Source organism: Rosa chinensis, chromosome 6 (genome assembly GCF_002994745.2).
Source record: "Rosa chinensis cultivar Old Blush chromosome 6, RchiOBHm-V2, whole genome shotgun sequence".
Taxonomy (NCBI): domain Eukaryota; kingdom Viridiplantae; phylum Streptophyta; class Magnoliopsida; order Rosales; family Rosaceae; genus Rosa; species Rosa chinensis.
Genome location: NC_037093.1, coordinates 55,199,167 through 55,478,323, shown reverse-complemented (window position 1 = coordinate 55,478,323; position 279,157 = coordinate 55,199,167). Strand labels below are relative to the sequence as shown.

Genomic DNA, 279,157 nt, shown 5'->3' with positions numbered 1-279,157 from the left:
CTGCATTAGAAGGGAGGTTTCACAATATAAGCAACATTAAGAATTGTACCTAATGCAGCTGCTTTAAGTAATTTAAGGAGACTCGAGTGCAATTATTCAACTAACTTTCCACAAATCAAAGTAAATGAAAATAACTTGACCATTTTGTACCCAAAAAAAAAATAACTTGACCATTTAAGAAAGAAAAATTCACAATTCTTTGCCAATCTGAGTTTTCCAAAAACAAGAACTAATAATGAGAAAGTAGATCAAAGGAGTCTTTGACAAGTAACTTGAAGGATCTTCACAGAAGCTTACTCTCAGCGAAAAGAGGCCTTCTTTTACTATAGAAACAAAAAGTAAGAACAGAAAAAAGAATATGATTGAAAAATTCAAAATGAATCTACACTGTCCAAAGAGCAACCATCCAAAATTTGAAAAGAACCTTACACCACAACAGTCCAACACAAACAAAGTATCCAAACAGAAAAAGTAACCCAGGTAATCTTGCCTAGATTTTGCACATTAACAATTGACAGAACAATGAGTTCCACCCAGATCTATGAAAAACAAATGCAGAAAATGGGGGAAATAACATGGGAAACAGAGCTTCACCTTCATTCCAATCCAATCACTGAACATCAATAACAGACCAAGGAAGACTAGCAAAAACTGGGATAATACCCCCACTAACCCATCAAAGGCAACAATGTGAAGCTCAACTCAACCAAATTTCATACCTTTACTATCATTGACCCCTTAAAACCATAACCCACAAGTACAAAAAAAACCGCTGCATCAAAATGTAGCAGAAAAGTTATGAAATTTTATCATCTTGAAATCATGAGTTTTACTATTTGAGGTCTTACTAAATTTGGAAATTAAACTCCAGCAGACTGTACTTAAGTGCTTAATTAGTAAAGTCGCACCCATTTTCCCTAAAGGAATCCACAAGATCCAAACTTGTATCATTTTCCTCTTTTTCCATCGTCCTCGGAATCCAAACAGAAACACCAAAAGCTCAAGAAAACCAACAAATCAAATAACACAAAGAAGCAAAAAAACTTTGGAATCAAACCATACACAGTGCAATAGAGATATCCACAGCAGCAGAGAGAGATGAACCTGCAATTAGCGGCAATGGAGGCAAGGCCATCGGTACTGAATCCCTCACAGGACGAAAGCACGAGGAGCTTGAAATTCTTGAAAGACTTGGCAATCAGCTCCAAGCTCTCGTCGGTGACGACCATCCTCTTGAGCCTGATCTCCTCGAGCCACGGATAAGCACTGGCCATGGCGGCGATCCAGGGATACACGTAGCCACCCCAGCCCTCCGGGACCAGATTGAAGTCGGCGAAGTGAGGCTTCCCTTTGAGCGTGATGGATCTAACGTCTGGGAACCGACTGATCAAAATCCTAGGGCTCACAGCGTAGCAGTTTCCAACGAATATCCTTCTCCTGCACCACCGCTCGATCTCGTACCACGACTTGCACACCAGCGAGATCGAGTTCCGGTCGCCGTCCGACTGCAGGAACGAGAACACGTGCTCCAGCACCTCCTCCGGGAACGACCTCTCCATTTTCAGCATTTCCCAAACCTCGAAAATCGATTTCAAATCCGAACGCTGAGGGCAGAGAAGAGAGAAGAAGAAGAAGAAGAAGAACAAGCAGGAGGAGGAGGAGCTTAGAGACTGTGTTTATGGGTGGGTTTGAGATTTTAGATCTGAGACTCCATTGTTGAGACTTGAGAGCTTATTGGTTCTCACAGTCTAGAAGAAGAGAGCTAGAGAGAGAGAGAGAGAAGAGAAAGAGAAAGAGGATAAGGATTTTATGTTGGGGCTGGGGGCGAGGTTAGCTTTTTAACCATGGTTAAAAACTAAAGGTGGGGTTCTGTGCGACTGGTGCTGGTTCACTCCCGCGATCTCGACACGTGTATCTCATGATTTTCCAGCCGTCGGATGCGCGGTGGCAGTGGGGTGGTCTTATCCGCTGGGGTGAACAAGGGCAGCCGCAGAAAACGGGTGTACGTAAGGCAGTGGAGCCACAGGGAAGCGATATTTTGGAGGATCTCGTCGTCTCGTGAAATTATCGCCAGAAAATGGAGGAGGAGTCGGGTTGGGGTAAAGTGTTGTGATGTGTACCGTAATGGGTAGTGTGTGAGGGCGGGGGAATCTCATGATTCGCATTGCACGGCTGGATCTGTGGGAAGAGTAATATTGTGGGGACCACGGTTTCGCTAGGGTAGAGATGGGGGTTAAAATAATAATAATAATCGTTAATTGGTCTAAAATAATAAGGAATGATTTGATGTGAAGTCGCCTTGTTATCATGACATCACGGCCGTCCAATCATGTGTGACTGTATCATTCTATCAGTTCCACATATCAAATCCACACTGTACCCCCTTGTCTATCATATGTATTATTACCAGTTTACCTTCTTTCTTTGAATTGTGGATAAATAGTAATAAACGTACACTTCAATTTGGCTCCGAGTAAAATTTCACTATTTCTTGGAATTTCGGTACTGTTCTACTAGTATATACTTCGAATCTTTCTAATAAGACAATATATGCACAGTTTTACCTCCTATTTTTACTTAACTTCCGCTCAGTATTGTAATTCACTAAATTTAATTTTTCAGTGTTATAGTAGAAGATTCCTGAACTAAACCAATACTAAATGCAAGCGGCCAGGCTTTTGAATCACGAAATTAGAGCATCAGAAAATAAAATTTTATTCTTCACAAAACTTGGCTAAAATGAAAGTTGTCAAGTTTGGCTAAAATGAAAAATAAATACACAAAAATTGGGTCTTTTTATTCTTCATATGCGACAACACCTTATGGAGAAAAAAGAAAGGATAACCGAAATAGGAAAATTAAAAACTGTAGAGATATAATAGTAGCTAATAATAGCATATCACTTATTATCCAATTGAATGGTCATGATGGGCAGGGAAATTGTTCAGAGGTACTATATTACTACTACTACTTAAAAAAAGCTCCACGTGGCATGTTAAACAAAGACCATTCGATGTGGACGTTTTTAACAGTGTACGGTAAAAAGACGAGTAATACATACGCAAGCTTCTGCGGGTATTCAATTATGCGTACCGTAAAAACGGTTAAAAAGCAGAATAATTTCACTGAGGGCCGCAGCGTACGAAAATACCCTCCTACGATCACAACCCAATAACTACGCTCGCGCATAAATGAGGGGTAGAAATGTCAGTTCAAGAAAGGACATGGTACTATTGGGATCCACTGCCACGGCATGGACTACATAGACCTGTCCCTTTTCGTGTCGAGTTGGAAATGAACGGTTCAAATTTGGAGAGAGGTTAATCTTGACCGTCCGTTGGCTGAATGGTAGAGCTTGTCTCTACTCGGTATTAATTTATTACAGGAACAGCAAAAGCGTTTCCAGAAAAATAAATAAATAAATAAAATTTTCGCTCAGAAACTTAGGTCTTAATCAGTTAATTAGTTTTTTAATCTTCCATATTTAAATGGTTAGCTGAGTTGTCATGCACGTAAAGATGATTTTTTATTGGTGAAAAATCGTGATTAAGATTTAAAAAATAATAGATTTAATAAAGAAATCAAAGGATTTAATTATTAACCCCACGCTCGGTTCTCCGGGAATCTCTCATCTTCTCAAGTGTAATTGCTTGCTGTATTTAGAATTTTGAAAACATTTTTGCTGCATCAATCACTCAAATGTTCACGTATTTAGTTTTATTTTCTTTAAATAAATTAATACAATTCTTGTGTCTTAAATATTTATGAACTCGTAGGATGTTTATTTTAATATTCAACAATGTTTGAATGATATAATACACTATTTTTATCATGTTAACGCAATGACATTTAAATTGTATTTAGAATTTTGAAAACATTTTTGCTGCATCAATCACTCAAATGTTCACGTATTTAGTTTTATTTTCTTTAAATAAATTTATGGCACGTTTACTTACTTTGAATGAAAAATAATCATAAATTGGAGATAAGTGAAATGAGAGAATAAAGAAATCGGTATTGCTTCCGGATGATTTGATTCTTAATCTCATCTCCCCCTTTCGTAATCAAATTCCTGAATCTTAAGAAATCCATTCTTGATAAGGAGATGAGACCTACACTCATTCTGATTCCTCCATGTGTTAGTAAATGTAGTAATACATTTACTTATAATCATTCTGATTCATTTATGTATTAGTAAACGCATGAATACTTTTACCCCTTAATCATTTCCTCCCATTCCAGGTAAGTAAACGTATTCCTAATACAATTCTTGAGTTTTAAATATTTATGAACTCGTATGATGTTTATTTTAATATTCAACAATATTTGAATGATATAATACACTATTTTTATCATATTAACGTAATGACATTTAAATTGTAATAGCGCCCCCCCCCCCCCCTCCGGGGGGCGGAAACCCAGTTCCTTTCAAAATGTTCTCTAAGGACGAATTCTAGGAACTATAAATAATGCAAAGATAAATAATGAAGAAAAATTGTACTCTTCCCCCAATTCTCAATGCAGATGTACATCATAATAATCCAAACTTATGACTTTGTTATAATGTTTTGGTACTTAAACTGATAGTATATTTCCAATTTTCACCTAGTAAGGTTTTGACGTATATTTTTTTTGTTAATACCCATACAAGTGAAGCAGCACGTTCAATGGGGATGATTAAAGAAACCAAACTATGTAGAAAAAACATTAGCATGATACTATGAGCAAACCTAAGTTGTGACAGCTGAGCGAAATGTATGCTGGCACATATAATTCACGCAAGGCACTGTAATTGTTTGTATATTTTTATTTTAAATAAATTAATGATATGTTATTCAGCCAAACTATCGTTATGATTTAACAAAGTAAATTTAAATTCTCAAACAATCCAACAATAAAATTTGCATAATATATTTCATATTAATTAAATGGATTTTCGGTGTAATATATACAAAGATTCAAGCTTCTGAACAATAATTATTTTTCCAGCGAAGTTAAAAATATGAAGAAAGTAATTATTTCATGTATAGATGTAGGCCCTTAGCTACCCATTTTTGCATAGGAATCACCTTTACTGTCACACTGTGCATCTCCTAGCTCCTTTCTCATGTACGTTATTCCTGTTTGGTTTCGATCTTTCCCCAAGTGGGAAGGCTGTGGACACCGGACAGAGAGGTTCAAAAAAGAAAACTACCACATCCCTTCAACCTCGTACACAACTACTAAGAGCAAGTTCACTCGTTGGGTCACCAAGTCACCCACTATTCACTGCTTTTTAGTGTTAATTTCACCTTCTGGGTCACGAGCACAGTGTATTTCGTTCCCTAGGTCACCCTGTACAGTGTTCTGGGTCACCATGGTGACCTGCACAGTGTATTTCGTGACCCAGAGAATGAAAATATACACTAAAAAGTAGTGAATAGTATGTGACCCGGTGACCCAACGGGTGAACTTGCTCTAATTAAAGAACAACATTTGGCTTTTAACATTTTCTTAAATCCCAGTAATCATGAAGGATTATATAGTAAACCTTCTTCTTCTTTTTTGGACCAGTGGCCTAGCAATCGCCTTCAATTGGGAATCCAATATATTTATATTCTTTCTCTTAGGGGAATAAATGAGTATTGTGATGAACATTTCTTTTAAATATAATAAAAAAAATACGTCATAAGTAACTGGACAACAAATTTTCAGTAAAACACTCATATTAACTTTCACAACTTGTATTTACAAAATGCTGCTTTCCACGTTGATCACAAGTGTAACACTCCCTCTGGTCTAATTGTGTAAATCTGTCTTTTATAATTGAAAATTTTAAACTCAACTCATGATTCATAAACAACCAATTGTTAAATAATGATAAAGAGAAAAAGCAAGGTTTATTGACGTATGAAATGTGAAGCAAGCCAGTAGGATCAAATGGCAACAGAAAAATCTGAGGGACATGATTTCATATGGAGATACTTGGTCTAAATTAATGAACACTTTAATGTAATTGAAAGCTATGATATGATGCCCCATGACTTGTTTGCGCATCAAGTGATTCATATCATAGATATAATTATACCTCTGCACGTGATGGTAACCTAAGTTCGATAATTTGTTAATGACATTTGATAATATTGTCAATTTCTTATATGTTAGTGGAAGAGTCTTTATCTTATCATTGATTAAACTTTAATCACCCTCTCCATCTATTTCAAGACCAATCAGTGCTTCCAGCAAAGTGTGAATCAGTATACTATGGATGGTATGTAACACAAGACACCAATCGAATTCGAGCTATATTTTTAATAGAAATGTATAATTTTCATTAAAGGAAAAATTATATCAAGAGAGACAATAATAAATATTGAGAAACTCAGTTGTTATACATTTTTTGAATTAAAAAGGCTCAAACCATAACCACCGAAGTTGATTATTTGCGTAGGTTATCAAAAACAAATACTTCCAACAATCTTGAACAAGTTCTCATAATCAACAGTGTCCCGTTTTTATATCGTGTCCTAATAGACTACATTATGTGTGAAGACCGCTCGTCAACATATTGTACAACAAGAACATATGAATAGTAATACAATTAGTCTCCAAGAATAAAAACATGATTATGGCTCCACATTAAAACCAAACCATAGCTCGACTGAATACGAGTTTATTTGAACTAGACAACAACTAAAGCACAAATACCTTAAAAAAAAGGAGTGAGTTAATACAATCCACTTTACTCTCCTAAAATGACGATTATAACCTATCAGAAAGTCAGAAACAACCTTGTTAACACACCACGCAGTGATCTATCGATCACATGCAATTAGTTGCTGAAATGCGCACCACCGCCATATGAGATAACTCAGATCAGGTTCAAAAGTTGACCAATTAACAACCTTGACACCTAAAAACCAAAAAAGAACGAACAAAATATAGTTGGTCACAATTATCACCACACACTGACGATGTATATGAGAGATGTGATTAGGTTTTTTTGTTGTTTCCATATAGCTGGAGTGATCCTAGTTTATAATTTTTTTATTTTTTTTTGTTATGAAAAGAAAGACACACTCTTATGAATTAATTCAAATGAAATGTTGAGGACACAAAAGAAGTTACAAAATAAACTAAACAAGAACATTGTGAATTTTTTTTCTTTTTTTGTTCAATAGAGCTTTGATACCTTGAACCAAGTTATTAAGATGTTGACACCCCAGGAAATGGAGCATGCACCTATTGTTGTGGCTATAGTGTCTTCCTAGAGCTATAGGGCTCGGATGTTAGTGGCATCAAATAGGAAATGTGGCAAATTTTTGTTGACCACAACTTGCAAAAGAACAAAATGTGGATAAGAATTGTTAATTGACTCTGGTGTATGTTAGATGGCTCCGACTAATAAGGAAAATCAGAAAAAGTAAAGCATGTATCATGTATGTGTAGTTGACTGGCTATGAATTTGTCCTCACGGGGGTTAATCAACCATTAACCATGTAAAAAATGTTTATCCAATGAATGAAAGTTGTTGTTATTACTTAACAACGTGCAAATATATATAGGCAACGTGCATGTCAATCTCTGCCCACGAGAGATATAGTACTTCTGGTTTAGAGCATTGCTCTAATAAGCAACTTAGCTCTCTTGATCTAGTAAGACATAATTAGATCTGTGTTGTTTTCTCATTTCTGTAGAATTTGGGTGAATGTACGGCTCCAATAAAGTCATTATGGACGGAAAATATTATCAGATATCAAACATTGGTGCAAATAAAATAAAACAAAACGAACTATGTGCATTTAGAAAAATGAAAAATACATAATTTCCACAATGCACTAAATATAGTCTAGGGCATGGGATCCCATTGAGGGTAAATACCATATCACCCGCATTTGCGAGGTAAAGGTAAACTGTTAACTGGTAAACTGATAAAGCAAAGCACCAGCTTACACCGGAGACAAGAGACAAACAACCAAAGACCTAAAGACCAGAATTTGTGGGGGTGTGGGGGGGTCCCTAAACAAGAGCTGGCCGCGTGAGTGGTACGTACTTTGTAGTTTTAGAGAAAGAAGAGGAGGAGTCTAGAGAGGGGGCGGGGTGGCCTCCAAAGTCCAAAGTCGGCCTGCCCTAGTCGTGCCGGCCTGCACTGTCTAATCAAAACTTCAGTGACAGACACGACCTTTTTCCTTTACCTCTATCTCTCTCTCTCTCTCTCTCTCTCTCTCTCTCTCTCTCTCCCCTCCTTGGCGTGAGCTTTTTATCTTTGTGCATGATCTGGAGCTGTGGTCTAGACGGGTGCAAGAAAAGCAAAGGCATACATAGAAAAGGCAAGGCAAAGAAGCTTAGCTTAAGCTTAGAGCTTTACGAAAGTAACAGCTAACAGTGCTGCTTTGACAATGGCTATATCATCACCGACGGCGACGGCGATAATCTCTCTCCTTCTTTTTACGTGTTACCAGCACTGACGTGGCGGCTGCTGGTTGGGCGGGTCCATCTACTTAATCTGTATGGTTGACTGTGGTTTACGCTACGTCCAATTTAATCGTTATCATTGTAAAATTCTTTTATACAGTGATTTTCCACAGTTACGTTGAGCTTTTGAAAAAGAAGGTTGCAATTTTACCTAATTTTTCGGCCTTATGAATGTGTGTTTGGCACGTGGCATAGTAGGTTTAGCTTTTACGTAAAACTAGGATTTGATTGGATGTTATAAGTACACGATTAGAATGTGGCTTTTGTATTTTCTTAAAGTGAGAGTGTGAGACTTATCTTTGATTTTTGTACGAAGGTGTTGTTTTTCTCCGGGTTAAAACAAAAATTTGGATAGAGATGATGAGAAACCTTTTATAACACGCCGGATAAAGCTCATTAGCCCTATCATGTTGACTAATCCTACAAAAAAGAAGTTAGATGAAGGAGAGCGGATAAAAGTGCATTTATTCGTAATTCCGGATTTTGTAATCATATCAATAAAGCATGTTAGTACTAAAAATGAATTGTTCAAATCGACACACTTCTTATCCTCCTTTCTTTTCTTTTTTTTCCTTTTTTTTAACTATAAATTTTTTTACTCTTTTAATGCAAGATTTTACTTAAAAAATATTTTTTTACAGACCACGTGGTGAAACTTGAAGTCGATTACAAGCACAACTTACAATAACTGATATGAGAACATGTGCGGCATGAGTGCTACGTCAACTCACGAACAATTTTGTTCTATTATCATGAATAATTTCAAGCATCAAACTCAAAATCAATAAGTAATAATAGATCGGCTCAATTCTTATAAACTCGATCCGTTGCAAGAGGTATATATGACAATACTTCCGATAATGCAAGATATTACTCTCGCTACTGCTCCATTCCCCTTAATGATTTTGTCTCTAATTCGGTAATTCCTACCTATTTCGCGTCACAACTTGACAACGTACATCTAAACTAAAAACCCTAGACAACTGAAGACAGGTACCGAGATAAACGACAATCGATTCCCCCAACAATCTAGCCCCATGGTGCAGAACTTACGTGATCGAATACAATTCGTACCCAACCATCTGGTATGCATGGAAACGCTGCCATTTTCATGCAAGCCGGCCAGTACGTACGAACTGGGATCCAAGTTAAGCCATGCAAGCTTGCATTATTGCAGTTGCGCATGCAGACATATAAATACATGTTCTACATATTAGATCGATATATGAATTGGTTTCCATCAAAAGTAGAGGCACCATGTTATATCCGCAGCCTTCCTTGAACCTTTCTGCTCAGTTTCTACAAGAAAGAAAAACTAGGATTCGACACGCATGCTGCACGCTATAGCTAAGAATAGCTTGAGCCCATGAAATTCATTTGGAAAGCTAGGAAACAACATTAGCCATCAATTAGAGATTATCTTTTGGCAAATCTGTTCCATTACGCCACTGCTTCGTTGCTTCGTGATACTCATTCGGACAGTGCATGTATGCCATAAACTTTTAAATTTGTCCTATATGTGAAGAAAAATTAGGCATCTAAAGAAACTTGCATGTTCTTGGTCAATATATACAAGTCATCGATCATTCCTTATGAAAACAGGTTCAATGATAGTTATTCCACCTCGTGATTGTTATCGTCTCGCATTTATTGCATAAATTATATTTTGTTTCATACTTTAGATTATTTAAGACTTTGGATTTGATTAATTTATTTTTTTGGATCTGATTAATTTATTATTGTAGTGTATATGTCGACACAAACAACTAATTATTCAATACAAGTGCATTGAGACTAAAAGGAGAGGGATCCACAATAAAAATAAAGTCTTTTTGCAAGGGTATATTTTTCTTACATTCAACATTTATTCATCTAATGAATTAAATAAGATATGAGATTTATTATAATTCAAGAACTCAAATGTAGATAAGAGATAGTGTTCGAACAAAATATTAAATATACGTGATATCTCATGTACACAAAGTAGGAGCTATGCATGAGCTACCATGGAAGAGAAATTCTTGCGTAGGGGTACCCGCATTACGTGGCGGTGCTGTCCTCCAATTAGAAGAAAGAAATTTATCTATCTTTTCCGAAATTGCCCATGATTTTTAATGTGAAATACTCAAAATACCCCTCCTGCTTGGGCACTGATTGGGCCGCCGCACTGCCACGTGATGCGGGTGCCGTACGGAAGTCTCTCTCACCATGGAAACACGTGGGTACAATTTTTGCCACATTCAAGAATGTTACATTCAGATCTAGCCAACGGCAACAACTTCTCAAAATTTCGTATTCGGAATAAAGCTGTTTGAGTTGTTCCAAGCTTAACCACTTAAATTTGGGTTAGCGATCCACCCTACTGATCAAAACTTATGGCTCTCGGCTTGCCCTCACTTCTCGGCTTCTCGCACCCCGGCAAAACCCGACAGTGGAGAACCTGTGCTAGCTAATACTCCCAAAACCATAACTGGTACCACGATCTCCAGCTTGCTCCTGCAATACGTTCGTACCATATAGCATGCTTTGTGGGGTAAAAGAAGCTGATTAATGGGCAGCATCATTTGCCATAATGCTCATGTTCTTCAATTAAGGACCACTTTGGTGGGTGAGATCAAAACCTCACTCACATGACCAAGCTTGCATCTTATATTACACATAACTTTGAGTTATCAATTCCTATCTTTAGCCTTTCGATCAGTTCATTTCATGGGCCAGCTGCACCTTTTTGGTTCTAATTACATAGCTGTCCTAGGTTCGTGGTCCTCACGATGGAGGGTTGATATTGATGGGATCCGCTAAACCAGTTTGATCAGATGGCTATAGTTCATTGTTTGAGCTAGCTAGCAAGGTACGTACTTCGTTATTAGACATTTGACGGTCCAACTAATAATGGACCACCCATTCAAGGCTTAATCTGTCCCTCAGCTTTGCCGAATCTGGGACCATATTTCTGATGTTGATATATTGTTCTTGAAAATGAGAGGTAAATCGAATTAGGGCAACTACGGTTGGGCCGTTTGGGCGACTATGTATCCAGGTCTTAAAATATTAAGAGGCAAGGACCGTAGCATGGAGGGCCACATTACAGGGCCTTTGCGGCTCTCTCAAACACCTCTACATTTTTAGGCCCAAAATGTTGATTAGTTTTTTCGGGTCAATAGACTGCGGTAACCAAAATCAACCAAAAAAAGAACATCCTCTTTGTCTCCAATGACAGCAAGAAGGGAGAACTTTTTATGTCTAAAATACTTGAAGATGGTATTTCTGCCTCACTAAAGATTTTTAGTATTGTTATATCAGTATTCAATAAGCAAACAACTGAACCAAGTCTTATGGTTAAATTTTCAAAAACTCAAATTTTGCCCCTACTTTATTAAAGCTCTATAAGGAGCTAATATAATATAAAAAGGATGGACAATTGAAAAATATGAAAAATTCAAAAGTCAAAAGAAAGGATGACAACGTGCTATTTCAGGGACGGAACCAGTAATTTAAGTTAAGGGGGCTAAATTTCCCTTATGTTGCCAAATTCTTCTCCAAGTTCATTCTTTTTTTGTTTTGCTGCGCATGTATAATACGAATATGGCTCTGAAATAACCATGGATTATGATCTGGTGGTGAAACTAAAGGAAGAGGAGCCAGAAGTAGCCATAGCAAAAAAGAATGATATCGAGTCGTTGATTAGACTTTTAAGATTCTAATACCATAAAAAAAATATGATATAGGTGAAATTTGGATGTGAAATCTTGTGAAGGTTCTCAATACAGTTCATTACAAGAGTTGTAAAGGCACAATGAGACTTAAAGATAACCTCGCCAACTTGATATATATAAGAAACAGAAGCCTAGTTGCATTTATCTTCATGTAGAATGTGCAGCACCTATTAACAAAACTTATTAAGATTGTAATGGAGAAGATACTAGTAGACTTTGATAATAAATTGTGATGATGGCTTGGATAAATGTTCATTATCTATTAGATTTAAAAAAAAAAAAAAATTTTGGGGGGTGCTGTGCCTGTGCTATTTCTCAAAATCTCAACTGCAACTATAGTTTTTCCTTTGTTTTTCTTTTCTTCGTTGAATTTTAGTTTGAAATAGAAAACAAATTATCCAACTAAAAAATAGGAAATAAAAAAACAAATTTACATATATGTGAGCATGCATGTGTAAAGAGGCTAGTAATTCTTTATGCTAATATTGAAGATAATTTGTCAAACATTAAGCACCGAGAAATATTGTCTCTAGAGACCTTAGAAGCAGCAATGCAGTTCTAAACATATAGGAAAACCATAAAAATTAGGCATAATTGCCAAAATACTCCCTAAATTTAGTTATAATTGTCAATTTGCACCCAAATTTGCAATTCTGAAAATTAACCTTTTGAACTTAGCCAAGTATCCCCTCCATTAATTCTTACATTTTCCATCCAAATGTGAGGGACATGCCCCTACACATAAGGAGCAATATGGTCATTTCATTATTTTTATTTAACTTAATAACAAATATACATTAAAAAAAATTAATGCGGAGATTTATGGCCTTTCACCTATTATTAACCAACACACTTTGCAATTTTTTAGCAATTAAATTACATTATATTATCCCAATAAAATAGTTTTCTTAAAAATTAGCACGTAATCGGATGAATGTTGAAAATTATCTAAACTTCATTTTTTAAGTTAAATTAGTAATTTCTTGGTGCATGATAATATCAATTTGATAATTTTGAACTTTTATTCGTATTGGGATCATATAATGTAATTTTATTAATTAAAAGGCGGAAGCCATAAATTTCCACTCTACAAAAAATCTTTTTTATTTTTATTTTATTTTTATGTTTATTCTTAATTAGAAAAAATAAAATATTATTATTATGAATTGACCATATTATCCCTCATGTATAAGGCACATGCCTCATAATTGGAAGGAAAACATTAGAATTAATGGAGAGGTTGTAAATTGGCAATTTTCATCAAATTCAGGAGGCTAATTTTCGCAATTGCGAGTTCAAAGTGTAAATTGACAATTATAACTAAATTTAAGGGGTATTTTGGCAATTAGGCCTAAAAATTAACAACACTAGGAATACATTATATAGTGTGAAACGTCTCTAAATCAATCTTCTTCCTATACAAAGTTGAAGCAAATTATGGAGTGGTATTCTTGCAGCAATAACAATATTGATGTTCATAATACTGGAAGCACAGGAAGTCTTTCTAGTAGGAGAGCACTATGGTTGGACTGTACCTCCTTTATCAGACTTCTATAATTGGGCTAAGCAATATGCTACTGGAGATGTATTAGGTACAAAACTCGGTGAGTTATACGTTTTTTTTTTTTTTTGAAATAGAAGTTGATTTCATTAGATCAACAGCCAATACGTTAGAGTCTACCATAACTTACATAAGCAAAACTCGGCAAGAAAATCTGAACTAAACTATCTAAGCTAGAGCAAATCATTAAAATATCTTGGACGCTCACATGTAAGCGAGCCCACACAAGAATGAAAAAACCTCACCTCCTACGGAAAATAGATCATTCAACTAGTCCCTACTTGCCAATCACGCAATTGTGGTACAAGCAAGATACTAGAAATGTCATAGAAGACTCATAGAAGTTAATCCAACCTCACACAGGCTCAATACCCTAATGAATTAGGGCCCAGACTGCCTTGACTTGAGCCCAAGCCCAAATCAGATCTTGCCCCTGCCTCATCAGCCCACGAGTGAGCCCAGGCCCAAACCATAGCCAACAAGGAAGGAGACGCCGTGCTATTCCGCACCTTTGGCTCCGCCGCCGTCATGTTCTCCAGTAGCAGACCTTTCCACATCAACCGGTCGAGCAGCAACCAAGTCTGTTGCAGCAATCCTTGACCACGCCTCGCCAGAGCACTAACGAAGCCCACCAACGTCAAAACCAGTTCAGCCTCCGAACTCCAACCCACTATACCGCCGATCGCCGTAACGACCCGCACTTTGCTCAACCAACCGGAACCAAAGAGATCAAAGATCCTCCAGACCCTGCCGCTAACATCCCCAGGAAAACAACCCCGGGATCCAAACCAAGATTCTCGCAACCATTGGCCATGAACGCACCAAAGGACAGATCGGCCTACTCTACCCGAGGCGAGGGGAGACTGCCGCCACCCAAGACTGCCGCCATTGCTTTCTCGAGCGCTAGGGTTCGCTCGTTTTCTTCCGTGCATCGCGGAGCTTAGTTTCAGAGCTAGGAACTAAAGGTGATTATTTTAATTAGACCACATTGTTTTCTGTGAGTTATACGCTTACTAATTGAACAAAAAAAAAAAGAAAAAAAAAAAGACACTTAGTCCAACCAATTCATTCCGATTATTTTGTCTTTAAATATTTTTTTCAGTGAAAGAAAAGTTATTACACACATTTCATTGATTTTGAAGGAACCAATTTGTATATCAACTCATTTCCACAAATTTGTACAATAGAAATTAAAAAACCGATGTGGCTAGACTCAACCAGAAAGACTATGAAAATTGTACTGTTAGTAATAGATATCGTTCGAAGTTTGGACAATCTATGATACAATTGAAACACATATTCCAATATTGTTTTAGTAGCTCCTTTCTAGCCCTTTGCAACAAAGGGCAAAAGTTTTATGTTTCTATCGAATGTTATCCACAAACTTATGTTCACTTTTTCGACAAGAAGAAGAGGTTTCATTAATCTCATAACTAGAACACCACATACAATAATTTCTCATACTTGCACACTGCATCACTGATTAAGTAGTTTAAAAACAACTAATATCATCTACTAGAACATTGACGCCTACAAGACTATGACTAGTTCTCTTACATAAAATTAAAATCAGTAGTAACAAAAATGATTCAAAACCAAGAAGCAACAAAAAAAAAAGACAAATAATAACTTGATGGACCACTAAAATAGCAAGTGGAGGGAAAAAGGCGAGTTATGAGGCGTCTCCGAGTTTCTCGGAGCGACTTGGGTTTTCGCAACCTAGGTTTCGATTTGGCGGCGGCGAGCTTCCCTCAGGCAAGGCAATCTGTCCTCAGGCAAGGCGGCGATCGTGGAGGGCAAAGATGCGATGGCGGGGGGCGGGGTCTCGACGTTGATCGTGCGGTGCGGCGCGAGGTTTCTGGGTTGGAGGCCTCGCTGACCGTGTTTTTTGCTGGATTTGATCCGGTCTTCGAGCGTCGTACAACGTCGACGGTGGTTGTTGGCTCTGAGCGCTGCAGTAGTCAAGGCCGGTGGCTGGGATATGTAGATGGATGCTTCGATTTGGACGTCGCCGTTCTGAGACGTCGATCGAGGCTGTTCTTGGAGGGCGGTGGTTTTCAGGCGGTGACTCAAGGCGATTTTCAGGCGGCTGTTTTCATCCAGACGTCGGTGGACGGTTTGATGAGATGGGCAGGAAGGCCGCTGGAATTGATGGCGGCGAAGTGGCAGCAGAGGAGCTGGGCTCCTGCTAGGTCTTCCTCGTGGGCTTGGGTTTGGGCCTGGGTATCTGGGCCTGGGCTCAACTTCGGGCTGATGGGGCAGAAGGCCTTGGTCTTTATGAAACAAGCTTCCAAGAAGGAGAAAGTGAAGAGGGTATTTGCTGGTATGAGCTCCAACTCGAAAGGGGAGGAGCTTGTTATTTACTAATTTATTTTCTGTTGGGTATGAGCCTATGTGAGCGAGGACAAGCTTCTATGAGTCTTCTATGACGTTTCTAGTTTCTAGTTTGTACCACAATTGCGTGCTTGGCAAGTTAGGGCTAGTTGAATGATTTCCTTTCCGTAGGAGGCGAGGTTTGTTCTATTCTTGTATAGGCTCGCTTAAATGTGAGCGTCCCAGAGATTTTAATGATCTGCTCTAGCTTAGTTAGTTTAGTTCGGATTTTCTTGCCGAGTTTTGCTTATGTAAGTTATGGTAGACTCTAGCCTATTGGCTGTTGATCTAATGAAATCAACTTCTATTTCAAAAAAAAAAAAAGACAAATAATTTCAAATTGAACAAAAAAAAGAAGCTAAGATTCAATAATTGCTCTAAAATATAAATCGAAAAATAAACAAAAACCTTTGAATTGAATTATTTGAGAAGGAAAGACAAATTCACAAAACAAAAGAAAAAGAAAAAGAAAAGAAATTTAACAAAAAAATAAAGGGTCTTACTAAATGTACCCAGCAAATTTCTTAGTATATCCAGTTGTGAAAATGTACTCATTAATTTCCAACTTTACCCTTATTTAAACCCAGCACTCACTCATGGAGCTTACTGACTGCCGCCAATCGACCAACTTCAACTCATCATCCTCTCTCTCTCTCTCTCTCTCTCTCTCTCTACTCGTCATCTACAAAGAAAATATTAATGATGGAAGGAAAACTCATTTACGCTCAAACAAGTAGAATCCAAACCCCATGAAGCTCTTGAACTTCCATATTTTGAATCCAATTGGGAAGTATATTTAAATACTAGATCTAGATCAATGAAACTTTCTTCTATCTCCTGTTTCCATCTATATTCCATCACCGCCAGACACCTTCCCATGAGGATTCTAATAGACTTCCAAAGTTGATCATGTTTCTAAACTCGAACAAGAGTCCCTCTCCAAATAAACCATATGTTTTTTTCATGAGACACAATTATCCAAGAAACCCATTTCCTCAATACCAAACCATTGGTACCCTCAAGGCCCATGAACATTTATAATGATCTGCCATAAAATTTGCAGGTCTTTGAAAGATCAAAAAAAAAGAAAAAAGTCACTAAAAGTGTGTGAATTTCAACCAATGTTTGTCGCAAAATCTAAGAGAAATGATGGGGACTCGAGTCTAAGGTAAGGAGTTGAGGCGGCTGTGTGTGACGTAGACATTTTTTAACAAATTGGAGTAAAATTAACGAGGCAGGCCCCGTGGGAAGAGGAACGTGACTAAGCCTTAGGCAGCCTCTGTCTATGCCTGTTCTGAATCTAGAATGTCTGCCGTTTCTGAGAGGGGGTTCTAGGGGTTAACAGTTGGTAGTGGCCTCAGTGATGGAGTCTCCTTCTTGATCTGGTTAGGAGTAGTAGGACTACAAACCTTGGGGGAGAGCAGTACTATTTTGCTTGGTCAAGTCGTACACCAAGATGGTCTTAGGCTACAAGAGTGGGCATGGCAGGGCTTTAGCTTAGGGTTTGTAGGTTAAAAGTTGCTTTTTACTTGTTTTGAACTTTAGTTTTGTTTCCTTTCGGTTTAGTTGCAATAAGCATGTCCATGTAGTTTAGTGTTGGTTACCTTCGGGTTTAGTTGCTTTTAGGTGAGCATGTATTGTGTAATATGGGGGATCTTGTATCCCTCAAACTTGACCGAGCGTGATCGTATGATTTTATATCAATGGATTCGTTCCGTTACCCTAAAAAAAAATATAAAAAAATTGTAAGCAATTTCTCAACTCATGTTGGGAAGTTAGATATATATGCTGGCGTGAAGCTTCAAAATCTCTGTTCTCACATGGATTGATTATTTATTTCTGAATTAGTCTTGAAACTTATAATTTGTTGTAAGTTCAAGTAGGAACGTAGGATCATAGTTTCTGCATGTACGTACATTTATAGATTTTATCTAGTTTAGTTTGTATACTAATCAATTAGATTACTTTCGCTTTTGTAAGCCAAATGTGTGGATGTAATGTGAACCAATTTATATATATATATATATATATATATATATATATATATATGGCCCTTCTAGTGAGGGATCCTTTTTTTTGGTCTTTTATAGGGATAGGCATTATACCAACTTTTCGATCATATTTTCACATCTTAACCGTTCAGTTTTTGGGACCTAATGTATAGATCACTTATGCAAATTTTCAGCCAATTTGATGATCGTTAAGGCACCCAAAACTGCAATTTACCATTATAAACATGAATGGTTCCTGTTCGACAGATTCGGTCCGTTCGTGTAAATTGCAGTTTTGGATGCCTTAACGATCACCAATCTGGCTGAAAATTTGCAAAAGTGATCTATACATTAGGACCTAAAAACTGAACGGTTAAGATGTGAAAATATAATTTAAAAGTTGGTCTAATGCCTATCCCTATAAAAGATAAAAAAAATGGATTAAAGTTGGTCTAATGCCTATCCCTAAAGAACTATAAGTGAAAAAACCAAAATATTTAGAGGTTAAAACCGAAGGCAATAATGGGCAAAGTGCATCACTGTAAATCTGCAAAGATATAAACAGGGAAAGCTGCAGCCACAACAGAAGGCCTCAAAACCCTTCGACGGAGTTCCTAGGCTAGTTGGCTGCTTTGGGTTCTAAATTTTCCGAAAGATCCAATCTTTTTTCTTATTTTTTTATAGAATTGATGTGTGATCTTCTTTTCCTTTCTTCTGGGATCGAAAGGGTTTTGCAAAGGTATTGTTTTGGGTCACTGGAATTGTGTAATGGCTGATGATGAGAAGCGTTGAGGCCATGAACCAACGACGCCGTTTTTGCGCAATTGTGTGGATTTCCTCCCACAATCGGTTGTCGTTGGCGTGAGGAATGTGCCAAAATGCTAATCTGAGGCCTTCTTTCATTTCTTTTTCCCCTTTCAGTTCTAATGAGTTTATTTGGTTCCTCAGAATTGCACAAAAATAAAGAAAAGATAAGATCTTTTACTGAAGTTTTTTTTTTCTCATTAGTAAATTGCAGATAAAGCTACAAATTTATGCACTGAATTCATGTGAATTGAGCTCCAGAAGGCTTTGAATACCATCATTACCCAATTCTGATAATAACTTGGCCAAATACATATAGGGTTGGGCAGGCAATTTTTCAATGCATATGGCAATGACACCATTGGACCTTTCAATTTCTTCAGTGTAGAATCTTCTGTAGACTTGAACACCCTCTTCAATGGTTTTCACACCAGGGAGAACTTTCTCTAGGCTCTCTGCTTGCAACATATCAGAGAAGGAACCATACGATCGGACTTCCTTAACCTCGACAATCAGGCATTTGTTGAAGAGGATCAGTGCTCCTGATCCGATTCGACTATAGGGACCAACGTTGCACCTTCCTTCGACTGTCTTTAGGCCGTCTTTGATTTGTGTGAAAAAGGGCTCCTGAACATGGAGTTCAAAGTCCACAGACTTGAGAGTGTTTAGTAATTGTGAACTCTGATCCCAATTATCTGTCCCTGAAATGGCATTAGAATTGATGGATTCATATAGGGCTAGTGCTAGTTGCTTGTATAAAGGATATGGGGGTTCTCCCTTTGTAGAATTGGTGCCGATTTTCGGGTTGTTGAGGAGGCAGAAGTCAGTGGGCAAGGCTAGATCGATATCCTGGGTACCCTCTATGTGAGATTCAAGGGTGAACTTCAACAGCTCTTCCATGCACTCTTTCACTTTGGATTCAACCATTTTTATTGCTGGGTTACAAATGTGAAAAAGCTCACATGCCTCTGTAATTATACAACCCTAATACCAATCAAATACCATAACTAACCCCAACTTTTAATTACTAAACTAACCTTGATTCTCTAACACAGATGGCACACACATGTTGTGCAATATTTAGACGATGATTGTTCTCTCTCCAGCAGAATTAGCATGAATCAGTAGGTACATCCGTACATGCATGAACTCTGTGTTTGTTTCTGATCGAAACTTAATAAACTTTGATGAGATATGAACTCTTACTATCCTGGAAGTTATTTCAATCATTTGGGGGGGGTGGACTCGTACTTGATGTTGAATTTAAAGACTCATATATCAAATGTTCGGTTGTTTGTTAGTACTGATATAAGTTGGAAGGGTAAGTAGACTTGTTGAAAGAAGGATAGGTGTTGTCTGGTTTGACTTGCAGGTTAGAGTTCGAGAAGTTGATAGAAGTGTCTTTATGTAGGATTACAATCAAATGCTCTTACCCTTGTAGCTCAAGCTCTGGTACTCTTTTTAGGATCAGCTACATCCGGAGTAATCTGGGAGAGGTTCTTTTGCTTGCTATGTTCATGTCCCTTGGCTACCTGGGTATTTTAGCTGCGGTGGTGCCAACATTCTGATAAAGGGTTAGTGATGCATGGTCCGGGTGGAGGAGGAGGGCCTGGTGGATGGGGTGGAGGGGGAGGACCGGGTGGTTGGGGTGGAGGTCCAGGACCGGGAGGACCGGGAGGGCCGGGAGGACCAGGTTGGGGTCCAGGTCCCGGAGGACCGGGAGGACCAGGTTGGGGTCCAGGTCCTGGAGGACCGTGGGGTCCCGGGCCTCCGGGACCTGGCGGACCTTGGGGTCCGGGATTTGGTGGGGGGTGGTGGGGCGGACCTGGTGGCTTCTTTGGTGGGTTTGGCAATGGCATATGTGAGATGATATCTTCTTGGTAAGTATGAGTAATGTTTGTGTTTCTTGTGATATGTTTTTGTTACTGCTGGCAATGTGTCAAGTACATTAGACTGAAAACTGAATTGTGTTGTTATTGGCGGAATTGCAGCTTCTACTGCTTGTGTTGCTGTTGTTTGCTAGATGAATGCTTTGGTGGACCTCGTGGCGGATATGGACCTCCTGGAGGACCTGGAGGACCTCCTCCTCCATTCTGATACAGTTTGTTTTACTACTCAGGTTGGCTGCATCTGTATTTCAATGTAGTACCTAATAATTGAGAGCTCTATATATTATTAGTCATGCAAGTTACAAAGTCTCATGGACACAGCTTATTAAGACCACGCTGCATTTTGAGTCTTGTTAATGTCAGCTTATTATTACCATATTGCATTTCGAGTCTTGTTAATGTAGAGTTTAGTGATGAAAGTTGGATTGTGAGCTTTATGCTGAGTTATTCAGTTACACTGTTTCGAGAACCCTTGTTGTTTACTTCCAAATTGAAATGAAAGGCACTTATTCATCCCCGTAATCAATCCTTTGAGAAATGATTTGATTGTTCAATGAGTTTCTGGAGAATGATCTTATCTTGAGCCATGCAAGTACCAATTTTGAAGACTAATGGACGCACTACAAAATTTATAGACGCACGACAAAATCTACTTCCCTTTCTGTCAAAGCAATCATAATTTGGAAATGAATCAAGTCCAATTACAATTTGATTGCTATTTACAGTATAGTATATTCTTTTCTTTCTTTGACTGCATAATGTTTGCATATGTACAATACTGGTAAGTAAAATGAGCCCATTGTCGGTGCTTCAGACTCATGAGGATCGAAGTCGACTGCTTATAAGTTATAGTTTCCAACCATTTACAGAAAACTTTAGCCAAGAAGTATACATCTACAGTGTAAGGCAAACAAAAAGGGTATGCTATTAAGGGTATGCTATTCCCACTTTCGGTTTGTTATCCTGCAATCCGTTTTGACTCATGGAATACATACTTTCTGCAATGTTTAGATGATAATTGTTCTCTTGCTGCAGAATTAGTATGATCGGTAGGTTGATGCATGAACCTTGTGTTTGTTTCTGATCGAAACTTAATAAACTGTCAGTCCATTGCTAGAGCAATTTGGGCCTAGTCCACTCCCAATAAACTTCAACGAGATCCGAACTCTTAATATCCTGGAAGTTATTTCAATGAGTTGGGGGTGGACCTGTACTTCTTGTTAAATTAAAAGACTCATTTATCAAGTGTTCAGTTGTTTGTACTTTGTAGTACTGATATAAGTTGGAATGGTAAGTAGACTTGTAGAAGAAGGATAGGTGTCTGGTTTGACTTACAGGTTTGAGTTTGAGAAGTTGTTTGAAGTGTCTTCAAGGAGTCCTAGCTGGGATTACATCAAATGCTTCAAGGGTAAGCAAGCTCAAGCTGTTGTACTCTTATTAGGATCAACTACATCTATAGTACTCTTAGAAAGGTTCTTTTGCTTCCCACGCTCATTACACTTGGCTGCCTGTGTTTGCTAGCTGCGGTGGTGCCAATATTGAGATAAAGGGTCAGTGATGGATGGCGGAGGTGGAGGAGGCGGTGGCGGTCCAGGAGGAGGAGGGCCTGGTGGATGGGGTGGAGGGGGAGGACCGGGTGGTTGGGGCGGAGGTCCTGGAGGGGGTGGACCTGGTGGATGGGGCCATGGGCCCGGAGGACAGGGAGGGCCGGGAGGCTGGGGTCCAGGTCCTGGAGGACTGTGGGGTCCTAGCCCGGGAGGACCTTGGGGTCCTGGGCCTGGCGGACCTTGGGGTCCGGGATTTGGTGGGGGATGGTGGGGCGGACCTGGTGGCTTCTTTGGTGGGTTTGGCAATGGCATATGTGAGATGATATCTTCTTGGTAAGTATGAGTTTTGGTGTATCAGTATTTCTTGTGATTTGTTTTTGTTACTGCTTGCAATGTGTCGAGCTTATTAGACTGAAAACTGAGTTGTGTTGTTATTGGCGGAACGGTAGCTTCTACTGCTTGTGCTGCTGTTGTTTGCTAGATGAATGCTTCGGTGGACCTCGTGGCGGATATGGACCTCCTCCTCGTTTTTGAATTCTGATACAGTTTGTTTTACTACTATACAAAGGGTGTCTACATCTGTATTTCAATATAATCACCTAATAATTGAGAGTTCTATATATTACTAGTCATGCTTGCATAGCTCACAGTTAGATGTTATTATTACCACATTGCACTCCATTCTTGTTAATGTGAGTTTAGTGAAGAAAGTTGTATTGATTGCTTTATGTTAACCTTGTTATTCAGTTACACTGTTTCGAGAACCATTGTTGTTTACTTATAAATTGAAATGAAAGACACTTGTTCATCCCTGTAATCGATCCTTTGAGAAATGATTTGATTGTTCAATGAGCTCCTGGAGAATGATCTTATCTTGAGCTATGCAAGTACCAAATTTTGAAGACTAAAAGACGCACTACAAAATCTACTGTCAAAGCAATCATAATTTGGAAATGAATCAAGTCCGATTACAATTTGATTGCTATTTACAGTATAGTTTATTCTTTTCTTTCTTGACTCCGCATAATGTTTACATTTGGACAATACTGGTAAGGAAAACTGAGCACATTGTCGGTGCTTCAGACCGATGAGAATCAGAGTGGATTGCCTATAAGTTATAGTTTCCAACCATTTACAGAAAACTTGGCCAAAAAGTACACATCTACAGTGCAAAGCCTGACCAATAATACTATTGCTCAAGAAGTAAGAAGTTATATAAGGGTATGCTATTCCCACTTTCGGTTTGTTATCCTGCAATCCTTCTTTATTAAAATAGTGGTGTAGAATGACAAACTGGGAGTGTGAATTGCAGCTGCTGTGTTATATATTACTCTACTATCGTATGCTGTTCCGGAAGTAACCGTTCATGAAGATAATTTTGGTTTGGTGAAGGAATATGTGGAACAAATCCTCTACCCCCAAATACAGGACGCATGAAGGAATCATCAAACATTCGCCAATAGTAATGTACTGATCGTGTTGGTCTTGTCAAGAGCATACGCAGATTAGGTGGAAGGCGATCACTCTCAGACATGCTGTCCTGTTTTGGATCTTCCCTATTAGTGAGGACAGGTAGAACTAGAGACATCTCAGATGATAATTCCGATGACATTATGTTACTCGATTGTTTATGTTGCGGTAACAAGAACCTTACAAGAGGCTTTGTCAGTAATCCGCACACCTACAACGGGCAAAGACCAATTAAGAACTAAACAAATGACCTCATAAGAAAAAAGTTAATAATATACTAGGATATGGGATCAGCACGACAAGTTAATTGTAAAGCGGGATGAAGTCTTTTACCACATTAGTGAAGAGAACTACTGTAATTGTACTGGTGATCATAATAGCATTTCCAGCCTGTTGAGTATGCCCTGACATTGTAAACTGCAAAACCAAGTATTCAAACTTTGTTACGTGAAAGCACATTTGCAGATAAATAGCAAGAGCCCACAAAGTGCAGTTACATTACTCTTAACATCCTAAATAAAAGGATTGGCAACAGACCCCAATGCAAAATTTACTGCAGGTGGACAACGATCCTAAGGCTCTTTCTCCTAGTTAGTCAAGGAAATTACTACTAAAGGGGATTCAGATGAATCTGATTAATTGGGTAGCATTGCCAAGGAAAACAGAGTTCATTAAATTTGATCTATTCCTTACCCAATTATAAGCTAGAGCCACAGATACTGCACCTCGCATGAGTCCAGCCCACCACACTGTTATCTGTTTGAGTTATTGTAATGAAGTCACAAAGTAATTTAAGAGATGCAAGCTTCAAAGTAGATGGAAAAAGAAATCTACCTGCTGCTTAAACCCAATTTTGTCACTTTGAGATTTCCTAGTTAAGTTTGAAAGGAAACATAGAGGAAATACAGAAGCTGCTCTTCCAACCAGAACCAGGAGAAGTAATATCGAACTGACCCCGATTGATTTCCCAGGACTGTAGAACATGAAAGATAAGCCAAATCAAAAGAAAATAGAATATATGTTCCATTTTCAGGGCAGTTGATCAACAACGCACACACACATAACAGGAAATTAGACTACCAAACTATCCATTCATTTGCATAAAGGCTCTACCTCTTGCTTACAAATTTCCACTTCTCAATGTCCAAGGCATCCATACCGACGTACAGAAAGATGAAGATCTCTGAAATAAATGACAGTGTTGCAAAGCCATGCCTGCAGATGTGAAAACAACAGATGAGAAACAGAGATGAAATCTCTTTCCATGTGAGTGTACATGTCACATGACAACGAAAAGTGAATTTAATTTTCGCTTTGAAAAACCATTGACAGGGTTCACTTACTTGGTTGTAATTCTTGATTTTTCAGTTACATTATGCCAGGCGTAGTGTGACATGACAATCCCACAAAAGAAAACAGTAAGAATGCTGCTTAGATCCAATAGCTGAAAGACAAACAGAATTTGTCAACAACGTCTATACAGTGCAAATGGCTATCACAATGGATTTTTCAGTCCAAAAGGGTAAATAAAATCCTTACTTCTGCCACCATGTATGAAAGATAAGCCATTAGAATCATCAGTGCAACTTCACGATCAGTAGAGTGCCTGTAAAAAGAGATAAAATCCATTCACAAGATTAAGTTGAGCAATCATCAATAAATTCAATGTAGAAGACCTAATTAGTAGAAGCTACCTGCACCCAAAAGGAAAAAGAAAAAAAACTAAAAAGGAAAAGAAAGAGAGTGCAAGCTACCCGCCAAGATACAACTTTTTTATAATGTATGCAGTCAGCAATCCAACCTGCAAGAAGACAAGATGTCACCATAACAAGTATTGCCAATTCATTTGATACAGAGAGAGAGAGAGAGAGAGAGACTCACAACTATACCAAGCACGGTGCTTGTTAGAAAGAGATAGAAGAACTTGACAAAGAGCTCCATGGCAACGGTTGAGGTAATGTGGGAGAGATCAAACCGCTGGATTGCATTGAAGAGTACCACAGATGTAGCATCATTTACAACACCTTCTCCAAAGACTAGACTGTACAGTAAAGGTGTCTCATCTTGATTAAGCACCTGGAACATGAAATGCAAAGTTAACAATGAAAAACTGTTTTTAGTATCCACTCATATTTTGCTTCTGTAATCCCAGTTGTGGGATTGAAATAATACATACCTGCAGGGTGCAAACAGTATCTGTAGCCGAGAAGATAGCTCCAAGTGCTACAAGTAGTGAAGTGAAACATATATAAGAGCACATAAAGGGAAAAATAACAATGTGATAGGTGTCTCAAATACATCACAAATTATGTACTGTTGAAAAGGCTCTGCAAGAGGCAGGACCTTAGTTTCTAACCAAACATAATATAACCAGTAGCCAACGACTTGACGTAAAATGTTGATCATGGAAAAAATACCAATAATAATAATAATACACATACAGATATTCTTAATAAGAAACACGTACATAACTGCAAAAGTCCTCCCATGGACTTCATCACCATAATATGCATATGTAAACATCTCAATTTAAGCCATGGAGTGAGGCAAAAATGTAACTATATGGCAAAGTTATGTACATTAGGATGGGAAATTTGTAGAGAAATTACCTAGATAATCCTTGATCTCAAGGAAACCAATGTCCAAGTTTTTTAACAAGAATGTCGAACCTGGATCAATATTATGAAAGTTAAAAACCATGATAAACCATAGCTTTGTTGAGCATCTGTTGTAATATAGACATGATAGCATACCCAGCCATATAATAACAAATGATATCAAACTGCCAACAGCACCCAACAAGGAGATTGTGATAAAGTTCTGGAAAAACTGCTTCTTTTTCACCTGGAATCTGGTATTGGAGAACAGAAAAACCAAGAAACTAAGTACATACAAGTACTCACCATAGCGAAACCATCAACAGCGCATTATGTAAATACACATATCAGAACAAAAAGTGAAAGCTGAGATATGAAATAGCATTACTCACCCAGCATTAAATATAATAGGCGGCAGAAGATATATGAAGAAAAGATGTTCATCAAACACAAAGGGGTGTGAGGTTTTCCCCTTGGTCGTTACGAGAATAAAAATCCCAGTACAAAGACCCTGCAATGAACCATAACAACAATCACCCTCATTCTTCGAAACAAGTATATTGTATATATTTGCAAAATCCAACTACAGAAGATCATATACTCATACACAAAACTAAAGACTTACAATGAAAAGGGCAGTAACGGATTCAGTCATCCAACGACTCTTCTCCAGAAGATGACCAATCACAATGCAAAAGCAAAGAAGCACCACAAATAGAGTAATGGAATCAACTGAAGCATCCATCTTCATAAAAAGAGTGGCCCAATCCATGGCTGGGCTCAATCTCGACCACGTCCAAATAAAATCCCCACTGTCACAAAGACCCAACACAATTCAAAGTCAACCAAAATGTTCATATCTCTATGATTTAGCAGAAAACCCATCTAAAGCTCAATATCAGATACCAAACTAACTCAGCATCAAATAAACCATACAATCCTAAAACAGGTTGAGACTTTGAGCCTAAAACAAGTTCATTTGTTTACAAGTCACAGAGCGACACAAACCTTAAGGCTTAAGAATTTATGATGAAAAGCTGCAAACTTTGATTAATGAAAAAAAAAAGTTTTTTCTCACCTGTGATCGCTACAGCATAGCAACCCACAGCGAATTGGGATTGTCAGTGGCTTTGTAAAGCTTGGATTTTTAGAGAAGGAAAGAGTTTTCAGAGAGGGAAAAACTGAGAAGGAAGGAGAAGCCGAATAGGATTCCTTAACGGGAAAGCAAGGAAAGGAAAGGGCTCTCCTCTCTGAAAGACCGGGAAAGAAAGGACTCTGAAAAGGAGAGAAAGGTGGTTTGATACGGTGCAGTAGTGGACACCGGAGACTCTGGTGCGTCGTGGCTAACTAGACGTTAGATGTTGGCGGCGAGACTCAGGAGTCTTTGTGAAGTGGTTAAAGAAAATGAAGATGCCTTGTTGTAGACTCCACGCTTCGGTTGACACGGTTAGAAAGTAAGGTTCTTTGGAAGGGGCAGGTGTCAGTTTCGGAGTGCCTTTTGAACTCTTTAACTTGGTCGTTGCTGCTGTTATGAAGACGACAAAACTTCAACCTCGGTGAAGACGCCCTTTAATTACCTGCCTTCCGGTTCTTGTTTCCATCAACTTATTTTATGGGACTAATCTTCTTTATATCGAATAAATGACTCTTCTCTTTTTTGGTAATTGTCAGAGGTTATGAATTGTTGCCCTATTTAGATTTCTTGACACATTTAGAAATTCTATGCTATATAATGAAAATTTTTCTTAATATCGTTCTAATTTTATCGAATATTCCATAAGAAAAATTTTTGAAAAATTTATGAACATATATCTCTTGATTTTGTTGAAATATTAAATGCTATTATTATTTTATACGTTATTGGAGATTTTACCATTTTAGTCAGTTCCAATTCTTATTTTAAATTTGGTTTTATACTTTTATATATAATATTTGGGCTTTTTTTTCAACAGCATTATAGACTTGTAGTGATGTTTTTGATCCCAATTTGGCACAACTTATGCTGTGCAAAAAGCCCCTATTAAGTAGCAAAATGTGTTTAGTGAAATTTTTTTTAAAAAAAATATTTTAAAAGTTATTAAGATACTACTTACAAAAGTTAGTAAATAACAGTTTTTATAAACTAAAAGTCACAGCTGCTTCTAAATTAATCACAACTCTCCTAAACTGATTCCTAAGTTAACGTGCCTCAAACTTGTTACTAATGAAATAAAAAATATACATTATACTCAACAATTAGAATGACCTTGAATTGTATTGAGCTTATCATCTTCAAAAAGGAAAAATCACTATCACAAGAAGCACAACTAGCATAAAATTAAGCTACCTATATCACATCAATTGCATGTCAACTAGAGAAATTTTTCTATGCTACAGTCAAGCCATGTCACAATGCTGACATGGTTTGACATCCCAATGATAATTTGACACCTAGATTCGTATTTAATTTAATTAATATATAACTGATTTGTTATAGGGGAAAAAGACCTTTTTGGGTCAAAAGGTCTTTCACCTTGGCTTCCTACCTTCGTGTTCATCTTAGCTTCATACCTTTGATCTATGTTCATCTTGGCTTCCTACCTCTTTACAAGCCCAGCATCTCAATATCATCTTCTTCTACGATTTATATTACTGAGATTATGCATGCTGCTGTGAACATGCAAAGCATTCCCAACTCTAAAACCATGTATTGATATATTTATGTAGTTCTTTGAACGGGTAATCTGGGTAGTTTCAAGTCTGGGCTTTTAAATTGCTTAACAATTCATACTCTATTACTGAGATTTCTGTGTTATCAGATAAAAAAAAATCTTGGTAAAGAGGAAGAGGTAAGATTGAATCCTATTGATTAATTTGATTTAACTTATTGATTATTTTGTTTATCTCATCCGATGAACACAAATTTTCGCCGCTGATCTTTCACTCTCCCCTTCCTCTTCACCTCCTCTCGCCGCCTTTGGACCTACGCCTTCACCTTCAGCTACATCGCCGGCTTCATCGTCTTCTTCCTCAAAATCTTCCAGAACCAATTGGTGTTCTATGTCAGCCCCATTGATGGTCTGTAGAAATACATCCCTAGCAATAGCAAGTTCCGCCTTGAGAGAGCAGACTCCAACATGATTGATCTCGACGGAGATGTCGTCGTGCCATCGTCCACTTCAGACGAGGTTTCTTTTGGAGAAGATTGGGCAAGAGGATGAAGGGAACCTAAAAAGGTCTTTCCCCATAATAATGAAAAAATGGATTTTTTAATTAAACTAAATACAAGGCTATGTGTCGAATTATGATTGGAAAGTCAAATCATGTCAGTTGGTGACATGGTTTGATTGTAGCATAGAAAAATTTCTGTTAATAGGGGCTTTTTGCACAGCATAAGTTGTGCCAAACTGGGATCAAAAACATCACTACAAGTCTATAAGGCCGTTGAAAAAAAAGCCCAAATATTATATATAAAAGTATAAAACCAAATTTAAAATAAGAATTGGAACTCTAAAATGGTAAAATCTCCAATAACGTATAAAGAAATTTAACTAGAAAAGAACAAAGTGATTGAGACACCACACCAAAATCTATAGTTAGTGATTAAAAGTATAGTTGAATCCCAATTAATTTTTACTCAACAGGTGAGATATACCCATTAACGGTTAGAAATAAAACCCAATCATAAATTGCTAAGTTTGTAAAATAGTGGCAACCGTTTTATGGCAGAACAAATCGAGTTGTGGCATGAAGTCGCAATCGCAGTGAGGGAGTAGCAAAGAAAGTGCTCGTCCCGCTCAATGACTGAATGACGTCATTCATTCTAATCACATCCGAAGCGTTTAACGGTCAAAATTAATAGTATTTTAAATTTTCAAATTCAGTTCAGCCATTTAGAGCTCGAGACAGGAAACATCTGTGCCATATTCTCTCCATACCAATTCAGTATCAAATTATTCATCAGATGTCATCTCACAACCTGCATCCATTGCTGAAATATCTTGAATGGTTCCTTCTCCCATGAAATAGAAGTATATAAAATCATCATCACTGTCTCCCATTTCTTTAATCTTTGTCAAAAAAGGAAAAAAACAAAACGAGACCAATTCTTTTTGTTGGGCCAAAGTAGCACAGTTGAAAACCTTTGAATCCGAACCCAATCCTGCCAAACTATCCAAACCCGGCACCAATTGGATTCAGACAAGTCTACAAGATAAGGAAGAGTGCATTGGTATCAGGACCCATTGAGCCATCACTGGTATTGGGGACTCCAGCACAGAGGAGGCACACACATACATTTTATGCGCGCACACACTCAGACCACAAACCCTAATTTACGGACCCTCCTCTTTGCTCGCATTTCACACCCAAACCCCTTCGCAATCGCCTTCACCCCAAAACCGGTCTTCATTTCCTGACCTTGTTGTGCACGCGGTTTCCGAGGGTCTGTGTGGCTCAATCTCTTTCATGGGTTTCCGAAAGGTTAGCCCTTTTAGCCTTTAGTTTCTCTTAGACTGATTTGGGGAGAGATCCATGGAAAAAAGAATCAATCTTTGATTCGATTTGGCGGTTTAGTTAGTTGATCCGTATCAGTTTGTTTCAGTTATTGGAAAACTAGATCTTAGACAGTGTATCTGTGGCTGAGATTGTATAACATTTCGGGAGTGATAGAAAAAGGGAAGAACTTTATGTGCTTAAGGTTGGTTTATCTGAGAAAAAAAAAAAAGTATAGGGTTTGAGCAGTTTAGGCTGATCAGTTTAGTTTTGCTAGTTTTGTGATGAATGTGGGCTAACTTGGAAGGATTGGAGGTTGTTGATACAAGGTTTGGGGTTGTTTGAGGTGTAGATAGGTGAGGGAGAAAGGAGGTTGTGATGTCTTTCAAGAGTATACTTCAGGATATGAAAGGTGAGTTTGGGAGCATTTCGAGGAAAGGGTTTGATGTGAAATTTGGGTATGGGATGAGATCGAGGTCTCACCGGGTGGTTCAGGATACCTCGTTCAGGATTGATGCTTTGAAGCAGAGTTGTTGGGCTAACATGCCGCCGGAGCTTTTGAGGGATGTGTTGATGAGAATTGAGGCGTCTGATGATACATGGCCTCCGCGGAAGAATGTGGTCGCTTGTGCGGGTGTGTGCAAGAATTGGAGAGAGATCATGAAAGAGATTGTCAAGTCCCTAGAAGTTTCGGGGAAGCTGACGTTTCCAATCTCCTTGAAGCAGGTTTGTGTTGCTGGCTCATATCTGTGTCTGATTGTATTCTGTCTTTTCCTGGACTTGATTTGCAGATTGAGGGAAAGATTCTTATGTTGAGTGTAGCAATTGTAGTGTCAAATATAATGGCCCTTTGATGACTGTTGTAGTTAAATGTTTGGATGACTCTGGCTAATGAAGTTTACACGCCTGATCATGATGTAAGGTAGCCTGTATACTAGGATGCATATTTCATTCGAGTAAGGTTATAAGTTATAAAGCTCGAATGACAAGTTCAATTAGATAGGATAAGCTTAGACTAACTGGCTCAGGTATTGATAGTGGAATATTTTGGATTTTATTTGTCAGTTTTCAGAAGACCATTCTTTTTGTGGTTGTGATGCATATTTCATTCGAGTAAGGTTATAAGTTATAAAGCTCGAATGACAAGTTCAATTAGATAGGATAAGCTTAGACTAACTGGCTCAGGTATTGATAGTGGAATATTTTGGATTTTATTTGTCAGTTTTCAGAAGACCATTCTTTTTGTGGTTGTGATTCTTAAAGTTTGGCATATATTGGGATTGTTGCAGAATGTGTATGGTAAATAACTATGAAAGCTGCTTCACAAGTCTTCTGTAAATTGTTGCATGACATTTTTGCTCTTGATTAATATCTTATTAAGGGGCTGACATCTTGTTGTCATCAATAGATAATTTTCTGTTGTATCTGCCGCTTCTTCATTGAGCTAACAGTTGAAACCTTTTTGTTTATAATCTGCAGCCTGGTCCCAGGGATTCCCTTCTCCAGTGCTATATAAAGCGGAGACGTAGCAACCAGACATATTATCTTTTCCTGGGCTTAAATCAAGGTGAATTACTGAATATTTGTCCTGTCTGATTGTGCTGATCCAGTTTTGCTCTTCCTGGGATTAATATGCTATCATGAGTCCAAGTGCTCATGGTAAGAGGTTGATATGGTTTTTAAAGTTGATTTGTTTGTGTAATTGGATTGGTAACCAGTTTTTAAAACACATAGAAAACAAGGTCAGGTGTAGTAAGACTCCTTTATGTGAAGTGAGATGTAAATTTTGAATTTTTACCTTTGTTGTCTGTTCTTGCCAGCTTCAACTGATGATGGGAAGTTCCTTCTTGCTGCGAGAAAGTGTAGACGCCCAACATGTACAGATTATATCATCTCTCTAAATTCTGAAGATGTGTCAAAAGGGAACAGTGCCTTTGTTGGAAAGCTCAGGTATGTTTATCTGGCCTGACATTACTAGCTCTTGACCATCTTTCTGGGTTGCGTTCATCATCTTATTTTCCTTTACAACAGATCAAATTTTCTGGGAACCAAATTCACAATCTATGATGCGCAACCAACTAATACTGGAGCCAAAGTCACTAAATGTCATTCCTCCAGACTTGTAAATATGAAACAAGTGTCACCCAGAGTTCCTGCTGGCAACTATCCTGTGGCCCACATTGCTTATGAGTTGAATGTCTTGGGTTCCAGGTATGAAAATATTGTTGAATTGATGTTGAAGATAATTACCGAAGCTTTAAGACAGTTATTGTTGAAGATATTGTTCACTGGCCAATTTGTGGTTGATCATTGTTTAGTTGCTAGTTTCTATAGTAATATTTATTATAAATACTAACAGTTGTATCATCTTGATCAGAGGTCCAAGGAGAATGCAGTGTGTAATGGATGCCATCCCTGCCCGTGCTGTTGAGCCAGGAGGTGTGGCCCCTACGCAGACTGAATTTGTTGATAGCAATTTGGATAGTATTCCATCTCTCCCTTTCATCAGATCAAAATCAGGTCATGCAGAGCGTGTCCAATCTGGACTACAATCTAGTCAGAATGAAGGCATGCTGGTATTAAGGAACAAGGCACCTAGGTGGCACGAACAACTCCAGTGCTGGTGTCTGAACTTCAATGGACGAGTAACCGTTGCTTCAGTCAAGAATTTTCAGCTGGTTGCTTCTCCAGAGAACGGAGTAGCTGCTGGCCCAGAGCATGAGAATGTCATTCTCCAGTTTGGAAAAGTTGGCAAAGATGTATTCACAATGGATTACCAGTATCCAATCTCAGCCTTCCAGGCATTCGCTATTTGCCTTAGCAGCTTTGACACCAAGATTGCTTGTGAATGAGTGGGAAGCAAGTTACAATCCAGTACCAGTGTTTGGACTCACAGTAGTTTGTACTTAAATGATGAAAACAAGTTCTTCTCTCATTTCTGTTTTCAAGAGTGCTTTCGTATTGTCTAGATGTTTGATGACTTGATCTTACATTCGCCACTAATGATACAGTCCCTCGAGTCTCCTCTATTTTCTGGTTTTCATGTAATATGGATGACAGAGTCGGAAGCAGTAATGTCTTCCAGAATGTTGGAAAGAGGGACAAAGGTTATGCAAATTGGATATTCCTGACATAGAAAAGGCATCATTGTAATTATCACAGTTTTGGGATTTCAAATTTAGCGTTTTGGGTATATGACTCATATGAGAACTGAAAATATCTGAGGATGATCAGCAAGGAAGCCTGAACTTGATGGCCAAGAGTGCCTTGCATCCAGGCTTGGTTGGCTGCTACTCATACTGTCATGCAGAAGCTCTCCTCTCCTATTACAATCCCTCTACTCGTAGAAGAATCAATCTCCCATACTGCCTTTGCCCCTCCACCCCGCCCCAAAAAAAAAAAAAAAAGAAGCAAATCTCCTATAGTGGAACACTGCTGTCGGCAGCACAGCATTTACCCTCTGACCTCTCCTGACTACACTGTTTTCAGCATCAGGTCGTACATCTAGTTTCCCTAGCTGGCTTCTTCCTGTAGACCAAGAAAGCTGGACTTCAATGATTTTGCAATTGGTCCAAAATTGTGTGGTGTTCAGTCTGTTACTGATGGACCTTTGTACTATTTGTATTGATATGGATGAGTGGCCGCTTTCAAGTTTCAATGCCGGAACTGGGATTTGGAATATCCTTCCTAGTGATAGATCCAGGGCGGTTTGCACGCTTATGGAGTAGATGAGAAAAGGCTATCAAAAATTTAAGAGTTATTATCACAAATGGTACATAAACTATACCTCAATCTTATCAATGGTACCTGAACTTCAATTTTGATCACAACCAGTACCCGAACTTTTCGATTTCATTTTAAATGGTACCTAAAGCCACATCCGGTCAATATTCCGACTAAAAACAGCATGTGAGGCATAGTGATGATTTTTGATGATTTCAAGGGTTGCGATCATATATAGTGATGATTTTTTGGTAATAGACTTGCCTTGAACTTGATTTTTTTATTTTTATTTTTTAGATTTGGTTTTTTTGGCCGGAATAGTGACCGAATGTGGCCTTAGGTACCATTTAAAATGAAGTCGAAAAGTTCGGGTACTGGTTGTGATCAAAATTGAAGTTGAGTACCATCGATAAAATAGAGGATAAGTTCAGGTACCATTTGTGATAATAACCCAAAATTTAAACAAAAAAGTGCAACGCGACTCAAGTTGGTTGAAAATAAGAGCGTTTATTAGGAGCCTTAAAGGTCTCCCAAAAATTTCCATTTGAGTTAGAATGTCCAAGGTTTGTCAAAGCATCTGCTATGAAATTTGTTTTTCTAAAAACATGATTGATTAAGGTTGAGTCAAAAACTCTCTTTATATGTCTTATGTACTCCTATACAATAACTTTTAATTTTAAGGAACTTTAGAAACTCCCTTAACGCAATCAATGGTTAGCTTTGCGTCTCCTTCAGTAAAAATGTTCTTGAGCATCTTCTCTTTGACGTTAAGCAACCCTTCTCTTAGGTCTTGTTTGGTTCACGGAAAGGAAAGTAATTTCTTTATCTTTCCCATGGGAAGGGAAATAAAATTTTCCAACAACTTTCCATTCCGATGTTTGGTAACGTAAAGAAAGTTATCAGGAAAGTTGTTAAAACGTTTGTGAATAATGTAATGAAATAATATGTTGTGAGTAATAAATGCAAGGAAAAAAAAAAGGAGAGAAAGTGATTCATTTGAGATTTGGAAGGAATCACTTTCCCCCTTATTTTCCATTCCTTCAGGAAACGATTTCATTTCCTTTTGCATCTCAAACGTTTCCTTTCCTGATGCTTACTTTCCACGAACCAAACGTGGCTAGAGAAATTGCCTCAACTATTGACACGTTTTCTTACCTAATTCTTCTCAGATCAGTAGAGATAGATATGACATTATTGTTTTTAATTATAAAACCAAAAGCTATAGACTTGTTTTGAGAAAACAAAACCATCAAAGTTGATTTTTGTCACAAAATCTTAGATTGCTCCTCTACTCTCAACTTTTCAAAATCTGTGTAAAACTATCAGACTTGAGAAAAAACCCTATTTCTTTCTGAGAGAAACACTGTGTCCTTCCCCCTCGTCCGGCGGCGAGCCTTTTGCCGTTGTCAGACGGGTCTCTGTCAGCCTGTGTGGGTCTGGACTGAGAGCCGGGCTCCTCGATCTGCATCTAGTTCTAATCGGGGAGATTGCGATGACGCTTTGTGAGGTGAGGACGAGGGAGATTGAGGCGGCGACGGAAGTGTGGTTTGTCCTTTGCTGGCTTGGCCGGCGGTTTGGCTTGGTGGTGCGAGGTTGGAGTCTACCGGGTGGTACTATGTTCGTGGTGGCGTGGTTTGGATCGGTTCAAATCAATCTGATCTGATTTGGGGAAAGAGTTGTGGTGCAGGGGCGGCGTGGCAAGGATGGCGACATGATGGTGGGTGGTGCTTGTTTGGCGCAAAAAGGGAAGATGGAGGGCAAGAGGAATGGCTGGTGATCGCAGTAGGGGAGACGGAGATGCAGTTGGACTGGGTTTTGTTGTTGGGCCCTTGTTGGTGGGCCGGTGTTCCTAGAGTTTTATTTTTTTGAGAAAAGTGTTCCTAGCATTTTAGAGTTTGGTTTTTTGTTTGTTTGGTTGGTAATAAGTTCCTACCAAGGTTTGGTCAGGACGCACTGCAGGTTGTGACAGAGACAGTTTTCCTTTTGGCTGTCTAGCGGGTCGTTCCTGTTCTGGAGTTGGGTCAGCAGTGCCCATTCATAGCGGGCTTGGGCGGGGCCGGGCCGGGCCTTGCTATATTTTTAAATAATTGCGGGCCGGGCTTTATTAAAAATCAAAGGATCCAAGCCCGTCCATATAAAGCGGGCCTTGCGGGCTTTTTCAGGCCAGGCCGGGCTTGGCCTTGTGGGCTTTTTTGGGCCGGGTCTTGCGGGCTTTATTTATAAATAAATATTTAAAGACACAAGTATTTTTTTTTTTAATCAAGTTTTGGAAATTCAATGGATAATGATCAAATACAACCAAAGATAACAATCTATATAACTATATTGTACCAAAAAAAATCTATATTTATATATAGATACTAATTTGTTGATAAATAAATTTTTAAAGACACTAATTTTTTATAAATCTATATTTATACATCATACACTCCAAAGAGCCACATATAGAAATTCAAAGAAAATGAGAAACAGACCGTTGGATGAGTTTATTACAATAAATTATGAGTGTGGTAAAAAAATTAGCCAATTTCACCATATTTTTGAATCCGATCGGATTGGTCAACCATAGTCACTTATATGTTTTATTGGTTGACCGATGGCGTGGCAACCGCGAAACGTGCTTATTTTTTCACATCACGTTTGTATATATTCCATCGATGGATGTGCGTGGACATAAGATAAAAAAATTAATTTTAATTACAAACACATTGGACTATACCAATTTTATTCCTAAAGTTATATGACTTATACATTGCATTTAAATTGTTTAGGTTCATTCTAAAGCAACCATGAAGTGGAAAATGAATTCGGAGAAACCAACCGCTTGATGGAGAGATTGTAATGTTTTATGGTGGTTGTAGAAAATCCAGCCAATTTGGTTCACGTTTCGAATTCGATCAACTAGGTCAAACGTAGTTACTCTTATAAATCTATATTTATATATCATACACTCCAAAGAGCAACCCCTATCAATTCAAAGAAAATGGAAAAACTGACCGTTGGATGAGTTGATTACAATAAATTATGTGTGGTAAAAAATTTAGCCAATTTCACCATATTTTCGAATCCGATCGGATTGGTCAACCGTAGTCACTTATATTTTTATTGGTTGACCGATGCTGTGACAACCGCGAAACGTGCTTATTTTTTCACATCACTTTTGTATATATTTCATCAATGGATGTGCGTGGACATAAGATAAAAAAAATTAATTTTAATTACAAACACATTGGTCTGTACCAATTTTATTCCTAAAGTTGTGTGACTTATACATTGCATTTAAATTGTTTAGGTTCATTCTAAAGCAACCATGAAGTAGAAAATGAATTCGGAGAAACCAACCGCTTGATGGAGAGATTGTAATGTTTTATAGTGATTGTAGAAAATCCAGCCAATTTGGTTATCGTTTTGAATTCGATCAACTAGATTAAACGTAGTTACTCATATAAATCTATATATATATATATATATCATACACTCCAAAGAGCAACCCTTATCAATTCAAAGAAAATGGAAAAACCGACCGTTGCATGAGTTTATTACAATAAATTATGAGTGTGGTAAAAAATTTAGCCAATTTCACCATATTTTTGAATCTGATCGGATTGGTCAAACGTAGTCACTTATATGTTTTATTGGTTGACCGATGCCGTGACAACTGCGAAACGTGCTTATTTTTTCACATCACGTTTGTATATATTCCATCAATGGATGTGCGTGGACATAAGATAAAAAAAAATTAAGTTTAATTACAAACACATTGGTCTATATCAATTTTATTCCTATAGTTGTATGACTTATACATTGCATTTAAATTGTTTAGGTTCATTCTAAAGCAACCATGAAGTAGAAAATGAATTCGGAGAAACCAACCGCTCGATGGAGAGATTGTAATGTTTTATGGTGGTTGTAGAAAATCCAGCCAATTTGGTTCTCCTTTCGAATTCGCTCAACTAGGTCAAACGTAGTTACTCTTATAAACCTATATTTATATATCATACACTTCAAAGAGCAACCCCTATCAATTCAAAGAAAATGGAAAAACCGACCGTTAGATGAGTTTATTACAATAAATTATGAGTGTGGTAAAAAATTTAGCCAATTTCACCATATTTTCGAATCCGATCGGATTGGTCAACCGATATGTAGAATATATATATGCACATATTTTATATAGAAGTATAATAGTATAAGAACTTCCACACACACACACACACACACACACACACACACACACACACATATATATATATATATATATATATCTCTCTCTCTCTCTCTCTATACACACACACACACACACACACACACACACACACACACATATATATATATAAACACACACACACACACAATATATATATATATATATATATATATATATATATAAACACACACACATATATGATATATTGATATATCTATATAGAAAGCCGTTCGAGAGCGGACGTCCGCAACTCAGAAAAAGTGCGGACGTCGCTCCTCCGGCCTCAATCGAGCCGCGACGGCGTGGCGCGGCTTGCCGGAGGGACGCTGAGTGACAAGACCCGCCCCGAATTCCACCCTGGAATCCGAAGTGGCCCTGCGGGACCCACCTTTAAAGGAGATTTACCAAAAATTTCGGCATAACCTCCCTTAAAAATGGATAACCCATAATCCTGCGGAAAACCAATAATTCACTTCTAATAATCCAACCATAACTCCTGGAGCCACCCTGCTCCCAAATTCATCCAAACCCATCTCAAAGTTAAAAACATTAAACATAATCTCCAAAGGGTATAAGTCACTACAATCACCAAAGTTAGGTCATAGACCCCAAATATAATACATATAAGTTGGGTCACATATCCCTTAGTAATCAGAGCATTCTAGGAATATAAATAGACAAGGAATACAGTAGGTTAACCAGGTAACCTACAGAAGGTGATGGCGGAAGCAGGTGCGGTCACTATGGCTCACACTCGTACACCGAGCAACAGTACTGCAATCTGGGCATTTGAAACCGAAGGGCCCAGGGAAAAGTATATAAAAACGTTAGCGTGAGTGGACAAAATAAATAATTGAAAGAAAAAGGGTTTTATACTTTTCCACAATTATCCCAATAAAACTCCCGATGCATGCAATGATTAACAAAATAAAAATAAGAGGAGTTTCGCTCTTGAAGGCCGACTAGCCCCGCTAGTCACATACGAAAAACAAAAAAAGTGGAAACTCCGATACTCAAAGAAATAGAACCAGCCCCGCTGGCTAAAACAAATCGGACTAGCCCCGCTAGTCGAAAATAGTATAATGAGTAGGGGAAGACGATAGCCATACGAGTGAGCCTCCCAGGCTCGGGTGATAGCCTCCCAGGCTAAAGTACTCCCATTACTCCCGTAATATACCCTTACGCCACTATGTGTAGCGATAGGATACTGGGCTTCAGAATTACTGTCACAAAGACAGTAACCAGCGCCACAAAGGCGGAGGGCTTCGGTGATCCCATCACCTCGCCACAAAGGCGGAAGATCAAAGCTAGCAATGATAAGTCACCCAAAGTATGGCAAAACAAAATCCGAAAACCACAGTAAAATCACAAATACATAAGGCTTCCCCATATCTCGTAAAAGAATTTCCCATGACGTGACCCACACGCCAAGATAATCTCATCATAAAAAAATAAATAGGATATAAATGAGTATAAGGATTAACTTCATCGAATCTCAAATTGTCGAATATAAGTATAATATAAATAGTATAAATCCGGGAATCACACCGGAAATAAATAAATAAACGAAGATAAGCGTAATCCAATGACGTGACCCCGCACGCCATAAAATCTCCAAGTAAATCAATTAACCAAAACCGTTTCCGAAAATAACCGTTTGCTCAAGGAAGTAAATTGATAAATAATTCAACTTCGGAACTGTTTAAATAAATGCATGCATCATTCTTTAAAAAATAAAAGTCCACTCACGATATACGGCTAACGTGGTATCCAAGCGTAAGGATCCTCGTCGAGCGATAGGTCGGTATCACGTCCTGTACACAATTATAATCCGTAAACAACAAATTGCTAAATATTTACGATAATCAATAATTAAATCTCAAAACCCAAAACCTCAACCTCTCCAATCCTCTTCCACACCCAATCAAACTCACCATTAATATCCATCCGTCGATTGATGTATTCCATATCGGAACAAGGGAAATCCGAAGGTCGGATTCCCACAATTCAACAACCGAAACTCCCAAACTTCGGAAATTCACAAACAATTCCAAACTCCTCCAAAATTCACCAAACTTCACATACAAGCTCTATGATAATTATAGAATTTAACTAGCCAGAAATTGAAATTAAAAAGCTACCCTAGCCGCCGTTACAGCAGCCCACACTGATTCACGCCACTGCCACCAACTCCAATGGACACCAAAATTTGACAGTAGCACCTTCTCAACACACTGATTCAACTTCTCAACTACAACATTCCCAAATAACAATTAAAAACGGCCGAAATCGATCAATGAACAAAAACCCAGAAATCCTCAAGAACCCTAGAATTTCAATTCGTCGATTCGGCATCTACACAACAAATCGTGATACAAGGCCATAGGGGAAATGATCAGTGATGAAAACCGAACCTTCGACAGCGAGATGGGGACCGGAGGTGGCCGGAATCGCCGGATATCGGCAAAAACTTCAAACTGCAGCCGGGGGGAATTTGGCTTCGATCCGAGCTTTTCCGGTCAAATCGTCGAAAACCAAGGTTACTAGGGTGATGGGAGGGAGGAGGCGCTCCTCTGATGACCGGTTGCACGCCGGTTGGTGGCCGGAAAGCGGTAAATCGAAGGGAGAAAGAAAAAGGGCCGAACGGAGAAGAGAGAGGTCGGGGGAGAGGAGATAGAAAGAGGAAGGGGTGGGTTTCCGGAAATGGAAACCTACCTCGGTAACTTTCTATTTTTATCAAAATTTTACCATGAACAGTAACTTCCTTATTTCGCTCATAACTTTCGCATACGAACTCCGATTTTTATGCACTACATATGCACGCGCTCGGTTTAACGTCCCCAACAACTTTCATGAAGGAAATTTTCTCAAATTTTGGCCCGAACAAAAAGTCGACTTTTAGGGCCACTAAACGTACTGAAACGATAGTAAAAGTGAAAATAAAAGTCGTTTACCGTCCAAATGACTAGTAAACGGGTAATTGAGATACGGGACGTTACACTGAGGGTCGTGCGGAGGGGTCTGCGGTCCGGTGGAGTCGCCGGCGACGGTTCTGCGGTGCTGCACAAAACCTGCAATTGCAGGTGAGGTGGCTGCCCAAAAACCGGCAAGCCCGACCTCCTCCAACCTTGAACGCGGCCCAGAAGAGGTCTGGGACTCCTCCGGCCTCCCTCCGGCCATCCCTGTGCCTCCGCCGCCGCCTGGAAGCCGCTGCTGCATCGACGTCCGCACTTTAGCGAAAGTGCGGACGTCCGCTCCTGATCGGGCCTCTATATATATATATATATATATATATATATATATATATCTCTCTCTCTCTCTCTCTCTCTCTCTCTCTCTCTCTCTCTCTCTCTCTCTCTCTCTCTCTCTCTCTCTCTCTCTCTCTCTCTCTCTCTCTCTCTCTATCTCTATATATATATATATAGGAACGCGTTCGAAAGAGGACGTCCGCACTTTCGTTAAAGTGCGGACGGCGCTGCTACAGCTCGGCTCGGGGTGCGACGGAGCGGCGGAGCTTGCCGGACGGACGCCACGGGTCAGACGGACGGGTCTGCAGTCGGTGGAGTCGCCGACGACGTGGTTGCAACCTTGGCCAGAAACCTGCAGTTGCAGGTGAGCTCGCTGCCCAGAAACCTGCAACTCCGACCTCCTCTAACCTCGAACGCTGCCCAGAACCGTCCACCAAGCCTCCGGCCTCCGTCCGCCAAGCCCCGAGCCGCCGTCGCAGCCTGGAACGCAGCCGCTGCGTCGCCGTCCGCACTTTAGCCAAGTGCGGACGTCCGCTTCAGAACCCGCCCCTATATATATATATATATATACACACACACACACACATATATGATATATTGATATATATATATATATATATATATATATATATTTATAAACAAACACACACACATATAGATATATCTATATGTATAACACACACACACACACATACATATATATATATATATATATAATATTTTGCGGGCTTTTACGGGCCGGGTCGGGTTTTCGCTGGCTTTTTTGCGGGCCTCCATCGGCCCACCAAGGCGGGCTTTTGAAGGTTTTTTGACAGGCCGGGCCGAGCCAAAAGCCCTGCGGGCCTCCATCGGCCCACTTGATCTGCGGGCTTTTTGATGAGGCCTAGTGGTGGCAAAAATGTCTAGCTATGGCATAGACAATCATCCTTGGCCTTCTAGTGGGTCGTTCCTGTCTGGTTTTGTGTTAGAAGGTAATGGCGATTTGGAGCAGTAGTGGATCGACGGTGTTGACATTATGGTGGTGACGGTGTTGGGTTTACTTTAGTCCCAGGTTTGACGATCTAGCTATTCAATTTGATCGGGTTCGAAGTCACATCGAGTATAGGTTTGGTCGATCAAAGGCAGGCCGGGTGGACTATGGTTGGCGAGTTAGTGTGGACAAAGTTTGAAAGTTAGTGTCAAAGAGTCACTGCTTCTGAGCCTGTTGCCTTTGTCATTTAGTTGTTGTGCAAGTTTTTTTTTAGTCGAAGCCTATTTGGCTCCTTCAGTCAGTGTCTTGATAGAATTCCAGTGTGAAGTCAAGTGGTCATTTCTATGTAAGAGATGTTGCTTAAAATTATTGTAATCCGTTCATTATTAATGAAGTTTCTTCTTGATAAAAAAGAAAAATTGATTTTTGCGGAAATGGATATAAATATTATTAAAATGAGTGTCTTATGCATGATTTGACACGCCGTTGGATTATATGGCTAGTGGTATTCATCGATTGTAGATTCAATTAATAAAGTTTTATTAAAAACATTATTTGTTGTGCTATCAATGAAATATCAATGAGGCCAACAGTTTTCTCATACAATTTCAAATTTAACCAATAATTATGTCTCTTGACTTCAAGGCAGTCCCATCAATTTGGGGCACGATTACTAGCTCATAATGGGAATTGAAAGAAACAGAATGATTCTCATTCTCCTTCAATCATGTATTAATTAACACCAAGAAAATTTAATTTTCAATCAGGTCTACAAGAAAATCTGAAATAACTCATTCATCAAAAAGTCTTGTGTGCACGTCGGTTCACCTACATCAAGGCACAAAATCAGCATTTTTTGCACCCGAATGCCCCATTTTGCCCCTCATTTTGCCTATAGTCTAGCTGGACCTTGGTCCATAGTAGAATTTTTGCTCATTCATTTTCATTTCGAGTAGTTATGGATTCGGTCCTAGTGATTCCTAGTCATGAATGAATCAACTTTTCATACCAAAATTACCTCAATTCTAGACTAAAAAAATGCAAGTTATTTACCAAACAGACCCTCTTTTCTTTTCAATAATCTAAAAATACCCATGTATTTATGCTCCCATTTCGGATACTAGTAAAATTTTTCCATTATACTCTAGCGTGGCTTCCATTAAATCAGTGGATTAATAAATATTCCACTTAACACATTGATTAACTATCCATAATCTCCATCCAACATTCAAAAAAACTTTGAGTACTCCCACTCTCACATGACGTGTCATCAGATCTCATACCCTCTTCAGACCGTTACAAATGTATGCACCTTCCTCTTTACACCATATGCGTGCTTTATAAGTGGCCCCCACACGACGCTCCCCCACCCCTCGATTCACTGGAACCCAGTCCACCAATACAGTGAATCTCACCCGAATTTCCAAAAATGCCTCTCCACATTCCCGGTAGAGAAAGACAAAAATTAAGCAATTTCGTAAATTGCGAGAAATTTGAATCCTTCCCCTATATCCAAATTTTGGAATATAGTGATAACTCCAAAGCACGAGAGTACTACGTGTCGCGGTGTGATTGGTTGGGGTGATAATCTAAGTAAGTACATAATGACAAACAATTTTCCATTTAAATTCTCTCAGCGCCTCTCTCACTATTTCTCTCTGAGCTGAGAAGAAGGTAATGAGACAGAGAGATTCAAATCCCTAAGCCCTCTTTGAAATCCCAGGTACTCTTTTCTCTGCTTATTTTTCATTTCTGGAATCTGGGTTTTTTAATTCGGTGCTTTTGAATTCTTGGGTTTTTGATTTTATTTTGGGTGGTTGGATTTTGAAGTTTTTTGGGGTTTAATTTGAAGGTAAGGAGGAGGAGGAGGAAGATGAATAGGCAGCAGCAGGCGTCGCACTACTGGTTGTTTGACAGTCGCAGCAACTCGAGGCGGTCACCATGGCTTCAATCGACTCTGGCTGGTACGCTCTCTGTTCTTGTTACTTGTTCTAGATCAGGGTTTTTAGGGTTTCTAGATGTTATTGTGGAAAAGGGGTTGTGGTTTTTGACCGTTGCTGTGTGTTCTGAGCTTCTGAGATTTGAAAGTTGGGTTTTTTTTTTTTTTTCGTTTTTGTGGTGGGGAATGGGGGACCCTTTTGTGTAAAGTCTGAAGCTTTTAGGGAAAATGAGTGAACAGAATGGGGGGGACTGGTGGGTAAGATTGGGAATTGAATACCCAAGTGGTATTGTTTAAACTGAACGGTGTGGAATTGCTCATCGTCAATTCTGTGTGTGAGATTCATGATCTGTGTTATGAGGTTAAATCAAATGTGGAATTGTTCAGCTGTTGTGAAATTTGAGTGAACAGAATTAGGAGGACTGGTGGGTGAGTAATTGATTACTCAGTGTCATTGTTTAAACATAAATATGTTGAATTATTGGCCTTTGGTTATATAAGAAATTAGATGCTAAGTTTCATACATTAGTTTATTGTTTACCAAGGGTCAAGACTTAAGAGTGAGAATAGCTCAACCGACCACCTCTCCCAATAAAATATGTGAAACAATAAAAAAAAGAAGATTGGTGCAGATGAATCCAAAAGGTGGTTTGAGCTCTGCGATATGAGAAATGCTTAGTTATGGTCACCGTGGCAGGCGGGAAGTTCCACCTTTGTTTATAATACGTTTTTGTAACTTTCAAGCTTAGTTGAGCTTAGGCGTTTCAAGGTTAACTTTCCCATTGACAACTCCCAATGAGTGCAATAATCAATTACAGAAATCTTTTGATGAAATATGTTCTTTGACTTAAATGTCTTAATAATTTGTAAAGACACAAATTAATAACAGTGCCTACTGATTGATAACACTGCTTAACTTTGTGGTTGGCCTAATTGGCTACACTGCCTATAATAATTCATCATTAAGGTCCTCTTGTGGTCCCCTACCACAATGGAATGGTAGACTAGGATTGTTGGTTTAACGATGGTCCTTCAAACAGAGGTGTACTCTGATCTTCGTGGCTCTGGTTCTGGCCTTCTGGGTTCTCTAGTCAATGTTTTGATGATTTTATAGAGTTCAATAGTGGGTATGCATGGTGTTCTCCATGGTGGTCCTCACTGCAGTTAACAAAGGACCACATTCCACAGTAAACCCTTTTTGTATTTACCTTTTAGTTGATCTCTCTTTAGCTTGAGATAAGATATCTATGGCATCCTCATGTTTTTTAAAGAACCTACAGGAACCTAGTGTTTTTTAAAGAACCTTCCTTAGGCACACATTATTGATTCCATTAGAACAAAGATAAGGTCTGTGGGACTCAAAATTAGATTTATTGATGTGCCCAATATCATTTTCTCTCTCTTTTTGCTTCCTGTTTTATTTTTATTCAGCAACTTTAAAGCTGCAGGCCTGAACATGATTTTATATATCTAAGCCTGGAGGGCTTTGCGCCCATCAAACAAAACTAACTGTATATCTAGGCCTCAAAAAGACTGTTAGAATCATATTGATGCATGCACCAAAATGATGTTACATTAGAATTTTGATGGCTGTTGCTAAGAAGGTTGTATAATACTGTATCATTTTCAATTTGTTCATATGCACCACTATCACTTCACTAAACGGTCTTTTTTCTTTAATGGCAGAGCTAGAAAAGAATACGGAGGCCATGCTAAAGCTGATTCAGGAAGATGCAGATTCCTTTGCCCAACGTGCAGAGATGTATTACAAGAAGAGACCACAGCTAATCAGCATGGTTGAAGAATTCTATCGAGCTCACAGGTCATTAGCTGAGAGATATGATCTAGTTAAGTCTGATTCAGGAACGCGCCTCCTGACAACATTAGGGTCTCCATTTTCAACCAAATGCCATTCGGAGAAGTCGATGAGTGTGGTGGATGAAACCTACGACAGCCTCTCCGAAACCTGTGAACCTGAGGAGTACACTGAGTCTGAAGTTGATGATCCCGACCTAGAGGATGAAACCCCAGTTGATAAAGTAACAGAAGAGAAGGTTTCATGTGGGGTTAGTGATGATGAAGTGAGAAAGTTAAGGGAAGAAATAGAGAGGCTTCAGGAAGAGAGTAGAATTCAAAAGGATCAACTAAAGCAGAAAGATGATGAGAAGAGAGAGGTAATAAGACAGTTGAGTATGGCTGTGGATGTTTACAAACAGGAGAATGTGAAGCTGAAGAAGTATCTTGCCCGAGAATCAGCAGATAATTCGAGTCCCTTCTTTGAGTTTAACAAATTAAGGGGTACATTTCTAGGGAAGTTGTTTAACAGGTCCCCACAATCTCATGCTCCCATTGTTGCACTCTAGGTGTCTGTTAACATGTTTGCAATTAGTATTAGTTATAGGACACAGTTTATATAGATGTCTATATCGGGGAATTTCCCCTGTAATTTATATTAGGATTCTAGTATTTCCTTTGAAGACTGCTTCTTAGACTTCCTATGTTGTTCGTGTGTTATTCTGCATTGATTGTAACTCAATTACGTTGTTATAAATATAGTAGCCCCAGTTTGTCTTTGTTATTTATTGTTAATTCAAGGACCTTATATGAAGTGTAGGGGTAGCCGGCCCTATCCTAAATTTTAGGGCTTAGGGTCGGGTCGGGTCGGACCTAGTCAAAGTCAACAAAATTTAGGGCTGGGACTTAAATATGTTAATCCTTATCCGCTCGAAAAACCTGATTCGTTAGGGCCGAATAATATATATATTTTAGGGTTGGGCTGGGTAGGGTTTTAAGGGCCGGGCCGGGCTTAGCCCTTACGGGCTCAATTGGGTCGGGTCGTAGGGTAGGGCCGGACTTCATTTGCATGACCCTTACCCTACCCTATTTGAGAAAAGGTAGGGCCGGCCGGCCCTAATGTAAGGGCCGGATTGGGCTTCGGCCCTACGGGCTGGGCGGGTTTATGATCGAAGGGCTAAATGATGAGGCCTAATGAAGTGCATCTATGCAGCAGATGCAATGGTTATTTATGCTTTCACAATTCAGATTTTAATTCTTGGATGTTCCAATAGTGAGAGGTTGATGCAACATAAACAATAATAATCTCTAGATAGGAGATGAAAAGAAAATAAGGATAGAGAATGAGATCCACAAAATAGAAGACTGATAGTACAGCTTTTATTTTTCTAAATTCTTTTGGATACAATATCCTATCACAATTCATAGGAATGACACAGACTCCATTTACCCTAACATCACACTACAGCATTCTATATACTACCTGACATAAAGTGAAATCACTATTACACAATAATTGAAGCTTTTCCAGTTCCACCAAGATTACAAAAATGAAAAATCTCTCAAACACCAGAAACCTGCATTACATAGAAAACCAGAAACCCAAGAAAGAAAATTCCATGTAGGGGCAGAGATGAAGTAACAGAAACTGAATGAGAAACTGGCATAGGAGACCCAGATGGTGAAAAACCCAATTCTGGTTCAGGAGCAGCAACAGTAGCTTCAGGGTTTGGTGGGCTTGGGCTTGATGGAATTGTGGGCAGTGATGACTCACTTGGAGAAATTGGCACACCAGAAGGTGAAGGAAACAAGGGAGAAATATCTGGGGATAAGGTTGGAGAGGAAGATAGTGGGGCTGGAGCATCTGGTAAAGCTGCAGGTGCTGCAGAGATTGAGGAAATCTTAGTAGCTAGTGAAGAAGAAGAAGAAGAAGAATAAGCCATTAAAACCACGAACATTGCCATGAAGGACCAAAAGGAAGCCATAATTAATGATGATATGGTAATCAATCTAGTTCAGAATAGTAGAGCTTCAATAAATGTGTTTTGAGTTTTAGAAGGAACAAGGAAGATGAAATTATAGTAAAGAGTTGGGGGAGAGGTATGTAAAGCTTAAAAGGGTGAGTGTAATGAGAAAGTGGTTGGTAGGGACAGAAACAACACAAAGGGCCAAAACACACAAATGGAACCTGCAGCTGCTATTGGTAATACAGCTCTACGTGTTTTGCTAAGTGACAAGATTGGTGTGTGATTTTTCTTCCGTGAGAACATGAACATGAGGTGTCTAGCTTCCTTTTCATCTGAATATGTTTAAATTTTCTACAGTTGGCCCGTGAAGCTTTTGTTTTAGCCTTTAGGCTTTTAAATCTTGGCACCCAGGCATTAATTCATTGTGTTGGTACCTTGTGATAACTAAAATGCCAGATGGGTAAGAACTTTTATACTCTTTGTTACTTTCAGAAATACAGTAAAAAAATTGGGTTTAGGTAATTGTTCTAGTCATTGAAGCAAAAAGTTGTAAAATTTGCTGCTTTAAGCTTTCTGCAAGGAGCAAATATGTTATTGTTGATTCTGAGGTTAGCCATAGGAGAAGTCATTTCTTTATTGGAAATGGGGTCAGAAGCTTAATAATGAAACAATGATCACTGAGGAGTGAGGATTCCACTTGATGGTGGTTCTGAATCTTTCTGGGTTTGTTTAATATTCTGATGATGGGCGTGGCTTTGCTTTTGAGACTGTTAGAGCAACCGTAGCTGATTCCGATAGTCACTACCCAGTAGTGAATAATTGGTATGGTGAGGAAAGGTGAGTAGGGTAGAATGATGGGTTGTGTTATTTTGGAAGGATATTGGAAGGGGCAGACAGCTGAGAATAGTAGAGCATGCATGTGGTCCTCTCTTTTAAATTATTTGCCTCCTTTAGAATGTGAGATGCCTTTATGAACACTAAAATCTACGTTGCTTTTTGTAGTAGGGTTGGAATAGGCTCGGGGAGGGATTTCCTTTACTACAAGTCTATAACCATGAATCAAAAAGATCCAGTTAGCTGAATATGCAATAAGCTAATATCCAATAATCCAATATACATTCTACGGTTGCATTCTTATCAAATTTAGAGAAGAATAAGAGAGAAGAGAGAAATGATTTTGGGGGGAGGATTTAGTGCACCGACATAAATGGATGGTTAGATTATATTAAATACACACTTAGGTTATTAATAAAAATATTAATTATAAATATTAAAGGTTAAAATTATCTTATAAGTGTCGGGTCATTTGCACCGGCGGTGCATAGAATAATTTCCAAAGATTTTGTGATTATAATGGTTGATCTGCTCAAGTCAAACCATCGACTGAATCAAAATGATGGTGTCACAGAACAACACATTTCTCAATAGAGAACATCACCACTATTTTTTTTTCTAAGAAAAAGAACGTCACCACCATGGAAATTGAAATTTGAAAATGATAATAAAAGAACTGACAATGATCTACTGAGTACCAAATTGCTAGAGATATTTCTTAATTGAACCACACCTTATAAGAGCAACTCCAACAACTTCCTTATAATTTTTGTATTATAGGGAAACAAAAGTCAAAACTTTATCCTCCTTTTCTTCTCCAGCTCCAACAGATTCCCTATTTTACAACAATCTCTAAAATCTCCATATTCTTTAATCTTCCTTAAAATTTTAGAGTTTGCTGTAAATATAGGGAAGTTGGTTTTCTCTTTCCTCACTCTCCCTAAAGTAGGATAATTATGGAATCTGTTGGAGCAAAATTTTAGAGTTTGCTGTAAATATAGGGAAGTTGGTTTTCTCTTTCCTCACTCCCCCTAAAGTAGGATAATTATATGGAATCTGTTAGAGCAAAAGAGACTTATTTTTCCCTAAAGTAGAGAAAAATCAAAATATAGGGAATCTGTTGGAGTTGCTGTAAAAACTCAAATATGTACCATGAAATCACATATTTCAAATCCAAAATGACGTCAACTCAAATATGTACCATGAAATGATTGAAATCACATATTCCAAATCCAAAATGACGTCAACCAGTTGACTAAGGCATCAAACTGCACAATAATCCAAAAACGGTGTTGGCTTCTGCAATTCCGACGTTTCGGATGCTAGCCTTAGAGAGGGAAATGGAAAGACAGGTTAAGGTAGCGACTTATTTATGTATCATATTTATAATTGCATAATGAATATCAAAGTTGATATGGCCGAGTTGGTCTAAGGCGCCAGATTAAGGTTCTGGTCCGAAAGGGCGTGGGTTCAAATCCCACTGTCAACAATTTGTTTTGAACTTTTTCAATACAATTGTTCAATACAATTTGCCCTTTTTCTTTAATGGGCTAAAATTCCACGTACATGATTGGGCCTTACAAATATCCACTGTCCAGTTCTCCAAGGCTCCAAGTACATGCTTGTACATAATTGAGCTTTACGTCAATTATAGGGTTAAATAAAATTATTTTACTTTTCTTTCAAGATTTGAATCCGAATTTCAATTTTGGTCATCGTGTTTTCGGTTGCTTTCCGTCGATCATGTTATATGTAAGAAACTCACATTTTGTTTCAACCGGATTCCGATCCGGATTTCTATTTTGGCCATCGTGTTTGCAGTTCGGCTTTTCCTCGATCGTGTTGCATCTCAGAAGCTCACAGTTTGTGCAAACCGACCGTATCACCCTCAGTCCAACAGTTTGCCTTACTCACATTTTTTTTTCCTTCAACTTTTTCAATACAATATTTCTCTTTTTCTTTAATGGGCCAAGTTCCACGTGCCTACTTGTACATAATTGGACCTCGAAAATTTCTGCACTCTCTACTTCTCCAACTACCTACTTGTACAAACCTCAAAAACAAAAGAGTGTACCTACTTTGTACACAATTGGGCTTTACGTCAATTATAGAGTTTAAATCATTCCATTTTGAGAAAATTAGATATAGAAATATAAACTTCTATTGAAAAAATGCATAGATATTATTCTTTCAATTTAAACCGACTCTATGTAAGCAAATATTCTATATAGAGTATTTGTCTATAATTAATAGTTTTTCTCATTTGTCTACGTAAGCACACCCAGACTTCATTCTATGACTATACCACAAAGACCAGTGATAGCTTTTCAAACTAGAAAGGCAATCACAACACAAGTTTAACTTATAAAAATAGACGAAACTTAAATTGAACTAAAACAAAGTAACGTAGTCGGGTAAAAACATCAATACATCTTGCCAGAAGGATGACATATAGCAATACACAAACTATATACACAAACTAGGAAACCGTGTAGGCTAATTTGTGAGATTGGGAGAAAATCGTTAGAGTACAAGTTGAATTTAAGTGAAGATATCAGTAAATCAGTAATAGAGTAGAAGCCTCTAACGCTACCGCCATGGCCCGATCTGGAATCGGTTGCAGTGCCGAAAGAGGCGTGGTAGCACCACTTGCTCAGGCTTGATACACATTTATATATGTCTCCTCGGTCATGTTAATGTCCACCTTGCCAAGTGAGATTTTTGGAAGATATGCCCTATATGAGAGTGCTTGTTGCTTGATTTATGCTCCCTGCAAGCAAGTACCATTAATCCTCTTACCCCCAGTCCCCCACATGCAATACCCACGACAAAATATTGTCTCAGATAATTTTGTCAGCATTGCATGCATGGGTAGGGCAGGATCGATGGTGATGCGAGCTAATCCATGGTGGCACCCATCCCCGCTCATGGGAGGCCGTGACTGTCACCTACTTACATGCACCTCATGTTGGGGTATATTTGTAGATCCCTCACTTTAACTCGAAGCTACCATACAAGGCAAAATCAACATTATTACAATATTTGGCGGTAATCAACTGATAAAGTAATTTCTTGCTTTGTTCGACACTATACAAGGCGAAGACCTCTTTGGCTCTTTGCATTCATTGTTACCATACAAGGTGAAGTCACTACTATTTCTCCTGTGGACGTTTGTGGACGTTTTTGGCGAGAATGAACTGATAAAGTAATACAAGTTTTACATCTAAAATCAAATGATAATGGATGAAGTGTCACAAATTCATATAAACCCATATGCAAGGTTCGTATTTTTCCATGTGAGATTCATACTCTCAAACACGTCCCCGCATGTGTGGCAAATTTTCAAGCTATACACGAAGATAACATATATGTGGTGACTTGAAGCCCGTGTGGCTACGAGGCATAAACACATGAGATAGCCCGCTCTGATACCATGATAAAATAATCTGAATTTCATATATAAAACTAATTGACAATTGATGAAGTAACTCAGATCCTTATAAACCATTATGCAAAGATTTTTTTTTTTTTTTTCAATATGCAAAGTCTCCATTTTTCCATCTGGGATTCATACTCTCAAGTTTCAACATCAACAGCATGGGAAGCTGCTGCTTGTTGTGACATGATGTAAAGCGGCCGATTGCCAGTGCTTGCAAACTGCACCAAAGCGAATGTTGACGGTGATCGGTATCACTTTTTCAACATGGGAAGCTGGTGCTTGTTGTGACATGATGTAAAACGGCCGATTGCCAATGCTTGCAAATTGCACCAAAGCGAATGTTGACGGTGATCGGTATCACTTTTTCTAGAACCAAATTCAGAAGGCCTCCTGGAACTCTGGAAGCCATGGCCAACAACTGCCGGTAGAAGCTACGGTTAATGGTATTGAATTTTCCATAATGCTTGCTGGCATGGCTAAGGCTAAGACTTTTGGACGTTAATTTTTCAAAAGAGAAAGAGAATCTTTGCACTTCATGTAATTTTAATTATCTCACACAAACCCTAGATCACTTTCAGACTTAGAATTCCCAATAAACTCTAACAAACTTCAACGCATATGATTTCTTGTCTGTCTAATCCTACTTTTGAATACAATTGATGTAATAGTGAAACTACAACTCTATATTTATGTAATATTGAAACGCAAACAATATCGTTTATATAGCGAAAAATCACAAAACTGGAGACGTGGTTGATATGGCCGAGTTGGTCTAAGGCGCCAGATTAAGGTTCTGGTCCGAAAGGGCGTGGGTTCAAAACTTCAAATCCCACTGTCAACAAATTATTGTTTTTTATAACAAATTATATATAAGTTATTGACAAAAGATGACTTAACAAATACATCATTTAAAGATTGAATTAAACATATAAGGACTAAATCTTACAAATAATGACAAATTGCTCTCCACTTGCCACATGTCATGAGTTAATTAATTTTTTTACCCTTAACTACTTCTTTTAACTTCTAATCCCTTTATAAAGATTAAATCTTACAAATAAGGACAATTTACCCACCACTTGCCACTTGTCATGAGTTAATTTACCTTTTTTAACTAAATCTTAATTATTTTCTTTAATCCAAACTCTTTTTTGTTCAAATCCAGCTGCTTGCTACTGCACTTGTACTCGTATTATGCTACTGCACTCGTCATCGCTTAATCCTGCTACTGCACTCATACTCGTCCAGTTCTGCTACTGCACTCATACTCGTCCAGTTCTACTACTGCACTCGTTATCGCCTAATCCTGCTACTGCACGAGTTCAATCCTGCTACTACACTCGCTGCACTCATAATTGTCCAGTTCTGCTACTGCACTTGTACTCGTGTTTTGCTATTGCACTCGTCATCACCTAATCCTGCTACTGTACTCATACTCGTCCAGTTCTGCTACTGCACTTATACTTGTGTTCTGCTACTGCACTCGTTATCGCCTAATCCTGCTATTGCACTAGTTCAATCCTGCTACTGCACTCATACTCGTCCAATCCTGCTACTGCCTTCATCATCGCCTAATCCTGATATCCAATATCACCATTCAAAACTAACTCAAGCAACTTCCAAACTACCATCACAATAATAACAATTTTGCAAATTCAAACATGCAAGTTCATGTAATCAGGGAATCCCATTTTCAATCACATCAACCAAGGACATTCAAACCCCAACCAAAGCAACTATAATTCACCCACAAACTCCAAGGCCTTTTCCAATAAAATTTCAACTCACCTTATTTACAGTAACAAGAAATGGACCTTAAGCTGTTGTCCTCACTTCACGACAAGAACACAACAATTCTTGAGAAATTCCCTTCTCCTCAGTTTCACGAACTCTGTAAATTAAACGTATCAAGCATTAATTCTCATGCTAACAGTAAGAATCGAGCTAGTAATAACCTAAGGAAACCGGAAATCAACACCATGAACAGTTATTCGAACAGAGAAAGTAAACACCCAAATCCAACTTCCCCCAAAACGTAATCGAATTCAAAATCTATCTACACTAGCATGTAGAGCTCAGAGAGGAGATTAAGTTTCATACCATGCTTGGCTCAGTCTCTACCCGAATTCGTCGAAAAATTCCCAGAAAGCTCACCCGAAAGCTTGAGACTTCTGACTTCGATTCGACTTCATTTGAGCTTCTATGTGAAAACCCGTACCGTACACATGATCGAGACACCGATACCATTCAAACATTGATGGTCCTCCTCCGCATCACCGCCGGAGTTTGCAGAGAGCCCGCCGAGATACTCAAAGCTTTAGAGCTTCGAATAGTCGCCGTCCGACGTCGGGTCGAGAAATTAAGGACATGGATCACACTGCCGAACAGATGGTTCGATCTCTGTCAGGTAGATCGATTGGGTCCCTGATCTACAGAGGTCGCAGCCGAGGCAGGGCTGGAGAATGGGTCGAGGCGTCGAGTTATCTTGATGCTTATCTGTTTTGGGTTTTCGTTTTGGGTGTTAGTATTTGGTCAGTGGCATACGTGTAAATATTTTATCAAACTAAGTATTTTGGTCATTTTCCATTAGAATTGGGGAGTCAGACTTGCATCATTTGGCTTTTGGGCCTGGGCTCATGTCCTTATTTGTATAAATCTTTTTGAAAGTGAGTTTTCTGTGTTTATATTTTTGGTCATGTACTATTATGTAATTTTTTTTTTAAAGGTTTATAACTGTCTTGTAGATGACTATACATCGGTGTTATTGGGTCCCCCAAAATGTGGATAAAGTTATTGGGCTTCAAACAGTTTTATAGATAAACTATACTTCGGAATTAATGGGTGCCCCAAAATGTGGATAAAGTTATTGGGCTTCAAACAATGGATGGAATTAGTTTTTTATTTTTTTTAATCCTATCTAACTAGAAAAGATTTTTCTTATTTCTGATTTGCAAACCATACATAGAACTTAGACAAATATAGCAGTGTTAGATTCTTTGGCTTTTGGTTGCCTTAATGAGCAAGAAATAGAAGTCATTGGACTAAGGCTATGTTTGTTATGGCTGTGCTTCTCAGAAAAGTTGGCTTCTGCTTATTTATGAGAATAAGTGGCTGAAAAGCAGTGTAGCTGAGTGTTTGGTAAACTGATTTTTTATAAGTGCTGTCAGTGACAAAAGCAGTGTCAAAGTGTTTGGTAAACTCAAATTGGCTTGTGCTTTTTGTTTGTGGAATGACCAAATTGGACATAAGAGATTATTTTGCCATACAATGTTGTTCAAATGCTCTTGTTATCATTTTAATCTTTATTATGTTGTGATAAATTTTTGTTAACTTTTAATTTTTATAAATCACAGTGACCATATGATTAATATTAGATAACCGAATTCTAGTTTTTAGTTCATTTTCCCTAATGCACAATAATAATCAATTGGAAATCAAATTGAATGCAAACCATGATCAATATTTATACCAAAAGACTTGTGATACATCAATTTATCAAATACTGAATTTAAGGAACATTGTTAAATGTTCCTTAAATTCAGAGATGAGGTGGCGTCTGTGATCAAAGATTGATGCAGTGTATGTGATGAGAGGGAGAGAGATTGCTGCGGCATCATCTATCAAGACGGGTTTCATGGCAATCAAGTAATTGCCTCAACCAAGGGAGGATAGAGACCAATATTATCAAAATTTCATTAATATACAGTAACTAGCGCCACAGTGATTTCTTGGCTTCTGGCTTCTGGCTTTTAAAAGCAAGGGGGAGGCCGCTTCTGGTTTTTGACGGAAGCCACACCAGCTTCTGGAAAAGTTGACTTACCAAACACTTATGGGTCTTCTGCCCCAAGCCCAAGTCCTTGTAAAGTAGCTGAAAATTAAGAGACTGACAATAACAAGCTACATTCTAATGAGAAACGCGTGAGACCAAGTCATTTGTTTTAAACTTCATTTGATAAATAATGTATGATAAAAAAAATAAAAATATTTTGGTCAATTACCATTTACACTTAAATCCAAATAGGGTACTTGATTTATTCTTCATATTTGAATCTAGACTCTAGTTCTGTAACGAGCTAGAAGATATATATACCACTTGAATTGTAGAGCCGGTCGGGTGCATATATTTTTTTTTTTCCTTTTTCTTTTCTTGTATACAGATTTGGTAAAAATGGGGATATGCCCGATTGTCGTAACCTGGCAAGGGTGAACACGCATCTCGCATAAATGCTATATTGACCACTCAGCATATCTGTTTTTCTGCCTGAAGGATCATTGACCGGGTACATAATTTCTCTCTACTTTTTATTCAAGATAGGAACAATAAGATATGATCGTATTTTTCTTCAAAAATACACAGAAATCTTCAGCAAGTGACATTGATGTAGTGATCCTAATTATATAAGATTTTCAAGTCAATGTACCGTATTTAAAGTATTTATACGATGTATAAGTTTTCAACTTTTCAAACGCACTTGAATGATATGATCGAGGCTTAACCATAGTTTAATATGGAGAATAACATCAATAAAAACATAGAAAAGCTTTCCCTTGTTGTTTCTAATTGGCCCCAGTGCAGGTAGTCGATTAATGTCCAAATTGTTTAGAGTTATGCTCTTCTTGACGCTAGCCTCTTCGATGCTAACTAATCCTATTACGCTAATATTCTAATAACAAACATTTTTCTAAATTATTCGTTGAGAATGATTCAAAGATTAACCAGACTGCCTATAGATGCATGTGTCATCATCATTTTTTTTTTTAAGGAAAATATGTTAGCTAAGTATAATCGTGGTCCATGATTTCATGTATTCAGACTTTGAAGATACTCAAAAACTGCTGCATTACTTTGTCATAATCATTCTTTATAGAGTATGAGTATGTAACAAGAAAAAAGAGGGGAGAAAAAAAAAAACAATTATGAAAAAGAACGTTTCATGAAGAACAACGTAACGATCAAACACAATTATTACTTTGTAATTATATGTTGGCAGGAGTAGGAGAGATTGCTATATTTGGAATAAAGGAGCTAGTCAGATCGGAATACTATATCATATCTTCCTTTATGGGTAGGTGAAGGAGTTTATTGCTTATTATCATAAACACTGGATCGACGCAACAACAGTCGATGTTGCCATCCATGCAAGCACCATTGATGCTTTCGTTAAATCTGCGAATGCAAGCTTCAACACACATCTGTTTTGAGTTTTGAGCAGTTCATTACGTGGATACGATATTCATCCGAGCATATTTCTTTAGCATCTCCTCGAAGTGTACCTAATCTCGATCACCAAAAAATTAATTAACAAACTAATTAATGCCAAATTAGGGCGGAGGAATTAGTTTCAGGGTATACAAAGAAGCCCTTCTACTACAAGATCTTAGCAGTTCTAAGTTCTAACAAGCAGTAAATCTCGATCAACCACGTATATTGGCATTTTTCTTCACATGCATAGTATTTTTAACAAAGGATTAGGTAAAATTAGCACACAACATGTTTTGTTGTTTTGAATGGCGGTGCTTAGTCGCAACTGTGAAAGGGTGACCATCAATTCGGATTCAAATTTGCTCACCACCAATACTTTGGTGGTGATAGTATTGGTGGTGATACTACCACTCAATACTTTGGTGGTGATACTACCACGTACTCAATACAAAACTGCCACGTGTTATAAAACATAATTATATTTTTCATGATGTTTTATTAAAAAATTATATTTTAAGTATTCAATTAATTATATATGACGTGACAAGTTTTAATAGAGTGGTGATATCACCACAAAATAAAAATGGTGAGCAAATTTGAATCCCATCAATTCTAGCTAGTGCACCATTACGGGCCCATTGTAAATTAATTAACAAACCAATCGATCAATAAGCAACCACACGAGCTAGGGTGAGATATATATATACTAGCGTTTTTTTTTTTTTTTTTTGAGAAAAATATACTAGCGCTCTTCATACATGCTCTGCATGTGTAATAGATTTTTTTTAAAAGAGAATTTAAAAAATAAATAAAATACAGTTATTGCAGAGAGAAAATAGTGAGAGAGAAAAGTGGAGATGGGAAAATTTATTTTTTATTTTTTTTGATAAAAATTCATTTTGTAATTGTCATATTTACCCTTATGATTTAATTTATTTTCAAAAATTTTTAATTTTTCATGATTAAATCTGTCAAAATTTTTGATTTTGGCTAACAAAGTCTATTCTCTTAATAATAATATAGATATATATATCTCTTCTCTTAATAATAGTATAGATATATATATATATATACACACACGCGCGTATAGGCCTGGCATTTAAACCCGAAATCCGCAAACCCGCACGCTAAAAACCCGCACAAACCCGCCCGTTTATTAATCCGGGCTAAAAAAAGCCCGCACTCAAAAAACCCGCAAATTAACGGGTTTTGCGGGCTAAACCCATTGGAACCCGTTAACTAAAAATCCTTCCCAAAAACCCATTTCCCATTACCCATACGGGTCCCTTTTTTTTTTTTTTTTTTTTTTTTTCAACCAAGGCATTTTTATAATTTTTCTTATTCCCCATGAGGATCCGACAGTTGGATCTTCATATAATTGTGAAAAGACTATTCAAAAGGAGATCCGTGAGGATTCGACCGTTGGATCGTCGTATAATTTTGTGAGGATGATTCTAAAGGCGATCTGGGACGATCCAACAGTTGGATCTTCATATAATTGTGCAAAAATGATTCAAAAGGCGATCCATGAGGATCCGACCGTTGGATCGTCATATAATTTTGTGAGGATGATTCTAAGGGCGATCTGGGACGATCCAACCGTTGGATCTTCGTGCAATTTTGAGAGGATGAATCTAAGGGCGATCCGTGAGGATCTGACCGTTGGATCATAGTATAAATCGGTAAAGATGATCATCTAGGTGATCCGTAAGGATCTGACCGTTGGATCGTTGTATAATTTTGAGAGGATGAACCTAAGGGCGATCCTTGAGGATCTGACCGTTGGATCATCGAATAAATTGGTAAAGATGATCATCTAGGTGATCCGTGAGGTTCTAACTGTTGGATCGTCGTATAATTTTGAGAGGATGAAACTAAGGGCAATCCGTGAGGATCTGACGGTTGGATCATCGTATAAATCGGTAAAGATGATCCTCTAGGTGATCCAACCATTGGATCATCATATAAATCGGTAAAGATAATCCTCTTGGTGATTTGTGAGGGTGCGACTGTTGGATAGTCGTATAATTGTGATTTGTGAATTATTTTTTGTCAAAAAAGAAAAGGAAAAAAAATCTAAAAAGATAGAAAATAAAAAATTTCAAAATATAAAACTAAAAAAGTTCATATAGAGAAAATGGCAAATGAGGGGGATATATATAAGTCTTAATTGGTTTTAATTGCTTTGATAAAAAGTAAAAAAAAAAAATTAAAAAAAAGTTTACGGGTTTTAACGGGTTCCAACGGAAAACCCGCAAACCCGCCGGGTTTAGCCCGTGAAACCCGTTAAGCTAACGGGTTCTTACCGGGTCGGCCAGTTAAAAACCCGACCCGTTAAGAACCCGCACCGTACCCGCACTATACCCGCACGTTGCCAGACCTACGCGCGTACATACACTCATTTTATGAAACTACTCCTTTCTTACCTTTTTTATGAAGAGGAAAATAACGAGTACAACGCAAACCTATTCTGAATTTCTGATTTACACCGGTGTACTGCCGTGTCGAAGGTAGCAATAGCAGTCGTGGTCAGCCAATCGCAAATTTGACTACATGATCGACATGCTATCATCGATTTTGCTGCCGACCAATTGATACTATTTCTTTATTTCTATACATGATATGAACAAAATATTATATGATTTTCTATTGCTGCCAACCAATTAAAGAAAATGTACACATTGAAATCTTCAATATGAGTTGATGCATGATGCTGTGAATCAATTTCAAGAATTCGAAGTCAACGTACGTACCATAAAATTAATCATACATATCGAGATCGACAACTATTGATTTATTGTTCGAGATTAATTTAGCATTGGTAAAGGTTACAGAAACTTAGAAGTTTTTTTTTTTTTTTTGAGTAAAAAGGTCAACCATTCATTATAATTTAGCAAGCAGTACAAAACGACGTACCCCTAAGGGTCGTCATAAAACGTCGTTTACAGAGTACTTTAAAATCCTACTCTAAAGATAGAATAAGAAACCAAATACCCCAAGTACACCCACCTTTTAAAGTTAGGCACTTTTATTATAAACAAGAACTAAGACCTCCGAAGGATTAAAAAAACAACAGAGTTAATAGCTCATGCGACCTGAAAAAGAAATTAAATAGTACTAGGAGACGAGGATGAAAATTCACCCTAAACTCCATCACCTTTTGTATCCAATGCCTCAACCTCAGCAATAACCTTGTCCTTGGACAAGCTACCTGCGGATTCATGCGCAGTACCAGAGTCAGTATGACTCTTCCATTTACGAGATTTCCTCGCAGGCAGCTCCGGATCCAAATTCCTAGCAGCCTTCGGCTTATTTTTACTACCCCGAGGACGACCCAACTTCTTCTTTTTCGTGGGCGAGATTATAAGCTGCCCATTTGTATGTTGTAAGACCAAAGCAATGTTTTCATCCACTCTGAGAGCAGGAGCTGGAAGCGACAACATCTTCTTACCCGCATTAAGCAAATCATATTTCGCTTTTCTCTTGGTACCAGCAGCAACCAAACTAGTCGAACCCAAATCAACCCTCGGCTTCAGGAGGCCTTTCTTCACTGTGGTCCAACAGTTGGTTGGCAGGGTGGCTGACTTAGCACCACTTGGGAAGAGCTTCTGCCAATTCTTGAGCCAGTTGACCCCATTGTTCTGACTCAAGCCTAAAGATTCACATATTGTACTTCCATCAATCTTGGAACCATGCAGCATGTCACTTCCATGTGCTTCATGGGCTTCCACCACTCCCAGCAACTGGGAATCATGCAGCTCACCATCCGGTTGCACCTCCAGTTCCATAACCATTCCCCCAATCTCAGCAGAAGGCATCGGTTCCGTCATCGGAGCTGGCTTTGGTTCCAGAGGGAGAGCACCCATGTCTAATGACAAACCGGCCATCGCCGCTGCTGGAGGCCCATTCTGAATCGCTTCCTTCTCTGTCAGCAAGAAACCATCACACCCTGAAGCCTCATGCTCGAATAAACCGCAGTCCCTACAGAAACCCTTAACTTTATCATAAATAAGAGTAATCTCAGGCTGCACCATGGGAGAGAATTCAAAGACCATCCAAGTACGCACCCTCCAACGCGTATCCATCACCAATCGGATCCTCTGCTCCTCCTCCTTCCTACGAAGAGCCGATTGATCAAAACGAATAACCTGACCAACCGCAGATCCAATCAGGTTTAAGGCATGCTTGTTGCGAAGGGCCAATGGCAAACCCTGGACCGTAATCCATGTCTCCATCTTCCACAGAGGAACCTTCTCCACTGAGCCAACGCCATCATACTCCCCTACTAACAGCATTGTGTTTCTGTAGAACCACGGCCCGCCATACAGCGCTCTATTACGATCAGCTTCATGAGTGAATTGGAAAAGGAAGCGATCTCCGGCATCATGAACAGAAAGACCGGATTTGAGACACCAGATCGAAGCAATGGTGCCCTTGAAACCAGGAAAACGCGACTTCGCCCCTAGCAGTCGCCCAACCATATACCAGTTGTTATCTTGCAGCGCAGCCCGCCCCGCCTCACCCAATGACACCCTGGCGGAATCAGCAGGAGGACGCACAGCCATAGTGCCAGCAGGAGTCTGCATTAGAGTCCAGAGAAAAGTTTTGGAGATTTTGGTCGAAGAAAATTTCTGCGAAAACCCTAGCAGAGCGAGCGGCTAGGTCAAAGAATTTAATTAAGTACTTAGCTTCAGAAACTTAGAAGTTAGAAAGTAGTACTAAATTATTATCTAAATTATATGAAGAGGGTAATATTTTAAATTTTCTTTTAACATATATTGTAAATTATCGTATTATCAAAACATAAAAGTCTCAAGTTTTTAGCCAACTTATTTATAAAAATTAGATTTATTCGTGTACTACCGTGCATGTGCTATAGAAGAAAATTTCTTACCACTTTGGGTCACCATTTGTTTTATTTCTATATTTCTATACTCCTAGCACTTCCTTTAGTTAGTTGGCTTCCATTTTTTTTTTTTGTTTCGATAGCTTAAGTAGTTTTTCTTTTTTTTGGGACAATCGATAGATTAATTAGTTGAAAACATGTAGATGGTTTGTAGTGTACTCTTTTTTCTCCATGAAGAAAAGCATGAGTACGTAAAAGAGTAAAAACTATATATGCAGAAGGAGTACATCTATCATTACATAAACTGAAATCAATTATTGTCAATTATATGTACGATCGATGGAAAGCGTGACTGTATATGAGACACAATTATTAGAATCAAATGAATAATTGTCGATCACGAATACGGTTGCTTCTAACAATATAAATAGGACTGGGAGCTGGCATCTTTGACATCATCAAAAACACGTTAATTTCACAGTTTAAGCCCAAAATTTTTGGTTGATCCAAAAATATCTTGTAAAGAATACATTTTGTTGTTCTTTATCAAAAGCACAAGGATCAAATAACATCGATCTTAATATACTTGTATTCTTTAAATTTGTTCATGTATGAGATTGTCTGGTCGGACAAGTACCTAATAAATCTAATTAGCTCGAATATCATTCCCTTGTTTTATGCATGCTTATATGATAGAAGGAATTTCATGATCTTCACGCGCAAATGATTTTTTTTTTTTTTGAAAAAGAGCCGGTGCAGCTGTTCTTAAAGCTTAATTAATGAAACCGCAGAATGTTTTTCTTAATTAAATTTAGTGACTTATTTAAGCATTATCATGTGATTAATTTGGTAAATCTACCTAATCCAAAGTCTAATTATTTAGCAGCTTTTCATTTCTTATAAACACAGTATATATATACTTGCACACGAAATATGCTATATTTAAACACAGTTGTCGGCAAAAGCTTCCCACAATTCTTTCTCTTATTGTGATTTGTCGATCATGGCATGGTATCCAAGTTGAGAGAGATAAATTGAACAAGTATGGACGCCCCCTATGGCCCCATATTATAAGTTTTGTTTCAAACTCATATTTGGAAGGTACTCAAAATTAAGAACAATTTTTAGGTACGGATGAATGAGCATATTCACTCTTATTGTCGATTAATATATTTTTACTTAATAAATTTATAATCCAACAGTTCATATTTTAAATAAGCCTTTAAAGATTCTCTTTGTAAAAAAATCAATCGAATCAGAAATCGTTTAATTATCTAATTGAATCAAACAAATGGATTGTTCAAAATTCCTTGATTTCAAGTCTATCAAGCACTAACACATCCAGTCATTTAAAAAAAGTCTGTACAAAAAAAAAACGCTCTCGTTCTCTCTCATAGCTAGGGTTTCCCTCGACAAAAATCTTCCTCGTCCGGCGGCGCACCCGCGTCGGCGTGGGCCTCTGGTCTCGTCGGCGTTTGGCGCGTGCAGCCGGACGGGCACTTTCCTCCTCGGAATTCTCAGATTTCTGGCAACTTTGGCAGGTTTCAATCTCAAGCGTGGTCTAGGAGAGATGGAAGGGAGGTGGATGTCAGGGTGGGTAGATCGATTTCGATCTGACCTTCTATGGTCTTGGGCGATCGTAGGTGCAGAGTGGTACTGGAGTGGGGTTGATCGGCGGCGGGATTGGGGTTCTCCTATCAGTGGTGATTCCAAAAGGGATATGCTGCTCTTTTGGGTTCGATCACTGATTTGGGCGGAGGTCTATGAAGGTTGGTGGTGTGGTTGGATGGCACCGGATCGTTCGAGGCGAGGCTGGCGGAGGAATGAGCGATCTGCAGCTCTGACGGTCTTGGTTTGGAAGATTGGTGGTTGGGCCGAGCTTGGCGGGAGGGATCTTGGTAATTCGCCGGAGGTTCTTCTAGGCAATTCTATGGATTCCGATGGTATTTTTTTGTTTTTTAGTGCTATTTCAGTTTTTAGTTTAGGTTTTTGGCTTAGTCTAATAAGTCCCTACTCCTTTGAGCTAGGGTTTTGGAGTATTGTTATGGTAGGTGTGTCGTGTTATTCCCAGGAATTCAATTTACCTTTTTGTGGTCAAAGTAATGGGGAGAAGCTCCTGCACATGGTCTGGCGGTTTTGGGCCATGGTGTTGAAGGGAGTATCTTTCCTCTTGAGGTTGGCTGTGAGGATGTACTTTGTCTCTTGGGTTAGTATGGATGAAGTGCCGTTGATATGGCGTTATGTCCGGGGACTACATGTTTTACTCTCGGTGTTTTCTTGTTGTCAATGTGGTAGTGACTTGCTCTTGCACGTGGTCTGGTTGGATTGGGACACGGTGTGGATGAAGGGGAAGTGGCTGTTTGTTATGTTGGCTGCAGGGATTTATCGTGACTCTCGGAAATTGCTTTATGCTGTAGCCCGAGTTGAGGGGCGATTGGTTTGGTTAGGGGTTGGGCCCTTTCGGCTCATGGAGGTCATTTTTGATGACGGACCCGTAACTGGTTTAGATTTTAGGGAGGAGAGTGGGGAGTTTATGTCCACCACCGGTCATTCCCGTATGATGTAATTTTGGTTATTATCAATAAAGGTTTCTTATTCTCAAAAAAAAAAAAAAAAACAAATGGATTGTTCTAACAACACTTACTACTATTATAATGAACCGTCTATATATTTCATATAAATGAATAACTAAAAAGTCTTCAATTTGATTGGTTTTTTACAGAGCTAATCTTTGTATTATGTTATAAATGTGAATGGTCGGATTAGAAAATTATAAAGTTATCACGCCTTAATCGCAAGAGATGGTAAATATGCTCATTCACCCAAGGTCACACCTAAGAATTGTCCCAAAATTAAAGACTATGGTATAATATAATTGCTTCTTTCTCTAGCTGTATTTATTAAACCCTAGATAGAAGCAAATATGGCATGGACAAGTAAATGATGAGGTAAGACCCAACCATATGAATCATAAATGAAGCTTTTGCAGGGCTTCAGAGAAATCAGGGTACGTTTGCTTGTTTTGGAGATAGCAGGCATCTAACAAACGCTAGAGTTTTCAATGAAACAATAAAGAGGTATGGTATGATTCAAGCTACCCAACAATATTTACGTAGATTATACTCCTGGACAAGTCACCAGTATTAATGTCTCTCATTCCACACCACATCTTCCTGGACCTAGTTTCGTTTTCAATTAGAGGAGAAAAAATAGTGATAATACGAGAAAAATTATATGTTACATCATTCAATTTAAAATTTAGAATTGAAAGAAAGTGATATGATTGAGCTAATTTAGAATTTGAAACTGCAACTTTGCAAGTATGTGACTGTTAAACCCCTAAATATCCCAGTCGCTGATGTTGTGAAACATAATTTTTTTTTTTTGGTTCGAGGCAAATGATGCAAGTCAGTGAGCACATTGATGCATATTACGTTTTCTCTTTGAATAATTAATAAGAATGTGGTAAAACTAAATTTGGTGAATCATGCCTTTAATTAATCGTGAAGGATTTTTTTTTTTTAAAAATTAAATAGAGGATTAGGCGATTAATCGTGAAGGATTTACCTTTAGGTAAAGTAGTGTAGGCAAACTAATTACCACATATAATGTAGGTGATTAAACTTGCTAATTACTTCAGATAAAACTATTACCTAATTATAAACCCTTAAAGGTAAGCAATTGACAACTTTTATTTCTAGTTTGATTAATATTCGATCAATACTAGATACAAGGTTGGCCAAATGTATATATGTTTCCATTGGTTTCACAGTGTAGTTCATTTATTTGTTCCTAATTCAAAGTTGCATCTCATTTGATTAATATTCGATCAATACTAGATACAAGGTTGGCCAAATTAATGTATGTTTCCATTGGTTTCACAGTGTAGTTAATTTATTTGTTCCCAATTCAAAGTTGCATCTCATTTTTACCACAAAGCATCGATACATATATAGTAAAAAGATAAATCAGAATCTGGTAACTCTTCCTTTTGTTTAATAAGAATATGGTAAACTCAGTATGGTTATTCTCACCTTTAATAGTGTAGAATTTACCTTTAAGACTTTCCAAACGGTGCCTCTACTACAACCTACTCCCAAGTCCCAATCTTGCTGCTCATGTTAAGAAAGCTATATATAGAGACTAAGATTAATCCCTACCTTGCTAAAAGTGCACACTACTACTACACACAACCGAAAGATGCCGGAAGCGGTGGTGATAATAGTCGGGGCCGGCCCGTCCGGCCTCGCCGTGGCTGGCTGTCTCAGCCGGCTCGAAATCCCATACCTACTTCTCGAAAGAGATGACTGTTTTGCTTCTCTTTGGAAGAAGTACTCCTACGACCGTCTCCACCTTCACCTTCAGAAGCAATTCTGTGAGCTCCCCCACATGTCATTCCCGTCCTCTTGTCCCACGTATCTACCCAAAAAACAGTACATTCAGTACTTGGATGACTACGTTGCACATTTCAAGATCAGTCCCATGTACCAGAGAAATGTCGAGTCTGCAAGTTATGATCAGGATTCTGAGAGATGGGTTGTGAAGACGATGAACAAGGAGGAGGGCTGTGGTGGTGAGGAGGAGGAGTTTTTGGGAAGGTTTTTGGTGGTGGCTTCTGGTGAAACAACAAATCCATATGTGCCAGAGATTGAAGGGTTGAGTAGTTTTGATGGGGAGGTTCTTCACTCGACCCGATTCAAATCCGGGGTTGAGTTCAAGAACAAGAATGTTTTGGTTGTCGGCTCTGGGAATTCCGGCATGGAAATTGCTTTGGATCTGGCAAACCATGGTGCAAAGACTTCAATCATTGTTCGAAGCCCGGTAATTAAATAGTCAAATCTGACTTGCCTTCATTTGCCATGTATGATATTTTGTGGTTAAATATACGATTTAGCTTTACATTATATGAAATGATGTGATATGCAGGTTCATTTTTTGTCAAGGAGGATGGTATACTTGGCCTTGGTTTTGTTGAGATATCTTTCATTAAGCAAAGTGGATTCTTTTATGGTTTTGCTTAGCAAGCTGGTTTATGGAGACCTGACCAAGTATGGGATAGCTAGGCCAAAAGAGGGTCCTTTCTTTATGAAGATCAAGTACGGCAAGTATCCGGCCATTGATGTCGGCACCTGTAGTAAGATCAAGTCCGGCGAGATTCAGGTAAAAAAAAACAAGATCCTCTGCTCCATACGCATTTTTCGGTTTTATTGTTTCGAGTCTGTATTAACAGGATAATTAATTAAATAGAAGTCTAAAACAACGACTTGTAATGCTTTCTTATCCATGCAGATTTTACCCGCAGAAATAGGCAGCATAAGAGGAAACGATGTGGAACTCAAAAATGGGAAGTCATACCAGTTTGAGTCCATCGTTTTCTGCACCGGATTCAAGAGATCAACAAGTTTGTGGCTCAAGGTGATTATACTAATCAATTACAATAAACAAAGTGTAGTTGTTTTTTGGCCTCAACTGATATGGATTTATTTATTTTGACTAGGGGGATGACTATCTTTTGAAAGAAGATGGGATTCCAAGACCAAGTTTTCCAAACCATTGGAAAGGACAGAAGGGTTTGTATTGTGTGGGACTATCAAGAAGAGGACTATACGGATCTAGGGAGGATGCTCAAAACATAGCCAATGATATCAAGTCGTCTCTGTAATTTTTAAAACCAAGACAAAGTCAAGGTCAAAGTCATAGCTACCTTCAATATATTTCTCTTCTTTTTCTAATGTTCTGTGGGGGTATGTATAAAAAATAAGATGAATGTTAATTTCTACAAAGTCAAAGAATGAATAGCTTATAACTATTTTGTTACAGTAGCAATTACAAGAAGGATCTCCAGGCTGACTGGAGCAACTTATGGATACAAAATTACAATTTACGCTACCTCAAGAACAGATGGGAAAATTGTTACACTCGGCACTAACAAAGCTCAACAATCAATAATAAGAATAATGCTAATAATAGAAGAGAATAATATAGGCCTCAAACTTATAACTATCTTCCTACTGATGGCTTCACTTGCATTGGGAAAAATCTGGTTTACCAAGGAGATATTAAGCCCAAATAAGTCCATCAAAGCCAATTTCCAGATTTGAAACCGGACTGTCACCCAAATCCTCCTGGTCAGCTTGGCCGCCCACAACTGAATCTATGTAGGGCTCCAACAGATCTGAAGATCTTTCAGCTGGAATCCCGTAATCTTTGAGAATGCTGGTTGAAGAAGCTAGTGCAGCTTCTCTTTCTAGAACTGTTATGTAGTTGTCTTCAAATTCAAAGACCATGTACTTGTGCTTGCATGCTGATTAAAAGCAAAGCCCCAACCATTAGAATCAGAGTGGGATAAATTGAACAGTAGATACTTAAAAAAGGGTGTTACTACTTACAATCTACAAGGTGCGCTAAATGACGAATATTCTTTATTGGAGTTCCATTTAACTTCAAAACCTGAAATTAGATTTTTGTCAGGGTAAACACATGGTTGGCTGATTTGTACATGGTAACAGAAAACTTGCCTGTTGATTGCTCATATCTTCATACCCTATATTTACTTCATTTGCTAAGACCTATCAATGAGAAAGACTCAAAGGATGAGAAAATATAAACTCAACTGAAGAAAATTGCATCAAAGAGAAAAATATGTATAGATAGAGAAGGTAAAGAAAAAGAAAAATGTATAGATAGAGAAGGGAAAGAAAAATGTATAAATATAAACGTAAAGGAATACTTCTCCTAAAATCTTATCAAAAAATGAAAAGAGAAGGGAAAGAAAATTCTCCTAGACAGGGGAGGCCCAGATGGGACAATAACAAGGACATTAGACATTAGCTTTGATCAACTCTAAAGCAAAACCCCAACATTAGTTCAAAAATTCTATGCAGCTAACCTGTGATAGGATTACAATCTGTTCTCCTTTGAATTTAGCCAAAGAGTAGCGTGCCTTTGCCAAAAGTTTCAACTGACCAGAAAAGAAACCAAAAGTAATCAATTTTGAAACCATAAACATGCATCTGGTGAGAGAAATTAAAAAGTTAAACAGAGATTTTGTCATCAAGAGTGTTCTCCGCAGGTCGTAACTTACTCCTATAGAGTCGTCACACTCCTCACTGCCAAAAGAACATAAGAAATGGTTAGTTTGAAATCATCACAAGAAATTCTTTAGAGCAAAAGAAATAAATAAATAAAAATAGCATGTTTCTGAGTTTCAAAGACGCATGTGACATACTCTATTAATGGTTCTGAGAGTGGGGTAAACACCAAACCAGCAATAATTAAGTAAGAGGGCTGCCCTCCATCAATATGATAAGGCACCTTGTTGGGGAAAAAAGAAATCAAAATAATTAGCATGAAGATAGTAAATAAGACTGTGGGACTCGTGGGAAAAGGAGCCAAATTTCTATTAACTTACCAAATGCACTCGTGGGTTCAACTCTGCTTTGACTTTCATGAATTCTCCGGCTCTAATAATACCAAGATCTGCAACATCACCTGCAAATCTGTATAGAATATAGCTCATAATTGTGCCTATAAACGAACAAAGTAGAACATGGATGCATACTCTACAGTAAGGAATCAAGATGAAGAACATGACTTGTAAGAGATGGGATAAGGCAAATGTGGAAGAACATGACTTCCCAATAAATGTAAATAACTTGCAACAAGCAATCTAAAGAAAACATCAGAGGCTAATGATTCCTAGCAATTGGGATCAAAGTAGTGACAAAGTCGAAGAAACATTTAGGGAAGGCGGGGCATGTTTTGGTTTGTATGGGTTGAAAGAAACAAGGGGGTTGAAGCATTCTGTTGCCATCACATGTTGGGAGTTGGCTTTCTGAGTGGTCTAATCAGACCCTCTTGCTTCTTTTCTACTGTTGGACTTCATTTTTACTTTAAATTTATATTCTTTAGTTTATACAGTTTGCATACATGGGTCCGCCATTAGGCCTATTTAGTTCTCTTTCATTTATATAAAATATAAGGTAGAGCCACGCTCCACTGGAGGCAGTACAATGCCAAAGCAATTTTTTTGGTCTGGCATAACTGTAGGAGTTAGGAGCTGAACAACAGACCAAATATCATTACTGAAACAAACAGAAAGCATATGAAAACAAAATGCAGTTTTAAACATAAATTCTTTTCATAGAACCAGGCCCTTACTTCTGGCTAATAAGGTAGCGGAATGCAATGCGCTCGTTTGATCGAAATGGTACTGTTCCTTCACACCCTACATGCACATCATCGAAGCTTACAATCACGTCACCCTGGAAAAGCACAGGTTCCATTAGAGTTCTTAACAAATTTTCAAAAGTAAATACGTGTCAAATTCCAAGAGTGTTCTAGTGAAAACGTGAGGACAGATAGTAGTAGTCAATTTGTAAAGCATACCAAAATTGACTATGGAGAGAACATTTGCAAATTAACTCTTCATTTATGATAAGCTTTTGCCTCTCCAAAATTAGTTAAGGAGCCTTTCCTTACAACACATGCTATTGCTGTCAATCTATTTCCAATTCTATTAGTTCCCACTTCACATTTTTGCTCTCCGATTTTCATTTTCATCACATAATATACTAACAACAAATGATTTCATAAGCTGATTGACTGAGAAGCACTGAAAAGTTGCTTAAAAGTTTCTGTTCATGGCTGTTTAACAAGTATGCAACTCAAGTAAAGAAACTGCTCAAGATTCAAACAGCCAAAATACCTCCTTCAGTACATTATGTGCATCACAAGTGGGTTCTACTCTTCGCACCAGTACACCCTGCACAAGCCAGATGAGATGGGGTAAATGCCTAAGAAAATTAACTAATTAACAGATATGAAGTTATCATTCTACAAAACCTAAACATGGCCCGAGTGTTATATTCTTAAATAGTAAATTACTACATGCTTTGCATGGTCCTCATGAACCTTTAATCAAAGTCTTTAATATTTGTTGTTCACAAAATTATTTAAAAACATTTTCACTGCCTCTTCATAGTCAGCTGCAGTTACTCTGCTTATCAAAGACAAAAGTGAAAAGTTCAAGTAGATGACAATTTTATATGTATAACAAATGTTTATTATTACACTAGCTGATCCAAGAAACACTTAAATATACAAAGAGACATACCTCAATAGACTCTACTTTTAAGCATGCTCGTAATGCAGGATTCTCCAACTTTTGCAACATAACACCAAGGCAAGGGAAACCTGGACATCAAAGTGTGACAAATGATTGGGTTAAGTCCGCATGAGTTGGCAAGATCTAAATAAGTGTTAGGTTGTAATCACAATAATCACGTTGTGGTGCAACTAATTAAATTAGATATAGCGATAACACTGTATGCCACCAAAGAAGGCAGCATGTATTATACATTCCTGACAGAGTGAAAATGTATCCACAATCAATTTTTACTCTAGTATATTAACACCTTGTTTAGGTCTGTAGCTTGTGACATATCACTAACCTTAAACAAACTAGATCATGGTTTGAGAATAAAGAGAACCCATTATATTCAGGCCAAACAATAGTTCTGCTTTCTTGATGCTTGATGCACCGAGCATAGATGAGCAGAGGAAGATGTTGTCAAAACCAATGCACAGACACAGCATAAATTCAACAGAATACAAAGTCCATGCACCGAATAATTTCGCTTCACACAGATGAAAGTTAAGAACAGTCCTCACCTGTGTACTTCCCGTTCCTCTCATAATCATTCAAAAAGTGAGAGACAACTGTAGTAGGAATCACATATCCAATATTCTCGGCCTCTTCAGATCTGTAGACCTAAAAGAAGTGTGTTAAAGAGAAGAGATAATTTTTGACACAGAATTTTCTTGTATAGCCAAAAAAGTAAGACCAAGTGGATAAACAAACTTTAACAGCAAGCCAGCAAATTTACCTGAAATGCCACACCAATGCACTCTCCTTGGTCATTGAATGCAGGACCACCACTATTACCTACAATCCAGCAAATTGACACAAAAGTCTATGAGAAAGATACAAATAGTCTGTAAAATAAGGATCTTAATCTTCAGGCAGCCAAGTGACTTCCCAAAGAACAGAGAGTTCAATTGTAAATTTGAGTTATACACTGACCAGGATTTATTGCTGCATCAATCTGAATGCCCAACAAATCAGATGACCCATGAGCATATGATGTAACCTGAAGATATAAACTGTAAGAAACTTGGTGCCTTATATATCTATAACACAGCTTTGAGAGATGGCATAATTAACATCAAGCTGATTATCAGACCTAAAGTACCATCAGCAAGCAAAATATCATACAAGTTCACTCAGGTAGGGAAAACCAAACCTCTATACGCGATACAACCCCCTTCGTTACTGAAATGGTATCTCCTCCAAGGGGATATCCTACAACAGTCACTGCTTCCTGATAATTGTAAAAGCCCGATGAACAGAACTTTAGAGGTTCATCCAAGTGATGGTAGAGCAAGAATGTAGAAAATATGACGCTTAAATCTAAACCTTCAAACAAAAAACTCAACTTCTGCAGTTTCTGAATAGCCAAGCTACACTAGCTTGGTACAAGTGGTAATAAAATGGATGACATCAGTAATCAGTTAGATTGTGTAATACTAGATCTGAGATTTAATTCAGGTGGATGGTCAGTTCACGCTAATATCAACAACTGGAGATAAAATGGTCACACATGCATTCTAAAATTGTTAATTATGAGACAGAAGTTAGTTTCTTTTGACACAATTTTAGCAGTCACAGTCGCTACCTCCATAATAAGTCTAATTTTGTTTTGTTAAAGGTACCTGACAAAATTCTTGTCAACCAAGGTATCAGGCATATATATAAAAACTTACAAAGTTCATGTATTCATATTAGTTAGTTCATGGGCTATTGCAGAATGAACTAACCAAATTGTCACAAGCACTGAATAATACCATACAAGACCATTACAAAGGGAAAGGGGTCTAAACCTGAAGATGTGGCAAGCTTCCGAAATGGAGTGGCTCTGCTCCTTTCCAAAATTCCTCACTTTCTACTGTAAGTAAGGCTATATCACAATCAACACCTTTGGCCAAAACCTGCAAGTTAAGTCACTAACAGTAAAGCTACATCACAATCCCCTCTACTGATAATAGGCTGTGGCATCTTAATTATCTCCAAGATATTGAGAAACACAATGTTAATTTTATGAGGATCAAATACCTTAGCCACGTATTTGGTATCATCTCCCCTTCTCTTCACTTTAACCTGCAATAATTAAGAAAAGGAATGATCATAAGTTGAAAAAAAATGATAAATGAGTGCATTTTGCACTCTTCTACAGAATATGAATAGTGATTGTATCCTTCAGTTTTCTTGATACATCACTTTCCCTGCAGGTCATATTTTCTACACACTAGATAGATGATATGATTGGAATTTTTGATTATGAGAACCTAAACCCTTAATAAGTATCACAAAAGATGCAAATTTTAGCAAATGTGCATGTCATCTAAAGGCAAAGTTGATATACATGCAACTAGGCTCTTCAGTAACCAGAACAATTTTCACCATTTCACATTTCTAAGGGTAATTTAATGAGATCTTGTACCTATTTTACTAACTATACACAATTTCAGACAATTAAGTACCTGAGTATAATGTTCAACACAATGGGCATTTGTCAAGAGTTTACCATCACCAATCATAAAAGCACTGCATCAAAAGATTCAGATGATAAGTTCTTAAAAACACACACATGATAGGGACATGGAAGACAGGAGAAGAGTTTGAAACTTGCCTGCCTGTACTTGTGAATTGTCTTTGCTTTTGCCAAGGAAGGGAATAGTCAGGAGCGGTATGGGTGCAGTACACCTAAAGATGCATTGAAACAATCATTAGCTACGAACCAAGTGCAAAATAGAGACTGCAAATTTTGAGATTGACGTGATGATACAATTAACCGAATCAGCATCTAAGTGAACAGACATGCACCAGTAAACTCCAATATGAATATAAACCGCACCAAACATCAATTTACCAGGAAGGTACAAAGTTAGAGAAAGATACATTGTCTGGCTTCAACACTCGGCCAAGATGTACAAAATTATATAACCAAACCTGAAACAAGGATAACAGCATTTACCTTAACGACGGCATTGAGAAAATCAGCATCCTGAAGATTTCTCGCTTCGACCTGAATCAAGTTCAACCACCTCATCAACACAAATAACTCAAAAATCAAAGGATAAACAGTGAAGACTTCTTTTAAACTTGTCCGTCAATAGCGAAAACAGTCAATAACACAAACTAATCCTGAAAAGGAATCTAGCATAGAGAAAACCACACCTGCTTCTCCTTTTGATCAACTACAGACTCTTTCTTCTCTCTTCTCTGCGTTCCAAACGGCTTATAAGCCCCAGGCTTCCCTCTACCACTACCACTCCTAATCTCACCATTTCCAATAAGCTTCTTAGCAACACCTTCTTTCTGCATTTCCGAAACCAATGCTCTCGTAAATCACCCAATCCTAAAACAATTCACACCAACACAGAAATTAGGGTTTATATTTTTACCTCCGACCGTGAATTCGAAGCTCCGCTGCTGCGGCAAACCGGTTTAAGAGTGTGGCAGCTACTACTTGAACACAGCGACGCGGAGAAGCAAGGTTGGGCGGCGGAAGGGAATTTAACGGTGGAGCTGAGAACGGAGAAGTAGCAGTTAACGACCGCAACGGCCATTTGGAAATTGAGAGCTCAGCAGCCTAGTGCTTAAAGAAGGAAGGGGTCCTGCGTTTCCTTATCCGTAAATAATCGAACGCTCTGGGATGTAATGTTTTTTTTGGCGCCTATGGGTTTGTACTTCGAATGGGTGCCCATTGGGCTTTGGGCTAGAAAGAAATTGGGCTTTTTCGATTCCAGGGGTTTGCACGTGTCGGCTTCTGAACTGTCTGGTTTGGTGGGTGGGACCGCAGCAGGAAAAGTGATAGAAATAGAACGCGTTTATGTTGCCGGGTAAAGTAGCCAACGAAATTAATAGCCCGAGATGCTCAGGAAGACGTTTGGACCTGTCGTTGTCACTGTCTTAATTACTCCCGTCTGTTTGTGTCAAGTTTAGAATGATCGAATTCGATCCTAACTTTCTTTTTTGAGGTTTGAACGAAAGCAGTAACCACACAAACCCTCTCATGTAGTGTATTCCAGCGTAGTCGGATTAATCACTGTACCGCAGATGCACGAACTTTAGTGTTTAATCAACCTAGGTCCCTCAAATCTGTTGACCACTGATGGAGTTGAGATTCGAGTGCTTGACCTGAGGGTTCCAGACTAGATCGCTCGACCAACACAACACACTACGTTGTTAACTCGATTCCAACTTATTAACCTATAAACAATTGATTTTATTTTTTTAAAAGAAGAAATTATAAACGAAAGCCCCTACTACAATTGTTACCAAATATATCAAAATTTAAAAGTGAAAAGAGCCGAAAGAGGGAGTTCATTTCTCTAAATACAGCGCTCATGATTACCATGGTCAAGCAAAGTTACAGCATTCACTACAAAGTTTGCTCCACACTGAACGAGATTGAATCAAATCTTCTAGCAATGTCCTTAATAATGGATTGTGTAATGGTTGCATTGGCTCATACATGAAAAGTATAATAGGATCATCACCCTCTATGCTTTTAAAATTGGTCCTCTTAGTTTTATATATATTGAAGTAAATACTAATTTATTAATCAAAGTAAGTTGTGAAGCTCGGGTTAAAGATTGATTCACTGTCCAACTTTTATCATAAAGTTCTTGGAAGTGACATGCAGATCGTGGTGGCATATGTACATTCTATAGTTTTGTTTAGGTTTCGTGTTTAGGTTTTTGGTTAGTTCAAATTTCTACTCCATTGAATTAAGGTTTTGGGATATTGGTCTTAATATTGTGGATTATTATGGTGTTATTTTCGGGGATTATCTATTGTATGCTTAGAGTTTTCTCGTTATTAACATGTTGGTGAGTCGCTAATGTGAAAGAAATGGTGAAGTTCATCTTAATGTTGGGTACATGAATGTATCGCAACTCTTAGAATTAATAGTTTTATCACTAGCCCATAGATTGTGGTTAGAGTACCGTTGGTTTCATATTAAGAAATTTCATATTCTATTTTACTTATTTTTTAAGTTTTAATCGCTTAAAGAATAACTTTTTTGTTCTTAAAAAAAAAACATTATTAAAAAAAAAAATTTGACAAAAAGACCCAACAAGAATATTGGAGTAGAATACTAAGAATGGTTTCCCCCCTTAGTACTCAACATCGATGTTTCAGTCCAATGATTTGTTACCAGCTAAAACGAACCAACATACAACACATCGAAGCAACGCTTGTCCCTAATTACCCAAGCTCCCTGCTCCCTTCATGCACATAAATCCAAACCCCGCCTAAGCCCCCACCATGATTCCCTACGCCGCAGCTCCTCCTCCACCCCCGCGGGCCCCACCCCAACCAACGGCCCCGATAGCCACACGACAAATCCGCAGGCATCGGAGTCATCGTCGCAAAAAGTAGCGAAAACATCGCCACCAGGCGCCAGTACGACCCCTGCTGCTACGTACCACCACCACCACTATATCACCCCCTTGCCCGCACCACTCTCTCTCCCTTTCTCTCTCTCTCTCTCTCCCTCTTGAGCATCTCTCTCATTTGGACCGTTACAACATTGCTCACGCAGCACGTACCCTTTCGGTTCATCTCTCTGGCGTGGTGGGTGTGTCTGTCTGTGCGTGCCGAACGGAAACGGAGAGAGAGAGAGAGAGAGAGAGAGAGAGAGGGAGAGGGTGTTAAAAAAGACGGGTTGCACCTGGTTCTCACCGCCCAAATTTGTCCTCATCATATCCTCCGTCATCTTACTATTCCATCCTTCTGTTTTCTCCGGTCTTCTGTATTTTCCGATTATTACGTTCTGTAAGAGAAACAGACATGGCTGGTTCAGTCAGTGGGGAGCAACAGAGCGCCTACCCTGTTAACAACCGCCAAGGTAGACTCTATCACTGCATCATTCCCCCACTTCTTTTTTAATTTCTTTCTCACTAGTTTTATTTAGTGTTTCATTTTTCTGTGTCTTTACAGTTGAACTAGTAAACTCTGCTCTGAATAAATAGCTTATTTCGATTGAAAAATTGATTTTATATTTGTAGCTGGGCTCTGTTTTCAGTTCTTTTTCATTTTTATTAGAGAAAATGAACTCAAAAGTCAAAACCTTATTATCAATAATTTTTTTAGTATAAAATTATTTTATTTCTGGGTAATGGAATTATACCACCTCTAAAGTCTAAAGTCTGAACCTTTGTCATCAAAAAAAAAAAAGCCTGAACCTTTAACAGGCTTCAACTTGTGATTTGTCTGGGTAGTGGGATGAGTTAATAATCTGCAGAATCTTTGTGGTTTTTACTGTTGTTGTTTTTCGCTGAATTTATTTGGTTTGTTTTATGAATCTGCTCTTGGTGTTTAGGTGATAAAGATGATTTGTACAACCAACTCTGGCATACATGTGCCGGGTCTAATATCTATGTCCCACGCCCTGGAGACAAAGTCTTCTACTTCGCTCAAGGCCACATTGAACAGGTTCTGTTCTCTTCTCCCCTCACCTTTATTACTTGTTGTTAATTATGGTTGCTTCACTCTCCCTTTCTCTGTTTGAGAGCCCAGAAATTGAAATAATAGAGGATGTGCTAGACTTGTTTCATTGTGTGATAAGAGTTAAATGTCAACATTGAATTTCAATCCTTTCGGTTTTCGTCCGAGGCCCCCCATATGTAAAGTATGTAACATATTTGCTTGTTGATCTAGAGCAGGTTGAGGCATATGCAGACCCAGACAGTAATGCGGCCATGCCAAAATACAATTTGCCTCCCAAGATTCTCTGCCATGTTGTTAATGTGCAGCTTAAGGTATATCGTTTTTCCGTGCATGTATTTTACCAAAGATGTGTAAAAACTAAAAAATGCATTCAATATGTGCTTTGATTGAAAAATTTAATGGCTCACAATTTGTGGGAGTTAATTTATTGTATTGGATGTGACTGATATGCAGGCCGAAGTTCACACAGATGAAGTCTTTGCTCAGATAACCTTGCTTCCTGTGACTCAGGTAGTTTTCTTGCGCCTTATTTGGACTCACATAATGTCATGCTTTCGAAACTTCCCCATCTAAATGAACTTTATCAACATAACTTTACTGCTTTGCCACCTTGCAGCAAGACCAGCTAAGTTTTGAGGATGAAAATGCTCCATCTTTGCCTCATAGAACCAGAACATGCTTTAGCAAGATACTCACTCCATCTGACACAAGCACCCATGGTGGATTCTCTGTTCCAAAGCGACATGCCGAGGAGTGCTTTCCACCTTTGGTTAGTATCCTTTCATGGCTTCCATCAAAATAAACACATTTTAGAATATGTATGACATGCATCTCATTAGGAACTTCTGTAACCAATGGCAAGGCCAGAATAGAAGAACTTTTAAGAATATAACCAATTAATTTGGATTATTCCTCAAAAAAAAAAAAAAAAAAAAATTGGATTATGGCTAAGTTTACTCATCCCAGATTGGACAGAGGAGCTTCAATTATTCTAGTTTTGCTTTGATCTCTTGATAATGGAAGAAATGAAATTCACAAAACCAGCCAATGTAGTAATCTACCATTTTTCTCGAGTATTACGTACAATGCTGGTTGCCTGGTCCTTTTGATTCAGAGTGTCACAGGCAATCTACTATTTTATTCTTCACCTTTTTCCAATCACATATAATTCATAAGATATCCATCAATGATGTGTATTGGAGTTCAGTATCTCCGATTAATTTGCATATAGATGTTCTTGCAGGAGATGTTTCATCAACCACCAGTACAGGAACTCACTACAAAGGACTTGCATGGAGTTGAATGGCACTTTCGTCATATATACCGCGGTATCTTTACACTCAGACACTTGTAAACATCTAGCAGTGAAATTTATATAAGCATCATCACTAGGACTTGGAGAATCAGAAATCACATCTTAAGTTTAGATGTTTCAAAACATAAATTTGCTCATTGGTCCAACAATGCAATAATATGCATCACATCTGTGATCATTACATTAAATAGGACATATTTTAGGATATCCCAGAAAACCTGCTATCATGGAAGGCAATTGCTTTGGTCCTACTCATAAATGGTCACTAATGCTATGTTCTTTACATTTATGATTTTATTTCTCATCATCTTCTTAATCTTGGTGAACATTGCTAGTCCTTGTGCATGGTCATCCTGTAACATTCTATGTTGAATTCTAAGCTGTATGTTCCTCAATAAATGTAGGTCAGCCAAAGAGGCACTTGCTTACTAGTGGTTGGAGTACATTTGTGACTGCCAAGAAACTTGTTCCTGGGGATGCATGTATCTTTGTCAGGTACCCTCTCTTGCTCTCTCTCTCCCTTCTCCATTTCTGATGGATATTCTCAGTTTTATTCCAGACGTTTCATTTTAAAAGGTATCGGTCTTCAGTTCTAGGTTTCTAACGATGGTAATATTCGTTTTGCAGAGGAGAAAATGGAGAGCTCTGTGTTGGCATATGCCGTGCAACCAAAACACAAGACAATGCAACAGCTTCCCTCATTTCTGGCAATAGCATGCAGCATGGCATCCTTGCGAGTGCCTTCCACGCCATTTGTACTGGAACCATGTTTACCGTGTATTATCGCCCTTGGTAAGCTACTTGATACTCAGAGCTGTAGGGTTTAGGTTGAACGTCTAGCAGTATCACTGGGCATACTTATATAGCTTTAGGTTCTAAGCATGAAACCTTTTTGTGCACATACAGGACCAGTCCTGTGCCATTCATAATTCCATATGATCAATACATGAAATCACCCAAAGATGAATATTCTGTTGGGATGAGATTCAGAATGCGGTTTGAAGCTGAAGAATGTGCAGAGAAGAGGTAATAAATCCATGACTTGTGAGTGCAAGAATGGATGGACAAAAGTGCAGGAGGCGTTGTTCTTTTTCCTTTTCGTTCCAAGTGTTATAGTCTTTTAAATTAATTTTTTTATTGTTTGAACAGATGTGAAGGTACCATAATAGATATTAAAGATAAGGATCCTGTTAGGTGGCCCAGTTCTGAATGGGGGTGTCTGAAGGTACCAAATCCCTTTTTATGACCCTCAAATCTCCAAATGTGCAATTTCATAGTTGAGATCGTTGTCTCTTTATGTAACTAATTATTTGACCAAGTATTATTCCCTTGTAGGTGCAATGGGATACCACATCAGCTACGCTCTTGCATTCTGAAAGGCTTTCTCCTTGGAACATTGAGCCTGCAGAATCCACCAAGACGAAGAGGACTTCTTTCCCTGTCCCACCTCATAAGAGACCACGTATACCTGATCTATCATTACCTGTGTTTTCTGGGTTGGCCAGGAATGGTGGGTAACTCTCGTATATCTCCTTGTGGAATCTTTCTTCAGATTTTGAGAAAAGAAGTGTCCCTTCATTCATCATTAGGTCCTCATATGATATCCAGTTCATTCATGTCAAAACTAATCAATTTCTCTCTCCCTTTTTCTTAATAGGCCCATTTCCATTAATAATGCCTCAAAGACGAGAAAAGGTCTTTCAAGGTCAAGAAATAAGCGAAACACATGCTAATGAACTAGGTGCACCAATGTATGATCCGCTACACCAAAGTCCTAGCAGTTCAATAGCATTTTCCAGTGAAAATATGCTGACTCCAGGCCACATTAACCAATGGCCATCACAGTTGACTACTTTTGGGGTCGTTGACAGTGTTCCATTTAGCAGAAGCATGTCGGTTCCAAATATCAACTCCTCTGGATCCCAGGAATTAAGCGCCTCTAAACTGAGGAGTGAGACTCAAGGGCCATTTGTTCCATCAAATACCCTCATGCTTTTTGGAGTCAATTTAGATAACAGTCACTCGGAGCTCCCTTCACCACAAGTTGCCAATTCTAGTGGACATTTAAGTCCTTGTTCTATTCCTCCAATTTCTCAGTCAAGTGTTTCTGAAACTGTCCAACTTTCAGAGACATCTAAGAGTATTTCTTGTGTTCTTTCTGAGACACAATGCAAGAAATGTTGTTCTGTCAGCAACAGGAGTTGCATAAAGGTAAATTTCATATAAAACTTCTTCTGGCTGTCTTTGCAAGAAAATTCAAAGATAAATTGCTGCTAATTGGATCACTTCTATTGCACTTACATTCTAAAATATTCACAATAGCTTTAGGTGATTCCAAGCTACTTACACTAGTCATAACATAGCAAAGGTCTCCAAGTAATTTTCTACAAACTTACAGAGATCTCTGTTTGGTGTGATTTTGTGCAAGTTGTTCATGACAAGCATGTTTATTTATTTCAAGTTGCATTTGCACTAGAAGGGATATGCACTAAAGTGTAAAGCGATTAGTATCCTCTTAATGAGGTGAAGCTAGTCTTGTTAAAATGTCAGCATTCTTTCAGGTGCTCAAGTATGGAGCAGCCCTTGGAAGATCAGTGGACCTCACACGCTTTGATGGGTATGGTGAGCTTATTTCTGAGCTTGACCAGATGTTCGATTTTGAAGGAAGGTTGATCGATGGAAGTAGTGGATGGCAGGTAACCTACATGGACGATGAAGGAGACATGATGCTGATAGGAGATTATCTGTGGCAGTAAAGAACTTGGAACTCAAATTGTGTCTAAAAGTTTTTAATTACTGTTCCACTCTAGCATCTAATCTCTTATTGATCTTTGCATATGCAGTGAATTCCTGTCAATGGTGCGAAAAATGTTCATCAGTCCAAAGGATCAAGAAATCGATAGTCTGAATCCAGGCTCTCCAAATGCAACATCCCTCTAAGTATTTCTTCATCTGTTCCTATCAAAGAGAAAGATGTGTGTATCAATAAACAGGCCTGCAACAAGGCCCATTTTCGTTTTGCATAATGTGTGTGTCAATGTCACCTGTACAAATTAAAGGTGCAGCTATCCATTGTATAGATCTGTGTCTTCTCTAGAGGATGCCTTTGTTTTTCAAGAAGGGAAGCCTAGGATTGCTATCCTATAAATTCCAGATTAAAGTTGTAACCTTTTCTGGTAGAATAGTTGGATGATTATGATTTTATGGTACTCTGGCATAAATATGATTTGAGCCAATACTGGGTCGGGTCCTGGTGGACCCCACAGAGCCTAATCCAAAACCAAAAGGAACCAGACATTGCAGGTCTAAAACCATCAACAGGCTCACCTGTGAATTCCAGGCAAAGAAAACACTTCAGTTTATTTCCCGCCACCAAAAGCCATGAAATCCTTGTATGGAGCTCGAATAATTACAGCAATTCCAAAGTTCAATTCTGCCTCTACCAATAAAATTCCAGCAAAAACCAATCTTGCTGTGCCTGCACTCAATTTCTTGGTTCCATCGCAGCCAATTCTCACAAAGACTGTCCTTTTCAAGTCACAAACAGCTCCAAGATCTCAGTCTGCCTCAAATCCAGAAACCCATGAGCAAGAAATGGATGAAGAAGAAGACCCAGATGACCAAGTTCAAGACTTGACGGTCCCAGAACATTACTTGGTCCCTTCCAAGGCCTTGGAGGTATATGACTTCCAATTTCCTCGGTACCCTTTTTTGTACTTTACAAAATTGAAGTTGTTTCCAGTGTTTATTTGATTGTTTTGATATGAATCGATGTAGGAATCAGAGTGGTTGAGGGTGACTTTGCATAAGTGGTTGGATGATGAGTACTGCCCAGAACCAACCAATGTGGAAATCAGCAAGATTGCTGCTCAATCATACTGTAAGGCTTTGCTAGAGAAACAGACTGATCTGGGTGAGATTTTGTTGAAGATGGCAATGGACTTGGAATCCATTTCTTATCAGGAAAGTTTTCATGGGGCATTCTCATCAGCCAATGCAGCTGTGAATTTGATTGCCCAGAGGATAGAGCAGGCCTAGTTGTCAAAACCCATTGAAGGTTTTCGCTTTTCGTTCACTGAATTTATCTTCTCTGGCATTTTTGTATGTACTAGTAAGCTTTGATAATTCAATGTTGCTTGAGGGTTTAGCTTGTTTCTTTATTCTCAGTGAATCTTCATACAATAGTAGAAACTAGAAAGTGGTTTGAATTGGGAACTTTGATCTTTGCATTACAAGAATTGACATGGAGTGCTTAAAGCACCTGATCTGGTGCAGGGAAACTAAAAGTCTTGAAAGATGTAAAACCTCCATCTACAACCAAATTATGGCCACTAACATATTTAGCCTCATCTGAAGCTAGGTAAAGTGCAGCATTGGCAATGTCATTGGGTTCACAGTTTGCTCCTTCTAAGGCCCCAGAGCGATGTATAATTTCAATTAACTTCTCTTCATCAGCTCCTGGATAAATCTGACTCATTTCTTCGATAACAAATGGGGTTGGAATGGCGAATGGGGATATGCAATTGACCCGGATCCCATGCTGGCGTAGCTCTGCAGCCAGAGACTTGACAATGCCTATTACAGCAAACTTGGACAGAGAATAGGTGTGCTGTGCTAGTCCTCCCATTAGTCCTGTGACGCTGGCTGTGCAGAGAATTGAGCCAGTTTTGCGGGGGATCATCACACGTGAAGCGTGCTTAATTCCTGCCAGGACTCCTCGCACGTTGATGTTCATGACACGATCAAACACTGCCAGGTCAAGGTCCACAATGCTTGGAGGAGATTTACAAGCTACACCTGCATTGCTGTGCATAATATCAAGCTGGCTGTGCTTAGAGATGGTGAAATCTACAGCATTGGAAATGTCGGATTCTTTTGTGACATCACAGGCAATGAAGCTGGCATTAGGACCAAGTTCCTTTGCTGCGTCTTGGCCAAGCTGGTGTTGGATATCTGCAAGAACAACCTTGGCTCCATTGCTGATGAATTTTGATGCAGTTGCCTTTCCTAGACCACTTGCTGCTCCTGTAATCAGTGCCACCTTTCCTTCAAGTCTGCTTTGACAAGCATTTGATAAAATGTAATTAAATCACGAAAAGACAATACGTACGATTTAGCTCATATCCAGTCAAATTGGGTTACCTTCCGCTCTGGGATGAATACCCCATCCTGAAGCAGCTTGGAGAAACCAAAGCTCTTGTAAAGGTAACATGTTTTCTGTTCAAAACTTCAATTTACATCAGTTCTCAGTTTTACTTTCATCAATTCAGTATAATCATAGTAATACAAAGCCAGCAATTTACTATTCACTCATCAAAAGTTTAATCGAAAGGGAATACCTCAACCACAGAGAGGAGAAACTAGTATTGCCATCAACTATAGTATATGACTAAAAGGAGAAAATCAAAATGGTAGAGAAGCCAACCTTAATCCAACCCCGAACATACTTTCTTTAATTGTTGATGAAAGATGGATTTTGTTTTCTGGTTCTAGCTTCACCCCACTTTCTTCAGTTCTTGAGCTCTCACTATTCTTGGTCAATTTGTGTCTTTTCTGGTGCTTAACACTATGAGGTGAGGAGAAGGAATCAAAAAGGATTTAGAAATAGGCGACAGGATGTGGGTCCTTCTTTGCATATGACATTACACGCACAACATTGCTCATTTGCTCTTTTTGGATGTTATCACGTGTGACAGAACTGGTTTGTATAATACATTGCTTCTGTATTCAATTATGTCGACTATGAAACAGTGAATAGATTGAGATTGATGTGAACACAGAATAATAAACCACCTACAACTCTGCAAGTTCCATGTACTAGGTTTTTTAATTTTTTTATTATAGGTTTTGTCTCCAAGTCATTTTTTTTATCACAACAGTAGCAATAATGTACGTATTCATCGCTTGCAAGCAGCTGTTCTGAGGGAGTGGCCATGTTCTCATCATTAGGCCTGAACATTGCCACCATCGCCTGATAGGTTCGTTTCTTTACCAAAACGAGCTCTTCTTTGATTTAATGGTTGTCTAATCGGAAAAGTACTATGGTTTCTATCCATGCCAAACCACATATTCCTTGGTAGAGCGATCTTGTCTATAAAGCCATTGAGCCATCGTTCCTTAAGATGTAGGTGGTGCGACACTCGGAGACTTCCCAGGACTGATGAGATGCAGTGCGTGTATTAATGGTGGTTTGATCACACCCCTTCTCCATTTAGCTTCTTTAAAATTACTGTATGTTGGCGTGAGTCGTGCCATGTAATTAGGATTGTGAATATTGTGTATTATTAGGATTATTCTGTTGTAATTAGTTTCCTAATAGGTCTGGTAATTAGTTTCCTAATAGGTCTTGATGTATCTTGTATATATACTCCATTCTTGGAGAAGGTAAATTACATCAGAAAATTTCAATCTCTTATTCCTTTGTTCTGTTTGACTCTGTAGTTACTATTCTTGAAGAGTGGTTAATGTATGAGTGGTTAGCTAGTGATTCCTGAACAATGGTTACTCAAACTAGTTCCTAGCACGTATTAATGAACTAATGAAAACATAACATTAAAAAGCTTTGTAGCCGCTTTAATTTCTGCAGATTTGCAGGAATATCTGGAATGAGAACTTTGGAAGTTAATATAAATCCAGTCCTGTATAATGCTAATAAGGAAATTTGAGTACCATTTGGCAAAGAACCAGTAATCAAGTTCACCAATAATCAAAAATTAAGATCCCGAAAAACCAAAAGCTTGGAGTTCTCAATTGAGTGATCAATCGAGTAGGACTAGTAACCCTGAAAACAGAAAATGACAGACCAGAACTATTATAATTCCCCTTAAATACTTAATCCAAACAAATTGATTAGGCACTCTCTGAATTACCAACTCTGATCATTAGAAGAGACTTGGTAGAACCTGGGGTGGATCCAAACCCCTTTAAGTTGATGTCTCTTGGATTGGTCGTCAGCAGCATCAGCAGTAATGCTCTCACTGAAAACAAGTGTGCCAACAGTCATCTGTGTCCCACAAGTAGAAAGTGAAACATTCTCTACCAACTCGAGCTTATCCTTCAACTTCTCTCTCTGAGAATAATTTATGAAATATTTAAATGGTACTTCTTCTATATCCGCTGTCCCGGGAGAGATTATGTTAAAATAGCGCCAGCGTAGGTTCTTAGTAGAAAATGTGAGTGACTTGTCATCTGGATCGAAAAAGTTGAACTCTTCGTCCTCTTTGTGATAAGCAGCACCTTTGATTGTCTTCAGTTTTGAGTAACCAGAATAATTACGTTTGGTCCATTCATTGGCTCCCCGACGAAGTAAATTCAGCTCCCATTCATCATTATTGCACTACAACAAAACTGGTCTTTTACGACACACAATGTGCGTCGTAAAAAACAACTTTACTACACAAAAAAGCGTATTGTAACAGACAAATTTCTCTTGTGGCACACAAAATGTGTGTCGTAAGAAACATTTTTTGCACGTCGTTAAACACTCGTTTGCGCGTCATGAAAGATGTTTTACAACTTTAATTGTGTGCCGTAAAATACCATTTTGCATGTCATAAAAGACCATTTTGTGTGTCTTAAAAGACCATTTTGCATGTCTTAAAATGATATTTAGGGTTTTACAACTTTGATTGTGTGCCGTAAAATACCATTTTACATGTCATAAAAGACCATTTTGTGTGTCTTAAAAGACCATTTTGCATGTCTTAAAAGACCATTTTGCGTGTCGTAAAAATTGTCTTCATTCAATCTTCTAATAGACAATACTTTCAATTAAATCCTTTCATTCAAGCATAGTAAACAAAAGTATTCATGCCTTTCAAAAAAAAAAACAAAAGTATTCATGTAGTAAAATTATATCAATTAAATAACTTCATATTACAAAATCATAGTATAATTAAACTGGTTTTCAAATATAGAACATGCTATCTAGATTAGAATTGTCTTCAGATTGATTACATGAGTACTTGAAGGCGCTGATTATAGCTTGATTTGATGCCACATGCCAACCATTTCCCATAAAGAAGTCATACATCATAGAGCCTACTTTGAAGTTTGCCCTTCAATCATTCCAAATGAATAATCCATAAAAGTCAAAACAAATACCATACCAAAATTCGTGGCAGGATCCACTGCCATACTGCTAAAAGTCTAAGACCTCATAATCAAACAGAACTTAGTAAGAACTACCAACACCTTAATCTTCCTCCCTTCATTTCAAAATGGGCAGGTCCCTGGTCTTCTCTACTAACTTTGCTCTGAGATTTAGGTCTCAAAGATTTGGACTTTCAATTTCTAAACCAACATGGGTCTCAAAGATTCACTCTTAAGAGCACAATGAGTCTGCATTGTCTTAGATACAACTTTATTACTCTCGGCAGAAGTGGATACAACTTCATTTCAAAATAACCTACCATATTTTAATTCCCCACAAACTAAAAAAGGAAAAAAAATCCACTGACCAAGACTCAGTCATCAATTTCATCAATCACACCACCAAATTCCAATCCCAAACAAACAGAGCAACCTACATTTCATATAAAAATCCAGTCATAGCAATGAATAATAACCACGACCACAAACAGAGGCTCATAACAACCTTGGTTCAACAACCTGCCACAATTCGGTAGCACAGGGAGGAATGGACCGAGCTTGGTATGCTCCCCGAGTAGCTCAGATAGATATCTGCACAGAAAATTAATAGATTCTATCATGCTGCTATGGCTAATTTCAATGTAACCAAAGATGACTATATCCCAATTCTTTTTGAATACCAAGAGGAACAATTAAAGCAGATGCCCAACTCCCACAACGAAGTCTAATAGTTCATTAATCTACCTTTACTCAAACAGAAGTTTAATGCATAGCCCACAGGGCACGTCCCTGAATACAATACATTCTCTACCACAGAGTTCCTATTTATAATTTCTAATTACAAAGAATCACTTGAAACTAACAAGCTAGACTTAACTCATCACTCTTAACTCTAAACAAAAACAAAGAAAAACCATCATACTTCAACAATAGCCCACAAATCCATACAATCATTTCACCCAAAATCAAACAAACATATTATTGTGAAGAACATGGAAGAGCAAAAAAGAAAAAGAGGGGCTCGAGTAAATGACCAATTGATCAAAGTTTGAGATCTACCAACTTGAAGCATACTTGAATAACGTCACCTAAAAACGATCCATCAAGCATCTAGGCATCCAATTGTTCAAACTAAACTAGGACCAAAACTATGAAACAACATCCCATGCATAATAAAGTCATACACATATTCGCAGTCATCCCTGCAAGAGCATAATCACACAAGTGATGTATGAGTAACACAAAACATACCAAAGGCAGTAGGAATCTGGACGACGAGCTCAGACATGAAAATCGGTTGATTCGGACTTGCTAACTAGAATGCTCAGACCTAGAACAAATTAGAAAACTGAGAAGCAAATCGAATCCACAACTAACTATCAAGAATCGCTAAGACTGAAATCGAATCCATATGAACAAATAAAAGCTAAGAAGCTGAGAAGCTAAGACTGAAAACAAAACCCAGTTAGAGGCTAATTGATAATGTCATTACATTCTTGTTGTTTCTATATAAGAAAATTAAGCAAGTGCAAAGATATACATTCACTAAGATAAAACAAGTACAGCAATTAGTGTGATATTGAGCCAGTGCGGATAAATGACAAGTTGAAATAATGGAATTGATCCAAAACATCAGCTCATCAAAAAAAGAACATGTAATCTTCAAAAGTGCCAAAGCATATATCATTTAACTGACATTGCGTCTCTCTAAGCAAGTTTATCCATTGGGTCACCAGGTCACCCACTATTCACTGCTTTTTAGTGTTAATTTCACCCTCTGGTCACGAGTACAGTGTATTTCGTGCCCTGGGTCACGAGCACAGTATATTTCGTGACCCAGAGAATGAAAATATACATTAAAAAGCAGTGAATAGTAAGTGACCCGTGACCCAACGGGTGAACTTGCCCAAGAAGTTCTCACCTCTCAATACACATCCAGACCAAATAGAAGATCCTCTTCCCACTTGAACATCACCAATGACGGAGGCACTTGGGGCCACAAATGCATCCTCGTCAAGAACAGGAGCTTTATCGAATACATTCATAAGAGTCCGATGCCTAGACACTGCAGAAAAGAACATCACTACCATCTTGAATGGAAGGAAGAAGGCAAAACTACAAAAAAAAAATCCTAAATGTCACAAATAAACAAGGAACAAGTAGCAAATAAACTTTTTTATAGTACCTTGGAATGTGATATAGTAGCAATAATGTACGTATTCATTGCTTGCCAGCAGCTGTTCTGATGGAGTGGCCATGTTCTCATCATCAGACCTTAAACATTGGGATAGGTTTGTTTCTTTACCAAAACGGGCTCTACTTTGATTGAATCGATGTTGAATCGGAAAAATACTGTGGTTCTATCCATGCCAAACCACATATTCCTTGGTAGAGTGATCTTTGTCTATAAAGCCATCATTCCTTAATATTTAGGTGGTGCGACAGCCGGAGACTTCCCAGGACTGATGAGATGCAGTACTTAAAACTACTTCATGACCTTTTGAAATTGATTAGAATACAAAAAGAACAGAGCTGACAAAAGAAATACCTTCGAGATTTGTACGAAATGCCTCCCAAAACCGCAAAATTGGAAGATTCATCGTATAGTACTTACGCGCACACAGAGCTCGGAGTTCTAATTGCAGTAGCTCACAAACAGCTGCACTGTAGAGATACGAAAATACCCTTTGAAATTATTAAAAAAATGGTCATTGACCCAAAGCACCAAAATAAGCAAAGATTATCCCACCAACAAATTTTTATTTCCATTTACCATGTTTAAAGCAAAATGACAATTTTACCCTTGACTTAATTAATTAATTAATTAATTAATTACATGCAGTCGTCCCTCTGTCTCTCTCTCTCCTCTTTCTCCCCAATCTGTAGCTCTCTCTCTCTCTCTCTCTCTCTCTCTCTCTCTCTCTCTCTCTCTCCGTACATACAGATCGTCGGGACCCCTCTCTCTCTTCATCGGAGTCGGAGCATCGTCGGAAGTAGGCTGGAGCTTGGATGGAATACAACTGATTTAGACTAAAAATTGTTGCAGTGCTCTGTAATTGGACGGGCTCAGCTTCTCCGCCGATATCAATTTGCAGAGACTGAGAGAGGGAATCAGAATTCGAGCTCGGAGATTTTTCGATGGAGATCACGATGAGTTCGAATTCGGATTTGGTGCGAAAGCTAGAGTCAGGGCTTGGGGTTTCTTTCGGAGGCTTAGTGATTGAAATGGCGAAGGCGGCGACGGGTTTTGGTGCTGCTGTGATGAAGATCTGGGTTTGAGTTCTTCATTGAAGTTGTTCGATTCCTCGCCTCCGGTGATCTGGTTAACATTGAGGACATGGGTGCCCAGAAGGAAAGAAAAAAAAGTTTTGAACGTCTATTGGCCCCCCTAATAGACGTCTATTGCCCCCAATAGACGTCTATTGGAGGCCAATAGACGTTTTAAAATTGATATAATCTCTTCGTTTTTTTCTTTAAACAAAGTTTTATTTGTCTAAATTTAGAAAGATTAGCTCATATTCTGGCAACCGAAAGTTCTATTGGGGGGCAATACATGGCTGATAGACGTCTATTGGGGGGCAATAGATGTCTATTGGGGGCAATAAACCTTTCCAGTGAGATTTTCAGAAAAGTCCGGTGGGCGGCGGCAGGTGACCGGAATCCCGCAACCGGTGACTGGAATCTGGCGACAGTCACCGGCCGCGGATTCCGGTGAAATCTCCTATGGTTTCTCTCTCTTCCATTTTATCCCTCTCTCTCTAAGTAACAAAGGGGTGAGGGTAAATGGTATTAAAAAAAACGTCATAATGGAGTATTAGGGAATACCTCCTTAGAGCGTTTTAGGTAAGAGAGAATTAAAAAAAACTTAATGGGGTAAGTGAGAAAAAAATCTATAGAAATGGGGTAAATGGATAAAAAGCCTTAAAAAAAAAAAACTCTCTAGTCATATTGGGGATTATTGGCTAGATTTTAAGGGGGGTGTATTCATTTAAGAGTCTACAAGATTTTTTTATATTTTGAAAGTATAGTTATGGGTGTTCAATTGAGATTTTTTTTTTTGACTTTGTCAAGGGGAACCCAAAGGCTTCCTAGGCCCAAGATAAACCCCTTCGGCGCATGTGAAATGCTCCAACTGTGCATTGCAGCACAGTGCCTAGCCACTTTGACAGCTTCGGGGTTCGAACTTAGGTTGGGGAGCACACCCAACTAGGCAAGAACCACTAGGCCACTTGCAGTGGTTGTTCAATTGAGATTTTAAACAATCCTTTAAAATCTTGATGTATTCAATTAAGATTTAAATTTATCCATTCAAATCTGCAGATATCTAAAAATATACGGATTTTTAAGGATTTCATTAAATGCTAGATTTTATAGTGCTTTTTATACATATCAAAACTCAAAAAAAATCCAACCACTTCCCAAGAGATTTTGATGGATTAATTCTTTCTCACTTAACAAAAAATGAATAAGCTCTTCACTAAAAAAAAAAAAAACAAACAAACAAAAAGAAGAAGAAGAAGAAGCTCTCAATAGGTGACACTAATTCATTTTGTCTTAGACCTATCTTCCCACTATCCTCCTCTGCTCTCATTTAATAATTTTTTTTAATTTTTATCACTATAGCTCTGGAAGCCTTAATCCTCCTAGCTGATTAAGCTCACTTTTAATGATATTGTTAAGATGATACATATATATACACATGTTTTTTTTTTTTTTTTGAATCAAACCGGAAGCGAGGTGCCGATATATATATATATATATATATATATATATTCATCTAAAGATAGAATAGGCTGTTACATACACACATGTTTCTTTTGTAAATTAGATATGAAATAAATTATGTCATTAGTTTACTACTTTATTTTTTGTGTAACATTTTAGTTGATTAGTTTTCTCTTATTATTCATATATTATCATACACAACATAAAGAATGGTAGATTGCCACACACACACACACACACATATATATATATATACTTTTTTGTCACTAATGCTATATCATAGTTAGATCCATACATCCATTGTTTTTTTTTTTTAGCATTTATGCATACGGATATGAGCCAGAAAAAGATGAGAGGGCCTCCGACACTTGCGGAGCAACCTAGGAAGGCGAACCCCAGGGTTCGTGTTGGCGGCGGGGAGTTTCGTGCTCTCCAAACCAAGCAATAGCGGGACGACGGGGAGTAGGCTTGGAGAGACTGAGGTTTCTTCTGCAACGACGTCGGGGCCCCGACCAAGTTTTTTGTAGGCCCTGTTGAAGCGTTTCTCAACTGAGGGTGTGCTGGTGAACGAGGTGCGGCGGATCGGGTTGAGGCGGCGACGTTGGGGTAGGTGCCTGAAGTTCTGGGGGCGTTTGGGCTCTGCGTCGTCGTGGCGGCGTGGTTTGTTTCATTCAGTGGTGTCGAGATGGGACGCCCTCGGCTCAGGTAGTGGTGACGAAGATGCGTCGTGCTTTATGGTGGTAACAAGGGTTCTGAGGTGGGTCTCGGCAACGCCGGGGGTGACTAGGCTGGTGGTTGAGACTGGACAGAGGATGGAGGTTTGGGCGGCGAAAGGTGGAAGGAGGAAGTGCCGGGAAAATCGGCGGGAAACCCTAGTTGTAAAGTTGCGACCTAGAAAGCAGCCCAATCCAACCGGTGGTTTGGACTGGGCTGCTTTCTAGGTCGCAGCTTCTTGGGCCTAGGACAGGGATTGGGCCAAAGGCAAGAACTGGGACTGGGCTGTGTTCTGGGCCGAAGCTGACTGGGCCTAGGGCAGGGATTGGGCCAAAGGAAGGAACTGGGACTATTTGCCTCAAATCTGGAAATGGGGGATTGCAGATTCTCAAGAAAAGCTTGAGGAGCAACCTGATGCTGAGGTTGTTGGCTACTGAGGAGGCTGTAGAGGGTGATGGTTCCAACCCTACGGGGAAGGGACTCACGCTTTCTTAAGCCCCACAAGCTTTTAGACATTCTGGACTCAAGCCTTTTGAAGTAGGGGTAATTTCTATAGGCTTTTCTAAGACGTTTCTAGTTGATATTTGTACCACAATTGCATGACTGGCAGATTAGACTAGATCAATATTTCTTCCTTAGAGAGCGAGACTACTCTTGCTTAGTTTAGGCTTGTTGTTTAGTGAGCGTCCCTTTAGATCTTAATGAGTTTAGAGTAGCTTAGATAGGTTATCCGGTTTGTCCCGAGTTTTCTTATGTAAGTTCTGTTAGACTCTGACCTGTTTCTTATGGCTTTGATATCTAATAACATCAAATCCTTTCAAAAAAAAAAAAATACATCCATTGCTTTTAAAGAAGAAAAAAAAAGTTAAATTAACAAATGGATTAATTTCAGTTTACCCCCCTGAGGTTTGGGGGTGTCATCATTTCACCCCCCCCCCCCCCCGACTCTCAATTTCACTTTTTTACCCCCTGAACTTTCCAATTTTTGTCTTCCGTGCCCAATGTCTCATTTTCCGTCCAAATTGGACGTTAAGTCTTATAATATGGCCCATTTCGAAGGCTAAAATGGTCATTTTATGACTCAAAAAAAAAAAAAAAGATTCGACCTCTCTCCCTAAAACCATCTCTCTCTCTCTCTCTCTCTCTTCTGTTCCTAGCCTTGACCAGCCATTTCTCCTTTCTTTCTCTCTCCCTCTCTTCTGCTCCCTAGCCTCGACCAGTGACGGCGACCCAGTGGTTCTCCACCGTCCGGCCACCTCCGACTGAAAGTGTGGTAGATCTAGAAGACGCGAGAGAATCTTGAAGCTTTTGACCCGAAAACGAGTAGACGACCCGAGGAAGAAATCAGACCAGAACGCTGTCCTCAGGCCACCTCAGAGGCGGACCATCGGCAATAGCCTTGTCTCACCGTCGCCAACGTCCCTACTGTTTCGGATCGTACATGCATCGACGGTGAACGGAGAATCAACGACTGGAAGCTCCGAGACTTCTCCTGCGATTTCCGCGACTTCCGGCGACTTCGGCCACCTTTTGGGCTGCATTTGGTATGAAATCTCATCTCCTTGTCATACTCTACAAGCCTGTACAATTAGATTTTGAATTTGATCTAGTTTTGACAATTTCGTTTCTGTGTTCCTCTCGGCTTCGACGCTGTCATTAACGCCGGCGACTTCCCCGACCTTTCTGGGCTTGGTTTCTGGTTCGATTGCTTCTCGGGACGAGGCCTAACTTCGATTGAGAGCTAAAATCTGGAAATTTCTAGGTGGGTGTTCTTGAATCCTCAGTTCATTGTCATTCAAGTTTCTGGAAATGTCTAGGTGAATTTTGACTGTTGTTACATTGTTAATGAACTGAGTTGGTTGGTTTGGTTGAAATCAGATTATCCTGGTTTTGTGTGAGTTGAGTTTAATTTTGAGGGAGTTGGAATTGTGAGGAATCTGTTATGGGTATCGGCATTTTGGACTGAAATTGGTTGCTATGTTGTGTGCTCGCTGTGAATCGGAACCTTGCTGAGATTGGTGAATTAGATTGTTGTTATTCTAGTGAATTGGTAAAAGATGTGAATAGGTAAATGGTTTGTTTGTGTATGCTGAGATTGGTAAATGGTTTGTTTGGGGACCTTGAGGGCTATTGTGGTAGTGGCTAGGGTTGAATTGTGGGCGGATGAGGTTCTTGGCAGCGGAGGAGGAAGGGGGGGGGGGGGGGGGGGAGAGAGAGAGAGAGAAACCCCCCCGAACGTGAAAGAGAAAGGATTTTTTTTTTTTGTGTCATGAAATGACCATTTTATCCCTCAAAGTGGGCCCCATTATCTAATTTAACGTCTAATTTGGACGGAAAATGAGACATTGGGCACGGAAGACAAAAATTGGAAAGTTCAGGGGGTAAAAAAGTGAAATTGAGAGTCGGGGGGGGGGGGTGAAGTGATGACAACCCCAAATCTCAGGGGGGTAAACTGAAATTAATCCTTAACAAATTGATCATGTCCAAATCAAAATCAAAAACTTAATTTATAACAAGATGGGAGAGAGCGAGAGTTTTTCTCCCTTGCAAAACCCTAACGCCGCCGCTGATAGGTGGCTTCTTTGGAGGCTTCTTGCGCCTCCTCTCCAGCGTCCGCTCAAGCGTACGAGCTCTCCACACCATGGTTGCACGTTGCTCTTCATTCGACGGAATTTTCGTCCAACGACGATGAGTGATCGGATAGGCTGGGTTTTCATTGAGCTATTGCTTCAGGTCTAGGGACTTCTAACACTGTGGGATCCCGGTGGTACTTTGTTCGGTGTACTGTTGATCCTAGCCGACGAGTTGTGGAAGAGAGATTGGGTGCAAGCACGATGTGGATTGCTTCTGCTGGGATTCACGTGGATCTAGTTTGGGCGGCGTCATCGACATCGGGCTAGGTTGAATCTTATTTCCTGGCACGGTGGCAGTTGGACCTTAATGCGGTGGCTGATCTTGTAGCGGCCATTAATGGGATCAGGGGAGAGGCCGGGGATGGAAGAGACTATGAGATACGGCGCTTGGTGGGTAGGTCTGCTGGCGCGGGATCTAATGGAGGGCTTCCTAGGCAGCGAGGGAGGGTTCATGTTTTGGTGGCAGGGATGGTTGCAAACGGGTGTTGGCAACAGCCGGATAGGGCGAGTTGGTGCCCTGCATTAGGTGCCCAGAGTAATTTGGGTTACCCAAATGGGCTGGTGTTGGGCTCACATCCCACATATGCTGGGCCAGGCCTTCCCATGGGTCTGGATTTGGGACCCGGGTGACTCTTTGCCTGCCTTTATGTTACTATGGACTATCCCTCTGAGTATTCCATGTTTATTTTCAGGTGGATTAAGCCTTTCTAGATTCTATAAAAAGGCAGTATAGTTACGCTGTGAGTACGACAATTGCGTGCATTGGCGAGCAGTGTCCCTTATGTTGGGTCGAGTCTAGTTTTGTTTGGTCTGCTGATCTTCTGCATACTCGGATCAGAAATTCTGATTGCTGGGTCTACAATTCTCAAGGTCATGACAATGGTTCGGTTGTTGGTAATTATCTTGTGGATGATGAAGATTCACCTTCAAAATTTGCTAGTGTTTCTAGAAAAGTTTCAGAATTGAGCTTTATTATACAAGACCAACTGGTTGATGTAGTACATCTTCTAGTTTGCTCTACTTTAGTTTTAAGACCTAGGCGTTTATGGCCTTTGTATGCTCCCCATTGGGATGCCCTCTTAAGCGATTTCAATAGCTAATTCAATGAACTTTTCTTTTCAAAAAAAAAAAAAGAAAAAAAAAATTAACCTACTAAAAACATCATAAAGACTTGTAAAATCTAAACAAATACCAGTAAATCAATATTCAAATACTAATCAGAGTCCATATAGAATTTAAAAACTCAAACAAAATTTTTTAAAATTTGAATTAAATACACCCCCCTTAGTTTTTTTTTTTTTGTCCTTCTGATTTATGCCTACGGATCGACCAAAATGAAAAAAGTTTTTGTCCATTTACCCCATTTTTAGAGATTTTTTTCCCACTTACCCCATTAAGTTTTTTTAATTCCCTCTTACCCAAAACACTCTAAGGAGGTATTCCCTAATACCAAGATTTTTTTTTTGTTTTTAAATTTTTTTTAATACCATTTTACCCTCACCCCTTTGTACTTAGAGAGAGAGAGAGATAGAGAAAATGGAAGAGAGAGAAACCATGAGAGACTTCGCCGAAGCCTAGTCACCGGCCACCGAAGTCCCATTAACTTTCGCCGGAATCCGGTCAACTTTGGCCTGATTCCGGTCACTAGCTACCGCCCACGGAAATTTGCTGAAAATCTCGCCTGAACGTTTTTTTTTGTCCCAATAAACATCTATTGCCCCCTAATAGAGGGGAAATAGAGGTCTATTGCCCCCCAATAGGACTTTCAGTTGCCAGAATGAAAACTTTGATTACAGAAAAAAAATAAGGAGATTACATCAATTCAAAAAGTCTATTACCCCCCTGTTAATGTTAGAAATTGAAGGCTCTAATTAACGTTAAAGAACGAGAGAGAGAGAGATAGAGAGAGAGAGAGACACAAGAAGTATAGTGGTTCGTCTCCCGCCTTAGCGGCAGACTACTTCCACTTGAATGCTTAACTAGTGTGTTTGGGCCTTGCAACCCAAAAGGATTACAAAGTGTGTTGTAATGGGATGGATGTTTAAGTGGGATGAGGGGTCCCTTTTATAGGTAAGGGAACCCCTCTCCTTTACATATTCTTCAATGTGGGATCTAAAAACCACTATTCTAGTCTAGAAAGCCATATTGTGAAGACAACTTGGCAAGGCCGGGAAGGTGGCTTCCTGGCGAGGTATTGGCTGCTTCTGACTACCGTGGCGTAGCCTGGACATCGGGCTATGGGATGCATGTCGCGGTTGGGTCCCACCATGGCTTGTGATGTAGCAACTTAGTCATGCCAGTGAGAGGTATCTACAAGTCCCCGAAGTCCCCAAGTAAGAGGAGCTTCTTGGTGGGGGAGCTATACACATGATGTCATCGAGCATAAGTAACGTCCGAGAGGCGCCTAGCCCCTACAAGTCCCCGAACTCCGTAAGCAAGAAGGGACTCGTTAACCTGCATAACAAAGACAAAAGCGCGCATATGTAGAATGCTTGTTGTATTGGGCAACGTATGTGAGTTGCATTGATATGCATTGGCATATACGAATGTATGAAGTGCATGATACATGTTGATGTATACATGCTAATGGCGCCGAGTACGATCGATTATGACGTATAAATTAGAGAACGCGTATGGTTGTGTGAACATATCACGAATAAGCATATGAATTGCATATGATCCGTGTGGTGCTCGCAAGAGAACGAATGAGGTCGAGTTGACGAGGTTACGCTTGGTGTAAGTTGCATGAGTGCCATGAAGGCAGGCGTTTGTAATTTGTGAACGATGAATACGCGAACGCTTGTGTTTGTTTAGTTTTCGCTCGTATTAATGGAACGGGAAAAGAATTCGATTTGTTACAAATGACAAATGGTAGAAGAATTCAATGTTCCATTAATGTGTATTATGTCGAGGGGATGTGAGTGTAAAGCTTGGGAATGCCGGAAGGCAAGAGCGTGAAAGCTCGGGGGGCACCTCAAAGGCATGAGCGTTAGAGCTCGTAAGCGGGAAGTTCGGGGGTGCAATGAAGGCATGAGGGAAAGCTCTGGGATGCCGGGAAGGCTTGAGCATTAGAGCTCGTGAGCGGGAAGCTAGGGGGTGCCGGGAAAGAGTGAGCGCGAAGCTCGGGGGGTGCCGTGGAGGTGTGAGCGTTAGACCTCGTGAGAGGGAAGCTCGGGGGTGTGGTAAAGGCAAGAGTACGAATCTCGGGGGGTGCCGCGGAGGCGTGAGAGTTAGAGCTCATGAGCTGGAAGCTCGGAGGTGCCGGCAAGGCGTGAGCGCGAAGCTCGGGGGGTGCCGCGGAGGCGTGAGCGTTAGAGCTCGTGAGAGGGAAGCTCGGGAGTGCCATAAAGGCAAGAACACGAATCTCGGGGGGTGCCGCGGAGGCGTGAGCCTTAGAGCTCATGAGCAGGAAGCTCGGGGGGCGCTGTGGAGGCGTGAGTGTTAGAGCTGCTAATTATGCTAGGCTGTATGTACAAGTCCCTGAAGTCTCCAATCAAGGAGGTTTTCTTGCGGGGTTGATACCAAAGCGTGGCTTTGTGCCTTATTGTGAGCATAATGAGTGTAAGTGTGTCGTCCATCTAGAATTGGTCGGAGCAAACGCTTATGTTCTTTCGGGTGGGCCCCCAGCTAAGCCCTCCGAGGAGTCCCCACTCCTGGCTATAGACCTTCGTATGGTCGGAAATTGTTTGATGAGGGGAGCTGCATATAAGTAGTGGGCGTTAGGTAGCGAACCTAATCTTTGATACCCAAGTGTCGGGGGTTAACTGCCAGATCCATGGCTGCTGTGGGCTGCGTTTACCGGTCCCTTTACTCTTTCCCGGAGTAGAAAAACTTGCTTACAACACCGCGTAGCAATCATTGTCATTGTGAGGCGTTGCTTTACCGCTTGGCGGCTGGTCATAGACCATAGACTCGTGGAGTCTAGATCCGTTTAGGTCTCTTTCCCGTGGGGAAAGATTGACGAAGTAAAGTTTAGTGAGTTTTGAAGAAGTATGTTTACATATAGAGTACATGTAAAGTTTGCTAATTGTATGAACAACAAATAAACATGGTATAGCTTGTTTAAGTAAGAATCACATGTTTATTTAATTGGGTTGCAATTAAATAGAAGCATGGCATATGTGTATAAAATGTACTTGTAGTAAAGTTTGCTAATAACATTTTGTATTTGTTGTAAACATGCTTACGGATCATGGAGACGTTTGAAGCATGGCAATAGTATGGTAGATGTACTAGTAACATTGATACATAATGTACTCATGCTTAAAGTTATAGAAGCATGTAAATGCATATCAAATGAGATATATTGTAGGCATGCTTAGAAGTAGTAAAAGCATGGCATTGGCATGACACTAGCTCATATTGAAAGAGCGTAAATGAAGATATAGTTACTTATCTTATGCCGATTTGGAGCAAGTTGGAGTTGGAATTGATGTAAGTATCCAAATCATGTTGGAGTTGTCCAAGCATGACACTTCATTGCTTTGGTTGGCCAGCGGAGTATGTCCAGCGGAGGGTGGCCAGTGATGGATGGCCATTGGTGGATGGCCACTGGAGGGTGGCCAGCGGAGGTTGTCTAGCCGTGGATGTCCAGCTGTCGATGGCTAACAGAGGATATCTAGTGGAGAGTGGTCAGCGGAGGATATCCAGCCATGGATGGCGAGTGAAGGATATCTAGCCTTGGATGGTTGCCGGAGGATGTCCAGCGGTGGATGGTTGGAGGAGATTGTCTAGCTGTGGATGTCCAGTGGTGGATGGCGAGCGGAGGATATTTAGCCGTGGATGGCTGGCGGAGAATGTCCAGCGGTGGATGGCTAGCTGAGGTGGCCAACGGTGGATGGCCAGCGGAGTGGCGCCCTAACAGAGCTATCTAGCAGAGGCCTTCCAGCGTAGGGTGGCCAGTGATGGATGGCCACTGGAGGGTGGCCAGAGGTGGATGGCTAACAGTAGATGGCCAGCGGAGATTGTCTAGCCGTGGATGTCCAACTGTCGATGGCTAGCGGAGGATATCCAGCGGAGGGTGGCCAGCGGAGGATATCCAGCCTTGGATGGCGAGCGGAGGATATCTAGCCTTGGATGGCTGGCGGAGGATGTCCAGCGGTGGATGGCTAGCGGATGTTGTCTAGCCGTGGATATCCCGCAGTGGATGGCTAACGGAGGATATCTAGCGGAGGGTGTCCAGCGAAGGATATCCAGCAGTGGATGGCGAGCGGAGGATATTTAGTCGTGGATGGCTGGCGGAGAATGTCTGGCGGTGGATGGTTAGCGGAGGGTGGCCAACGGTGGATGGCCAGCGGAGTGGCGCCTAATAGAGCTATCTAGCAGAGGCCTTCCAGCGGACGGTGGCCAGCGGTGGATGGCCAGCGAAGGTTGTCTAGCTGTGGATGGCTGGCGGAGGATGTCCAGCGGAGGTTGTCTAGCCGTAGATGTCCAGCTGTGGATGGCTAGCGGAGGATATCCAGCGAAGGGTGTCCAGCGATGGATGGCCAGCGGAGGATATTTAGCCGTGGATGGCTAGCGGAGGATATCCAGTGGAGGGTGTCCAGGGGAGGATGGCTAGCGATGGATGGCCAGCGGTGAATGCCAGTGATGGATGACCGACGCTTGAGCAGCAAGCTGATCGATTGGCGTTGCTCTTGTTGTGATTCTTTCACTCTTGGCGGAGTAGTGGTCGATGATGAAGTTTGATCAATTGATGCCAACAAGAGACTCATGGGTGCCCAACGGTATACTTCTGGGTGTCTAGAGTAAATAAGCAGCCAATACTTTTTTTTTTTTTTTTTTGGAGTGGTGTAGCGTTGACCAGCCTTGATCGGCATTGACCAAAGTTCATGGTACGTGACGAAGCCTTTGTGTTGGCTTCCCACAGACGGCGTCAATGTTAATGTTAGAAACTGAAGGCTCTAATTAACGTTAAAGAAAGAGAGAGAGAGAGAGAGAGAGAGAGAGAGAGAGAGAGAGAGAGAGAGAGAGAGAGAGAGAGAGAGAGAGAGAGAGAGAGAGAGAGAGAGAGACAAGAAGTATAATGGTTCGTCTCCCGCCTTAGCGGCAGACTACTTCCACTTGAATGCTTAACTAGTGTGTTTGGGCCTTGCGGCCCAAAAGGATTACAAAGTGTGTTGTAATGGGATGGATGTTTAAGTGGGATGAGGGGTCCCTTTTATAGGTAAGGGAACACCTCTCCTTTACATATTCTTCAATGTGGGATCTAAAAACCAATATTCTAGTCTAGAAAGCCATATTGTGAAGACAACTTGGCAAGGCTGGGAAGGTGGCTTCCCGACGAGGTATTGGCCGCTTCTGACTACCATGGCGTAGCCTAGACATCGGACTATGGAATGCATGTCGCGGTTGGGTCCCACCATGACTTGTGGGCCCACAAATAGGGTGTTACTTATGCTTGGTGATGTAGCAACTTAGTCATGCTAGTGAGAGGTATCTACACCCCCCAATAGCCGTCTATTGCCCTCCAATAGAACGGTAATAGACGTCTATTAGGGGGCAATAGACATTCAAAACTTTTTTTTTCTTTCCTTCTGTCCTGTTACTTAAAAAAAAAAAAAACTAAAAATTGATTTGGGCACCCAGAGAAAAGCTCTGGGCACCCAATCACCTCTTTCCTCTGCCACAGCCTGGGTTGAGCACCGGCGGCGTCCAGGAGGCCATCGGCGACGCCAAAGAGACAGCGAGGCGTCCAGGAGGCCATCGAAGACATCGTGTGGTCGTCGTTGTCAGCGCCGACCGAGCTTGGACGAGCTACAGCAGAATTCGGGCAAAAGTAGACCCGCACCGGCAAGGAGGTTGGACGCGGCCAAGCTCACCGGCGAGTTGCACGGAGTCTGGGCGTTGCAGCGGTTGGACCAGGTCGTTGTCAGAGCGACAGCGGTTGGACATGGTCGAGCTGACCTGTGAGTTGCAGCGGAACTTGGGCGAGAGGTCGAACCTCGCCGGAGTTAGAGATCGGGGAGCGAATCGACGCCTGCCGGAGGTGGCTAGAGAGAGAGAGAGAGAGAGAGAGAGAGAGAGTTTCATATCGGAGGGGAGAGAGAGAGAGAGAGAGAGAGAGAGAGAGAGAGATCGTAGGCATATGTGTAGTTTATTAATTTAACTGAGGGCAAAATTGTATTTCTACATTAAATTGGGTAACAGGGAATAAAAATATGTTGCTGGGGTAAATAAGATAACTTTGCCTCATTTTGGTGCTTTTGGTCAAGAACCCAAATGAAAAACGATACTGCTCTTCAGTGAACCTTACTCCAAGTTGTTTCATACAATATAGTTTTCAGTTGTAATGATCGAAAATAAAGTCAGAATTAAGAAACTCTGCAATGTGCTTCAGTTGCTGAAACTTTGGGGTTTCCTCTAAATTAATCTAGCTGATTGCTGCCTGACTGAGGCAACCAACAGTTTTTACTGAATGGGAAATAGTCATGTACATTCTCACCAGTATTTTTCAATTTTGATGTCTGTTGTGAATCTCACCAGTATTTTGCATCTCTTTGCAAAACCGGCTTCGATGAAAGGATAACTATGTGATTACAGACCTTAGAAACAACCAAATTCTCATATCATGGTAAAAAAGAAAATGATAAACACAACTCTCTCAATATTGTTGTTAGTATTGTTTGAGTTCAATTCTACTCATGACGGAGACTGCATGCAGCAAAAATAAAAAGTTCAGGAGGAAAAGAACCCCAAAAACATAAAACGAACTTAAAACGAATTAAGAATGAGAGTCAATCAAAGTTTACTACAATATATAGGAAGAAATGATCAAAGCACTCATATTAATTTACCAACTCTGCTCTCTTGGAGAGATTTGATAGAATCTCGGGTAGATCCATACACCTTTGAATTTCCGCGGGCTATTGGACTCTTCATGATGATTACTGATACTATAAATCTCATTATATATAAAATAGTCGGTACCATTATACTCTGTCTGTGTTCCGCAAACAGAAAACGAAACATCCTCATGAAGAGCTGCTAACCCCAGCTTGTTCATCATGTCTGTTTTCTTGAAATATTCCATCTGATAATAAAAATTTCCTGGTAAGTCATCTTTCGCCTCAACTACTTTATTATTCTTCCAGCAAATTTCTCTGTTGTGTGTAACTGATAACTTGAGTTTGTTATCACCATGGTCCAAAAAGGAGAATTCTCCTAGTTTGCTATAAGCAGCACATTTGATTGTATCAATGGAGAATCGCGGACAGTCAAGCTTGTGTTGGATCCATCCATTGCCTCCTCCACGACAAAGTAGATTAAGCTCCAACTCATTGTCATTGCTAGTACTGCGGTTGATGACACAAACTGTGCAGTCAGGAGATGTGGGAGGAGATGAAAATGCTGCAACATGGTCAGTGAGTTCTGAGACTGGGAAATTGGGAAGGTCTATCTTTGTTTTTGAGAAGGGACGAAAGAAGAACATTGATCCGCCTTGTTTAAATACAAGAAGCCATCCTTCATACGATGCAATGCAAGTTGTAGTTTGATCCAGTTGCGGAAGATTCATGGTAATGTTACCACTCTCAGTAGTTACCAACTGACATTGGGCAGAATCATACCCATAATGTAGAAACCAAGGTTTATAGTTTAGTAAAGATTCAATTTTAGCTGAAATTGTAGAAGAAGCAGAGTTCCAAGCCTGGCATATGCTGCGGAACCTCACAACCTCGAGTAGGCCTAGACGTTCTGCTATGTCTGTGATAAGTTCAGGAGGAAGATCAGACCATTGCCTTCGCCTCATCTTTGACAATTTTCCACAGCAGTTGCAGTATCTGCTGCTACCAACACACACAAACACATATAAATATGATAATCTAGGAACATCGAAACCAATGATTTAGGATTACCAAACAACATAAACATATAAACACCTCGTCTCTATACGTTCATACAAAGCATAGTAAACTCCATCTAGCTAGCATTGAGCATATGGTCAAATAACTTTTCTAACATGCAAGTCCAGGAGAACAAGTTAGTATATCGATCAGGGGCATACATATTACTAAGGACAAGTGGGGCATGAAATTTTCTAAGAGATGCAGAATTTCATCATCATCATCATCATCATCATATGAATCACATATCACAACATTAAGGTTGAGATAGATAAAAGTGATAACAGAAAAGAAAGGAACCAAATGATACATATCAATAATCAAGGCAAGTTGAGAAAGAATGAGCACACATCAGAAACCCTACAAGAATGAAATCAACTACTACTAAAACTTTTGAAATTGATTACGGATTCCTATGAATTAGAATAAAAACAAATGGGAAAGGAGCTCGTCAGAAAAATATACTAGTACCTTTAGAGCTTTGTAGATGAAACACTCCCAAAAAGAACAAAGGTCATTGGAAGATGGATAATGGATTACAGAACTGTCTAGCTAGTACTTTATATACAGATCAGAGTTATAATTCCAGTAGCTTACAAACAGCTGAACTGTAAAAGTAAATAGATAAGCATTAACTAAAAGGATAAATCACAAGGTTGAGATAGATGATACATATCATAATCAAGGCGAATTTGGAAAGAATGAGAATGAAATTAACTACTGCTGAGAATGTTCAGAAATTGATTATGGATTACTAAAAATTAGAATAGAGAAGGAAAAGAGCTTCAGAGATTGTAGATTCTCCCTCGAAAGAGTAACAGGCCATTGGAAGATGGATTGCAAAACTGTCTCGTACTTATATAATACAGCTCAGAGTTCTAATTTCAGTAGCTCACAAATACTGTAAATTAAAATAAATAGCTAAAACTTTAAAGGATAAATTATAACAGAACTCTAAAATCATTAAATGTGGCTAGGATTTGGAGTATTTTTGTCTTTCTAGTCTACGCTTATGGATCAAAATTAAAATCAAAATGGAAGATTAGTTAACCTTAATCCAACTGTGAACTACATTCCTGAAGAAAGGTGCATTTTGTTTCTTTAAACGTACTAACTGAATCTTGGTTCTACCTTGATTCCAATTCTTTTACAATTAAATATTGGAGTTAATGTAAGTGTTAGTCATTATTGACCAATGTTTAATGCATGATTAGTTCCTCATAGTAGTGATGTTGGAAAACGAAGTCATAAGAACCTGTGCAATGTGCTTCAGTTTATGCAGCTTTGGGTTTTGCTGTAAAATCTAGTCTTGTTTGTATGATTTTCTTTAGAGAACTATGTTGTTCACTAGCTGACATAAAAGATTGTAAACAGAAGCAATTATTGTAACCTGAGAGATATTTAATAAATAGAATATCACATTCAAAAGCCATCAAAATGGTTGTCATATTTTCTTATGAAGAGAAGTACTCAGTATTACTAATTCTGGGCTTCATTATCTTTTGTACGTTGATGGGTTTTGTTCAAGTCTTGGTTGCATCCATACCCCTTTGAAATGGTTTCTCTTGGATTCTTCCGCATGATCACTAATGCTCTCATTAAAAATAAACTTGGGCAAGCCTTCAGATAGTGTTATTGTGCCACAAGTAGAAATCGAAACACCCTTTGTCAAGCCCAGCTTCTTCTTCATGTCATCGAACTTTTCCTTCAGCTCACCCCTGTCAAACAATATTGTTCCTGGTCTCAACTCATTTTTCGGGGTGAATATTAAGTTAATGACACTCCAGTTGTGAGCTCGAATTTCAGTAGATAGGGTGAGTATTCGATCATTTCTATGGTCGAAAAAGCAGAACATTCCAGTGTGATATACAGCAAATTTGATTGTACCAGTGTCAACTCGGGAACGAGAATACTTGAGTTTTGTCCATGCCTGGTCTTCTCCAAGGTATAGTACCTTGGCTTCCAATTCAGCATCATTGCTACGACTAATAACACAAACCATACAATCCTGAGACGTTGGAGAACATGAAACTGCTGCAACATGATCAGTGAGTTCCGAGTCTGGGAACTGTGGAAGGTCTATTCTGCGACGAGAGAAAAGGTGAAAGAAGAACATGGAACCACATCCTTGTTGGAACAGAAGAAGCCATCCTTGGTATGTTGCAAGGCAAGTTGTTCTATCCAGTTCTGGGCGACTCATTATCAACTTCTTGCCACTTCCAGTTAGCACCTTGCACTTAGGACTTTTATCATCATATAGTAAAAACCAAGGTCCTTGGTTTAGTTCTGTCTCAAGTATCTGAGGTAAAACTGCAGAAGAAGCAGAGTTCCAAGCCTTACAAACACGATGGAAACTCTGAAGCGCGAATAGGCCTGCACGTTCTGCTATGAGTGAAAGAAGTTCAGGAGGGAGATCGGACCAGTCCCTAATTTCCTTTTGCTTCTCTGGACTTCTGCGACCTCCTTTGATCGCATAGAATGTTGCTTTCTACATGTGTTAAAATTAGGAACATGGAAAAGAAATACAGTTTAAGAACTGAGATATTAAGGTTAACAAAAACTAGCTCATTCTAGATGTATGATGTTGAGAAGGATCTGAAGTTTTTCTGAATATGTTGGTGTATACATTCTGGATTTGTTGGACCAAAAAGAGAGAATAAGAATACCAAATTAAAGGTAACCTAAGATACAAGAATTGTTTCAAACCAGGAGAACCAGTTTGAAATCAAGGAGTCATTAGTACTGACAAGGCTAGGGCTATTTCAATTAGGACGTACATGAACTGAGATATGAATGCAAAATCAGTTTAGTCTACCGTCTGTTGATTCGAACCAGAGTAATTGGTAAGAAGTAAAAAGGAAAAGAAAAAAGATCCAAAAATATAGCATTAATTATATTCAAGTTTAATTTTAATCAATCATCAGTTTGCTTTTATTATATACTTCTCCTCAGAGTCAAGATATCTCTGTCAGCATCAAATCATATTCAAGGTTTTCATATGGAAGTGATGTTCAAAGTTCAGGGTTATTAAGCGTTTTTGCTTATGGTTTGGTATTGAGGATTTATATTTGAAAGACAATCAAATGAAGGTCTTCACAAATCAACTACAGAAGATCAACCACTGTAATCGAATCAGAACTTCGGACTCAATATATTCATTGAAAGTATAGGAAAGAAGATTACACAAGAAGAAAAAATCAAAACTGATTCTAAGCTTTTTGAAATTGATCATGGATTCCTAAAATGCAGTAAAAAAGGAGGAGATAGAACAAATAATATACTGTAGTATTAGTGCAGAACTGATGATTACCTTTAAGATTCTTGTGAAGAAACGGTTCCCGAAAAGACCCGTCATTGGAAGAACTGGATTAGTGCAGAACTGTGCACGTACTATACTCTCCTCTTATAATTATACTACTCAAGGAGTTTTAGTTTCAGTAGTTCACTAACAGCTGATCTGTAAAAATAAATAGATAAAGCTTAATTAATTAAAAGGATAATATCATATATTTTCCTTATAAAAGTGTTTTAAACTTTCAATTAATCTAGTAGTCACAGAACATAACAAAAATCAAACGAAAATCTGACCAATTCCTACTATGAAAATACAATGCTTTTAATCTTTCTCTTACCAAGATACTTCCCTTTTTGTTACTGGCAACTTATTTTCATGTTCTGTGATTTTTTTTTTCTTTTATTAATAAAATAAAATAGAGGGACGGGCGGTGGGTTCCCGGTTGCGATGACCCCCTTTCTTTCGAGATTGTGGGTGGGTGCCAGTCACCCCAAATTGGCTGTCGCAGAGGAACTAATATCGCCTAATCCTCTATTTCATTTTTTTTTTTTAATCTTCTGTGGAAGCAACACACGAATTAAAAAAACACACATTATAAATAGCAGATCAACAAGATGTGGGGGAAACAGAACTGTTTAATTAATTAGTGAAAAAAGCCATATTCAGAGGAAATGCCAATAAGGAAATTGGTTTTAGCATGCTTGTAGTTTTACTGGATTGTGCAAGAGTGCAAGACAGTGATGCATGTGCAAGATTTTTCTTGTTCCTAACCAGTCTGAGCTCCTTCCATCTTCAGCATGCATCAGCACAATCTTGTGTCATGTTATTGTGGCAGGGTGTGCAGGACTAGATTCGATCAGGAATTTGGGCATTTATATTGAAACTATCACAGCTAAGCCTCTGCTTTTTGAAGCCGTTGGGTTGATACATCGGGGGTGTGGCACCGGCCATTTGAAGCATTGGGAGGTGCGCTGGCTGGATCGTGCTGGTGGTGGAGCTTTGCATCATGGATAGTATATACCAACTGCAAACACCAGGAAAAAAATCAATGCAACACATGTGGCCTCGTGAGAATCGCATCGATCATGAATCTCTGGCAAGAACAATAGAATCAAGATTAAATTATGGACCCTTATATAAATGCAGACCGCCCTAGGATAATAAAGTGTGCCAGATTCGCAGCAAGTACTTCAAGTCAATCACCATAGAGTTGTATGTATCAGAAACCTAGAAAGCAACATGATATATGGAACAATCATTCCAAGCACAGTGGAATGAGATACGAAAACTGTAGGTACAACTTTTGTACCTGTCGTATTGGCATTCCCATACAAAGAGTCCCTTTACTGATCTCAGGAAAACAGGTAAATGCATTTGCATAAGCATGGGGACAGTTTATTGTGGAGTCTGATTCTGGAAAGTAGGTTTTTGATTTTATGAATTTACGTTTTTAATGGTCTTCTGATTGTATGAGTATTGATGTCCTAGGGTTTGTTAGGCCGTCCCTATTCCTAATTGCCTTTTTCCTTAAGATTTGTGGAGTTCCTTTAAGGGAAGTTTCTTTCCTAATTAATGTGTATTAGGGTAACATCTTTTAATAGGATGTTGTGGCCGTCAATTGTAGAGATATTGAGGATTATACACTGTCAAAGGGAGATATTCCAGAAAGCAAGAATTTTTGATAGAGTCTTGCTTGGTAGTTTTGTACTTGAGTCTTCACAAAAGAGTCATGCACTTGGTCCATGATTAAGTGTCATTGATTGTGCTCTCATATGCATATAACTCTCTTGAGATCAGTAGAGAGACGGTGAAGAAAGAAGAGCGAGATTTGAAGATTGTTCAAGTGAAGGAGTTCAAGAACGAAGACAAACTTTGTATTAGATTTTGTGTGAATCTTATAGCCGAGCTAGTGCTATTCAAAGTTTGTAAAAGAACATATCTTTTTCAATATGATGATCTTTATTTTGGGTTCTCAAGAGAAAGAGCCCCGCAGTGTTTTTAATCTCATATTTTGAGATTTTCACTGTGTAACCAAAAGTCTGGAGTTTGGTTCATTATTTCTGATATCTGCCCAGTAGGGATTGATCCATACACTGCAATCCCCATTCTCCAGAAAATCATATTCTGTCCTTGTATTTTCAAAAACAATGTTGTTTTTTACTGTAGACAGAACAGGTTACCTGGAAGCACCAGGAATACGTCTTGCCTAAACAGAACAAGAGAAATGTTACCAATTCCTACTAGGAAAAACAACTGCTTGCCTTTCTGTTACTTGACTATTGTTTTCTTATAACTTTCCAAAATGTTGGTGGCTGGATTTCTAAAAGGATTGGGAATTTATACTCTTGTTCATTCCTATAAATACACAAACATCCTACAAGCAGCTAGCAAGAGTACTTCATACCAGAGTCTTGCAATCTTATTCCGCATCCTCATCATGGTTCTGAAATCGATGAACATTTTGGCAATACTTTTGCTCTCATTTTTAGCATCCACCGCTGTAGCTGATCAATCCAATGTCTTCGATGTGACAAGCTCAAAATATGGTGGAAAGCCCAACTCGGATATTTCAAAGGCATTGACAATGGCATGGACAGATGCGTGTGCATCAACGTCAACGAGTACTGTCCTTGTTCCGAGGGGAACATGCAAGTTATTACAAGCAAAATTTGAAGGTCCTTGCAAGGCTCCTATTCAGTTTCAGCTCCAAGGAACATTGCAGGCTCCGAAAGACCGGAGCCAACTCGATGACTTTTGGATTTCCTTTAACAACATCGACATGCTCACCTTGTCCGGCGGTGGAACTATCGACGGACAAGGAGCCCTTTCTTGGAAGGAGAATCATGACTCTACTCCCGTTGATATTTGGTTCCAAACTGTCAACAATTCCACAATTAGCGACATAGCTTCGATCGACAGCGCAAAGTTCCACATTAGTGTTCATGGCTGCAACAACGTTACGTTCCAACGGCTCACCATCACAGCACCCGAAGACAGTCCTAACACCGACGGAATCCACATCTCTAGTTCGACCAAGATCACAGTCTCCGACTCCTACATTGCAACCGGTGACGATTGTGTTTCAATTGGCGATGGCTCCAACCAAATCCTAGTGTCCAACATTACTTGCGGACCAGGTCATGGAATAAGCATAGGCAGTCTAGGAAAGTATCCAGACGAACAGCCGGTGGTCGGCGTCACGGTCAAGAACTGCACGCTTACCGGCACAAGCAACGGCGCGAGAATCAAGACGTGGCCCGATTCTCCGGCAACAAGCGTTGCTTGTAATATACTCTTCCAAGACATGGTCATGGTGAATGTGAAGAACCCTGTCCTCATCGACCAGAACTACTGTGACAAAGGCAAGTCGTGTAAGCAAATAATTCCATCCAAAGTCCAGATCAGTAACGTGACGTTCAAGGATATCAGGGGCTCGTCTTCGTCTCCGGTTGCCGTCAAGCTCGACTGTAGTCACAGCGCGCCGTGCCAGAATGTGGAGCTGTCCGATATTGATCTCACGTACAGTGGAGACAAAAAAGACGAAATCACGTCCGAGTGTAATAATGTCAAACCGAGAATTACCGGCATGACTAGGGCTCTTGCTTGTGCCAATCTAGGTGACATACCAATAGATAATTCACCGCCGCCGTCAACTTCACCGCCTCTTCCACCGCCGCTGCCGGCTTCACCTCCTCTTCCACCATTTTCGCCTCCTCTTTCACCGCCGGCGCCATTTGTTTTACCTTCTCAACCACCATCTTCACCTCCTCTTTCGCCGCCGGAGCCATTTATTTCACCTTCACCGCTACCATCTGTACCTCCTCTTTTGCCGCCGCCATTCGTTTTACCTTCTCCGCCACCATCTTCACTGCCTCTTTCGCCGCCGGCGCCATTTGTTTTACCTCCACCGCCACCATCTTTACCTCTTCTTTTGCCGCCTCCATTAGTTTCACCTTCTCCTCCACCATTTTTACTGCCTCTTTCGCCGCCACCATTCGTATCACCTCCTCTTCCGCCGATGGTGGACACACCTCCTCCCCCTACGGTAGCATCAGACGATTCGTCTCCGCCGATAATAATGGTGTATGGGTATCCATATCCTCTGTCTCATACTGATGATGGTGGTTTTGGACCAACATCGTCCGCCGCCGGCAGTATTTTGGGGCAAAAACCGACGGTCAAAGTGATGGTGCTTAGTTCCGCCCTGGCTTTGTGGTTGCTGCACGCCTTGTTATGATCTGCATGGCTTTTTTTCCACTGTATAGGTGTTCTGCGAGGAATAGTAGAGAATGGTACGGTACCAAAACAAATTGAAGCACTATCAAATTGTAATGTAGATAATCAATTAAACTCTATCTTTGTATTAATTGTAATGTAAACAATTTTACAATGTTAAATGTAGCGTTATCCAAATATCTTCAAAGTACTTTGTACTAATACCTCTTCTTCTTCTTCATTGAACTTGTTACAGGGAGGGTCATTTTCAATGTTATTCCAATCCCCTAAACCGGATACTTGTAATTAAACACTAACCATCTACTTAGAAAAAAAAAATTACACATATATAGTACAATGTCGAGTTGCCACATCGCCCTTTTAGCTTGTTCATCGGGTAAATTATTGTACAGTACTGGTTAACACACTATTGAAACATTAAAAAACTGAAACAAATCAGGGGGCATTCCGAGAATTGAACTCGGGACCTCTCGCACCCTAAGCGAGAATCATACCACTAGACCAAATGCCCAGCTGTGATTGGTTACAAAGTTTGTCTTATCTGTACCAGTCCGGAACCCCCAACAACAAGTGTGTCCGCCTTTTTGATTTTCCCTCCAAACTCCAAAACCCTAAAAAACTCAAAAAATCGAAAATTAAATATGGGTCTCTTCTAATTCCACTACTACAGCGATCAAAATTCAGATCGCACAACCCTTCTGGGCCATGTCTGTTTCTCACGCCCAGACCCACACCTCTGATTCTCACTCTCACCCATCTGGTAATTTTTGTTCATCACTAAATTAGATCATTCATTTTTATGTTTTATTGCGATTTTATTAGCGAAATCATGTTTCTGATTCTATATCTTGCTACTTTGTTTTGTATTTCGAAGTGGGTTTTTATACTTTTATTGATTCATGGCTTGTGATTAGGGTTTAATAATGAAGATGATCAGAGCCACCCCAAATTCCAAGACACCGAGCCCTTTGATGAGACTATGGAGCCTGATAGCCCATTAATGGAGGAAACCCAGTTGGTGGATGGTTCGGATTGCGATGACAAGATGAGGACTGGTATGAGTGGGTTTGAGGATGAAGTGGTGCTTGACAGTGAGGATGAGGAAGTTAATGGAAGCCGAATAGTGACTGTTAGAAATTTGTCTTTGGATCGAATATGCGCTGCCGGTTAGTATATTTGCATTGGAATGAGATTTTTGAATTTTTCCTTTGTGTTGTTTTCTTGTTCATAGAAGTTGGTGTTGAATGTGTTGATGATATGAAGTTATTTGTGTTTAATGAATGCTTGAAGAAGTCTTTGCTTTCACTAATTTGAATGACATGTTACTTGAACTAATTTTGATACAATTGAGGGGTGAAGGATGAAAAGTCTGTGCTGTTGCAGGGTTAAGCTACGTTGACTCTCAGGAACCAGGGGAGGAATCCCAAGCCAATGCACTTGATTTTGTGGATCATTTTGTGACGTTGAACGACGATCTTAGTTTTTATTCTCCAGGAACTGCCAACAGGAAAACCACTAAGGTGCAATCCCCTCCTGTTACAAACACAAAGGGGACTCATAGTTTGGCGAGGTTGGTTGAACTCAGGTCTCAAAATGAAAAAGCCAAAGCCTTTGAATGGGTTGATCCTGAGGAGAATGGAGCACTTCGTTTTTTAGACAAGAAGATGGAATCATCTTTGGTTAATCCTGAGGGCAAGGAGAGATCTGGTGTTGCAAGGAAAGAGAAAGTCAGGCATGCTAATGATACAAAATGTATTAGCTCAGGTGATGGGGGCAAAAAAGAGAGGAGCACAATTCGAAACCTCCATAAGGAAATCACAGAATCTGAAGGCAAGATTGAAAACGAGTCTGTCAATGCATCAGAACTCCAGCTGGAACCTAGTGAGGAAGGAGCAAATATAGTTGACATGTTTGATATTGGTTTTAACACTCAAATTGCTGCCGAAGCTATGGAGGCCTTAGCATATGGGGCCCATCCTGGCTGCAATACTGCAGATGTTGGTTCAGGAGGTGCTAAAGAGAATACAGCTTCTTTGGAACATCGCTCTCCTCAAAAGAGTGATTTTTCTAATGTAGCAGGTATTAGCAAAAATTTAAACCGAAGAAACCGCTCCACTAGAGTACCAAGGAGAGCAGGTGCTTCATCTAAAAAACAATCTAAGAAGCAAGAGTTAGATCCTGATTTGGCAGCAGTAACAAATGTGAAGAGAAGCAGATTTTTTGGCGAGTCTTGTAGTAATTTTGCCGAGGCCAACGATAGTTTATGTATAGAATCTCCCAAGTCTGTCAAGAAAAGGAAGCTACAGAGTGCAGCTGATTATTCCAAGGTTTCTTCTTCTGGAAAACACCAGACTACCCAGTCAACGTCAGGGGGTAGGTCAAGAAGGACCGAGGATGGATCAAACAATGGTGTGGGGGATGGTATTGTTACATACAGAAGAAAGAAGAGATGTTTAAAAGCTCAATCACCTGAAATGATCAGTAGTTCTGAGGCTGGATCAGACGAGCCAGTAGAAAAGAAGAACAATGTTAAGAAGGACAACATTGTCACATACAGGAGAAAGAAGAGAATAGATGCAAAAGAAAGTCGTTCAGTTTATGTTTCATCGGAGGGAAATAGTAGCAGAGAAGCCTGTAGCTTAAAACTAGGTCTATGGAGTCATCCCAAAGGGAAAAGAACAGGTCGCAATGCTCGAAGCAATTCCTGCAGAGCTCCTGTTCCTTCTACTCCATTTCCACTACTTGACAAAAAGGACAGTTCCCATTCTGATGAAAGGCCAGAAAGCAGCAACAATATGGCGGGGAAAGAACAATCATCGTATTGCCCACCGGTGCTTTCCTTAGATAACGACTCTGACAGAACCTTGTTTGAATTGGAATCTGGCGAGCTAGTTGGGACAGATCCCACATCTTCTGGTACTGAATGTACTGCGCCGTCTAACTCTACCACTGGCATAAATGTGGGATCATCCAAATATGTATCTCATGACTATCACAAAAAGCCATGCAACAAAAACTTTCCCAAATCACCTCTTATGAAAGAGCTTATTGGACTAGGTGTCCCTGAGTCGATGCCAGATTTTGCTTGGAAAGATTTGAGAAGGCGAAGAAGTATGGCCTATGTTCAAGTTCTGTTTAGCCAGCATTTGGATGATGATATCATTAAGCAGCAGAAAAAGGTACGTTTTGAATTTGTCTGACTTTTAAACAGCTAAATGGTCCACATCTAATGTTATATATTTTCTGCTTATAGATCATTGCACGACTGGGCCTATCCGTTGCTTCATGTTCTATGGATGCAACACACTTTATAGCAGATCAATTTGCACGTACAAGGAATATGTTGGAATTCATTGCTCTTGGTAAACCAGTGGTAACACATTTGTGGCTTGAGAGTTGTGGGGAAGCAAACTGTTTGATTAGTGAGAAAAGCTATATTCTGAGGGATGCCAAAAAGGAAAAGGAAATTGGTTTTAACATGCTTGTTTCACTGGACTGTGCAAAACGGTGTCCGCTTCTAAAGGTGATGTGTAAGCTTTTTCTCATTCTTACCTAGTCTGAGCTCTTTCTCTCTTCTGCATTTGCACATTCCTGTGTTGCGGTAGTTCTATTTGCCAGTGTCTGGTGTGCTACGATGTCTTATCACCTATTTTCCTTTCTGGTGCCTATAATGTATTCTTTTCCTAGCAGGGTCGAAAAGTCTTCATTACTCCGAACATAAAACCTGGAAAAGAAATGATGACCAGCTTGGTGAAGACAGCTCAGGGCGAGGTATCTATATCTGCCGTTACATATGTGATTTAGTTGTTACTTGTTAGTAATTCATTACTGATTTCCATGATTCTCCTGGATTACCATTCGCCCTTTTTGTTTATGAATTCTCAATAAAATGTTGTATTGGTCAGCCAGTGGAGAAAGCTCAGATATCTGCCGCAAAGGGTAAAAAGATTTTCAATGAATTATTGATTCTTTCTTGTGAAGAAGATGAAGCAATCTGTCTACCTTTCCTTGAGAAAGGTATTTGTTAAACCACACATCTTCTCTCTCTCTTTTTTTTTTTTTTGGGAAATTCATCACTCAGTAAGTTAGATTCTTGTAAATATTTGCAGGTGCAGCAGTTTACAGTTCAGAACTTTTACTAAATGGTATAGTTATCCAGAGACTGGAATACAAGAGGTCAGTGTGGTGTATATGCATTTTGGGTTTTAGCAATTTATAAGTTTTTCCATTAGGGTAGTGAGTAAAGGTGCATTTGTTGTGAGAAATGATTCTAACAAGTCCTTGCTTTGCAGACATCAGCTCTTCACCAATGTCGTCAAGAAAGATCGGCCTTAGGCCTTAGGTACCAAAGGCCTACCACATAATGAGGGGGACTGCATAAAACCATGTAGCTAATTTTGTGTCATTTTTGTTCGTAATGCTTTTCCTTACAAATGCCATGGTTATTGTTTAACCTGGTATACAGTTTGGAAATTTTTGGCATGGTGATGGCAATTTGTAGCATGGTATTAGCTCCTGTTGTTTGTGTTGTGTGGTTAAGCCTGGATATATATGTACAGTATTTAAGATCAAGGATCAGCTTCCATCACTTGTCTCTGGTTATTTTTTCTTTCTTTTTCAGATGGTATTTATTGGAACAGTAAACCGAATTCAGGACAGGAAAAGGGGTGGAGTGGTGGACCTAGAGTGTATAATAGTTGCTAAAATCCATCACTACATGTCTAAGGCCATAAAATGACCCTTTGAGCAACCGAACCCAGTCCCATTACCATTGCATTGGTATTTATGGACTCCTGAAAAAAAAAACAAAAAATCAAGAAACTAAATATATACAGAAACTATGACTAATGGTTGCTTACAAAAGCTTGGTTCCTGTCTTACAGAACAGTAGCGGTTCAAATATGATAGCCATTTATAACAAGACCTCCGTCTCAACAACGTTATCCATATGTTAAATGTTTACAAAAATGTTAATCGCACAATTCACAATTCTCTACACTGGATAACAAATAACAAGCTTCTCATTCACATCACATGCTGCAAACCATGGGAAAAAGTCATGGCAGAAGACTTCTCCAACAGAAGTGCTGCAAGAAGAGTGATCCTGGTTTTCTCATGATTGCCTGTAATGAGCAATACCATGGAAGTCACAACAATACCATATTCATAACACAAAATCATGGTGACAGATGCACTTTAAAAATGCAACAGCTGTTACAAGTGACTTTTATAGGTGCAAGTGGATTCATGCGATGTGAAACTTCCAAAACTAACGTGGAAATTCAAATACCTTTGGCACCAGTAATGCAAGTTTATACACTTGAGCAGGAAAAAAAGAACCATAGAAGAAAACACCAATAAACTGAATTCTTGACAGCGTGCACACACTGCAGTAATTTTGTACTTAACTTTGTTAACAGATGGTGTTCTTTTAGAATAAGCACTATGCAGGCAAGTGACAGAAGTAGATACAACTGTTGCATACATCATTAATTTCCAATCTACTCTCATAACAATCAATATCCAATACATAATTCCAAGATGCTTCAGTTTTCAGAAGTATAGAAATACAACATACCAATTGAACTACATCACTGACTAGATTCAGGAGGCTGTGCATTTAAATTGAAACTATCATAGCCTCCGCTTGTTGGCGCTGTTGGATTAGGTTGATACATTGGGGGTGCAGCCACAGAAGGGGCACCGTTAGTAGCATTGGGTGGTGCGCTGCCGGGAACTGATGGTGGAGCACTCAAAGTGGGAGGCCTCATGGGAATATTTACTTGACCAGGCATCCCAGGAGCCCCAGGTGGAGCCATCATTTGCATCATGGGTTGTTGTTGGTATACTCCTGTCAACACCAGGAAAAAGAGTCAATACAAGACATCGTGGGTATTACATATTGTCAAATTCTGCTGGCAACGGTTATAATGATTAACTGATGGATGTCTGGCCAGAAGAATAGAATCAAGTGTAAATTATAATCCCTTTATACAAAAATGCAGATGATTGAAGAACAGTAACTAGTTGTGCATGACTTGCAATATAATCAAGTTAATCTAAATAACGTATACGCATCAGAAAGATAGATAGAAACATGCCAGAACATTAATGGCATTGGTTTGGTGAAGCAGCATAAACTACAAAATGTGCGATTCTATATGCAAAATGCATGCACATGCATAAATTACAAAAACACTACACTGATATGATAACAAAAACCATGGAAATAAGCAATCCACATTACCTGGAGCCATTGGTGGACCTCCAGGTCTTGGCAAAACAGGAAGTCTAATCCCTGGAGCCATTGGTGGACCTCCAGGCATTTGTGGCATCATAGGGTTTGGTAGAACAGGAAGGCGAGGCCTAGCCATTAGATGCTGATTGTAAGCTGCGCCAACTTGCCCGTAAGCTGCAGTCTGGCCAAGATGTTCCTTAATCCTTTGGTCAATCAAACTCTGAGTTTGCTGCTCCTCAAATTGCTGATAGTACTGCCGCACATTTGCCTGTGCAATTATACACCAAATTAGCAAAAGGAACAGAGAAAAACACAGTATACATTACACTAACGACACAGAAACAAAAACCAGTATTACCTTGTGTTTGTAACCCGCATTGTGCTGCTTTCGAACCGAAGGCTGCAAAACACCAAGAAACAAAAACTTGAACATGGGCAATCCACAAAACTCAAAAAAAAAAAAAAAAATAACAAGAACCAAACTTTAATCAGCTAGCAGCTACCCTATTCTCCCATTTAACATTTACTAAACCCAAATTCGTAAAACCCAAATCCTCTTTCCAGCTTAATCTAACCGTCTTTTAACTCTTAGCTTCTAGAAACAATGAAATCACAATTCAAAATTCGATCCAAAACAAGAAAGAGACGGAGACGTGTTTACCGAATCGTGGGTCAAATACGTATCGCAGTAATCGCAGTAATACCTGACAATTGAGCCAAAAAAAAAAAACCGATTAGATGCGAAAATCAAATATTCAGAATAAGAATTCTTGAAGCTTAGTACTTGATCGAATGATAAAGAGGTCCTACCGAGGCATTGTTCTGAATCTTTGGAAATTCGAGAACTGAGAAGCACTGAAGTGATGCTAAAACCCTAGGCGCGAGAGAGAAGAAGAAGAAGAATGACGGTGCTTCTGGGCTTTTCCGACTATAAATTTTAAAGTCGGTCCACGTTTCTCAGAAGCCCAAAATAGAGTGCAGGAAACGACGTGTCGTTTATCATTTTTGGCGGAAGAAGATATAAAAACCGATGCGTCGTTTTGGGATCCGAATTTTCTTATTCGGACAGAGAGGGCGGCGAAAAGTCAAGAGAGCTCCCAAGTTTGAGGGAGAGAAACTCGGAAGCTCAAATCTGCGTCCGGAAAATCTGGGTTTTGGTTCAGGTTCTGTGATTCTTTCACCTTGTGTTTTATTTAGAAAACTGTGGAACATCTATCAACGCTTTATATTATGTGTTGGTTGGAAATGAAACTAGGCGGAAAAGTTGAAGTTTTCATCCGTAAGGCTTCAACTTTCTTCCGGCCGGATCTCCAACAGAAACGTAGAATTCAGTATTTGAGGGTTTATGGTAATTTGCAGGGAGAATGAAAGCGGATGAGAAGCCGAGCTGGGGTTTGGTGTCACCGTCCGGAGTGGCCTATCATTTCGGTACGAGTGGACTTTCCGTTGCGGTGGCTACCGCAGTCACTCACCCTTTAGGTAATTTCTCAGGAGAAGAAAAAAAGTAAAAATCTCAGCTTCCAATGTGTTTGTTTGCGTTATGGCACTCTTTGCATAGTCTTTGTGATGGTGCATTGAGATTGAAACTTGTATGTGGGCATAGTTTCATACCACAGATTTTGTTATTTATAGCTTTTTATTATGTTGAAAGTTTCGTTTGGTTGGGGTCAATCGAATTGGTATTGCTCTGTCTTTCGTATAGTTTTTGGTATCAAGATTTGGTAACAAATTAGGCACAGACATCGATTGTATGAATAAATCGTTACCAAGCTTCATATTGGTTTATAGAAGCAAGGATTTAAAATTTGTCTCGATTTGGGATGCAGATGTGCTCAAAGTTAGGCTGCAAATGCAACTTGTTGGGCAGAAAGGTCCTCTAACTGGAATGGTACTTTTCCCTAGCTAGACTTTTAGTACTTGTATTCTTGTTCGAACGGATCGATGGAGATTGATTATGAGGGTGTTGTACAGGGACGATTGTTTCTTCAAGTTCTTAAGAATGAAGGACCAAGATTTTTGTATCTGGGATTGACACCTGCATTGACAAGGTCTGTTCTTTATGGAGGTCTCCGTTTAGGCTTGTATGAACCCTCAAAGTATGCCTGCAATTGGGCGTTTGGGTCCAACAATGTTTTTGTTAAGATTGGATCCGCGGGATTTGGTGGTGCAATTGCAACTGCACTGACGAATCCAGTTGAGGTTTTGAAGGTAATGGCACCATGCAAGACCTTATTAAACTTATTTTCTTCCTGTTTCCAAACTCGACTTAAAAATCATTTGTCTCCTACCATTAGGTGCGACTACAGATGAATCCGAACTTGAGGAAAGGTGCAGCTGGAGAAGTGCGTGCAATCATTGGTGAAGAGGGAGTGAAAGCTCTTTGGAAGGGTGTTGGCCCTGCTATGACTAGAGCTGCTACATTGACTGCATCACAACTTGCAACCTATGACGAAACCAAGCGGGTCAAGTTCTAAGCATGCTTTTTTTCGCTTTCAATATCCACAAAGTAATTTCCAGTTTCTAATCATTAATGTTTGATTGCTAGTGCAAACAGTAATTGTGTTTAACTTTCTGTTAATTCTATCAACTTCCTATTATTGCAGATGTTGATTAGGTGTACACCACTTGAAGAAGGATTCCATCTACATCTCACGTATGACACTGCATATTTATAAAAATTATTGTCTGAGATCTTTTAATTTCTTCAATTGAAGTAGATTAATGTGCACTGAAAACCCGCCATCTTATAAACAACTGGAAGTCGCTGTCATTGAAACACGCATGCAAATGCACTTGCATAAAGAAGTAAAAACTGAAGAAATCTGATAGTATATATTCTTTTTGGGACAAATAGTTGATTTGGAAACTTGTGTATGTTTATTGACTTATTCAGTGTGAGATACTGTACTTGTTTTTGTTTAGAATATGAGCTATTCATGTTCTAATATAATCTAAAAAGTCTGTCAAATTCTTATTTTTGTGAAATTTATTTAGCAAAACTGACTATACGCTGCACCTTATGAAGCTCAAGCACAGTTGCAGGCATGGTGAGTACCCTCCTGACTGCACCTGTAGACATGATAAAAACCCGTCTCATGCTGCAACAGGAATCTGAAAGAGTTGGAAGCTATAGAAATGGATTTCATTGTGCATATCAGGTAATGAAGTTGACTAAAATGCTTTTTCACTGCACAGTTTTTGCTTTCTTTTTCAGTAGCTGCCCGTTCATTTGCTCCTATGACAGAGTTTCACACATTAAATAAATTGTTTTGGAAAAGCTATCACATGCTCCTATAGACTCTGTGGATCATCGTGAACCTCACGGTCTCAAACCTAACAACTTGACTATGTTCCTTATCTAATGTGTTGTGATGTGTGGTTTCAGGTCCTGCGTACAGAAGGCCCAAGAGGTCTTTACAAGGGGTGAGTTTCTTTTCAGGCCCTGGACACTGCCCTTGCATATTTGGTTTCGTGCAATCTAAAAACAGTACATATTTTTCAGGAGCCTTGCAATGTTTGCAAGATTGGGTCCACAAACGACAATTACCTTTATAGTCTGTGAGAAGCTACGTGAGCTTGCTGGATTGAAAGCAATCTAATCTAGCCTTGGGATTGGGAGTCTGCAATTGCCTAATCTGACTCCTATATATGAAAAATTTGATCTCTTCAAGTTCTCAGATCATGAAAATACCCATTTTTGGTTTGTCATTTTTTAGTAGCGGCTTTGTTCAACTTTGTAGCTGATTTTTGAAGTACCACTATGAAGGGAATCTGTTTGAGAATGATGTCCCTACATATCATCATATACACATTAGGAGGGTCCAATTATTTGATCAGGTTATTTTGTGTACCATAATCCATCTAACATTTTTAAATCACCTGGATGTATCCGATTGAACAGAACAGTATCTTCAAGAACTGTTATACTTCTGTCTTCATGTTATGTTGCAATAAAAGAAATGTAGTTTCATTGTGTTATGCTGTCCTTACATGGTTTCTTTTTCTTTTCTTTTTTTTATCGATAACGAGCAAAAATTCGATGACTTGCTGTCCGATCGAGTATAAAAATCTGAAGGAGATACATGTAGAGGTTTTGATTACCTAAAATGAACTATTTATTCATCAAACAATGAAAACAAGCCGCCCTTGCTATCTAGCAAGTGTTTGTTGAGGACCTGGAAGTGTACAAGGATCTCAGCTGCCTGCTGATAAGCTTACTGTTATGCAGAGCCAGCTGAAGTTCCAAATCCAAATCATCAGAGCACCATTGCCCCCGAGCAAAGTAAGCTCATGTATTTTTAACACCTCAAGGACTGCTTTGCGGAATGAAATTATGTGCTCTCTGACCCAGTCTCAGGTTCTTAGAGGGTCCATATTTCTTGCCTAGGTCTCAATGGATAGTGCAGTAGTGAATGACCAGCCAACTGAAGCAAGTTTCCTAGTTAATTGAGGTTATTTAGTCTAATTTGATTAGGTCAAATATAAAAAAACTAGTTGGATTATGTTTACTTTCCTTGTTTAATTCAAGGTATTGTCTATAAATGCCCCTATGAGCTCTTGATAGTTGTTTTTGACCTATTAGATGTGTTACTTGATTATCAAGGCAAAGGCAAAAGTAGTAAGAATATATGGGCAAGAAATTTGTAACTGGAATCCCGCCGTGGGGTCTGCTCTTTACTTGGTCCTCCAGAGGTGAGCTTTTACTGGTTTGCAAGCAAATGCCTTGGGTAAAGAAATTTCCATTCGATTTTTCTGGTTCAAGTTAGATACCACTAGTAGTTCTAAACCCAAATGGGAAATGATGCATGGTCTTGGAGGCCAGATGACCTTTGCAGGCTACCACCAGACCTTCTCGATTCCAATGGCAAAGCTGACTAAGATGGCAGGCAGGGCGCTACTTGGTTTTGGTTTCGGAGAAAACTGCAGCTGCTATTGTTACAGAGAATTAATATGAACCAGTTTTCATCACTAACTAAGGAGAACCTAAGGAAGCATGTAAGGTTTGTTTCTATGACTTGGCTGATGGAAGACATGAATCTGGACATGGGAATCGACACAAATTTGGACACTGGAATCTTGGGATTTGGTTTACACAGAAAATGTGGTGAAAAAGTAGAATAGTAGATTAACCCATTCTCCACTAGTACTAAAGATTGAAGGTTTCTGAGACTGGCTAGAGTGAAGCCTAAAACTTTTTGCAGTTTTAAGAATTCCTAACAGGCTAACACTAGTCTAAAAAAAAAAAAGAAAAAAAGCTAGTGTTAGGAAAATAACTGCTGATATCTAACAGTAGAGTTCCTTATAAAATAACAATATATTGAAACTAGTCTATGAACTTCTTCTAAAGATTTGATCATTCTTGTTCCTTTTATCTTTTTCTGTAAGCATGAAAGACAAACTGGAATAGTGGAGAAGTATTAGTCCAATAGTACAAGATGAAAAAGGAACAGAAAGCTCGTCACCTTGGCATTTCGGAGAATAGAACAGAGTCAGTACAGGCTGGTGGGTTAAAAAAGTAAAAGTAACAATACTCGAATAGTGGTCTGAACCATTCCAACATTTACCCACAAAGCCTTGAATTGCAGAGCTTCTTGCTCTGTTTTCTCCATTGGAGCTTAATCTTGTAGGCTGCTTCTTGAGAGTACCTAGCAGCCGAGAAGAGCATGAAGATAACAAACAGCTTCTCATGATGGACCTTATTTTATTTTATTCTAAGCAAATGCAGAAGACATTATGAATTAATATTATAAGAACAATTTATTAATCAAACAATGAAAACAAGCCGCCCTTGTTATCTAGCAAGTGTTAGTTGAGGACGTGGAAGGCTATGCAAGGATCTCAGCTGCCTGCTGATAAGCTTACTGTTATTAAGAGCCAGCTGGAGTTGCAAATCATCAGACCACCATTGCTGCAACCCATGTGCCTCTAGAAACCTTTGATTTGGCTTCGACATCACAAACAGCTTCGCAGCTACTTGTCCATTTGTTAAATTCCGACACTCATTCTCCTTTTCGCCAGCATTGTTTCCTTCTCTTCCGTCGTCCACGTCAGCATAAAAGCAACAGATGTAGTCACTTTTATTCACATACAAATGAGGCAACCATTTTACCAAACCTACACCGCGATTCTTCAATCTCGAAAATTTTGGTATCCAGTTCTTCAATCCAAAACCACTAGTCCACTCATTATCCCTAACTATTACTTCACTGTGCTTAACATGACTTTGATCAGTCGTCAAATGAAGCATTGGCATAAACCTTTTCCAAACAAATCCTGCTTTCTCTCTAATATTCCTCAAGGTCATTGCTAGCGAAACCGAAGGCGGATTGAACAAATGAGTCTCTACATACATCCCTCGTTTAGCTAATGCTTTTCCCACTTGGAGAGCAAAACCAGCTCCTAATGAATGGCCAGCAATGCACACATTGTCACTTCCATACTTTTCGGCCACTGATTTCAAAGCCTCCAAAGCAACTCCAAACCTAACAGAACCCTTCAAGCTCTCCCAAGCAACGTACCGAAGGTCATCCTCGATGTCCCTTCTAATCGTCGGGAACTTCAGCAATGTGCCTCTAAGAGCTAAAACCGCTCTTGATGCGCCGCTTGGTCTCATGACAACAAAATCACCAAGTGCTGCAGATTGATCCCATTCTAGAATTGCACCAAAAATGGATCCATCTCTTTCGTCAACAAGAGTTCGGGTCAGTTTATACTTGAAGGGCTTCCACCACTTTGGAGCAAGAGCAGCAGCTGCATCTCTCTTGTCTTGTCTGTCCATCTCGAGCAAGTAGATTGCTTGTGTGAAGCATGCAATCACAGTTCTTTTGTACTTGCCGTCGTTCCAACTTGATCTGATCAGGTCTCTCCAATTGGGGCGTGACACATTGCGAGGACCACACACATGGAAATCGTCCGGATGATGAGGCTTTGCTTCGACTGCTTTCCCCTTGGCTACCTCCTGATCGGCGCCACCGCCTCGGCGGCCGCCTCCGGTTATCCAATCTAGGAGGAAGAATACACTCTCGAATTTACCTGGTTTTGCGGGAAGAAGATTTTGTGGCTGAGAAATAATCTGCCCTTCAAGAGAAGCAGCTCTGGCGACGGCGGCCGGCTGCCACAAGAAGTTGCAGACTGCCTTGCAAACGGCTTCTAGCGAATGCAGACCGCCTCTTACGAATCCGTGAGCTATGTTCATCATGGTGATTTCCTAGCGATCTTGGTAAGTTTCGACTTTTATCAAGTCGTGCGGCACCTGTAGTTTTAGGGATAAATTTCATTCCTCAATCAAGTAGGTTTGGTTCATTCCCAATATTAAGCAGTAAAGGGGAAGTAAGGAACAAAACCCAAGGAACAAAACCCTAAGAATGTAACATTTTTATGGTCGACTTTCTCTTAATGTGACAAATTGAAAATAAATGTTTTTTTTTTAGATAGTAAAAATAAATTCATTATGATCTGATAATATAAGGACAGAATGTGATTTTCTGGAAAATGGGGATTGCAAGGGACGTATCAATCCCTACTGGGCAGAAACCAAAAATAATCAACAGAACACCAGATTTTTGGTTACGCAGTGAAAATCTCAACTTCTTATATTAGAAATACTGCGGGGTTCTTACTCTTGAGAACTCAAAATAAGAATTAACTTATGATGAAGGATATGTTCTTTACAAACTTGAATAGCACTAGCTCGGCTACAATGATTAGATGAATACTAATACCAAGTTTGTCTTCCGTCTTAAACTTCTTCTTTACTTGATCGATCACCAAATATCGCTCTCCTTTCTTCACATCTCCTCTACTGATCTCAAGAGAAGTTATGCATATGAAACAATGATCAAGAACACTTAAACATGGACCAAGTGTTTGGACTCTTGTGAAGACTCAATTAGCAAACATGTGTAGGGGCACTTTTGATCAGGGTTGTTCGGCAGTGGATATTCATGGGTAAGGACCCAAAACTTTGCCCCTTTATCTAAGTTAGCGAAGACTAGGCCCAACAAACTTCGAAGGACCTGAGAATCCTAGGAAGCTTGCTGTTGTGTTCTTCCCGGCAACTCCTTGTACATGCACGACAGTGACTTAATCGTTTCAAAAGGGGCTTGGTAAGATGCATGTGGCGTGGGAGCTAGAAAAGCATGATTTGTAGTAAAGATGAGAGATTTGCAGCAACCATGAAAGCTTGGATTCGGATTATGGTTGATGAGTTTTGGATTGGAAATGGGTTTTTAGGATAGGTGTTGGAGGAAACTGCTTGGTTTTGTTTCTATGTTTGCCTACATGTTTCTGGGATAAGTATTGGGGAATTGCTTGGGTTTGCTTTGCATGTGGGTTTCTTTGGGGTTGCTTCTGAATGCCCCTTCACAATAGTAAGAACTCTTAATTTATAGGAGAGTTGATGTGTGATGCAGCATTAAGCTTGCTGCCTTGTCTTTGGCATGTAGTTGTGATCATAATCCCAGAAATCCTGCTGCTGGGATTACCTTTCCAGGATTCCCGCTACTGAAATCTGCTGCTGGGACTGCAATCCCAGGATTTCTGCTGCGCTGCTAGGATTTTGTTATGTTGCTGGGATCAAGATTTTGGACGTGGTGAGTTTAAGATGGTTTCAATGGGCTTTGGGTTTCTTAGCTTGTTGGTTGGCTTTATCCCCATTAATGAGATATTGGGCTTGAATTGTGCTATCTCTCTTCTTCACCTTGCCCATGTTGAGAATTTGGCTGCTGGCTTGAATTTTGGTCCCAAGTCCAAAATTATCAGCTTGCCTAAAACTCGCGATGGACATCATACTTTTCTGTAACCTTCCACACCACACCCATTCTTGTAAGCCCTAAGTGCATGAATGTGGCTTGGGTCCACGTGTGTGACGTGATGTTTGCGGGTGTAATTCGCCTCGAAATATGAATTGGGCTTGTTAGCTGGATTTTTGGGTATCAACAACATGCAAAATGCCTCAACCTCTTCTTGCGTTCCAAGTTCTCTCTTTTGCCGTCTGTTTTTCCACCTTCCAAGGATAGTTGCCGTACCTGTTTGGCTCTAGTTTTGTTGCAGCTAGTCAACAGTCTCTTTTCTGCGCTAGTGTGCCAGCACCGTTTGGATGCAGTCGTCAGGGATGTCCCTTGACCTGACTTCTTTCCAGCGATTGTGGATGAGGAGAGCACCAACCTCGTCGTGGGATTCTTTGTGCCTCGTGGTGAGGACTTTTGCTAAGCTTCTTTAAGATCACACAATCGATACTCGACGTCGTAGATCGAGCAGAGCGAAAATCACTGGGAAGTGGGGAGAACTTGCTAAAGCGTGATTTTAGCTTGGTTGATTTGCGAGGGCGTTACCCTTGCTTGGCTGGTTCCGTAACTGTTGTGGTTGCGGTACTACAGTCGGCTCCCGAGGAGACTAGGACCGAAGCACGTTGATAGAGGGTTTGGTGGCACTGACAGTCGGCTCCTAAGGATTATGGGACTAGAGTGTGGTCACCGGAAAGAGAAAAAGATGGATTCTCTTGAGAGACTTGAGTAGTCGTAGAGATTAGTTGATGAATTGTGTGTTGTTGTCACTTCGTCGTAGCCTCTATTTATAGGCTACCAAGCCATAGTGGTTGGCCTTAAACAAATCATGATGGGTTAAGCACTAATGGAATTGTTAGGTTTTAAGCACTTAAACACTAACGGAATTGTTAGGTTTAAGCACTTAAACACTAATGGAATTGTGATAGGTTTTCCAATTAAGCCACCATGAAATATTGTAGTTGAATGCTTCCCCACGTGCATGTCATATTCCTTAATTTGAATGGATTATGAATATTCGCAGCTTGCATAATCTTCCATAATTCTACAGGTATGTTTTATTTAGCTTGAGCCACTGACATTGGCTCAATTTCTCCAAGACCCGCCTTGTCAGGTCAAAATGCTCATTTTGGGTTCAAACAATACCAAACAAAACAACCAAAACAGCTATTTAACCTAATAAGCCTTCTACAAGGAAAAAACAAATCTTTTTGTGTTAAAGAAAATATAAACAATTAAGGACACCAAATCCTAAAATACTTAGGAAATCAATAATACAATTTAGCACACAGAAAAATATCTTTAAATGAATAAAAGATATTAAACCCATTAAACCTCAAAAATACTTTCTCGTTTGTATGGAATGCCAACACGCCAAGTTGATCAAAACTTGTACCTACATGATCGACTTTCATATTAACATTAGTCAAATATATAACCACTGCAAGTGGCCTAGTGGTTCTTGCCTAATTGGGTGTGCTCTCCAACCTAGGTTCGAATCCCGAAGCTGTCAAAGTGGCCAGGCACTATGCTGCAATGCACAGTTGGAGCATTTCACATGCGACGAAGGGGTTTATCTTGGGCCTAGGAAGCCTTTGGGTTCCCCTTGACAAAGTCAAAAAAAACATTAGTCAAATATATGAGAATTTAAATATATGCGTGGCTCCTTAACTTCAATGGAACCAAGCGAGGGCTAAGTATTGCTGCAACACCCTCCATTATTTTTTTAGGGGAGTGAAATTCACACTCCGTAATATGTAGTGTACACTCCCTCTTTTCTTGTTTGGTTAAAATTGTCATAAAAATATAAAATTTAAATTAGTAAAGACAAAATTTAAGTTACAGAAAAATTAAACTTGAGGTGTGTTAAAGGAAAAACACATTATGTGCCTTCGTCAAAGAAACAGACGAAGAGGGAGCAATTACAAATCACAGCTCAATCAGCATTTAGTATCATCAATGTAATTGATATTTCCGTTGTAATCCTATCCTTATATAAAGGGGTTATGAATGAAATGAGTAGACCAATTCCAATCCATTTTTACTTTTACACGTTATCAGCACGCTCAGAGCCAATAGCCAAGAAAAAGAAAAAAAAACCAAAACCCCAAAAGTCTGAATTTCTTTTCTGGACACCCACGTTTCCCCTCTGGACACCCAAGCCCCACACGGACCTCACCTCGACCGGACCCAGACGGGATTTCGGTCCGATTTCCATTCCCAGCTCTGACGCGGTCCAATCCTGCTCACCGGCGCGGCCTCATCCTGCTCGCGAGTGTCCCAGATCGACTTCATCTTCTCCAGTCGATCACCTGCAGCCCACCTTGTTTCCAGTCGCTCACCTTCGTTTTCCTCCAGCAACAACCCCAGTGCCTCCGCCTTGCACGTCCGGCGTTTGCAGTCGCAGCCCAACCTACCTGTAACGGCGCTGCTCCCTTGCCCAGCCCAGATTTGCGCGCGTTCATCATCCCAGCCTCGCAGCAGCAAGCTTCCGATCTCATCGCTGCAGCGCGCTCCCTCCAGTCTCGGCCCCGTGGCTCGCTCATCCCTCCAGCCTCGGCCCCAATCACCGGCGCGGCCTCGTCCAAACCGACCTCCATCTTCCTCTGCCGTGTGTCTTCAACCTGCTACGTCCTGCACCGGCCCAGAAGAAGGACAGAAAGCCAGAACGAAGAAGACGAGAGGAAGAAGATGACCAAAGAGAGAAAAGAAAAAAAGAGAGGAAAAAAAACAGTGTGACCTGGCCCAAAGAAAAGGACCCGACCCAATCAAAAAAAAAAAAGAAGCAGGCCTTGCGGCCCAGCATAACAAAAAAAAAAACAAAAGAAGTAGGCCTGCGGCCCAGAAAAAAGAAGAGAAAAAAAAAAATAATAAGTCTTTGTGGCCCATTGCTGAAAAAAGAGGAAGCGGCTCAGTTTTTCTCAAGTCCAAAAACATCGCTACGCACGCCTGCATCAACACGCGAGTGTGCTAGGATTGTTTTTTTTTTTTTCGAAATCAAGTATGTTTTCTTTATTTTATTTTATGATTTTAATCAAGCATGTGAATTTTATTTATCTTTTCTATTTTTAAGCATGCTTTATACCTTATTGTTTATGCTTTTATTATATTTTGTTATTGAGCATGTTTTGTTCGATAATATTAATCCTTTTACAGCATGCCTTATTATTTATGTTTTAAATAATTATGTTTAAGCATGCTATTTAATTATGCTATAGTTTATACTTTATTTTGAACATGCCATATATATTTTGTTATATATTATTTATGCAATTCTGAGCATGTTTTGTGAATTTTATTTACGCTTTATATAGTTATTCCTAAGCATGCCTTTATATTATGTTATTATTTATATTTTATTTTACGCATGATATATTATTGCTATTATTATGTGTAACATATATTTTCGTTTACATTTGTGAAATTTGAGCATGCTATGTAATTTATTTTAATATATGCTATGTTTTTATTATTTATTACGTGCTATGATTATTACTTGTTTAGAATGCTATACAAAAAAGAATTGCGTTTTTGCCATGATAATGAAAGTTCATGCGCATTATAAATACACATTTACTGTGATAAAGTATTGTCACATAGTATCGAAAAAATGTGACCATTACGAATCTTAGTCTTGAAATCTAATTCATATTTTTAGAAAATAATTCACGTGGATGTCTTTATGACTGCGTAATTTATATCTTCCCTCTTGTTTTATGTAGATGGCTGATCCAACTCGACCTGAGTTTGACATTTTGGACTCAGAAGGACTTGAGTACTATTGTTGGGTTTCCGATATGGAAATTGCCTTTGTGGCAAATGACTACACTGCCACCATTACTGACCCCAAAGACGATGAACTATCTAATAAGGTGAAAGCAGATGCCTTAATTGTTCTGAGGCGACATATTGATCCTAGCCTACGCTGGGAGTACCTTCAGTTGAAGACACCCAAAGCACTATTGGATGCCCTTAAAGGACGTTTTGGGAACATTCACGATACTTTGCTCCCAGGACTGGATGTTCAGTGTAATGGAATCCGCTTGCTTGACTATAAAAAGGTCAATGACTTCAACAAGGACATGTTGCGCTTAAAGGCACGTCTCAATTTCTGTGGAAGGGAAATCACAGAAGATAATATGATCTACAAGACTCTTACCACCTTTCCTACTTCAGCTTTTATACTAGCGAACCAGTATCAGTTGGAGTATGACAACAAAAGAATCACAACCTTCAATAAGTTGATAAGCCTACTGCAAGTGGCTGAGAGACAAAATGAGAGTCTCTTGAATAACAATGCCAGGCCCACTGGGACAAAGAAAATTCCCGAGGCTAATTATGGAAAAATGAAAGGTGGAAATAACTCCAATGTAAGGGGGTTTAGACGTGCTGATCCCTACCCACGTGGCAACAATGCACCACGTGGAAAGGGACATGGGGATCATGGAAACAAGATGCAAAAGGAAAGAGTTGACAATGAACCATGCTATAGGTGTGGATTCATTGGGCATTGGTACAAGAACTGCCAAGCAAACAACAGAGTAGTAGCCAATTACAAGAGGTATAAAGAGTCTAAAGAACAAGAGACTCACTATATGGAAGAAGGAGGTCATGACCTAGACGTCACCCTTACAATTGCAGACTTCAATGGCAAAGAGGAACTTGCTAAGTCAATGGATGCTCTCAATCTTGACTGATCTGTTTTTATTTTCCAAAGACAGTTGTGAAGGCATAATGCCTCACTTTTAATTAGACTATTGTTTGGTCTTAAAGTTTATTTTCAATCATGGATTGATGAATAAGATTTTTGAACAAGACCTTGATTTGATTATCGTTGGCTTATTAATAAATTTTGAATTTTATTCTGAAGCACTGAATTTATTCAAATTTATTTACTATACACATATTTACATGATTCGACATAGCACTATAAAGATGTAAAGCAATACATCTAGAGAAAAATTATTAGAATGAAAAGAATATCATTCTACGCAAATAGAAATACTCTAAAGAATATGAGTTATATTTTCTAAATACCTCCCATTTATTTGTAGAAATGAATGGAGGAGAACTTGAGTGCTTAGATGATAGTGGGACTACCCACACAATATTAAGAAATATGCAATTATTCATTGAACTAATAGCCTATAATTCCTCTGTGACTACGATGATTGGATTATCACAACTCATAAAAGGGCGAGGAACTGCCAAAAAATTTTGTTGCCTAATGGCACAACATTTAAAGTCACAGACGCTCTATATGCACCAAGAGCTAATCGAACCTTGTTAAAGTTTCAAAGCTATTTGTGCCAACGGTTATCATGTAAAAACACACCGTGAGAATGGAACTGAATACCTTGATATTTCATCTAATGACTGTGGAAGGAAATACACCTTAGAGAAACTTATGAGTCAATCTAATGGACTGTACCTCACTACGATTTGGATCATTGAATCCTACACTGTCACCAACAATGAAATGTGGGACACTGACTCATACAGGCTTTTGCATGACTGCCTATGGCACCGAGGTCGTGACATGATGATCCGTATTTTTAAAGAACTCACACGGACTTCCCTTCTTTCGAGTGAAAAATGGGAGAAAAATCCTCCACACTGCAAGGTGTCGGTTCTAGTATTGCTCAAATGCAGTCATTGCCTTCTGAAGTACCAGAAGCACTACCTCCCTCCCATTATGCCTCATTGACTATTTCAAAGGCACATCACTGTTTTGCAAAGCCTACTCTTTAGCGAAAACAGGATCGAGACCTTCCTATGCTAAAGATACAAAACAAAACATTCCATTCTTACAAAGAGATGTCTGTGGACCTATCCATCCAGAATGCGGACCATTCAAGTACTTTATGGTTCTGGTCGATGCTTCGACAATCTGGTTACATGTTGTTTTATTATCCACAAGAAATGCTGCAATACTCCTAGCACAGATTATACGTTTAAGGGCTCACCACCCTGATCACCCTATCAAGTCTATAAGGCTTGATAATGCTGGAGAGTTTACATCAAAAGCATTTGATGATTATTGCATATCTAATTGGATCGATGTAGAGCATCCTGTACCCCATGTGCATACACAAAATGGTCTCGCAGAAGCCACCATCAAAAGGCTACAGATGGTGGCTAGGGCATTGGTTATGCGCACCAACCTGCCTATATCTGCATGGGGTTATGCAATATTGCACGCAACTTTACTCATTCGTTTCAGACCCACTGCTAGCCAACCATTTTCTGCGTACCAGTTGGTAACTGGATATAAGCCTGACATTTCACACTTACGCATATTTGGTTGCGCAGTATATGTGCCTATTGCGCCCCCACAGCGCACTAAAATGGGTCCTCAGAGACGATTAAGTATTTATGTTGGATATGAATCCCCAACAATTATCCGCTATTTGGAAACCTAGACAAGCGATCTATTTACCGCTAAATTTGCGGACTGCCACTTTGATGAGATAGTCTTCCCGTCGTTAGGAGGAGATAGGAAAAAGGATTTTCCAAGGGAACGACAGGAATTGTCGTGGTTTGTCCCCACTCTGTCTCATTTTGATCCCCGCACTTCACAAAGTGAAAGTGAAGTGAAAAGAATAATCGATCTTCAGAACGTAGCAGATTCGATGCCTAATGCGTTTACTGATATCGTAAAAGTGACGAGATCACATATACCAGCTGCAAATGTGCCTGCAAGGTTAGAAGTCCCCAACAAAGGGCACAGTGCCACAGATAGAGGCACTGCAACCACACTTAGTGGAGGTGTGGTTGAGGACATGGCTCCCCAAGGAAGAGGGGGAGGTCACTTGGTTCGACTGACACTCACCCAAGGAAGAAGAGGGTGAGTAAGGCACAAACCAATCATCAATGAGATTGTCTCTGATTATAGTTATGTCCATGAATCAATACTGGAGGACGCTCCGATGTTTGAAATGATTCCAGAGAACAAAGAAATCTCAAAGGATTATGAGAGTTCGTATGAGTTGATAGAAAGATCTTCCATACACATTGATGATATATACTGTTGCTCAAGGAATCATAGAGCATGATGATATCGAACCACGCTCTGTTGAAAAATGTCAACAAAGAGCAGATTGGCCTAAATTTAAAGAATCAATCCAGGTAGAATTAGATTCTCTGACAAAGAGACAGGTATTTGGTCAGGTAGTGCTAACCCCACCAAGTGTAAAGCCTGTAGGACATAAATGAGTTTTTGTCAGAAAGCGTAATGAGAAGAATGAAGTCTTGAGGTACAAGGCTCGCCTTGTGGCACAAGGTTTCTCACAATGCCCTGGAATTGACTACGAGGAGACATACTCTCCCGTAATGGATGTTATAACGTTCCGCTACTTAGTTAGCTTAGTAATTTCCGAAGGACTGGAAATGCAGCTCATGGATGTGGTTACTGCATATCTCTATGGGGATCTAGATTCAGAGATATATATGAAAAGTGCCTGATGGCCTTGCATTACCCAAGTCAAGTGACTCTAAACCACAGAGTGCGTTTGCAATTAAGTTGAAACTCTCACTTTACGGATTGAAACAATCCGGGCTGATGTGGTATACCCGTCTAAGTGACTACTTGATTGGAAAAGGGATATAAGAACGATGAAGTATGCCCCTGCGTATTCATAAAGAAAACAAGTTCCAGATTTGCAATTGTAGTTGTATATGTCGATGATATGAACATAATAGGTACTCTTGATGAAATAAGAGAAACCGCGAGCTACTTGAAATCCGAATTTGAGATGAAGGATCTTGGGAAAACTCAATTCTATCTAGGCCTTGAACTAGAACACCGAGTTTGTGGAATACTAATCCACCAGTCTGCGTATGTCCAAAAGTCAGGCGATATAACATGGACAAAACGCATCCTGCTAGCATTCTCATGATCGGTCAAAGCTTGGATACAAGGAAAGATCCATTTCGTCCAAAGGAAGATGACGAAGAGGTGTTGGGAGCTGAAATTCCCTATCTAAGTGCAATAGGCGCATTATTGTACCTAGCCTAATGTACTCGACCAGACATTGCATTCTCAGTGAACTTGTTAGCTAGATTTAGCTCAGCGCCAACGCAGTGTCACTGGAATGGTATCAAAAACATTTTCCGATACCTAAAAGGGACCATTGACTTGTGACTGTTCTTTCCCTACAGAGAGACAAGAGTGACCGCAAATGGAACTGCAATCCCTAAAGGAAATGTTGATGGCGAAAGCGCCACTCACTACACTGAAACACCAAATGACGTTTTCGTTGGTTTTGCTGATACTGGGTACCTCTATGACCCATATAAAGGTCGTTCCCAAAATTGTTATGTACTCACCATTGGGAACACAGCGATATCTTGGAGATCAACCAAGCAAACCCTTGTGGCTACCTCCTCAAACCACTCAAAGATCATCGCTCTACTTGAGATGGTTCGTGAGTGTATATGGTTAAGAGCTATCATTACACATATTCAAGGGACTAGTGGTTTGAGTTCTACCACTGAAGAGCCTACTTGCATTTATGAAGATAATGCAGCTTGCATCGAACAGATGAAGCTAGGATATATCAAGGGTGATAATACAAAACACATATCGCCAAAGTTCTCCTACAATCAGCAACAATAGACCCTCCTCAAGATTCAAGTGAATCAAGTAAGGTCTGAGGAGAATGTGGCAGATTTGTTCACCAAATCATTGCCTAAGGCCATATTTGAGAAACATGTGAAAAGCATAGGAATGCGAAGACTTTCCAAGCTCCCCTGATTAATGTAAGTATCAGGGGGAGGTGTAGACGTCAGGGGGAGTCTAACACACACATGTTATACTTAAATGTAAAAAGTGCGTTGTGCTCTTTTCCTTCGACCAAGGTATATTTTTGTCCCACAGGGTTTTTATTGTTACTTGGCAAGGTTTTTAGTGATGCAACAACTCATGCACCATTTCGTCTTTGACTTGGCACAAGGGGGAATGTTAAAGGAAAAGCACATTATGTGCCTTCGTCAAAGAAACATACGAAGAGGGAATCAAGCAATTACAAATCACAGCTCAATCAGCATTTAGTATCATCAATGTAATTGATATTTCCGTTGTAATCCTATCCTTATATGAAGGGGTTATGAATGAAATGAGTAGACCAATTCCAATCCATTTTTACTTTTACAAGGTGTGGATTGTAAAATGAGGAATGTGGATTTCACTTTTTTTTTTTTTAATCAATCACAAATCGTGTTTTGATTTCATTCATCACAAGCCAAAGTGGTGACCCTCCTGCTGCCTTCTTTCCAGACAGATCAAGAAGTTGTGGCAGTACCGAGTGGTACATAGAAATAGGTACACTTATTAGACATCAAATACGTAAACGTAGCGGGAATCCTCCTTTGGTACTACTCTAAAGGTGCTAGAGATACATAGAGTGCACACATGTGCATAACTTCCTAAATATAAGGAAATTATTTTAATTAGACAAAAACTAAAAACATAGAGATGGGCATAGGGCAAAAAACCTCAGCCCAACGTTGTGCAGTCCAAAGTAGCCCAAAAGAAGGCCCAGTAGGCCTAGCTTGGCCCAAGTCCAACCTTCACCTCTAAACCACCAAGCCATCCCAGCGCAGATCCGCCATCGTGACTGCTTCGCCTCAAGTCAAAACCGCCACGACCCAAATCACGACAAACCACACCGCCACAAGCTGCTTCACCACAAATCCGCTCTATTTTCAGTGTCTCCGATCCTAGCCTCTGCCGATTTCGAACAGCACCGTCAATCCAAGCCGCCAGCAAAAAGAATCGGTCACCTCCCAGAGATGTCGCACCAAAAACAGAAGCCAAACACCTCCTGCCAGAAAGCTTGAGCAACACCATTCACAAGGGAATAATCAAACAGTCGCATGCAGTCCCTGTCCGACAACAAAACCGCGTGGCGTAGGCAAGACTAAGGCCGGCCGAGATGTCAAGGCCGCTACCGGACGAAAATGATTTCACAATTTTAGTCGCCGTCGAGTTAGAGTTTCTCCAGGACAATTAAAAAAAAAAAAAAACCTTTAAGAAACTAAACTTTAGACAACACGTGGATTTCACTTCCCTAATATTTTATATATATATATATATATATATATATATATATATGCATGCACAGCAAAAAAACAATGAACTTGAGCAAGAACAAAAAGCACCCCCCGGGCCCGTACTCAAATCCTTGGTTCTGTGCTTTCTCCTTAATCATAAAGCATTCAGGATCGTAATATAAGCACGTGAATTTTCTGCCTCATATGTTAGTTTTTTTACGACCGGGTGTGATTACAGAACTTGCCGGCACACAAATGTATAATAATCATTGATACATTGGCTCTTATTTGACTCTAATATGGTCGGAATGTGGACCAAAGAGGGAACCATCATTGGTGTGAACACACATTGTATGCATGTTTCTTCAACAAGTTTTAGTGATCATCACAATAAATAATATTGAAACTTTTAAAGCATGAAAATGAATGAAAACAAGATTGAGAACAATGTTGCCCAATTTAGTGACATAAGTCTCATATTTATAAATAGGAGGTCGTGGGTTTGACTAAAAAAAGACTAGTTGTTGATATGGTTAAAAAAAAAATTGAGAATAACGTACATATAAGTAATCGATACTAGCTCACAAAACAATTAACTAACATAGTTTAAAAAACAAAGGGTGAAAAACCTAGGATTCTAGTGAGGTTCAATAGCTAAAATGACTATGAAGCGTTGTTAAAACAATCACTTCAATGATCGCTTTACATTCGTTTCGACAAAATTCTCGCCAATATCTTATTTTGATATTTGCCTAATTCAAGAGTTGTCATTCTGATGGAGGTAGAACAAGGAGGCCTACCTACATAAGCAACATATACGACTATTTGATTAGCAATAGTGATTTAGGTACAGCTAACTTGCAATTTGACTTTAAGGGTCTTCAGAAACCAACTATTATGTGTTTAGTGATTTTGGCCAAACTACCAATGGTTCTATTAAATCCTTTAGTGCTCAATACGTCAGGTCGTATAGCTCATCAAATCATTGAAAATGTGAAAGGAAGGCTGGAGTCATCCTCGGCCCACTTTGAAGTTTGACCCAAGATATAGTCCCGCATGGCATGGAGGGGATTGGGCCCCATTTACGATGTGAGCTGGTTCTTGGTGGCGTCCAATAAATCAACTTCTTAATTTCTCATTCAATATCCTCCGTGGATTTTTTTTTTTTTAAAGTAGGAATATTACGTACTGGCTTTCCTTTTCAACTTTGTTTGGCGGCCACAAACAAGAAAAACTGTATAAAAATTGATCTTTTTGAGAGATCTACCAAAAAAATTATAAAACATTGATAAAGAGAGAGTAAATCCATTCAATTCTTTGAGCAATTGGAGTTGAGCATAAGAAATTGGATTAAAATTATGTTAAGTTATGGGGTCTATGTCCCTCCAGTGTAACAAAAGAAAAAAAATTCATACAAATTTTTCTTATTTGATAATGTAGCTTCTACTGAGTACTAATAACTATTTTAATTCAAGACACAAGTAGTTAATGTGTATTAGAAAAGGATAATATCTTTGTTCAAATTCTTTAGGATGCGTGAAAAATGAAAATTTTCACGTAAGAAAAGAGACAAAAAAAAAACTATAAGAAATTGGAATAAATTTACTCCTAATGATATCTAGACATTTTGGAACAAAACCACACAACAATAAGTTAAGGTGGTGGCATTTGTGCTTTGTGATATCACTATTAATGTGCCTCACATTCTTTTACACAACACTAATTAATTTGATATGCTCTTTTTTTTTTATCAATCCACCTTCAGAATTAGGTTGTGAATAAAAAATCGTTTATCTCCAAATCATGTTAAGACTCAAATAATAAAATCATCTAGAACCGTATTAAGGAGTTGACTACTTGATTTTTACAATGATTTACATTATGATGATCAAAACATATTTATGTTTAATACATTTGATGACTAGTTATTGCAACAACTCAAACCATCACATTACACTACTCAGTGGAAAAGCTAACACACAACTTACCACTGCGTATTAATTCGAGTAACACTATTCACGACAGTTTTGCATGTAACACGTGAAAAAAGACGAGGAAAAAAGACTTATGACGCTGACTAAACGACAAAATTATATTGCTGGATTGCAATTGTCTTTGGAGCTACTTAATTTGTGTCATGAATACGGATAAAGCGGATTACGTTAAACTTTGATACATCTGATGTAATTGAAAATTGAAAACGCATTAACTTTTGATTTCCAACAAGAAGCAATTAATAAGCATAGAAAAGATCAACAAAATTGAAACCAAAATCCTCCTTCCAATAAAATTTGGCTCAAATTGTAGGTCTCAAAATCAGAGTTAACTTTGTCTGGTTTTGAGTTTTGACCACTGTCTGCAGAAGTAGTGCAAGTAGTGCAAGTTGTAACGTTACATAGTGTGTTGAAGTGGCGCTACCTTGGAGGAGAAGCAGCACCAGCAGCTGCTTTGGCGGGACAGTCTGGCGTTCTTATCCTTTTGCCACCGGCTTTCACGCTTAACTACTCTCCTGCCCTCCTCCCCTTATTTACCATTTTGCCCCTCCGCTCTCCCATCACCTTTTCCAATCCCTGTTCACCTGAAAATGACCTCATTCTTTGTGTTCTTCTTCAGTCAACCACTCAAAATCACCAAATTACCCCGGGTAATTGCTCTTTCTATCATTCTTTTTTTTCAGTGATCAATGGTGTGTTTGTTACTGTTTCTGCATACATAGGAATGGACTGTATAGGTAAAAACTATGAAAGGTGGCAAACATAGATGGGTATTGGGGGGGGGCTTCTTCTTGGTCCAATATTGTATCGCCCAAATGGAGCTACCTATTGACATGTCACTTTTGTGAATTAAAAATGGAAACCAAGTGGTGGGGGGTGGGAGAACTTTATGTGACAATGATTCTTCTCACACAAATAGAAAGTAATCAAAAGTTTGTCTTGCTCTCCTTTTTTTCTTGTTATAATTTATATGTATAATTTTATCTCTATTAAAATATTTGTATAACTCTTAAGTAATTGAGATTTGAAAATGTTGAACGGTTATCATGTTTGGATAACATTACTAATTTTAGAAAAAATCTCTAAACGTCTTTAAATCATGACTCATGTATTACAATAAATGTTAAATAATTGATGTTCATCTAATAATATTTTAGTATCTATAAATGTGTATGTAAAAATCATGATTTCTTTTTGTTAGTTTAACTCAGATGCTATTAAAACCAACTAATTTTAAAAAAAAATGTAAACATTTATATTTTAATTTCATAATAATTAATTTTTTAAAAGTCAAATTTACAAACTCCTTCTTATAGGAAATACTTCTTTTCTATGTCACTGTCTACCAAACAGTGTTGCCGTATTGAGCATAATATTTTTTTTTTTTCTTCTTTTCTAAAACCTAAATAACAAGGCTACATTCTAGGTCTTTGTCTTTTATTATTTTGAAAGTTCTAGGTCTTGTCTTTAAATAAGATAAGAAGAAACTAAAAACCATTTATCCGTAATAAATACGCAAAGGACTTGGACACATCGCAATGTCCTCCGTTAAAGACAATGCAAGGGCAAAACAGTGACTTCACCCAGCCACAGTCGAACTGCAATGGCAAAAGCGTCGATAATTGAACTGAACTGGAACTACTGTGAAGTGGCATCCCCGTAAATAAGTGATAAATCCGAGGGCGAGAAGAATAATTTAATTACGATAAATCGAAAAGCGGAAGAGATCCGAGTTTGCCATAAGAAACCCCCAATTTTGCCTGCGACGACGCCACGAAGAAAAAAAAAAAAAACCAAAAAAAATCGAAAATCCTTTTTTACAGGGGAGAGAGAATCTAGAGAGAGAGAGAGAGAGAGAAAACAACTTAGAGAGAGAAAGCTTGACGAGAGTGAAGAAGGAGAGTAATGGCGGAGGGGAGGAAGGAGAGGAGGCCGAGCAGCGAAGAGAGCGTGAAGCTGTTCGTCGGCCAAGTGCCCAAGCACATGAACGAAGCTCAACTCCTCGCAATGTTCCAAGAGTTCTCGCTCGTCGACGAGGTCAACATCATCAAGGACAAGACCACGCGCGCGTCTAGAGGTTTTCCAATCTCTCTCTTTCTCTCTCCCTCTCTCTCTCTCTTGCACTTGCTGATTTCTTCTCTCAGTACAGAATGCGTGTTTGCTTTGATTTGATTATCAGCAGAGAATGTGTTTGATTTCGGAGATTTTCGAAGATTTTGTGCCGAGATTTGTAGTGATTTGAGTGCATGTACAGGTGTTTTCGAGCCCTAATTGAATGCTTCATTTGCAGGGTGCTGCTTTGTGATATGTCCGTCGAGGGAGGAGGCAGATAAGGCGGTCAATGCATGTCACAATAAGAAGACCTTGCCCGGGGTTAGTGCAATTTGGATCTCTGTTGGTGCATTTCTTGTTTTGTGTTCTAGTTGATAGCTTCGATAAGTTCGATGTGATTGGAATCTCTGCCCTTAAATAGAATTACTGGTTTTAAGTTTATCTTAATTATACTAACTATTGTTAGCATGTTACTAATTAAAACTTGTGGCTTAGAGAAATAGCAACCGTGGAGTCTCCGAGTATTATTTCATGACATTTGCACTTTAAAATGTGTATCGAACTTTTAACAATAGCCGAAGCATATACTGTCAGTTGCTAAATATAACAATGCCACGACTTGTCACTAAAAAGTTTTGCAATTACTATCATACTGAAAAAGGTGAATTTACCTGGTTCATATCCTATTTTCCTTCCTTGAAAAATTGCGGTAGGCTCCTGTGCTTACGCTTCATCTTTCCTGCAGAGGGCTAGCAGAATTTCTCTTTAGGGATAATGATTTGTACATGGTGATGCGTGTTAGGCCACTGACAACTTGCAGTGGAATATCAGAGCATTGCCATGGACGTAGAAATGGCCTACATTTCCCACAAAGTAAAAGTAGAATCTGCTCGTGTGAACTAATTGAAGCAAAAAACTGATTTTTCTCTGTCAAAGTTTTAAGGAGCATGATATTTAAAAAGTCACTGTCCATTGAGAAGAAGTGATAGAAATTGAGGTTAAATATGGTTCTAGTGTCAATTTATGTAGAAGTTAAGAATGTTTATGGTGGTTGTTTCAGGAGAACTGATGAAACACAGTGATGTTGGTCAGACCATATTAGAAAATATTGAGCATCTGAAACCTGAATCATATTTTAGGCAATCTTCTCTTGGCATAGTTTACCCACTAGAAATCACGATTGGCAGCTTGCTATATGAACAACTATATTTAAAGCATTTTTGTGGCATAGGTTTTAGAGCAACTGGGGGATCTATGTTGGCCTTGCTGGACCTTCAAGAGGTTTCCCATGCAAGAACTGGGCTCTTGCCTATGCCTGCTGATGAATTGTTATTCAACTAAGAGTGAAAAACTATGGTTTTATTGATTTACATTAACTTGATTGAACATATAATGTCAACTAAAACTGTATATGTGGTCTAATTTATTTCCCTAGGCCAGTGGAAAGTGTTTATAACTTCTTTTAATTAATTATACTCATTCTGATTGAAAGCTGCTCTGTTCTTTTGTCCAATTCAGGCATCAAGTCCGTTGCAAGTGAAGTATGCTGATGGCGAGTTAGAAAGACTAGGTGTAATATTAATTTGATAATTGAATTATTCTCTTTTCCCTGAGACTATTCATAGGAAGTTTTGTTGAACCAATAGTTCTTGTATTTCATTTAATTCATTTAGTGTTTATGCTTGATTACTGAACGGACCCTGATAATTCTCCAACTGTCCCTGCAATTCAGAACATAAGCTCTTTGTCGGTATGCTTCCAAAGAATGTTTCCGAAGTTGAAGTATCCGATCTTTTCTCTAAATACGGAACAGTAAAGGACCTACAGATATTAAGGGGTTCTCAGCAAACGAGCAAAGGTAAGCTGTCTTTCCTGTATGGTGGGTTTATTGCTCGAGTAGCGCAAAAATATACTGGTCCTACACTAATAAGTGAATATCCACATACTTTTTTTTTTTGCTATTTGGCAGGCTGTGCATTTTTAAAGTATGAGACAAAAGAACAAGCACTTGCTGCCCTGGAAGCCATTAATGGAAAACACAAAATGGAGGTCTGTTGCTAATACAATCATTCACGTGGCAGTGGCTGGAAATGCATATTGAAAATTGTTTATGTGTTCTTAGTTCTTGATGCTATGCTTTTATTACTGACTTCCCTCTTTTAGTATTTATGAAGACACACTTGTTAGTAGAAAGGTCTCTTTTCTGATTGATTGAATTATGCTGATGGTTGATGAGTCAGCAATTTGGTTGGTTGATAAGTCAGCAATCATATTGTATCAAATTAAATAATAGTATTCTATATTGGTCTCTGTCGTGTTCAGTTGAATTCATCATTGGTATGTCTTGTGTTATCAGGGTTCAAGTGTTCCTTTGGTTGTCAAATGGGCAGACACAGAAAAGGAAAGGCTAGCTCGGAGAGCCCAAAAAGCTCATTCACAGGCTGCTAATGTGCCAAATTCTGATTCACAACCTCCATCTTTATTTGGAGCCTTGCCTATGAGTTACGTTCCCTCATATAATGGGTATAGTTATCAGGTGAGTGCAATTCCTATATCTCCATAAATAACTTCCATTTTTATTTTGTTTATATCTCCCAATAGTAAAAGGAACTCATGAGCATGTTTGTAACTGTACTTGAGAATCTCAAGGATTAGGGCCTATATGTGAATGCTTGACTTAATGTCCCAATAGTCACATTAAGCTTGCATTCACATATAGGGCCTAATCCTTGAGATTCTCAAGTACAGTTACAAACATGCTCATGAGATTACCAAAAGCTTTTTTTTAAAATTTTTTTTAATTCTTGTTCATCAGTAGAGTAACTGATATAGTGAAGCAGTGTCTAAATTAATCATCATTACATTCCCACTGTAGGCTCCTGGAACATATGGCCTTATGCCATACCGCCTGCCAGCACTGCAAAATCAACCAGGTTTCCATAATATGATACCCCCTGTAAATCAAGGAAATGCTTTACATCGAATTACACCCGACCTTCCTCCCAATATTGCCCCTAGAAATTTTGCCATGCGTCCAAGTTACCTGGGTTCTGGTTATCCTGCGGTTCCAGGTCTTCAGCATCCAATGATATATCCGGGAGGAATGGTGAGTCACCGGCCATTGAGCGCCTCACCTGGTTCATTGTCGCCTCTAGTTGTGAACAGTAACCCAGCCACATCCTTAGGCACCAGTAGAAGTTCCGGGGGTCAGGTTGAAGGTTGTTATCTATACATGTGTTGATTTTTCAAATTAACGATAAAGTTCTTGGTGGTGGTATTTCGTCAATCATTCTATTTTCTCTGACTTAGGTCCTCCTGGTGCTAATTTATTTATCTACCACATACCTCAAGAATTTGGAGATCAAGAGCTTGCTAATGCTTTTCAAGCATTTGGTAGGGTTTTGAGTGCCAAGGTTTTTGTTGATAAAGCAACCGGTGTCAGCAAATGTTTTGGTGAGATTATTTCTCTAGCAAAATTTGATTGTGATGTGAGTTGCATGGAAATGTTGTTCTCTAAGCAGTTTATATTTGCAGGATTTGTAAGCTATGATTCACCAGAGGCTGCTCAATCTGCTATCGGTGTTATGAATGGATACCAATTAAGTGGTAAGAAATTAAAGGTTCAGCTCAAGAGAGATAACAAGCAGAACAAACCCTATTAATTTCAAGGTGAGTGATGGAAGGACGCAAGTTCTTTATAGCAAGTGGTCGCATGCAAATTGGATGTATGGAGTCGCTGCATCAACCTTGTGGGATGGATTTAGATGATTTGCAAAGATATGGTTTATTTCATCCCGCTTGTAATTTCCTCAAAGGAATGAAAGGCCTGAAAACTTGTAATTCATGGTGCGTACTTCACCAATACAATCTGTAATATGTGTATCATGAAAGTTCTTTTAGACAGTAACTATCAATTTATTCATTCTTCTCTCGCAAACATCTCATTGTATAATTCGTGGAAACATTCATGATAATTGATCCCTGATTCTTTTGTTTCCACAGTTCAAAGACCTGATTTCATTTTTTTTTTTCATAACTGTCTGTTGTATACATGTAATGATGTAAGATATACAGTAGGTTTACAGATGTATTCTTGTTGTGATTAATTGCTTTTCCAGTTATATAGATGCCTTGGAAATTAGAAGTATTATCACATGGCTTCTGTAAATGTATTAGGTTTAATTAGGCATTGCCAAAATCAATGTGATATGAAGTGCTTGTCTATGTTGTTCTTATTAAATATCACTTGATGTTGTGCATCTGATCTATATGTTAATACTTTTCCATATTCTTACTTATTTCTGTATTTGTTGAGCAATTAATAGATAGTAGAGATTCTTACTGTGAATCTACGGGTTACTATATATACTTGTCTACCTATGTTGTTGAAGTCTTTTGTGGGCTTGAGTTAACATCTGGCATGCTGATATGCTCTTGGTCTTGTTTTAAAATGTTGAAGAAGTGTTTCCTGGGCTCATTGGCGTCATGATGCAGGTAACTTGATTGAAGTTTGAGCATGTTTCTATAATTCTATTGGTTAGCTTTTGCTCATGAGTACTAACTTGTTAAACACCGTTATTATTGCAGGCTGCATGTAGACCACTGCATCTGTGGTCTCAGTTGTTGCTTCTTTTGGTTTGAACTATCCGTGGGATATGATGACACGACCAAACGAAAAGTTACCTGTTGAGATTGTGCCTCATTGTAGAGAGGAAAGTAGTTAAAACGCCTTTATTGCAGTCTGCATTGCAGCTGACAAAGGTATGATCCACAAACCTTAGAAACCCCATTAATTCCTTTGAGTTAACTTAATGAGGCTTTTCATTCTTCCTATTCTTGAAACACAAGTGTTTAGTTTCTGTTATTGATACATCTCTTTTATGATAAGTATGTATGTAGGGTGGGTTTTTTTTTTTGGGTATCCTTTCATGTGTAGTCTTTGAATTTTTATTTTTATCTTCATCCACCGAGTCAGTAGCTGTTGTGTCATTTGAAATCATAGGTTGGCTTATGTGTGGGGCACCTATACTCTTCAAATTTTGGCCTGAAAGTTTGGCATATCGCATGTGTTTGAATTTGAAATTATCATCGTAAAATGGGTGAAAATCTGTCCCCACAGATAGCATGTTGTGATTGGCCTACAAAATTCTTGTTCATAAGAGCACCGCTGATGCCTTTTTTATCGATATGCTCATATCTCAAATGAGCACATGTTGAATGCTACTGATGCCTCTAGTTGAAGGCTTCATGTACTGAAAAAATACATAATGACTTATAACAACTCAGCATTGAACAGTGTAGCTAGGGAAAGGAAAAATGAGAATAATGGAATAATTAGGTCACTGGGATTGAATGGCTGATTAGAAGTCGAAAAGTTTCCTAGGGTGAAAGTATATGCCATAAGCTGGGAATGACAACAGTTGTTCTCTCAGGAAAGAAATAATGTAGTTGATGTTGATAGTTTAGTCTTGCATATGATTTTCATTACGCCATTGCTGTGCCATAAGAGTAATCGGCTAAAATTACTTGCAAACTGGCACATGTAGATTTCATTATCATTATTGGGTACATTATAAGCTTTCTAGTGTTTGAACACTGCTATTCTCATAAGTTGAACACTGTGTCTCTCCTTGCATCCCTTCCTCGTCGATCTTCTGGGGAAATTTTGAAATAACATGTATGGAAATCTATTTTATAGTGACTTTACTTTGAGATCAACAGGTATTCTGAATTTCTTTGTATCTATCTCGGCATGATGCACTATCCCTCCACAGCCTCTCGCTAACGCTTAATGATCTTTTAAGGACCAAGAAGAACTCTCATACATCAGTCGTGGGTGCTTGTTTCATCCATATGTTCCAACTCTCTAATAGTTTAATCCATATGTTACCGACTCTGGCTCCTCTTGTGAGCAGAAGTTATTGTGCTTGTCTGCTTGATACAGCAATAGTGCTTTTTATTTAATTTTGTTGAAAAAAATTTGGTACTGTATTCTTTGTAGTTTGGTGTTGAGTTAAGTTATTCTAGTGCTATTCTTCCATTTCTTCATATTCCATTTCTTCATAAGACTAGAACAAAATTATACATTTATGATAACCAGTAGCCTTTATGATAACCAGTCTCCAATTTAAGTATATAGCCAAGTTTTAAGCCAACAAAATCTTCAGCTTGTTTGGCAATGCAAAAGAACTAGAAGCATGATGAAATAATCAGATTAAAACACAAGCATTAACTTCATTAAAATACAAACATTGACTTCACCAAATTCCAAGTTGAGTGAATTTGACAAGCTCCCTAAGATGTTACTGAAAAGCTTCCACACAGATCACCAAATATGGTAACGGGATTAGACTCCTAACTATCAAACATTTTAAGTAAATGTTACAATTAGAGGTCCTATTCTATTACAAATCAAGCACATCAAGCACGAGTTCAGCCCAAAGCTGAACTCAAAAAGCTGACAAGTCACAAACAACCGCTAGAAGAAGAAAGAGAGTGGTAAATTGGGAGCACCGGAAAATTGAAATGCCAGTCAAACAAATCCAGTAGATGCAGTCAATGGCATAGGCAAAACAGACTCCGCAGATCTGTCCACCATCTCCATTTCATTTATGCTTGTATGGTTTTTAATATCAGAGTCCTGTGCCACAGCTATGATAGATTTCGCAGTGTCTTCTTCTTCCTCGTCACTTGTACTCGAGCCAGAATCCCTATTTTTGCTATCAGTAAAGGATGTGGCGGACTCCACATTAGAGCAGCACTGAGGACTCAAAGACTCACCTTGCAACTCGCATGTTAGTTCACCCAACATTACCAAGCCATTTGTTGAAAGTTTATTCTCATCCAATTGTCGTAAGCATTCTTCTATGTCATTCAGTAACTTGACTTCAGATTCATCTTCACTGTTGTTGCTGCTGCTGCCATTTTCATCATAATCTGATGTTGGTGAAGTCTTGATTAACGTGGAGCTGCTTTCAACCTCGTGCTGACTATCAAAGTCATCTGTTTGACCCTCAGATGAACAAGATGACATTGGGGACTGTGAATATGATCCGCTTTCAGTCTCTTCACGCTCATTTAGTGTTTTCGTGATCAGGGTCTTAAGCAAATTCATTACTTGAACCGCATGCATCAAAGCCGTTAATGGATCAGACATCTGGTATGGAGAATTGCAAACAAATTAACAATATATCTTTTTGAGCAGTAATAACCAAAATTAGAATCTTTCCTATAGATTTAGATTACCTGAGTCATGTTTGGGGCAAAAACCATAGCGATGTTTCTTGCATTCATCTTGTTGAATTCTTCTTCCTCAACAACATCGGCCATCAGATCAATAGCCCAATTGAGCAATGCAGCCTCAGTTGGCTTTAACTGCTTCACAAGCTCAACGCAGTCCTCTTCTGTCTCACACTGAAGAACTTGTTCGGGGGATAGTCCATCTAGCACTCCTGAAGGAAGCTCTCGAAACCAGGCCTTAATCAGACCAGACAGACAATGAACATCAACGTCATCCGGCACAATGCCCCTGTTCAATTGGCCTCTCACAATCTCCTCTTGGCCATTCTCTGGGTTTATACGAAATATTCCTTCAGCCTACAAAAACCAAATTCGAGAAATTCACACATGCACAGCACAAATGATGCTATTGAACTTTGATACACAGAAATCACAAAATCTTGTACCTTCAATCCTCCTTGTGCATATAACCTCTCCTGCATTAGAAGCAGAATTGTAGGCACACTATTCCCTCTTGAATCGAAGGACAGCTGCATTGAATCCACTGAGACTCCAAACACACTTGCACTGTAAAAGTAGATCATTTGCGAGTTGGATTATATATGCATAATACACAGCGAAACATACCTGCAAAGTAGGGCTGCACAAGGATTGGGTTGGATCGGTTTTAACTCTAAACCGTCTCCACCCTAAAGTGAGCGGTTTAAGCATTTTGGACAACCAGTTATTAAAAAAAAATAAGTTTAACCCAATCCAATTAAAGATGGTTTGGTTCGGTCGGTTAGGCGGTTTTAACCTATATTATATTAACATACTTTTTATGAAAAAAAATTCTAGTAAAATTCAATCTAAATAATAAAAATTATACTAAATAAGCATAATCTAAATTTAAAATACAATAATCAAATCCAAAACCAATATTTAAAAATCAAAATCTAGAATAGATCAATTCAAAGTGATTGACTTATTTGATGGCTTAGCTATAAATACTAGCTTAATATAGTAGTATTAAAGGTTAGAGAATGAGAGATTGAGATATGTGATATGAGAGAATCAAATTAATCATAGCGATTACATATTATAAATTTAAAACTTAGTCTTATTATATTTCAAACATACCAGTCAGTTCGGGTTCCGCGATTTAAACAAAAGAGAAACCAAACCAACCCAATTCATAAATAGTTTGGTTCGGTATTGAACCAGCTTTCAATTTTTAAAGTTTCAATTTTTTAAGTTAAAAAACCTTAACCAAACCAATTTACCGATCAATTTTGACCGGTTTGGCCGGTTTGTACCGTGTTTTGCACACCCCTACCACAAAGTAACTCCTGCGTCCCTTTTGTTAGTTAGCTCAATGGTAACATATATATTTTCTATACTAGCTCCTAACTCCCTTCTTAGCTAGCTCACTTAGAAGATAGAACACCTAGTTTCCTAAATTAGCCCAAATCTGACCAAGTCATTGGCTCTAGAAGCTCTCTCAGAAACCAAACATGTACTAAGGATTGGCTAAATGGATTGAAATGCAAGTCACTCTCATAATTAAACCCACACACTCATCAAGCTACAGTAGCTACTTCAACTATCTCAAAGATCTAACTTCCAAAACAGGCAAAAGAACAAGTAACTCAGCATTCTAAGCAAAACCCAAATCAAATTTCACAAACTTAACAACACCCAATAACCAAAGACAAGATCTTTCCTTACCTAGCACTCGGAACACGACCAGGAATCTCAACCTCAAACTCAACAGGAAGTCCCAGAAACCCATTGAAGCGGTCGAATGTGACATGCGTAATGTGCCGGACATTGGTGGGCCACCCGATGTCCAAGTTCTGGACGGCCGAGATCATTTCCTCGCCTTGCTCAACCCGGCAAGCCACCATGGATTTCCTTATAGCAGACAAGAGAAAGTCCACCAGAGAGAGCTGGTTCTGCTCCTCCTCCTTCGTTGACCCTCCTTTGACCCCTTTCAAATTACCACCGCACCCTCCTCCCCTCGTCACCATTACAAGCCCAGTCATCTCTTTCTCTCTCTAGAATGTAGGAATGAATTAATGTTGGTGTTGAAGAGAAGAGAGAGAGAGAGAGAGTTCAAAGCACAGTCTTTCACAGTGGTTGGAATTGAAGCCGTTGGTGTTTTTGAAGCTTACAACTTCTATAAAGTTCAAACGGCCACTCGTTTCAAATTTCTTGCTTTATCTACAGTGCTTGGGGATTTGACCTCAGTGATGAAGGTAATAACAGAGGTGCCACTTCAGGTACCAGCCAACTTTCACGTGGAATTCATAATGTCATGGAAAACGACATCCTTGGATCATCGTTGGTTACAATTTTGATATTTTTGAGAGAATCCTAGATTGTCATTAAGGAAAGAAAAATGGGATTCTTTTGGTGAGAGAAAAATGGATCCAATTCTTGGTTTTCTTTTCATTTTCAGTTCTGTTATCCTGTAGTTTCCTCTCTGTAGTCTTACTCTCCAAAATATTTGTCATTTTGTCCTGAAACATTAGGGACCATGAGTTTCCCTTTTGAATTGAGAGACCTCCATGGAGGGTATAGGTTTTTGGATGCTTTAGATCCACCCACTACCTTACAAGTTTGTGCTTCCTTAATGATAAGACACATTAATCTCTTTCAATTCTGTTATCCTGTAGTTTCCCTCTCTGTAGTCTTACTCTCCAAAATATTTGTCATTTTGTCCTGAAACATTAGGGACCATGAGTTTCCCTTGTGAATTGAGAGACCTCCATGGAGGGTATAGGTTTTTGGATGCTTTAGATCCACCCACTACCTTACAAGTTTGTACTTCCTTAACGATAAGACACATTAATCTCTTAAAATCATTGCTCGGGCGAAACTGTAAAAACCGTCGACAATATTTAAAATTATAAGAGTGTGAGTTTAATATTTATCTCTTGAAATTTAAATATAATCACACATGATAATTAAACTTTAATTCAGATAATGAGCGAACCAATTTTAGAGATAAAGTTAAGCTTTTTGAGTATCATTAGTCGGGACTAAAATAGTAGCGTTATGTTCTTACCTTCTTGGAGCTTGTAGAAAGAAAATCTTAGTCACTATAGTGCAATGAGTCTAATGCTTTGTGAATATGTGAACATAGTGGTTATGGTGATTTGTAGAGTCATAACATTTGGAGCGTATCCTCATCTTTACCAAAGCGGTACCACCTTGATATAGTTTATTGGTAATCTGTTGTAGTGAGGAGGCATGCATAGACTAGTAGAATCTTGGTTGGATCTGTCTGGGTACTTCGGTCTAGTAAAGTAGAGCAAGCATTAGACACTGTCGATACTAATACTGGTCCCACACACCAATAATATGAATCTGAATCTACCAGGCATGATTCGAAAATTCAAAAAAATTCAGATGCCATCCCTCCCAAAAAAAAAAAAAAAAAAAAAATCAGATGCCAGCTCGGTCGGGGCTTCATTTCCTATTTCTGGACTTTAATTAGATGAACAGTGAATTCACAGGTACAGCATGCATTGTTTTTCATCTTTTCTCATAATTTAATGAACTTCATTGATTAAATGTTGTATCACTTGTACTGAATGAGCTTGGATAGAGACTGGTGTACAATCTAGTCCTTGATCTTGGGCTTTAGGAATGGAGGCCCAGTATATTGGTGGACCAGAGATTTTTATCATTTTAGCCCAATTGAGCCCATCTTAAGACACCCTATTCTTCATAAAGTTTTTTGTTTTTCGTTTTTTGTTTGGTGTTTTTTGGGTCAAGGGAAGAATGAGACTGAAGACATTCCTTCATTCAATGATTTGTGCTTAAACGAGACTGGAGATGGTCTAGTCTGATGTAGACTTGTAGAGGGTCAAGCTTTGAGAGAGGATGACCTTGGGAAAGGGTATACCAATTTACCGAGTTTTTAGTCTGGAAAATTCTTTGTTTGAATTTATGGGTGAATTAAGTATTACTCCATGTTTAAGCTTTTCCTAACTTATTGGTGAATCCGTTGATTTTTGACTTCCGTCTAGCTTGTGACATGCCTTTGTCTCTTGACTTTGTTAAAACTTGGTTATATATACATATATATATATATATATTTTTTTTTTTTTGGCGAATAAAACTTGGTTATATTAGAGGCTCTGTTTTTCCCTTTATTTGGTTCTTATCAAAAAATGAAATAGAATTTCACACACTCTTACAAAAATCTATGAAGTACTAATCACTAATTATTCAAAAAAAAAATCACTAATTAATCTGAATTACATAACCTTTTTTTTTTTTTTTGTGGTGTTTTTTAGGTCAAGGGAAGAATGGGAATAAAAATGAAGAAAAGGTTCAGTGTTTTGTGCTTAAATGAGACCGGAGATAGTCTAGTCTGATGATGACTCTGGAAAAGGGTACACCAATTTACCAATTTTTAGTAAAGGAGTTTATTCTTGAAAAAGATTTTTGAAATGTTTGAATTTATGTGTTGATTAAGTACTACTCCACGTTTAACATTTTCCTAACTTATTGGCGAATGCATTGATTTTTGACTTCCGTCTAGCTAGTGACATGCCTTTGTCTTTGACTTGTTAAAACTCGGTTGTAGACTCTTTCACCATTTATTTAAGGAAAATGTTTGAGATCCCAAAAAATTATACCAAAACTCATTACCAAATGATGTGGCACGTTACATGGAGTTTTTGCCTTAGTGGATTCATTATTTGTTTATTTTTTCTAATAAAATAAAACTAAAGTGATAAATAGAAAATAAATTCAAGATAAATAAATGAACTTTTCCAGAAATATGCATTCCATTGCTGCTGTGATATGTATCCTGATTAATTCCATACATCAATAATTCATTTACTATGCGACTCATTTATTTTGAACTTTCATTCTAGATGGGTTCCACCTTTTCAATTGCGTAAGATAAGTTTAGAATCTTGCAAGATGGGGTTGCATGGCTTCAAAGAATTATATCTATGATGTTGAGATTTCTGGTATTCTTCCGAGTTCCAAGGTGATTTTGGGGTCAAATTCCTCTTGATTTAGATATACTCTCTCGCAACCAAATTGGAGGAACATTGTTTCCGAATTTGATATTAGAAGGATTTTGAGATTTTAATCTTGTTAGATACCTGTGTTTCAAGCGATAATTAAAAAACTTACAAATAAGGCTTTAGAAGAAACTCATAGAGGCCTGTGAATTAGGGTTTCTGTTTTTTAAAATATTTATAAGAAAATAATTGTATTTCGTAATTATTTTTAGGAATCCATGTCATTAAGAGATTTGTAAAAAAGAGTGTTGATGTGGCATCCGCCACATCATTTTGTATTTATATTTGGTAAAAAAATTTGTGATACGTAGCACTACTCTTTATTTAATCCTTATCAAAAAAATGAAAAATGAAATAGAATTTCGGGCACTCTTACAAAAAACCATGAAGTACTAAATCAGCAATTGATCATGACATAGTGGTGATGACGCTACTGTCAGTGGCCGAACGGAAGGGGAGGTAATGGTGGATGGGAGTCGTGTTTCCTGCAGCATGTTAATCAGACTTGGGCCTGTTGTGTTTTGAGCTTTGGGCTTTGGCCTTAGACCCATTTTACTTTTCTTTTTTGTTTTCTTGTTTATTACTTTTAATAAGAAGTGGCTCTATGCCAGCAATAAGTCTGACAAGACCCGCCCCAAATTCCACCCTGGAATCCGAAGTGGCCCTGCGGGACCCACCTTTAAAGGAGATTTACCAAAAATTTCGGCATAACCTCTCTTAAAGATGGTTAACCCAAAAACCTGCGGAAACCAAAATTCACATATTACATTCTACAATCATTAACTGGTATAGGGGATTAAAACGACATCTAAAACCTTGCTATACGCGCCTCCACGCGCTACCTACAGTGGCGGCACGTGGGACCACGCGCCGACGGCGACCTGCTCCGATGACCACCAAATTCCGGCAACAACATCATCTCAACAGACCCAAACAACTTCTCAACTATAACATTGATCAATTTTACCTCTAAGTGGCCGAATCGAGCCGGTGAAGGAAAGCCCCGAAGCTCCAAGAACCCTAGAATGGAAAATTATCAATTCGGCTTCTACCATGCAAATTGGAACGAACCACCTTAGGGAAAATAATCACCATAAAAAACCGTACCTTCGATGGGAATATGGCGGCCGGAGGTGGCCGGAAATCGGCAAAATCCCAAAACTGCAACCGGGGAGGAATTTCCTTCGATCCGAGCTTTTCCGGCCAAATCGTCCAAAGATACCTCCACAGACGTGACCGGGGGAAGAAACCGAGCTTGGGGGTGGCCGGATTACGTCCGGAGTCGGCCGGAAGAGGAAGAAATCGAAGGGGAAAGAATTCGGCCGAGAGGGGAGGAAGAGTCGGGGAGAGAGAGAGAGAAAGAGGGGTGGGTTTCCGGTTTTGGAAACCTACCCGGGTAACTTTCCTTATATATAAAAAATTTACCATGAACAGTAATTTTCGTAATTCACTCATAACTTTTGCATACGAACTCCGATTTTTACGTACCACATATGCACGCGCTCTGTTTAACATCCTCTACAACTTTCATGAAGGAAATTTTCTCAAATTTTTAACTCATAAAAAGTCAATTTTTAACCACCCCCTAAACGTTAAAATTATAACCGCGAACGATAACCATAAAGAATTTCATGTAACTCAGTAAAAAGGTATATCAGATATGGGGTGTAACAAAGTCCTTATCATGTTTTGGTAGGGCGACGTGGGTTTTGTCCCGATATGCACACTCAATGTACCTTGTCTGGGCTAGTGAGGCGGCGAGCTATTTGTTTGATCAAATGGACTCAACCTTCTAGTTGCAGGATGAAACGAAATGTTGCCGGATTTTTCGTGTGGCAACATAGTGGGAAAGCTATGCTATTTGTAATGATTATTCTTCATGATAGAGTTATCTGTCTGGTATGTCACCACTATATCAAAGCAAATGGAGTAGCCAGTCGTGCACTCTTTGCTAATTGATGCTTGTTAGAATACATAGATTTAGTGGAGACTCCTGATATTATTTTGGAATGTTCTCTTGATACTTATTGTAATTTGGGGTTCAGACTCTACGTCCCCCCTTATATTCTACAGTTTCATTAATCAAGATTTAAGGGTAGCCGCACCAGCTCCCCTTAAAAAAAAAATCAGCAATTTATCATGACAATCTATAATATGTAAGGGAGCGATTTACTAGTTTCACAGAGATACTAACTCTTTATAACACACTATAAATATTGACATTGAAGTATTGAACTAATGCTAATTAGTATTATTATTATTATTTTGAATCAAGCCCACGAGGGGAAATATTATATTTATCACAAGCCAGAATATGCCGTTACATACCCTTCCGCTGTCATTTAAGGACATAGACAGATAAGAAGATAGTGGTAGTACCCACAAGTGGTACGTAGAAACAAACCCACTCATTATACATTCAATACGTAGAGGTAGCAAATACCCTCTTTTGGTACTACTCCAGAGGCGCTAGAGGTATATAAGAGTGCACAACGGTGCTTAGCTTCCTAATAAATTGAATTATTGTAATTTAGACAAACTAAAAAACATAGGAATGGGCTGAGGGCAAAAACCCCAGCCTAAATTAGAAAGCCCAATAGAGCAGCCCCAAAGAAAGAGGCCCAACTCAAGCCCAACAAAATAGGGTTAATCCAAGCCCAGACCACCTCTCCACCACTCCCACAGCCGCCTGTACAGTGCCGGTGCTCCGCCACCTAAGCCCCGCCACGAAACCCACACCACTAGCCTCGCCCGGAGCCGCCCACCAGCCTTGCCACGAGAGAACGCTCAGTCAAGCATCGCCACGAGCCCTTAGTGCCTTGAGTCCCGCGAGCCTCCGCCGACCTACCCTGAGCCCCACGAGCCCGCACCGCCGCCTAGACCATACGTGCTCCCAAACGCATGACCTCCTTGTTGGATCTGCACAGAAAAGAAAAAAAACGACTGCAAACGCCTAGAGAGGCAGCCCAAAACCTGCCGCCACCATCCTGCCAAAAAAACCCGAGCCAAACCATTCTCTTCAAACCTCACCCTCAGGCATGAAGTACCCGTCCGGCAGCAAGCACCATGGCAACGCGGCGATACCGGCGCTACCCATGGCCGCCGCCGGACATGAAACGTTTGGATGCGTAGATGGTCTCTCGCGGCGCTAGGGCTCGGAGAGAGACTTTCGAGTATTTCAAATACTTGAGACAGTGTTTAAGAAATAAATTAACTAATGCTAATTAGATCACATTCGATCGTTGTTTAACGTTGATAATAAACTACCTATTAAAATCCCTCGTATTCTAATGAACAATTATTGTGACAATATATAGTTTATATTTTTTATGGTTATGAACATAACTTTTCACCGTCGTTTGCCAAGAATCTCTCTAGAAAGTAGAATATGTTATTTGGGTTGCCATCTAATACGCCTAATTCAAATGAAAGAACTCAAAACTATTACAACTTGTACCAATTTGTAATGATACAATCGTACAACTTTCTTATGTCACTCTCAATTATATATAGGTGTCATGCCAGATTCAGATCTAGCCTACCACAGAAAAAGTCAACCTTATAGTTCCAGGTTTTAGACCAAAATTAATCAAACAATAAAACAAGGGTAATTAAGCTAAAGTTGCACTAATTCCTACCACCCACCTACAAAATATTTTCCGAGTTTGATCATGTGCTGTCTCCTACTCTATTCGAAATCAAGCTCTGAGAATTTTGCTGCACCGTAAAACTCACGTTTCAAAGGTGTAATAATATTACAGGTCTCATTCTGGAACCTTTCAATCTTCGGTTCCGTGTGATTAATGGAATATAAAGATTTTCATGTCCCACAATTATATTTTGCTTCTGTAACTTTGGCCAAATACAACAAACGTCCAGAACACTAGGAAACAAAGTAGATTTCTAAATTGAAATTAACGAATGCAACAGCAGAGAAGACCAGGTAGTTTTAAAACTAAAAGAGTCGTTTTAATAAGAGCCAGTTATATTCAACCCTATTTAACATGTAACTTCTGTGTGTTCCTGTTCAGGCCAGCGATATTATATATTAGAGAAAATCGTTCGTACAGTACCTGACTTTTTCTCCATTCTAAACTTCAGTACCTCACGTTCAGAAAATATCAGAACGGTACCTGAGGTTCTGACCCCGACTGAAGATCGGTACCTGGTGCCGTTACCTTCGTTACAAAAACTGACAGCTGGCATATTTTTATCATTAAATGACCAATTTACCCTTTTATTTTGTTTTCTTTAGTTTTTTCATATAATAAAAAAAAGGCAAAATTTTTTTCTATTAGTTTTAAACTATTTTTAGTTTTGAAAATTTATTTAAATTTTTGGTTTGTCAAATTTTATCTTTCTAACCCGTAGGATTAAACTAGACGTCGTTATGAGTTCGTATGAATTTTTGGAAGATTTTTCGAACACCCAAGCTAATTTTAATGATTTTTGGAAGTTTGTAATATCCAAAAATATGATTAAAAATATAATTTTAAAGTCAGCTACATCTGGACCGTTGAAGGAATATATTGATTGAGACCTAGACTGGGTCAGTACCAACCCGAATAGCTGCCACACTTTTCCGGCATATTCCCGACGTCGGACCGGACTAGTTTTCTTCGTCTTGGTGTCGCCGTCATCCCTATGCCTTCTGTTTTGTCAAAAGACGTCCAATGACAGAGAATTGAAGGAGAGAATGTTGCGGCTTCTCCAGCAGGTTTTTCCAATTCCGGCCACGTCGTGGTCTTGCACCTATATCAGAAGCTTCCTCTCGATGTGGCCGACCTATTCATGGTATTTGCTCATTCAGATGATAAGCCAAGAGAGATAATCGAGGAGAAGAAGTTTTTGAGTCTTCCGGCGAAGTTTGCTATGTCTTTCGGTGAAGTTTGGTTTCGACTTAGTTATCAAACTTGTTTCCCTTGTCGAGCTCTACCTCCCTATATACTTGAATTTCAATTTGGAGGAGATTTGCATAAATCGGAATATTGAGGTTTTGATGGTCACTGCGGGTTCGCTGGGTTTGAATGGGCATGAGAGAGAGAGAGAGAGCTTTGGGTTTGAATGGGAACGAGAGAGGGAGGGGGAGAGAGAGAGAGATGAACAGTAGTGATAGAGAAAAAATTTAAAAAAAAATGTTTATATTTAAAAATAAGGGATTAAGATATGAAAAGACAAAAATATCTTTCAGCCGTTAGTCTTTATAACGGAGCTAACGGCTCCAGCTACCAATCTTCGGTCGGGGTCGAAACGTGAGGTACCGTTTTGATATTTTCTTAACGTGAGGTATGAAAGTTTAGAATGGGGAAAATGTCAGGTACTATACGGACGATTTTCCCTATATATTAGTCTCAATCTTTGAGTAGGATTTTGTTTTGGTTGTAATTGTTAAAATTTTTTAACAGTTTGTATCTGTACGGCCTTTGATTACCGGTCAAATGGGTAAGCTCCAAATGAAGAATTCTTATGTAGGGCAAACGTACTATGTGGCTGGTAGGGCTGTCTAATTAGTGAACATGTAAGAGGATGTTTTGGATATTTTATTTTTAATAAGTAAAAATAGTTTAGGAACACATTTAAAAAATTTTAGATTTTGATTGGATTGTCCCACCGCTATGTGGTGCGTTTACTTTATGTAAGAATCTCTCTAAATTTAATTAGGACCGCAATTTGGAATTGGAGACATGGATGATTATGATTGTTGGTAGTTTTTGATGGGATTTTGACAAGTGTTTGTTTACTTTTCCTGAACAAGTTTGAAGGGTTTCCTTCAGAGATTTCTGAGCTTCATCATTGTCAAATAGTTAATGGAAAATTGACATGGTTTCTTAATGGTCTAGGTCATCTCCTAGGTCATCTTCTTTCTCTCTATTAGTCACGAACTCGGTTTTTGCCTAAATGAATAAAAGCAGATTCGTTTTCCATTGGTCAAGGTCTTCACAGATATCTAGAGTGTTTGTCTATGGACATGTACATTTGTTTTAGGATCAGTGGTCTCCGTGTTGATCATTGTTCATCATATGGTCGGTTCTTTTGAAAATTATTGCAGTAATTAATATCAAACAATAGGTCTATAATTTGATTGAACGAGTTCTTTTATTACGACAATACCATCCCCTTCTCATCTCAATTTGAGAAATTGAATACTGTCACCCCGTCCTTGTTACTTGATTAGGCCCGAATCCCTCTCATTAGAGTCGAATGCCCGATAAATATCCTACCCGCTGGAAATTTTTATCATCCCTATTTTTAATGATCTTAAATCATTCTTAAAGCAATCTACTAAAAACCACTTCTTTTGTTTAATCAAAACATCTAAAACCCAACTTCAATTTTGTATAAAACCTTTTTTTTTTTTTTTTTTTGAGAATGGTATAAAACTGTTGAAAAAAATGGGGTAAACAAACAATACTAGTAGCTTCTACTAAACAATACAACTTGACTCGAATGATTGTAGATGAAGTATTCTACTATAACAAAAATATTGTTAAGACCTCTTCTAGTACTAACGTCATGGAAAGCTAGAAACTTGACCTATAAACAACTTCATCCGTAAGTTTACCAGAAATCCTAGTCAACTAAAACTTGTTACAATTCTACCAAAAAGGTAAAAGGAAACTTCACAAACCCACACAGTAATAGTAAAAACCTGAAAAACATGGAAATTCGGTGCCAGACGCGTGGAGAAGCAATCTCTTGGTGGGTTTGTATAAGACGACTATATCCCGTGTGAAGTGTAAACTGAAAACCCTACTCCTCAACCATCTAGAAGAAGATTAGGTTGGCCATATATAGCATTATACCAGCTTAGTTGTCTTCCCCCTTTTAAGCTTCTAGAAGGTGGGCAGCCACCAGGTTTTAGTATATATGAATTGCCCATTTCACCCAGTCTTGCTTTTCATTTCTTTATAATATATCTGATCTTTGATTTGATCGAGCAAAAAATTAGCAGTATTTGTTTTAGGCCCTCCACGACTTTCTTAAAGTGTCAAACCAAGACAGCCTTAAGAGAATACTATTTGGTTTTCTTTTAGGTCCGTACCCCATTCTTGTGCAGCCTTAAAAGAATTCAATGCTGGAAATGACTCAATCCTACTATTCATGCTTTGGCATGGAGAGGAACATGGAGTTGGTGATGAAGAAGCAGGGCCAAGCTAATGTGGATGTCTCTCCTTTCTTGCTCTTTGAGGACAGTGGGGATTCTGAAGCTGCTGCTGAGGTTGTTTTTGATGTTCCCTTGGCCGAGGATGATGCTGAGTCATGCAGCTATGACTCAGCTGATATCTCCAGTGCGGATGAGCTCATCGTAAATGGTGAAGATGATGAAGATGATCATGGTGTTCGAGAATATCGGAGTTATGTTGATGATCATGAGGAGGAAGAGGAAGAGGAAGAGGTAATGTCTTCAGTTTATCAGAGATGCGGCCACCAGCTGAAATCAACTGTTTCTGTTGATTCAACAAAGGAGTTTGAGATGTTGAATGAGGTGGAAAAGAGCAAGCTATTTTGGGAGACTTGCTTGGCATCCTGATACTGGTTGGCTCTCTATATATCTTTTTCGTGAGTCAGCTTCTTAATCAATTTCTCTCTTTCTATACTTGCCTTGCTCTTGGAATTTAGTCTGGGAAAAGCCTGGATAAAATCAAGCAGGCAACCAGAATCAAAAGGGTTTGTGTTACACATTTCTATATTTTAACTGCTAGCAATTGTACATAACAGATTACAAATTCAGATATATATGATCACTGTTTACATCTACATGCCCCCCTCCTCTCTCTCTCTCTCTCTCTCTCTCTCTCTCTCTCTCTCTTTCTCTCTCTCTCTCTGTATATTTGTTGTGTGTGAATTATAGGTTCTGGAATAAACCCAGAAACTAGAAGCTAGAGTTGCCTCTGGTAATTAGACCATGACCGGCTCGTTCTTGTTTTTGTACCAGGAAATTGTTTCACCTATAAATGTATGTGAGAGTTACCAGAAAAGTGCACTTTTAAATTATGCTTTGAAGTTAATTTTGCTGGTAGATATAGCAGTTTGTTCAACAAAATTTATGGTAGAAAGAAAAGGTTAAGTGTCTGATCATTATAATAGTTCTCTGTACTGCAAACTGCCTACAAGGCACCAACATAATGGATTAAATTTTCATAGTGATCGACAGGTGCATATTATTAACTAGGAACAATGATTTATTTAATTAAATAAATAAATAAAAGAACAAGAGAACTAGGAACAATGATTCAGAACTGAAATCATGCGCTTCTCTTAATTTCTTCAAAGTTGGGTGACGCTACAATCATGTCATGATACTACAAGCACAATTTCGATCAGATAAAGCTAACACAAGCTCCCTAAGATTTCACTGACTTTCACACAGAATACCATCAATATGATGGTGTAGACATCTGAAATGTCAAGGTTAAAGGTCCTACACTAGTACACTACTAAAAATCAAGCACAAGTTCAGCCCAAAGCTGAACCCTTCCTTGCTTGGTCTAACTACAACCAACACTCCAACGCTTGGTCCAACTAGATACTCACTGAAAGCATCCACTAATTTACAGAAGCAAACAAGACTGGACAACAAACCGAAATATGCTGCGTATAATCCGAGCACTGTGGAAATGAAAATGACATGTCAGTTAAGTAGATGCAAACAATGGCCTAGTTGAAACAGACTCCATTACTCTGTCCTCCATATCCATTTCCTTCAAGGTTGAGCATGATACTGAAGGGCTCTCCATATCAGTGCATTTTCCAGAGTCTTCCCCATAACTTGCACACAAGCCAGAATTCCCATTTTTGCTATCAACAGAAGATGTGCCAGATTCCATGTTAAAGCTCGAGCAACTTTGAGGACTCGGATACTCACCAAGTGACTTACTTGTTGGTTTATTCAGCATTGCCATGCTATTTGGGGCTGTTTTCTTCTCATCCAATCGTCTTAAAAAGCATTCTTCTATGTCACTGAGTGGCCGAACTTCATCTTCATCTTCACTGCTGTTGCTATAGTGGGCATTTTCATCATAATCTGATGTTAGTCCTCTCAATTCAGAGTTGGTATCCATGTCTGGATGACTATACAAGTCTCCGTTGGTATCCATGTCTGGATGACTATACAAGTCTTCATCTGATTGATGATCAGATAAACAAGATGACATGGGTGAATATCCTCCAGTTTCATCAGTCTCTTCACGTTCCCTTAGTGTTTTCATAATCAGGGTCTTAAGCAAATTCATTACTTGAACCGCATGCATCAAAGCCGTTAGTGGATCAGACATCTGTTCAGGAAAAGAGTTGGAAAAGGAATTGGTCAGCCAATCAAGGTTAATTTGTACCACTAGGCAAAAGAAAGATCCATTCTTGTGTTATAAAGTACCTGAGTCATGTTTGGAGCAAAAACCATAGCAATATTTCTTGCATTCATTTTGTTAAATTCTTCTTCCTCAACAACATCAGCCATCAGACTGATAGCCCAATTGAGTAATGCAGCCTCGGTTGGCTTTAACTGCTTCACAAGCTCAAAGGATTCCTCTTCTGTGTTGCACTGAAGAACTTCTTCAGGAGATAGTCCATCTAGCACTCCTGAAGGAAGTTCTCGAAACCAGGCTTTGATTAGGCCTGCCAAGCAATGGACGTCAATGTCATCAGGCACAATGCCTCTGTTCAACTGGTTTCTCACAAACTCCTCTTTGCTGTTCTCCGGGTTTATACGGAATATTCCTTCTGCCTGCAAAAGTTTCAAAAGAAGTATAAGAACAATAATATGGAAACAAGAGAAAATCACATATACACACAAAAGAGTATTGATATCCAACAAAATCTTGTACCTTCAATCCTCCTTGTGAGTATAATCTCTCCTGCATCAGCAAGAGAATAGTAGGGACACTATTCCCTTTTGAATCAAAAGACAACTGCATTGACTCCGCTGAGACCCCAAACACACTTGCACTGTATAAAGTAGATAATTCAAAAGTTAAACATGAAACACAGTGAATGTGATTATGTACTTTATACCACATAATTATAACATTTTTTTTGTTCTACCTACTTATTATATAAGCTACATCAGAACTTTCAGGCACTCAAGGAGTTAGATCTCCCACTATGGTAATACCAATTGAGAACATGCAAGAGCCAGAAAATATTAGGAAAGGAAGTTGCATACTGAGCAAATTCAACTGTATGGCTTTGGAAACTAACTTAACTTTACTACAACACCGACTAAGAGAAGATCAACAATTTCTCAGTAACCAAGCATGTAATAGTTATAAGGATTCGCCAAAATACAGTATTCAATGCAACCCCAACCTCAAAACCTTAAATCAGAAGCTTAAAGAGCTCTTTAATTCAGGCCACTCTCTTAAACCAAACCTACCAAGCAGCCCAATTCAAGTCTCAAAACCTCTAGAAACACCCTAAAAAACAGTAATTCAAGCAAAACCCAATTCAAATTTCACAAACCCAAGACTACCCAGAAAGCAAAACAAAAAAAAAAAACCACAGTAATTCCAGCATTAAAAGCAAAACCCAATTCAAATATCACAAATCCAAGACTACCCATTAATCAAAGCCCAGAGCTTTCCTCACCTAGCACTCGGAACCCGACCCGGGACATCGACCTCAAACTCCACCGGAAGACCCAGAAACCCGTTGAACCGGTCGAACGTGACATGCGTCACATGCCGGACATTCGTGGGCCACCCGATCTCCATATTATTGACGGCGGAGATCACCTCCTCGCCTCGCTCCACGCGGCAGGCCACCATGGATTTCCTCACCGCGGCCAACAGAAAATCCACCAGAGAGAGCTGGTTTTGCTCTTCTTCCGAGCTCTTCTTCCCCTCTTTGCAACCACCGCTGCCGCCGCTCGTCACCATTACGAGCCCCGTCATCTGCGTGGGTTGTGATTCTGGGCTTGAATTGTGAAACCCCCCAGCGAAGCTTTCAGTTGGGTGTGAAGAGTAGAGAGGGTTTGAATATGTGATTGGGTCAGAGAAGATGGGTTGCTTTGACTTGCATTTAAGGATTTTGGGGTTTTTGAAGTTCCAACTTCTTTTCTCTTCCATTTCAAACGGCCACTCGTTTCAAATTTCCCTTTAATCTACGGTGGTTTGGGGAACTTCACCTCCTCCTTGGAAGCTAATTACAAAGATGGGTTGCTTTGACTTGCATTTAAGGATTTTGGGGTTTTTGAAGTTCCAACTTCTTTTCTCTTCCATTTCAAACGGCCACTCGTTTCAAATTTCCCTTTAATCTACGGTGGTTTGGGGAACTTCACCTCCTCCTTGGAAGCTAATTACAAAGATGGGTTGCTTTGACTTGCATTTAAGGATTTTGGGGTTTTTGAAGTTCCAACTTCTTTTCTCTTCCATTTCAAACGGCCACTCGTTTCAAATTTCCCTTTAATCTACGGTGGTTTGGGGAACTTCACCTCCTCCTTGGAAGCTAATTACAAAGATGCCACTCCCACCATTGTTCAAAACTAGCGCAACTTCCGTCCATATTTTCGTAACACTAGAATTTGTTACCGATATTTGTCAATAGTGAGAGAGAGAGAGAGAGAGAGAGATTTACGTGAATGATGTATTAATATGTTTTTCTTTACACATAAATTATTAGTTACCACGTTGTGTTCTTAGCTCAGTTATTGATAGAAATACGGGATCTGTTATTTATTTAAATCTCTTATTTCATTAAAAATTGTGATGTAACGTGTGTATTCGTCTGTTTCAAACTTTCCGTATGTAACGTTAATGATTTTTCTGTAGTTTCTCAAATATATTATGTTCTACATAAAATATTATTGACAGTTAGATAAATTTTAAACTGAATTCTATACTTTAACTTTCTTAATTAGAGATCTTTAACTAGTATGAATGAATTCAATTACCTTCCACTGATAAGGTTATTTTTCCAAGGTCCAATCATTGGAATTTGGAATATGAAACAAAATTTTCTCGTTCATTGCTATAGAAGAAGAAGATGAAGAAGAAGAAGAAGAAGAAGAAGCGGAAGCAGAAGAAATTCAAATTTGGGGTGGGATCGGACCGTTGAGGCTTGGAGAATGATGAGTGTGACTACCCCACAGATAAAGACACAACGGGATTAAATTCTTTTGTTTCTTTTTTTAACCAATCATATAATATAATTGGAATAACAGTATTCTATTCATTCTTTTCCAAAAACATTGTTTGTCTTGTAGTTTTGTCATGAAGATCCTGGTTTTGATTCGAGAGCTGGATTATTTGTTCAACTTCTTTTGGATTCATGCTTTGCTTTAGCTAGATCCAGTGATCCACCAGCCTGCACAACATTGAAAATTTGTATTCTAGTGTCAACAATGTTTTGGGTTCCAAAACATAAAAACCTAGTTGATCTCACCCAACTGACCCAATTTGTTACTTCATTTGAAGGCGCGCTTGACCTTCATATGCAAGCTGTACTTCCGAGTTTTGATGGAATCTCCTGCATTGTTACAGATATGATCGCACCCAACGTCATTTGAATGCTTGACCTTTTTATTTTTATTTTTATTTTTTGAGAATAATTTGACTACTTGACACTTTTCAAGGGCACAACATATGCCGTGGCACTTTCACACCTCAGTTCCAAATCCACTGCCACTTCTGCCGAGAACGAGTACATACGGCGAGCCCATATGCAGCAGCATATGTCGTGCACAACCCAGATTCGTTGCACAGGGTCTTTCCTCTGCAACGCCGCCTGATCGATCCATTTTCATTATGGAAATGCGGGAAAAAAAAATACACCAAATTTGTATATGACAACTATCAAATTTACAATGGTAAAACAGTAAACAAGAGTCGAATGCAAAAAAAAAAAAAGAAAAAAAAGTCTAATATTTTTTTTTTTGGTATCAGAATAGAAAATTAAAATGAATCTTTTTTTCTTTAATAAGTACGAAAAAGTATCACGACCTCTGCCGTATTCCACTTGGACTTGGGCTTGTTGGTATTTGGGCCTGGGCTTTGGCCCTGGTCCAATGTTACATTTCTGTTTTGATTTATTGATTTTTAAGTTTAGTTCGATGTGGCTTTATGCCGGTAATGAGTCCTTACTATATTTTGGTAGGGTGATGTGGGCTCTGTCCCATATTGTACACTCAGTGTGCCCTGTTTGGCCTAGCGAAGCGGCGAGTTGTTTGCTTGATCAAATGGACGCAACCTCCTCATGGCAGGATGAAATTCAGTGTTGCCGGATTTATTTCCGTTCGGCAACACAGTGGGAAAACTGTGCTATTTGTAATGATATTTCTTCGTGATAGAGTTATCTTTCCGGTATGTTATCGCTATGTCAAAACAAATAAAGTAGCCATTCATGCACTCTTTGCTAATTGGTGCTTGTAAGAATACATAGATTTTGTGAAGAGTCCTGGTATTATTTCAAGATATTCTCTTTATGTTTATTGTAATATGGGGTTCGATCAGGCTCTATGTCCCCCCCTTGTATTATGCAATTTCGTTAATTAAGACTTGAAGGCAGCCGTACCAGCCCATTTAAAAAAAAAGACACTTACTTTCCTTGTCTTTGTGACAACTATATCATCTAATTAAAGACGGTATAAGTTCATGAAAAACGCACTTGATTATGAAATTCACAAGCATAATGTCTGAACCAAGGGGTCATGCATACAACAATGTTGTCTTTTATATCCAACTCATATTTGAGACATTTATCTTTAAAATCTTCAAGCTACTTTATAGTTATCTATGCTTATGAGCTTTTTGGTTATATTCTCATTTTCTTGTTTGAACTAAAGTTTGAATGAAAAAATATGCTCTCTTTGAGTTTCCCGCTTGAGATAATGGAGTAAATTGAAATATAATTATGTGGTTTGCAAATCAGTTGTTTGTTGATAAAAAATTAGTTAAGATTATTAGTATTTGTCTACTTGATCATAGTTCTATCTTTATCCGTAGATAGTGGCGGAATCAGGATTTTTGATTTGGGTCCGGTTTTAATATTAAAGGATTAAATTCAAAATTTTAATCGCTTTCTTTAATTAACTATTGGTCATGTGTAGTCGTATTTACAGTATTTACAGATGATTTTTTCATCTATAAGTATGAGAGATGGATCTTTTTTTCATCTACAAATCTATTAAAGTTTTGTTCAAAATGCGTAAGAACACCAAACCAATATTCAGGTGAAATTGAGAAACAATAATGACAATGTAATTTAGGGGCCTCTTTCTAAATTTTATGATGAAGATCTTACATTTTTCTGCTATCGACAATTGAAAAAGAGAATTGGAGAATGCAATTATTTTTCTTTCTTAGTCGGATGCTATTGCAGCCATAGTACAAAAGTAGAGGCAATGACCCAAAAGTTTCTCAGACTCATACCTTAAAAAAATCCTAGTATTTGTGGTCTACTATGTTATTTTTTTATGGGAAAAATTTAGAAACAGTACTCCAACTATGGCCCATTCTAAATTTTCATACCCAATTTTCCAAAACTATCACATTGGTACCCCAAATAGCTAGTCCGACCCAACAAATGTACCCGTCGTCCATAACGGCGTTAACTTGCTAATTTTAGAGGGGTATTTGAGTCATTTCCTTATCTGTCTCCTCCACCAAAGCAGAGTCGCAGATCCCATCTCCCTCTTCTCGTCGCCTCTTTGGTCTCCGATTCTCTCTCTTCGATTTGTTGCATACCGTGGGTGAAATGAGAACCCGAGTCCGATTTTGCACTTCCAGGATTTCTTGAGGTCTTGTTGGAGAACCCAAGTTTGGGACTTCAATTGAATGGCTGTAGTGGTGGCGCGTGGGCGCGTGAATTCATTTCTATGGAGCTGATACATCCCAAAAGCAGATCGAAGTCCGCCGGTCTTGATCATTGTTGTGGTGATTCATTGAAATGAAACTGGAGGCCAACTTGATTCCCATGAATGTGGTTAATTAGAGGGAAAAGGAAAAAATTGCAGGCGATCAGTTTAGGGTGTAGAGAGAAGATTTGAGGGCAGCCCAAATCAGTTTGAGGTTGCTGCTGGTGAAGCTCCCGTCGAGATGGAAGGGTAATGCTGGCGAGGGAGTTGCTCCAGCTATTCAGGCCTCGCACTTGGAGTGAGCTCTGACTTGGGTTTGAAGACGAAGTGCAAAATGGGTCGAGGACACCCAGTCAATTGAAGGGAGAGAGATTCTCTCTTTGCTTCCATGCTCAAAGCATAAGACCAGAGGAAGATTGAAGATTGACTCCACGTCCGAAACACCACACGATAAATTAGCACCCATCACTCAAATCCTTGAATCCAAACCCGAATTTTACAAAGATACACAGAACGTAGCCTAACCCAGAACACAGATTCAAATACATGGAGCTTGTTTTTCAAGAACATGTTCTCAGTGAAAGAAGGCAGTAACAGATTTTGGGTTTTGAATTTTTGGCAAACGACCCCAAGTATGGTGAGAGAGATCATCGGAAGTCCGTAGCAGATGGCGAAGACTTTATCGGGGGATTTGGATTTGGGGAAGAAGAAAAGATAGAGAAGAAGGTTTTTTTTTTTTTTTTTTTTTTAGGATAAAAGCTGTCGGGTTTAAAATAGAGAGGAAAAAATATTTAAAAAAAAAAATTCTGAGTTAAGACGAGAAGTGACCAAAATATCCCTTAAATTATGCCAGCTGTCAAAAAAGTTAACGCTGTCATTGACGACGTGTACGAAAATTGGGTTGGATTGGGTACTCCAGGTACTAATATGATAGTTTCCAAAAGTTAGGTACAAAAATTTAGAATGGGCCTTACTTCAGGTACTGTTTATATTTTTTTTTCCCTTTTTTTATTTGTTTGGCTGGTTTTGTCTGTTTGGGCTATGTTCTCTTGTTAATTGAAGATTTAAAGCCACTAATCGACCAAAAAAGGAAGGGAAAAAAAAAAAAAACTAACCATCAGACCTTATACAAAAGTGGAGAGCTTGTCACGTGGGCTTGTGGGATTATGGGGGGATAGGAATTAAACTAAATTCTTAAACCTTTGTACTCCACTAAGCCAGCTAACTGACATCTGTCGAAATTCTGGGGGGGGGGGGGGGTCCGGATCCCTTTAGGCTGAATTACAGTTCCGCCCCTGTCCGTAGAACTAGAACCAGGGTCATCAGTGTTATGATAGTTAGTATTTGACCATAATTAGGGTATGGATTCTTGGTGTTTGATCCTTTTAATAAGTGAAATTACCTTTGAATCAGTGAAATTATTCTGCAATTGCCTGTTTCCAGTAGTTATAGAGCTATTGTAATCCACATATCACTCACTCTCTCACTCAAGTGAAAATGATATCCTCCATGCTAAATTCTGTTCCTATTCATTGTCTCGCCTTAAGCTGTTTTATCTTCTATTTACCCACCAGTTTCACAACTCAATTCAATCTCTCACAAAAAGGAGGAGGCGGTTTGTAAGTATTATTTCTCAGCACCTGCTTATTCCAATTTCAAAAGTTGGGAACTTGGGATTAGGGCCAATTCAAATTCGATGGGGACGAAATGGATTGAAGACAAAACTTTATCCAGCTCTACTAAACTGAAAAACTAAACCTGAATTGCTCTGAGTTTCTTTATGTCTTTTATATCCAAGAAAATAGCGATAGAAAATTGAGTTTATTTCATGATCCGTTTATTTTTGGGCCCATTTGTCTTCGAAAAAACCTTTATATCGGCTTTGAGCTTCAAACATATCCTAGAAGCTACCAAGAAATTTGTTATTGTGATCTTTGATGCAAAGCTACACGAGTCATGTAAAAGCTGTCACCAACTAATTGATAGCATGGATTGCTGAGCAGCATCATTGGCTTTTCCAGATGCTAGCTAGAGATTGAGCACACATTTTGGCACCTTAATCTCATCATGAGTACAGTTCTCAAGTTAATAGGCAAGTGATTTTATCTCTTAACCATGCATGAAGATTACTCCAATATTTGAAGCAAGAGTCAACCTTACAGAACTCGGATTCTCCGATGGCAAGCTTTCTTCAATGAAGTCTGGAACTCTAGATTGGTGAATGTAATGTGAACCAAAGTTAGCAGCCTGAATCATGCAGAGTATGGTTATCACGTACTAGGTACAAAAAATAAAATTTATGGATTTTTTCCGCGTTTTCGTGAATGAGCCAATAGAAAAATGAAGAAGTAGCCAGAAGATCAGCGAGGTGTTGATGAGTTTTTCATAAGCTGGCAAGGGCCACACCAGCAATCTAAGAAGCAGTATAGTTGTATTTTCATTTATATCTATGTAAACAACTAGAGCTCATCCTATTTCCTAATGAGCCTTGGAAAAATGAAATGCTTAATTTGTTGTGGCTAAAGAGTCCAGGCACCATGTTGACTTTTACAAGTAACTGGAATGAAGCCACAACAAATGTTAAGAAGAGGATCAATTTGAACCCGAGATGAGAAGAACTGCAAAAGCACCAATAAAACGTGTGTACACTAATTTGCAAAGTAAGAATTCATTTAGGAATCTAAACAAACAATTAGAGGTCATCCCATGAAAGAAATTGCCTCGGGTAATGACAATGAACTAAGAAGAGGATAAACTGAAACATATGAAAGCACAGAATGGACTGGATAGAAGAAAACGTTTCATATGTATACCGAAAGCTCACCCAGTTTCTAGCATTCACAGCAAACTAAATAGTTCAGTAGCACTAACATCTCTAATTTTTTGAAAGCACCAACACAGATAAACTGGTGATACGTTAAACAGATCAAACTATGCAAGTTGCTAAGCACTTGAAACAGAAAAGCATCCCAAACCTTCACTACTTAATGAACTGCATGAACTTTTAACAGTAGTCTCTTGCATTTCCTTTAACAGATCTTCTTTGCACCATTCGTCCATCACAATAGACTTAAATGAAGGGCATCCAAGCGCTGCTTGTTCCAAATCAGCTCCACTAATTCTACAGCAATAATGTAACAGATCAAGGGATTGCAAGCACTTGTGACCCGAGTATGCACGAATACCAACTCCAGTCACCCGCATAATACCATTCAAAGTAAGCACCTCCAAGTTGAGGCAATTCTGAGCAACAGCAACAAGGGTCTGGTTTGTCATGCCAAACACCTCACTCAAGTTCAATTTCTTGAGGGTCCGAATTGGGGAGATTGCCACACCTCCAACGTCGGTGACTAGTTTACATTCAGCCAAATTTAGCTCCTCTAATACACACATGTTCCGCAAAAGCAAGACGCCCGAATCAGTGATATCACGGCACCCCTCAAGGACCAATTGCTTCAGGCTATTCGAGCAACTAGAGGACCCAACTACTTTAAGGGCTTGGTCAGTAACCGAAGCAGAGTTTTTCAAATCCAAAACCGTCAAAGTTACGTGCTGCTGAAGTTATGAGGACACAATTCCAACCATTCCAACCTTTCTATTATGAATCGCAATCTTGGACAATTTGGGACACCCATTTGCCACAGCGCACAGACCTTCGTCCCCAACCTGCTCAAGGGCCTGTAATTCGCCACTACTGTGGGAGACCCATCACTCAGTGCATCGAGCCAGTCTTCCCCAAGTTGCTACATGATGGATGTAGTGTCAACTCTATGAAGGACGATGACACGATGTCCTCCAGTTTGGGACATGATTGGTAATCAAAATAGAATGATGCAATTGTAGGTTCTCAAATTCATGCATATATGAGGCAAGAATCTCGTTGTAATTGATTCTTCTATTAGAATTTAACAAAAACGTGTTATTCAACTTACCGAGTCATGGAGAAGAGGCAGCCAAAATCTCGTTGCAATTGCTGTATTTGTCTATGCTATAAGATTATTTACATAATAGCTTTTTCCATTGAGTCCCTATGTTCGATCTTATGTGCATTTCTTATGAAAAGACACCCCTTTCGTAGCAAACTATACATGTAGCCATTGAAAGGTCAATGAACCTTGCCCTTACTTGAAAGCCACGAATTCTAGTTCTGTAATTGAGGAGACAATCATTCTTGCATAAATTGGTTAATTCTAGTGTATGTGTCAATGAATTATGGGGAGGGGTATCAAGCTATCAATCATGTGTATGGCTATGCGCCTATGTGCTACATGCTTACAAAGTTTCAAGTTACAACCACTCCTGTTTACTGTTCACAATACTACCAAAGTCAAGATTCTTAGAAGAAAATAAAAATAAAAAAACTAGGTAGAGGGGTAACAATGGCTAAATTGATCGAACGTTAACATTTTGTTAGTGGTTTTTGTAGCACTTTATGGGATTCTTGGGGATTGCCAAGGAGGCCAACGGAGGACGAATTTCTACAAGAAAACCTGTCTGGCTGAGGAAATTGTCAGAAATGTCACTTGGAACCATGTCACCACAAATCAGATCTTGCCAGCGAAGCTCCTCCGATTGCATTTCCATGACTGCTTTGTTAGGGTACTTGAGTTGTCATGCGCTTATTTTTACACTATGATTCAGACAGTAGAAATTAATTTACAGTGTGTGCATGATTTCCAGGGTTGTGATGGATCAGTGTTGCTGAATTCAATAGCAAACAACACGGCGGATCGGAGAAGGATGTGCTTCCGATGTTATTGATGATATCAAAGCAAATGTAGAGGAGAAATGTCCAGGAATGGTATCTTGTGATGATACTTTGGCTGCTGGGAACTCTGTTTCATTCCAAGTATGACATATATTTAGGCAACACTACTGTTCAACTCATTTAAAACAATGTAGTGGAGTAATATTTGCATGTTATATATAATTTTTCAGAACAAAAAATAAATGTGGGAAGTGCTCACAGGTAGAAGAGATGGAACAATCTCAACAATTTGGGAGGCCTTGCTAATTTACCTTCCGGCGTCTGGCTTTAACTTCACCCAACTCAAACACAACTTTGCCGGCCAGCACGAATCTTACTGTGCATGACCTTGTGGTTTTATCAGGTACATATCTTATATATTAAATATTAATTAATCAAATTTAGCTTAATGGAATTGCAACTGATCCTAAACTTATTTATTACCCGTGAAGGTTCACACACAATTGGAGTAGGCCACTGTAGTAGTTTTAGCAACAGGCTCTACAACTTCACTGGAAAAGGTGATTGTGACCTATCTCTGAAAGAGTGAATCTATAGGAACTGACTTGATAGATATCTTTCTCTCTTGCTCGATTATCAATCCTTGTATCTGTGTACCTCATGTGCTTCTCACTCTCTGCATCAAAAGTGGACATGCATGTGGTGTGTCTGCTCCACCAACATATCCATGAACACTGTCTTCATCCTATGATGCAAGTGCCCGACAAGAGCCACATTCCTAATCATATATGGATTCGACATGAGATCCACAGGGAACTGGGTTTCAACATAGGTTGCCGATCGAAGAATCCTCAGACTTGTTGAGGTAATGGGGCTTGATAATGGGGTGCTCAAGAGGTTGTGCATCTTGAATTCATCGATGACCAAAGTCTCAACATCCGATCTTCACCATAAACCTCTTCGGCTGTAGGATAATAATACTTTTTCTCCTCACCAAGAACAATCTAGCCTTCCATGTCAACATCACTGAAAGAGTGAAAGCAACAGATGCAAAACTTCCACAGTAGGCTAAGAACCGATACCACTGTTCCCAGAGAAAGAGAGAGACATTATTGAGAGCGTTCAAGGATTTATAGCTTAATAGAGAACAGTACGTAGCTAAAAAAGGCAAAACTGTTATAAAATGAGATAACTTGCTTGTTAGAAAGTTATCTCATTTTATAACACGTTATCAGCACGATAGTCTCTTGTATAAGCTCTCGGAGTTTCAAGAGTCATATGGTGCAACTTCGTTCCGGGTAATACTCTTGATCTAGAGTTTAACTTGCTTGTTCTTTATTGATATGGCATGGTATTCTCCATTGTTTCTTATGCCAACCCACGAGGATATGCATAATTTGAATAATCGAGTGGCCATCAATATTCATTGTGCGAGTGGGCATCAATATTCAAGTTGTTCTAGGCATCTTGCTAGACACACATATCAATGAGGTAAGTACACACTCATTATCATCTTGACTTATTATCATCCTTGTGTTTGTTTATACTACATTTATATCCTTATTCATTTAAAGGAACCGGAAGTTCCTAATTGGTCTATCTCGAACCCGAAGATTCGAGTACTAAGCGTTTGAACCCCAAGTTCAAACCACCAAAATTTAGAACACAATGTTCCTAATTGGTCTATCTCGAACTTGAAGTTTCGAGTGCTAAGCATTTGAACCCCATGCTCAAACCACCAAAAGTTAGAAAACGAAGTTCCTAGTTGGTTTATCTCAAACCCGAAGTTTTCGAGTACTAAGTGTTTGACCCCAAGTTCAAACCACCAAAATTCAGAACTAGATCAAAGTTCTAATAATAAAGTCTCGAACCTAAAACTTCGAGTACATACATGACTTATTCATATTCAAGCATGAATATGATAAAGGGATGCTCTCAACTCAAGAAAGATGGAGAAAATATATGTCTTGCAGACAGTGCGACCACGCACACGATCCTTCGAGATAGAAAATATTTCTCCAATTTAAGTTTGACAAGAGCAAAAGTGACAACCATTTCAGGTCCTGCAGACCTAATTGAAGGCTCCAGAAGAGCCTATATTCGATTGCCAAGTGGTACTCAATTATTCATTCAAGAGGCATTATACTCCTCCAGATTTAGAAGGAATATGTTGAGTTTTAAAGATATACGCTTGAATGGGTACCACATGGAAACCACAAATGAGAATAATGTGGAATATCTTTAGATTACTTCCAATACTTACAGCTAAAGGTGTATATTGGAAAGATTGGTTTCCCTCTCATCTGGTTTGTATTATACAACCATTAAGTCAATTGAGGCATAGCATGTTGTGAACCAGAAGTTCACTGATCAACATACATTTATGCTTTGGCATGACCGTTTGGGTCACCCCGGATCCACCATGATGCGTAGGATCATCCCAAATTCCAATGGACACCACTTTCCCCCATCTATTCTTCTCTCTTCATACTCTTCACTTTCTAACACGTAGGTTATCTCATTTTATAACAAAAACTAAATAAAACCCAAAACGTAATCGGATTCTGTTCTGTCTCATACTTGTTGGCAAACTTTGGTTGATCAGCTGGGCCAAGTTTTTGTGTAAGCCCAATCGAACTGTAGTGACAGGTCAGCCCGCTAAGCCCAATACTACTCATCACTCTGAAAGTTTACCGTCTTCTTCTACTCGAGGCTTTCAGTTTCGAACTGATTCTCCTCCTTTTCCCCTTGAGCAAGTTTAGTGAAAGTCCCAAACCTTTTGCTTTTCATCAAGCTCAGGAATCGATTTACATAGCTTTCTCTCACTCTCATCAAAACCCAACCAAAATCACAGCCATCAATTCCGGCGACCATGTTACTCAGAATTCGCAGCAGAGACGGCCTGGAACGACTCACAGTCGAAAACCCACACGCCACGGTGGCCCAACTCAAAGCCTTAATCCAAACCAACCTTCGAATTCCTCTGGAGAACCAAACCCTCTCCACCAACCAAAACCTTCTTCTGGCGAAGAGCGCCGATGACCTCACTCGCTTCACCGACATGGCCAGCCCTAACACTCCTCTATCGGCGCTTAATATCGCTCATGGTTCGATTGTTTTCTTGGCCTACGAGGGCGAGCGGACCGTCGCCGGGCCCAATTTCCACCCGGCGGGGTCGTTCGGCCGGAAGATGACCATGGACGACCTCATCGCCAAGCAGATGAAGGTCACGCGCCAGGAGACTCCGCATTGCGAGCTCGTCTCGTTCGATCGCGACTGCGCCAACGCGTTCCAGCACTACGTGAACGACACGCTCGCCTTCGCCGTGAAGCGGGGAGGGTTCATGTACGGCACGGTGTCGGAGGAGGGCAAGGTGGAGGTGGATTTCATCTACGAGCCGCCGCAGCAGGGGACGGAGGAGAATCTGACGTTTTTCCGGGACCCGGAGGAGGAGAAGGCGGTGGAGGCGATTGCGTTAGGGTTGGGGATGAGGAAGGTCGGGTTTATATTCACACAGTCGGTTGGGCAGGACACGAAGGACTATACATTGTCGAATAGGGAGGTGCTTCAGGCGGCGGAGTTTCACGCCGAGAGTGGGTTGAAGGAGTGGGTGACTGCAATGGTGAAGTTGGAGGTGAATGAGGATGGTGCTGCTGATGTGCATTTCGAAGCTTTTCAGATGAGTGATATGTGTATTAGGTTGTTTAAAGAAGGGTGGTTCGAAACTGAGATTGGGGAGGATCAGGATCCCAAGTTGTCCAAGATGAAGAAGGATGTTGTTGTTGGAGTCAAGGATGTTAGAGAAGTGGACAATGATTTCTTCTTAGTGGTGGTAAAGATCTTCGATCACCAGGTAAGGGTTTTCCTCCTTGTTTGGCACTATCTATTTAGATTGTTGTTTTATCTTGCTGATCCGTTATCTTAGCTGATAGTTGATATATGATATAGCCTCTGGTATAGCATTGTGTCTTATTGTGGTATAGATGTTTAGTCCAAAGAACTATGTTTGCACACTGTTGCTGCTGCTGTGAACTTGTAGAGCCAATAACCCTGTAGCTTTGAGCATGAGTGCTTTTAAGGGGCTTATAACCACGGGGAAACTTTGTTCATGGAGTTTGTAGCTGGGGGAATGACTACCCTCATCCTTAGCTAGGTATAGAGCTAGGTAGGAACTGCTGGAACTTGATAGGCAATAACATTGATATGAAAAAGTAATTATGGGTTCCAAAACTATTTTCTTTATTAATCCACTGTTCAACGTGCACTGAGGAATACACTTTGTTGGCTTGTTAAGTTGATACTTATAAGAATGACAATAAAACTTGGTAAGTTAATACTTTTCTTGAGCTTACAAGATGGGATGTAGAAAATTATTGTACTTTTGCAAGTGACTGGTCTGAGTCACAGGAACCTGTGACTAAGCTTTCCCTTATTTTGTCTCATTTTTGCTATCTCGTTATGGACATTCCTTTTCTCCTAGCATCTTTCTTCTTGTTGTATATCATCATAGGTGCATCTAGGATGGTACATATTTTGTTTTGATGGCTGATGGTTTAATATAGCTTTTGGTTCTGCACTTCTATGCTAAGCCTTGTTCTGGTTATTTTGTTCATTTATATTGATTTTGTCTCAACATTTGCAATTCATCTGGTAACTTCAGTAGATCATTTTGGTTTTGTTTCAACTTAAAGGTCAATGGGGTTTTGTGGTTTATTAGCTAGAGTTTTAAGATCTGTTGTAATGGCTGGAGATAGAAATTTTGAACATGTTGTAATGTTGGCAGTTTAAGAGACAAGATCTTTGCATCTCCCCCTAATTTGGCTTCTTTAAGCAGAATATTCTTTGCTTTAAAATGGATGGCTTTTGATTGCCTTCAAGGCTTCAACTGCGAACTATGTTTGCCATGTGAAGTTTCTTCAGCTTACATATTTGGTGTATTTGGAATATAGCAGATCCAAGTTTGTGCGTATGGTAGACTTAATTCTAGTTTAATCAATAGTGGAAATGTATTATGGGGGGAAGAAAAAAGATCTGATTTGTTAGGAAACAAAGAGCACTCAACAGTCAACACTAAAGCCTATAGCTTTGCTCTACAAAGGCTTCCTTAGTGATGGCAATATCTTTCAGAATGGTATGGACACATCAGCAAAAATTAAGGGTGTGTTATGTTCTATATGGCTCAAGGATTAGATTGACTAGGTTAAAGGTATGAAATGATGAGGGTGAGAGGGATGCATGTGTACTTGTGTAGTGTACTTGTTATCATTTACTGAATAGTGAGACGTTATGCACTTGGTAATGATTGATTTATAAACTTGATGCATTTTGGCTTCCCTATTTTTCTCTTGTATGTTGTTTCTTATTGTGTTTATACTAAAATGAACAAGAACTCATCTGTACTTGTATTATGATGCAGGGGCCTCTTTCATCCACCTTTCCCGTTGAGAATCGTATCTCCCCAGTGACATTGAGGGCTCTGAAAACCCATATGGACCGTGCTAAGAGTCTTCCATATGTGAAGCGAATTGCAGATTTTCATTTGATGCTTTTACTTGCAAGGTTTTTAGACGTAAATGCTGATGTTCCTGCTTTGGCCGAGTGTGTCCGTACACAGTCAGCCATACCAGAAGGCTACCAGTTACTAATCGAGTCGATGGCCAATTCTTCTTAATGCTGCTTTGTGTACCCCTAGGGAAATTGAGACATTCTACGATCTAAATGATTATGGCCGACCAATGATCCTTTAATGGTGGTTAACTGCGATGCAGCAATCCATTTGCTTTCTGGTGCCATGTATCACTCAAAAGGTGGCTTTGCCCCTCTGTAGGCTTGAGCTATAAGCTAAACATGTCTTTGCACAGGAGCTTTTATAAGTTATGTACCCTTAACATTCAAGTGTTATATTGCATCAAATGGTCTGGATATTTATGCTTGTACCCTTTATTTATAGTCAATATGTTCTTATATAGTTGGTTCGTGTGTAATGCATTACTCAAAAGGTGGCTTTGTGCTTCCCGTAGTTACGTGAAAGGCGGTCCAAAGTCCGGACAGTTTGTTGTGTCGGTCGCTTCATATGACACATTTGACTTATAAATTTAATCATATCAATCGCTTGACTGCATATCTTACAATTTTAATCGAGAACTAGTTAAAACTCAACTTCTCTTATTGAAACATACCTTCCGCTTCTTTTCAATTCCTATCACATTTAAAATTTTAGGACCGACACTTTCTTTTTGTTTATTAAGTATTAAGTTAGTAACACGTGAGTCTCTTATTTAGTCTTGATAATGAAAATTTTTCCAATTCATTCAATTTTTGCCAATGCTTTCTAAAAAAAAAAAAAAATTTTAGGTTCATCTACGGTTCCATTATTAATATTAATAGTCGGCATTAGATGAGATATAAAACTTGAACTCCTAACCACATAATACAGATGACACACATGCTTTTAGAAAACATCCTGAACAAAAAAAATTGTTTTTGAGAAAGAGAAGAAAAAAAACTTTAAAAAATGAAGCCCGGGTTCCCGAAAATATAATGCCACGTAAGCATTAGAAAACATCCTGAACAAAAAAAATTGTTTTTGAGAAAGAGAAGAAAAAAAACTTAAAAAAATGAAGCCCGGGTTCCCGAAAATATAATGCCACGTAAGCACGAAGATGGTTAGCGTGCGTCGCCGCTCCATGACTCTCAATGTAGATTACATCGCAAAATTATCGTTGGCCTTCAGATCTTAAACGCTCCGTTTCCGTTAGGCGGGAGATTTGCTGCTCCTCTCGCTCTCTTCTTCCCTCTCGCTCTCTTCTCTGCAATTTAGGGCAAATCTAGTCACTCATAATCAGAAGGCCATGGAGGAACCAGCCACCGGCGGCCGCGTGAGCTTCATTTCTCGCTTTTTTTTTTTCTCTCCGTTGTCCAAATTGACTTCGTAATTTGACCTTGTTTCTTTGTGTTGTTGAGTAGCCGAAGAGGACTAGGGCTCAGACTCGAACCACCACTGAGAACAACGCTAGCGATGCGAGTGAACACGTGGACCGCGAGAGCTCGCCGGACGATTTCGAAGCGCCTCGTCCTAAAGCTAAACGAGGTCGCCCTCCCAGTGGCTCCACCGCGGCGCCGCCCAAAGCCTCCGCTCTCACTCTGATTGGTACTTCCGAAACTCTCTGCTGCTCTGTAAATAAAAGATTCACTATGAATTCCTTTGCTCTGTACTCTTTTTACTGAATTACTTGTTACTGTAATTTACTTGATTTCACCGGCTGTTACGATTAATTGTGTACAAATTTTTAACAATTAAGGTTGATTAGGGATCTTTTAGCTCAATAATGATGAATGAAACCTTATGCTTGAACATTCTTTCCTGGTTCTTCGACCTCTAGCTAGTAATTATGGTGAATAGTCATTTGGCCTGAAACACAAGAATCATGTAGTGTTATCTTGTGTGGTAATATTGATGCTGGGACATGACTAGCAAAGAACCTTTATACTCTTTCTTTTTAGAATTATCGTGGAGTGTTTAAATCTTTTAGCTCTGAAACATCTTTACAATTGGGCTCATGATGTTAAGCCTATGTGTGTGGAGGGTAGTATGTCCATGTAGGCTATTAACATTTTCAATCTCTGCAGAGGTCGTCAAGGGCAACGGGAAACTTATTCCTCAGGCGGTCAAGCTCTGGGTTGAGCGGTACGAAAAGGATGCTAAACCTGCTACTGTTGAGCTATTGACAATGCTGTTTGAGGTAGTTTGGAAGACATAGATTGGTTTTCTAAGTACAGACTTTACTAACAAAAGTAGCCTGCAACTGACTAGGCTTACTTTTCCAGGCATGTGGAGCTAAGTATCATATTAAAGAAGAGTTGCTGGATGAGACTAATGTTGACGATGTCGTGGTTGCTCTTGTCGAGCTTGCTAGAAGTGTATCCTGCTTCCTTATTATGATTATGTTTCTTCATCTTACTCTTGTATGCCATATTATGCTTATTTGTGTTTCACTTTTTGACACTATTTTTCTGTTCATACTGAAAGTAAATGATCTGAGCTATCAATTGATCATATATCAAGATTTTATCCCAAACCTTTTCCTTCATTCATCTAATCCTAGGGTAACGTGGATGATTACCAAAGTTCAAAAAAGGAGTTTAAAAACATGAAGGACAATCTCCAATCATTCTGGGATAAGTTGGTCTGCGAATGTCAACACGGGCCATTATTTGATCAGATTTTGTTCGAGAAGTGCATGGGCTATATAATTGCTTTGTCATGGTCAGTGTTTGAATATTTGAAGTTGCTCTTTTTAAAGTAAGTGCATTTATTAACTACACTGTGGCTGGGCTTTCCTGGTTTTATGTCAAGCAGCACTCCTCCAAGAGTTTATCGCCAAACTGCTACTTTGATGGGTCTCCAACTTGTCACTTCATTCATAACTGTTGCTAAAACACTTGGTGTTCAGCGTGAAACTACTCGAAGACAATTAGAGGCTGAAAAAAAGAAACAATCTGAAGGACCTCGTGTGGAGTCACTGAACAAGAGGTTCTCGATGACTCATGAAAACATAACTATATTAGAGCAGATGATGCGCAATATATTTCAAGGGTAGGACATTCTGACTTAGATTTGTTAGTAATAAGTAGAGGATACTAATCTGATTTGATGAAATTCATGTTTGATGATTAATCCTATAATTCTAATTTTACTGACTAATGTATAGGTTATTTGTGCATCGCTACCGAGACATTGAACCAAATATTCGGACGTCGTGTATAGAGGCACTCGGCGTGTGGATTTTGTCATATCCATCAATGTTCTTGCAGGATTTATACTTGAAGTATCTTGGATGGACATTGAATGACAAAGTAAGTTTGAGCTTACAGACAAATTCGTGAATTCATTTCCTTTAGATTTCTGCTAATGATCTAGCCAGACCTCATTTATTTTTCTCTTTTACTGATTCTAAGAATGCTGGTGTAAGAAAAGCATCTGTGCTTGCATTACAAAATCTTTATGAGGTTGATGATAATGTGCCGACTCTGGGCCTATTCACTGAAAGATTTTCTACTCGGATGATTGAGCTTGCTGATGACATTGATATTTCTGTGGCTGTATCTGCCATTGGCCTTGTTAAACAGCTTTTAAGGTAAATGCCTGTTTTGGGAAACTTTTACTTCAATATTAAATTGGTGATTTTGTAGGTATTTTTGCAAAGGGTCCCTTTTTTTTTTGGGCTTTGTCAAAGGCTCATTGGTTTTCTTATGCTGCAGACATCAGCTTCTACCAGATGATGACTTAGGTCCTCTATATGATTTGCTTATTGATGATCCAGCAGAGATCAGGCATGCTATAGGGGCATTAGTGTATGAACACTTGATTTCTCAGAAGTTCATTAGTTCCCAGTCTGGTGCAAAAGGTTTCTCTTTTCTATAGAATCTGTTGTATGTTATGTCGTTGATGATGTTCATTGCTGGAGTTTTGAAGTACTTTTGTTCATGATAATACTCTTTCTAGGTGTTGAGAACAATTCTTCTGAGGTCCAGCTTGGCAGAATGTTGCAAATTCTAAGAGAGTTCTCTGCAGATCCAATTCTTAGCGTTTATGTAATTGATGATGTTTGGGAGTACATGAATGCCATGAAGGTTTGTTACTTTTAAAAACTATGAAAACAGTACACCCAAGTTTTATTCTTATATTTCAAGTCTATAAACGAAAGGTATTATTGCTAACCATTCTTTCATACTTAGAACTTCACTCTAAAATGTGTCCGTCCTTTCATAGGTTTTAATACTTTGAACTTTTTATGCAAATTAACCCTTTTTTTTTCTTTTTATGTTGGAAAGTGGCTACTATCTCTAAAAAAGTCTGTTTGAATTATCTTTTGATCGACATTATGATGTATACTCTAGAAAATAAAGTGCATTTAGAGTGAGGGCCAGTAGATACTTACTTCCTGAGCCTGGTCTAGGTGGATTGCACTTAAAACTAAATCAACAAAGTCCAGGTGGCCATCATGTTTTATAAATAGAACTTAGGATTGGAAGAGTGAAAATGGGCTGAATGTGCTTATTGTTATTTCCAGTATCTTAAGTTGTTATGGACAATATGTTAGTCTTTAAAAATTGGAAGGGTCAACCTCCAAGCTGAATTGAAAGCGCTAGCTGGCCAAATAACATTCACAAATCAATCCCAAGAATAAAATGTAAAAATGGAATTGAATGTGCATATTATCAACCCTCTTTTTATTGTTATTGTTTCTTATCTTAGGATAATTTTTCATATTTTACTTGTAGGATTGGAAGTGTATTATCTCCATGCTCTTGGATGAGAATCCACTGATTGAGCTTACTGATGAGGATGCAACAAACTTGGTACGGCTTCTTTCTGCATCTGTCAAAAAGGCTGTAGGAGAGAGGATAGTTCCTGCTACTGATAATCGAAAGCCATACTACACTAAAGCTCAAAAAGTGCGTAACTTTTCACTTTACCTTTCATTTCCTTCCTTTGTTTTCAGCACAGTTTAAATTAAAAGTGGAATCTTTGTCCTTATTGTCGACCAATATAGTGTTTTCTGCCTTATTGAATAAGCCTAGTGTACTCTTCTATTGTTTTTCCAATGTTCTTGCCTGATTGCTCATTTTCTTCTGACTTTGCTCCTTTGTAACATTAAATTTCATAGTTTACTTTATGTGATTTTTCTAGCTTTTTCTTTGTCAAAGCTAGCTAGTGCATCATTGGGAGAATATTTATTTCTTATATCATGTGCTTATCTTGATCTTGAACTTAACTGCGCTGTTTGTGCCCTCTTTGTCCTTATTGTGTTTCGTTTAATTGACATATACAATGACTACTGAGTTTTTAATTCTTTCCTTTAATTGTATTAGGATGTATTTGAGCACAACAAACAGGATATAACTCTTGCCATGATGAAGAACTATCCACTACTTCTCCGTAAGTTCATGGCAGACAAAGCAAAAATACCATCACTGGTTGACATTATTCTACACATGAATCTTGGGCTATATTCCAAGAGGAGGCAGGAGCAGGTGGAGTACTGATTGTTTTGTTTGCATGCTATTTAATATTGTTATACAACTTATTCTCAAAGCAAGTGCCTGTATGCTTTCAGAATTTCGAAACCGTCCTTCAACTGATCAAAGAGGCATTTTTCAAACATGGTGAGAAGGAGGCGCTGAGATCTTGCGCAAATGCTATCATGCTTTGTTCAACAGACAGTCAAGGGGAGCTAAAAGATACGGCCCGTAATTTAGTAAAGGAACTTCATGATGAGCTTATAAATAATAAGCTTAAACCTGCGATGAAAGAAGTGGCGGTATATTCTCAACCATAATCTTTTCCTTCTTAACTTTCTAAGGATAACAAATTGATGTGAACTGTAACTGCAGGATGGTGGTGATGAATATCCTCTTCTTGTAAATTTGAAGAGAATGTATGAGCTTCTATTGTCAGGAAATGTGCCTATCGAGAGTTTGTATGAAGATATGGTCTCAACTCTTCAGAGCTATACAAACAAGGATGATCAGGTGTTTTAAATGGACCTTGCAAAAGATAAGCTCTATGTTTGTGGCTTTTGAGCTTTGTTGCAGTTGCTCATTATTTTGTTGATACTCATTTCAGGTTGTCACTTTTCTGCTTCTCAACATGTATATGCATGTGCAATGGTCTCTGCATGCCATCATACATAGTCCTACTATCTCAGAGGCATCTTTATCTTCTATATTAGCGAAACGTGATTCTTTGTTAGAGCGACTAGAGTACATCCTTAACAGCTGTCTTGAAATGGAGGGTAATCGCTGCAATCAGCTAGCTCGCTGGGTACAGATTTACATCCTTAATTCTGTCAAAGATAGTGCAATGGTTTAGATTCAATACTTTTTGAAACTTCAGTTCTCAACTAACGAATGTAATATTTTGACTAATCTTTATGTCCCAGGTTTGTGTTATACTCACTGATTTGTCTCGACTGTTCAAAAAGACAAACTTTGCTTCGTCGAAGCTGGAAAAATTAGGGTATTCTCCAGATGCATCGGTTCTTCAGAAGTTTTGGAAACTTTGTGTGCAACAGCTCAGTATTTCAGGTATTCAAGTTTTATAATTTCCTCTACAGCATAGTAGTGATATTTTGAGTTCAGGCTCTCTTATTCACTTACGATTGGCCTTTTAATCTGAGAGAAATACGTTTTTAGGGTGTTAGATGACCAATTGCCAACTCCTTTCCTTGCCAACTTTCTAAGGATAAAATAGATGTTCATGTTCTTCCTTTCTAATTTTACTTTGCAATTTCTTTTTCACAGATGAGACGGAAGATGACGATGGGAACAAAGAGTATATTGAGGAGACAAATAGAGATACTGTCATGATGGCTGCTGTACGGTTAGCTGTTACTGATAAAGTTTATAAGGTGAAGATACTAGTAACTAGTATATATATGAAACAGTCAATTTTGTTCTCTTAAATGGCCATCATGTGTAGTCTGGTGGGTTGTGCTTTGATGTCCTAGCATTTACTTGCTCATGTGTGCTTGTATAAGTCCCAGAATGTATTATAATTCTGGTTAGATTTAATACATCAATTTTCTCTAGGTGCGCCTATAATAGATGCTTAATGCAGGAGTACCTGGGTCCAGAGATTATTTCTAGATTTGTGATGCATGGTACAAGTGTAGCGGAGATAGTTAAGCATCTGATAACTTTTCTGAAGAAGAATGATGATGATCTTCCGAAAACTTTCTTGGAAGCACTGAAAATGGTATAACTCATGAATACTGGCTAAACCTACTTTAACACTTATTCATTTTATTTGCATATATAGATAATTTATTATTTTCCTGTATTGACTAGGCCTACCATCGGTATATGGTTGAACTATCTAGAAGTGATGATGAATCTTTAGCAAGCAAGCATTTTCTAGAGTTTCAAGAACTAGCTGCTCAGCTTTCTGGGACATTTATAGGTGCTTCCAAGAACAGGCACAAATCAGACATTTTAAAAATTGTTAACGAGGGAATTGAATATGCTTTTATAGAAGCTCCAAAGCAGTTGTCCTTTCTGGAAGGTGCTGTGCTCCATTTTGTGTCCAAATTGCCTACACCTGATATTCTGGAGATGTATGACATTTTCTTTTATATACATAAGCTATCATCTTTAGAAGCATTCCAAGTAATACTTTTATTATCTCCTAGTTTAATTTTTATATTTCCTTCTGCAAGAAGTAACGTCAATATTCAAAATCGAACGGAGAATGTAAATATGGATGAAGATCCCAGTGGCTGGCGTCCTTATCACACATTCGTTCAGACTTTGCGGGAAAAATTTGCAAAGATTGAAGGTATCCAAGGTACAGCTAAAATGGAGTTGGATTTTGTATTGCAATTAGTCTTGATTGTATAATCTTTGCATGTAAAATATGCATATTAAACTCCATACAATTTTTTGTTTTAAGATGAATGTTGCATAATTGCAGAAGAAAAGGACGGGACCTCTGTAAGGCGCAGGGGTCGTCCACGGAAAAGGCGTAATATACAGGGAAAGAGGCTGTTTGATGATCATGGTTCAAGTGAAGAAGAGGATTCAATTAGTGGATCTGACCATGAAAATGCTCAAGATGAAGAAGAACAACAAGATGAGGATGATGATGATGATGATGATGAAGATGTTCCTTTGATAAATCAAATTAGGTCATCATCCAAGTTGAGATCGCTGAAAGTTTCACGAGAGGGAAACAAAGGCCAGACGTAGGCGGGATACTTTTTAGAAGATCTAAGATAAATTAGCAGCTTCTAGGATGTCAGGTATGGAATACTTAATTCATTTGGGTGTAGAATTGAATTTCCTTTTATCCTTGGAATTTCTGAATAAGAAACATTTTGATTCGTTGGTACCTGTTAGAATGTGATGTGCATGTGCGTGACTTCTGAGTGAGCATTAGAATTTGCTTCCATTTGCTGGCTGATTGGATTTTTAAGAAATATAGGGTCAGTAAATCTGTCATATAGTCTCAACTCTCAACTACTGTCACTATTTATGGACTTCTCCATCCAAGAATAATTTGAAATTTGCTTTGGTTTTCATTTTGGCATGCATATAAGGTACATTTCTTCCGTTGGTTTTCATTTTGGCTCGCGTGAATTGAGCTTTTGCAATTGCTTCCGTTTGCTGGTTGATAAAAGTGGAATTTTAAGTAATATGGGGTCAGCACATCTGTCATATAGGAAACTACTGTCACTATTTATGGACTTCTGCATTCAAGAATAAATAGAAATATACTTTTGGTTTTTATTTTGGTGTGCATATAAGATGAATTTGGCGTATGAATTATTACAGTTCTTTGAGCAAGTTAATTTTTGATTGGAAGGTTTTGTTGTACTGGTGTTTATTGCGAGTTTGTGGCTGAATCTGGAAATATCCTGCATTCAGGATTCTCCGCACATAAAATTTATCTATTGGGGGGTCAAAGCTGATTCATACTTTTCGTTACTGCAGGGTCCTGAAACTAGAAGTGCTACTTGCATATTGTATATTTCAAGGTACATAGCTTCCTAGCAACATATTTTTTAGTCTACGATAGAATCATGTAATTCCGCTTGAAGTTAGTATAGGAAAAAAAAAAAAAAACACTTGTGCTTTATGAATCCAGGTTCTGGGTGAAGGATAAGGATATTGCAATTTCACTTTATGTTTATCCTTTTCATGATTTTGGCTGCGTTGTTGAACACTGAGACTCGATCCAATTAAAATGTGGATCTTTGTGAGCATAACTGAGAATTACTTCCGACCACTTTTAACTGTAGTGTATACGTGGTTAGTTTTCCATAACGAATAGAATACTAATTTAGCGAAAGACGATCCTGTTTGTTTAAAACGTGGTCATATTTTGGGTACTTTTTCAAAACCTGACATTGGTTGATAAAAATTGACCACCTGTAACCTTGGTCACCAAAAGATGATCATCCAGGATTGCCAATGGGTAAAAAGTGCAGCATGCTTTGAGTGATGTTATAATGTGGTCAAGAGTGGTTCTTCCTAAAACCCGGAAAGGAGAAATGCACAGCCAGAGACCCAGAAACATAACCATGTTTTTTGAAATCTCCTCTAGGACAAGAGGGGCTAAATTCCTCCAAAAGATATAAAGAAGATAATTTTCAAGGAAACAACATGAATTTCTTAGAGAACCAAAATTGAAGTCGTCTTGACAAGGTTTCTTTAGGAGTTTAGGTATACAAATAAGAAATACCGCCTCATGGTAAACTCTGAAAAAGAACATAAAAAACATCAAGTTTCATCTTCTTCCAGCAATCCTCAGCAATGGAGAAAGAACTCCCTTATCTTTTGCAATGATTGTTGTATTCGTATTCCTCCATGAAACTTCAGCTCCTGAGAATCTCTAATTTCTTAAGCCTCCTCTCAACAACCATCTGTGTCAACCCCATCAACAATCTCAAGTACCTTGGCACCGTGGAGTGCTTCTGCAAAAACACCAGCAACAGTCCCAGCTCCTCCAGATCCAAATTCGAAACACATTTAATCAACTTCTTTCTCGACACCAATTCCTCCATCACAGCCACAGCATTCTCCAGATTCTTACTCCCGCCCAACAAAGAGACTAGAACTTCCTTATGCCTAAACTTCTTCGACAGCTTGTCATGCTCCCCCAACTTCACTTTCTTCAGCCTCATTACCACATAGGCTATGTTTGGTAGGGCTGGGTTTTTCAGAAAAGTTGGCTTCTGCTTATTTCTGAGAATAAGTGGCTGAAAAGCAAAGCTGCGGAGTGTTTGGTAAACTGGCTTTTTATAAGAGCTGTCAGTGGCAGAAGCAGTGACAAAGTGTTTGGTAAATCAAAACTGGCTTATGCTTTTTGTTTGTGGAATGACCAAATTGGACATGAGAGATTATTTTGCCTTAATTGTATACCAAACAATGTTGTTCAAATGCTCTTGTTATTATTTTAAATCTTTATTATGTCCTTATTAATTTTTGTTAACTTTCAATTTTTATAAATCATGGTGACTATATGATTAATATTGGACAATTTTAAAAATAACTGATACAAATATATTAGTAACATTAATAACAATTGGTTTCTGGTTCACATCAAATGTTCACGTTATTACGCGCATTCATCAAACTTTGAGTAATGCTATTTCTTATTGTTTCCATTTCTTGTGCACCGTGACCATGATATTCTTCTTCTACATCATCATCCATTTCTATCTCACCACTTGACCCATAACCTTCTCTTTCTTCACTGCGGACAAAATGTCTATCACCATGTGCATGTCTCCGTATATAATTATGAAGTGTCATGGTGGCAATGACAATCTTCACTTGCTTATCAAATGAATAACCTTGCATGTCCCTTAAAATCTTCCACTTTTTTTTCCAAACTCCAAATGTGCATTCTATAACGCTTCTAAGAGAAGAGTGTGCTTGGTTAAATATCTCTTTTTCATTTCTTGGTTCTTGCCTACGGTATTGTTGAAAATGTTGTCTTGGACCTTTGTAAGGTCCCAAAAACCCATTCATTTGAGGGTATCCGGAATCTACAACATAATATTTTCCTGTAAAATAAAGAAATGTCAAATTTTAACAAAACTTCATTCAAAGCATCATAAAATTTGATCTAAAAATAACTATAAATAAATATAGTTACCTGGTGGAGGTTTAGGAAAATTCATTACGGGATCTCGAAGTACCGAGAGAAACACTCTTGTATCATGAGCAGACTCTTCCCATCCCGCACATACATAGATAAATTGCATATCGAAATTACATGCCGCCATAACATTTTGTGTTCGTATTCCTTTTCTACCAATGTACGGTATTTGTTTTTCAGGAGCTATAGAAGTGGGAATATGCACTCCGTCGATAGCGCCGATGCAATCCTGTAAATAATGATGTTATTTGTCAATTAATATAAGTAATTAAATTGTGAAATAATTTACTAGTAACGCATGACAAATACCTTAAAATGAGGCATGTATCTGTTATCCCTCATTATCTCCGGTGCAACACCATTAAATTCATTCTCCGAAGGCTTCATTATATGTTTACCTAGTTTACACAAATGATCTAGTGCTTGTCCGAAATATCTACAAACGGTTTCACCAGAATGTTGAAATCGTTCTGCTACTGACCTAATTCCACATCCCTATCCTAGGCACCACAACATTATTCCCATAACTTCAATATGACTTGTTCTGTTTGAACCCAACACCCCAAATTTAACTTCCAAATCACTACATAAACGATAAAATACTTCCTTTTGCATTCTAAAGGCATTGTAATACCGACTGTCATTCCCTTGTAATACTTCCATTATCCACTTATTACCTGTTTGAGAAGATACCATGCAAGGAGTTTTATGAACATAGTTCATGTAATAATGTTGAATGAGCAGAGCATTAAATTGTACACTTCTTAAGAATATCTCCTCCTCCACTTCATCTACTTCCGAATTGTTCATATTTCAATCCAAAACCTGCAAATTTAAATGACTGATTTTATAAATATGATAAATATAAACTAAATCATTAACAAGCAGTAATGAACAAAATTCACCAAATTCCATTTTTATAATCCACATGATGAAAAACATATAATCAAATTCAATTCTCATAATTAAAAACAATGCTGAAACAAACAACAAACATAAAACTTCAAACATAACATAGGCTTACCAAAGACAAGATAAGCTTATTTTTCGTTCATCTCAAATTTCAACCACTCCAACTTCACGTTAGGATCTTCCATAGTGAAATACATCTCTCTCTTCTCTGGACTTAAAAACAGTCGAGTGGCAAAAAACCACAACCTATTACCCTGCTCGATACCAGGCAATGAGGTGACATCCTTCATCACGTCCTTAATACTGGTGCCTCCACCTTCTACACTTTTATTGATCATGGAAGTTGCTGTGCTCCTACTCTCAATTGCCTCACACATTCGATTAATTTGTTTAGCCAAATGAACAACACCTCCCACCTTTTCTTTTTTTGGTACTACTCCTTTACCTTTCTCAGCTCTCTCATTTCTTTTTCTTTTAGGCAGAGTGGGGGCCAAATCATCATTGTCCTCAGAGTCACCACTACCTTCAAGGTTCACCTCATTGTTACCTTGCTATGGACTTCTAGGGATAGGTAGTGCAGAAGATGGTGAATATGCATGCTGACCAGTGGCTGAAATACCCATGAACATCTTATCCAACTTGTCTTCAAAATAGGGTGCAATTCCCTTTTTCTTTAACTTTCCATATTCCTTGTTTTTCTGGACAAAAAAATAAATAAATAAATCACACGATGTTCAATGTATCTCAAATGAAGTAAAATTGTTAACCAAAATAATTAAATTGATTTACATACCTCAATCTTGAGGCGCCACCACTCATCGGATGCATCTATAGTTTGACGCCTGTGATCCCACCCAAGACCGGTCTCTTTTCCCTTCAATTCTTTCCATAATTTCCAATGATCTTTGAGGGAATCCCATTTATTTTTCAGTTGTTTTCTAGTATATTCTTTGCCCGTTTCTTTAGAAAAATTATTGATTATATTCATCCATCCCTCCGGATTAAAATGAGTATGTGGACGATTATTGTTATCCACCTCCTTGATACATAAGTCACAAAAAACATCTACTAAACTATTATTCCAAACAGCCATCTAGCACAGATAAAAAGCCAAAAATTTACAGCCCAAGCTTTAGTACCAACCCCAATGCAATAACAAGAAACTAAAGCAGTGATAAGAAAACATAACCATCAACAACAGACAAAGAAAAAAAGGAAGCTATAAGAAAATGAATAAAGTAGCTGGTACCTTTGTCGTATAACACACACTGAGCTTCTTCTTTTGGGTGGAGGAAACCAACTCGATGATGCTATATAAATCTTTTCCTCAAAACCTGTATGAAACAGCAAATAGGTAAATTACAAATAGCCTAAGCCAACTCTTTCTCAATCCAAGATAGTGATCCAACCTAATTTGTGCACAAGTTGACATACTAAACCAGAAAAATGCTCAAATTATTGGAAACAAAGATACACAAAACTAGAATCAGAAAACGTGAATTAAGAAAGTGAAGCAATGAACCCCTAGTATCATCATTGCTAACCTGCACCATCATTTACATATGGTCTCTCTATTCCTAGCTTTTAGATTTTCAACTTTCCATGTCCATCATCATTACCTCTAGGTAAGGGATTCGATAAATATTTCTATATCATGTAGAAAGCAATGCGCGAATCCTAAATCAATGAGCAACTACACCAATAAAACCAAGTCAATTAAAGAACTGAATCCTAAAACTCGAAACCCTAAGTTCATCACAGCCCATACAAATTCACTTAACCATTTTGCTAAACATTTCCATAACTACAAAAATCAAAACAAATATAACAACAATTTGATTAAAGATAAGAACGAAGCAGAGGGAGAGAGACTAATTTGCTCCTCCTTCCAGATCTCCCAACTAACCTGAATATCGAAACTGTCAAGTAGCCTTGCTTGATTGAGGCTTCAATTTCACTTCCGGAATCCTGATGAGATGCAAGTGAGGCAGCGTTAGAGGGAGATCGAGATGCGGCGACTGATGGGTTCTGTGATTGGAGATTGAGATGCAGCGACTGTGATGCGTTCTGTGTGAGAGGGAGATCGAGAGACTGATATATCGAGGGTTTGATGGCAGATGACTGTAATTAGTTCAACCAACGGAGGGTAGAAACCGAGATTTAAAAAAATTCATTAATGTACAGTAATCACCACTACAGTGCTCCGCGAGCTTTTGGCTTCTAAAGGGGGGGGGGGAACCAGCTTCTGGTTTTAGAGAGAATGGGGCAGCTTTTTCCAAAAGCTAAGGATAAGCTCGCTCACCAAACGGTTATCGCTCTTGTGCTTATAAGCAAGGGAGAAAAAAAGCCCCCCCAAACATAACCATAGTCCCTCTCATAAGGCTTCTCTGCTTGCCCTCTATGAAAATATTGAAACCCCGAAGGCTTCAAAACCCAAACCTGTGGTGCCTCCACAGGTCCCAAACCCAAGACATCCCTAGTACCCAACTTCTTCAAACTCCTCTCATACTTTGTAAGCTGCTTTTCCTCATAACCACTCTCTACATTCTCCTTGCTCTTCCTCCTCCTAGCATATTTGGGGTTCGGCCATTGAAGGAGCTCGAATTTGGCGCTTAATGGCATAAAGAGTTTTAGCAAATGTTTAGATAAAGGGTTTTAGTGGGAGATGAAACATTGGTATGTAGTTTCACTCTCTTAAAATTACTTCTGTGAGTCTCAAACAGTACCTGCATTATAAACAGAAGACAAAAACAGGCTTCATTATTGTTGTAGGAGAATTGTAATTGTGTGTATTCATTGATAATAGGAGCCCTTTAAATAGGGAGTTACAAGGTACACAAAAGGTAAGAATCCGAATACAATTGAATATCTAGAACCTTTTCCTATTACAACTCTAAACCCTAGTTTGTAGAGACACACATGATGTCAACATCCTTCAACACTCCCCCTTGTGCCGCTCAAACTTGATGATGACGCTTTGATCGTTGCCCCGTTAAAAACCTTGCCAAGTAACAAAAACCCTGTAGGACAAAAATAACCCTGGTCGAAGGACAAAAAGAGCACAATATGTCCTTCATTCTTCGAGATCGAACATGTAGACAGCATACCTCCCCCTAATGTCAATATCTCCCCCTGATTGCTACAATCATGGGAGTTCGGATAACTTTCTTAATCCGATGCTTCTCACATGTTTCTCGAAGGTGGATTTAGGTAACGACTAAGTAAATAAGTCCGCTACATTATCCTCTGATCGGATCTGATTCACTTCAATATTTAGAAGTGCTTGTTGTTGCTAATTGTAAAAGAACTTAGGCGATATATGCTTTGTGTTGTCGCCCTTGATGAAACCTAATTTCATTTGCTCAATACAAGCTGCATTATCTTCATAAATGCATATAGGTTCATCTGTGGTAGACTTCAAACCACAAGTTCCTCGAATGTGTCTAACTACAGACCTTAGCCATATGCATTCTCACACCGCTTCATGTAGAGCAATAATCTCTGCATGATTTGAGGAAGTAGCAACAAGGGTCTGCTTTGTAGACCTCCAAGATATCGCAGTGCTTCCCATGGTAAAGACATAATCCGTTTGGGAGCGACCTTTGTGAGGGTTAGAGAGATACCCTGCATCAGCAAAACCCATCAAGACATCGTTGTCATTTTGATGGAGGGGAGGAAGAGCACGGAAGGTGGCGTTTTGCCTTGTAGAGTCCGATCCCACACTTCCGTTATTTCTCTTCTCTCTGTAGGGATAAAACAAGCCCATGTCAATCGTACTTCTCAGGTATCGAAAGATTGTCTTTATGCCAATCCAATGGCGGCGTGTTGGCGCAGAACTATGTCGAGCTAACAAGTTTACTGCAAATGAGATGTCCAGTCTTGTGCATTGAGCTAAGTACAATAATGCGCCTATTGCACTTAGATAGGGCAGTTCAGCCTCTAATAAGTCTTTGTCCTCATCCCTTAGACGAAACGGGTCTTTTTCAGGCTCAAGACTACGGCTGATCATGGGAGTACTCACAGGTTTTGCTTTATCTTCATTAAAGCGCCTTAATAATTTTTGGGTATATGCTGACTGATGGATCAAAATTCCATCACTACGGTGCTCAATTTCTAGTCTGAGACAAAACCGTGTTTTCCCAAGATCTTTCATCTCAAATTCAGATTTCAAGTATTTAGCAGTTTCCTTTAACTGATCTAGAGTTGCAATTAGGTTCATGTCATCGACATAAACTGCTACAATTGCAAATCCGGAACTTGTCCTTTTCATAAACACGCATGGGCATATTTCATTGTTCTCATATCCCTTCCCAATCAAGTAGTCACTTAGACGGTTATACCACATCCGTCCGGATTGTTTCAATCCATATAGTGAGCGTCTCAATCTTATTGAAAATGCGCTCCGAGGTTTAGAGCCACTTGATTTGGGACTTTCATGTATATCTCTGAATCTAGATCCCCATAGAGATATGCTGTAACCACATCCATAAGCTGCATGTCAAGTTTTTCGGAAACTACCAAACTGACAAGGTAGCGGAACGTTATAACGTCCATTACGGGAGAGTATGTCTCCTCGTAGTCGATTTCAGGGCGTTGTGAGAAACCTTGAGCCACAAGGCGGGTTTTGTATCTAACAACCTCATTTTTCTCATTACGCTTTCTAACAAAGACCTATTTATGGCCAACATGCTTTATACTTGGGGGTGTCAGCATTATAGGCCCAAATACCTATCTCTTTGTTAGTGAATCCAATTCAACCTGGATCGCATTTTTCCATTTAGGCCAGTCTGCTCTTCGTTGACATTCTTCAACGGAGCGAGGTTCGATATCATTATGTTCTATAATTCCTTGAGCGATAGAATATGCAAACACGTTATCAAGGATAATAGAGTCTTGACTCAACGTCTCATGTACACTAGTGTAATTCATGGAGATCTCTCTATTCTTTGGAATTGGTTATGACATTGGAGCGTCCCCCAATGATGTCTCTTGGACATAACCATAATCTGGAATATCTTTATGAGACGGGTTATTTATGTTGATGATTAATGGATCTCTTTGTGCCAAACTCGCTTTCTTTCTCGGGTGAGAATCCATCGAACCTTTGGGCCTCCCACGTTTCCTTGCTGGGAGCCCGGCCTGAGCCACATTGCCATCACCATTAGTGGTGGCAGCGCCATGCTCAATACCCCTAGAGGTGGCGCCATGTCCACTATTTTTAGGGACATCAATCCTTGCATGTACTTTTGCAGCAGGTATATGTGATCTTGTCACTTTAGCGATATCAGAAAACGCGTCAGGTATAGAGTCTGCTACGTTCTGAAGATCGAGAATTCTCCGCACTTCAATTTCGGACTGTGCGGTTCGGGGATCAAGATGAGACAAAGTGGGGACAGACCAAGGACTAAAATTTCGATATTTTCGCCGAAATATCGTAATTTGGAGTCACGAAACTTTCCTTACTTACTAATATAATATCGAGCGAAATTAAAGAAATTTCGGGAAATTTCGCGATATTTTGGGAAAGATGCGATATATTCGGAATTTTGGAGAATATTCGGGAATATTCCGCAACTCTGACTGATAAATTCCACTCAAAAAGCCAACAAAGTAGTTGGCAATGTTCGAACCTTGATTAACTGTGAAGCACACAAGCAGCACAACCAACTCCGCTGGCCTTTCAGTTCATGTATTGATGCAAGTCATGTAACTTATATTAATACATTCTATTCGGGACGAATCTGAAACTTTACTAAATGCCTAAATCTATTGATAACTTGCAATTTTCAAAATTCACCAATATTTCTAGATTTTCTACAATTTTCAAAATCTTACACCTACAAATAATTATAATTATGGCTAAAACTGAGCAAATGTTTGTAACAACTATTAGCACAAAAACCCACAGCTAATTTCCTCTAAACCATATTGTTGATATATATATATATATATATACACACACACACAAAACTATAAGGGCGAGTTATCATTTAATGAATATTTTTTAAAATACACTTAGGCTTTATAATGAGAGATGATGAAGATAGTGAAAATTTTAAATCTCATATGTTCTTTACGTGGTTCCAAGGTACACACGTAATTCAAAGGGCAATGTTCGATTTGTACAAAAAATATGTATATATGGCTTGATGGCTTAGTCTCCCATTAGGTTTCTACTCATAAAAAAAAAAAAAAAAAAATCTGAGATGTTTAAAGTGAATTTTTAAAAATTGTTAGCGACTCAGCATATATTATGTTACATTATATTACTATAACTCACTGTGTAATAATGTTTATTCAAGGTTTTCTTATGAAATATAGTAGATAATTGATTAAATAAACATATCTAAAAGTTTCACTTAAAATTTCCATGTTTTTCTTCAAATTTCCATCATTTTTCTTGATTATTTACCAAAATCGATATATCCTCAATATTTCCGTCGAAATTTCCGTTTCCGGGACCATCGATATTTCCTCGAAACTCGATATTTTGGTCCTTGGGACAGACCACGACAATTCCTGTCGTTCCTGTTGAACATTATTGTTCTTATCTCCCCCTAATGACTGGAAGACTATCTCATCAAAGTGACAATCAGCAAATCGTGCAGTAAATTGATCGCCTGTCAATGGTTCCAAGTAGCGGATAATGGTTGGAGAGTCTTATACAACGTAAATACCTAATCGTCTTTGAGGACCCATTTTGGTGAGCTGTGACGGTGCAATTGGCACATAAACTGCACACCCAAATATGTGTAAGTGTGAGACGTCAGGCTCATATCCAGTAACCAACTGGGATGCAGAAAAGGGTTGAGTGGTAATAGGCCTGAGACGAATAAGCACTGCTGCATGCAGATAATGCTCCTTGCTAGTCCTCTTCTTCTTCCAAGAAGGCTTCTGTTTTAAGGTTGTAGGCTTGTTAGGTTTGTCTTCTTGCAAATTCTGGAGCTTGGTTTCTGTTTCCTTGTAGTCATTGAAACCCATGCCCATATTTTTTGGCCTCAACTTTACCTCAATAGGACTCACAATGCCTTGCTGATTCTTCTCGAGTCCACCTCCTGTGTACCCCATCTTCTCAAACATCTTCCTTCCTATGCCCTTGGTGTGTTTCTCGAAATCCCCAATGCCTCCTTCATCTCCATAACATTTTCGAATCTCATTCTTGAATTTCAGCTTTTCCTTCTTCTTACGTCTCCTCTCAGCTCCGTCCTTTATCTTCCTCCCAAACTCTGTCGCCAGAAAACCATCACCATCATCATCTTCAGCTTCATCGCGCATGCCAGTCGAGTTAAAGCCAATGACAGGAGTGCCATGATCAGTTTTCTTCTGATCGGAATTGTTGTCCAGCTTTTCAGTGGAGACAAATTTAATGGGCTTGGTGTAGTCGACGTAGCGATCTTTCTTCCTGCGTTTTCTGGATCCGTCCGAATATTCTTCATCTTCTTCATCGGAGTATCCGTACAGGGCATCGTCTTTGGACTGTACGCGTCTCTCCTTGCGCTTACGGTAGAAGAACTCGCCGTCGATCCATTGGCCGTCCTCGTAATCGTTCTCCATTCCAAACCTCTCCATATGTGATTCTAAGTAGAGAGAGATTAGCCTACAAGAGTACGTTTATATTTTCAAAGCCCTCATCTATTTTACACATGGATTCCGTTGAGATGGGAAAACGGTTATTGAGGACATGAAAAGACGGATTTCTCAAAAAGGGATAATCCTAGTCCAGAAAGGAAAGGGAAACTGGGTTTCCTACTTCTCTAAGGATTGTACGTCAAATATGTGTGAAATTAGTATAGGAAACAGACCCTATATATATATAGCCTTTAACTATATGAACTCACAGACTCTCTCTCTGTTTGACTAACTTTAAGCTTTTGGCTTCTCCACCTATGGTTAATTTGTTTTGTTGAACTTCTAGCAAAAGTGATCACTGAAGAACAGAATGTTTTTCCATATAGTGTTGGAGAGGAACATGCAGCTTGATCCTCGCTACTTTAGTAACAATCTCCGTGAAAATCTAGTAACGCAGCTCATGGAAGATGTTAATAAAGGAATTTGCAGCAGTCAACATGGGGTTGTGGTTGCAATAACGGGAATAGAGAACATTGGGAAAGGGCTGATTGTTAATGGGACGAGGTTTGCCTCATTTCCAGTGAGATACCAGTGTGTTGTTTGCAGACCATTTAAAGGAGAGATCTTAGAAGCTGTGGTTACAATGGTGAACAAGATGGGATTTTTTGCAGAGGCCGGTCCGGTTCAAATCTTCGTTTCCAACCATTTGATACCGGATGATATGGAGTTCCAGTGTGGAGATATGCCAATCTATACCACATCTGACGGATTGATTAAGATTCAGATAGATAGCGAAGTGCGGTTGAAGATAATTGGAACTCAAGTAGACCGCACACAAATTTTCTGCGTTGGTACCATCAAAGATGATTTCTTGGGTGTCATAAACCATCCTGCAAGTGTTTAGCGGTCATAAACTACCGAAAGAAAATCTTATGTGATCTAGAACAGATAGACCATCTAATGTATTCACTTTTGAGTTGGGATGTATTATAACAAAATGTCACAAACTCGCAATTTCTTCTTCTCTTTGCGCTCTTCTATCTCATATTAGTGAAATTTTTATATCATCATATGCATAAAAGTTCATCAAATTGTTTTTGCAGATATAACTCCGATTTGGAGAACATATACATTTCATTTAAAACTCTATAAACCTCTTCTGATTGAGGGTGTGACTTATCAGCAGCAAAGAATTCATGAAACTGACCCTGAACCTCTATCAAGCTATGCCCAGGATTCTTCTGCACTCCCCTCTCTTTCATCAGGCTTCTGACATTTCTTACATCCACCCATCTTTGCTTGATAGCGCATAAGTTTGCCAGCGACACATAAATTCCACTATCTTCTGGATCCAAGTCTAATAGTTTCTCAGCAGAAAGCTTAGCTAGCTCAACATTCCCATGAATTTTACATGAATTTAGAAGGGCGCCCCATGCAGACGCACTTGGTTCCATTGGCATTTTGTTTATCAACTCATATGCTTCTTCCAGCAATCCAATTCTTCCAAGTAAATCTATCATGCAAGCATAATTTTCCTCTTTGGGCTCTATTCCGTAATCCCTAATCATGCTTTTGAAATGCTCTCTGCCTTCAGAAACTAATCCGCCATGGCTGCAAGCAGACAAGACTGCCACAAATGTGATATTGTCAGGCTTCGTATCCGTACTTTTCATTTGGTTGAATAGAGAAAGAGCTTGCTTAGCATGGCCATGAGCAGCGTATCCAGCAATCATCGTATTCCAAGAAACCAAATTTTTCTCTGGCATTTCATTGAAAAGTTCTGTAGCAGAAGTTAAACACCCACACTTAGCATACATGTCTATCAACGCATTCCCCAAAATCACACCAAGTTGAATATGATTTCCATGGACATAATACTGGTGAATCCACCGACCCAAATCCAGGCAACTTAACTGACCGCAAGCAGAGAGCACACATACTAAACTGTTCTCTATCGGAGCAAAACCCGACTCCACCATGTCATGAAACAACTTCACCGCTTCAGTAGGTTGATTGTTCTGAGCATAACCAGCAATCATCGCATTCCAAGATACTACATTCCTGTCAGGCATGTCATTAAAAAACTGTCTTGCAGCGTCTAACTCGCCGCATTTAGCATATCCATTAACCATGCTAGTCCATGTAAACACATCCCTCACTTTCATGTCATCAAAAACCTCTTTCGCCGCAGTCAAACAACCACATTTCACATACATATCCAACAAAGCATTAAGCAAATTCAAGCTACAGTTCACATTCTTCTTTCGCACATACTCGTGAATACTCTTCCCCATACCAATATCCCCCTTATTCGAACACGCCGAAAGCACTGCAATCATGGTAACCTCATTTGGCTCAACATCACTGAACAACATCTCATCAAACAACTCCACAGCCTCATTCGAATAACCACACCCCGCATACCCATCAATCATGGTGGTCCAAGTTACAACATCCCTCACAGGACTTTCATCGAACACCTTCCGTGCATGACTCACGGACCCGGCTTCAGCATAATAATGCACCAACCCATTTCGTACCAGCAAGTCAGAACCAAAACCCATCTTCCAAATCACGCAATGTACCGAATCTCCCAGCAACCCACATGCCTTAAGCGCAAAGACAAAACTCCGGCAGTCCATTTCGACGCGTTCGCGGACCATTCGGCCGAAAAATGAGAATCCAGTTGTGTTAACTTGAGCTTTGGAGTAGCCTCTGATCATTGTGTTCCACATATAAGTATTGGGTTTTTCAATGCGCGTGAAAATAAGATTAGCGTAGTGAATGTCGCCGCCGTCGGCGATAGCACAGAAGGCTAGGACTCTGCTGACGGGAAAGGTGTGGTGAATGAGGCCAGTGCAGGTCATTTGGGCTTGAATTTGCTTCAACTGGAGCATGTTGGTGCAAGACTCCATGATGAGCAGAGTTGGGTTGGTGATTATGACGTTGGTCTTGGAGTTCCATTTGGGTTTATTGGCTGAGATTGGTCGCTGATGAAGTGAGTGGAGGACTTGGGGTCTGTGAGTCTGAGCAGAGAGCAGAGAGTGGAAGCGGGACTTCATAATAATACCAGTGCTTCATTCTTGAAAAATGCCAAAAAATTGAATTTAAACTTGCCTTTTTTTACGGTATCTTATTTTGTGGAAGCATTTTTAAAAAGGGGAATTGTAATATTTTTGGCCTTTTGGGTTTCAAAACCCATTACTATTTGGTCTTGTGGTATAATAAGTCTCTTATTTGTAAGTGAGAGATTGTGAGTTCGTATAGACTAATTGTTGATATGATAAAAAAAAGAAAAAGAAATTGATCGATATTTTTGGGCTATGTTAGTTTGAATATAATTTAGAAAATTACATTTTACCTTAGTGAACTCATAATACCAGGTCGCTGGCGGAAGAAATTGTGAATTTCAAACGCATTGACATCGTCAATGATTTAATAGTTTTGTTCTCAATCTCAAAAGTAGACAAAATGTTATGATTTGAATTCTTCATTTGGAATACCGGTGTTATTAGAAATTTGAATAGCTTTTCTTACCCAAAATGATAAAAAAGAATTTAATGGTCACCGCAACGACTAGATATTTTGACATGAGAGATATAAGATTGTTCCTTGAATCGAAACAAGTCTCTTGGAATAAAATATCGTATTTGTTATCTCAAAGTTGTTCTCACTTGTCATTTAGAGAGGTCTTGAAGTATTTTGGCAAAAGCATTAGATTTGAATGGCTCTTCTTACCCAAAAAGAAAAGAAAAAACGAAAATGAATTAATAGCCTCTATAATGATCAGATACTTTGACACAATGATAAGACTACATTCCTCAAATTAAAGCAGAGCCTATTTAGGATAAAATTTCACACTAGTTATCGCAAAGTAGTTACGTGAGAACAATATCGGTGTTATTAATAGAGGTCTCAGAGCATTCTCAACAAAAGAACATCATTTAGCTTTAATTCATTTATAGAGATAAGATGAGACAAAACCAAATAGAAACACCACATCCAAACATCTCGAAACTTTTTATCCTTCTGGTAAGCTCCATTATTAATTCAAACCGATGACAAAATGACTGGATGACATTTTAGATCTCATTGTCTTATCATTGTATCTAGCAAGTGATCCTAAAATATTGGTTTGAAAAGGTGAACTATATTCTTTGTACCTGTGCAAATTTTCTTTGCACATTTTTGTTTTTCCATCCAGAGGCGGAGCCACGTTGGAGCATGGTGGGTCCCGTGCCCCAGTCAGATCTTCATTATATATGTATCTGGTTTCATATTTTCGTGAAAAGCTGTTGTGAAGCAGTGGGTAAAGGTATTTAAGTACAAGAGGATGGTCCTAGGTTCGACTGTTGGTACCGTCCACAATATGTAGACTTTTATTTATTTATTTATTTCTTCCTTTTAATAACATTAGTACTATTCTACCTTCTCAACACAAAAACATTAATACTATCCTTTCATGTAGTTGAATGTTTGATTAATAAAATATGTAATTTAAAAAAAAATATTGATCTTTCTAATTTTTTATTTTTATTAAAATGTTAATATATTCTAAGTTTCAATTTTTTTTATTTTATTTTATTTTGTAACTTTAGAGTGCCCTAGTAGAGACCAATTTCTGACTCCGCCACTGTTTCCATCTATGCCATATTTTACTTATTTATTTTATCCAATTTTGGAGTCACAGTAGTCACACTTACTTATAAGACTATGCATTCCTTAAATTGGAGCAAAGCTTTTTTAGGGTAAGATTTCACTCTCTTTATCGCAAAGTGATTAGGTGAGAAAGCTATTGGTGTTATTAAAAGAGGTCTCATAGCATTTACGACAGAAGAACTTCGTTTAGGGCCTCAATTCGGTATGTGAGATAAGATGAGAGGAAACCAAACAGAAAGACCAAATCAAAAGATACTGAATTTTTTCTTCTTCTTCTTCCGGTGAGCTCCATTATTGGTTCAAATAGACGGAATGACTTGGTCACTTGTTAAATTTCATTGTCTTTTTTTTGAAATTCTTTTTTCATTAAGGCTAAAAAGTGTAACTGGGGTCGGTAAAATGTTAGTGAGGGTCAGTAAAGTGTTTTATTGGGGGTAATGGACCAATAACCTGCAATTTTACATTCTTTCGTTTTTTGTTTTGTTTACTATATGACAATAATTTGACTGCACGAGAAAGACGAAATGTTTTGTATAAATTTGAGCTGGATCTTCATTTGGAAAACTGGTATTATTAGAAATTTGAATAGCTTTTCTTACCCAAAATGATAAAAAAGAATTTAATGATCACCACAACGACTAGATACTTTGAAATGAGGGATAAGATTGTTCTTTTAATCGAAACAAATCTTTGAGATAAAATCTCGCACTCGTTATCTCAAAGTTGTAGGTGAGAATAATATTAGTGTCATTTAGAGAGGTCTTGAAGTATTTTGGCAAAAGCATTAGATATGAATGGCTCTTCTTACCCAAACAAGAAAAGAAGAAGAAGAATGAATTAATAGCCTTCACAATGACAAGATATTTTGACACAATAAAGCCTATTTAGGTATATTTCACACTCGTGATTGCAAAGTAGTTACATGAGAACAATATCGGTGTTATTATTAGAGGTCTCAAAGCATTTTCGGTAAAAGAACATCATTTAGAGCTTTAATTCGTTTATAGAGAGATAAGATGACACAAAACCATATAGAAACACCAAATCCAACACATACCGAAACTTTTTATCCTTCCGGTAAGCTCCATCATTACTTCAAACCGACGAAAGCACTTCGTGACATGTTAGATCTCATCATTGTATCAACCAAGTGATCCTAAAACATTGGTTTGAAAAGGTGGACTATATTCTTTGTACCCCGTGTAAATTCTCTGCACATCGTTGTTTTTCCATGTTTTACTTATTTATTTTATCCAATTTTGGAGTCGCACTTACTTCCTAAAATAAGGTACAGAGGGTATTTATACACATCCAAAGCAATTAGAAAACACCAACAAGCAAAACCAGCCTTCAGTACTAGTATCAATTTCTACTCTCTCACTCTCATTCCTTTCTCAATCATCTTTCGATTCTCAAATCCTTCGCTCCCACCCAAAAAAAACACCCGCAAATTTTCCCTCTTCTTCCTATTATCTCTTCGTATTGCTTTAATCTCGTCGCCGGTGCAGTTCTCCGGCGAGTTCTCTGCTCAAGCTCAGGTCTGGTTAGTCGTATTCAAGCTCAGGAAGATTTCGTTTTTATGCTGTGTTTGTTTTTGTTTCGCTGAAACTGTAACCGTTTGTGGTGCTTTTAACTTCCAATTCAGTTTGATTGCCGTAAACTTTGGGTTTTCTGATGTGGGTTGTTGAAAAAGAGTTGATTTTTATGCTTATTGGAGTTTTCGTGAGAGTATTTCCGGATCATTTTTGCTGTGATAATTGAAAACTCGAATTCCATGATTTTTACTGTTATAATATTCCTGGTCCTTTTTTCAAGTTTCGATTTTCAAAGTAAAAGATGTAAACTTTACTGTGTACCCGATAGTTTTCTTATAAGCAAGTGCAATGTTGCTGTTGTTGTTATTAACTGTTACTTTATTTTTCTTAGACCCTTAATACATATAGACAGAATGTTTCTAACAATCTGACGGCTTGCATTCTGAATATATTTACATCAATGTTCTTATCTTTATCCTCATTATCATGTCAGTGTATGTTGGCGGCGTATGTTTGGTAGAATGAAACCGGTTAAAGAAGAGCCGTCGTCATGCAATGCTTCACAAGTAAGAATCTTGACAACTAAAAGCTACCTGTATGAATAATGTCGTTTTTTTTTCCCATGTTTTGGTCATTTGTTCATTAGATGGCCAATTAGATTCTTCTTTCGACCTGAGTTTGTTTGCATGAATTACTTCAAATTTGTTTGTACAAAACAGGCCATTGACTTAGTTTCAGCGGTGAAGGAGTTACATGGGCTTAACTCTCAGGAACTGGGTAAATTATTGAGGGACTCTGAAAATTTTACCATAAACTATGGTACTGAAAAGCAATCAAGTCTAAAGGTCAGTCATTACTGTATTGCTATTGCTGTTGTGTTCTGCCTTTGTGTCTCTCCCTTTTGTGGACGTGACATTTCTTAAGTTATCTTGTCTTTCAGATTGACGTTGAAAAGCTTGCCAGTTCTCTCCCTCTGCACCTTATTGCAGTGCTTATATCATCTGACAAAGATGAAGCCCTATTCAGATACTTAACATGTGGCATCAGGCTCTTGCACTCCTTGTGTGATTTAGCACCTCGAAATGCCAAACTTGAACAGGTTTATTGCAGTACATTCTGTCTATATTTTAATTTTTCTGCGCTGTTTTCTGTTTAGTGCTTTGCATTCCTTTTCTTGATCTGTACATGTTTAAATAAATAGTCAATTTTGATTCAATGAAAAAATCAAACAGCTGAACTGCATGTAAAAGTAAATAGATAAGTATAAACTAAAAGGATAAATCATCAAATGGCTAGGAATTAGTACTCAAACTAATTCTGAGCTTCAATATCTTCTGAGGGGTTTTGTGCGAGTCTTGGTTGCATCCATATCCCTTTGAAATGGCGTTCATTGGATTCATCAAAATCATCCCTTCAAAGATTTTGAGATTTAAATTTAAGGAGTCAAGAGTATTGCAGTTAATAAATATGTGCTCCACTGCTATTTGTGAACAACTACTGTTTAGTGAAACAAGCAGTTACAACCATGTTAATTGCAATGTGCTCAAATACCAAATAGTCATGTCATGCCTCGGTATTTTGCATGTGTGTGTGAAGTTCATCTGATCACCAGTATTTGCTTACAAGTTTTTTTTTTTTTTTCCAAGTTCTCATATCATGGTGAAAAAAAATAATAATAAATGTTCATGAGTGCTACAACAACTCTGAATATGGTTGAAACTTGAAAGCACTCAAATTAAGTTATTGTGAAGATTTCAGCATACTGCATGCAACAATAAAAGTAATCCTAAAAACATAAAGGAAGCGTGAAAGTAAATCAGGTTGCTACAATAGGAAGAAATGATCAAAGAACTCAAATAAGTTACCAACTCTGCTCTTTTGGAGAGATTTGATAAAATCTGGGTAGATCCATACCCATTTGAATTTTTGGTGGCTCTTGGATTCGTCAACATGACCACTAAGTATGTTCATAGCTAGTGTGGCTAGTTGCCTAATTTTTATTCTTAATGAAGTCCATTATGCCATTAATTTTATCAGTTCATAATTATTCTGTCAATATTAGAACATGACAATGAGACATTGTTCTCTCCTGATTTTAGTTTTGTTTATATTGTATCATTTATGGTTACAGATTTTGCTCGATGATGTAAAAGTTTCAGAACAGCTGCTTGACCTTGTGTTCTATATCCTCATTGTTTTGGGTGGTTATGAACAGGTTTGTGTTAATCCTGTTCTTTTAATTATGCTCCTTTCTTGTTCCCTTCACTGAGACTTGTTTTTGTAATGCAGAAAAATAACAATTTCAGTATGGCACCGCTGATGCATTCTGCACTAGTGGCCTGCAGTTTACATCTACTTACTGGATGTATATCTTCACAGTGGCAAGATCTGGTTCAAGTATTGCTTGCACATCCTAAGGTGCTGTTCAGAAGAAAATGATCATTCTAACCTGCTATACATAGGGTTTAATTGGAATTTTGGCTAGTTATAGTTTTTCTGTTTTCACTTTCATGGGATTGTGCTGACATTTTCCAATTATTTTCTTGCTGACACGTCAATGGACATGCTGACTGTAAAACTTTTCTATGACAGGTTGACATATTTATGGAGGCAGCTTTTGGAGCAGTTAATGTTTCCATCAAGTTTCTCAACCTCAAGCTTTCATCTCAACATACTGATTTCTATACGAAATCAAATTTGACTAGTGAACAAATAGTTCATTCTCTCTGCCAGCAATGTGAGGCCTCTTTACAGTTTCTCCAATTGCTGTGCCAGCAAAAATTGTTTCGGGAACGACTACTCAGGAATAAGGTTTCTGAATAGGATCTCTCTTTTTAACTTTTGAGCAAAGTCTTATTTCATAGCTGTCTTGTTCTTGTTTGCTGTAAGTTTGTAGTTTGAGGTGAAAGGACAAATGAAGAAAGATATGAGAGTAGTCAAACTGAAAGCTGAAATCTTTAGTTGCATTCATATGTACGCACTAGTTAGGGATGTGCATACAGTTAGAAATGTAAGAGAAAATATCTTGATCTGGGTCAGTGCAATTGTGAGACAATTTTCAGATCATTGAAATATCTCAGGGATTTCATGAATAGGTTGGAGTAGAGAGTAGGGCTAGGGCTAGGGCTTGGGCATTATGTTAATTTTTAATTTAATTAACTTTTTTTTTTAAATACCTGTTCACGATATCAAAATTGTGTCATTTATGTTATCTTCTTGTTTTGGTCCTGTACAGGAACTATGTGGAAAAGGTGGTGTTCTCTTTCTGGCTCAAGCCATCTTGAAGCTAAACATTGTGCCTCATTTTGTAGCATCTGCTAGAATTGTGGCTGCTGTATCTAGGCTGAAAGCAAAAATACTCTCAATTGTGAGTCCTACAGATGAATGTATAGTTGTATACTTTCTAAAAGTTAAGAATTTACTTGGGGTTTAAGCTGCTCAGAAGTTAGTACTGCTCATAGCTTTATGTATACTGCTGTGCAAAAACTCACTGCTCTGCTTGTTGCAGCTGTTGAATCTTTGTGAAGCAGAAAGTATATCTTACCTGGATGAAGTTGCCAGCTCCCCAGGCAGCCTGGATTTGGCAAAGTCTGTTGCATTGGAGGTTAGCTTTCTTCCCATATGTCAGGAATGCTGGCAATGATAGGCTCCATTTTCTTTTTTGGTTTTCCCTTCTTTTTACAAAGCCTGCTCCAACTGTCAAGCTGCTTGCTGTTAATTTTGTTTTGATTATGCAGATTATTGAGTTATTGAAGTGTGCTCTGGGTAAAGATCCCAGATGTTTTGCTGCTTGTTCTGATGGAAGTTATCCGATGGGGCTTGCCCAACTCAATGCCATGCGCCTAGCTGATATCTTATCTGATGATTCAAACTTTCGATCTTACATTACAATACATTTTGTAAGCTATAATCCTTACTCAGTCCGGATTTAATTTTGTTATCCTCATTTAACATTATCTTGCAATTTTTTCTTTTTCTTTGTTCTTTCGTTGCCCTCATTTTTCTTTGGTATTCTGAAGCGATTGCATTATCTACATGTCATATTTGTGCATTTACACAAGCATCGTGCATAGCTTAAATATGTGAAAAAATCTGTGACCATGTCTTTTCTATGTCCCTCCAGACTAAAGTGCTGACTGCAATATTTTCGCTCCCTCATGGAGATTTTTTATCCAGTTGGTGTTCATCTGTACTCCCTGTAAAGGAAGAAGATGGCACTATTGAGTATGATTCCTTTGCAACAGCTGGATGGGTTTTGGATGTAGTTTCATCTATTGAACTGCATAATGCACGAAGTTTAGAATTTTCTGTACCTCGCAACAGTATGACCCAGGCTTCTTATGCACATCAGAGAACATCATTATTTGTGAAAATAATTGCAAATCTCCATTGTTTCATTCCCACTATCTGTGAAGGTTTGTTCTTGATTTTGTCATTCTATGACTACTTCCTTTGGTACCTGTCATTGTTGTCATATGAATAAAAATTCCATGTTCTAATTCACAGAACAGGAGAGGAACCTTTTTGCTAACAAGTTTATGGAGTGCTTGCAAATGGATCCATCTAACTCATTGCCTGGAATTTCCTTTGCTTCTGATACTCTGAAAGCGGCAACTATCAGCAGAAATCTTTGTAATTATAACTCTCCAATGAAGTTTAGTAAAGTGATTGCAGAAGTTATTCCCTTCCTTACATGTGAATGTCTTTGCAGGTTCATTGCTAAGTCATGCTGAATCTCTAATTCCAAACTTTTTGAATGAGGAGGATGTACAGCTCCTGAGGTGATATACCCTCATCCATGTTTCTTCCTTCTTGCATTTTATGTAGAATCTACGCTTCATGATACTTCAAAGATGACAAGAGTAACTAGTAACTTTAAAATAATGCTCGTTCATAACTTCGATGCAAAATAACTTTTTCACTAATATTTTTTGTGTCCGTATGGGTGGACATTGGTTTATGATTTATTTGTTTTTTACATAATTAACTACACCAGCCATATAGTATTGCTTATTGTTCTAATAATGTTTTACATTACAGGGTTTTCTCTAAGCAATTTGAATCACTACTCACTCCAATGGAGGTAAAAGTTTAATTATCTAGAAATATAATATTGTCTGTTTGAAAAAAAAAAAGAATCTCCTTTCTACCCCACCCATTACATATGTTTGAATGTTTTCTGGCAGGAGAAGAAATGCGAGGAGTTAAAATATTGGGATAAATTTGCTAAACTCAACATCAGCGAACATCATCAGGTAACTTACAGTAGTTTTACCCATCTTCATGGTGGCCTGAAATGCTGATCGTTGGTGAATTTTTTTTTTATTATCATATTACACTATTTAAACACGCTATTAGGGTGATGTGCTTTAAATGGTACTTTATCATGCAAGTTCCACATATTCCATATACATGTAATATGAATAATTATGAAAAGCACCATCCAACTTTAAGAAATACATTATAATGAATTAAGTCATTGTTACATGCTGTCTTCAATCATTATAAGTGAAATAGATTAGTCGATTCTCATAGTTGTTTAATAGTGATGTAGGTAACTGAGTTTTTTAATAGTAAACTAAGACCAAGTTCCTTGTAGGAGGTTACTGGAGGATGCTCACCACTACCTTCAATAAGACAACTACCTCTTAGTTTTAGTAGAAGAAGTGGTAACCTGGAGGAAATAAAGTCCGAGAATTCGGCTTTTCAAGATGTGGACCAAGTTGATGTGAACAGTGAGCATGTGGATCAGAAGGATGATGCAATGACGGAAGACAAAGGTACATCTGCTAGAAGTGCATCTGGACGATTTACAGCAATCGACAGAGATATTCATAATGTTGAAACAAGTGGTTCAGACACAAGTGAAACAAGAGGTAAAAATGCTGTTGATCCAATGGGAAACAGTGAATTTCCAAAGTCAAGTGAACCCATAGAAGAAAGTGGATATGGAGGAACTCGAGAGGATGAAAAGAGTGAACCTCTTCAGTATGAAGAAACGCAGAGAAGAAAACGGAAACGAACAATAATGAATGATGAACAGGTGGCGCTTGTGGAGAAAGCCCTAATAGATGAACCTGATATGCAGCGCAATGCAGCATCACTACAATCATGGGCTGATAAATTAAGTTCTCATGTATGTTGAATACCTCAACCTTTTTCTGTTCTCTATATGTTAAAAAGTTACAAATTTTTTCCCCTGAGAAGTCTTCTGTTGTGTTTTCCAGGGTTCCGATGTGACATCTTCACAGCTAAAAAATTGGTCAGAATCCTTATATTTTCCTGCACTCTTCATTTTCTTTTGCCGTTGTAAATTCAAGATGAGTGAACATGTGTTCTTGGGAACTTAATCACTGCTTAGTGAACGTGTGTTCTTATGAACTAAATCATTGTTTGAATGATGCTTGCACGGTCACCACAGTTTTTTTCTCAAGTTGCATGTAAAATTTCTTCTTAGTGCACAAATAAAAAAAAAATCTATTTTTATATTTTTGGGTGTTTGTTCTCAAAACTAATATGTTTTTGTGTGTCAACAGGCTGAACAATCGAAAAGCCAGGCTGGCCCGTACAAAGGATGTTCGTGCAGCACCAGAGTTCAATGCACTACCAGATAAGCAAGGTGTGCAAGGACTGAGGTCCAACAACTCAGCCGAGAGTCCTATTGGAAATGCTTCTGCACAACTAAATGTGAGGAGTGATCCTCAAATGAAGCTGAATAGTAGTGTAGTCCAGATCTCTGGGACAAAAGCAGCAGAAGCTATTGCCCGTGGTGCTTCAGAATTTGTTCCATGCAAGCAAGGTGACTGTGTTTTGCTTAAATATAATAACGGAGAGGAGGTTGGCATGGGAAAGGTGTTTCAGGCAAGTGGCCAATGGTTTGGGAGGAACTTGGAGGAGTTGAGGGCATATGTTGTGGATATCAAAGAGCTTAAAGTTAGAAGAGCAATGAAGCTTCCATACCCATCTATGGCCACAGGTGGTTCATTTGAGGAGGCTGAAACAAAGATTGGCTTAATGAGAGTGTTATGGGATTCAAGCAAGACTTTCAAATTGCCTCCTCTAAGGTTAAGTTAAATGCCCTTGTAGAAGTCGTTTTGTCCCTTTAGAAATGGAACCACATTAATGATGCACCAGATAATCAAAATGTGTAGATGATCTTTTAGGATGCAGAGTTCATTCACTTCATTTGTACCTTAAACTTTTATTGAATCATTATGCATGGCCTTTCTTGGCATTCCCAATTATAAGGTGGTATCTGAAATTTCTGCTTTGTGAAGTCGTCTCTTGATCATTTAGAGAAGAAAAAGTACAGAAAGAAAGGAGATTCTCAGCATTACTGGTTTGACGGTTAAAGCTGAGTTTGTTTCCTGAACAAGTTTAAGTTTTACTTGATTTTAATATGTTCTATATTTCCAGTGCTAAAAAAATTGTCGGAGTGGCTTTCATGAGTTAGCAAGGTTGAAGTTCCAATCCACGAGGGAAACCAAGATGTTTGGATGCTCAAACCTTACTTTCTTTTTATCACATTCTAACCTAAGTAATTCTGTGTGTGTGTGTGTGTGTTTTTTTTTTTGGAATAAAGAGCTGGTGCGGCTACCCTAAGTCTTGATTAATAAAATTGTTAAATACAAGGGGAACATTGAACCTGAACTCCTGAAATAATATCAAGAGTCTTTGCAATAATATGATTAATGGAGGCAATAATATGGTTATTGGGGAGCAATAATATGATTACTGAAGGCAATTATATAGTTACTGGGTATTATTAGGGGCAATAAATTCAGACGCCGGATTCCGGTCATCCGTTACCGGATTCCGGTCGTTGGAGTCCGGTCACCGGTCGCCGGAGCACAGCAAGGTGGAGGATGACTTCTCTCTCTAAGTGAGAAAGAAGGAGAGGGCAAAAAAGTCCCAAAAAATAAAATAAAATAAAAAAAGAATTAATTGGGTATTAGGGAAATAATCCCTTAGAGTGTTTTGGATAAATAGGGTTAAAAAACTGTTAGTAGAGCAAGTGGGCAATTTTTAAGCTTAAATTGGATAAATGATCATTTTCCCTAATCACAATAGTGATATCCCATGTTTGATGGCATATTGGACCAAATTAATTTTGAATACCACAATATTATTTGCCAGTACCATTTGGTCTAGTGGCATAGTCTCCCCTTTGAAAGTGGGAGGTTGTGAGTTCGACTCACGAAAGACTAGTTGTAGCATTTGAGTTGTTTATCTGATAAAAAAAAAGTTATCTATTAATAAAAGATATTATTTCCAATGTAGTTTTGCACCCTTCCCCCCACCGCCCCCTCAATAGGAAATAAGTTCATTAATAAACTGTGGACATACAAGGCATCCTAAAGGGTCAAAATGGCCTCTGCAAAGTAGATACCTACCCTTATTCATCAACCAGACAAATCAGCTAATACATACTCGTTGAACAAAGGAGGTCCAAATTCCTTCCAAAACTTTATGCTATCTACTTTTACAGCTTCGTTGGCTATAACAACCCAAAGGGCAGAGAAATGCCTAAAAGAGCAATGCAGGGAAGCAGCTTGTCGTGGTCTAAGAATATTATCTTGTAAAGATCCATTTTATTATGGAAAAGAAACCAACTTGAGAGACAGAGCAAGAATAGCATGGACAAACAACAAACAGGCAAGGTCTATGTGCTTGGAGAGTCAATTACGTAAACAAACAGTTAGAGGACTCCAAGAAAAAAAAAAAGGATCCTCAATTACATAATCTTTATTTCATATTGAACAGAAATACCATCATACAAAACAGTTTACATCTTATGATGCATATTTCACTCTACATGCACTTGCTCTATATATTTCACTCTGTCTACTAACAAGTTTACATCTAATTCCAAATTCCTGATGCTTCTATGGTCTAACTTTTCAATTATGGTTACAGGTCTTTTTATGATGGAAGAGAATTCATAAAGGTGTATTACCACTCTTTGAGACTCTTTCTTTTTTCTTTGAAACTCTTCCTGCACGCCAAATCTGATAGGAAAACAACATCAGCAATGGGTTTCAAATTTCCTGTGCTTCAAGTCGCTCCTTTGTTCATAAACCAGGCATATCTGAGTACCTTCACACATATATTTAAAATATCATGTTGAATTCTTCTAAATATATTTAAAATTAAGGATTTTCAGTTGAGTTTAGAACGCATGTGTAGTGAATGGTAGACTAAATTTGACAAACACAACAAAATAAACAAGCCAGTAAACTAAAATTGACAAAACACCAGTAGTAATCTCATTTGTTCTTGTTAGCCAAGCCTTCTAGAAAGTCCTGCTTCTAAGTGGAGGAACTTTACTTTTAGCAGAACAAGGCAATTTGTTCTATGGCTAATTCTTGTACCAAGAAAATGACCCAATACAATGTGAAACGTAGAGAAGACAAACTGCTTATGAGAAGATTGAACTGTCCCAATTTGTAAGGAATAAGGAATTGAAAATCTATAGCAATTCTAACTCAACGATTCCACCATAAAAATCAAAAACCCAGTTGTACATGGTAGTTGGTATTTCACTAGGTTTTGGCACTATCAGCTGGGGCCCGTAGGAGTGCCCAAGTACCAGGCCACGGGCCGGGTTCACACCCCACCATGATGGTGCGTAGGCCTCATCATTTAGTCCTTCGACCCTAAGCCCGCCCGGCCCACAGGGCCGAAGCCCGACCCGTCCCTTACATTAGGGTGGGGCGGCCCTACCCTACGGCCCGGCCCAATTGAGCCCGTAAGGGCCAAGCCTGACCCGGCCTTACCGTAGAATTTATATATTATTTTTATTATTTTCTATTACATCGGCTTTGTTTTCTTTAACTATTATTTTCCTTAATTGTTACACAACAATTAATATTGATAGATTTAGAGAGATATTTAATTGAATATAACCACCTTAACTAAATTAATAAATGTTATAACTTAATTTCTATATGTGTGTGTGTATGTGTTTGTGTGTGTGTGTGTGTATTAAATATGATCAACAAAAAACAATGAGTCTTGTATTACCTATATAATCATTTAGCCACATTTTGAGGAAAAAATACAATGTATTTTTGTTTTTTGGTTATACAAAAGAAGGCCATTTTCGGCCCTATTTGGCCCTATTCGAAAGGCCGGCCCTAGCGAATTGGGATTTTCGGGCGGGTAAGGGTTAGCATATTTAAGCTCCGGCCCTAAATTTTGTTGACTTTGACCAGGCCCTGCCAGGCCAGACCTAAGCCTTAAAATTTAGGGTAGGGCCTGCCCTAGCCCGGCCCATGATGACCCCTAATGGTGCACAGAGGGGTTCGGACCTGATCAGCACAATCCATCTAAATACACACCAGAAAGCTGATATAGTTACAAAGAGACAATATGTGTCCCACATCGAAGATAAGGGAAACTCCTTTCCCACGATCGAGTATTAAGGCATCAGCACAACCACCTTTTACGGGTAATAACTCCTTTCTTATACTATTACTACGTCCATTTGTATATTGGTACCTTACTCTAGCATCAGAGAGGTATAAACCGTCATGTACGGTTTATCCCTCTGACGTTGTGTTATTGGTACAAGACTCAGGAGTTGGATCTGTACCCCTGTGGTATAGCATTCTGCGTGAGGTACCCGGAGAAAGCCACCAGAAACACTAGTCATGAAATTGATCATACTTCTTAGCATATCAAGCTACCCAAATACCAAATCCTTAATCAATCCGTAAAATATCACAACCCATAAACAAATTACAATAGGTAATCACTCCATAGTCTTTTATAAAACAAATTTTAGTTGACAGAGAAAGAAGAAGGTAGAGGGGGTTGGAAGGGGAGAGTGAACAATAATCAACACGAGAGATAGAGCATGAGAAATTATACCTGAAAAAGAGCAGTTGAATGAGACTTAGACAGAAGAAAAAGTGAGTGAGAACGATGAGGCTCAAGCCAAGAGCGACTAAGAATGAGATTTCAGCGTTGTAGAAGACTAGCTTCCATAGTCCGGTAGAAGGTGTTGGGAGCATCTTGGGGGTTGCATCGTCTCATTTAATCGAATCCTTGTTGTTGCCAAAGATGGGATAACTCCTGTTATAATAGATAAGCTTGTCCAGTCCCATCCAGTCCTGCTTAACAAACATGCCCCAAGGGTACTATTACCATCCCACCCGGCCCAAGTTTGTAGCCACACCTAGAACCAAGGGCGTAGCTACATGGACATCAGAAGGGTCAATTGACCCTGCTCACCATCTTGATGAACTCCATTTTGCTTGAAGTGTTTGTTTTTATGTAAGAAAAATATGAGCTACTTGACTCAATTTGCCCCTTCTAAAGTAACAAAATAGTTACTTTTAACTAGCTTATGACACCTTATTCTTACAAACAAATGTGTTTCTTTTTGTATATCTATTCCTCTCCTTGATTTGTTTATCTCATCCTTATGTACAGATTTCTTTTTGTTTTTTGTCATCATAGGAAAATAGTTTGGAGATAAAAAAAACTGTATTAGGTGATTATTTGTAGATTAGTAAAGAGTATTTTAAATCGAGTCGGTTATTATTTTTATTTTTTTCACTCAATCGACTAGCTATGTAAGTTTGACCCCTCTTAACTAAATTTTTGGGTACGCCACTGCCTAGAACTGTCAATTTTAACACGACCCGATAACATAACTCGAAACTCACACAAAATAAACACAATTAAAAAGCGGGTGGGCCGTGAGTCAAGCCGCCATGACCCATTTAATAAATGGGTCGGCCACGGGTCAATCCGCCAACACAAAGTAAACCCGTATAACCTGATTATGCTATACTTCTTCTTGAAAGTTTGGACGTATTTGATCATAAGATTAAATGATTTGAAATTATAATTATTTATGAATTATATATAATTATTTATATTCTTCGTTTTGTGAAGTTTTTAGTGAATTTAATCAATTTATGTATTTTTTTAGTTAAATGGGTCGCATTGTTAACCTGTAAATGAGTTATTTTGTCTAACACTACATAAGCTATTTATTAAATTAGTTAAGCGGATTGGAAACGAGTAATCCGTTTAATAAATAGATTGAGTTTGGATTTAAATTTTTGACACGATAATTAAATGAGTTGAGTTTGGGTTTGTCTCTTGCGACACGACAAATACCTTAGGTCGTGTTGGGTCATTGACAGCCCTAGCGCGGCTAGGAAGACACCCAACCCATCGCCCAGCCACGGGCGTTAGCTCGCCATCAAGCCGCCGTTGCCAGATCGCAGCGCCAAACAGATCTCCACCAGCCAACGAAACCAACCCGACCTCCATCCAGATCCTAAGACCAAACCAGGAGGTACATCGCCCATCTCAATCCTTCCCCTTACCCGTGATAGCGCTTCCCCCAGTCCTGCTGCGACTCCTTAGACGTGCACAACTCCGATCCCTCCCTGCAACCACAACCCGGAGACTGGTGCAGCCACCTCGTTCACCAGAGCCCGATGAGAGAATGAACCTCCCCTTCCCGATCTCGATTTCTGAGCACCAGATACGCCCACCGACAACCCAGCCCGTCCGGCCGCACGTATCGTGCACCGACGAGGCCAGCAGCCCACGCCAGCGCAGAGGTACAGCGGGACAGGCGCACAGAGTGATAACGACTGTCGAAGATGGCTCTGCTGCCGGCAAACACCACCGCCACGCTGTCGAAGATGGCTCTGCTGTCGGCAAACACCACAGAGCCTCCGCCGAAGTCGTCTATCTCAGCACGGACGTTGGCTTCACCAACGAACCCACCACTCAGAGGGACGCCACCACCAGCAAGACAAGCGGCAGAAAAGCCACTGTTCCCAGCAAAATCGCCTCTACTACCCAAAGTCCACCATCCTTCAATCGGCACAAGTTGAAAAGCCACTGTCCCCAGCAATACATTCATCGGCCAAGTTTTTTTTTTTTTTTTTTTTTTTTTAAATTAAAAACCCACTATTTTCTGGGCAAATCCACTTATACTGGCAAATGTTTATCGGCAAAATTGTTTTTGAAAAATTAAATAAATAGAGTCACTGGCAATACATTTGCGGCCAAAAGTTTGCCTTTAAAAAAATTAAATACCCAGAAAATCAAGGAGGATATTGTTTATTCAACTTCTGCACTCCCATTATCTTGCTTAGATTGATGGGAGATAATAAAAGTAGCACTGAATGATGAATAAATTAAAGATAATTATCATAAATTCTCAAATTTCAAGCAGAAAGTTTTGCATATACCGTATCCTCAAGAATTAATGTTCAGGAATCCTATTTAGCATAAGAAAGTAAAGAAACCATATTAAAATAGGAAACTAAGTCGAAATACAAATTTGAAACGATAACAGAGGATAATATCTGAAAGATTTTTCCTTTTGGGGGGCTAAAGTTTAGAACCCTAATTGATTTTGAATTCTGTTCCACCTAGAAGTCCGCAAGGAAATATCACTATATAAAGCAATGCATCAAGTCTTTTATATGTGTCTTGCTAGGGATTAGAACCATCACAGGGAGAGGCTTCTACATCTGCCTTTACGAGGTAAATTTACTTCTCTTTCGTTCCATCTAACTAGAAATTTATTTGTAAGTTGTCTGCCTCTAAATTTTTTCTATTTTATGAGCTTTTTTCTTAGGTCGAAGCATTAGCTCTCTTTTACTGTCAAATTCTCTCTGTCTTTTTTCTTTTTTGCTAAGAAAAGAATTACACCATGTTCGAAGCTCTGGAACCTAAACAGTTATAGTTGAGGGACAAAACAACCTTTCATTTTTTTTTTTTTTTTGATATGCTATCTTATTTTTGCTTTCAATGTATTTTTTGGTGATGAGCTGTAGCCTGTTTTTTATATGTAAAACCAATATGAAGGTCACAGATTCGAATGTCATAAGTATAAGGTGATAGAGTGAGGTGGGGATTATAAAGAAGAAAAATAACCAATATTAGGGTTAGAGTTTTGGTGGGATGTGGGAGGATGACAATTTTTTTTTATCGTCATGGTTCTATGTATTTTTTGGTGATGACCTATAACCTGTTTTTTATTTGTAAAATCAAAATGAAGGTTACAGATTCGAATCTCATTGGCATAAGGTACGGTGATAGAGTGGGGTGAGGATTTTTTTTTTTTTTATTTTAAAAAAACTAACCAATATTAGGTTTAGGATTTTGGTGAGATGTGGGAGGATGGCAATTTTATGACTAATCATCTTTGAGTCAAACACATGACGTCCGACTTATAAACGTATGACACTAAATCATATGGTCGAAGATAGGAAGGCATGTCTTTTTGTCTCAATCAGGTGACAAATACAATTTTCTAAACATAACTACCATAAAATCAGAAAAAGGTGTTGCGTTATTAAGCCTTCATGCTTTCTTTTTTTATTGACAAAGTGAGTTCTCTTTATATATCGTATGTGTTAGTACTTTGATTAACTTTTTATTTATTTATTTTTATTTTTATGTAGGGTGTTATTGAAATTTCTTTCAAACAAAATCATTATGGCTATCGTGAAAGTACGTGGAACCCTAAAAGACGGTTTATTTACTCCAATATCGAAGAGGCCAAGAGTTGATGATTTTGGAAATCTTCCCAATGGGCGTGGATCATATAGAGTTATGGTGCAAAGTAGTGAAAGTGAAGATCACAATTCTCTACTTGATCGTGATTTGGTTAAATCATCAAAAAATCTCCAGCAAGGTAAGAGAAATGATGGGATTTCGCATTTTTCTATTACAGCTACACCACGAGAAATTTTGCTCTTACCACAAAGTGTATTGAAAAGTAACTCTGTAAAGAGCAAGGAGGATCGGAACACTAACCTATCAATCCGCCAGGGGTTAAGGAAGCGACAACCTTTGTCTGATGAATACCGACCTAAAAGGACGGCTGTATGTGGAAATTTTGATTTTAGTCACCAGCATGTGCAGGAAGATAAAGATAATACCGAGGTGAAGAAGGATCTTAATGTGATCGAAGATACTTTGGCCAAATCCAAGAAACAAAATTGGAGCAACGAATATCAGCACAAAGTCAACACAGTGTCCAAAAATGTTGTTACAACTTTTAATTCAAAAAATAGTCATTTCGTCTTGGGGAGAAAGAGACAACCACTGTGGGACCACCAGCAACCTTACCAGACGAGTATGCATGCGGAGTTTACTAGTCAAAAGTCGGTGGAAGTGGAAAATAAAAATCGTAACAAGGTCAAGGGGGCTTTGGAAGCCTATAGAGAGATATTGACTAAGTCCGAGGCACAAAACTGTAATTGGAGTTACATTAAAGCAGCAATGGATCTCAAAAAACAAGGAAAATGGGTTAACAAGATGAAGCAAGTAGGATCGATTGCAGGAGTAAAAGTTGGTGATAGGTTTCGACATAGAGCTCAACTAACCATTGTTGGTCTTCATCAACAATTTACATGTGGTATTGATTATATGTGGAGGAATGACGGAAAAATTTTGGCCACAAGTATTGTTGATTCTGGTCGGTATGTTAACAATTTGCAATCTTCTGATATACTGATCTACTCTGGTCAAGGTGGAAAGTCTCTGTTTCATAAAACTAAACCGACATATCAAACTAAACCGACAGATCAAATAATGCAAGGTGGAAACCTTGCATTAAGGAATAGCAAAGAAGAAGGAACTCCTATAAGGGTAATTCGAAGGTTGAAACATTCTAAGGGTTCGTGTTATGTTTACTATGGATTATACACTGTAGAAAGAGTTCTGCAAGAAAGACAACTTGGTATTATGATCTATAAATTTATGTTGAGAAGGAAGTCGGGACAACCAGAGCTTTCATTTGACAGTAGTTGAACAGTCTACATATGTTACCTTCGGTAAGTTTAGCCTCCGATTTTTATTTCTTGAATATCTTATTTTGTTTTGTTACTTTTCAAGAATCAGAGAAAGTCACATACATTTTCTTTCACAGAGGTTTGCCTAAAATTTTTTGGAGTAATGTTAGATGAACCATCTTTTTTTCATCTCACAAGATCACACTTCATGTGGCAGCTCATGTAGCATAGCCACAACATTTAACGTAATAAGGTGGTTTATACGCCGCATGATCTAGATCAAGTGCAAAAATATGGCCCACATAGCATATATTATATCTTATCGTATTTCATTTATACTTTCTTATGTTTTCTGAATTTAAAATTGTTTTTGATTTTCTATCTTGCTTTATAGGAGCATAGTTATATTATTCCTCCATATTTTCTTGTTAGTTTCTTATATTTTCTTGGTTTTTTGAAGCAACGAAGAAGAAAAGAAGCTAAATCAGCAAATGTGCCTATGAAGATCAGTCAACTACAATAGAGTATAGAGATCTTGAATCGTAACGAGAAGCCCTAGGGAGGTCGTCATCTATTTCCTTGTCCTTTCTTGTAGTTTTTGTTTTCTTTTCTTCATGTTTTCTAATTCTGAATTCTTTAGTGTGTCTAGCTAATTTTCTTATAGCTAGAGGCGATTTCAAAGCCCCAAACATGTTTAATTGATGACAGTTCCATTTTTAGTTTTCTACTATTTATTTTGCCGTGTCTACAAGATAAATCATTGCTTGTTTGTTTAGGTGTGAAACTAAATGAACAATTTAGGGTTAGATGTTTGATTTGTATATGTCTTGTGTTTATTCCAATGACTCAAACCGTAGGTTTAGCAATACTACCAACGTACTTGTGACCCTATAATTATCCCAAAATCTTTTCATGCTCAACGATTTTGATATCTTATATTTAGTGAGCTTGTTTCTAGGTTTCATAATCAGAAATAAAGTGAGTGGTGAGCTTGTAATTGAGCGTAGGAGACCATAACTGGCATTGATATGATTAAGTGTGCTTGGTGGTAGAGAATGAGTCTTTAGCTTCCAAAATATGTTTATGTTTTCTTAACTTTATGTTTAACATCGGCGATAGGGCTGGTGTCGGAGGCTTCATTAGGGCAGAGTTTCTCATTTTTGCTAAGGTTTTCCCCGATTGGGCTGTGGGACTTATTTCGGTGTGGTTTTGGGATTTTTTGGTCCCTGGTTTTCTATTTTTTGCTGTTAGGCCTGCATTCTTTTTTACAAAAGGATATCAGGTCTGTTTTCATTTTTTGAGTGGGAAAGATCGACAAGATTCTAGTAGCCTCTTGGTTAATTTAATTTGTTTCTTGGGGTTACTTAGGTTCTCGTTTTTGCGCTTAACCAAAAAAAGTGGGTGAGTTAGGGGTGTCCGTGCTGAGTAGTATGCTTGTGTGATGTAATGGCTTTTTCTGACAGCCCTAACATGCAAGTCATTATTGTATTGCTTGTTGAATTGCATAATTGACGACATTTTCAACTAAAAAAAAAAATTTATGTTTTCTATTTCGCGTTAATTATTTCTTATATCAAATCAACTTTAAATCCCTTGAAATTTTGTGTACATGTGATTCAATGTGTCTTCAGTATCCTGTACAACTTTTTAAAAGATCCCATTCATTCTAGGTTAGGTAAACAATTTACTTTCGTTGTCTATTTAGTATAGTAATTTGGAGTACTTTGTGACATTTGATTAGTATTTTAGAAACAAGGGCTAAATACAAATTACTATCCTGTGGTTTAGGTCTAAAATCAATTCAGTCCCTGACTTCTAATTTCATCAAAAACACCCATTCACTTTCAATTTTAATCTAATAGGTCCAATTTGTTAGTTTCCGACAATTGAGTTATTTAACTTGTTAATGTGGCTCATATATGGCCTATGTTTTATGATGTGGTGTCGAGGTGGTCTGCATAGTCAATTTAGGGGTGAGTCCTACTATTAAAAATAAATAGTTTTTCAACAAATAATCCAACTATAACTTGAACCCATAACATAATATTAATGAATTTGACCTATTAGATCAAAATTGAAAGTGCAGGGGTGTTTTTGATGAAATTAGAAGTTCAAGGACTGAATTGATTTTGAACCTAAACCACAGGGTACTAACTAGTATTTAGCCCTATAAATAATCTCCAACAGATAATGATCCTTAATAGGATTTGAACCTATACCAAAGGTTATTTATTAACGACGATATTTTAGTGCAAGTTGTAAGTTGTGCGTCTTTTAGATGTATTAGAGCAACTCCAACAGCTTCCCTATAATTTATGTATAATAGGGAAGCAAAAGTTAAAGCTTTAGCATATTTTTCTTCTCCAACTCCAACAGATTCCCTATTTTACAGCAATCTCTAAAATCTCCATATTCTTCCTTAAAATTTTAGAGATTGCTGTAAATATAGGGAATTTGGTTTTCTCTTTCCTCACTTTCCCTATTATAGAGAATCTGTGAGTGGGTGGAAGTCGCCTAGCGATGTTTTCTCTCAACCCTAGCCGCTGCCGGCAAGGTTTCCAATGGCGATTTCTTTCGCCAATCACAACTCTAATTGGTGATGTTTTCTTGCCTGGAGAGGGGAAGAAAATGCGCTGCCCTATTAGCTGCGAAGGCCGGCCTTTAAGAGCGAGACTCGTGTGCCAATCCCCCGACGGCATTGTCTCTCCACTTCCCGAAGTAGAGGAGGAGCGTTGTGACTTGGCCCGAATGATTATGCGCTCCAATCTGGGAGCATTGAAACCTCAAGTGAAGGCCGGCCTCCAGTGTTGGATGGTGGCGGTGGGCAATGAGGCTCTAAGGGGCAAGCTAGAAGGGCTGGAAGTTTCAAATGAGGGGGGTAGGACCCGACCACACAGAGGCCGTCTAAAATTTTCTGAAGATCGGCGGAGATAGCTGGAGCAGATGGTGGTCAAGGCCGGCTGGTTACGGTTGGCTGCACAGAGGGATCAAACAGGGCAGTGGTTCTGGTCCTGTGCCCAAAGTAGGGTGATGAAGATTGTGGCCCTAAGATTTGCAGGAGCGGTGATGCGCTGTGGTGAGCTTCCGGATGGGGCGGCCAAGTTTCTGAAGCAAAGGGCTGCTGATACGGCGTTGCGCCCATGTGCCGGCGACGGAAAAAAGGTGGCGTCCAGTACTTATTGGGTGCCCATGGTATGTTGGAGGCCCAAACCTCGTTGGGTGCCCAATCTGTTTTGGGGGTCCAAACTAATGTGGAGGCCCAATTTTAGTGGGAGGCCTAAATTGTTTTGGGTATGCGATGCTACTTGGAATTGGTCTTGGCCTCAAGTATGGACTAAGCTCACGGACTCGGGCTCTCTAGGATTTCGTATTTGGGATCCAGGAGGCTTAATTCAGCAAATTACACTCTATGTTTGCAATGAGTCTATATACTATGTTTATGAGTCATAGTTTAATAGTCTTGTTCTGTAAAAGTGAGCGATAAGTTCAAATATAGTTGGTCTATCCTATGTACTACTGTGGCTCTTCCACGAAGTCTTGTTTGGCCATTGTTATGTGTCAGCGGATGAGTATGTAATGGCCTTCTTGGCATGCGCTATTATCAATGGAATTACCATTATTTAAAAAAAAAAAAATTATAGAGAATCTGTTGGAGCAAAAGAAGCTATTTTTTCCCTAAAGTGGAGAAAAATCAAAATATGGAGAAGCTGTTGGAGTTGCTCTTAGTTCATTCTCCATATAAAACGCAACAACAAACAAACTGCATATCATTGCTCTTAAATACAAATTACAAACCAAATCGCTAGGATGTGACTGTTGAATAAGAACATTAATGCACCATAAGAAAACAAGAACAATTGCTTATGGACATACAACTGAAACGTATCAGTGATTTCTCACCACACATTCTACAATGTTGTGGCTACTTTGTTATTCTTCACTCCAGAAGATGTTATCATCCGCAAAACGATTGGAGGATGAAATTTTATATGTTTCATAAATAAATAAATAGAATATTAAATAAGGGAGCAACCTATGTCGACAAAAGTATCGTTGCCATAGGTGTTGTACCATTTTCTGTTTTAGCTTAATTACATGCTAAACGAGTTCACTATTTTTCTGATCCTCTTAGGCTCCTAAACAACAGGCGGCCCACTTCTTAAACCCCAGCTTCATTCATAGGCCGAGGTCATGCCAATGTCAACGCAACTATAACGCCCAAGGTCAAGCAATGCAATTCTACCGCTTACCCTCGCATTGCCATAGAGAGTAAATTAAAAAGAAGGGGCTTTGTCCATTTACACTAATTTTAGGGCTTTTTTTTTCCTTACACCACTCACCTTTTTTTTTTGCCTCACGTAATTCATAATAACTCTTATAATTGTTCCATAATACCGAATTTAATTTATTTATTTATTTATTTATTTTTGAGACTATTTTGTCCTTACTCATTTGTCACATGAATAGAAAAAATGGAAGAGAGATAAGCTAAGCTATAGGAGACTTTGCGGGACTCCGGTCACCGATCGCTGGCCACCGGAATCCAGTCACTGTCCTCCGAACATCTCTGAAAACCCCGCTGAAGGTCTCTAAAGAGGTCGTCGGAAATTTTATATTTCATAGAGACTTTTATTGCCCCCACTTTATTGGGGGCCAATAAATGTTTATTGGAAAGAATAATAATTTATTGGGGAAAAAATGGACTAATCTCCCTAAAATTAAACAAATAAAACTTTGATTGAGGAAGAAGATGATGAGATTACATCAATTTAGAACCTTCTATTGGGGGGGGGGGGGGGGGGGGCAATAAAAATTGAGAAAAATATACAAACAATACCCGAACTAATGCCCATTCTTGACGTTACTACCAGACTATTCAAAACTATAAATTTGGTAGCCAGAGTTTCAAGCCGGACCTAATAATCGTACACCCTGTCCATAACGACATTAAGTCTCATGTCAAGTGGCATATTTTGAGGGATATTTTGGTCACTCCGTCTTAACCCAAACCTTTTTTTATGTATATTTTTTTTTTTCTCTCTCTCTCTCTAATTCTTATACATAGCAGCTTGATCTCTATCTCCCTCACAATTCACCTCTTCTCTCTCTCTCACTTTTTATGTGCAACCTCCAACTCACCTCACCAAATGATGAGATCAAGGTCATGGATATGATCATCTTCATCTTATGGTCAGAATGGATGAGACACGCCACCATCACCCATTCATATAATTCTTTTCTCCTTTCTCTCGCAACACACCCGAGACCCATCAATTATCCATTCTTTTTTCCTCCAACAACACCAACTGCCACATTTAACTCATCTCTCTCCCTTGAAACTAGAACACTGCCACCACTCATTACCATCTCTCAACCTCACCCATTTTTTCTCATACCTAAACCCAAATCTTTGAGGAAATGATGAAATTTGAGTGAGGAATGAGGATGAACAAATGATAGAAGAGTAAGAGATAAGGAGGTGGTGGTGTGTTCGAAGCTAGAGAGAATGAGAGTAAGGAAGAGTTTAGTTGGCTATTGTTTAATTTTGTGAAGGAAGAAAATGGGCGTGGTGAGATAGATAGGTGGCCGCGCAGAAAAAAAATAATCTGCAACTCTGCTTCGGTAGAAGAGACAGATGAGGTTGGGTAACAAAATGACCCAATTACCACTCAGGCTTTGCCACGTGACTGGCTAGTTAACACTGTTATGGATGGGGTATACGATTATTGGGTCGGGAGTGAAATCCTGGATACCAAAGTTATAGCTTTAAATAGTCGAGTACTAATGTTTAGAATGGGCCTAAGTTCAAGTACTATTTGTATATTTTTCTCTGTACTTACATGGGCATTTGCCTAAGCATAATTAGCTACAATATATGAGCCACGCTCACACTGCCGCCAGCGGTACCAACAACCATCGAGGGTATTATCTACAGAAGCACAGCCAGGCAGGCTATCGCCTGAGCCACGGCTCACCCATAGGTCACTGCTGACACGTCGTGCCAAGGTCACCTCGCTGAAGCATCATAAATTGAGAATTGAAGCATATCAATCCCACATCGAAAACAAGGAATAGATCAGTCTCTTCCCCACCTATAAAATGTTCACTCATCTCTCCTCATTAATTATGCAGTTACTACTTACCTAATGTTATTCTATCAACACAAATACATTGATTGACTTAGGCATCAGAGAAGAGAAGACCGCTAACCGCGGTCTCCCTCTGACGCCCTTTGTATTTCACTTGACAGATAGAGGAAGCAGCAAGAATATCACTAGTGGTTCACCTCTCGAACCAGCATTAACCGAGATTTAGCTACCGCTGAATCTTAGACATTAACATTCTCATAAAAATTTATTGGGGGTCAATAAAAAACTTTTAATTATATTCTAGCAACACGTATGCACATCTAAACAACATTATATATTGCTCTACTCAGTACAAGGCTCAATCAAACTTTGTTGAAAAAAAAAAAAAAGTAAAAACTTCGTAGTAAGACTTGGAGCTTGAACCGAGTGATACGCTCCTGTGCAATATGATTAATGCAGTAAAGCCAATAGCTATAAGTAGTATCGGCGGCGCTTTCTTTATTCCTAAAAACGATGTAATCTGCAGCAACAAACAAAATGAAGTTTGGTGTGTTGAACTACTCTGGTTAGAAGAAGAAGGAACAAAGTTGATGGTTTATTTGATGCTAATGGAGTTTGGTGTGTTGACCATGTTTCTATGAAATCAATTGCTGTTGATTTTTTTCAAAAATCTCTTCTCTGTTCCGAACTGGGATGATATGAGATTTCACATTCCTATGCTCTTTCCATGCATTGATTCTTTGAACTTGCAACTCATGGGTAATTGTGTGACTCCTGATGAAGTAAAAAAGGCCTTGTTTAGTATTGGAGGACTCAAAGCGCCCGGTTTTGATGGGTTTCCTGCTAGTTTCTATCAGAAGCACTGGAGTCTTCTTGCTAATGATGTCTTTGCTATCGTGTCTGGTGCCTTTCACTCTGGTAAAATTCCTGAGTGCCTAAATCATACCCTTATTACACTAGTTCCAAAATCCACATGTCCTCAATTCATGCACCTTTTTAGACCTATTAGCCTTTGTTCTACTATTTACAAAGTAATTTCCAAAGTGATTGTTGCAAGATTGAGGCCTCTTCTACCCGATCTTATCAGTCCTCACCAAGTTAGTTTTGTGCCATGTGAGCCTCAGAAAAATGTACTGAGCTTTAATGGAGATCGTACGCAAAATTATTCAACGATCTCGATAAATGTCAAGATGCTCGAGGAAATTTTCAGAAATTTTCATAAAGTGAAATCCTCAATTTAGGAGTTGGATAATAAAATACACGTCATGACAAGTTCGTGGAAATTTTCGGAGAAGTTTTCAGATACTCGAGCAAATTATCGTGGCTTTCCAAAGTTTTGGAATTAAAGAAATTAGAAAATCATCTTGGAGTGATCTGGACCGTCCATTTCCTCCCTACTGCTTGATCTGGACCATTGATCTCACTTTAAAGGAAGGAGGACCAAGTCAGATTGATCCAGAACAGTCGAGAGAGAGAGAGGTGGGAGCTCTCTGACCCAGAAACGCGTGGCCGACCCGAGGGAGAAACCCGACCAGAACGCCGCCCTCCGGCCACCTCACGACTGCGAACTGGCGCCGTTCTCTTCGTATCGCCGTCGCCGACACGCCTCTGGAGGTCGATCGTCCATGCATGGATGATGGATCGTGAAGGGAGATTCGAAGCTCGAAAGGTTTGAAGATTTCCGGCAACATCTTCTGCAAATTCCGGCGACCTTTTTACTTGCATGTGGTATGAAAGTCCATCCTCTCGTCATGATCTACACTCTAGTGTAATTGGTTTTTGAAATCGATTAAGTTTTGATGATTTGGTTTCTGGGTTGGTTTTGAGCTCGACGCTGTCACCGACGCCGGCGACTTTTCCGGCGATCTTCTGGGCTGTTCGAGGTATGAAACTTCTTCTACTCGTCGCCCACTACATGCTGGTATAATTGGTTTTCAAATTTGGTTGAGTTCTGATGGATTGGCATTTTTGGGTGATGTCGGATTTCACTGTGATTCCGGTTTCCGGCGAAGATTTTGGAGTCTTTGATTCGTCTTTGATGGAAACTCTGAACCTTGGGCTCAAAAGGGTGGTCGTTCGAGGTTAATCCTCAGCGTTGGGCCGAGTTGACCAACTCAGAATCGATTAAGCTGGTTCCGGCTTGCTGTGTTCGTCGTCAGGGAGCAGACCTGCAAGTTCGGGGTTCTGTTCTTGATCTCGTTTAATCACAAGGTCAGTTGGAAGTTGTTTGAGAATTCTGGGGATTCAGTTGTGTAGTTAGCTGCTGAAATTGATTTTCCCTTGTTTATATGCTTACTGCGAATTCGTGTTTTTGAGAATGGTGAATTGAATCGATGTGATTTCATTCTTGGTTGATAGTTACTGACAGTTGAGAACTATGTTGCGATTAAGTTGGTTTTTTATAAGCCCGACTTTTTATCAATGTTGCTACGGCAATTTGTTGAGTAAAATTATTGGTGAATCTGTGTTCTAGTTTGGTATTACAGTTTAACTTGGAATCATGTGGGTGCCCATAGTAATTCCTTCGAATTACTATGTGACTAGATTGTTAATGGAATTTGAAAAGTTATAAGAATTTGGAAATGGTGGTAATAGTATGAGAATAATTTTTTTTTTTTTTTTTTTTTTGAATAGAACTCGATTGTTATTCAATAATCAACCGCCAATTGGCCATAGCTTACAAAGCTTACATAAGAAAAACCGGCAAGAAAATCCGAAAAAACCTATCCAAGCTACAGCAAACTAATTAACATCATTGGGAAGCTCACAATTAAGCAAGCCTATCCAAGAGTGACAAAGCTTCGCCTCCTACGGAAAGATCATTCAACTAGCCCTCTCTTGCCAATTACGCAATTGTGGTACAAGAAAGAAACTAAAAACGTCATAGAAGACTCATAGAAACTAAGACACCCTTAAAGAGGCTTAAACCCAAGATAGAACGATCAAACAATAAGCAGCTCCTTCCCATTTGAGTCGGAGCATAAATCCACACCGATATCATTACCTTCCACTTTCTTTGGAGATTGTAACTGTTTAGCCCGGCGTCCAGGTGGAGAATCGAATAATGTTTCAAGTTCAAATGATATCGGAAACTGGGGCTTAGTTATAATTGGTTGGTCAACGTTAGTCAATGCAGTCAAAGGTTGGTCAATCCTGGTCAAACCAGGAAGGGTTGGCTTTAAATATTTGTTCGACGAATTATTAACGTTATTTATGTCGGAATCTAGGATTTTCAGTTACCCGAAGAACGGAAGGTTCGTGAATCTAGGACAACATAAAAGGTTAAAACATCGAAATCTAGGTAGGGGACTCGAGACTCATCCGGTTAGTTGTTTTCCATTTTGAATTAAATGTTTATGCATATTTGAGTTGCATGGTCTGGTTATTGATGGCTTGAGAGTGAGTGGAACATAGCGATTCCTTGGGCTTCGATCCCCTAAACCTCCGGAGGGGCCGTATGGACGGAATGATGTCTGACATCCTCTGAGGTGTGGCACTGTTTCTAGGTGATATGGCGTAAGTGGGCACTCTCACTACGCTTACCTGGTGATGATTTTATTTGAGGTAAGGCCGTGTAGTTGGTCCATGGGACCGGCCATCAGGTATTATGCATTTCTTTGAGTTTCGTGCTTTGGATTTTGAGTCCGAAAGATATTTAAAGTTTGTCGTTCTTTAAAGAAAAGGTTTAACTTTTTCATACTGGGTACCCAAATTTCTATTTTGTGTGTCGGTTTTCAAACCTAGTCGGGTGAAGCCCCTATTAAGCAGCGAGGCCGAAAACTCACCCCTACAACAGTGTGGATGCAGGTACTATGCACTGGTAACGGGACTGGGTGTGCGGATTTCGATAATGCATATTCACATAAATCAGGTTCCGGGTTCCAATCTTATTTTGTTCCTTAAAGTTGTATTTCCGGAACTTGTCACAATTTGTTTGTTATATGATAAGTCCTTTATTCCTCGGTTGTTTGCAACATTAAGTCCTAGACGAACGTTTCAATTTAAAGTTTTAGAAGGTTTTCACCTCAAAAAAAAAAAAAGTAAAAGCTTCTGTTGCGTAATTTTGTCAAAATTTATTTTGAACAAATGCCTAGCTAATTTCTAGAATGTAAATTGAATTTTCGGTTTATGTTTTAGAGACTCGTGATACTGTAACGTACTCAAGCTGGTAAGGTGCAGTTTGGGGCGTTACATGCCAGGTCGCCACATTTCCGACAATATAATGATAGCCCAGGAGCTTCTTCATAAGTGCAGAAATACTAAGAGTCGGAAGGGATACATGATTTGGAAGATTGACCTCTCTAAAGCCTATGATAAACTATCCTAGCAATTCATTGAGCAAGTTTTACTTGAAATTTAGCTACCTGAGAATTTAGTTCACTTGATCATGAGTTGTGTTACCTCGACTTCTTTCCAAGTTGTTCTAAATGGTGATTTATCTAAATATTTTACAGCTCAAAGAGGTATAAGGCAGGGAGATCCCTTATCTCCCTATCTTTTTGTGCTTTGAGTGGAAAAACTATCTCATCTTATATGCTTTGCTGTAGAAGTTGGTGAGTGGAACCTATTAAATCCTCACAATCTGGTCCAACTATTTCTCTTCTTTTTTTTGCAGATGACTTGGTTCTCTTTGCTGAAGCCTCCTCCTCTCAAGCTCGTGTCCTGAAAAAATGTATGGATATCTTCTGCAACTTGTCTGGTCAATCGGTGAGCTTTGAGAAATCCCTACTTTATTGTTCCCCCAATATTAAGAGAAGACATGCTAGGAAAATCAGTAGAGTTTGTGGTTCTCCTTTGGCTCAAGACTTGGGAAAATATCTTGGAATGCCTTTGATCCATTCCAGGGTAACCACCCGAACTTATGCTAACCTAGTTGATAAAGTGCAGCAAAGACTCTTAAGCTGGAAGAGTAAACACCTAAGCATGGCTGGCAAACTTACTTTGATACAAGCTGTCACTTCTTCCATTCCTGTGTACGCCATGCAGACTGCTAAGTTACCTCACCAGATTTGCGAAGATATTGATAGATTAAATAGGAACTTTCTTTGGGGTGACACTACTGATAAGAAGAAAATTCACTTATTGAATTGGGATACAGTCTGCAAACCCAAATGCAAAGGTGGTCTTGGTATTAAAAAATCTGCTGAGATGAATAAGGCTATGCTAGCTAAAACTAGTTGGAGAATGATCAATGGTGATAGTGGTTTATGGTGCAAGATGTTTAAGCAAAAGTACCTTCGAAACGCTTCCCTTCTTGATAAGAATTATACGCACCATCCTAATTGTTCTAGCACTTGGAGTAGTGTGCTCCATGGTGCTAAACTTCTTAGAGATTGTTTACTTTGGAAAGTAGGGAATGGGCATACTGTTAAGTTTTGGATCGATGATTGGACTGGACATGGAGTCCTCTCTTTCTTTGCCTCTGATGCTAATCATATTGACTACAATGCTCTTGTCCAGGATTTTTGGCTCAGTAATGGATGGAATTTTGATCTCTTGAAGGTATGCCTCCCTGATCACATTATTGATATTATCGGTAAAATTCCTATTTGTGTTAATGGTTCTATTGCTGATAATCTTATTTGGAAGCATACTTCTAATGGTGTATTTACTATTAAAAGTGTGTACATGTGCTCTATTGGTTCTGATCTTACTCCTGATTGTTTTTGGAAGAAAATATGGAGTTTTAATATCCCTCCCAAACTCAAAACTTTTGCTTGGATTCTTGTTCAAGGTAAACTCCTTACCAACTCCCAAAGACTTAGAAGGCATTTAACTGCTAATGAGAATTGCCACTTCTGCCCTGATATCCTTGAAACCATGCTCTACCTTTTTAGAGATTGTACCCATGCTTCTAAGATTTGGAAGAGCATTGCTATCCTTATAAAAATGAAAGGTACCTTCTAGCTCAATTGGAATGACTGGATTGCTGCTAATCTTCTCCAGAAATGATGTAAGTGGCTTTCCTTTGATTGGAATGAATTCTTCATCATTGTTTGCTGGTACATTTGGAAATGGAGGAACAAAGGCATCTTTGAGGTTCATTTCACTTTTCCTCATAATCCTAAAGAAATTATTCTTCAGTATGCTACTGAGATTTCTATTGCTTCCAAGCCTAGTATTGATAATAGACCTCATTAGTTTGTAACCCTTCAATGGATGAAACCTGCTGCAAACAATTTCAAATTAAACATTGATGGTTCCAGATCTTATGCAAGAGTGATTGGAGCTAGTGGTCTCATTAGGAACAGCTCTGGTGTTTGGATTAAAGGGTTCACTCACAGCATGGGAGTTGGTGAGATTGTCGAAGCTGAAGCTTGGGGCCTTTACATTGGCTTAAAGCTTGCCCTTGATCTCCACATTAAAAGATTGGAAGTTGAAAGTGATTCGGCCATTGTGGTTAATCTCATAAATTCTAGAAATATTGATAGTCACCCTCTTGGGACTCTTATTGCCAATTGCAGAGACATGATACAAGAGTTTGATCTCCGTTCTATCCACCATATCCATAGGGAACGGAACTTCGCAGCAGATATTTTGGCAAAGGATAGTATCAACTTCTCTAGAGGAACAATTTTCTGGGATCAACCTCCCCCTCATACAGTTCAGACCCTTCTTGATGATGTTGCTGGCAGTGGCCATACTAGAGTTGTAGGCTCTAACTTCTTGTTCCCTAGTTAGTTTCTTTCTTTCTTGGCCCTTTCTGGCTTCCTTTTAACCAAAAAAAAAAATGAAGACCAAAACTCCATTTCAAGACCACAATGAATCCCCTACTACAAGACCAAAACTCCACAAATACCCAGTACCCAGATTACAAATTGGATCACTTGTGCTCAACTATTAACCTAAAACCGATTAAACCCACCAAATGAAGACCAATCTTACCTGCATCTCAAAAAAACCCAAACTAAAATGTTTAAAAAAAATGAAAGAAAGAAATTACGAGTGCCTGGCGAGGATCTTGGCGTAATTGCCAGAAGCCAGATTGAGATTGTCAGTCGTCGTCCTCCTTCTCGCAATTGAGTCCCTCCTGGCGGAGGAAACAGATGCCGCCAATTGACGAGCACGGTTTAACTTCTCAGCGATCAAGGCCTTATTTTGATCCAATCGGAGCTCCGAAGTCACTTCAGCTTCAATGAATTTCGGTTCTACTTCAGCTTTGGGTTCGGCTTCATTTTCAGCTTCGGGTTAGGGGTGGGATTGGACTGATAGAGTGGAATGAGAAGAAGGGGCTAGGCTCCGAAAGCAAATCAATCCCGTCGGCAATGACAACGTCATCGGCGTTGAGAGAGAGAGATTGTGAGAGTGATTGGAATCTTTAGCGTATCCAATTCTTAATCTATCTCCCGCGTCGAGCTCCTCCTTCGATTGCTGACTCTGAGTTGCCGACGTTGTCTTGAACTAGGACAGCGAGAGAGAAAGTCTGTGAGTCTAGAAGAGAGAGTGAGGATGACATTTTGTAATTTCATAATTCTTCTCAAGTTAAAATTGTTATTTTATTTTAAACTGGGTAAGTAAGAATAAAAATCTGTTATTAGGATAAGTGGGTTAATTTTATGCCATTTTAATGTTTTGGGTGAAGGCCCCTAAAAAGAATGAGGGGAGATGGATGAATCAAAACAACAAGGTTAAATTGCAATGAATTGTGACAACAAAACTACTCTACTTTTTGGTTAAACCAAGGTATCCTCCACCCGTAGGTAAGGACTACTCTACTTTGCTACTTGTAATATCCCTTCTCTATCTTTTTGTATGGAATTTAAAATTATTAATTAAACAAATAAAGAGAAAATTTAATCTAATTGATGCATGTTGCTCTTGCTTCTCTTTAACATGTGAAATGTAATAAATAGTTAAATTTCACGGGAACAATTTTCGTTTTCAAGTCTCAAAATCTGTTTCTGTTTTCTTAACTTTATGGTTTCTAACCAGCATAAGTGGTCGAGTTTGTAAGAGCACCTGGGTTCAAATCCCACGGACACTGATTGGAGTTTAAATCTCAATCTATTCTTGGTGGCTAGAGGCATCGGAGGAACTGTTTTCACATGCATTACCCCCTAGCACGAATTAGTGTCTGGGCTTAAAATACCTTTGAGAATAAACCAAACAATCTAAACAATTAACAAAGAATAGGATGCGTCTGCTAGGGCTTCTTAGCCGTCAGGCGGCAATGAGTTCAGCCTCCGTCCATCTCCCTCATCGAGATGTCCATCTTTGGTCATCGCTTCCATTTTCTTGCTTTGGTTCCTCATTATCAATGGCCTATCCTCCATGGAGAAAGACAACGTCTCGCGTTCCCCAAATACTGTTTCCAAGCCACAGGTCGCTCCAGCGACGATGTATTGGTCTAAACTCTGTGTACTTGGTGTCGCTGAAGGCGCACCATGGATGGATCACAAATTATCATCCCCAAAACAAGGCTCCCCTCATCAACTTGATTCCGATCAGACTTGGTGATTGGTATCGCTGTTTGGGCGGCGCTACTAGGAGTCGACTCTACCGTGGACAGGCAGTATGTCGGCACTCCCAAGAATTGCACAGTGGCCCTCGATTGCAGTCAAGCTTGCCTGAGCCTATTGGGCTGGCTTGCTCTCTATGGGGCTAGGATAAGGCCTCATAGGAAGTGGGTTAGCTTTTTAGGCTGGGTTTTATTTAAGTTTTTTACTTTGCCTATTTACTATGTCATAGTGTTACCAGTTATAGGCTTGCTTTTAACAAGTGAGCAATTAGTTTGAATATAAATGGGCTATTCATATATATCATAGTGGTTTCACCACAACTTTTTGATCTGTTTATAGAAGACAACGGAATGATATGTAATCTGCTGTCTTCTAGTCTCCTCAAAAAGAAATATATATATATATATATATATATATATGTAATTGCCATTTTGACACGCGTATGAATGAAATTCATGTTTATTCAAAAACTAATAATAATAAATAAATAAATAAATAACTTTATGTTTTTATTTTTTAACACAGTAACTTTATGTCTTTTAAAAATCTCTAACAAGTTGAATGGCTGGAAAAGAAATACTCTTTCCAGAGCTAGTAAATTGACTCTTATAAAGTCTAGCTTTTCTCTCTTACCAAGCCACACTTTTTCATGCTTTAAGTGTCCCCTTAAAATTACTAATCTCATTGATAAGGAAGCTCAAGACTTCTTTTGGGGTAAAGATTGCTGCTTCCCCCTAGTTGCCTGGAAACAGGTCTGCTTACCAAAATCCCTTGGTGGACTTGGTATCAGACCTGCAGCCTATTTTAATCGTGCTGCTCTAGCTAAATTAGGGTGGAAGATCATTACTGACAAGGATAACTGGTGGGTAGACATCATCCACATAAAATATCTTAGGAAACGTTCTTTCTTTGATTCTAAATTTAATAGCAATCACTCTATGGCCTAGAAGTAGGGGTGTGCAAAACACGGTACAAACCGGCCAAACCGGTCAAAACCGACAGGTAAATATGGTTTGGTTAAGGTTTTTTAATTTTAAAAATTGAAAGCCGGTTCAATACCGAACCAAAGCATTTATAAATTGGGTTGGTTTGGTTTCTCTTTTGCTTAAACCGGGAACCCGAACCGACCGGTATGTTTGAAATATAATAAGAAAAAAGTGTTAAATATAAATATATATATATATATATATATATATATTCATTTGTCCAGTCATTGTAAGTAAGTTCTAAATATCTAATTATAACTTTATTCTCAAATGATATACTACCATATCAAATCTAATGCCCAAAAGGCCTAGAAGTCTAATAAATAATCGCTACAATTAATTTGATCCTCTCATATCACATATCACATATCTCAATCTCTCATTCTCTAACCTTTAATACTTCCATATTAAGCTAGTATTTATAGCTAAGCCATCAAATAATTCAATCACTTTGAATCTATTCTAGATTTTGGTTTTTGAATATTAGTTTTGGATTTGATTATTGTATTTTTAATTTAGATTATGCTTATTTAATATAATTTTTATTATTTAGATTGAATTTTACTAGAATTTTTTTTTTCATAAATAGTATGTTAATATAATATAGGTTAAAACCGCCTAACCGACCGAACCAAACCATCTTTAATTGGATTGGATTGGATCGGATCGGGTTAAGCTTATTTTTTTTAATGATCGGTTTAGAGTCAAAACCGAACCAACCCAATCCGTGTGCAACCCTACCTGGAAGGGTATCCATCAAAGTAGGGATATTCTTCTCCAAGGCATCAGATGTATTGTTGGAAATGGTAGAGACATCAAATTCTAGACCTTCAACTGGGCTTTTCAATTCCCAATTTTAAACCTTATTCCCTTGGACAGAAGAGGAACTATTGATATTGATGAGAATGTTTGTGATTACTTGATTAATGGATATTGGGACAAGAATAAACTTTCCCAAAAGCTCGACTATGACATTGTTAAGGTAATTCTAGGTATTTTTGTTCCTGCTACCTATTCTACTGATGAGTTTGTGTGGGGTCGCTCCCCCAAGAGCATAGTTTCGATTAAGTCTGCTACTTGGCTTCAAACTGATTCTATTCAGCCCCATCCTAGGGTAAATGTCATGAATGAAATTTGGAAATTAAATATCCCTCCTAAAGCCAAAATCTTTGCTTGGCTTTTAACTGGGGGAAGGTTAAAGACTAAAACAAGGATTGCTAGATTTTGTGCTAATAGTGACACTGTTTGCCAGCTCTGTAGGCAGGGGGATGAAGACTTAAACCATCTCTTCTTCTTTTGTCCCTTTGCTTCTGGAGTTTGGCATGCGGCTGGTATTAACACTTGTGATGTTGGTTCTTTTGATACTTGGTTTCTTTCCTAGTTCAGGAAGGGCTACCATAAAGTGGACACTGAGAATCTGATCGTTCTTTGCTGGAAAATTTGGGAAGCTCGAAATAACCTAATTTTCAGACAAAAAGTAGTCTCCCCCATTATGGTTGTTCACGCGGCTGCTACTCTGGAAGCTATCTTCAAAGACAACAATCCAGTGAAGGATTCTTCTACCCCCATTCACTATGGTATTATCAAGTGGACTCCTCCTCCTCCAGGAGTTTTCAAACTAAACTTTGATGGTTCAGTCTGAGACAACAACAAAGCTACCGCAGGATTTGTGATTAGAGATCACGATGCAACTCCTGTTTTTGCTGGTTCCAGATCCATTGGTTTCTCTATTGTACCCATTGTTGAAGGAAGCGCTCTAAGAGATGGCCTTTATCACGCCTTTCTTCTCAAGTGCAAGAAAATCATAATTGAAGGGGACTCAAAGCTGATCATTGATGCTGCCAGAAATAAGTGTACCATTCCTTGGCGGCTCAGAACCCTCATTAAGGACATCAGGTTCCTTTCCGATCAATTCGAGGAGGTTTCCTTCATCCACATTCCCCGCGAAGCCAACTTCGTTGCTGATCCAGTTACCAAGTATGCCCATTCTTCTCCAAACCCGACGATGTGGAAGCAAAAGTTGTTGCTTTCCGCTCTGTCTGCTTTTAATTTTGATTTTTTTAGTTTTGGTTGTAGTAGGGGCTTCGCTTTGCCTTATTCCGAAGATTAAAAATCCTACTCTTGCCTCACATTTTCGACCCATAGCCTTATGCAATGTGATCTACAGAATTAGTTCAAAGGTCATTGCTAATCGCTTAAAAAAATGGCTCCCAGATATCATCTCTCCACTTCAAAGTGCTTATGTTCCTGGCCGCTTAATTTCCGATAACACTTTGGTAGCCACTGAGGCTGCTCACTTTATGCATAAACTCAGATCACAGGAGGAAGGTTTCTTCTCTCTTAAGTTGGATATTAGTAAGGCTTATGATCGATTAGAATGGCCTTTTCTTCATGCCATGTTAGTGAAACTAGGCTTTTCGGCCAAGTGGATTGAGATGGTAATGAGGTGTGTGACTTCAGTTAGTTATGCTATTCTTGTACAAGGTGAACCATCTGCTACTATTTATCCAACGAGAGGTATTAGACAGGGCGACCCCCTATCTCCGTACCTTTTTATATTGTGTGCTGAAGGCTTGTCTGCTCTAATATCCCAAGCTGTTGACTCTGGTTCTATTCAGGGTTTAAAGATGTGTCCACAGGCTCCCACTTTGCATCACTTATTCTTTGCAGATGATAGTCTCTTATTTAGGGCAGCTACTGCTGCTGAATGTCACACTTACAGACATATTTTGAACACTTATGAGAGGGCTTCTGGTCAGAAGATTAACTTCCAGAAAAGCAGTGTTGTTTTTAGCCGAAATGTACATGCAGAGACCCAAGCTGATTTGGCTGCCATATTGGAAGTCAAGTGTGAAACAGAGCATGACAGGTACTTGGGCCTCCCATTACATGTTGGAAAATCCAAAACTCAAATTTTCCAATATATCAAGGAAAAATTGTCAATGAAATTGGAGAATTAGAAGTCCAAGATTCTCAGCTGTGCAGGTAAAGAGATTCTGATAAAAGCGGTGGCTCAAACTATGCCGCTATATGCTATGAATTGTTACTTGCTACCTAAGAGTTTATGTGATGATGTACATAAGTTGTGTGCGTCTTTCTTTTGGGGGGACACAAATTAAAAAAAGAAAATTCACTGGAGAAGCTGGGAACGTCTATGTCTCACAAAGCAAGAAGGAGGTATGAGTTTTAAAAACATTTATGCATATAACCTTGCTATGTTGGCTAAGCAAGGCTGGAGAATTGTCACAAACCCCACTTCACTTATTGCTAGATTGTACAAAGCTAGGTACTTTCCAAACTGTGACTTTTGGAATGCAGACCTTGGTGATGCACCTTCTTTCTCTTGGAGAAGTATTCTTGCAGGAAGACCTGTTTTCAAAGCGGGCTGTAGATGGAGAATTGGTGATGGTCTGAGTGTGAATATCTGGCAAGATCAATGGGTTCCCAACTGTTCACAATATCTCATTCAGCGCCCTATGCCTTCTCCGGTTGAGGTTGTAGCTGGTCTCATTGATGCATCGACGAGAACATGGCTTCCAAATATGGTACACTCTGTTTTTCACCCTTCAGTTGCTACTAAAGTGCTCAGCATCCCACTTAGTCAACATAGCACTCATGATAGACATTATTGGCACTTAGAACGAAGGGGCTGGTTCACAATTAAAAGCGCGTATTGGATTGCTCGTGGACAAGTTTTAGGTAATGCTCTTGCGTCTTCATCTATTGGAGATCCTTTTAAGGCGTTGTGGAGAAAACTTTGGAAGGCTAATGTGCCTGGGAAGGTCCGGATTTGTGTGTGGAGGGCCTACTGTAATTTGTTACCTACACGAGAACGGTTAATGACTAAGGGATATGAAGGTGACCTTCAGTGACTCTTGTGCAATCATCCAGTTGACGATGCAACTCATCTTTTTTGTAAGTGTCCTACGGCCTCCATCTTGCTTTCTCAGCCTCCTTTTCACCTTCAACACTCACTGCTTCCTCAACTCCACTTCAAAGAATGGATGTTGGAGCAGGCTATGCATCTTCAAGGAGAATTCTTTGACAGCCTATTGATGCTCATTTGGGGTCTATGGAATAATAGAAACACTAAATTATGGGAGAATACTGAGCGCAGTTCCTCAGATATTCTACTCGGATGTATGACCTGGTTGGAAGAGTTCCAAAGGTCGAGAGCTTCTAATGCAGCACCGAAACACTCTATCACCAAGATTTGGAAGCCAGCAGAGGCACCTATGCTTAAACTGAATGTGGATGGTGCATTTGTGCCTCACCTAACTAAGGGTGGAATTGGAGGTATTCTTCGAACCTCCAGTGGAGCAATTTGTGCAGCTTTTCAGAAGACTGCTCAATATGTTAGCTCTGCTGTCCATATTGAGCTCCTTGCTATACAGTCTGGTTTGGAATTCATAAAGCAACACAATTATCAGTCAGTATGTATTGAAACCGATTGCCAACTTGCAATCCACGACATCACCAGTTTATGTCCAGTTCTCAATGAGTATGGGCCTTTGATTGACGACATTCAACACACCTGGAAAAGCTTGCAGCAGGTTCAAATATGTTTTTCTCCCCGAACTTGTAATCAAATTGCTCATAGACTAGCTAGTTTGGCATTTGAGTCTGAGCAGTGTGTTGACTGGTTCAACCACACTCCAGAATGTATCCGTGATCTTGTAAACAAGGAGTTACCACCTCCCACTTAACTCAATAAAGTTCAGTCCCTTTTCATCAAAAAAAAAGGGGCTTCACTTTGTAACTTTTCTTTCTCTCCTCAAAAAAAAAAATAATAATAATAAAAAAATTATGTTTTCTATTCGAAAAACACGAGAGAGAGAGAGAGAGACCCAATAAGGCAATAACACATCACACAGCGAAACAAAGGCCCATCTAAAATCAATACAAAAGGAACCAAACAGATGAAGTAGAACTCGGACCGGAGGTTTTAGGGGGCGTTGAGACTCACTGTTAATCTTTTTTCCGGCAACAGAAACTCATCAATCCCAACTTTCCAAGCACAGTTGAGGTAACTACGTTCTCTACTTGTTACTTTGTGTGTCGGCAATTGACAAACTGTTCCCATGTCGAAGTTCCAAAATTCAGTTGGCAAAAGTGCACATCAACTGTTCGACGAAATGACGATCGAACAGCCTTTCAGTATTTACATAATTCTTAGTGAATTGTTTGAGTGGGTCTAGCAACAACTAATCGTTTTCTTCACTTTGGGATATTGCGCAGAGACAAACCAAAAAGATGGTGTCACTGAAAGAAATAGTGCCGGCTGCACAGAACAACATCGACACAAAGTTCATACTTTTGGACAAAGGCAGCAAGACTATAGAAGGCCACAACAAGACGTGCTTGGCGCTTGTGGCCGACGAGACTGCCGCAGTTCACTTCCAGCTGTGGGGAGATGAGTGCGATGCATTTGAGCCCGGCGACATTATACAGTTGGCTAATGGCATCTTCTCTTACAACAGGAACAGTCTTGTGCTGAGGGCCGGCAAGAGAGGGAGAGTGGAGAAGGTTGGAGAGTTTACCATGGTTTTTGTTGAGACCCCCAATCTGAGTGAGATTCATTGGGTTCCTGACCCGAATAACTCGAAGAAGTACATTCAGGATGCTGTGATTTCACCTCATTCGCGCATCTTTCCACCGAAATATTGATCTACTCGAGTCTATTGCGGCTCACTCCTTCCTCATCTCAACAACCTGAGTTGATTGATGCGTTCGTGTTCAAGCTGGCCTTTTGCAGCAAAACACCAATGTATAATTACCATAGAGAACTGTACGTCTACATCTTTCTTGGGGATACGAATGAGTTTCGTTTTCAATAAACAATCTTATGCAAAGTTTCGGACACATTCTCCATGATAGCAAATCCAAACTTTTTTCCAAAACATACCTCTCAAAAGAGACTAAATTAAATATATGCTATTTCTTATGTTACAACACAGTAAAAACTAAAAACTGTAAATCTAAACCCACCAATTTCCCTCCCCTATATGTTATCTCTATGTAGCATAAAAAAAGCTCTACATCTCTTTCCGCAGACCATGTTGTTGTACATATATTACAAACTCAATTACGAAAAATGAAAAATTATTCATTCGCTAACATCTAAACTTCTAGCATTTTCAGGCTGTGTACACTACTAGACAAGGCTCCAACTTCTGCAACTCGACTTCAAATACCAAGGACATGCTACATTGAGACAGCCCATGAATCCACCGCAAAAGGGATGGATCACGCCTCCGGAGAATTGAAAATTATCACATTCCCACATCTTGAAGTACATGAAGAGATCAGTCGGCTATATATATGCAAGTGAGTTCCGATCAAGATCAGGCTGTGGTCGACCACGAGTAGGAGTTGGCGGCCTCTGAATGTTTAGCTCCTACAGGACACCATAAAGATAAATGAGTATAAAAAAAGGCAGCTGCAGATATTTATGTTCAACGTAAATAATAATGTATTGTTAAGCATTAATTGTGTATTGGCACTATGCAACTGTACCTGCATCCATGTGTCATCTATGACGCGTTCAGGAGATGTCTCCGGTGACTGAAGAGGAGGTGGCAGCGGATGAATTAGTTTTGGAACTACAACCAGCCCCCTGCCAACCACCAGTATTGCACCAGCATTGTTTGCCGTTCCTACATGAAAAAGCATATGAGACTGCCAACACGAGAACACTGAACAAGAACCTGCAAAAAATTTTGCTTACCACAATAGTTGGTGGCAGAAAAAAGAGTGATCAATTGTCCCTGGGCAAACCGTTCAAAACCATCCATAACACATTCATGAGCTCTTATAATGAGCTGTAATTTGTTCCTCTTACAGAAGTCCGTGACACGATCAGGCTGCAAATATAAAGAATACATATTGGTAGGTAGCATATCCTAAAATAAAGCACGAAGAAGTAGGGGCCAGAGAAGAGTCACCAGATGAAACAAGAGCACTATGGAATTGAAACACTATTGCACGTAGCAAAAGAATGTAAAGATTTAGATTGTGTCAAAGGAATTTATACTGATAAGGTGAGTGTTAGCTCAAAGATCCATATGTATGATTGCTGTTAAACAGTACCATTTCAAATGGTGGTTTTACTAATGCTCATCCCACCTATCAAGGTTATAGACTTTTCCAGTCAATTCACAAATAACTACATGCCCTAGTGTTTGTGAATTGTCTATTTGTCACAGAATTAAGATTAATCTGGTATCTCCGACTTTATATCCTACAAATACATCTGTAAACTATCATCTCCAGAATGGGGGGAAATGTATGTAAAAGGTATGTGTAGAAATTCAAAGGAAGAAAAGGATTAGAAAATTGTGCTTACCCCAAAAGTGACAAGACCAGGCCCTCTTGCATTTGGTCTGAGACCCTCTACACCATCGTTTTCTGTAGGATCAGACCTGAATGCATAGACGTCATAAGACCACAGAAATGTATCAATGAAGTGAAAATAACAAATAAACTGAATGAGAGTGTACCATAGAAGATCCATTAAAATTATAGACCCAGCATCCATTGTAATGGGTCTTTCAAGCTTCTCTATTTGTTCTACAGAATTTATAGATCTTCCAATGCCACCATGCATACAGATGATTTTCTTTTCAATTAGTGCAGCCAGTGGGAGGTAGTTGAAAAGTTGATTGAACCTTGTCCATGCCCATATTCCATCACTCTCTCCCTACGTGCACATAAGATACTAGCACATTTGATATTCTGAAATTTTGGAGCAAGGACATCATGCCTATATGATAAATTATACATACCATTCTCTCAATGCATTCAATACGAAAACCAAAGAGTGCGTTGATATCAGCAGCCTCATGGTTTCCACGTATTAAGTGAACATTATCAGGATACTCGATCTGCAAAATCAATCAGGGCCACTATACAGTCAATCAATAAAACTAACAAATACAACAATATATCAAAATTAGAAGACTTCAAAGCAGAAGCTCGCCTTGAGTGCAAGGAGTAGAGTTATTGTCTCCAAGCTGTGCTGTCCTCGATCAACATAATCCCCCAAAAACAAGTAGTCAATGTACCTAACATAAATAGACTAGCATCAGTCATAAGCCTTTAAAAAGACTCTGTCAATCTATGATAAGACCGGGATATACTTTTTCCTATTAGAATAAGAATGTAGAGTATTGATTACTTCAGAAAGACTCAGAGAGTTACAGTTCTCGTCGAGCTGAACTCTGTCAACTAGTACAATGACAAACGTGGCATGAGCAAAAGTGTTCAACTTACGTTATGTCTCCTGCAGCAGATGGAAATCCATATTCATCAAACAAGCGCATTAAATCACCAAACTGTCCATGAAGATCGCCAAATACTTTAACAGGAGCTTTCAGCTGAAGAACTGTTTGCTCCTGCATAAAGATCTGTTCAGCAGCATAACAAAGTTCTCCCACTTCGTAAGAATCGAGGAAAAACTTCCTATGAACCGGAGGTTTCCAGTTCCTTGGCCTCAGCAATGTAGATATTATCTGCAAAGAACAAAAAAAACAAATCATATCAAAACCTTGGAGTGAGAAACTAGACATATTAAAAATTAAAAGATCAAAAAGTTAGCCAATGCTTGCCTTCTTATGTAAGCCCTGTGGGGACTTCTGCCTGGTAAACTTTTTGTTAGGATATGATAAGTCGTTATTCATTGGAATCATTCGTCTGCTCTCATTTTCGAATTGATCCAAAGACAACTGTCTTACCATGCCACCCAAATTGCCTACAGCCTCTTTGGCAACAACAACCTGCAACAACAGAAATAATAAGTATGCCACTCACAGATGAAAAAAAATCATCAATCAGGCATCGATGCAAAGGACGTACAGCTCTGGGATGAAGGCGAACATCTGCCTCAGTGTCACTACCATCCGAAAGTGTTTCTGCAATTTGTGAGTTGTCATCTGAAACAGAAGTTTCTTCAGGAGGAGGGGAAGATTGGGACTGCACAGCTTGCCAAACAGCACTAGCTGCCTCAGCTTCGGCAGCAGAAGCCTGCCGTAGTTTCTCCATGGAATTTTTATCCATGCTGCCAAAATGAATAAGTAGCACATAAATTATGAACACATGTGGCTTGAAAAAAGTATTTTGGAGAGAAAGGGGGGTGTGTGTGTGTGTGGGTGGGTGGGCGGGGGTGGGGTTTATGAAATAATACCTCAAGCCACTAGATGAGGGTATCTCAGATTCACTATCCGAAGATGGTGATACACCAAAAGAACTTGTGTTGGCATGAAAGGCTCTCGGACTTGTTAAAGATGGGGATTTCTCAGAAGTTGATACGGGAGAATTAATTTCAGATTGAAATGATGAATTTTCCGCAACCAGAAAATCATCTAACAGGATGTCTGTACAAAAAAATAAAGGAAGACTAAACATCAGAAGTGAGTTTTGGAATGCAATAGCCACAAATCAGAGCCAACAATATACAAATGTGCATTCATTGAAACTGTTTATGAGAGTAAAAGTACACCTAAATTCATAAAGAAAAACAAAAAGATATAAACTTGGCGGTTGAAAAATATAATTTTTTGTTTCTACTGAGACAACCCCTATCAGGGTGTCCTTAAATCCAACAAGTCAAGAATCTTCAGATTATTAAATAAGAAAGTCCAAGTCCATTTTGTTAAATAACACTTTCGCTTCCTTCCTAACAACCGAAACATCAGAATCCCTACTCTTCCTAATCAAATATATACCAGTTCTGCAAATGCATTATTCATACTATCAACTATGGTCTAAAGTTTTTACCTCCCTTGAGACCGCCATAAATGTAAATACGAACACCAAGAGATGCGGCTGCATGGCGACAACGACGCATAAGCTCCAAAGGGGGATCATAGTCATTTTGTCCCTTGCCTGTCCGTGAGGAGGTCACAAGCCCGCTTCTATCTAACCAAACTCCAGCGGCAGTGTCCAATACTAACAAAGCAAGAAAACAGAAAAACTATCAAAATAAAAATTACTAGAAATTGCAATACGATCCATGGTAATAAAAATTGACAATCAAAGATTTACCTGCAATAGCTCCTTCCCCTTCTACAGCACGTCCTCCCCTGAGAACACCTCCCGTTACATGTAATCTTGCACCAACAAAAACCTGAATAAACAACATAAATCAAGTGCTGAAATAAGGCTCTACTCAGAAGAGATGCAAAATAAATGCATTCAAACAAAGACCACTATATGGTTTCTTCAGTATAAGTACCATGCTTTAAAAACACATATCAAATGTCCTGCAACAGACAAATAGGTAACTCTAAATTCATTGTCAATATATTATCACTTACCGCAGCATGTTGATATCTTGGTGAAGGAGACACTCCCGGTGCGAGAGTCCACTCCCACTGACCATTTCTATGCATGAGCAGTCCATAAGCATCAGCTAGAGGCTGTAGAAGCATTGATATGAGTACACAAAATCAGATAACCCATTAGTCAAAAACACTAGAGACACAGTACCCAAATATTTCAATCTCTAACTTCAGCTAAAGAAAGACAATCTAATAAAGAACAGGTAATAAATTAGATCCTTAGTTACAGGGAAATCTATTTTTGAGAGAAACAAAGCCATAATTCAGAGAGGATGCAAGATGATTGGAAAGTGCCAGAAATAGTTCATATGTAGATTTAATTGAGAAATCTTGTCTATTTCTAATTATATTGCAGATCACTCCTGTGAATGCTTCCCAATATTTAGTTTTTTAATGATATACGAATTCGTTATTTTATCTAGCAGAAAAGATTCCACATACCGCCCCGGAAGCGTCTCTTCCGCCACAAAGCAAAAACATGCCATCTGAGCGGGCACTGGCTGTTGCATACCTGAACAATAAGGGAATGTGGGAATTTAATAATTTTCCAAAGTAGACGTTTTCTGAATTTTCCAATTGTCAACATATAAATATTACTCACATTCTAGCAGAAGGCCTATCCCCTTCTGGACTCAGCTTAGCCCATACGTAAGGTTTCTGTGCAGTATCTAGAGCCCAGGAATCAGAAAGAACTCTTTTTCCTTTAAAAAGACAAAGAAAAAAAGTATTAAATAAAGGTGAGCGTTACAGGCTTTAGGGTATGTGAAAACATACTCTGACCGGATAAAGTTTCCAATTATAAACAGGTTATGGATAAGGATAAAAGTAAAGAAAGTTTGAATACATTACATTAAGGTGCACCGATTAAATAACTCTTCTGCCAAGGGAACTTAGAAACATAACCAGCAACTTTGGCATTTTCTATCTTCTTCTATTCATTGTAATTGTTTCCAAAAATCACTTGAGTCTCCCTATAAATAAACGATAGGAGACAGTAATGTAAAACGTTTTCTATTTCTGATATCTTCCAAATTATACATACCATAAGGCTGGACTATTTCCAATTTAGCGACAAAATTCAATCTTATACTTCCATCTATGTTGATCTCCCATTGTAATTAAAAATGTGTACTCTAAACTCGACAAAAAAGGTTTTAAACATGGGCTTGAATAAAAACTACAAAACCCTAATCTAAAAACTCTAAAGATGAGTGAAGGGTTACAAGCAAATATAAGTATTGGCAAGTTATGGAATAGAATTGCTTGTATATCCAATTCAAAGGCAAAACTGATGGGTTATGACATGCTAGAAACAGCTCATTTGAACTTTCTGTCTATCTAGTACTGTAAATTACACCTAAAAATGCAAACCATTTGACAACAGTGAACTGTACATATAACAACGAGCTGGGGTTTAGAAGTACACTCACCATCATTGCCGCTGACAGTAACAAGATATCTTTGAGCAACTAAGTCCATAACATGGCCATAGCGAGGCCCAGGTCCTTGTCCTTGCACAACCACTCTATGGACAGAAGACAAACACGAAATTAAAAACGACTCACACCACAATTGTAAACAACAACCAATAAACCCTAAAGAACAAAAACAATCTCAGTTAAGGCGCACCTGTGCCACTTGAACTTATCCATGTCAAGCACATAGAGATCATCCGTGGAGTGCCCAGCAGGACCAATGCCACCCTATCCACAGAGCAAGAATCCATTAATATCAAAGCTCACGCTCACTTACAATCCAACCGAAACCCTAATCACTCTAATAACAAAATCCTCCAACTTTCCAATCATTCCTCGAACCATATTCCCTAAATCACCTGAAAAACCACCATAGTGCCCACTGCAGCTGCAGCGTGCGCCGCCCTCGGAGACGGTGGCTCACCAGCCGGCCTGATTCTGCAAAATTCGAACGGCCAAAAAACCAGAAGAACAATCAGTAAAGTAAACTAAGATCCCATTTCATTTCCGCACACACAAAAAAAAGGCAGAAAAATCCTGTAAAAATAGAAGTAAATACCTAGTCCACTTTCTGGTGAGAACATCGTAGGAGTGAACAGAATTGGTCACACCCGCTAGCCCTACATTTCAAAAGGTCACAACCCAAATTCAGCAAATTTTCAAAATTCAAACTAAAGATTCTCACTTTTGAATCAGAAATGAAGTGATAATAGATGCAGCAACGCACTGATGCCGGGGGCGGAGGAGGCGGCGCCGCCTTCAATGGCGGTGGCGCCACCGAATAGAATAAGGCGGGGGCCGTGGGTCTTGGTGGCGGCGACGGCGGTGAGCGTGTGACCGCATCGCGGGCCGGGCGCGTCGTCGTCGGTATCCCAATAGGTCTCGAGAGTACGGTAGGTGGGAGCCGGGTACAGCCATGGTTTCGCACTCATCGAAACCAAAACCCAAAAGCAGACCCGGCAACTCCAAGCTCAGCTTAATCGAACTCGTTGATTTGATCTACCACCCTCTCTCTCTCTCTCTCTCTCTCTCTCTCTACATACAAGAATCGATTGAACTAGGAAAGACGATGATGAGCGATCGCTATGTTGCGGTGGTTCCAATGGGGCCCCGAGCTTCGGCTCCGGACCCAGCAGCTCTGGAATTTTTATTTTTTTTTTAATTGTTTAAGAGTAATTGTTTGTTTGCAGGGAGGTTTCAGACTTCTACTGGGTCTTAAATAGAGTCAACGGCGTTTTCCTTTTGTGTGTTGTTTTTCCTGTTAGAGAGTGCAGATTTTTTTTACAGTAGATGTGGGTGGATATTCTTACCAAAGAGATATTCTTACACCACAAAAAGGTGGAAAAATTTGGGGGAAAGGATGTCAGCCAGAAATAGCAAGAGTATTGAGATGTGACCGTGAGGGGTTACGTGGAAAGGTATGATTTGATTTCGAAACTGTCAATTTGAGTTAAGTTTATCTTTATATTATTGTTACCAAACAAAAAAAAATATACGTGTCATTTTGAATTGTTACAACATGATTGTTTACTTGTGTGAATGATTTCTAACCGTAGGTAAATGAGAAGTCATATTAGCGGTTTTAACATTTATTAGTGACTTTAAATTACATGCACAGCCTCTCTCAATTGACTCTACCCATATACTGTACTCGGAAAAGTTGCGTGAACTTTTATTTAAATTAAATTAGATAATAACTTTTGATGGTGACATGTTCCTCAAGAAAGATTGTCTTAATTTTATTTCAATGACATTGAAAAACTACATTTTACGACAAATGGTTCATCAGTAGAGGTTGTCTCAGTGTTATTTAAATTGGAAAACAACCTTTGCCTACCATGTGGTTATTTACTGGTATAAATAATTTCTAACCGTAGATAAATGAGAAGTCATATAAGCGGTTTTAACATTTATTAGTAACTCTAAATTACATGCACAGCCGCTCACAATTGACTCTAGCATATATTGTGCTCAGAAAATGTCGTCTGAATTTTTCGATAAATTAAAATCGAAAATAACTTTTAGCAGTGACTTGTTCCTCAAGAGAGATTGCTTTTGTTTTATTTAAGTTGGAAAACAATCTTTGCCTACAAAATGTTCATCGGCAAAGATAGTTTGAGCCTTTAAATTAGAGAACAACTTATACCGACAACTTACTCCTACGAATGTCTATGTTGTTAATTAAATTAAATTACGTCAGAATAAGTATAGACAAATATGAAAATAGTTCCCTTTTTGTACCTTCCTTTTTCTACATAATTTTTCTAAATTTACAACGTTTACAACATTTCATAGATAAAGTATAAAGTAAGTTGAAGGAATCCAAATTGCCCATTCTAGAACTATTTTCTATCGAACATTTATTAAGTTTAGAACATTACCCGCATGAACCAAATGAAGCAATGTAAAAGATAGTTTTTTTTTTTTTTTTTTTTTTGGCCAATAAAAGCCCTCCCCAGCTGAGTACTAGATAACTAGATAGGGAGGCCATTAGTAATTTAGTATTAAGCGAAGCGTCTAGGTGCACATGGGCAACTAGTCTTTTTCTAGAAAGGTCATATTTATTTTCAACGAAAGGTTTCTTTTTCTTTTTCTTTTTTTCTTTTTCCTCTAGTACCCGTCAATGGAATCCATGGTCCATAACACGTAAACTAAAGACCATACCAAGATTTTCCCATTATGTTTTCAAACAACTACGTCCTAGTTCTAATAATTCAACATTGTCACATTCTTTGATATTCAACTACACTCTTTTCTCTTTCACACCATTGTCCCCAAATTTAAGGAAATTGGGCAGAAAGAATGTAAAAAAGGGCATGACCAACCCTACACTTAAAAGGGTGTCACCATCAAAAGATTCATACCGTATCTAAACCAATAATTCAAGGATCCCTTTATTGCCACTAGAAAAAGACTGAAAGGGTAAAGCATATGGTGGAGATAACAGCATATCAATACATGCTTCTGCTAAAATTGTACCCGACATCCCATGTTTTCACTGTTCTTCCACCTCCACCATTGCACATGCTTGTCTCGCAGACCCACCGGAAGCTTTTCAGAAAGGATTGTATTGCAGAAGGCTGATAGATTCTACAAGATTACCATACCAATATCATAATTCGGTATTGACCAGAGATGTCATCTGGATCTCTTTCAGCTGTCGTGACAAAATTTTGGACAAGGAAGAAGTTGAATGGCATGAGGTTTGATCAGGGACAAGGGTTAGGAAATCTTTTGTGAACCTTGTTGATTTCTACCATTACTTCGGATGTGAGCTCCACCTCGCATGCATCAAGAACTTCCTGAAGTTGCCATGACTGGGTTGCTCCAAAGACGATACTCGCTACGAGAGGGTGACTCAAAACAAAGGCTGCCATATCATGAATCAAAAGTTCAGTAAACATAAATGGTGTACAAGGTCGAATAGTATATACAATGAATGAACAAACAATGACCACCTATCAAGATAAGGACAACAACAGAGGGAGGATATGGAAAATCTATGACAGATGTATTAGCTCAAGCAATTAGAGCATGCAATCATGCTGCAATATGTGTGTGATTAAAGCAACCATGTTGAGGAAAAGGGAAGTGGAACAAAGAATACTGGGATCTTTACTAGGAGAGTAGGAGGAATACTTTTCCATCTATGATTACAGGCTTTAAGGTTTGCAGCATCAATAAAGAGTAAGATGATATGAAAGACAGAAGCAGAATTGCATGTAATCATACCAATTGCAAGAGATACTGGATGAAGGCCGTACTTTTCTGCAATATGAATGTATTCCTGTGACCACAAGGAAATGAGAGCAGATTAGTGAAATCAGCATGTTGAAGGAAATCTAGTGAAATCACAGTGCCTCTGTACCATGTACCATGCTTGCTGCCCTTATGGAGGGATTAGACAAGTTGTATCTGGACTCCCCTTCTGAATACTTTCCTGATATACAGAGAAGAAAAGTCCGCCTTGAAACAAGTTCACCAATTTGACTGAAGAAAATTCTCACATTAAAAAGATCTGACAAATAATTTGAGAACTTACCTCTGAAAATGTTCAACCGAGCATCTGAAGGACCGCCTTCCGGTGAAAAATACTTCCCAGAGAGTATACCCATTGCAAGAGGGCTGTAAGCTAATAAACTGACCCTGAAAAGTTCAACAAAGACATCAGCAATATAAATGAAGTGATAAAGAGAATACTTTCTCAATATAAATACATTGACCAGATTTACACCCTACATAACTGAGCACAGCAACTCAGATTTAAGAAATTTTCATCTTTCATTTCATCTGGTAGAATTGCAGGAGAAGTAAAAACGGAATCAGATTACAATGCCTCTATTGAAGATTAAGCTAAGCTGCCAAGGATCAAATTGTAGTGACTTCATTCTAAACCACTTCAGCGCCAGAATTTAGATTTATCGAACATATCAAGACTTGTTGAGGTATAAGGGCAGTAAATGTTCCTTATCATCTCACAGATGACGAAAAGTTCAATTATCACTTTATCTATAAACCAAAACTTAAAGCACCTCTCATGATGACAGCATTCAGCCAATCCAGAATCAAAAGTTCGACATAGCAAGCTGTATGAGTTCTATCAAATACAAAATAAGTTGCATTAGTCCCAAATATCAATAAAGTGACTAATTGAGTGTATGCTAGAAAGAGACAGGGAGGGTGCAAAGAAAGCAAGTGGCAGCCCTCAGTGTTTCAGGTCAGACTACGCGATACAACCTGCACAGATACAATCTTTGGAAGGTGAGTGCCTCTTTCAGCCACCTGAAGAAACTTCATCACACCATATGCCGTTTCATTACTGAGACCAACATATCTGACCTGCAAATCCAAAAGTTCCATTCACATGGGCAATCCATGTTCTTAAAACATTGATAATGCATGAAGGCTAAAGCCATCAACCTGAACAATCTATGGAAGAAAAGGCAACAGATTGAAACTAACCTTACCAGAATCAACAGCTCTCCCAAGAGCGTCAAGTTGTTCCTCTATAGGAATCGAACCAAATTGCCTGGTTGGATCATATTCAGTTTCTCCAAACATCGGAACATATCTACAAAAGCAGTCACTAATCACTCGAAGTGCTACAAAAGGCTCAAGGTTCACTGAAGCACATGGGTTCCTTGTGTTTGTGTAGCCACAAACTGGATAAAGTAAAGACCAGCCTAGGTGAACTCAAGCAAATTGAGTTATAGTTGGGGAAAAAACTAGAACATAATACAGCATTGTGAACTGCCCAGTTTCAATGGACTCAGTAAGCATACACCATTTTGAAATTCATATCAATCTGTAACAGACAATAATAATATCAGAAAACACTGAAATAAGGATCTACATACAAACCGATCAGGCCAGTGTATCTGATAAAGATCAATGTAATCCGTCTGCAATCGCCGTAGACTGCACGAAACCAATGCATAGCTCAACACTCAGCCTATCACCAATTATTCAAAAACTGAAACAAAATTATGAATTGATCGCTAGAATTAACCTGCTGTCAAGGGCCTCAGTGATATTCGCAGCATCCAAACACTTGGGGCCATCTCTTATCCAAGTCATCTGCCCAGATGGTCCGGTCACCTGTATCAAAACGACGCCCACATATCAAAACTCAAAAGCAAGCTGTATGAATTCGAGACTAATAGGCCAATTGAACCCACCTTGGTGGCCAAAACGACGCTGTCTCGAGGAATGTTGCGCTCTCTAATCCAACGGCCGAGATACTCCTCGCTCCTGCCCTGAGTCTGGGCTCGCTGAACCACCGGGTACATCTCCGCAGAGTCGAACAAGTTGATTCCAGCGTTGAAAGCTTGGTCGAGGAGGCGAAAGGACTCCGGCAGCGTGTTCTGCTCGCCGAAAGTCATGGTTCCTGACCACAATTTTTTAACTTTGAGGAACAGAAAATGCAAACACTAATGAGAATAGTAGACTAAGAAACAGAGTCGAACCCAAGCACAGCCTTGAAACCATCAGATTCGGAGCGAGGTTGTAGACCGGCACCGCCATTGGGTCGACTCACAAACTCACTGAGTGGCTCTCATCTCATCGGTTGTTTAGTGAATTTCAGAGGTTGGGTAAAATAAACGTGAGCAAGTCCCTGTTTACGGCACCCACTATTTTGCTGAGACTCGGTAAAATTATCATTTCAACTCTTTTTACAGTGTCGATCACCAGGTTTAGGGTTTAGTAAAAACCAGCATGATTTTGCTTTACTACCAATTGGGGGTACTATAATTTCAATTGACGTAAAACACAGAATACAAGGCAATAGATCATCTCATCAGAAACATGAACCATTCATCAGCACCAATATTTATCAAAAAACCATATTATATTTCACCAAAAATTCCCAAATTTTCTGTTTACAACCAATCAGTCCGAAATTTGTAATCAAAATAAGAAAACCCTAAAACTCTTGCGACGCCGATCCAATGTCCCCCTTGCCTTTCCCAGTCTTCTTCGGCAGCAGATTCTGATGAATGTTAGGCAAGACACCTCCATTAGCAATAGTCACAGTCCCCAAAAGCTTGCTCAACTCCTCGTCATTACGCACCGCCAGCTGAATGTGCCTCGGAACGATCCGATTCTTCTTGTTATCTCTAGCTGCATTGCCAGCGAGCTCAAGCACCTGTACACCAATCAAACCAATTCCCATTAGATCGTATCACAAGAAATATTCATTTATATATATATATATATATATATATATATATATATCAAATTGAAAAGATCGGAAGGGATTATGGACGAACCTCAGCGGCGAGATACTCGAGGACGGCGGAGAGGTAGACGGGAGCGCCGGCGCCGACTCGCTCGGCGTACTTGCCGGATTTGAGGAAGCGAGCGATACGGCCGACGGGGAATTGGAGCCCGGCCTTGGAGGACCTGGAGACGGATTTGGTGGCCTTGGGCTTGCCTCGGCCGCCCTTGGAAGTCGGAGAACTCATATCGGAGATTGGATTCGAAACCCTAGGAGTGAAATCGAAGCGAAAATATGGAGAGTGTGATTTGCAGGTGTCTGATGGCGAGAGGAGGATGGTTTATATAGAAGTGAGGATGCGAAGGGTGCTCTGGTCTGATTGGTTAAGAGGGCGAGGGCGCGGATTGCCAGCGTGGAAACTAATTTTTTGGGAAAATTAAAGGGGAAAAGAAAAAGAGGGAAATCTTTTTCGTGTGGAGGGAAAGTTTTAATTGGACGAGGGAAACGAGCCGGGTGCATTAAACGCAGAAAGTTGGGCTGGGCCGGGCCGGGCCTCGCTCTATTGTTTTCTGGCCCAAATCGATATTACTGAATTATTTTTTAGGGAAAATGGTATTATTATGCCTAAAAATTCTAGGACTTTGCTCGTCTTATATCAATCCCTATATATTTTTCTCTAGCGTTGGAGCTAAATAAAATAAATTCCTCTATAAGTTTTCTTCGGCCGCCATGAGAGGTTGCAGTAGTAGGAATAGTGTCATCTGATTCTCTTGGCCCTCTCTCTCTCTGTTGTGGGATAAATATATAGAATAATTTTTTTTTTTTGGGTCGCCATGAGAGGTGAAAAAGACACAACTATTACATCCGACTCTCTTGTTGCACCCTCTCAGTCTCTTTTTAATACAATATTCTTGAATATCTGTGATCTCCCTAACAGTTTATTGATTGAAATCCTTTGTCGACTACCTTGCAAGTTTGTTTTACGATGCAAGTGTGTGTGCAAATCTTGGTCGACTCTCATCTCCCATCCTTATTTTGAAAGCCGTCGTGCTCTGTATCTCCGAAACAATTGTGACAACGAGCAAATTCCCATGTTTGTCGTACATTCATACCCTTTGGCAGATAACACGGCAGAATTGCTTACAATTGATTCCAATCAGACTCATGCGGAGTTAAGAGCACTCGATTTTCTTCCCAGCAAGCTGGTTGTGGTAGCAACATACAATGACTTGATTTTGTTGTGTGAAAAAACATTGGGTTTTCAAAGGAAGTACTACTACATCTGCAATCCGTACACCAAGCAATGGGTTGCTGTTCCTCCTCCTCCCATTCTATTCCCCCAACAAGAAGTAGGTGTGGGATTTATCCGTGATTCCGACTATAGGTGCCGGATTGTACGACTCCTTGAGTTTGACGCAGAACCTGATGACTTCCGATTAAAGGTGGAGATGTTCTCTTCCGAGACTGGTAAATGGATAGAATCAGTTGTCCTATGCCCAAAGAGGTTTAGACCTCATCCTCTCCAGCAGAGTGCACCAGCCCTTGCTTACAATGGAACCTTGTACTGGTTAGGTCGTGGTGGGATTCTTATTGGGTTGGAGCCTTTCAAGCTCGACAATAAAAACAACCATAACTATCATTGTCATTTTATTTCCGGGCCTCGTTCCGGGTTTCCATTGTTTTATGATTCATACAATTACACCGATTGCCTGGGTGTCTGCCGGGGTTGTGTGAGGATGTGCCGGCTGTATACTCTGACACGTTTCATTCTTTTTGTGTGGGAGCTGAAAGAAGATAGCGGTCTTGAGGTGGATGGAGTTGGAGGCAAAAAGATGAAATGGTGTTTAAAGGAGAGGATCTTCCTGGACCAAATTAAGTCGCAATATATGGTGCCTCATCCCTACTGGCTTCTGGCTTTGGACCCAAATGATGAAGACATGCTGTACCTGCTACGGAGACCTAGCAGCTCCGATCCAAAAGACATTGTTAAGTGCAATATTCGAACAGAAACGCTAATTGACATCTCTCCAAAGTTGCCATTAAAGACAGACGTGGAGGCATTTCCATTTATGCTCTCATGGTGGCGGTGGCCAACACCAGTTCCTAAATTAGGCCATCACAACAATAGCAGCTGCCCACCGCAATAAGAAGAATCATAGATTATATTTGCGTTGTCTCTCTTCAGTTGCACTTTCTGCTTCCGCTTCTTTTATTTTGGGAAGGCATCTAGTATCTTGCATCAATTTGGTGGGAAAGTGCATATATTTTGTCCTCGTAAATTAACAAAACAGTTAATTAACCAATCATACAATTTGTTACTGGTGAAATTCCAAGTCCCCAACAAAAACAGATAAGATCCAGGAACAATGTACTTCTCAAATGTAAACTCTAGAGGTTTTGAAATGTTTAATCATAATACAAGCAACAAAACTAACAAGAAGAAACAAAGCCACATCCAGAAACGGATACTTTCATTTAACCAAAAGAAAGTTAAGAAACCCATTACAGCATTGCAAACTTTTCCATACCCACAGATTTACAAAACCAGAGATCTAATCTACCGAGGATTTCAGCCTACTCTTTCTTCTTCCCTACCAACAAAACCAAACCCATCTAGAATTCCTGAGACATAGACCCAATCTCGCCCTTCCCTTTCGCATTCTTCTTGGGCAGCAAGTTCTGATGAATGTTGGGAAGAACACCTCCATTGGCAATCGTCACAGACCCCAAAAGCTTGGTGAACTCCTCGTCATTCCTCACCGCAAGCTGGATATGCCTCGGAGTGATCCGATTCTTCTTGTTGTCCCTGGCAGCGTTTCCAGCCAGCTCCAAAACCTGATCCCAAAACCAACAAACCAAAAAATCAGCTAACAAATCAAGCGCAAAATGAAAAGCCCCCAAATTACAAAAATAGTCCAAAACGACGACGTACCTCAGCAGCTAGGTACTCGAGGACGGCGGAGAGGTAGACGGGGGAGCCACCGCCAACGCGCTGGGCGTAGCGGCCCTTCTTGAGGAAGCGGGCGACTCGGCCGACTGGGAATTGGAGGCCGGCCTTGGATGACCTGGAGACGGATTTGGTGGCCTTGGGCTTGCCTCGGCCGGCCTGAGCGGTTGTGGCGACGGCGGTGGTCATGGTGATCAAGATCTGGAGATTTGGATTGGAGTTTGAATTTGGCGAATTGGAAATTGTGAGATCCGTGAAGAGGGCTTAGGGGTGTGGTGGGTTTATATAGAAAGGGGCCGGTGGGTGGGAGAGAGCGCTGTGATTGGTTGGATTGGGTTCCGCGCGGATCGCCAGCGTGGCAGGGTAGGGCGGTTTAAGTGGGTTTTTGAAATGGTTTAAGAGACGAAATGTTCTGAACGCGGGAAACTGAAAATTGCAAATGAATTCAGGTTTAAAGTAGCGACGGCGTCGTTTGATGCGCTGCTGCTTCTGATTGGGTTGCGTTTCTTATTGGTTGACCTCTTTGGGCAAAATTGGTCGGCTTTCTCTGATGATTGAATGACTCCAAGCCCAAAGAGAACCATCAAGGTTTCATTCTTTTTTTTTCTTTTTTCTTTTTCAGAGGAGAAAAACAGTGAGCATACCTAGGGCTGTCAATGGGTCGTGTCCGGTTAAGATATTTGTCGTGTAGCAAAATATAAACTCAAACTCAACCCATTTAATAATCGTGTCAAAAATTTAAATCCAAACTCAACCCATTTATTAAACGGGTTACCCGTTTCCAACTCGCTTAATCCATTTAATAAATAGGTCGTGTCTTGTTAGACAAAATAACATATTTAAGCGTTAACAATGGGACCCATTTAACTAAAAAATGCATAAATTGATTGAATTCACTAAAAACTCCACAATACGAAGAATATAAATAATTATATATAATTCATAAATAATTAAATCCAATAATTAAAAAGTGAAATATTTCAAATTGTCTAATCCTATGATAAAATACTCTGAACGTCCAAAATTTCAAGAAGAAACATAGCACAATTGAGTTATACAGGTTCACTTCGTGTTAGCGAGCTGACCCGTGACCGACCCATTTATTAAATGGGTCATGACGGGTTGACCCACCGCCGACCCGCTTTTTAATCGTGCGGGTTCAACCCGCTTTATTTCATGCGGGTTTCGAGTCGTGTTATCGGGTCGTATCGGAATTGACAGTGCATACCCATAAAGCCATAACGAGAAAAAATCTAACTTCTGTTGAAGGAAAATCAAGTTTAGTGTGCCTTATCAAACTAGGAATAGGAATAGGAGAGAAGGTTCTAGATTTCCCAATCCTACACGGATTGGTATTCCTTGTAACATTAGATTATGCACTTTGTAATCCCTATATATAGGGCTCCTATTCTCTATAATGAAATACACTTCTCTCATCAATCTCTCTCAATACCAATATACTTAAACACGTTATCAGCACGAGCCCTAAACCACAAATAGCCAAAAAGCCAAAAACCCGAAAAGAATTTCATATCGCCAAAACTGCCGCAGCCCCTTGCCCGTGCTAGCATCGCTGCAGCCTGCCCCGCGTGCGCCCCTGCGCATACTGCTGCCACCGAAGCATCCTTGCACCTAGCCCCTTGCTAGCCCGCTGCTCCTGCAGCCCTTTCGGCCTGCAAACCTGCCAGCGCGCCCCCGCGCTCAATTCGCTGCCTTGCAGCCCCGCTCCCGTGCGTCCACCCTACGCTGCCCCTGCAGCGTCCCTGCTTCCCCGCGCACACCTGCGCACGCTGCTGCCCCGCCTACGCACCCGTGCACCTGCAGCCCTACACCACTACTGCTGCCCCTGCAGTTTGCCTCCGCTACTCCTGCACCACTACTACCACCGCAGCCCCTGCTGCCCCGCATTCGCTGCACGCTTCTACTCGGATTGCTTCGCTCCATCACGCCTGCATCGACACGCGCGTGATCCAAAACCAAAAAGTAAGTATCCAAAAGCGTAAGTTTTAAAGTTCCTAAATTGAAATTTCTTCTTTTCTCGGGGACTTAAAAACCTCCCTTCTTCTTCATCCCACCTTTCTTATAACGTGGGTTCGATCATTGAAAAGCGGAATCGTGGGGATTCACGCAATTAACGAACTAAGAGCGTTCGTAAGACTTCGGACTAAGAGCGTCCGCAAGCATCGATTTATGACCTAATAAACATCATTGTTTCGGTCTAATCCAATTTTCTTGGAAATCGATTTCTTGGTAGCATAGCTCGGAAATCTTAAATATTTAGTTGTCGTGGAAGTTTTAACTCCGAAACTAATATATTTCTTCTTCTTATTTCAGGATGTCGAAACTTGACTTTCCTGCACTTACCTCAACTGGCTCGGACTATCATAGTTGGGCCACGGATGTTGAGCACCATCTCACTTCAAAAAGGGATCCTACCCTTAATTCAAGCTCCTAATCCTACTCTCATATTTGAGCGTACGGCTACGAACAATGCCACCGCCCTCATCTTGATGAGGCGCCACATGGATAAATCACTCCGACTGGAGTACATGGCAATCAAGGATGCTAGAGAATTATGGGTCGCGCTAGAAGAGCGATTTGGAAATATCAAGGATACCCTCCTCCCTGACTTGAAAGTTCAATGGGGCAATCTACGATTCGCCGACTTCAAGTCTGTAGCTGAATATAATTCAGAAGTTCTACGCCTCAAAACCATGTTGGGGTTCTGTGGACAACCCGTCACAGAGCAAGAACTAATTGAGAAAACTCTCTCCACCTTCCCCGTCTCAGCAATTTTGCTCTCAAAGCAATATCGAACAGAATTCGATACTAGACGGATCACGAGATTTCATCAGCTCATTACTATTATGTCTGTAGCTGAAAAACATGATAATATCCTCGTGAAGAATTATAATTCAAGGCCTATCGGAACTAAGAGCGTTCATGAGGCGAATTATAATAATGCACCCAAAGGAGGGCGCAAGGAGCGGAACCCTAAGAATAAGGGACACAACGGACGTTCTGGTCCATATAACCGCCCTACAAAGGAAGGTACTCGTCAGAATGAAGGACGATCACGTGGCAATACATGGCAACGTGGGAGAGGAGGCCGTGGGGCTCCAGGACATGGAGGAACCACCCAGGGCCGTGGGAATGGCGCCAACTCCTATGGGGGACGCCACCCAAGTGCAAACAATGCACCTCAATTAAAGGGAGGAAATCACAATGACATGTGTCATCGATGTGGATCTAGTGAGCACTGGTTCAAACAATGCAACGCAAGCAAACAATTGGCTGCGCATTACAAGGCATTTAGAGACTTCAGAGAGCATGAAGCCAATTTTGCCGAAAATATAGAAGAAGATGGTGATGATGCCAACGTCAATCTCACCATAGCGGACTTCAAATCTGACAAAGAATTGCACAAGGATGCTGCAGATTTTGATTAGTATAGTCCTTTACTTTTCCAAGAATTATGTAATGGCAATTATGCCTTAAATCAATAAAATGACTTATTGTATTAACTCTTTCCCTCTAGGCGTACTCAAGAGTACTTGTGATGTCTAGGCAAGGTTTGATCTGAGAGAACGGTTTTAAAAGTGAGCAACGCTCCACCAAAATCTCGTCTTACCTTACCTGGTCACAACTAAATTGAAATTCCCGAACGGATAGAGTGACTACGATTTGTCTACGATTTGATTTTTATATTGGATTAGATTATGGTCACGAAACTTTGGTGTCATCATTGGATATTATTAATAAAGTATCGATTTATTTTATCTCATGTCGTAGACATGTTTTTCGAACTTTATTATTTCAAAGATATAAGAGCCAATGGTTTTCATGTGGAAACACATTGTGAGAATGGACAAGAGTTCCTTTGCATCACCTCTAATGACTACGGACATAAACGAGTCTTAGAGAAACTTATGTGTCGCTCTAGTGGGTTGTATGCAACCACTATTCGAGTCATTGAATCCAACCATGTCATGAGAGATGATTTATGGGATTCCGACACGTATAGGCTTTGGCACGACCGTTTGGGACACCCAGGTCGTGACATGATGATCCGTATATTAAAGACTTCACACGGACATCCCTTTTTCAGAACAAAAGGAAGTAAAACTCGAAATTTGGATCAAGGAGGAGCACCTGCGCCTCACGGTGCCTTCCCCCTTCAAGTCCGGCCACCACTAGCCGGCGCCGCCATCCCCCTGCGGCTCAAGGGTGGCTTTGACGCCACCTCTGCTCCTCTGACTCAAATTTCGACTTCTAAAGTCCATTGTGACTTCATGGCTCAACCAAAATCCTCATTGGTTATTTCTGGAGCCCATCATTCGTTCTGCAAAGCCTGCTCTTTAGCAAAGTTAGGATCGAGACCATCCTATGCAAAGGACACCAAAGAAAATATACCATTCTTGCAAAGAATCCAAGGTGATATTTGTGGACCTATTCAACCACCATGCGGACCATTTAGATATTTTATGGTGTTGGTTGATGCATCGACACGCTGGTCACATGTCATGCTATTGTCCACAAGGAACGCTGCATTTGCTAAACTCCTAGCACAAATAATTAAGTTACGGGCTCACCACCCTGATTATCCCATTAAGTCTATAAGATTAGACAATGCTGGGGAGTTTACATCAAAGACTTTTGATGATTATTGCATGTCCATTGGGATTGATGTTGAACATCCTGTTCCTCATGTTCATACCCAAAATGGTCTCGCAGAAGCCACCATTAAACGACTTCAAATGGTTGCTCGAGCATTGGTGATGCGCACCAATCTCCCTATTTCTGCTTGGGGCTATGCAATATTGCATGCAGCCGTGCTTATTCGTCTGAGGCCCACTGCCACTCAACCCTTCTCTGCGTCACAGATGGTTACTGGGTATGAGCCTGATGTCTCACACTTACGCATATTTGGGTGTGCAGTCTATGTGCCTATTGCGCCGCCACAGCGCACCAAAATGGGTCCTCAAAGACGATTAGGCCTTTATGTTGGATATGATTCTCCAACGATTATCCGCTACATAGAACCCTTGACAGGCGATCTCTTTACCGCTAGATTTGCGGATTGTCACTTCGATGAGACAGTCTTCCCATCGTTAGGGGGAGATAAGAACATCAATGTTCAACAGGAACGACCGGAATTGTCGTGGTCTGTCCCCACTCTGTCTCATCTTGATCCCCGAACCGCACAGTCTGAAATTGAAGTGCGGAGAATTCTCGATCTTCAGAACGTAGCAGAATCGATGCCTGATGCGTTTTCTGATATCGCTAAAGTGACGAGATCACACATACCTGCTGCAAACGTGCCTGCAAGGATTGATGTCCCTAAAACTAGAGGACATGACGCTAACTCAAGAGGATTTGAGCATGGCGCCAACGTCCCCTCTCACAGTGATGGTGACGTTGTGGCTAGGCCCATGGCTCCTGCCAGGAAGCACGGGAGGCCTATAGGTTCGATGGATTCTCGCCCAAGAAAGAAAGCGAGTTTGGCACAGAATAATCCATTAATCATCGATATAAATAATCCATCTCATGAGAATATTCCGGATTATGGTTATGTCCAAGAGACATCATTGGGGGACGCTCCAATGTCAGAACCAACTCCAGAGAATAGAGAGATCTCCATAAATTACACTAGTGTACATGAGATGATGGATAGAAATTCTATGGCGATTGATGATGCATTTGCATATCATATTGCGAAAGGGATTATAGAATATGATGATATCGAACCTCGCTCTGTTGAAGAATGTCAACGAAGAGCAGATTGGCCTAAATGGAAAGATGCGATCCAGGTTGAATTGGATTCACTAACAAAGAGACAGGTATTTGGGCCTGTAACGCAGACACCCCAAGTGTAAAGCCTGTTGGCCATAAATGGGTCTTTGTTAGAAAGCGTAATGAGAAAAATGAGGTGGTAAGATATAAAGCCCGCCTTGTGGCGCAAGGTTTCTCACAACGCCCTGGAATCGACTACGAGGAGACATATTCTCCCGTAATGGACGTTATAACGTTCCGCTACCTTGTCAGTTTGGTAGTTTCCGAAAAACTTGACATGCAGCTTATGGATGTGGTTACAGCATATCTCTATGGGGATCTAGATTCAGAGATATATATGAAGGTTCCAGATGGACTTCAATTACCCAAATCAAGTGGCTCTAAACCACGGAGCGCGTTTTCAATAAGATTAAAACGCTCACTATATGGATTAAAACAATCCGGACGGATGTGGTATAATCGTCTAAGTGACTACTTGATTGGGAAGGGATATATTAACAATGAAATATGCCCATGCGTGTTCATTAAAAGAACAAGTTCCGGATTTGCAATCGTAGCAGTTTATGTCGATGACATGAACCTAATTGGAACTCTAGATGAGTTAAAGGAAACTGCTAATTACTTGAAATCCGAATTTGAGATGAAAGATCTTGGGAAAACACGGTTTTGTCTCGGTTTAGAACTCGAGCACCGTAGTGATGGGATTTTGATCCATCAGTCTGCATATACTCAGAAAATTCTAAGGCGCTTTAATGAAGATAAAGCAAAGCCTGCGAGTACTCCCATGATCGGCCGTAGTCTTGAGCCCGGAAAAGATCCGTTTCGTCCAAGGGATGAGGACGAAGAACCCCTAGAGGCCGAAGTGCCCTATTTAAGTGCAATAGGCGCATTATTGTACTTAGCTCAATGCACAAGACCGGATATCTCATTCGCAGTGAACTTGTTAGCTAGACATAGCTCTGCGCCAACACGCCGCCATTGGATTGGTATAAAGACAATCTTTCGATACCTAAGAGGTACGATTGATATGGGCTTATTCTATCCCTACAGAGAGAAAAGGAATGACGGAAAATTGGGATCGGACCCAAAAAGGCAAAATGCCCCCGTCCATGGAATGGCCGCCGGCCATGTTGCCGGCGCCGGCGCCGCCGCCGCTCATGGTGGCCGGCGTCCTCCTATCTCCCTCCATCAAAACGACAATGATGTCTTGATGGGCTTTGCTGATGCAGGGTACCTCTCTGACCCTCACAAAGGTCGCTCCCAAACAGGTTATGTCTTTACCATGGGAAGCACTGCGATATCTTGGAGGTCTACGAAACAGACCCTTGTTGCTACTTCCTCAAATCATGCAGAGATTATTGCTCTACATGAAGCTGTACGTGAATGTGTATGGTTAAGGTCTGTAATTCGACACATTCAAGGAAGTTGTGGTTTGAAGTCTACCACAGATGACCCTACATGCATTTATGAGGATAATGCAGCTTGTATTGAACAAATGAAGTTAGGTTTCATCAAGGGTGACAACACCAAGCATATATCGCCTAAGTTCTTTTATAATCAGCAACAACAATCACTTCTAAAGATTGAAGTGAATCAAATCCGATCAGAGGATAATGTAGCGGACTTATTCACTAAGTCGTTACCTAAATCCACCTTCGAGAAACATGTGAAGAGCATCGGATTGAGAAAGTTATCCGAACTCCCACGATTGTAGCAATCAGGGGGAGATATCGACATCAGGGGGAGTTATGATGTCTACATGTTCGATCTCGAAGAGTGAAGGACGTGTTGTGCTCTTTTTGTCCTTCGACCAGGATTATTTTTGTCCCACAGGGTTTTTGTTACCTGGCAAGGTTTTTAACGAGGCAACGGATGAAGCGTCACCACCAAGTTTGAGCGGCACAAGGGGGAGTGTTGAAGGAAAATCAAGTTTAGTGTGCCTTATCAAACTAGGAATAGGAATAGGAGAGAAGGTTCTAGATTTCCCAATCCTACACGGATTGGTATTCCTTGTAACATTAGATTATGCACTTTGTAATCCCTATATATAGGGCTCCTATTCTCTATAATGAAATACACTTCTCTCATCAATCTCTCTCAATACCAATATACTTAAACAACTTCCAAATTTTACGTACTCTAGCAATTTTGAAGTTGGTGACTTGGTGTATGCCAAAAGAAATAAAGCAAAACTCTGGTCACACGAATAAAACCCACAATTCGTGCCATGGGAATATCAAGTTCACAAAGTCGAGAAATGTTTGAGTTTATAACTCACTCTACGATTATATCACCAACCAAAATCTACTAACACCAACATGATTGGTTTTTTAAAGTCAATGAGAATCGGCCTTAAGTGCTTACAATTGCAGCCAAACCAAATTACCAACCCCTAAGGAATAGGACGTAGTAAGTTTAACTTGAAGAGACCAGCAAGAAAGTCAATATAGATTGTAATATTTCAAACATGAATCCTTAATTTACAACGTATTATCAATCTTGTTAGATTTTTATTATTTTACTGGACTTACTTTAATTTGACATGTTAAGATTTTTTCCTCACATTAAAGCTCAGAGTTGCGCAAATTTTCATTCTAAAAAAAAAAAAAAGTTGCGCAAACTTGCCTAGCTATGCAATTTTCAATACCAATAATAGATAAACGTTGTTAGACCATTGCGGGGAAGAAAAGTGCATCATAATGGGATTAATGGCACCATATCACGAAGGATAGTGGACGAAGATAAAGCGATGGCTAGAGGTCCAAATTTGACTTGCAAAAGGAGATTGATCGATTTCGAATTATAATCACTTGCCATCAGTAGCCAGGCTATACACAATAATGAACGAAACGAAACCTACTATGGCATTGTCGATATATGCAGTTATCAGTAACGCCACCTCCCCAACCCATTCACCCAACCAACTTACCTCTTATGAAGTTAATATACACGATTATGAAACTAGGTACAAGTTATCATAATGTTTCGAGTTTCCTTTGAAGAACTGATGATGAACGTGAACTCCTAAATCCTAATCGTTTCAATATTAATTATGTAATTTAAAAATTTATATGATGCAAGAGAATCATACAATGATAACGTTCTTCTAGACAAAGGCGTAGCTACATACAGACTCTGGTTGGCTACAGCCCACCCCAAATTTTGAAACAAAACATTAATTTGTAGCTTAATTTTAGTTTAACAAATTAAATATTAAAAATCAGCCCAACCCAAATTTTTTAAACTTAGCCCATATGTGGTTTACTTTTAATTTTTTTGGTCAGATATATGCTATTTCTTTTGAGAAGCAAGTTGATTATTTATGAGTCTGATGTACCTCATCATGATATGCAAATACTACTCTTTCTGAGTTATGTTGAGAATTTTTTGAAACAAAAAAATCACAGAGATATGAAATGATTGATCAATTGATCCATTTTGTTTTGACTTTGCTGGTTTCTACAACAACTATAGAAAGAGCATTTTCAATTATGAAACATAACAAAATAACATTGCGCAATAAGATGGAGAATGACTTTTTGGCAGGTAACATGATTGTCTACTTTGAAAAAGAGTTGGCCGAGAATTATGATACAGATTCAATAATTAAATATTTCACTTCTAGTCAAGAGTGAAGTGTACAATTTGAGTATATGTTCTTTTGTCTTAGACTTTTGTAGACAGGACCCGCCCCGGATTTCAAGGATTTCACCTTGAAATCCGAAGTGGCCCTGCGGGGCCCACCTTAGAAGAAATTCTACCAAAAATTTGGCGGAACTTCCCCTAAAATGGGCTACCCAAAACCTGTAGAAAGCATTTACACTTCTAAATCAAATCATCCTTATACTTCTGGAGCCACCCTGCTCCCCAACTCAACATCAATCTCCAATTCACAAAACACAAACCTCAACTTGAAAAACATAAATCCCATACGTAATCAGAGCAATTCTAATAAAAAGGTAAATAAGGACAACCTAACTCAAAGGCAAACGCGGAAGCCATGCTGTTGACTATGCCTCAATTCCGTGTACGCCCGACCTCACTAATTCGCCTGCAAACTGGGCATTTGAAACCGAAGGGCCCAGGGGAAAGTATTGAAAACACGTTAGTGTGAGTGGACATAAATAAGCAATTTTAAACAGAAGAGATTTTATACTTTCCCACATTTAATTTATTAAAAAAAAAAAAATCTCCCGATGCATGCACTGATTTAGGAAAACGAAACAAAAGGAGTTCCGCTCAAGAAAACCGACTAGCCCCGCTAGTCCCAAACAACTGAAAGGAAGGATGAAAACTCCGATACTCAACAGAATAAGACCAGCCCCGCTGGTTAAACGGAAATCAGATTAGGCCCCGCTAGTCAAGTAATGATAGGATATGGGGAAAAAAATATCACCATACGGGTAATGGAGCCTCCCAGGCTCTACCTACCCTCGACTGCCACTCACACATAGATTGTGCGAGGAGGAGAACTAATAACCTCGACTTCCACTCACACATAGATTGTGTGAGGAGGAGAACATTACCTCGACTGCCACCCACGTGAGGAGGAGAATACGTCACCTCTACTGCCACTCACCAACACAAAGTAAGTGAGGAGGAGAATAAGCTACCTCAACTGCCACTCACCAACACAAAGTTGGTGAGGAGGAGACCTAATCACATGACCTGCGTATGGTGAGGAGAAACCATCGAAAACCAGTAAATCCGTAAATCCATAAGGCTTCTACAAAATCTCTCAAGATAAAATCCATGTATTCAACGACGTGACCCCGCACTCCAAAATAGTCTCGAAATCATAAACAAATGGGCGAGAATTAATAAATCATTATAATTTCTTTAGGAAATCTCATTTCCGATAATATTTCAGAAAATCTCGAAATCATCATTAAGGCATTCCCAATGCCAAAACCCAAAAGTCGATAAATATATATAAGAAGTAAAACGATAACTCAACGGCGTGTCCCACATGCCAAAATTATTCTCGAGTCAATAATGAATCAGCAAGGAAGTTCAATAAGGAACTAATATTCCATCGAAATCCCATTTCAACAATCTTTTCAAAAATCTCATTAATAAAATAAATAGGAGAAAAATAAACATTTCAATGACGTGACCCCGCACGCCATAAAATCTTCAAATAATCATATAACCAAATCCATTTCCGAAAATAACCATATGCTCGAAAAAGTAAATTGATAAATAATTAGAGCATATTCAAATAAACAAATGCATGCATCATTTGCTTAAAAACAAAAGTCCACTCACAGTACTATTCCGGTGATCACGCATATGAGTTCCTTCGTCGAGCAATCGCTCGGTACGTCACCCTGTACATAATATATTCCGTGAATAATTATTCCACAAATTAATACAATTCCTCAAATCCATTCCTTATAATAACATCTCCACTTCTCGGATGCAACCCAAAAGATACTACTAATACCAATTCGTTAATTTAAAGGTTCCAAGGCAGAACCGAGAGATATCCGACGGCCGGATTCTCGTAATTCGATAATCGAAACCCTAAACTTCAAAAATTCATAATTAATTCCAAGCTTCTCCAAAATTCACCAAATTTCATATACAAGCTCTACAATATTTATAGGATTTAATGAGCTAAAAACTGGAATTAAAACACAGCCCAACACGCCTCCACGCGCCGCCAACAGTGGCAGCGCGTGGGCCCCATGCGCCGGCGGCCACTACCTCCGATGGCCACCATATTTTGACAGCAGCACCTACTCAACACACTGATCGATTTTCTCAACTACAACACAACCCAATTTTACCTTTAAACAGTCGAAACCGGCCGGTGAAAATTTTTCCAGAAAATCCCAAGAACCCTAGGATTTGAAATCTTCGATTCGACCTCTACACTGAAAATCTTCACTCGAGGATAGGGGCGAAATGATCCTTGGCAAAAACTGATCCTTCGACGCCAGTTTGGTGGCCGGAATCGCCGGAAATCGACGAAAATCTCAAACTGCTACAGTGAACTTCTCGGCCTTGGTTCGCCGTTTTCCGGGCAAAACTCGACGATTCATCACCGCATGCGCGTCCAGGAGGAGGAGACGAGTCTACTGACACCAAGCTTGCACCACCAGGTGGCCGGAAAAGAAGAGAAGGCCGGAGCTGCAGATCGCCGAAGGAGAGAGGAAAACGTGGGGAGGAGGAGAGAGAGAGAGGAAAAGAAAGTTACCAGCCCCCAACAGTAAAAATTCAAATTTATACTTTATATCAATGAACAGTAACTTTACTATTTCGCTTGTAACTTTCACATACGAACTCCGATTTTTACGTACCACATATGCACGCGCTCGGTTTAACGTTCTCTACAACTTTCATGAAGAACATTTTCTCAAATTTTTACCCGAACAAAAAGTCAACTTTTAGGGCCACTAAAAGTATCGAAACAAAGTAAAAAGTGAAAGTAATTGTCGTTTACCGTCCAAATGACTAGTAAACTGGTAAATTGAGGTACAGGACGTTACAAATATCAAATTTTTATCTTATCAGTTAGCTATATGATTATTTGATATGTGTTCAATTTATGATGTAGTTTAACAAGTTACTTGTAAAACTTTTTAAAAAAAAGATTAGTGAACTTTTTTTATAAAAAAATTTAACCCACCCCAATCTAAAATCCTAGCTCCGCCATTGCTTCTAGATGAAGTCCCTGGCTCAAATATCACGCTCCTTGGTGGCTAGGCTGGGTTTCCAGAATCCAGATTCAATTGAATTCATTACAATTTTTTGGTGGAAAGACTCAATCCCACTCTATATTATATTTCCATGGATGCGTATGCGTACGATTATTAAGTTGCTACATTAGATTCTAACAAATCCCAGGTCAACTTTTCAACGTGCAATATGTACCAATCAACCAAAGAGACCAATTGCATTTTACTTGTTGCAGTTCTATATCATTTATCAAACCCAGGTTTATAATGTTCTGGCAATTGTTTTTGTAATCAAACTTGGGGTAGATACTGTTTCAACAGGGCCAACATGTTACAAGTTCGTCTACATTGTTGATCGATTTGTTGGTCGTTGTGGGGAAATGTCTAACAATTAATGCTTGCATTCTTTTTTGACCTGAAGATATAGTTTGCTATTTCTACAACCTTTGGATGATAATTAGGTGCTTAACTTGCACAACCGCTTTATAAATCACATGGACAATGAAAATGTCTGTATTCAAATGGATTATTATGATTGCAGTTAATAAGAGAGTGATTTTTCACATACATATACGATATATACAATCATGTGTCTATCTCTCTCATCACGTGATTTAGCATGTGACGTATGATAAAAACGAGAAAAATTATCACACACAACTAATGACAAGAAAGAATCACTTACAGTTATAAATCAGGGTTGATAAAGTTCGAAAATCAAACTGTGATCGAGTCATCGTAGTTATAACACAACTAATGACAAGAAAGAATCACTTACAGTTACAAATCAGGGTTGATAAAGTTCGCAAATCAAATTGTGAGTCATCGTAGTTATAACAGTATGATTGTAACCACACGCCCATATCATGATTTCGCACACCATGTTTTTTCCAGAACTAGAGTGGAGTACTTATAGGAAGCATTTGAAACATCGATGATAGATAGAACTCAAGAAGCATCACTACTATATAAGAAAATCTCAGTTCATTCAACTTTGATCCCGGTAGTGTACATGAAACAGATACTATAGCTTCATATACCAATTCATCTTGGTCCTCTTGAGATGGAACTTTGCACTTTGCTAGCTGTAAGTGGAGTGCAAACACAAACCCTTATAAATCCCTCTCTACCCCAACCGTACCATTCAAATTCACCACAATGATCACCATCCACATTATACAAAAACATAAAATCAACAAAAGTATATACAAATTGATTGCACATTTGCATAACACGGCAAGAAAATTCATCCCAAACATATTAGTACTACTTAGTTTCCAATCTCAAGTTCTCTCCTGTTCATGACATACAGGATGGACAAGAGCAGGGTGGTTCTTAAAACGATCCAAGCTAACCGGCGACACAATGCCCTCGAGGCTCTTCACATTGGCTCGAGCCCCATGCGCAACCAACAAAAGAGCTACTTGTACATGCCCGGCCTCCACCGCGCAATGCAGCGGCGTGTAGCCTGCATCATCGACGACATCCAGCTGAGCACTGTGATTGAGCAGCACCTTGACACACTCGATTCTGCCCTTGAATGCAGCCCTATGCAAAGGGGTCCAACCATTTTGGTCCCTCCCATTCACCTCTGCCCCTTCCGCAAGGCAACTTTTTAGGCCGTGAGCGTCGTCCAGCCTCGCCGCCCGGAGCAAAAAGTCGTCGAATCGGAGAAAACAGAGCAAATTTAAGTGACCATTTTCAGCTGCGAGGTCAAAAGCTGTCTTTCCATTCTTGTTAACTACATATTTCACATTGGAGCATTCCAACAAAGACTTGATGGGCTCCAAGTGACCCTTCTCCGCCGCGCAATGGAGCGGCGTCCACCCCTTCCGGTCCCAAACGTCCGCATTACCGCCGGCCGAAATACAGAACTTCAACATCTCCACGTGGCCGTTCGCAGCCGCGATGTGAATCGGAGTCCGGCCATCGGAGTCAGCCCAGTTGACGTCAATTTCCGGGAAATTCTTGCACAAAATGTCCACCAAATCGACCCGGTTCATCGCCACCGCGTCGTGCAAAACCGAGTTATCGACTTTACAGCCGCACGCTATAAGAATCTTCACAACTTCAATACTTCCGCTCCGAACAGCCAGAGACAACCAACACCCGGAATCCGAAACTTTCGGATTCACATCTCCCCCGGCGTCGATCAAGCTCGAGACCAAGTTCGCGTTGCCGGAAGCTATGGCGGGTCTGAGCAGCTCCGTGAGCTCCGATCCAGAGCACCCGGAAACCGCTTTGTTGAAGAAGAAATCGAACCCAGAGATCTGGGTCCGCTGAGAAATGAGAAACTCCACCACGTGTGGGCCCACAAACGAGATGGGTATGGTGGCATCCCGGAAAACGTGCGGCCCTGGTCTAGCGAACAGACGGCGGAGACCCTCCAGGCCGGCCTTCCCTGTCGGCAGCATCGAGGCCTTGACGTTGATGACGTCATTAGGGACGGTGGTGGGGAGAGGGGGATGATCGGAGGGCTGAGAGAGGAGGAGGGTGTAGGAGGAGGAAGAGAGAGGAGGGATTATAGAGAAGGGCTGTGAGAAAGAGAAGAGAGATGGGTTTGTGGTGGTTAGGTTCACTGCGACGGACATGGTGTGCATGAGGTTGCTGAGCCTGAAAGTTGTGCCGCACTTCTGGTCCCTTTTGAAGCTGAGCTCCACTTCCTTCACGTCCGCCTTCACCAATCTGTCCATGGCGTTAGAGAAACTGAAACTCCGCGCAGCAGCTGAATCCCAAGATCACTTGTTTATTAAAATTGGGGAGTTGCGTTTGGTTTGGTATGAAATGAAGAAGATGAAAAAAACTGTGAGGTAAGCAATGGTGGTTTGATTAGCTTTCTTTCGCTTTCAGGAAAAAGGTTTTGTTACTATTTATATTTGCGGGATGAAATTGTTTATAGGGTTCGATTATATTATTGGCTTGCGTTGTTTAGGATTTGAACTTTTGGTGAGGTGGGGACTTTGAAAATGAGAGAGTCGTTGTTGTGGGCTGGGTTTGGTTTTGAATACGGAGGATCGAAGACCGGAACAACCTTTCTTCTAGGTACGGCATTGTCCATTTCTAGATCAGTAAATTTTGTGTTCAAACTTCAACTTCATGACCGAGTTGGAGGTTGTCTGGTTTCAAACTTCAAAGTAGCTCGCATTTTCTGATAAAATCCCACAAAGTCAAATCATTTTGTTTATGATTTAGGAAAAAATTCAGTGTACTCCCTGAATATTTGGCTTAAAATCAGTCTGGTCTTTAAACTTTTTTTTTAATCATATTGTTCTGTATACTCTCAAACAACATCACCCAAGTCCAAATTTTGAATCCGGGTCCAAAAATAACGTCATTGGCTGAGTTGGAGCCGACGTGGGGGCCCACACTTCAGCTTTTTAAACTCTGAAGGAAGGCAGAATGGACATTTTCATAATATTTTTTTTTTTAAAAATCTCAAAGGATTTCGTGTAGCTGGAAATCGGAGAAGCGTGGAAGAGATCACCAAACCTATCCAATTCCCTTTCCTTCTTCTTCTTGTTCTACCGAACCCATCAACACCCAAACTCAAACCCAAGTGCTATCAAATTCAAATCCAAAAACCAAACTCAAATCTAATTGCTATCAAATTCAAATCCACTGTCTTCGATCTCACCCTTGATGGCCATGAGCAGAGAGGGAGAGGATGGAGGAGAGAGAGAGGGAGCCAAAGAAGAAGAAGTGGGGCCCTGGTGGCCCAGGTCTCCAACGCCGTGACCCGGCTCAGGAAGTTGGTGATGATGTCCAATACGGGTCGGATTAGTGAGAACTCCAGTGTAGACGGTGTCCTACAGGTCGGCGGTGAGGCGCGTAGAGCGGATGAGGTTAAAGGCGAGCTTCTTGCAGACAGCGAAGGCAACGATTTCTTTGAAGGCAGACTTGACGAGGATAGAGATGTCGCAGTCTGAGATTTGAGAGGAATTAAGAAGGCTACGGCGGCATTGATGGCGAGGTCATGGAAAAAAGGTGAAGGTGAAACGCGTTAGCGTGGTCGCCAATATAGAGAAGATGAAAAAGAGTGGTGCCATCGTGGGAAGCAGGTGAAGGTGAAACGCGTAATCTAGTTGTCGGTATATATTAGAGAGAGAGTAGAAATTATATTAAATTAGAAATGTCCATTCTGCCCTCCTTCCGGGTTTAAAAAGCTGAAGTGTGGGTCCTCATGTCTGCTCTAATTCAGCAAGTGACATCATTTTAGACCCAGATTCAAAATTTAGACTTAGGTGATGTTGTTTGAGAGTATAGACTAATTAAAAGAAAAAATTTAAAGACCAGACTAATTTTAGGCTTAAAGTATAAAGGATACACTGAATTTTTTCCTATAATTTATTAGGTGAGAGAGTATCAACTAGATGGGAGCTGACAATGATGTTCAAGAAGAGAAAAAGTATCCTCTGGAATATGACGGAAATTTAAACATATATATCACGATGTAATGGGATCTGAGTCATCACACTTCTCAGCACACTGCTTGCAGTTGAATGGAGTAGAACTTGGTGCGCTTACAATACTTCTCAATTTTCTTTGGCAAGTGGTAAAATGATCCACTTAAAAGATTTGCTATCTCAAACTATAGCTCTGGACTGGTGAGTTTGTAAACTTCCTGTGAGGAATAATTTTAGATGGTTAAATGTGATCAGTGGGAGCATCAATGAAGGGGGGGGTACCACTCGGAAGGCAAAAGAGTATCTGCTCTGGCTTAATCTCGAATTGGCTCCATCTTGGATGACTTGTTTGAGCCGAACATGTGGCTCCGATACCAATTGCTAAGTGAAGCATCAATGGTTACTACCAACATGTTAATGCTCCTACTTTAGCTACCAAAAACAGGTGTGGGGTTTTTCCAAAGGTTTTGATATTAGCGTGTGTAAATTGATTTCTTACAAATTACAGATTAATATTCGACTCTTCACATTTTCAACGTGAGATGTTTTATTTCTCACATATTTAGCTTCATTTAACCACACATTCCCAACAAATGGCATGTACTAGTTACTAAAGTAGTTGAAAATGATACATATAAAAGACCAGTGATCAACTTTTGAAGCTACCAATTTTTTTTTTTTTTTGAGGACTATAATATCCTAGATAGAGTTCAAGAATTATATTAGCTTTCTCCCCAATTCGCATAAAAAAATCTCCTTCTCTCCAATCCCACAATCTCTATTTTCCCCTCAAATCCCACAATCTCTATTTTCCCCTCAAATCTCGAAAGAGAGCTTCTATTCAAACCTCCAAAATTGGCATTTAGACCTCTTTTTTTTTTTCTTTTTTTTTTTCAAATAATAGTTGACTTTGTCAACTCATATCAAATTACCGATAAGTACAAAAAAAGGAACTAAAAAAATAAGTTTTTTCATACCTCTGTAAACAATAGTAGAATTCAACTCGGAGGAAACCTTATCCTCCATCGCAAATCTTAAAATATTAAATATACATCTATAAATGACAGCTAGTAGACCACTGCATGTCTTGGATTATGAGATTATCTGACAAATTTGTGTAATACCTCGGGTTATGATTCAATGCAGGGGTTTCGAATTAGATAGTTGATTCTTTGCGCAATAGCTCAATCAAGAGGTAGTGGATCCGAGTAGCCATGAGTCCATGACCTGCAATTTTTTTTTTTTTAAGCCATATCCAAAATTATCTATCCTCTTCGGGTCCCAGGTTGAGTTAAAGTTCATTGGTGGTTGATCACCAGAGACCTTACTTTGTTTTCCTTGTTGGAATGCCACAGAGACATATCCATATATGCCAATTTTTGATTAAAAGTTGGATTGTTGTAATAAGTTGTTAACTTATCTGTCCATAAGTTTAGGGACTTATTAAGCGCTAAGATCTTGATCCTATAGGTGTTATGAAATTCAGTTTAATCCAGTTCAATCTAATTATGATTGGATTAGTTGTTAACTTTGAACGTTCAGTCATTGGATTGACACTTCTTGAAATTTGTTAGTTTATAGTCATTTTAGAACATTTTGCTTCCAGCTTAGGTCAATTAGCTCATTTCGTAGTTTCAATGAGAATCAAAGATTTTTATTGAAAGTTCGGTACTATTGAATTGGGGGATGTTACTCTAGTAATGGGAATAGAGGAGGTCCAACTACTGATTTAGGAGGTTTTAATAGAAAAAAAGACTTTTGTTGATTTTATTAGGGGATGGACATTATGGAAACATTAGGGAGGTTTAGATAATTAGTTTATTTGTAAAAGTAAGTTGGAGATCTATTAAGTTGGGAGATCCAAATATCAATTGGGCGCGGCTAGTGCCACCCTACCATTTTCTTAGTTCACCCTACAAATATTTGAATTATTGAAAAACTATATTACCTAAGTGCAAAATGACTAATAAATACACTAATTTTCTAAAATCTAAAAATGTGAGGAAAAATAAATACATAAGTAATTAATTAAATACAAAGATTACTTAATTTCTCATTGGATAACTTTAATCTTATCTTCTCCACCCAAATTATTTATTACTTTTTTTTTTGTCTTTTTGTTGCCTCCTCATCGTTAATTCGTTATTCAATTCACAAAGTCATAAGTGTTAACTTTATCAAAATCTTTGTGATACTATTTGTAAACACCGAAAGTAAAAATTTAAAACACAAAAAAAAAAAAAATCAATCTCATCTTCATTGCCCATAGTTCTAGACTGACTAATTTTTTTTTGTTTTAAGAAACGTACTAATCTTTTTACATAGATTGAAATAGAGAACACTGAAATTGAAAAGAAAAGAAAAAATTAGAAAAATGAAGGTAAATTAGATTATGATTTTATTAGGAAATTTTAATATATTTTAATTTTTTTATTGGTATAAATTAAATTAGAGATTTTCGTTAAAAACATTTTTTTCAATTGGATATGTCATATAAGGATATTCTTGGAAAAAGAAATAGGTTAGATAAGTAAATTTAATAATTGAAATTAAAATGTAGGCTTATTACACCGAGTAAGGTAAATAAATAAAATGGTAAGATGACAATAGCAGCCCCCATATCAATTTTAAAGATATAAATAAAACTCTCATCTCGAAATTATCTTTACTAGTGCTACAAGCCTACAAGTCTACAACATACAGTTGTGAATTGTGAAGATACAGAAATCAAACTCATTGAAACAATGAAACCCTTCTTGAATCTGGAAGCGTAGAGCGTGACATCTACTGTTTTGCTTGTTGGATTGTTACAAAGTCATCTCAACGTCGGTTCCATAAACATATGTGACAATCATTGCCCTTTGACTAGTAGGTGCATTAATTATAAACTTAATGAATAATAATACAATATGCTCTAAATCTAATGAGAAGCCGTCATCTCTTAAGAGCCACCTATCAAATTAGCATAAAAGTATATGTATGATGGACCACTCATTGGATGCTTCCTGTCAAGAAGCGACATCATTTTTTGTCTCATTTATCGGAATCCTGCCACTAATTATGTTTAAATATGATATATGACACTCATATTGTTGGTTTTGTATTGTTGCATTTCATGTTTGTTCTTTCTAATGATTTTAGTGTTTTTTGGTTAAATAGTTGTACACATAGCAGCATATTTAGCATATTCTATCATTTTAGAGATTTTTTGGTTAAATAGTTGTACACATAGAAGCATATTTAGCATATTCTATAATTGTAGTGATTTTTTGGTTAAATAGTTGTACACATAGAAGCATGTTTAGCATATTCTATGTACGGTTTTGTGTATAACGAGAGTGTTGCACTCAACTAACTTTAGCCGTTTGAGTTTCTAACGATGATTATTCTCGCCGACCATATCTTTTGAGGCTATTATCCAATAGTCTGGTGAGAGAAGCAATCGGTGATTTTTGTCATTGATTAAAACACGGGTAGATTGCAACGGTGATTATGGCTTGATGCTTTCGTCAATGCCAGTTTTTCCTGGGGTTGATGAAGCCACTTTAAGATCATGTGTTTAGGGGCGTCAAAGACGGCTTGAACAATGGAGATACGACAACGCAACATTGCTTGCCTGTGATGGCTGGAATGGAGGTCACCAGGCCCAACTTAGGGTTTTCTATATCAATCTAATTCTGATCAGATTCTGTGGGTTATGGCTTGGGGTATGCATGTCTGGTACACCCAATCTCTGTGACGACGGTGTAGATCGACGATGCTTCCAGAGTCACAAGGTGGTCCTGGCGGTGTTCTTTGGTTGGGTATGGTAGCAAGCATGTCTCGGCCTTGCTAGGATGACTTGTTTCCTTTAGGTGTGGGGCGTGGTCTTTGGGCCTCAATGCGAGTGAGTCACTTAGGAGTTTGAGACTAATATGCATGGTAGTTTGAAGAAGCTTAATTTTTTGCAGTGTTTTGTACACTTAGCTAAAGAGGATTTTGGAGAAATTGGAGGATCCTAGTGGATTGGCTAAGAACAAGTTCACCCGTGGGTCACCAGGTCACCTACTATTCACTGTTTTTTATGTGTATTTTCACTCTCTGGGTCACAGACACAGTGTATTTCGTGCCCTGAGTCCCCATGTGTCACCCTGGGTCACCCTGGTGACCTGCAAGCTAACATGGTGACCCAGGTCTTATTGGAAACTATGTCCGTGACTCAGATAGTGAAAATAAACACTAAAAAGCAGTGAATAGCACCACCCAGTGACCCAACGGGTGAACTTGCTCTAAGGAATCCAGGCTTAATTTTAATTTTGTGTTGTCAATAAGGACACACTTTGGTGAGGTGGCATCTTCCCATTGAAAGAGTAGGCCCAGCCATCTTGTACAACAAAAATATTTTTAAAACTCAAATTTAACTTCTATAAACCTCCAACCTCTTAGAGAGGGGTTTTGTGTTCAATCACTTGAGCTGGGGCAAAATATTCTAAAAATTAGACATAAAAGAAGAGCTCAATTAGGTATTAGGAAATAAAATGAGATATTTTAAGGGTGGTGGTGAAAATTAATAATTAACTCGAGTAAAGGGAGTTAATGTCCCTAGAATTAGGGAAAAGAGACATTTTCCCAAGAATTATTGGGCAGTACAATTAGTCATATTTTGGGATTTGGCTAAAAAGTTTCAAGAAACATTTCTTTTCTATCCCAATTTTTTTGTTTTTGATCAATTAATAAGTTTATTATGGAAGAAATCATTACAACTAGTATGAACAATACAATCATAAATCACTAACAGGTCTACTC

At 39.1% G+C, this 279,157-nt stretch overlaps 34 protein-coding genes, 2 long non-coding RNA genes and 4 other non-coding genes across 58 annotated transcripts in view; 20 read left to right on the top strand and 20 right to left on the bottom strand.

Annotated features, from left to right (window-relative positions):
• The window catches only part of LOC112169890 (protein TRANSPORT INHIBITOR RESPONSE 1), a 3,739-nt gene extending 1,939 nt beyond the window's left edge, over nt 1–1,800 (bottom strand). The window contains exon 1 of the mRNA XM_024306982.2: nt 1,105–1,800. Coding sequence (XP_024162750.1) covers nt 1,105–1,568 — 464 coding nt within the window. The 5' untranslated portion in view covers nt 1,569–1,800. The remainder of the gene's footprint in view (nt 1–1,104) is intronic.
• Nucleotides 1,801–19,074: 17,274 nt separating this feature from the next.
• LOC112172428 lies at nt 19,075–20,127 on the bottom strand. The gene is made up of 2 exons (XM_024309772.2): nt 19,937–20,127; nt 19,075–19,834 (listed from the first exon to the last, which is right to left on the bottom strand). The coding sequence occupies exons 1-2, from the start codon at nt 19,965–19,967 to the stop codon at nt 19,128–19,130; spliced, it is 738 nt and encodes a 245-aa protein (XP_024165540.1). The 5' UTR covers nt 19,968–20,127; the 3' UTR covers nt 19,075–19,127.
• Nucleotides 20,128–20,257: 130 nt separating this feature from the next.
• On the top strand, nt 20,258–23,152 carry LOC112172429. Of its 2 annotated transcripts, XR_005801819.1 has the most exons (4): nt 20,258–20,779; nt 20,891–22,196; nt 22,310–22,668; nt 22,785–23,152. It is a non-coding gene; the product is annotated as an uncharacterized LOC112172429 (transcript). The 2 variants fall into 2 exon arrangements; XR_005801818.1 differs by having other exon boundaries at nt 20,891–22,668.
• Nucleotides 23,153–23,498: 346 nt separating this feature from the next.
• Nucleotides 23,499–27,830, bottom strand: LOC112172426 (sodium/hydrogen exchanger 3). 2 transcript variants are annotated; one of them, XM_024309769.2, is made up of 15 exons: nt 27,481–27,827; nt 27,028–27,214; nt 26,795–26,913; nt 26,559–26,656; nt 26,415–26,474; nt 25,982–26,028; nt 25,687–25,881; nt 25,560–25,606; nt 25,345–25,411; nt 25,149–25,249; nt 24,919–25,020; nt 24,640–24,778; nt 24,499–24,561; nt 24,139–24,222; nt 23,499–24,016 (listed from the first exon to the last, which is right to left on the bottom strand). In XM_024309769.2, exons 2-15 carry the CDS (start codon nt 27,172–27,174, stop codon nt 23,663–23,665), a joined length of 1,623 nt encoding a protein of 540 aa, XP_024165537.1. In that variant the 5' UTR covers nt 27,175–27,214; nt 27,481–27,827; the 3' UTR covers nt 23,499–23,662. The 2 variants fall into 2 exon arrangements, with proteins under 2 accessions (XP_024165537.1, XP_024165538.1); XM_024309770.2 differs by lacking the exon at nt 24,499–24,561 and having other exon boundaries at nt 27,481–27,830.
• A 2,785-nt stretch (nt 27,831–30,615) lies between these two features.
• LOC112172427 (tubby-like F-box protein 3) lies at nt 30,616–34,052 on the top strand. 2 transcript variants are annotated; one of them, XM_024309771.2, is made up of 5 exons: nt 30,616–31,601; nt 32,355–32,442; nt 32,696–32,825; nt 32,907–33,086; nt 33,253–34,052. In XM_024309771.2, exons 1-5 carry the CDS (start codon nt 31,254–31,256, stop codon nt 33,725–33,727), a joined length of 1,221 nt encoding a protein of 406 aa, XP_024165539.1. In that variant the 5' UTR covers nt 30,616–31,253; the 3' UTR covers nt 33,728–34,052. The 2 variants fall into 2 exon arrangements, with proteins under 2 accessions (XP_024165539.1, XP_040364856.1); XM_040508922.1 differs by lacking the exon at nt 30,616–31,601 and having other exon boundaries at nt 32,393–32,534.
• Nucleotides 34,053–44,660: 10,608 nt separating this feature from the next.
• On the top strand, nt 44,661–47,540 carry LOC112172249 (protein NETWORKED 3C). 3 transcript variants are annotated; one of them, XM_024309515.2, is made up of 3 exons: nt 44,661–44,746; nt 44,876–44,987; nt 46,649–47,540. In XM_024309515.2, the coding sequence occupies exons 2-3, from the start codon at nt 44,897–44,899 to the stop codon at nt 47,323–47,325; spliced, it is 768 nt and encodes a 255-aa protein (XP_024165283.1). In that variant the 5' UTR covers nt 44,661–44,746; nt 44,876–44,896; the 3' UTR covers nt 47,326–47,540. The 3 variants fall into 3 exon arrangements, with proteins under 3 accessions (XP_024165283.1, XP_024165284.1, XP_024165285.1); XM_024309516.2 differs by having other exon boundaries at nt 44,667–44,746; nt 44,854–44,987; XM_024309517.2 differs by lacking the exons at nt 44,661–44,746; nt 44,876–44,987 and adding an exon at nt 46,319–46,566.
• Nucleotides 47,541–48,100: 560 nt separating this feature from the next.
• Nucleotides 48,101–48,863, bottom strand: LOC112173488 (classical arabinogalactan protein 26). The gene has a single exon (XM_024311124.2). The coding sequence runs from the start codon at nt 48,739–48,741 to the stop codon at nt 48,319–48,321; it is 423 nt and encodes a 140-aa protein (XP_024166892.1). The 5' UTR covers nt 48,742–48,863; the 3' UTR covers nt 48,101–48,318.
• A 2,102-nt stretch (nt 48,864–50,965) lies between these two features.
• On the top strand, nt 50,966–51,046 carry TRNAL-AAG. The gene has a single exon. It is a non-coding gene; the product is annotated as a tRNA-Leu (tRNA).
• A 2,702-nt stretch (nt 51,047–53,748) lies between these two features.
• On the top strand, nt 53,749–53,837 carry TRNAL-AAG. The gene has a single exon. It is a non-coding gene; the product is annotated as a tRNA-Leu (tRNA).
• Nucleotides 53,838–67,167: 13,330 nt separating this feature from the next.
• LOC112172396 (probable indole-3-pyruvate monooxygenase YUCCA10) lies at nt 67,168–68,834 on the top strand. Its single transcript, XM_024309719.2, has 4 exons — nt 67,168–67,866; nt 67,972–68,205; nt 68,335–68,460; nt 68,543–68,834. The coding sequence occupies exons 1-4, from the start codon at nt 67,246–67,248 to the stop codon at nt 68,705–68,707; spliced, it is 1,146 nt and encodes a 381-aa protein (XP_024165487.1). The 5' UTR covers nt 67,168–67,245; the 3' UTR covers nt 68,708–68,834.
• LOC112172395 (protease Do-like 2, chloroplastic) lies at nt 68,769–75,815 on the bottom strand. The gene is made up of 21 exons (XM_024309718.2): nt 75,571–75,815; nt 75,344–75,484; nt 75,141–75,191; nt 74,796–74,869; nt 74,647–74,710; nt 74,219–74,263; nt 73,987–74,094; nt 73,350–73,427; nt 73,130–73,196; nt 72,933–72,991; nt 72,718–72,817; nt 72,161–72,240; nt 71,753–71,809; nt 71,206–71,309; nt 70,457–70,544; nt 70,274–70,359; nt 70,130–70,154; nt 69,935–70,006; nt 69,564–69,614; nt 69,435–69,495; nt 68,769–69,349 (listed from the first exon to the last, which is right to left on the bottom strand). The coding sequence occupies exons 1-21, from the start codon at nt 75,733–75,735 to the stop codon at nt 69,105–69,107; spliced, it is 1,821 nt and encodes a 606-aa protein (XP_024165486.1). The 5' UTR covers nt 75,736–75,815; the 3' UTR covers nt 68,769–69,104.
• A 1,534-nt stretch (nt 75,816–77,349) lies between these two features.
• On the top strand, nt 77,350–83,163 carry LOC112172516 (auxin response factor 2). 3 transcript variants are annotated; one of them, XM_024309893.2, is made up of 14 exons: nt 77,350–78,023; nt 78,498–78,610; nt 78,841–78,936; nt 79,079–79,135; nt 79,242–79,394; nt 79,857–79,953; nt 80,345–80,435; nt 80,568–80,732; nt 80,847–80,966; nt 81,090–81,165; nt 81,276–81,450; nt 81,598–82,151; nt 82,502–82,692; nt 82,784–83,163. In XM_024309893.2, the coding sequence occupies exons 1-14, from the start codon at nt 77,966–77,968 to the stop codon at nt 82,878–82,880; spliced, it is 2,043 nt and encodes a 680-aa protein (XP_024165661.1). In that variant the 5' UTR covers nt 77,350–77,965; the 3' UTR covers nt 82,881–83,163. The 3 variants fall into 3 exon arrangements, with proteins under 3 accessions (XP_024165661.1, XP_024165662.1, XP_024165663.1); XM_024309894.2 differs by having other exon boundaries at nt 77,352–78,023; nt 79,869–79,953; XM_024309895.2 differs by lacking the exon at nt 77,350–78,023 and adding an exon at nt 78,304–78,404.
• Nucleotides 83,164–83,168: 5 nt separating this feature from the next.
• LOC112172518 lies at nt 83,169–84,101 on the top strand. The gene is made up of 2 exons (XM_024309899.2): nt 83,169–83,618; nt 83,718–84,101. Exons 1-2 carry the CDS (start codon nt 83,322–83,324, stop codon nt 83,976–83,978), a joined length of 558 nt encoding a protein of 185 aa, XP_024165667.1. The 5' UTR covers nt 83,169–83,321; the 3' UTR covers nt 83,979–84,101.
• On the bottom strand, nt 84,066–85,721 carry LOC112172517 (secoisolariciresinol dehydrogenase). Of its 2 annotated transcripts, none has more exons than XM_024309898.2 (3): nt 85,366–85,709; nt 85,083–85,157; nt 84,066–84,994 (listed from the first exon to the last, which is right to left on the bottom strand). In XM_024309898.2, exons 1-3 carry the CDS (start codon nt 85,383–85,385, stop codon nt 84,193–84,195), a joined length of 897 nt encoding a protein of 298 aa, XP_024165666.1. In that variant the 5' UTR covers nt 85,386–85,709; the 3' UTR covers nt 84,066–84,192. The 2 variants fall into 2 exon arrangements, with proteins under 2 accessions (XP_024165666.1, XP_024165665.1); XM_024309897.2 differs by having other exon boundaries at nt 84,123–84,994; nt 85,083–85,167; nt 85,366–85,721.
• Nucleotides 85,722–87,805: 2,084 nt separating this feature from the next.
• Nucleotides 87,806–90,709, bottom strand: LOC121050159. Of its 2 annotated transcripts, XR_005802176.1 has the most exons (4): nt 90,580–90,709; nt 90,217–90,493; nt 89,283–90,096; nt 87,806–88,622 (listed from the first exon to the last, which is right to left on the bottom strand). It is a non-coding gene; the product is annotated as an uncharacterized LOC121050159 (long non-coding RNA). The 2 variants fall into 2 exon arrangements; XR_005802175.1 differs by having other exon boundaries at nt 90,217–90,709.
• Nucleotides 90,710–103,895: 13,186 nt separating this feature from the next.
• LOC112171605 (F-box protein At4g00893) lies at nt 103,896–104,852 on the bottom strand. Its single transcript, XM_024308767.1, has one exon. It carries the CDS (start codon nt 104,850–104,852, stop codon nt 103,896–103,898), a length of 957 nt encoding a protein of 318 aa, XP_024164535.1.
• Nucleotides 104,853–106,273: 1,421 nt separating this feature from the next.
• LOC112171604 (F-box/kelch-repeat protein At3g18720-like) lies at nt 106,274–108,301 on the bottom strand. The gene is made up of 3 exons (XM_024308766.1): nt 108,257–108,301; nt 106,493–107,434; nt 106,274–106,336 (listed from the first exon to the last, which is right to left on the bottom strand). Exons 1-3 carry the CDS (start codon nt 108,299–108,301, stop codon nt 106,274–106,276), a joined length of 1,050 nt encoding a protein of 349 aa, XP_024164534.1.
• Nucleotides 108,302–110,543: 2,242 nt separating this feature from the next.
• LOC112171603 (exopolygalacturonase) lies at nt 110,544–112,478 on the top strand. The gene has a single exon (XM_040508588.1). The coding sequence runs from the start codon at nt 110,544–110,546 to the stop codon at nt 112,476–112,478; it is 1,935 nt and encodes a 644-aa protein (XP_040364522.1).
• Nucleotides 112,479–112,916: 438 nt separating this feature from the next.
• On the bottom strand, nt 112,917–112,988 carry TRNAP-AGG. The gene has a single exon. It is a non-coding gene; the product is annotated as a tRNA-Pro (tRNA).
• Nucleotides 112,989–113,070: 82 nt separating this feature from the next.
• Nucleotides 113,071–117,065, top strand: LOC112174405. Its single transcript, XM_024312176.2, has 8 exons — nt 113,071–113,237; nt 113,392–113,643; nt 113,861–115,656; nt 115,731–116,000; nt 116,168–116,248; nt 116,383–116,494; nt 116,587–116,653; nt 116,770–117,065. Exons 1-8 carry the CDS (start codon nt 113,183–113,185, stop codon nt 116,810–116,812), a joined length of 2,676 nt encoding a protein of 891 aa, XP_024167944.1. The 5' UTR covers nt 113,071–113,182; the 3' UTR covers nt 116,813–117,065.
• A 300-nt stretch (nt 117,066–117,365) lies between these two features.
• LOC112174410 (U1 small nuclear ribonucleoprotein C) lies at nt 117,366–119,642 on the bottom strand. The gene is made up of 6 exons (XM_024312183.2): nt 119,526–119,642; nt 119,377–119,419; nt 119,074–119,115; nt 118,725–118,983; nt 118,056–118,328; nt 117,366–117,600 (listed from the first exon to the last, which is right to left on the bottom strand). The coding sequence occupies exons 1-5, from the start codon at nt 119,531–119,533 to the stop codon at nt 118,069–118,071; spliced, it is 612 nt and encodes a 203-aa protein (XP_024167951.1). The 5' UTR covers nt 119,534–119,642; the 3' UTR covers nt 117,366–117,600; nt 118,056–118,068.
• LOC112174408 (RNA-binding protein BRN1) lies at nt 119,600–147,625 on the top strand. 5 transcript variants are annotated; one of them, XR_005801402.1, is made up of 12 exons: nt 141,283–141,622; nt 141,836–141,918; nt 143,116–143,167; nt 143,330–143,455; nt 143,567–143,646; nt 143,954–144,133; nt 144,473–144,815; nt 144,907–145,050; nt 145,132–145,443; nt 146,057–146,091; nt 146,185–146,358; nt 147,319–147,613. XR_005801402.1 is itself a non-coding variant. In XM_024312180.2 (10 exons), the coding sequence occupies exons 2-10, from the start codon at nt 141,451–141,453 to the stop codon at nt 145,257–145,259; spliced, it is 1,308 nt and encodes a 435-aa protein (XP_024167948.1). In that variant the 5' UTR covers nt 119,600–119,618; nt 141,437–141,450; the 3' UTR covers nt 145,260–145,594. The 5 variants fall into 5 exon arrangements, 3 of the variants coding, with proteins under 3 accessions (XP_024167948.1, XP_024167947.1, XP_040363953.1); XR_005801401.1 differs by having other exon boundaries at nt 146,185–147,625; XM_024312180.2 differs by lacking the exons at nt 146,057–146,091; nt 146,185–146,358; nt 147,319–147,613 and adding an exon at nt 119,600–119,618 and having other exon boundaries at nt 141,437–141,622; nt 145,132–145,594.
• Nucleotides 119,724–122,693, top strand: LOC112174409 (mitochondrial substrate carrier family protein ucpB). The gene is made up of 9 exons (XM_024312181.2): nt 119,724–119,878; nt 120,075–120,194; nt 120,542–120,603; nt 120,687–120,923; nt 121,010–121,177; nt 121,319–121,368; nt 121,741–121,873; nt 122,101–122,138; nt 122,218–122,693. Exons 1-9 carry the CDS (start codon nt 119,746–119,748, stop codon nt 122,312–122,314), a joined length of 1,038 nt encoding a protein of 345 aa, XP_024167949.2. The 5' UTR covers nt 119,724–119,745; the 3' UTR covers nt 122,315–122,693.
• LOC112174407 (GDSL esterase/lipase At4g10955) lies at nt 124,134–126,014 on the bottom strand. Its single transcript, XM_024312178.2, has one exon. The coding sequence runs from the start codon at nt 125,911–125,913 to the stop codon at nt 124,507–124,509; it is 1,407 nt and encodes a 468-aa protein (XP_024167946.1). The 5' UTR covers nt 125,914–126,014; the 3' UTR covers nt 124,134–124,506.
• Nucleotides 147,626–147,811: 186 nt separating the features above from the next.
• Nucleotides 147,812–151,006, bottom strand: LOC112174406 (rho GTPase-activating protein 2). The gene is made up of 4 exons (XM_024312177.2): nt 150,544–151,006; nt 149,283–149,403; nt 148,843–149,193; nt 147,812–148,753 (listed from the first exon to the last, which is right to left on the bottom strand). The coding sequence occupies exons 1-4, from the start codon at nt 150,858–150,860 to the stop codon at nt 148,130–148,132; spliced, it is 1,413 nt and encodes a 470-aa protein (XP_024167945.1). The 5' UTR covers nt 150,861–151,006; the 3' UTR covers nt 147,812–148,129.
• Nucleotides 151,007–160,947: 9,941 nt separating this feature from the next.
• LOC112171602 lies at nt 160,948–161,397 on the top strand. Its single transcript, XM_024308764.1, has one exon. The coding sequence runs from the start codon at nt 160,948–160,950 to the stop codon at nt 161,395–161,397; it is 450 nt and encodes a 149-aa protein (XP_024164532.1).
• A 699-nt stretch (nt 161,398–162,096) lies between these two features.
• Nucleotides 162,097–165,362, bottom strand: LOC112172246 (rho GTPase-activating protein 2). Its single transcript, XM_024309512.2, has 4 exons — nt 164,451–165,362; nt 163,691–163,811; nt 163,240–163,590; nt 162,097–163,141 (listed from the first exon to the last, which is right to left on the bottom strand). The coding sequence occupies exons 1-4, from the start codon at nt 164,927–164,929 to the stop codon at nt 162,503–162,505; spliced, it is 1,590 nt and encodes a 529-aa protein (XP_024165280.1). The 5' UTR covers nt 164,930–165,362; the 3' UTR covers nt 162,097–162,502.
• Nucleotides 165,363–176,058: 10,696 nt separating this feature from the next.
• LOC112172740 (NPL4-like protein 1) lies at nt 176,059–179,330 on the top strand. The gene is made up of 2 exons (XM_024310209.2): nt 176,059–177,215; nt 178,779–179,330. The coding sequence occupies exons 1-2, from the start codon at nt 176,235–176,237 to the stop codon at nt 179,031–179,033; spliced, it is 1,236 nt and encodes a 411-aa protein (XP_024165977.1). The 5' UTR covers nt 176,059–176,234; the 3' UTR covers nt 179,034–179,330.
• A 746-nt stretch (nt 179,331–180,076) lies between these two features.
• LOC112172769 (sister-chromatid cohesion protein 3) lies at nt 180,077–188,048 on the top strand. 4 transcript variants are annotated; one of them, XM_024310242.2, is made up of 22 exons: nt 180,077–180,240; nt 180,329–180,512; nt 180,992–181,104; nt 181,190–181,282; nt 181,468–181,628; nt 181,722–181,958; nt 182,074–182,218; nt 182,321–182,499; nt 182,624–182,769; nt 182,868–182,995; nt 183,647–183,820; nt 184,238–184,399; nt 184,483–184,686; nt 184,760–184,897; nt 184,992–185,189; nt 185,308–185,452; nt 185,669–185,775; nt 185,985–186,122; nt 186,215–186,480; nt 186,583–186,701; nt 186,837–187,164; nt 187,856–188,048. In XM_024310242.2, exons 1-21 carry the CDS (start codon nt 180,214–180,216, stop codon nt 187,109–187,111), a joined length of 3,339 nt encoding a protein of 1,112 aa, XP_024166010.1. In that variant the 5' UTR covers nt 180,077–180,213; the 3' UTR covers nt 187,112–187,164; nt 187,856–188,048. The 4 variants fall into 4 exon arrangements, with proteins under 4 accessions (XP_024166010.1, XP_024166011.1, XP_024166009.1 ...); XM_024310243.2 differs by having other exon boundaries at nt 180,078–180,240; nt 186,586–186,701; XM_024310241.2 differs by having other exon boundaries at nt 180,079–180,240; nt 186,586–186,710.
• Nucleotides 188,049–198,879: 10,831 nt separating this feature from the next.
• Nucleotides 198,880–199,528, top strand: LOC112173031 (DNA-directed RNA polymerase II subunit RPB7-like). Its single transcript, XM_040507960.1, has one exon. The coding sequence runs from the start codon at nt 198,880–198,882 to the stop codon at nt 199,411–199,413; it is 534 nt and encodes a 177-aa protein (XP_040363894.1). The 3' UTR covers nt 199,414–199,528.
• Nucleotides 199,505–201,608, bottom strand: LOC112171599 (pentatricopeptide repeat-containing protein At2g22410, mitochondrial). The gene has a single exon (XM_024308759.2). It carries the CDS (start codon nt 201,569–201,571, stop codon nt 199,577–199,579), a length of 1,995 nt encoding a protein of 664 aa, XP_024164527.1. The 5' UTR covers nt 201,572–201,608; the 3' UTR covers nt 199,505–199,576.
• A 2,869-nt stretch (nt 201,609–204,477) lies between these two features.
• Nucleotides 204,478–211,979, top strand: LOC112172699 (nodulin homeobox). Of its 2 annotated transcripts, none has more exons than XM_024310153.2 (18): nt 204,478–204,706; nt 205,197–205,269; nt 205,423–205,548; nt 205,644–205,802; nt 206,835–206,918; nt 206,993–207,121; nt 207,296–207,514; nt 207,939–208,070; nt 208,212–208,307; nt 208,441–208,602; nt 208,827–209,118; nt 209,210–209,335; nt 209,415–209,484; nt 209,744–209,786; nt 209,890–209,958; nt 210,303–210,839; nt 210,931–210,965; nt 211,240–211,979. In XM_024310153.2, exons 2-18 carry the CDS (start codon nt 205,213–205,215, stop codon nt 211,775–211,777), a joined length of 2,874 nt encoding a protein of 957 aa, XP_024165921.1. In that variant the 5' UTR covers nt 204,478–204,706; nt 205,197–205,212; the 3' UTR covers nt 211,778–211,979. The 2 variants fall into 2 exon arrangements, with proteins under 2 accessions (XP_024165921.1, XP_024165922.1); XM_024310154.2 differs by having other exon boundaries at nt 204,478–204,711.
• Nucleotides 211,980–219,181: 7,202 nt separating this feature from the next.
• On the top strand, nt 219,182–220,501 carry LOC112171597 (YDG domain-containing protein At5g47150-like). The gene has a single exon (XM_040508587.1). The coding sequence runs from the start codon at nt 219,182–219,184 to the stop codon at nt 220,499–220,501; it is 1,320 nt and encodes a 439-aa protein (XP_040364521.1).
• Nucleotides 220,502–228,017: 7,516 nt separating this feature from the next.
• LOC121050122 lies at nt 228,018–229,032 on the top strand. Its single transcript, XR_005802033.1, has 2 exons — nt 228,018–228,454; nt 228,584–229,032. It is a non-coding gene; the product is annotated as an uncharacterized LOC121050122 (long non-coding RNA).
• An 11,740-nt stretch (nt 229,033–240,772) lies between these two features.
• Nucleotides 240,773–241,916, top strand: LOC112169579 (SOSS complex subunit B homolog). The gene is made up of 2 exons (XM_024306637.2): nt 240,773–241,042; nt 241,255–241,916. Exon 2 carries the CDS (start codon nt 241,270–241,272, stop codon nt 241,681–241,683), a length of 414 nt encoding a protein of 137 aa, XP_024162405.1. The 5' UTR covers nt 240,773–241,042; nt 241,255–241,269; the 3' UTR covers nt 241,684–241,916.
• On the bottom strand, nt 241,888–249,008 carry LOC112169576 (serine/threonine-protein phosphatase BSL1). Its single transcript, XM_024306633.2, has 21 exons — nt 248,556–249,008; nt 248,388–248,448; nt 248,188–248,266; nt 247,983–248,056; nt 247,784–247,878; nt 246,955–247,054; nt 246,795–246,864; nt 246,330–246,431; nt 246,058–246,139; nt 245,791–245,961; nt 245,198–245,387; nt 244,870–245,071; nt 244,623–244,790; nt 244,288–244,526; nt 243,995–244,079; nt 243,801–243,899; nt 243,516–243,715; nt 243,362–243,437; nt 242,744–242,879; nt 242,533–242,672; nt 241,888–242,413 (listed from the first exon to the last, which is right to left on the bottom strand). The coding sequence occupies exons 1-21, from the start codon at nt 248,758–248,760 to the stop codon at nt 242,330–242,332; spliced, it is 2,658 nt and encodes an 885-aa protein (XP_024162401.1). The 5' UTR covers nt 248,761–249,008; the 3' UTR covers nt 241,888–242,329.
• A 1,690-nt stretch (nt 249,009–250,698) lies between these two features.
• LOC112169577 (protein tas) lies at nt 250,699–253,973 on the bottom strand. Of its 2 annotated transcripts, none has more exons than XM_024306635.2 (11): nt 253,795–253,973; nt 253,507–253,715; nt 253,338–253,426; nt 253,190–253,246; nt 252,791–252,899; nt 252,566–252,667; nt 252,361–252,425; nt 251,871–251,974; nt 251,697–251,768; nt 251,561–251,615; nt 250,699–251,198 (listed from the first exon to the last, which is right to left on the bottom strand). In XM_024306635.2, the coding sequence occupies exons 1-11, from the start codon at nt 253,850–253,852 to the stop codon at nt 251,120–251,122; spliced, it is 999 nt and encodes a 332-aa protein (XP_024162403.1). In that variant the 5' UTR covers nt 253,853–253,973; the 3' UTR covers nt 250,699–251,119. The 2 variants fall into 2 exon arrangements, with proteins under 2 accessions (XP_024162403.1, XP_024162402.1); XM_024306634.2 differs by having other exon boundaries at nt 251,704–251,768; nt 253,795–253,950.
• Nucleotides 253,974–254,158: 185 nt separating this feature from the next.
• On the bottom strand, nt 254,159–254,867 carry LOC112169578 (histone H2AX). The gene is made up of 2 exons (XM_024306636.2): nt 254,599–254,867; nt 254,159–254,474 (listed from the first exon to the last, which is right to left on the bottom strand). The coding sequence occupies exons 1-2, from the start codon at nt 254,791–254,793 to the stop codon at nt 254,253–254,255; spliced, it is 417 nt and encodes a 138-aa protein (XP_024162404.1). The 5' UTR covers nt 254,794–254,867; the 3' UTR covers nt 254,159–254,252.
• Nucleotides 254,868–256,986: 2,119 nt separating this feature from the next.
• Nucleotides 256,987–257,750, bottom strand: LOC112173246 (histone H2AX). Its single transcript, XM_024310834.2, has 2 exons — nt 257,479–257,750; nt 256,987–257,381 (listed from the first exon to the last, which is right to left on the bottom strand). The coding sequence occupies exons 1-2, from the start codon at nt 257,680–257,682 to the stop codon at nt 257,160–257,162; spliced, it is 426 nt and encodes a 141-aa protein (XP_024166602.1). The 5' UTR covers nt 257,683–257,750; the 3' UTR covers nt 256,987–257,159.
• Nucleotides 257,751–270,938: 13,188 nt separating this feature from the next.
• LOC112173328 (protein VAPYRIN-LIKE) lies at nt 270,939–272,831 on the bottom strand. Its single transcript, XM_024310941.2, has one exon. The coding sequence runs from the start codon at nt 272,660–272,662 to the stop codon at nt 271,253–271,255; it is 1,410 nt and encodes a 469-aa protein (XP_024166709.1). The 5' UTR covers nt 272,663–272,831; the 3' UTR covers nt 270,939–271,252.
• Between the last annotated feature and the right edge of the window lie 6,326 nt (nt 272,832–279,157).

Excerpts from the sequence above, each read along its gene's own strand:
- LOC112173328 (XM_024310941.2), bottom strand. The coding sequence starts at position 272,662 with ATGGACAGATTGGTGAAGGCGGACGTGAAGGAAGTGGAGCTCAGCTTC.
- LOC112169576 (XM_024306633.2), bottom strand. The coding sequence starts at position 248,760 with ATGAGTGCGAAACCATGGCTGTACCCGGCTCCCACCTACCGTACTCTC. Across the intron at positions 248,057-248,187 it reads GCACTATGGTGGTTTTTCAG|GGTGGCATTGGTCCTGCTGG; the intron begins GTGATTTAGGGA and ends CTCTGTGGATAG. Across the intron at positions 246,432-246,794 it reads GAAGAGACGCTTCCGGGGCG|CCTCTAGCTGATGCTTATGG; the intron begins GTATGTGGAATC and ends ATGCTTCTACAG.
- LOC112169579 (XM_024306637.2), top strand. The coding sequence starts at position 241,270 with ATGGTGTCACTGAAAGAAATAGTGCCGGCTGCACAGAACAACATCGAC.
- LOC112172249 (XM_024309515.2), top strand. The coding sequence starts at position 44,897 with ATGAATAGGCAGCAGCAGGCGTCGCACTACTGGTTGTTTGACAGTCGC. Across the intron at positions 44,988-46,648 it reads GCTTCAATCGACTCTGGCTG|AGCTAGAAAAGAATACGGAG; the intron begins GTACGCTCTCTG and ends CTTTAATGGCAG.
- LOC112173031 (XM_040507960.1), top strand. The coding sequence starts at position 198,880 with ATGTTTTTCCATATAGTGTTGGAGAGGAACATGCAGCTTGATCCTCGC.
- LOC112172426 (XM_024309769.2), bottom strand. The coding sequence starts at position 27,174 with ATGGATTGGGCCACTCTTTTTATGAAGATGGATGCTTCAGTTGATTCC. Across the intron at positions 26,657-26,794 it reads CCTATTATATTTAATGCTGG|ATTCCAGGTGAAAAAGAAGC; the intron begins GTGAGTAATGCT and ends CTCCAATACCAG. Across the intron at positions 25,882-25,981 it reads ATACTGTTTGCACCCTGCAG|GTGCTTAATCAAGATGAGAC; the intron begins GTATGTATTATT and ends TTCATGTTCCAG.
- LOC112171599 (XM_024308759.2), bottom strand. The coding sequence starts at position 201,571 with ATGAAGTCCCGCTTCCACTCTCTGCTCTCTGCTCAGACTCACAGACCC.
- LOC112174407 (XM_024312178.2), bottom strand. The coding sequence starts at position 125,913 with ATGATGAACATAGCTCACGGATTCGTAAGAGGCGGTCTGCATTCGCTA.
- LOC112174406 (XM_024312177.2), bottom strand. The coding sequence starts at position 150,860 with ATGACTGGGCTTGTAATGGTGACGAGGGGAGGAGGGTGCGGTGGTAAT. Across the intron at positions 149,404-150,543 it reads GGTCGTGTTCCGAGTGCTAG|TGCAAGTGTGTTTGGAGTCT; the intron begins GTAAGGAAAGAT and ends CTACTTTTACAG. Across the intron at positions 149,194-149,282 it reads ATGCACAAGGAGGATTGAAG|GCTGAAGGAATATTTCGTAT; the intron begins GTACAAGATTTT and ends TGGTTTTTGTAG.
- LOC112174410 (XM_024312183.2), bottom strand. Across the intron at positions 119,116-119,376 it reads CGTATTTGACCCACGATTCG|CCTTCGGTTCGAAAGCAGCA; the intron begins GTAAACACGTCT and ends GGTGTTTTGCAG. Across the intron at positions 118,984-119,073 it reads ATGCGGGTTACAAACACAAG|GCAAATGTGCGGCAGTACTA; the intron begins GTAATACTGGTT and ends ATAATTGCACAG.
- LOC112172740 (XM_024310209.2), top strand. The coding sequence starts at position 176,235 with ATGTTACTCAGAATTCGCAGCAGAGACGGCCTGGAACGACTCACAGTC. Across the intron at positions 177,216-178,778 it reads TAAAGATCTTCGATCACCAG|GGGCCTCTTTCATCCACCTT; the intron begins GTAAGGGTTTTC and ends ATTATGATGCAG.
- LOC112172699 (XM_024310153.2), top strand. The coding sequence starts at position 205,213 with ATGTTTGGTAGAATGAAACCGGTTAAAGAAGAGCCGTCGTCATGCAAT. Across the intron at positions 205,803-206,834 it reads GAAATGCCAAACTTGAACAG|ATTTTGCTCGATGATGTAAA; the intron begins GTTTATTGCAGT and ends TTATGGTTACAG. Across the intron at positions 209,336-209,414 it reads AACTATCAGCAGAAATCTTT|GTTCATTGCTAAGTCATGCT; the intron begins GTAATTATAACT and ends ATGTCTTTGCAG.
- LOC112172427 (XM_024309771.2), top strand. The coding sequence starts at position 31,254 with ATGTCTTTCAAGAGTATACTTCAGGATATGAAAGGTGAGTTTGGGAGC. Across the intron at positions 31,602-32,354 it reads TTCCAATCTCCTTGAAGCAG|CCTGGTCCCAGGGATTCCCT; the intron begins GTTTGTGTTGCT and ends TATAATCTGCAG. Across the intron at positions 33,087-33,252 it reads TTGAATGTCTTGGGTTCCAG|AGGTCCAAGGAGAATGCAGT; the intron begins GTATGAAAATAT and ends CATCTTGATCAG.
- LOC112173488 (XM_024311124.2), bottom strand. The coding sequence starts at position 48,741 with ATGGCTTCCTTTTGGTCCTTCATGGCAATGTTCGTGGTTTTAATGGCT.
- LOC112172246 (XM_024309512.2), bottom strand. The coding sequence starts at position 164,929 with ATGGAAGAGAAAAGAAGTTGGAACTTCAAAAACCCCAAAATCCTTAAA. Across the intron at positions 163,812-164,450 it reads GGTCGGGTTCCGAGTGCTAG|TGCAAGTGTGTTTGGGGTCT; the intron begins GTGAGGAAAGCT and ends TACTTTATACAG. Across the intron at positions 163,142-163,239 it reads TTGCTCCAAACATGACTCAG|ATGTCTGATCCACTAACGGC; the intron begins GTACTTTATAAC and ends TTTCCTGAACAG.
- LOC112171602 (XM_024308764.1), top strand. The coding sequence starts at position 160,948 with ATGACTCAATCCTACTATTCATGCTTTGGCATGGAGAGGAACATGGAG.
- LOC112172516 (XM_024309893.2), top strand. The coding sequence starts at position 77,966 with ATGGCTGGTTCAGTCAGTGGGGAGCAACAGAGCGCCTACCCTGTTAAC. Across the intron at positions 78,937-79,078 it reads TTGTTAATGTGCAGCTTAAG|GCCGAAGTTCACACAGATGA; the intron begins GTATATCGTTTT and ends ACTGATATGCAG. Across the intron at positions 79,954-80,344 it reads CTTTCGTCATATATACCGCG|GTCAGCCAAAGAGGCACTTG; the intron begins GTATCTTTACAC and ends CAATAAATGTAG.
- LOC112169578 (XM_024306636.2), bottom strand. The coding sequence starts at position 254,793 with ATGAGTTCTCCGACTTCCAAGGGCGGCCGAGGCAAGCCCAAGGCCACC. Across the intron at positions 254,475-254,598 it reads TCGAGTATCTCGCCGCTGAG|GTGCTTGAGCTCGCTGGCAA; the intron begins GTTCGTCCATAA and ends ATTGGTGTACAG.
- LOC112171597 (XM_040508587.1), top strand. The coding sequence starts at position 219,182 with ATGGCTATCGTGAAAGTACGTGGAACCCTAAAAGACGGTTTATTTACT.
- LOC112172769 (XM_024310240.2), top strand. The coding sequence starts at position 180,214 with ATGGAGGAACCAGCCACCGGCGGCCGC. Across the intron at positions 184,400-184,482 it reads CCAAGAGGAGGCAGGAGCAG|AATTTCGAAACCGTCCTTCA; the intron begins GTGGAGTACTGA and ends GTATGCTTTCAG. Across the intron at positions 185,190-185,307 it reads GCAATCAGCTAGCTCGCTGG|GTTTGTGTTATACTCACTGA; the intron begins GTACAGATTTAC and ends TTTATGTCCCAG.
- LOC112174405 (XM_024312176.2), top strand. The coding sequence starts at position 113,183 with ATGTCTGTTTCTCACGCCCAGACCCACACCTCTGATTCTCACTCTCAC. Across the intron at positions 116,249-116,382 it reads TGAAGACAGCTCAGGGCGAG|CCAGTGGAGAAAGCTCAGAT; the intron begins GTATCTATATCT and ends TGTATTGGTCAG. Across the intron at positions 116,654-116,769 it reads CAGAGACTGGAATACAAGAG|ACATCAGCTCTTCACCAATG; the intron begins GTCAGTGTGGTG and ends CTTGCTTTGCAG.
- LOC112169577 (XM_024306634.2), bottom strand. The coding sequence starts at position 253,852 with ATGGCGGTGCCGGTCTACAACCTCGCTCCGAATCTGATGGTTTCAAGG. Across the intron at positions 253,716-253,794 it reads GGTTTCAAGGCTGTGCTTGG|GAACCATGACTTTCGGCGAG; the intron begins GTTCGACTCTGT and ends AATTGTGGTCAG. Across the intron at positions 253,247-253,337 it reads ACTGAGGCCCTTGACAGCAG|TCTACGGCGATTGCAGACGG; the intron begins GTTAATTCTAGC and ends GGTTTCGTGCAG.
- LOC112173246 (XM_024310834.2), bottom strand. The coding sequence starts at position 257,682 with ATGACCACCGCCGTCGCCACAACCGCTCAGGCCGGCCGAGGCAAGCCC. Across the intron at positions 257,382-257,478 it reads TCGAGTACCTAGCTGCTGAG|GTTTTGGAGCTGGCTGGAAA; the intron begins GTACGTCGTCGT and ends TTTTGGGATCAG.
- LOC112172396 (XM_024309719.2), top strand. The coding sequence starts at position 67,246 with ATGCCGGAAGCGGTGGTGATAATAGTCGGGGCCGGCCCGTCCGGCCTC. Across the intron at positions 67,867-67,971 it reads CAATCATTGTTCGAAGCCCG|GTTCATTTTTTGTCAAGGAG; the intron begins GTAATTAAATAG and ends TGTGATATGCAG. Across the intron at positions 68,461-68,542 it reads CAACAAGTTTGTGGCTCAAG|GGGGATGACTATCTTTTGAA; the intron begins GTGATTATACTA and ends TATTTTGACTAG.
- LOC112171603 (XM_040508588.1), top strand. The coding sequence starts at position 110,544 with ATGTTGGTGGCTGGATTTCTAAAAGGATTGGGAATTTATACTCTTGTT.
- LOC112174408 (XM_024312180.2), top strand. The coding sequence starts at position 141,451 with ATGGCGGAGGGGAGGAAGGAGAGGAGGCCGAGCAGCGAAGAGAGCGTG. Across the intron at positions 143,168-143,329 it reads TGGCGAGTTAGAAAGACTAG|AACATAAGCTCTTTGTCGGT; the intron begins GTGTAATATTAA and ends CCTGCAATTCAG. Across the intron at positions 143,456-143,566 it reads TTCTCAGCAAACGAGCAAAG|GCTGTGCATTTTTAAAGTAT; the intron begins GTAAGCTGTCTT and ends GCTATTTGGCAG.
- LOC112172517 (XM_024309898.2), bottom strand. The coding sequence starts at position 85,385 with ATGTTCGGGGTTGGATTAAG. Across the intron at positions 85,158-85,365 it reads ATGTTCGGGGTTGGATTAAG|AAAACATGTTACCTTTACAA; the intron begins GTTGGCTTCTCT and ends AGTTTTGAACAG. Across the intron at positions 84,995-85,082 it reads TATTCATCCCAGAGCGGAAG|ACTTGAAGGAAAGGTGGCAC; the intron begins GTAACCCAATTT and ends TTGTCAAAGCAG.
- LOC112172428 (XM_024309772.2), bottom strand. The coding sequence starts at position 19,967 with ATGTGTGTGCCATCTGTGTTAGAGAATCAAG. Across the intron at positions 19,835-19,936 it reads ATCTGTGTTAGAGAATCAAG|CAATAAAAATGGTTGAATCC; the intron begins GTTAGTTTAGTA and ends TTTGTAACCCAG.
- LOC112174409 (XM_024312181.2), top strand. The coding sequence starts at position 119,746 with ATGCGTCGTTTTGGGATCCGAATTTTCTTATTCGGACAGAGAGGGCGG. Across the intron at positions 119,879-120,074 it reads AAATCTGGGTTTTGGTTCAG|GGAGAATGAAAGCGGATGAG; the intron begins GTTCTGTGATTC and ends GGTAATTTGCAG. Across the intron at positions 120,604-120,686 it reads AAGGTCCTCTAACTGGAATG|GGACGATTGTTTCTTCAAGT; the intron begins GTACTTTTCCCT and ends GGTGTTGTACAG.
- LOC112172518 (XM_024309899.2), top strand. The coding sequence starts at position 83,322 with ATGAAATCCTTGTATGGAGCTCGAATAATTACAGCAATTCCAAAGTTC. Across the intron at positions 83,619-83,717 it reads TCCCTTCCAAGGCCTTGGAG|GAATCAGAGTGGTTGAGGGT; the intron begins GTATATGACTTC and ends GAATCGATGTAG.
- LOC112172395 (XM_024309718.2), bottom strand. The coding sequence starts at position 75,735 with ATGGCCGTTGCGGTCGTTAACTGCTACTTCTCCGTTCTCAGCTCCACC. Across the intron at positions 74,095-74,218 it reads ATACCAAATACGTGGCTAAG|GTTTTGGCCAAAGGTGTTGA; the intron begins GTATTTGATCCT and ends CTTAACTTGCAG. Across the intron at positions 72,992-73,129 it reads TGATGCAGCAATAAATCCTG|GTAATAGTGGTGGTCCTGCA; the intron begins GTCAGTGTATAA and ends GCTGGATTGTAG.
- LOC112171605 (XM_024308767.1), bottom strand. The coding sequence starts at position 104,852 with ATGAGGCGAAGGCAATGGTCTGATCTTCCTCCTGAACTTATCACAGAC.
- LOC112171604 (XM_024308766.1), bottom strand. The coding sequence starts at position 108,301 with ATGACGGGTCTTTTCGGGAACCGTTTCTTCACAAGAATCTTAAAG. Across the intron at positions 107,435-108,256 it reads TCTTCACAAGAATCTTAAAG|AAAGCAACATTCTATGCGAT; the intron begins GTAATCATCAGT and ends TAACACATGTAG. Across the intron at positions 106,337-106,492 it reads AGAGAAACCATTTCAAAGGG|GTTACAATAATTGCTTCTGT; the intron begins GTATGGATGCAA and ends AATATCTCTCAG.